The sequence below is a fragment of the Parasteatoda tepidariorum genome, chromosome 3 (assembly GCF_982258835.1).
Source record: "Parasteatoda tepidariorum strain Cologne lab strain chromosome 3, Ptep-v5.0, whole genome shotgun sequence".
NCBI classification, from domain to species: Eukaryota; Metazoa; Arthropoda; class Arachnida; order Araneae; family Theridiidae; genus Parasteatoda; species Parasteatoda tepidariorum.
Genome location: NC_141757.1, coordinates 86,493,175 through 86,736,967, shown reverse-complemented (window position 1 = coordinate 86,736,967; position 243,793 = coordinate 86,493,175). Strand labels below are relative to the sequence as shown.

General features: G+C 28.6%; 2 protein-coding genes across 7 annotated transcripts; both read right to left on the bottom strand.

Moving 5' to 3' along the window:
* Nucleotides 1-3,744: 3,744 nt before the first annotated feature.
* Nucleotides 3,745-179,460, bottom strand: LOC107437138 (uncharacterized). 6 transcript variants are annotated; one of them, XM_087159757.1, is made up of 22 exons: nucleotides 179,164-179,455; nucleotides 94,472-94,581; nucleotides 46,416-46,520; nucleotides 38,988-39,134; nucleotides 37,274-37,357; nucleotides 35,043-35,151; nucleotides 34,201-34,272; nucleotides 33,929-34,000; nucleotides 32,950-33,021; nucleotides 30,340-30,411; nucleotides 26,506-26,577; nucleotides 25,176-25,247; nucleotides 22,420-22,491; nucleotides 22,248-22,319; nucleotides 20,414-20,485; nucleotides 19,241-19,312; nucleotides 17,058-17,471; nucleotides 13,269-13,464; nucleotides 11,661-11,889; nucleotides 8,417-8,643; nucleotides 5,524-5,635; nucleotides 3,745-3,872 (listed from the first exon to the last, which is right to left on the bottom strand). In XM_087159757.1, exons 3-22 carry the CDS (start codon nucleotides 46,477-46,479, stop codon nucleotides 3,787-3,789), a joined length of 2,388 nt encoding a protein of 795 aa, XP_087015883.1. In that variant the 5' UTR covers nucleotides 46,480-46,520; nucleotides 94,472-94,581; nucleotides 179,164-179,455; the 3' UTR covers nucleotides 3,745-3,786. The 6 variants fall into 6 exon arrangements, with proteins under 6 accessions (XP_087015883.1, XP_087015884.1, XP_087015885.1 ...); XM_087159758.1 differs by lacking the exon at nucleotides 179,164-179,455 and adding an exon at nucleotides 149,951-150,059; XM_087159759.1 differs by lacking the exon at nucleotides 94,472-94,581 and having other exon boundaries at nucleotides 179,164-179,388.
* Nucleotides 179,461-190,343: 10,883 nt separating this feature from the next.
* On the bottom strand, nucleotides 190,344-204,284 carry LOC107437142 (uncharacterized). Its single transcript, XM_016049050.4, has 3 exons — nucleotides 204,163-204,284; nucleotides 192,845-192,979; nucleotides 190,344-191,332 (listed from the first exon to the last, which is right to left on the bottom strand). The coding sequence occupies exons 1-3, from the start codon at nucleotides 204,198-204,200 to the stop codon at nucleotides 190,450-190,452; spliced, it is 1,056 nt and encodes a 351-aa protein (XP_015904536.4). The 5' UTR covers nucleotides 204,201-204,284; the 3' UTR covers nucleotides 190,344-190,449.
* Between the last annotated feature and the right edge of the window lie 39,509 nt (nucleotides 204,285-243,793).

Here is a 243,793-nt window from a genome sequence, read left to right as displayed (position 1 = left end):
GAATATACAATAATAATGTAAAAACAAGAATTTTTCAACAATAGTCTTAAAATTATATCCTAGATTTAAACATCATTTCTCAACTGTGAAAAGAACAAACAAACGCTAACGTCAAATTTACATTAAAATTTTTACAGCTTCAACAATATATTCATTCACGTCAAAATGTAATGACCATATTTACATACAATGACTAAAAATGGAATTCGTACGTTTTGATGAAAATCTTAATTAAAAAAACAAATTGATTTAATATCTCACAAATAAATTATTAATCAAGAAGTTTTAACTTAGTAATGAATTGTAATTTTGTTAACTATTCCATATACTTATACTCAGTGGCGTACGCAGAATTTTTTCAAGGGTGGTGTTCATAATTTTCTGAAGCTACTAAAAGAAATTCGAGTATGTAATAAAGCACTATTATTTCCCTAATTTAGACATCTAGATCTAAATTAGACATTGGATCTTGTCTTTTTATTTAGACAACATTGTTTAGTTAAATTTTGATTTGATTTTTTAAGTTTAAGAACATAATGTAATATCTTCTCGCATGTAATATCTTCTGAAAAAAGTCCAATGTCATATGGGTGGGAAGTAACACTTTGAGGGCCACTTTCACATTCATCAGATTTCGTTATGCTAGAAACGTTTTCTTCAACGGAAGTATCACATTTCTGTACAACAGAAAAACTTACATTGTACTCCGTTCCCCCTTTTATATAATTTTTCACCACATCTCCAAAATTCTCGAATTGTCTCAAAGGCGACAGAACGTCTAAGATTCCAGAATCATCGCGTAAAGACCTCGCGAATGACAGCCAGTCTCGAAAACTATCGCGACTGGCAGAACAGAAAGGAACCAGTCCATAACAGTGGTTTCAAAAGTACAACCCTATTATAGTGATTGTTTTTTTTTTTCTTCAGTATTCTGAGAAATACCGTGAGATAAAAAGGTAGGCATAAGGCAAATAAAAATATATAGTCCTAAAAAATAATACCCGCATAATTTCTACTAAAATGTTTATTTTTGCCATTTTGTCTGAGCTCAAGGGGGGTGTTCAAACCCCTTAACCCCTCCCTTGCGTACGCCACTGCTTATACTTTATGTACACTTATGTATCCCATTTTTAAGAATCTGCAAATTCGATTGTAAGCTGTGGGACTATGGATGACTCGACGTAACATTAAAATTGAAAATCTTCAGTACGAAAGGGTTTATTTATGCAGGGTGTTTCAATATGACTGCCCTTTATATATATTTTTAAAATCCTTGTCAAATTTAAATAAAATGAAGAAAGATATACACATTGGTAGTGGAACGAAATGAACATGCGCAAAAATGAATTACTACTAAAAATGCTGTACTCAAAACATCAATAACTGTTCAATTGCAAGAAGAAGCGGATTAAAATTAAAAGACTATTATTAGAAACAAACACTTCAAGCTTTCATCAATATTCAAATAAATTGGTTTTAATTTTTTTTATGTTCCGTCTTCCTTGTTAGTCATAGGGAAGATTCTCCCTCGCATAAATATTAATTAGAAATCTTAATTTGAGAACTTTCCTTACTTCATTTATAATAAGAAATCTGAAAGCTTACGTTAATGCAACAATTATAGTATATCTGTCACGGGCAATGTAAATGATTGGGCATTGTTTATAATGCCCGGGCAAAAGTTTTAAAGTGCCCAAAAGTTAAAAAGTGCCCAAAAGGATATGACAAAATGATAAATTATGTTGCAATTATTACATTGCCCGGTCATTATGTATAATGCTAAAAGTCAAGTGGGCAATTTGTGTCACACACAGCCACAGGGTGTCTTGGGATATTCATCCACTTTTAGATGCACCTCGATAATTTTTTTTTTAATTTTTTCCGCACATGTGCTGTATAAAGCAACTACTTCAATAACTCTTATCTGGCGCAGTTATTATTATTTTTTTTTTTAATTTTAAAGCAATAATTTCGGTATCAGTTTAAAATTGATTCAAACGCTATGTTTAATTTTTTTAAATATTTAAGCTATAGCAAAAGTGGCACTAGACCTAGTATATATTTCGGACATTTACCAAAGGTCTAGTCATACTAGGTCTGGTTAAGTGCCATTGCCCGGTATACCCTACACTGATGTTTTTTTAAGGTCAAGTGCCACTGCCCGGTATACATTTGCCCGGTATAACCTACACTGATGTTTTTTTAAGGTCAAGTGCCACTGCCCGGTATACTCTACCCTGATATTTTCTTAAAGTCAAGTGCCATTACCCGGTATATATTTGCTCGATACTCTAAACACTGATATTTGTTCTAATCTATCGTCAGTAAATATTAAAATATCGAATAAATGTAATTATATCCACGAATAAATTAGTATCAAATTGGATGTAATAAATATTTCGGACATACACCAAAGCGACTAATTTGATTGTCAACATTCACCGGGGAACATTGGCCAGCCAGAATCACACCACACGCACGTGGTTGTCCCATTGCTGTCAATTAATCAAAGTGCCCAAAGAAATAATAGCGGTATTTATAATGACCGGGCAATGTGAGAAATTGTCGTAAAGTAATTCAAATTTATCAAATTGCCCTATTTTAATGGTCATTATTCATAATAACTAAGCATTATGAATACTGACCTAAATAATTACATTTCCCGTAACATATCCAACAAATAAAAAAAACATCTATTCTAGTTTTAAAGTACAATTCACTTACTGCTGTTATTTTGTGTGACTTGGTCAACTTTTTTAAGATACATTTTTTCAAAGAATGTGCTAAAAATAATGTGCCAGATCAATAAATTATTCAATAAATTTGAAAATGTACAATATCCAAAATTTTAATATCTGCTTAGAATTATAAGAGTTGGATGCTTATTTTTTTATATTTATTAAAAGAAAAAAGACTTTAATGTGTGATATGCGTCAGACAAACGTCACCTACTCATGTATTCACGACAAACAAAAATAGATTCTTCCTTCTGAAGTTAAATAACATAAATTAAAATGAAAATTTCAAATTACAATAATTTAAATCACGTTAATTGTCAAAGGAAACAAAACTTTGATTGTTTTCAGTAATATTATTTTATCTTGTGGATCTCATTAATTTAAGGCTTTATATAACTTAATGACGAGAATAAAAAAGTTTGAAACCAAAACTTGCGTACTCATTTTTGAAGACATTGTGTTTCCTTGGTTACTCTTAAGAAATCAAAAATATATTATTCCACATGCATTATTTGTTTCATTTTAACAGTACGCAAAACTTAAAAAACGATGGTACTATTTTTTTTTTTTACTTTCTTAAGAATGGTTAAGAGTGGCCACCTTAATCACCAGACTTTAATACATCGCACATTTTCATTTGATCCATCTTGAAAGCAAGTTTTAGGGGTAAATCTCATAAGATTTATCACGCGAGAAATTAAACAATCCACCAATAAGTCAATTACGGTTCTTAAAAAAAATCTTGGTCCACATTAACCCAAAGGTTGTCATTTTAAAAATTTACTAATATGCCGTTGGGAGTAACTTTTACATATTTTTTTTTGGAATATATTATTCTGATTTAAATTAAAATTATATAATTATCGAATTACATCTGTCAAAGTTGTTACTTTCAAACTTTAAACTATTCTACTATTGCGCCATGAAAGCAAGCATACTGAAAATATTGTAGCAAAATATCCGACAAAATACAATTTAAATAATAAGAAAAACTGAAAAAACTTAATTAACAATGACTTGTTGTTTTATTTTACTAAAAACAATATATCTACTTAAAAAACTGCATACTGTTTGAAATATCTGTCTTGATTTTCAACAAATTATACAGAACTCCACTGGCTATGCATGCACACACTAAAAAAATGAAATAGTTTGAGTTCAAATATATATATGTATCACATGAGAAATAGACAAAACAGAAACATTCACAAAATAATATAGAATTTAAAAAAAATTAAACAACTTTTGTGTTTATGATGATCTTTTGAATAATGAACTTATATCACAGAGGAATTTTTGAAAATTGAAACTATTTTTTTATGTGTAAATAAATTACTACTATACAATAAAATTTACACAACAAAATTAAAAAATAATTATATCCCGAAATAAATATTAATTTCATATTTTTAAGAATAGACAATAATCTAAAGTAAAGCTACGAATATTAACCTTTTACGGTGAGTAAATATTTTTTATGTGTCAGAGGTGCAATATATTTTTCAAACGAAAAAAAATGCTTCTTTACAAATGAAAAAAAAATTTACTTTTATAGCAAATATGCAGAAAATAAAAATATTTATATTTCAAAGAAAATGCATTAATATACTTCATTAATTATTTTTTTTAATAATTTATATTAAAATAATAATAATTATGCTAATTAATAATTAATTAAAAATTATAATTATATTAATAAGGATTAATTATAACTATATGAACTGTAATTATGACAACAGTAAAGTTGATTAGCATAATAAAGTACTTTTGCCGTATACGTAACGTTAATCCAGTTAGAAAAAGTGCGTAATGCTACTAATATAGCGGTAGTTGATCCATTATTGGATAATAAATAATTTTATAAATCTAAATTTTCGTTCAACAATTTTCAAATGAAAAAGAATTGAAATATTTTCGAATTATTTTAAAATTGATTCATTTGTTTCAAGATTTTGAACTTGTATTCTTTATAGAAGAAGAAAAAATGGAACTAGTTTTTTTAATACAAAAAAAAAAAAAAAAAAAAAAACGAATTGAGGAGCGCATTCTGAAACGATCGCAAACCTGAAATGTTTCTACATACACAAAAAAGATTTTATAGCATTTTTCTTTTATTTTTGTCGTAAAATAATACAATCACACCTTTTTAAGAAACATCAAAAAAATATTTTTTTCATATATTACATGAATATACTGCCAAAAGCATCGGTAAAAATTTCAAAGTATAATGAAGAGAAGCGCAGGCTGCACTGGGAAGTTCTTCCCAGGACGAGTCTGGGACATGACTAACATGGCGGAAATCTAATTACGATTGTGAAATTTTTTAAAACATTTCTCCTGGGCTAGCAAAACTTGTTAACATTTTTCTCCGAGCAGCGGATTCTCTGAAAAAAATGAAATTAACCCTGCATATCAGATTAATTTCGGATTCTTAGATAGAAGAAAAAAAAATCCATCAGCAGTCGAATGCTTTTCTTCTGACTACCATATTTTATAGACTTATTTCTTACTCTTTCGAATACGATTTACTGAATTTAAGTATTAGCTTGACATTGCATCACAATAGATTCTTCAATTCGTTTATTTCAGTTTAATTACTGACCATCGCTGTATTACAACCACACAAAAAACATAAATGATTATAATAAAATGAGTGAAACGTGCATGCATAGCTTGATTCACCGGGAAACGAAAATGGCACAACACACGACAGTAAATAACAATCAATGTTCATGACTTGACAACGCTGTTTAAACTACGTTGGTGACGGAGGTGCGACGCTTACTGGAATGCCGCCTGCAGCTGGCGTCTGTAGTGCTCTTCTGTCTGTGAATATTCGGATGACGGCACTGGAAACAATTTCTGCTCATCACCAGTGCAATATTGTTCTGATCAGCCTAGATGGAAAAAAATATTTAGTAAAAGAATAATTTCAAAAATTCTTTATTATCAATATGTATAGTTTGTGGATCGAAAGAACTCCCCTCGCCACTAAGTAGAGGCGCTTCTCTCTTTCCTGATTTTCATTCATTTTATATTTTATAACCGTCGTTGAACAGCGGACCCCATTTTATGGGATTACGACTACTTATGTAGCTACTCCATAGCTTTGTAATTTTGAACCCAATCCAGAAGACAAGGGAACTTCTGGATCGAGTATTGAGAGAAATTTGCCATCGTGGAGGACTTTTTGATGGAGCTAACCCGCATTTGCGTTACATGGAGAGGAAAATCACGAGAACCTCCCACGGTTAGCCTGACTGCAAGGGGACTCTAACCCATGATCCATCTACTACTGAGTATAGTTTACTTCAGCACTGTGGTCGGTGTAAGCCGGATGCGGAATTCGTATCGACTGGGATTCGAACCCGGTTCGCCTCATTGGAAGGCGAACGCTCTATCCCCTGAGCGATCAAGCTCTGATTTTCAATCATTCGTCGAACTTTGTCTTAAATATTGACTTAAGACCCCTACAGGAAATAATTAAACCCCTCGTAACCATAGCCACCGCCACTGTTCTAGACGAATAGCGAGAGGAGTTCTTTCTTTAGACAGACTATAAATGCGTTTTATATGTAGTAAAGAAAGATATGGGTGATTCTCACCAAATACGACAATTTGGTGTAACTGCCACATAAATCTAATATCATATAAAAAGAAATTATGAGTTTATTTAATAATACCATTATTGCTAGCTTCTTAGAAAGATTTTACACTGGTTTTAACGATTAAATACATTTAAAAATGTATACTGAGTTTCAAAATGTTATTTTCCTGGTTTTTCATCAGCGAAATTTTCAATAATTTCTTGCTTTATAAAAATTAAATAATTTTCAATTATTTCTTGCTAATAGAATTTTGTCTGTCTGAATTTGTTACTTCTAAACCATTAAATAAGACATGAACTGTTATCGTGAAGAACTGGGATTCAATCCACAAAGACGGCTTAAAGCCAGATCTATAGATGTCAGCTTTTTTGGTAGTTAAAAGCGGTCTGAGAGCAGTTCTGGCCACATTGCCATAATCATGCCGTTTATCACGAAATTGTTAAGCTTAAACCTCCATGACTGCCTGACCCACAACCTGTTGTTGCGGGAATTCTTTACTTTACTAAACTGTTAAGGACATTTTTGGAGTTTGTACACAAGGAATAAATTTTAAAATATTTTGAAAATATTAGTTTTTTTGTCATTAATTTGTATATTACACGAAAATATGTCATTTTGCTGACCACTTGTTTTCATTTTTCTAAAACTTACATAAATGACGCTAGTGTTAATTATTTTTGCTTAAATGTATAATTGGTAAGCGATTTCGTTAAAATGAATTTTCTCAAAATTTAATGAAATTTTAAATGAATTTTCAAATGCCTTGCAAATATTTCTTTTTTTTAAATGAAAGCCACAGAGTTTAATAAATATTCACGTTATACCTAAGATTCGGGTTTCATTGAATTACCTGATAATTTTGATTGAGATCTCAGATAAACTCTTATTATTTTTGACCCTTATTATGTTTGTCAAAACTCAACTAAAAAAAAACACGGAAGTCATGTTACTAAACAAAAAAAAAATTAGAATTACTAAGGTTAAAAGTGTTCCTTAATTGAAAAGTGGACACCCATGATAGGGTCACACATAGCGTGACGATATCAGCGTTAGCATAGTGTAATAAATAGAGGTAAGAAGAGTACACCGCAGATGACTGTTCAACTAATTCGCACGAGACAATTTTAATTAACATTAAGTCATGTTAAAGATAGATGCATTCAGAACTAACATGCAGTAATGCAATTGCAGAATCGGCTGCAGAATATGAACGCAATGCTAAAGCGGGTATGTTTCGTTAAAATGGTGACTTTTAATTTGAAGCACTCTCTGACTATGTTGTAAGTAAATGGTGTAAATGTTTTCATAGAAGATTGGAACAATGAAACATTTGGGTATACTAGGAAAGCAGAAACCTTGATTTTAAATTGATTTATTGCTATTGTTGGTGTAATGATTCAAAGGAAATCGAAGAATTAAGGTGACATGTGTGCAACACTAACAAGTCTGAGTAAAGGTTCGGTACAATCTACTTCTTCCAATAAAAATCGCACTACTGCGTGTTAGCTATGTTGAAGGAACTTATTTTTCTTTCAATCTTCTCTTTCAAGTCTTAAGATAATTTTAAATGTTCCTTAAAGATCTATATTACTATTTATATGCAATTTGGGGAGCCTTTCGCTTTTAACTCTTAATGGTCTATTGTATTTCTGACATTTAACACACTTCTCTACTTTTCGTTTGAGCAACTCATGTACTGCTGAGCTATAGAAAAATCAAGTAAGCAGCAAAGAATTCAAAATTGAAATATTTATATAGTTAAAATTTTTATATAATAAACTACATATCACAAAAAATATTTATACTAAATTTAGTTTTAATAAGTTTTCTGGAATTCTATATTAGAACTGCAGGCGAGCAACTAAGATTTCACCAGCAATTAGCAAGAGAAAAGAAATACTCGTCAGGCCACAGTCGTCAAGATTCAAACAAAATACTATGTAGATAAAATTTCATGAAAACGTACAAAAATACTGTAAATAAATAAATATTTACAAATGTTGCTTCCTCCGAACTTAATACGTAATTTTATTGCTATAATACTACATAAAATCGAATAAAAGCTCTTACCAGTGAGAAAGATCCTTTTTGACTCCTTAAACTGTGATGCCTGGCGCATGATGGAGTGACACTGTCGCCAGCTCCTGCTGTAGACGTCTTAAAATTATACACCATCTTGGCCAAGTGTTGCTTGAAAAGTTTCGTGGTCAGTGTGTACAAAATGGGATTGATAGCAGAATTGACTGGTAGTAAGAAAACAGCAACCCAAGCATATAGATCTTCCTGAATAGGAACTCCTAAGATAAACGATATTCAATAAAATTGATGATGCAAGTTAAATGTAAAACACTACCTCGTTTTTTCAAGTTTTATTTTCAACTGGAAAAAGTAATAAATAATTTTAATATGTCAATGAATTTAAGTATCGTAATCGATCTCAAATTACTTTGACTCATTTGAAACTTTTTATAGTATAAAATAATGAATTATTTTCTACTCGTAGAAAGCGAAAGGAAATTTCAGACTGAAACTTTATTAAATGATTGATTTTAATATAAAATGTTGTAACACGAATAAAATAGTGATAAGCGATTTTTTAGTCGATAATTAATTCCCAATGTTTCCTAGTGAAGGACTCCACACTTCGTTCTACACAAGTAAGCTTGGAATAGATAATTCATTTGCGCATGAGGCAACTTGTATGAAAAAATATGTAAAGATAAGAAAAATTAGAGCGGTAACAAATAAGTATCTTAAAATCTATTTCGTTGGAAAATTTAAAAATTTTTTTTCTTCCTCGCCAACCACTTGGTATATTACGAATCAATCAGATATATAACAATTTGGATAATAGCATAAAATTTCGTCGACCACGAAAAATGGCACAAATTTAACCAAATAGACACCAAATCGTTTTAGATTGTAACCAATGCATATTTAATAGAAATTAAAGCAAAAAGCTATTTGTTTTTTCTTTAAAAATGCTGAAATTCCTGTTTTAGAGCATACGATTAAAAAAGAAACTTCACAATTAGTGTACATGAATAATTCGTTTTTGAAATATATCCTAAGAACAATTCTTGGTTCTCGACTTGTAAGAGGGAGTAGATAATATATCGACTATTTTCGAATGAAGTTGTTGTAGGAGAGTTTTTCATAACTAACCTAGCAAGTTCCATTTAATATACGCTCTGAATATTTAATATACACTCACAATATTTAATATATATTCTGAATATTTGATATACACTCTGAATATTTAATATATTTTCTGAATATTTAATATACATTCTGAATATTTAATATGCATTCGAAATATTTAATATACATTTTAAGTATTCAATATACATTCTGACTATCTAATATGCATTCTGAATACTTAATATCCATCCAGAATGTTTAATGCATATTCTAAAAATTTTAATATACATTCTGAATATGATAGATTAGCTCGTTCCATTTAATATACTCTATAAATCATTTAAAACAGACTAATGACAAAAGTTTTAAATTAAAAAGAAGATACTGATTTCGAATAGTTGCAACGTATAGGATCGTTGTCGTGAAAAATTGTATAACTTTATCTCTTCAAATATTTAATTTTCATTAAATAAGATCAAGACGAGTTTTTTTAAAAATTATGACTTATTTTGTATAAACGAATTGCAAATTGTGTGAAATTGAAACCTATTCAATGCATTTCCTACAGAAAAATTACAATACCAAGTCATTAGAAGTATGTTCTTGCGAATAAAAAAATACTAATTAGTCAAATGAGCTCTTTTCTCGTTTGACTAATTATTGTTATTGAAATTTGTAAAGCATTAGTTCTATTTTGTGTAATCAGTAAATCAGGTAATTGTGTAATTAGTGAATCAGTGAAGAAAAACATCATTTTTCTAATTACAAACTTTTAAATAATGATGAATATGACAGTTATAAAAAAAAAACACTATGTTACTGAATAAAGGAAACTTTGCGATTGATTAAATAAGACTTGTTATAAAATAAATAATTTGCTATTTAATTAAATAAACTTTCAGTGCAGTGAAGCATTTCTTTTTGTAATTTTGAATTTTATATATAAGGGTTATAGTATAATAATAGAATGCATTTGAAGCAAGCAGAATTTTTGTAATATCTTAGTTTAGATAATAAACCAAGAAAAGAAAAAATTACTAACTAGGCTTTTAAAGTGGAAAGAGCAGATAATCATTACATTTCCTTCAGACTCAATACGAAAATGAAGGACGCAATTATTGTCGATACAAAGTGAAGCATTTCCGCAACAGCCCGTCGTGAGCCAGGGAGGGTGAGTCTACTCAATTTTATGACCAACATTATGATTGCGGCAACGTGGTTAGCACTATGAACAGGCCGCTTTTACTTCCGAGGCAAGTTTATACCCATTGATCTGAATCTGGTGAATTTCTGGTCGCAATTGGGAATCGAACCCTTATAATGACAGTTTATTGCGTTAACCACAAAGCCATCACGGTTCACGCATGTGGAAATTTTTGAATGTGATTGAAGTTTTTTGTAAAACTGATACACCCTACGCTTTCGTTCGCAGTAAAACAAAAAAACAAAGCGCGCTTTATTTTCGATAGACAAATGAAAAGTTTTGAAGGTGATAAAAGTTTATTGCGAAAGTGATACGCTCCACGTTTTTCGTTTCAGTCTGATAAAAATAGAAATATTTTCTCCTTAAGTCTACTAAAAAACGAAGTTTTAAAAATTTGTCTTCCATTTCGTCGTTTTCTTCTTTTAGTGAATTTTCTTTTGGCCATTCGTTCTACTTAAAGTGATCAGACGACCATGGAAACTTGCATTGCCATGATACATAGAACTCAAAGTGATCACTTCAGCTAGTCAAAAAATTGAAATTTTACTAGCGACATTTTCTATTTGTCGGTAGTTTGATAATAAATTATAGTTGTAGAAGTTAGAAAATGATTTGAAATTTTGATAACATCCAGCACAGAGCTTAAATTAAAATATTAGTGCTGCACTGAGTCTTAAAAATTTGGAAATTTGTTTAACGTTAAATACCTATAGGAAATAATATTGCAATAAATTTTGCTTGCAATGGTCTACGGAGCTTCAGTAAAGGGGAGAGTATCCTGGCTAATCGGAAAATGGCCGAAATTTTGATTGCCAGATTCCATGGTTACAAACACGAAAGCTAACTAATAAAAATGCAGTAAATTCGTGTTTAGTATAAAAATGTGTTTGTTTAGACTTCATAAACATTTTCTATGAAGGAAGGATCGTTATTTTCAAGTGACAGTAAGACAAAGAAATACTCATTTACCTCCCATGGCTATGACTTTAATGAAAACGATGGGTACCCAGCACAAGAAATCGGTGGCAACTATGAAGAAGAACCTCTTGGCGATATTCTGATCCTGCTGTTGTTGTGTGCATCTTAGACCTATCTTAGAATGTGAAATGGTGAAAAACATGGAAATGTAGGCGAACAAAATGAAGAGAAAAGCTGCGAAATTTAGACCGCAAAATATGAAAGTTGAATACTCCCATGCCTGAAAAGAATATACAAAAATATAATAAAAATATATGATATAATGAGTTTTTTTTATGTTAGAGAAAAATTCTCATTATCAGAGATTTAAAGAGGGACAGTATCAAAAAAATAATAACTATTGACGAAGATAAGACTGAACTGAAGGCAACAAAATCTGTTTGATAGGCGTAGGAAACAGGAATTGAAAAGCGATTATCAGATACGCCTTCAAGTTTTCACCAAACAATAGACTTTTTCGGGTTTTTCATGCTATAGAGAAGTGTTCCCCAACCCCCGGTCCACGGACCGGTACCTGTCCGTGGTACAAATGGTACCGGGCCGACCATTTCATTGAAACTGAATTTAAAGTCCTAGGTTTATACCCCAAATTAAAAATATCTGGTAAGGAATGGATGTGCTACCCATTTGTCAACAAATCGGGCGAATCTAGTATGTGTGTGCAAGAAGATCAACTGCTCGAGATTGCAAATGACGACGGCAGCCTTAAAACTACGTTCGAGACAACAACTCTGTCGGTGTTCTGGATTAAAGACATGGCAGAATACACCGAGATTGCCACCACAGCACGTTAAATCCCTATTGCCATTTCCGACAACCCATCTGTGCGAAGCTGGGTTTTCTGCAGTAACAGCAACCAAGACAAAGCAACGGAATAAACTGGACATAAGCAACACACTTCGGGAGTCATTGTATCCGATTACCCCCGGATGGAACAGTCTCATTGCAAAGAAAAAAGCTCAGGGTTCTCATTGATTTAAAGCTCTAGTAAGTTAAAATGTTAAATCACTTTATATTTATTTATTGGTGTAACTGCATCTTATTTTGAACATATGTTTAAATACAATTAAATTAAAATTAATAAATCGAAATAATCTAAAATGTAAACAATCAACGTCCCCTCCCCCTCACACACACATCACCAGCGGGCCGCGGTAAAATTATCAAACGTTGACGGGTCCGCGGTGATAAAAAGGTTGGGGAACACTGCTATTATATTTTATACTGCTATTATATGGGGTATACACTGCTATTATATATGTATTATATTTTAGACAAGGGATAAAAATATATTTTTAGTGCCAAAGATTAACTATTATTCCATATATTTTTCGCATTTATTTCTTGTACTTTATAGTTTCGTTCCAAAATCAAATTGCAGTTGTCTATTTAAATTAAATTATATGTATTTTTCCTGTACTTTAACAACTCTATCACATTTTAAGAAAAATAAATTTTTCATCTGATGTGATTTAAACGTTACGTCATGTTTCATAAGCATGGAATTCGTTCACAAACCAAATAATTTTAGGTAAAAATTTTACATAACATTTTGCAACATGCTTACAACATTTTATTTCAATTGACGACATATCTCACCTGTCCGAATGGATCATGTATGTGAAGAGGCAAGCAGACCCCATTGTTTCCATAAAACTCGTCTCCGTAATAGTCAATGTTCAGCAATGGTAAAGCAGAAAACAAAATGGCGATTCCCCAAGCAGTCGCCATTGCTGCTCCAGCAGATTGGAGTGTGCGTTTTTTTACTGACAATGGATGCATGATCGACATATATCTAAAAACAAGTTACTAATAAGCCAAATTGGTATTTGTATTATAAAATGAAAAGATGAACAATATATATTTTCGTAAAAGTGAAGTTATTTTAGAATTTTTTTAAATAATAATAATAATAATTTGAAAGCGTTTTATTTAATTTAATTTCGCTATATTTGAAATTAAATTGGAAGCAAACTTATTGTGAGTTTAATTACGAAAAAAATCAACAAATACTGTGCATCAGAATGCCATTTTAAAACACTTACATGCTATCTAGTTTTACTGAAATGAATGGTACGAGCATTCTTATAGTTTGCTAGCAATACATTTTTTAACTCTTTCTCACATATATTCAATTTGATATTTGTATGCGACGTCATCGTATCATGGTATTTGTCGATTTAGAAGCCAATCAGGTTCAACACACACGCCCACACACACGTGACGTTGCTTACAAGTATCTAATAAAATCTGATTTAAATAACAGGATTGGGTATAATCACTTCCTCTCCTATCGAACTGTTGCAAGTACCCAATTGGATGCATGCAGCTGGAGAAGAAGATGATCAATGATGCACAGACACATAACCTCAGTGGCAGCTGGTCGATTATAAACAGGATGGCGCGTTTAAGTCGAGCTAAGTTTCTCTATATAAGTAAGCATGTTAATTAAAGTGATGTTCATTAAATACAACTGCGTATCGCATATCCAATTTCTTGAAATATAATTCTTTCTTGTCTACGCCTTTTACTTAACTTAGATTTATTATTTGTTTATGTATTTTATTGCAACCATGATATATTTTGTTTTGTGTACCTGGCAATTTCGATGCATAATCAGTTTGTTTATGTTCTACATGGCTACGCGCCGGCCTTTGTGTAAATAAGTATGTAATGAAGGAATTGAGATCCTTGTAATAGAATCTTTCTGAAAGAATATATAATGTGTCACTTATGAGAATAGATGCTTGATGGCCTTGGCTTACTCGATGAAATAAAATGGAAAATCAGTTGTTAACGTAAACTAGAGCCCCTGAATTAGACTTAACGTAAACAAATACCACGTTTTAACAACCAATCAGAATCGTAATACCCACACTACGTCACTTGCAGGTATCCCATTAGCGTCTTACATTTTTCAATCTTTACTAGTAGAATTATTTCTCGCTATTTTTTCCCAAACCTTATAATTTCGAATCTCTTATTACTTTTGAAAGACGATATTAGCATTCTATTTTGTTCACTTTTCGACAAATCATTTTTAGCTTCAAACATCTCTACTTATTTTGACGAAGTTTACTAAACTAACAGTAATATTCTGAACCATTTTTTCATTTATTATTAATTATAAATCTTTCCTTAACTTTTGGCGAAATTCTTTAGTACTACCATTTTAAACTATTTCTCATCCGTACATTATTAATTTCTCACCTCTTTATTGCTTTCAAGAAAGTTTACTGGAAATATTATACTGCTGTTTACTAGAATACTTCGCCCATACATTATTAAGTTTAAGTTCTACTTTAAAACTATATTTTTCTTGTATACTTTATCGTTACTTCGAAAAATTTGAAGAAACTGACGAGTTCTACTTTTATTAAATTTTCTAAAGACAAGCCTCAGATCTGTTTTGTTAGACAGAATTTCAGGTTAATATTTATAAAGAAATTGAATTTCTTTTCAATATACGTTTGATGTTAGTTTGGAAAATACATATAAAAAGTTTTTAGCTTCAAACAATTTTGAACACGGCTGTGATGAAAAAAATTATGAAGTAATTGACGAGATTGTATTTTTTTCTACTCTTTTGTAAATAGAATTTTGTATCTTTTATACAAACCTTGAAATAATGGTAATCATTGAATAACTATAATATTTGTCCACAAACAGAAACTGGGAAGAATACTGTAATCTAAATCCCTTTAGACCTAGACTTATAAAAGTTGAATTTCATAAATCTATTCCACATAAAATCGGGACAAAAAAAACGAAATAAAATACTATTTTGTTTTATGTAAAAATTATAACTAATGAGAAATTTAAAAACATAAGTAAATAAATTATAATAAATACAGTGAAAGGAATTTTCAGAATTATTCAAAAAGCTTATTTAAATGTACACTGAAGAAAAAAAGTATGTCAAAGCGATCAGAATATATAAAAATGTTTTTCTTTCTTAATATTTTGGTAAAATTAACAATAAATTACTGTTTTCTAATATGTGTTAAAATTTGAGTTTGGTAAAATTAAGTAATTTTATCATGATACCTTACCATAGAGCAGGGCATAAAAATTATTTATTGGATTAAATTAACTTTTATTATTGGATTAATTATTATTTTTACTAACTGTGCAATAATAACAAAAACCATAATTTCCGATAAACCGATGCCATATTATGAATTGCTTAAGTGCTGCATATTTTAATTTTATAACTATAATTAGTTTCTTTTTTAAGTCCAGAAATGTCAATGCCATACAAGTAAGGAAACTTGACAGGTTTCTTTCCTTGTGTAATAAAACTAACATAAAGGAAGACTTTTTTCTCAAATAACCTCTTAAAATTCTAATTCCTCTCATTGGTTTTATTCACGAAATGAGTGAAAAACAAGCAGTTTTCTCTTTTAGTTCACCGTTTTGTTTCATGTTTAAAAAAACTAGCATGTGTTATAAATTTTGGTGCTTCTTGAATGATAGCATTACTTGGATTTGCTGCACTTTAAAATGGTACTATGTTAAACTATATTACCATACTTTTCAAACTTGTTTATTTGATATTATTGCTCACTTTGAATGGAAATATCATTCACTTAAACACTTGGTTAAGATTGCTGACAGTTTGCTCCGTATTGTGGGTCAAAGAAGAACTAATATTACAGTTCAACGTTGAAATAATTTTTCTGAAGATGTAAATCATAAAATAAGGGTTAGTTTTAAATAAACATTGAAAATTTGTCTTAGGGTATTTCGTTTAGCTCACTTTATGTTCATAAATCTTCTTACATGCTCTGTAATGACAATATGCTGCAGACTGAATGATTAATATAAATTGGGAGCTTGCAACTCGAGAAGTGAAGTGAAGTGATTACACCTAACAACGGGGTTCAAATCAGATGTAAATGACGTCATGCGTATGCGTCGAACCTGATTGGTTTCAGAATCGACCGATGCCACGTTTTTATCTACGATTACGTCACTTACAGGTATCCAATTATAGTACGACTTATATCTGAAAAAAAGAAGTAAAATTGTACTGCAGTTACACTACATTCCACGTAAATTTAAAAAGTGTTTTTTCTTATGTTCAATACACTTATTTTAATCACTTATGCTTAATTAGCGGGTACAAGTGGTGTCACAGGAAACCACGTCGACGTCTTGACGTATTACGTCTTCTACGCAAGCCAGAAACGCAGATCTCTAAAAGCTTAGCTGAAGACGTAATACAGTGAGACGTTAACGTCGACGCTCAATGTGAACTAACTATCATTGAACAAAATCGAATTATTAGTTTTTAATAAGCATTTTCTTTAAATCAAAAATAAAATCAAGCCGAATAAGAACTGTTCTTAAAGCAAATTTAAATCACATAAAGTTAAACATACTAACCTGTCTGTAGTGATGACAGCTAATATGAAAATGGAAGCTTCACTACTCGTGGTTGAAATGAAACCGGCCACGTTACACTGCCAGCTATGACGCCAATTAGTTTCATGATGAATGTATTCTCCTCTAAAAATAACATCATAAGCAGCTATGACAAATAAGTAAACTGACATAAGAAGATCGGCCAATGAGAGATTCTTGATGTAGAAAGAGTGTACTTCATTTGGTTCTGCGAAGAGGAATCTTCCAACTAAGACAGCTACGTTCCCAAGTCCTGCTACAAATGCCACTAGCCACACGCTGACGCGAAGCACTACACTGTCCAGCAAATGAGCAATACTACTGATACCATCTCCTCTAGGCTCACACACGCGCACGTGTAAAGCCAAGGAACATAAATGAAAATCGTCAAAATATCTGCAAGAATAAGAACAAAATATCTATGAAATTCTTCACAAATATGAGCCTTATAATGAATAAAAGAAATGTATTTAGCGTCTCTTATTTTTACAAATTTCGTAGTTAAATAAAATCACTTTGGAATGTATAGTGAGCAAAAAAAAACTGACCACCCGAAATAACTTTAGATCTAATAAAAGGATTTTTACGGACTCATTCTTTATATTTTGAGGGAATGACCTCAAACATGCTAATTAATTAGTGTAGATGATATTTTAAGTAACGAAATTAAACACAAAAAACGTACTTTCTCTGAATAAAAATACCTTTTTTTCAACGGATTCGGGTTTTAAACCCCCCAAAATATAGGGGGTAGCCACAATCTGGGAAATATGATTCCCATAGTTTGGTCAGGAGAGCGATCCAAAATTTGAACCTCTTAATGTAAATTTTACTTGTTACGTATTACTTTTTGCATTTACTTTTCACTCTATCTAAAGAACTTTCTAAGCAAAGTCAAAAAATTTTGCACAGTCATAAAATTCATTTATCCAAAGATAATTCCATGCAAAAAATTATTTTAATTATTTTATTTAGTAATAGTCGAAAAAGATTTGAATTGCTCAGTATGCAATCTCTTACATCATATTAAAGTATTTAATTTTAAATGGCAAAATCCAAAATTTAAGCAAAAATGGTTGGATAGTTCCAGAGAAATTTAATTGTATGTATACGAGTTTTCTCGAAATTCTATTTCACTGAAAATATTCGACCAATTTCGCACAAATTTTGCACTTTGCCAGTTAAAATTGCATTCCTTAAAATGATGTAAAAAATTGTATACCTTACAGTTGAAAATTTTTTCGATTATTAGTAAACAAAATCTTGGGATAAACGTAATTGTGTGCAAAGTTTTTTAAATTCACTTAAGAAGTTGTCGAGGTAGGGGGAAATACGCAAAAAGTAAGATTGACAATTAAAGGGTCTAAACTTGGGATCTCTCTCTTAATCAAACTATGGGGACCATATTTCCCAGTTAGCGGCTAACCCCTATATTGTGATAATTAGAAATCCGAATTCGTCGACAAAAAGGTATGTTTATTCAGATAAAGTACGTTTCGCTCGTAAGTTTTTTTTTCCTCACTGTACATTGATGATAATGCGCGTGAAATAGAACTTGTTTCTGCGCTATGTGCATTTTGAACAGTTGTTACCTCAATAATAAGGAGTTTTTCTTTCAGAAACAAATAAATTAATAAAAAATTAGATTTAGGTGTTTAAAACGTAACGTTTGTAATAACTACATAAATAATAAAAATTTTAACAACTATTAATGTCAAATTTGAGCGCAGAAGACATTTATGTCTGTATCATTAGTGCATTATGAGCAAATATTAGCTCATTTTGTTTATTATTTCAAACTAAAATTGGACATCTCGCGTGTTTTTTGTTTTGTTTTATGTCTTAATTGTGACGATAACGAAAAATTAAAATTTAATGAATGTACTTTACTGCTTCACAAATGTTCGATATTTTAATCACAGCTTTACTCTTAAATCTTTTCTAAGCCGTATTATTTTCTAAATAAATTGTTGAGCAATAAATTGCAAATACAATAATTTGTGAATACATCTATACAATAAGTTATGATCATTTCTCTAACTAAAACAAATAATGCGTACATAATCTCAAACAATTCAGTTTAAAATGAAAATAAGAAAAATGTTTTTTATTTTTTATTCACGATTGTGAGTTTAATAACAGTTGGAATAATTAGTTCTTCTTACATGTAATCTAAAGAAGTCAATGGTTCAAATACCGTCTTTGTGATTCTTTTCAATTCATTTCTTTTAAAATCTCTAAAATAAAATAAAATATCTGAATTAGAATAAAACATTTATATTCATTAATATATAATTGTAGATAGCTAATTTTGTTCAACAATATTGCTCGTCCGCAAAATTTACGGGCTGTTGCCATATGACTTTTGTATTTTATGTATTTTATGCACTTTATGTATTTTATGTTCGTTAATGTTTTTACTTGGTTTTTAATAAACATTTACCCGTATGCCCTGAATTGGGGCAGGTCGAGGTAAATATTTTCATATTCATTAATATATTTATAATAAACATATTTTTGTTTATTAAATTCATATACAAAATTCTCACGTTCAAATAAGTGTTTTCATATTAAATAATAACTATTATCTGTATTTACACTATAATTACGTGAGATGACTCATTTTATCGGAAGTTGAAGAAGATTCTTTAAATTATCAATATTTTTAATTTTTTAAACAAAATGAGGCGAATTACGTCGAAAATTAGCGAAACGGAGAATTGCTTTAATCTCTGCGTTTAAGCAAATGCTGGTTAGTTCCATCAGAAAGTCCTCTACGAAGGCTATTTCAAATCTATGTTTGAAACAGGAGTTCACTTGTTTTCTGGGTTGTGTTCAAAATTGCAAAGTTATGGAGTTGAGCTTCGATACCTGTAAATCCAAAAATGGGATGGCTGTAAAAAGTCTGTCATGCTTATTTATGTAAAAAATGAATTGAAATATTTTTTAAATGGATAAGTTTTATTTGTAGATTTGGGTGATGATAGCGATTTCATTCTCTTTCTGCTTCTAGAATGCCCGAAATACTTTTTAAGATACATTAAATCAAGAAAAAAGTATCTTTATGATTGGACTAACCTGCATGAAGTTTTCATCGTCATGCCATGACCACATACGCTCTTACAAAAAACACCTACAATTGGCAGTTAGATTTCATAATTATTCTCTCAACATAAAAGAAAATTTGGAGGTAGAAAAAATGACCATCGTTGCCAAATGCTCGGAGAACTGAAACTTTCTAATTAAATAACTGTTAGAATTACTTAGCAATAATAATTGTCTATTTCTACATCATCATGAATTTAAGAGGCTAAAATTAAAGTATTACTGAAACTTACATTGACTCTAAACTGATCAATCCATTGAAAGTGTCCGGATCTATGTGCTTGATGTGATTTCCTTGTACATCTCTGGAAGTAAAACAAAAGCAAATACAATATATAATCTGCTTTAAATTTTCTAGTTAGAAAGTGATTATATTAAAGAATTTCTTACAATAAATGAACTTTTCGAACGATCATTTAAACTTTTAACCCCTTCCTTTTCGCTCTCGTGAAAATGACGGGGTGAGGTTTCGCCCTCTATTTCTCGCTCCCGTGTTATTTCCGGCCTGGGGTGTTCAGTAGTAACGCGCCAATAAGAATAAAACTAATTAATTTCCTTTGCCCAGAAAATTTTTTATTTCTCATTTTACACACCAGATAGCAGTACCAGGATATTTTCAAGGTAATTGTAGATAGTTAGAGAAGAGATGAAAACAATAAGAGATGTAAGAAGGAAAAGGACACTCGGTACTACTGTCCAGATTGTGACGTTAGCCTCTGTATCTCATACTTTGAAATTTATCGCACAAATAAAAAATTATTAATCTTTATACACGTAATATTACTAATATTACACGTAAGATTAATAAAATTCTTTTTGAATGTTTAAGACATATATTTTTAAAATTTTCCGTGCTTGCTGGAAAACCAATATTAAGACATAGTAACTCTGAATGTTGGCTTTTCCTAAAAATTTAATTTTTTAAAATTTAAAGCTAAAAACAAATCAAAAATTAAAAATGAATATATATATTGTTCATACACATATTTTTATATAATTTTCAGGGATTAAAAAAATAGGCACTTTTATGACCGTTTTCTGGAAAATTGACCTATCGTTAAGGGGTTACAAAAAATTCAAAAATTTAAAAGATGGAGTATAATTAAAAGAATTTAGGGAGAACTACTTATGGAGAATTAGCAACCATTTAAGTTGTTTAGTAATAAAAATGCAAAAATATTTTTCATAATTGTTGTACAGATAGAAAGAATTATTTTAAATAACTTTTGGGTTCTTGAGATTAATTTGTATAATTCATTAAAGCAAAATAATAAGATGTTCAATTTAATTGATGACAAGTTCACTAAAAATTTGCCACGAGCCAAGGATATAAATAAAAGTTTAAAAATATAACTTTTTGTTTAAACCTAGTTTGTTTCCATAGGGATTAAGACCAAATTAGTCTTAATAGTTCGTGTTCAGAGATTTTCATACTGAATCTTTCTGAGCACTACAAGATTCTATTTGTAAGTAAAATAACTTTAGTTTTACAAGTTGAGGAAAATATCATTACAACTAAACTATTATTTTATCGATCACGGTGTGGCATCAAAATGATTCGATAATTACAGCGTCAAAATAATTAGATAAGTGATTACGCAACTTTCAGCCGATGGCATCGGAGAAGTTGCTCAGAAAACTTCCCCTCCTGAACAAAATTAAATTATCCAATTACAAAATCCAATTAAAAAGAATATATAAAAGCAAATAAAAAAAGAACGGAGAGATAAGATTGATGAAGAAGTGCTTTTTTTTTTCTTTGTTAAAAAATATGTATATTTAGAGTTTAGAAGAAACTAATAAATTATTTAAAACTTTCGATATACGAAGATTATAAATATAATAGGAATTACAAAAACATTTAAACAAAATATAAATAAATAAATAAAAAATAACGTAAAAATGTTAAGAGCATAGAAGCAATAAAAGAAAAAAATTAAAAGTTTAGATAAAGTGAATGAATGAAATCTGAAAAATTTAGATGTCAACAAAGTAAAATTAGATGTAAATCAAAAGTGCTACCGAAATGAATCAATAAAATAATAGAATTAAAGAAAAAAAACTTACAACTTATAAAGTGTGCTCATGTTTCCAAAAGACGTTGAATGAAGAGCAGATATTTTGTTTTCAGAGATTGCCCTGTGAAAAAAAATATTCATTTAAAAAAGAAGGAATATTTGAAATAATGAAATCAAATAGTGGCATAGAGAAATGATTTTTATTTTTTTACATTACTTACAAAGTTTTTAAGCTTTTTAGACCAACCCAGTAGCTCATATGCACATATGTTAACTGGTTCCAAGACAGATATCTGGAAAAAAATTAATTTTAGAATGCTTATTTCAAAACAATTCAGATTTAATTTTAAATACACAATCTTGTATCACTTTCAGGGGTCTGTCCAGACATTTTGTGAAAGGTCCGTTTTTCGTGAAATTGTGAAAATATTACTCACATTCTTTCAACCAGGTCCGCTTTTATGAATTTGTGCAAATAGGGTCCGTTATTGCAACAACAAAAAAACTTTTTCAAGGAGTTTTTAAATTGTAAAGACATACAAGATTATGCTCAACACTGTAAAATTATAATTAAAGAACTTAAATTTTAAAAAATAAACAACAATTGCTGCTTCTAAATTAGAGATGCAACATACAAATATTTGGTATTTAGCGTATTACTGCTGAACGCAGAATATTCATTCCGGACGAATAATGGAAGAATCGTCTGCCGAAGACAAAACTGAATTAGTTTACATCCATCTTTGTTGTTTTCTACCCTGGGAAGGGTTTATTCGATTAACAAAATAATAATGAAGATAAACAAATTTGTGAAGGGTCCGATTAAAAGAAAAATCATTTTGTGAAGGGTCCGATTAAAAGAAAAATCATTTTGTGAAGGGTCCGTTTTTAAGTTAAAATATTTTGTGAAGGGTCCGTTTTCATGAAAAGATATTCTGTGAAGGGTCCGTTAACGGACCCAAATTTCTTCTAAACAGACCCCTGACTTTGTGTAAAAGAAAGATTAGCAGATAAGTTTTACAATGTGTCCCAAAATTCCCGCAAAAAGTAATTTTAATAGAAAACATATGTTTTAAATTTATATTTGAACAGTACGCAAAAAAATAAGTAAATAAAGATTAAAAACGGAAAGCCTGGAATAACTTTCAATGTAATGATCGGAATTTAACTACTAAGATTCAATCTTAATAGTTCACAGAATTTATCTGATATATGCCTTTTTTTCAATGGGATTAGATCCTCGAAAAATTTCAAACAGCTGCAATTTTTGAAATAATAAGGTTCCAATTGTTAAGAAAACAGATGGGTAAAAATTAAGAACCTTTTAATGTTAATTTAACTTTTTGCATATTTCGTGAACATTTTAAGAGGATCGAACAAGTTTTACACACAATTATAAAATTCGTTTATCAAAATAAAATAATACGCAAAAAAACGATGCCCAATAATTACTTATCATTTATTATTATTTTAATTTATAATAGTGGAACAAAATTTGAATTGTAAGGTAAGGAATACAAATTTTTATATAATTTTAAGGAATATGATTTTATATGGCAATATACATCATTTAAGCGCAATCGGTCAAATAGTTTCTGTGATATAAATTTTTTTTAACTCCTATTACTTAAACAATGTTAAAGCTAAAATTATTATTAAGAATTTATTTAAAATTTGATTTTACTAGAACCATTCGGAAAATGTCCTGAGGAGAGTAATATGATCTATTAATGACGGCAAATAGAGAATTAGGTCGAACCTAGAAATTGAGCAAATGATAAATGGAAAAAATATTGTTATCAAAATTCAGTGCTTCTCATGGCTTGGACAAAGGAGAGACAATGATTGCGGCTTGAAAAAGATCATCAACTGGACACCTATGGGAATCAGGCTCAATGGCCACCCAAGGAAAAGGTGGAAGGACGACATTATTAAAGACTTAAAAATAATGAAGATGGCGGGAGTAGTGAAAACAGAGAGCTGTATGGATTAGAAATGTGGAACAAGCTCACCAAGGGCTGTAGAGCTATAGAAGAAGGAGAAGAATAACCATTCTGCCATTTTCGTTCAAATTTTTTGTTTTGACGTTTGAAATCGCATAACTTAAAACTCAAAATTTTCGATCATTATTACTTAAAATGAAAAAATAAAAAATTATTATTAAAAATATTTTTTGCACAGTAATAGTAAAAGTTCTTGAGATATGGCGAAAGATGCAAAAAGTGAAATTAACATTAAGGGGTCCAAACTTTCGATCGCTCACCTGCCTAAGTTTTAGAAACCCTATTTCAGAACGCGGCTACCATCAAGTTTTTGAGTATTAGGAATCCAAATTCGTCGGGAAAAAAAGATATGTTTACACAGTAAAAGAACTTTTTGGTGTCTGGTTTCGAAACGTAAAATTTCATCGGCACTAATTAATTAATTTATTAAGGATTGTGCTGCAATCCTTAAGACTGCGTTTTAGTACGTGAAAATCCAAACTTTAGATTAAAAGTTACCCAGGGTGTCCTTTCTTTTCGTGCACTGTTCAATTTTAATGATGATTATAAACTATAAAGTATGGAGAAATATATGGAATATCATATTACGTAAATGATATCCATGTTTTAAATTGACAATTAGCATTTTCAGTCAAAATTTTAGGTATCAATTGCATAAATGTAGTTAAATTTCATTGAGTCAGCGCTCAGTTTCTTCTTTCAAGGCGTGGGTGGCTTGTGATTTTGTTCTCATGTATCTTAGATTTAGGAATTTTGTGCAAAAAACGAGTGTTCTGGATGAGTTGGTTTAGATAAATTGAGTGGTTTAGACGGGAACTTGTGATAAACAAACCGAAACATTGCCTAATTAAGAAATGTCTAAAAATGTTTATAAACTGTTCAACAAATGGTGCCATTTTCAAATCTGCTTGAATTTTGGGACAGCCCTAATTTGTAAAAAAAAATCATAATAAAGGCTAGTTAAAAATACTTACAACATTTCTAAATTTGAAAGTTTCTGAAACACTGATTTTGTAATACCTGTGAGCTGATTGTGATCCAAAAACCTAAAAGATATTTTTAATAAAGAGGCAAATGAATTATATTTATTTTAAAGTAAACTGCAAACAAATCATCGCTAAAGCTAAAAATAATTCACAAAAAACGCTATTAACAGTCAAGACAAAATTTTAAAGAAATTTCCCTCACATATTAACAAGAGAAAAACAATCATATTCTTCAAAACATTACTCTGCAAAAGTTTTATACGTGATTTGTTAGCATTTTATTATAACAACACACTGCGATAACTTTTACGAAAAATGAATGGCTAAAAAAGGAAGAGAGATAATATTTTTTGAATGGCAGTTGCAATATTCTGAAAATTAGCAAAGTTATGATCCTGGAAATATTGAATTTTTTATTGCAAGAAGAAAATTCATTAAGAAAAGCGCACTCATTATTTTTTAATATTCAAGATTTTCAATGAATTGTAATATTTGGTAGCATAAACATTCTGTTAAAATTTATTTTTGGGATAATCTTTTTTTTAAATCTAGCGAAATTAAGGCAAACTTTGTAAAAGTTTGATAATTTACATTTGTTCGCTAATTTCGATATTATGCTTTTGATTTCGACTATGCATTCTTACGACTTTGCAATACAAAAGGATTTAAAAAAAGGATTTTTGAGGGAATATACTAACCCACATTTGCCTTACTGATGTAGAGAAAAACAATATAAACTTCCTCTCGAGACTCTAACACAATATCTGCTGTTATTGAATGCGTTTTTGAAACATCCCTGTGTCATTTTTAAGTGGAAATCAACATATGAATCATACCCCAGCCCTCCCTAGGACGTGAACCACCATTTATTTAATTTATTCAACATTAAGTGTATGTTCAAAATCTTTCGAAACCATTAGCATTAGATTTTACCCTAGTATAATTAGTGCAAAATAATTATTCTTCAACAAAAACTTAAAGTTATGTAACAAAAACTACATAAAAACAAAATTATAACAATATTGTACTTATTTTTATAAAGTTTCGCTTAGATTTTGTGACCGCGCATTCGCCTACTATTAGTCTTGATTGTAGTATTAGCATTCATTAATTAACACATAAGTATAGAAAATGTTCAAGTAAACAAAAGAATATATCGCTTGAAAAAGTTGCAGTTATCTATAAAACTTCGTATAGTTATATTTTTGAATACTTCAGTGATGATCATTATAAAACACATCAATCGAAAATATTAAATTCAAAAGAACATTTTAAAAGAACATTAAGCATAAAAATCATTGCCAAAAAAGAAACTTACAATATTTTTAAATTGACTAGACTATCAAATACACCGGATGGGAGATCCTTTAAGAAACAGTGCCGGAGATCCCTGTAAAAAAATAAATGAATTTTAAAAATAAATATTTATACCTTCAGAAAATGTTTACGTTTACGTGTTTAAAAATAGTTACAAACAATTTAGCATAATTTTTTCATTAATCTTTGTGGCATATACTACGCTAGAAAAAATGTGAAATTTCAAGATTTTATATTTACAAGTTTGTGTGCTTTTTTTAAGTTTACAAACTTGTTCTTTGAATTTTGCAATTTGTGACAGGGGCGATTCCACGAAAAGTGGTCCTGAGTGACTAAATTTTCAAAATTATCGTAAAATCAAAAATGACACAATTTCGGAATCTAGAAGATGTACATTTTTTAATAGTTAAGATAGTTTTTTGAATTACAAAAAATATTTATGTGAATTCTAACAAAAGGTGGAACACTATGAATTTTAACAGGAGTTCTCTTCTTTGTTATGCTATATTCCAATGCAGTTCTTAAAATATTAAAGAGCAATAAAATAGTTTTTAGTAATAAATATAACTATTTTACTCTTTTATCATTGCTTAATGTATTTTTTTAATTTGGCCTAAATTTTTTTGCTTGTTTGAAGGTCGATTAATCAAGATAGTCTAATTTCCCAGTAACACACGTAACATAATTTTGCATTTTTTTCTGTAAAAACTTTAGTAAAGAAGAAAATGTAAAAATTTTTTGTTTTATAAATTAAGAAGGCAAGATATGCAACGGAAAAAATTCTCGAATTAAAACTGCCAATAGTTAAAATTTTATAATTAATTTTATTCAAGGTAACACACGTAACGAAAAGTTACGCGCGTTACTGTTATGTGTGTTAGAGGTACTTATACACTTTAATTATTTATTTATTTTCAATAAAAGATTTAAATCATGTTCGGACATTTTTTATAACCGCCACGCAACTTCAATGCCACAAATACGGAATTGTAAGATTGTGGTTTTTTGTAAAATAAGGTCGGTATAAGCATTAATAAAAAAACAGCATAATAAGACGATGATTTTGAAACTTTTGGAAATTGTTTTCCCAAACTTCTATTTGTTATACGTTTATGTTTAAGTAGAATATTTCGACTGCATTTGCTAGATTATTATAAAATGGATAAGCTTGAAATAGTGTCCTTATCTGGATTTAAAAGAATAAGAAGATGAAGAAAAAAAGAAAAGAGCATAAGATTCTGCACTTCAAAGGAAAGAAATAAGGAAATAATGAAAGTTAGACTTGAACTTTCAAAATAGATTGATAATGATGTAAAAGGTTCACCACTAAGTATTTCAGATGAACTTAATTATTAATAAATGGATTTTCTCCAAAAGTTAGATTGTTTATACTATGCTTGTATTGAAACAAGAGCTGGTTCTCTGGATTATTACGGGGAAAAACGGGCAATAAAACGAAAGAACTATCTAACAATGTTTCTAAGAGAGGCTTATACTGATTTTTGTCAGTTGCATCCTAAACATTGTTTAATTTTCCATATTTAGTGCTTTATGACTGAAAAATTTATTGCTACTGTAAAACTTAGAATCAAAACAAATATCATGAAATTTTTATTCTTTAATTGGAAGGTTAAAATTAAGTTTATGACAATACATGGTGATGGTAGAAGTATTTATGTATATAAAGTAAAAGAAATTTTGGATCTAATTGTTGGAAGGGGGCTTCTGATACTTACAAAAATTTCTCATTGCTTGTTATAGGTTTCTAACCATCATTTATTGTAGTTTGGTAACGATGAGAAAAAGATGACAATAGCTCACAATAAAATATATATAATGGCAAATGTGCAAGAAGAATGTTTTGAAATAACTCTTGAAAATTGGACTAACTTTCAATAATACGTAAGAGTTAAAAGAATCCGAGGTGATACTCTCCAAACAAACATATCTAGCATTAAAACCAGGGAAATTCAAGTTGACTTTGCAGAGACATATTCTTTTGAATATCAAAACGAATTTCAATCAGCATCATGCTATCCAGCCACAGTTCCGTTATTCACAGCAGCTGTTGTCTTAGACGATACTCTCCTAAAGAGTTTAAAATAGAGTCCTTTACAATATTTTCCTAAGGCAAAGACAAAGGTGAAACAATGTCTACACTTTTATTTTAAGACTGTTTAAAAACGATTCTACTTCAGAAGATGAGCTAACAGAAACCTTCTATAGTAATAAGTCAAGTTAAGAATTTAAAAATAAATATATGGTTGAATTATTTCATATTTTGTCAATCAAAATATAAAAAAAGAAATTAATTTGGAAATATTTTACGATATCACATGCAGAAGTTCCTTCTATGGGATAGATGTGTAGTACAAAATCTTGAAAGCGAAACAAAAAGCAAAGTTATTTATATCATTGTGTTGTTATACAAAAAAATTTATTTGCTATCCAGTGTTGTTTGCAAAGCTAACCAATCAACTCATGCCTAATACAACAGTATTATATATTAGCGAAAAGGAAATAAAGATATTAATTGAAAAGATCAATACATGGCAACGGTAATACAAAGCATAAAATCTATGCATAAGTATCGTTAGATACTTGAATAAGATGCATAGATGCACATTGTGGCACACAAATAGTCAGTAAGTCAATTTCTGTTCCCTCCTGATCAGAAGTGCGCCTATAACTGAAATTAAAACGACATATGCTCTATCTCGGGAACATTATTGACGCAAATGCACATGCTTGTAAACTTAAAATGCAATATTTGCATAAAATAATTGGAAAATATGCATATTTTTGTTTCCAAACAGAAATGATTTTGAAGGAATAGATGTGCCTAGGATTTGCTATGTTTTACTCTCTAAACCAGTATAAAGAAGGGCTACAACCATCTTTCCAGACCATTAACTATTTTATTTGCTAAAATAAATTGTTTTTCTTCTGCTAAATTAAAATAAATAAATGTTTTAGTGCAACATTTATGACTTCTCAGTTGAAATATTCACAGAGGGTAACACACGTAACGTTCAGTTAACACACGTAACGCACCAATTTCACCAAAATAAAGAAGTTTTTACTGTTGCAAGAAATTTTTAAAAATCACTAAACACAGCTTCGATATTGTATCTCTCTATAAAAGAAAATATCTTAATTTTTTGCCTTTATACTTCACAGAATTAAATGAATCTATTCAAAGTTTCAAATATCTAGCATTATAAAGGGTAACACACGTAACAAAATTTCAGAAATTTTTTTTTTCAACATCAATTTAATTTGCGCCTTCAATCTTCGTTTTGTAAACTTACAACACATATAGATTTAACAACAAATTAAGAAAAACATAAAAAATATCTAACAAGTTTATTATAATAAGTGTTAAAGTTGAAATATGTCGTGTAAAAGTAACACACGTAACGAAAGAATCGCCCACAGACGGAAATTTTTTTTTCTACCTCTGTCTACTGAGTGTACCAAAATTTATTTGATATTTGAGAAATCAATTAAATAAAAACTGGAGAAGATAAAAATTTATTGTTTGCTACTTTCATAAGAGGCGGGATGGAGTCCCATGGAGATTCTACTACACATTTTTTTTACAATTTTACAATTAGTTAAAGTTCTTGAACAATGACACAGATGGCAATACAACAAAAACTCACAAAATTCTCTACAATGAGATCATGTTAAAATAATTTAATTCCGATGGCAGGCAAAAATAGTTGTCATCAGTAGTGCCATAAGCCAAACAGTCATTTTTTTGTTAGTGAATATTGATTGAAGTAAAATTATTGAAATTTATAAAAAATGTTACAAATAATAAAATTCTCACAATGTTTCCAAATTCTGTAATCCTTTAAAAGCTCCCTCTGATAACACTGTGATAGGATTATAAGACAAATCCCTAAAAAGAAAAATGTGTTTTAAAATTATTAACGATTAAAATCACAGAGAACTATTACTAGTTCATTTTTTTATTTATTGCTAAAGATAGTTAAAACATTGTAAAACAGACATTTGCCAGAAAATAACAAAGAAAATAATATGCAATTGATAACATTAATTGAACTTTTAACGAAAATAAACGGAAATCAGAATATGCATGCTACAAGTTACAGCAGTTAAATCCTCTTAACCTGAGTTGTCAATGAAAAATTCTGTTGATTAGAAGTTTTTTTTTTTACAAAATAATCATAATATTTTATTTCACAAGTAAACTTAAGTCAGCCATTCTAATTATCCTTTTTAATCTTCGACATTCGCTCATTCAAATATCACGCATTATAAGATTAAACGATTTCTATTTAGATTAATCCTACACAAAACTAATAATAGTATCTCCACCACATTATATTACAAACATTTTTTGCGTTTCTTAAGTACCATTTGGAGTACTATGCACATCTAACATATTCACTTTATTTTTGTTAAACGCAAGTTAAGTTCTGTATTTTTAAACAAGTTTGACTCCATTTAACAAAAATAATCCCTCTTTATTAACGTAATTTTCCTCATGAAATTGCATTTCGAAAAATATCATCAATAATCGGTGATTTTAATTGGATCTGAGCTTCATTGTCTCAATAAACTCTCAAATACCACAAGTCAACTTTTATGTTAATTCTGTTCAAATATTACCAATACCAGGGTTACATAACAGTAGTACTTAAGAAATTAAAAAGATGTTTGCAAATATAAAGGAAGTAAATCTATTTTAAAATTCCGCTAATCACCTTATTATTTTGTCAGTTCAAAAGAGAAAAACACAGATTTAAATCTCGGATATTCAGACTTTAATTCAAAAGTAAGAGCTAAGAAAGTAGCATTAACAAACTCTATGTTCCTTAGATATACGATATTAAGGCTCAAGATATTTTTATAATAAATAATTTGTTTACACTATTTGAATAAATAAAGATGGTTATAGTTTCAGTTCTTGATAGTTTTGTTTGTATTTTATTTGTATTTCAATATTATCTAACAGAACCTGAAAAGTCAGGTATCCTTTTATCATATCAGGTATTCTTAAGACTTGTAAGTGATGGTATCTCTAAATGCACATACTTTTATAAATACCATCCTATAAAATATTTGCAGACTCTTAGACAAAAAGTAAATAATAAATTGCACTTTCCAAAAGGTTTTAAAAGTAATATTCAAGGAATATGAAAATATACAGGGTGTTTATTAAGTCCCGGACCCATTTTGATGTTTAATAACTCATAAAATAATAAAGATATATTAAAATTAATAACATAAATGGTTAGATAGACTCAAAAAGTTTCATGACCCTTGTCAATGAACTTCCACGTGTGTCCCCTTCGTCGCGCGGAGAATATCAAGTCGATAGTCAATTTCACGCCAGGTAACGGCAAGAGGCTACTGTGGTTGTAATTCTGGCATTTCATGTTTCTGGCATTGTTAATCGCCATAATGTGCGCATATGGGGATCTGAAAACCCCCATGAATACCGTGAGACACAAAGGGATTCCCCAAAGGTTAATGTGTGGTGTGGACTAATGCACGACCGAGTCATTGGGCCTTTATATTTTACAGAAAAGACAGTCTCATCAGTCGTATACTTAGACATGTTGGAAAACTTCGTATTTCCACAACTAGAAGAGCTTCAACCGCATGTCTTTTTGCAACAAGATGTTGCACCACCTCATTGGGGTATCATCGTTCATAGTTCTTTGAATGACTATTTTCCAGAAAGATGGATTGGGCGAGGAGGTCCATTCCTTGGCCACCCAGATCACCTGATATACTGCCGCTGGACTTTTTTCTTTGGGGATTTGTAAAGGACAATGTTTACAGGAGGATCGTGTCGAACGTTGATGACCTAAAAGCCAGAATTACAACCGCAATAGCCTCTGTGGATGCCGACATGTTTGCCGCTACCTGGCATGAAATTGACTATTAACTTGATATTCTCCGTGCGACGAAGGAAAGTTCATTGACAAGGGTCATGAAACTTCTTGAGTCTATCTAACTATTTATGATTTTAATTTTAATCTATCTTTATTATTTTATGAGTCATTAAACATCAAAATGGGTCCGGGACTTTATAAATACCCTGTATATCATCCGAATATCCTTAATCAATATGGAGGAATGTGCTATTAAAAACGCCAAAATATCAGTTCTGTTTATGGAAGAAAATGAGAGGAAGTGGAAGGTGATTATCGGTTAGTAATCCACCTGATTTCGATGATTTTAATCCCATCTTCAACTGACTAAAATATTATTTTTTGACCTTCAAAAGGCTGATCAATTAACATTCATTATTGACAAGAATTCCAAAATGAGATGATGTAAATATATTCCTGTGTGTCATCCATATTCAAAGAGTGATGCGTTTTAGAAAAATAATTAAATCAACATATAACTGTAGTGTATACATTTAAAGCATTGTAGGAAGTTAAACTTTTATAAAACTTACAAGAAATTAAGCTGCGAATTTGATTCCATAGTTCCTTCACTGATACCATTGATTTCGTTGTTTGTAAGGTATCTAAGCACAATAAAAGATTATTTATATAATATATAAAAGCAAGTAACATAGATTACATCAAAAATTAATTAAAAGTAAACGATAGCATATTATAAACCAAGGAAAATTGCAAATTTATTCATTGTATATGAATATTTGGAGAAATTTGCTTTCGTGGAGAACTCATGATAGAACTAACCCGCAGTTGCGTTATATGAAGAGAAAAACTACGAAAATTTCCCACGGTTAGGGGACTCCAACCCATGATACGTCTACCACTGTGTAATTTAACAACGAAAGTTCTAATATTAGAAAAAACTACACAATTACTGCAATGAAAATTTATAAAACCGTGGTGGCCCAGAGTATAGAGCGCTCGCCTCCTAATGTGGTGACTCAGTTTCGAATTTCAGCGGCGGCTGGTCGGTAAGAATTTTGCATCCAGCTCGCACTAGCCACATTGCTAAAGTAAGACATCCACAGTGGTAGACGGATCATTGGTTTTAATATCCTTGCTGCCAGTTTAAACATAAGAGGTTTTCGTGGTTTTCATATTCATCTAACGCAAATATGGGTTAGTTCCATAAAAAAAGTCCTGTATGAATGATAGTTTCTCTCAATGCTTAATCCAGAAGCTCCTTTGGTTGTGTTCAAAGGGCTGTTGAATTGAACACTGGTTGTCATAAACTCAGAATTGGGTCGACTGTTCAACGCTGGATAGGAAATAAAATGGAAATTTATAACACCGTCTTACACACATTTAAGGGATGTTGTAAAAAAAGGTATTGAATGCTAATAAAATATTCCCAAATGGCTAAAAAAATAATAGATCAAAATAAATAATTGGAAATTAATCAATTTTAGTAAAAATTTTACAATAAATCACTTTTAAATATTTTATAAATAGAGGAAACAATAATGTACTTACAAGTTTTTTAGAGAGGGCAAATTTTTGAATGCATCCTTGTTTATAAGCGTAACCTTTGAGCCTTTCAAGATTCTAAAACAAAATGACACTGTTAACGTTCGTATCAAAAATTATTTGTATAAATTATGGTTGTTTTAACACTTCAACGCAGAACTTAATACAATTAATAAAAAAATATCTATAGCACAAATATGATTTTATTCAGTGTTACCAATTTTATTGTTACAACATAATGGAAGAAAATATTAAAAAGTTAAAAAAAAAATACTTACAAAACTTGAATATTTTCATTTCGCTGGAATGATTTTGTATCTAAAATTTGTAAATGGTTTTCAGACAAATCCCTGTGAAAATAGAATATAAAACTAAATTACATTACGTTTTTTTTTAAAAAATAATAATAATAAGAGCTTTACTAAAAATATGATGGTTTTTCTTATGACGTATGATTAATTTTGAGTTATGACTAGTTTATATATAATATTGGAAAATACGTTTATTTTAATGAGTTAAAAATAAAGTTTAATGAGATACATGAAAAAATAATCCTATAAGATAACAATTTAACGAGAAAAGAAAAATAATACAATTCTAAAATCGTTTTGTAACTAAAAAGTATAACTAAAATACATTTAATAAATTTTTTTACAGTCAAAACTTCATATACATTTATTTCATTTGGTTTAGAACAATTTTCGTAAAAGAAAGTTTAATTTGAGCCGTAAGGGAATTATGGAAGACAAATGAACAAACACAAAAAATTAACCTGGAGTTAAGGTAATTAATTGGTCATAGAATTTAAAACAATTAATGACATTATTTTACTTTTTAGCCTTAATTATTCAAATTAAAAATAAATGCAATTTCTTTCAAATTCTTCAGCGGAAAAAATAGATTTAATAAATTTTTTGCAGTTCAAATTTTATTTACATTTAATTTGTTTCAAAACAATTTTCTTAAATGAAAGTTTAATTCTAAACTTAGAAGAACTTCAAAAAAAGTTTCGGTTTTAAGATTATGTTCTTACTGATTTTTATGCAGGGAACTTAAATTTAATAACTTTTGTTTCAAAATATCTAAATATAAGTGAATAAAAAAGATTTTTATAACTTACACTTCTTGAACATTTTTTGGTAAATCATGGGGAGGTTTAGAGAGGCTTTGATGATCGCAAAATAGCTTGAACTCGGAACATCGGCATCCAAAGGGTATAGAATCTAGTTCTGCAATAAGGAATTTTGATAATTAATAAGAAAGTGGAAGGAGAAATAATCAAACTCACATGTATTTAATGATTTCATGAATTATTTTATTAGATTTTTTAACAGGTTTTTTGATATAGTTAAATTTAATACTACTTTAAAAATCATTCTATATTATATTTAATTATTTCTCGGTGATTTTTGCAGAATTTGAAGATAATTATTAGTGCCACACTTTCAAAATTTTCAACATTTTATAACAGCTTTTCAAAACCTACATCAATGTTTTTTTATGAATGACAAAATGTCATAAATTCATTTGCAAATGCTGTTAAGTCATTAAATGCATTAAAAAATAATCTGCATAGGAAAATTTTTTTCAACTACCATATAATTCTAAATCGGTTAAAAAAATATGTGTATACTCATTCATTTTTAAGTTTAATTGAAAATTGTATTACTTGATAGTTGTAGTAATAAACTAAATAATAAAACACGCAAATATATGAAAAATAATTGGCGAATTTTTTAAGACAGTGAAGTTTCACAAATCACTGCCTACAGCTTGTTGCATATATTTTAACAATTTTATACAAATTAAAAAAGAGTGAATTTATCAAAAAGGAATAATTCTTTCCAGCTTTATACCGAAAGGCTTGTGCTAAATCATTCCAATTAGCTCAATATGTGAAAAATTCCATGGAGACAACAGAACCTTAGCAAAATAGACATCTTAGCGTTACATTTCAGACATTCAATAACTTTGAAAAAATTTTGCGTATTACGGAAATCCTTAGCATTAAATTGGTCTAGTATCGATGACTGAAGTAAACTATTTTAATTGTTGCAGATCAGTTGACTCTTTTCATGATACATAGATGGAGCTACTTGTGCACTATCCCTTGATTTTTCTCCATAGCCTTTTTCTTTTGTGACTAAACATTTCACGCACTCACGCATTCTCTATTTATTTATTAAAAATTTTCATAATAAATTTGCATTATACATTGCATTATAAATTTGCATTGTACATTGCACTATAAATTTGTACGTTTTCAAAAATAAACAGAACTCTTACTCCCTCAGTAAAATTGGTTCAACTTTGAACCATAAGAAAAACTAGTTTTTTTTCGCCTGACTGAACTGTACTCAACCATTTTGTTATGAGCCTGCTTTTAGCATCATTGTCAAATAAATTGGTACATTGAATACGTAAATACGTTGATGATAATAATTCGCAATTTTTTCCCCTTGCTCAGGTAATAGTTTAATGATTCATAATTTCAATAATATTTTGATTAAACAACCTCGAAAAGCGACTTTATAAAAAGGTTTTTTAGGAGAACTATTCAATCAGTCTGTCTCTTTAGTCATTGCGAAAAATATAATTGTCCTCCAATTAATTATCTTCTTAATCGTTTTAATTTTAAAAATATGTGAAATCTGTCCATCATCTGCAAATTAGCTCGAAACGCATCATTCAAGTAAGTTAGTAGTGCACGGAGAAAGAAAATTTCGGTAATACTGCATAGTAACGACTTTTCTAGTATAAAAACCATAATTCTGGTTAATTAAACCAAAATATAATGGAAGAATTACCATTCACTTCCATTTATATAGTAACAGTATATTGAAAACTCTGGTCTTAATTACATTCTTTTTGTAACTCATTTAGTAAAACAATACAAAATTGAAAAAAGTTTAACAGAAATGTATTTTCATGAATGCTCTATATCATGATAGAATTACTAAATTTCACCACATTCACCGAACTTTATCACCTATTATAAACGATAGTTTATTATTAATTTTATCCCATCTTTGTGTTCCCATTATCTTTGTGTTCCCATACAGCCAAAAACACGATAAATTTTATCATATTCTGGTAGCTTCGATCATACTTTTTTTCTCAGCTTGTTAATTTAGTTAATTAAATTAAATTGTTGCTAACAGTATAAAATCAGCAATAATGTTCTTAATGACATTAATTACATTAGATAACCATTTTATTTATAATACTTATAGAATTTATTAATTTAATCTTTTCTTTAATGAGGAAGCTTTTGAATAAGTGAGAACGTTTATAATTTGCGAAGGTTTGAAATAAGACTCTTAATAATGGATAATTACTTAGTTTACTTACCACAACCTTGAACTTTTTTTTCTCGGTCTTCGTCTGGTCGTTTTCGAAACAGATTGTTATAGTAATTAATTTTCATGAAATCCTCTGGAAAAATAGAAAATAGTTTGTCTAATAAATGCGGGGAAATTTTTTATTAATTTAGCAAATAAAAAATACATTTTATTAAAATTAATTAGGAGATGCTTCAAATTAAAGGGAGAAGAAGAAAGTTTCTTCAGAAAATTCTATAATTGAAACTTTGTCAGCAACTAAATTGCCTATTGATTGATGAATATTTTTAAACTCCTTTAATGTTTTATAGATAAAAATTGAAAACAATAATAATTGAAATAAGAAAACTTCATATTATAAATTGAAAACTAATTATCACATAATATAAATATTCATAATGGCGAATTTAAGGAAATTAGGGTGAATTTTGAATCCTGACGAAGACTTACACCGTCGTGGACGATGATTCTTAACAGAAGTTGCAAAATACATTTTTTTTCTTAAATTCTCTCTCTCTCTCTCTCTCTCTCTCTCTCTCTCTCTCTCTCTCTTTACGCAAGTTTTCTTATGTCTCTATATTGTAGTAGATTATATTGATGCTATGTAAATAAAGTTGTGCTAATAACTTTTTACAAGCAATAAGCATTCTAAACTTATTTGAAATGTTTAATGTTTTAAGACAATTCAGAAATTTAAATGTTTCATTTGTATAGATGGTTAAAAACATCCAATCTTGCAAAGCAATTATTTCTTAAACTCTATAGTCTTTATTGGTTTTCTTCTTTCTCATTTTGAAAAATTAAATCAGAACTTTACTAAATAAAATAAAATTGCTAAATTTTCATCATAGAAAACTGATGAAATTTTTTTAATTTTAAAATTTTTTTGTTGTTGTTGTTAAAATTTTATATTACATTATTTTACAAGAAATTATGCTGAACATATGGGAAATTCTTTTCCCTAAACCCTAAAATGTCTTCTTTTTGGCATGATTTTTTAAAAAAATTCTGTAAAAGTGGTATTGGATGAAGAGGCTACTCATCAGACAAAAAAAAAAGAAATTAGTCACCCCTTAAGAGGTTCTTCTCGGAGGTTGGTCTACAATGTTTTGGAGGAGCTTTTCTTATTATGCATTGGTTCTTCTATCTGAGGGACCACAAAATAAAATCTGCATGTTTATTTTAACATTATATATTATCTGGCGTTGTCCATGTTGTCTATTTGGAGTCAACATCTTTATGATGATATATTTATTTGTTAGGAGGCAACAAAGTTATCGGGTTCGAAATATATGTGAGTGGTTTTACAAACACTCAAACATTCCACTATATCTCAATTAATTTGAAAAACTACCTAATTTTGACTGGTTAGAAACTCTATGAGGTATGTTGGAACAGTGAGTAAAAAGCTGAAATCAACATCCTTACAATTCTGTAGATTCGGGCTATCAAATCCTTTCAAGACAGGCTTGAACTGGATGAGATGTATCCGCAAAACTTTGTGAACTCATTTCTTAATCATCTCCTAATCAAGTTCAGAACGACAATTATGTGATAATTATGATTCTTATAATTTCTTTAGAATGATCTTATTTTTAGCTGATAGTCTTATTTAGCAGTTATTGCTTGTACAAAAAATTATTTATTAATGTGTATGAAATTATGCTTAAATATGAAGAAAAAAACATGTTCAACAAAAGAAAAAAAATATGTTCACTCCTTACCACATCCCATCTCGTCAGAGCCGTCATCACAATCTTTATGACCATCACAGTTCTTTCGCTGCTCCACACATGTGTCACTGTTGTTGCAAGGAAACTGACCAGGAGGACAATGGGTATCTAAGTCTTGTACGTTAGAAGAGGTATCCACTGCAAAATAGAAGAAATTATCAAACTATAATGCATAAAATTATTAGATATAGATATTTAATCATTTGCCCAACATGAGCAATTTATAGAATTATTATTTTCAATCTTCATGACACAAGGGTTTTGATTTCAAGAATTTTTAAAATACTCCAAACTGAAGATATAAGCTATAAATTTTTTGTCGTGTTATTAAAACAGAACCATCATTTATTAAAATAAAACAAAAGTGCTAGTATTGACAGAGTTGACAGAGAGACAACATATCAGAGTTGAATTTTGAGTCATCAAAGTTATACCTTAACGTTTTACAAGCTCGGATATATTTCTTGAATTTTTAGCAATCTTCCCCTTTATTATCTAGTTATTGAATAAATAATTTTGATCTTTATGACACAAGGATTTCAAATTCATGAATTTTTAATTACCCAAATTGAAACAGGACTAGAGATTGAAGTTTTTGTTTTATTATTATACAATCAGCCACAAAAACAAAACAAAATGAGTGTTAGTACAGCTAGTGATAATATCAGATCGGCTCCATCAGATATCAGAATTATTCCTGATAGGTTTTACAAGTTCAGATATAATTATTGAATTCTCAATTATCTAGAAAATTCTTTATTTAATGAATGCATAATTGAAATATTTATGACACAAAGATTTTTCACTTTAAATAATTTTAAAACTGTTTTCATTACCCAAAATATACCTCAGTTATCAATAATTTTGCTGCTTACAGCCATTTTTACGCCTGCTAACTGTTTGATAGAAGAAACATAAAAAAAGGTTACAATATAAATTAATTATTCATTTTTTTCACCTTTCGCTTACGTCTGGTATAACAGTTGGACCAGAATTGTGGGTTTCATTATGCTCAGCGCAGTAAGCAAAGGGTTAAATGAAATAGTGAATTGTTAAAAACAAGAAAAAATATGATATTAGCTGCATTTTACTTGTTTTTGTAAAAAAATATAGTTTATCATGTTTTAAATATGGTATTTTACCCTACTTAACAATATTACCCTACGATTTGCAATTATCCTAGATTGATTTATTTTTTAGGATGCTTGCTTAAAATTTGTAATAGGAAAAAAGCTTTTTGAAAAAAAAATCACATTCTGTGCAAATTTTTTTCAAATGCTTTAACACTTACTTTTATACAATATAATTGTTTTCATGAAGAATCAATGAAAATGTCATAGAAAATTGTGCATTACTGAATACTGTTAAAACCTTCAATGAACATATTTACTAAAGAGAATTAAAAATAAAATCTATAATAATAAATTATATTCGTTTATAGAAGTTTTATTTCAAAATTATTTTGTTGCAACCATATATTTGGCAATACGCGTATGTAAAACTTTACTTTTCAAATTTACTATTACCAATTTACTTATAAATTTTATGTTAAGATTTATATCATTCAAATTAATACAATGTATTGTAACTGCTTTAAGTTTAGTGATAAGGTTTTGGAACTCTATGATCGTTTTCTTAGGTGTGCAATTGGTTCTCACTTCATTTTAATAGATACAAAGTGGATTTTATCATTGAATAAAGCTCAGAAAGGTGGATTTTATCATGGAATTTTCAGGAATATGTAGATATTAATCGGCTGAATTGGCCAGTCAAATCTCCAAACCACAAATCTCAAATCTTTAATAATCTGGAGAGCTCAGTGGCAACTGAAAAACCTTACCATCTATCATTAAGAGTCTAATAACAACATTGAAATCAATTGTCCCGGAAACACCAAAACTGCCTTATTTCTAATTAGAATTCACGGTGTAAAACTTTTCTATTTTTTAATCGTCGTTGAACAGCCGACGAATTTTATGGGTTTACGACTACTAATAATAACAAGCTTAACCCCGTCCCGCCCCCGTTATGGGGCATCCGGGAACACTCCGAAAGTTCGAAGTGAGCGCAACAGTTCAATTACATAAGCAAACATATTCGAAATTTTCAAATTAGAGTTTTGACAAATAGGTAGAATATTAAATATGAAATCCAGAAAACAGTGCTACTTAAAAGTAAACTAAATGCAAACAAACATTACAAAGAAAATAAACAGTAACAACTAGAAGAGATATTGATATTGCATCTTCAGTAGGGATGCAAAGTTAATAAAAGGAAACAATTTCACATGGAAAATATAGAATGTTCGTAACTCAGAATATAATTACAGCTGGCACAACAGTACTGAAGGTATCAAATTCCAGGAATTTTTTTTAAAAATTTTTTTACGACTACTAATTTTCAACTCCGTAGCCTTGTAATTTTGAACCCAATCTAGAAGACAAGGAAACTTCTGGATCGAGTATTGGGAGAAATTTGCCTTCCTGGAGAACTTTTTGATGGATTTTCGTCACAAGGAGAGGAAGACCACGGGAACCTTCCACTATTATTTTGACCGCAAAGGGACTCTAACCCATGATCCGTCTACCACTAAGGATATTTCACGTCAGCATTGTGGTCGATGCAAGCCGGATGCGGTATTCGAACCCGGTTCGCCTCCTTGGGAGGCGAACGCTCTATCCCCTGAGCCATCGCGGCTCAAAACTTTCTATTATAGAAAACAGACTGAGAGGAGATTATATTCCAGGGAGAGATTTTCTAATCCAGCAGCGTTTCTTGACTCGCTCCCCTGTTAAGCGCTTTTTTAATTAAAAAAAAATTTTTTTTTGACATTGTATTGGTACAGGTAGGAGATTTTAAAAGAAATAAAAGCTTGTATTGTAATTGGGACCAACTACAGCCAAGATCAAAATCTTCAACGAAAAAAAGCGAGTCCTTGAAGGCCTCTGTATTACAAATTCGCTTCCGGGAAATCTCTTTTTTTTTGTTTAATTCAATAATGAATGTTTTATATCTTTTAACTCCAATACGTGTTGCGGATGATTATTAGTAACTATTATAACAGTTATATGGTTATTTTTATTTGCTTATTTTGTATTAAATCAAACTATTTTCAAAACCAAATTACAAGAAAATTTATTTGATTATTCCGGAGATAATCAAATCTTAAAATTTTATAACCGAGTGTGTTATAACTGTCACCTTTGAAAATTTAATTAGAGCTTCTTTAACACGAATTAATAAACTATTCTCAAAATTTCTCTTATATCAGCAACTAATTAATTAGGTCGTAAAAGCTTAGCCAGACCATTTATTCGAAGAATTCCTAAACCCTAACTCCCACAGTACCAAACGGATATCTAACCAAAGACGTCTTTTATCCTAAAGATTTTATGATTTTATCTAATTAGAAAATCCTTTCCAGGAATTTCCAAAGGGTAAAATTTAGCGAGGGTAAATAAGCCAAGTTTGGGTACAGAATGTTTACATCTTAATTAAATTAAATCTGTATATAAAATCGATTTGTTCATTAGTTTTTTAAAAATTTCATCAGAGGAGAGAATAGTCGGACTAAAGAATTGAAAATTGTCTTCAAACACTTGATTTTCTTTTTCTACCGACGTTTGGTTTACTCTCATAAATTAAATATTCACATGTATGATTAATTGAATTAATTTATTATGTGTTTTCATACCAATAAAGTACATTAAAAAGGCTTATATGGAATTTTTATAAGGAAATCCTAATCAAAAAGTCAAGTCAACTTCTTTATCTCTGAAATTAAATTTAAACCTGCATAAAATTATTAAAAAAATGGTATTAAATTGTTGAAATAAAGGCATAAAAACTTTAATTTCTGACTTTTAACGATATTAATGGTTTAAATCAGGGGTTCCCATTTTTTATCGGTTGCGGAACTATAAATCAATATTTATTCGGCGGAACTCTGACTTTATAAATAATGTTTATTACTGTAAATGTGAAAGTTATAAAATACCATTTTTAGGTATTTAAGTTAAAAATAGTTAGCTTTTCAATGTATTATTATTAGTTAGCTATTCATGATATCAGCTATTCAAGATCTTATAAATATGTATTGAAATATTGAATAGCTAACTATAATATATAGACAGATATTTAGTAGCTATTCAATATATTTTCATTAGTATGAATATTTATTTATGAAGATTCATTTATTAATATATGTTTGATGCCCGACGAGTGAATTTGCACCCCTTGTACTACATCTAGTTAAATTATAAATTTGTTTTTGGTCTGTAAGCTGAAAATGAATAAAATAAAATAAATTATGGTTTACTTTGAATTCAAAACTTAAAGAAACTGCGTGGAAAATGGTTATTAGGGAAATATATTTCTTTATTAAAAATAGTAATTATTTTATTTTGATTTGAAAAACGTGATCGGAAATATTAATATAATATTTTATTATTGCTTCTTTTCATAATTTGTTTATTGTATTTCTATTTAAAATATTGTATTTTTTATTCTTTGGCATTTTACTTGAAATAATTTCATAAAGGCAACCGAAAGATTTTGTTCGAACCGCTTTTTGTAAATGTTCCAATGTCGACAGTGACTTTCCTCATGCTTCGAATTATCTGCATGCCAAATTTCATTGATTTCAGTTGAATGGTTTAAAAGACTATAAAGGACACATACACAAGACGGACATTCATTTTTATATATAGATAGATACGTTTTAGTTTACTCATTGTTTTCTGTTCTTTTTACAATGTTAAGCAAGATACTTGTTATTCTACTAGAGCTGTTTAAGCAAGGACTAGAACTGTATAAAATCGCTTGTTCTATCTGCGCACAATCGTTGAGCACAAATTTGGGCTCTCTGAAGCAATCGCTTTTACAGGTACGGCAGAGATTAAAGATTTACTGCCTATTGATGAAAGCGTTCGGGTCCCTGCATCGTTGGAAAATGCGGCCACTTTGTTGAAGCGAATCAAATTTATTAATAAAAGATCTGCTGTTATTATTATTTGTTATATTTTGTTTCATTATTTATTTTTAATACAGTTATATTAAAATTGATTGTCTGAGTTTTACATATCCTATCTGGCTACGGTCAGTGTGCGGGTGGGTGATCACTTGGATCAGTCTGCATAGGGACCGAGGGTGTGCTGTATTGGTCCCCGTTAAACTGTGCTACCGTAAAGTGCTCGACTTCACGCGCAGGTCGTCGGGCTACTGAAGCGGGGGTGCCATCCCCTCCGCAGAGGATCAAAATTGTGATGGCATGTCTTCGGATCATCTTCCGGGATGTTTCCCAGACCGTCGCCAATAGCCCATTGTGCAGCTCTAGTGCGACGTAAATTAACAACAACAATAACAATTTACATATCCTATACTATATTTAATTACTGATTCTGTACTATTCCTGTACTAATATCCTAGCACATCCTAAACTACATTTAATTTTAGAATTTCTATAGCTTACATTTTAGAATTTTTATAATTTACATTTTAGAATACGTATAGTTTAAAATTTTCCTTATATACAGTAAGACCTTGATATTGAACTTTTATAAAAATTATATTCTCACTGTTCCATTAAACGAGGCTATATATTGAAATTGTTGTCGACTGTTGTATATCTCTTCACTTTTTATGCTTTAGTTAGAAAACAAATTATTTGTATTTAAATTGAATATGCTCCTAATAATGTCGCTTAATTTATCAACATTTTGTTTTGTTTTGCACAGTTTATTTCAACAACTTTAAAATTATTATTAAGCAAAAAATCAATTCCCGCTATTCCGTTGATAGAAAATTAACATTTGATTAAATTGATACCAGTTATCAATGGCTTTAATATCTTTCAAATTTTCACATTTCATCCTCATTTAATTTGATGATACGAAGTAATGTAATCTAATTTATCAGCATAGCCCCTTTTCTGTTTTCATAGGATTTTTCTTACCATCTAAAGAATAATAAGTCATTATAAAAATTAAATACTCGTCATATCATAGATGCAATTTAATAAAATTTAGTATTTATATATATATTTCTTTTTATTTAATTTAAATACTTGAAATGGAGATATGGAGCAATGATATCTAATTTATAAACACTTTCTCTGTTTTGCTCGAAGTTACTCTGTTTACTGGTTAAAAAATTAATGTCCAAACAAAACACTTTATTTACGCAATTAAATTGATTAATTCCATTTAAGATAATTTCCTTTCATATTAATTTTCAATTGACACCTTATGTATAAGTGAAGACTTTTACAAAAATAATGAAATTTAATGAACGAAAATAGTGAAATATTAATTAGCGAATATAGTGAAAAATCTAAAGATAAAAGTTGGAAAAAAAAACTCATGAATATTTCTTATTATACAGCTAATAGAGCAATAAACTTTGCTAAATTCATAACAGTTTGTTTGAAATCAATTGTAAAAAACCGTCGATTTGTAAAGGACTTAATTGTAAGAATCGATTATATATTTTTTTTCAGTGTCACGCTGCTTATCCTGCTCGAATATTTTTTAATTAAGTCTTAAAGTATTTCTAATGCTACTGTTTACATTTAAAATAGAAGTATTTTCATTAATTAGCCTTTAACACATTGTTCTTGGTGTATTTATTTTTTTATCAGTTTTATTGAGAAAAAAATTAAGTATTCCAACTATTTTAAAATATCAAACGTCTAATAAAGGTACCGCTTTTTTGTAATTATTAAGATAAAAAGAGGTTTCTTTTCTTCTCTATTCTTTAAATGCATTCTAAAAGAATTTGAATTATTTAAGATAAGTAACATATTTTCATTCAAAATGAATTGTGCGATTGAAAATCATGAGAATTAAATGTACTGACTGTGAAAAGTATCAAAACAAATTAAAATCGATCCAAATCATTATCTAAATGAAGGGTTTGTTACAATATAATAATGATCCACATTATTAACGTAACTTCTTTTTTATATCAAACTGTTTCTGATTTTTTTTCCAAGGTAGGAGATTCATAACTTTTTGGAAATTTCACTAGATAACAGCACAATACACAAATCTAGAGCTTTATCACTCATCTAATGAACCTGACATTATTAACTTTATTAAACGACAAAGAATAAAATGGACAGGCCACGCTAATGACCGTACCACAAAAAGAGTTTTCAATGCCAGTCCAGTTGGCACACGAAAAAAAGGCAGGCGGAATTTGAGATGGATTGATGGCCTAGAGAAAGACATTATGGTCTTAAAAACTAAAAATTGGAAAACACTAGCGAAAAGAAGGTTAACCTGGAAAAAACTTCTTGAAAAGGCCAAGGACCACCCTGGGCTGTCGAGTCATGGATGATGAAGACGAATGTTGTGTCAGTATAGTACAACAAGTTGTGATATCGAATACTGTTGCATAATATGTATGTAATTAACTCACCTTGAAGGAAAGCAGTAATGCAGTGGAACATACAGAGGATAGTCAAAGAGGAAAAACACAACATAGCCAATCGGCATTGGCGCCAGCGCCTTTAAACCTACAGATCTGAAATGCAAAAAAACAGAATTGAGCAAAATAATTTTTCTATATTTTAAAAAATTCAGACTGAGAAAAAAAGTATGATCATGACTACCAGAGTATGGTAAAATTTACCGTGTTCCTAGCTCTGGAAACACCAAAACTCTCGGTAATTTTTACCAAAACGCTTTGGTAATGATTTTGGTAAAATTAATAATAAAATATGATTTTATAATACGTGATAAAATTTGATAAATGTTTTGAAATTTGGTAATATTATTATGATACCTAAGAACATGTCATGAAAACTATTTTTTCAATAGAATTTAATTTTCAGTTTTGTATTTTTTACTGAATGTGAAGTTATAAGAACTATAATTTTGTAAACCTAAATATTAGGAAAATCGTCAAGATATAATAAAAATTATCAAATGAATTATATAATTATCAAATGAATGGTTTTAATACAGTATATTCAGGTTATAATAATCAAAATTATGCTTGTTTTTTTACCAAAAATTTCATTACCATACAGTATGGTTATTTTGCCAGATTATTTTTTCTCCATGAAATTTCGCAAGAACTCAAATGATTCAGATTTTAAATTTTAATAAAAAAATATTATCGCTAATAAATAAATATTATCGTGCTCTTATAATAGAACAAAAATCAACTTAAGTGCCATCTTGAACAAGGGTTTATATCTTTCAAAGATGTTTTTAGAAAGGTATCTGCGACAAATACCACAGAGACCTGACACAAATAATGTATATTTTTTTAAAGATAAAAAACTTCTAGAAATTCATTTTATTTTTTAGGTTTTATTTTGATTCATTACTGTTTGATTTTTATTTATTCTTTTTTCTTAATTTGAAAGTTGTTTGAATTTTATGGAAATCTCTTTATATTTTAAAATTGTGGAGCCCTTATCGCCACCACTATTGTACCAGTTCCATAAATTGGAAATTAATCTCTATTCAGATTAATTGGAATATGTGTTGCGTAAAAAACAATTTGCCACAGATTATTAGAAAAGATGAATCATTATTTTAGTTAAGTTTTAAAGTAATCAAAAAGATTTAAATAACAAAACAAATAAACCACGCATTTATAAATTCATGTTTTTCTATCCACAGCTTCATTTTTCAATTGATTGTTGTTATAAACAGCAAAAAATTACTATTGGTAAAAAGTAAGTATTTCAAGGGTAATTTTTATCATTTATGAATTCATGTTTACAATATAATTCTCATGACTCAAAGATAAATATTTGAATTTATTTAAAACAGTTTTAACAAATGTTTAAAATAAATATTCTTCAATGATTACATACTTTAGATAAAAATTAACAATTCGCACTAGAAAAAAATAGTATTTATATTCATTGATTTAAAATACTATAAAACGCATATCTTCTCCAAACAGTTAATAATTGTCACTGAAAAACTCTTATTTTAACAAAAAGTATTAAAAATAATGCCTTTTCATTGTAGAGTGTTTTTAATACTTTACTGCTATGTTGAGAAAAATGTATAAATTGGCAAATTTAACTAGAGATTTACTTTTTTTTTTGCTGCTCTTTTGAACAAAATCAAATGATTTAAAAAAAAAGCATTTAAATTTGATAGAAGCTCTAGACAAAAGTCAGAAGAATCATCATTTTATTATCAAAATGACAAACATGTTAGATATCGCGTCAACTGCACTTAAATCAAATTTCATTAAATTAAGAATATTTATCTGACGGATGATAAACAGGAGGATATGTGATGATAATCATTATTTCATTTGAAAGAATAAATTACTGTAAACAAATGATTTTGATTTGCTTATTCAAGTCTACCTGATTGTGATGATTCCATGAGCAATTTAGTAGCAAGATTGAATTTATTTTTAGATTATATTTATTACATTATGAAATGAGTATCAAGCTTGCTTGGGAACTAAACATTGGGGGTTGCGCTTTCGGTTAACCACCTAACCAGAACATCTGCTCCTGCACCCCAGAGCCTAAGGTCAAGAAAACTGAGATGGACACAGTAGGCCATGGCCCTCTATGGACTGTCGTGCCACTGAGTTTAGTTCAGTTTATTAGATTATATTGTGAAACCCATGGCATTAAATTTCAGTTCTAAAGGTACTAGCTAGAATGTAGAATAAAATTTTTCCTTGCCACTATTTTTGCGAAAAAATATGATTAATTTTTACAGTGCTAACAGGTGAAGTATAAAGAACTTTTGGTGTCTAAAACAATAAGAGAGTGTAGAAACTTATTGCAAAGTGATGCTAATGTTTACTTGAAATAATGTTCAAATAAGTCCTCATTGGATATATCATCCACATATCATTAAAAGTTATTAAAATAAGGAAACTATCAGAAAATTCAAATATCACTAATATTATATGTCAATTGCAGCCCCAGTGTCAAACTCTATAACGCTCTGAATCTGTTATTCTCTAGTCAAAATCTATTATTCTCGAGCTTAATTCTGTTGCTCTTGAATAAAATTCTCTGTTCTAGAGTTATTTTGAAGTCAAACTCTACTATTCTCGAGTTTAACACTGTTGTTCTTGAGAAAAATTATCTGTCGTTTTAGAGTTATTCTCGAGTCAAACTTTATTATTTACTCTCTAGCCGTAAATATTCGGTCGCCAATGGCAAGGTGGCGAGGGGAAATTTCGCCCTTATTTAAACTACTTTTTTTTATTATTGGGGGCGACATTAAGAAAAGTACAATTTACAGAAAATGGTGAAAATGAATGCTACTAATTTTATATTTAATTGAATCAGATTTACAAAGTTGTAAAAAAATCAAGGCATAATTATATTATACATATGAACTTCAATACATAAATTTCATTATGTTGAAAAATATGTTTTTATTTGGGTAAAATTGCAAATGCGTAGAAAATATTATTATTTTTAGAAATTTTTGTGATGTATATGCGCTAGAAATTATTTTCAATTCCAAACAATAGATGGCGGTACAAAAATCTTCTTATAATCGCAGGAAAAGAAACTAAAATATGTACTGAGAAATTTTATTTTTATTTTATTGTGCGATATTAAAAAGAGGGTTATAATAAAGTTAAGCATTAAAATTAAAAATTTTAGTGACAATTGGTAAACAAGTAATATTTTTTAATCGCTGTTTTCTCATGTTTTTAATCTTTCATTTTTTATTTTGGTTTCATGTTAATTCGTATTACTAAATGAGATGCTGTTGTTGCTTTAACTTATATTCTACATAAACAATGATAAGATTACGATTTTTGTTTCAAGTTCTCAATGAAATTTATTGGAAACAATGCTTTTCAAAGTAAGAATTATTTTTAAAAGATTTCTACAGATGTTCATAAAAAGATTTTGTAATATTACAAGATTAGAATGTTTGTATCAAAATTTATAACAATGTTTATGCATATAAGACTTAGACAAAATATGCAGTTCTACAGGCAATATATAACTAAATAAGGTTTTAAGGTATATATTATAAATAAGGTAAATAAATAGTTTTTTTAGTATAATTCTGGTGAGAAAAAGGAATAGATTCTCCTTCAATAATTTTCTTTGTAAATATAGATATAAAAATTTTTTTCTGGTGCGTTGAATGAAAGCGTAAATTCATACTGTTAGTCGTACACTGTAAAAAATTCCGAATAAAATTGAAGTTAAAAGTTCAGGCTCCCGAATGCAGCACCTCTAAAATACCGTAAATTCCATTTTTACCGTGAAATTTTATACCTCAATTTTTATGGTAAACCCCGACGTAAACAAGTTTTATAACGTTATTTATAGTTAAGTCTTACAACCTTATTTAATTAGAATGATTTAGTGATTTTATAGTAAATCTTATTATATATAAAAAAAAATTACGATATATCAGAATTCCGTAAAATTTTGCAGTAATAATGAATTTTACGGCAAAAAGAACCAGCGCACATAGTGTCACTGCTTTTTACTGTAATTTGATTCGGAATTTTTTACTATATACTAAAATAAACATATTGAAATGTTAAAAAAACATGTCTAAGAAATTAAGAATAATGATTTTTCTTCATATCGTTAAACTATAGGGAAAAAAAACTTTTTTTGAAATTTGGTCAATATTTTATGCCCATGCTTTGCATATGAAAAATAAGTTTTATGGAAAAAGATTTCAAAAAAGTTTCTAATTAAAACAAAATTGTTATCAACTTGAAATAAAATGCATTTGTTGAGGCATGTGATGACTTCTGTAGTTTTAAATTACAGCATTGGTAGATCGTCAGGTAACTGCATCATATGAAGGTTCACTCTGAATATAAATAAAAATAATTCAGCTCCTGATATTTTCATACAATTTACTTATTAATCATTAACTACTTTTCATCAATTTTTATTACTATCTCTCGAGTATTTAAGTACTTTCAAATTCCTTTTCTGTGCCGAAATTGTGAGAATTTTCCCGAAGAAAACAGTAAAAGCATTTCTGATTTCTCCCACAAAATGATTTTTTTTTTTAAAATTCAAAGTGGTTAGCCGAGAACAGAATTCATTACTATCGTAATTAAGATCAGGTGAATAAGGAGGGATTTTCCTTTTAATGTCCTACGTTTTTGGGTGACAAATGGTGGAAGAATGTGCTTATTTATTCTTGGTTTAATGAGATATCCCCGCAATTTCACAATCACTCATCTTCTTCGAAATCATTAATTAAATGTCACTCTTTTTTGTCGTTGGTGAAAATATGATGAGACAAAAAAATGCTACCATCAATTGATACTTAAAAGTTCATGATATAGCTGTTGCTAAATTTAAAAGGTGGGACATATGCTTGAATTAAATAATTAATGAATAACGTTTGAAAAATATTTATTGAAATCTGATTGAGCAATAAATGTTGCCTGGAAAATAACAAAAAAACTGATTTAGTTTATCAATCGTTGTCGAATAACTGAGATAAATATCGTGTAATTTGATTAATCTAAACGTTTTATGAGTAACATTGATTGTACGTTCCACGCTTATAAATACATTTAAATGATTTTGCTTAGGTCGATGACCATTTCAATGATAGGAAAGAGAATTGATCACTCGGAAATCCGATACATTGAAAAAAATGTTCTTGCTTATCTAAAAGGAGGTTAAATTATCTTAAAATAAAAGTAATGGTCAGTGCTCCGGAAATGTAGATTTATGCGTAAGTATGTAAGACCCATTTCTGGTACATTGTTCAAATTGATATTCTTTTAGTTAGAATGCAGGGAAAAAGCTATTTAAGAAAACTTTGCATTCGCCATTTCTTAGAACAATTCCTTTTGCTTTTTAGTAAAATGGATTTTATGGAAATCAATGGAAAAATACTCATGGGAGAATGCATCATCAAAAAAAGAAATGAATGAATAAGATAAACAAAATAAATGAAATAAATATATAAAATAAAAATAAATAAAAATGAGTTAATGAATAGAGAAGTTAGAGTAGCTTCATAGCAGGATAAAAAGATCATTTATGAGATCAACCTTAGACTCACAGCATTTAGAGTAGTTTCTTAATTTTTTTTGAGCAGTTGGGTTAAGTAATTCTAAGTTATTAAAAAAATACTGTAATAAAGATTTATTTAGTGAAGCTATTTGTATCTTGGTTTTCTAAACATCTTATTTTCGGGAGTTTTATCCAATCCCAAGATTCTGATCACGTTATTTACTGCAAAATTGTGGTTTAACGCTAAAACATAATATTACAACCTTAAACACTAATGCGAATTTTCTGTATCTTTGATGGCTTATCTATGATGGACCAGCATGAATAAGATGGTTACCACCATAAGCGTCTATCGAAAACCATCTTACTTCTTGATGGTACTATCAAGACAGACCATCATCAGATAGCATGAATCAACCATTGAGATAGCACGAATCAACTTCAACATTGATCCAATTTTGAGTGTGTTAGAACACAAGTCCCGAAAAGAAGGAGTTTGTGAAACGTGATGCAAATAGTTGCTTTAAATTAATCTTTATTAAAAATAATATTTTTTTAACTAGCAGAAACGTTTGTAGAATGTCATGCAATCATTGAATGAGTATGGAGAATAAGGCTTAATGTGAAATCTAGAAGAAGAATCTTTTTTTAAGCATTCCTCTTTAATAAACAAGCTCTCAGTGTACTTAAAGTTAAAAATAAATTGCAATTTCAAACATTTAATATTTACTGGTCAAGTAAAGTGAAAGAATGTACCAAAGGGGATACCAAGTAGTACCAAATGTACCAAGTAGGGATATACCAAATCACAAAATGATAAACACTTTGATTTCATTGCGCGTATAAAGCTCCGTACATTATTATAACATTGAACTGTGTTAACAAACAAAAGTAGCAAAATCTACACGAAGGCGGATTTACCACAAAATTTGATTTTCCTGGTCTTCTCTGGATTTGAAATCAAAAGTTAAATGCATGAAACTAAACAGTGGTTGCTGTGGCAAATCCAATATGCAACCAGCTATTCCACTCAGGATAATAAATGGTTTTAAAAAACTCTGGATATTAAAAAAAAAAAAATAATATACAAAAAATAATTGTAACTTTTTAACTTTAAAATTTTATTTGAGTTGGATAAATTTAAACCTTTTACAAGCACCACCAAAAGTAGCGTACAATTAATACATTAGCTGCAGAATTCATTCGTAAAACATTTATTTAAACTAAACTAATCTGACTGATATATCGAGCAATTGAGATAGATTTTAACTAATAGAGTTGATACATTATTATCTGGTTTGGTTTCCTCAATGCAATTGAAGATATCCTGTCTAAATGTATTCAATAAGTCACGAAGTAGGAGAAGAAAGTAAGCATTAAAACGCCCAATTGAAGCTCGATAGAAAAAAGAAAATCATCCTTTTGCCCGCCACTTTTTCTAAGTTTGTTTCCGGACTCCGGAAACCTGGATATCCGACAGTGTCGCCAACTTGGCTGACGAGGCGAAAGACACAGACATGGCTGACTGAAATATTTTCAACATAGAACCGATTTTGAAGTGATTGGTATTTTCTCTGAAATTCAGAGAGTATAAAAAAAATTAAGATTTAAATATTTTTACTTAAAAAAAATATTAATCAATCTCTTAATAAATTTATTAGTAAAATTTATAGAAAAAATAGCGAATACATTGAATATAGATAATGAAAAACACAATTCAACCATTTAATATTTATCTATGATATTTTTAAAAGGAATATTGAATATAAATGATAACGCTTTTAATATTTCTCTATAAATTTAATACTACAACGAATATCGAGTATAAATTAAAAAATATATAAAACCATTACTTAATATTTTCCTTTAAAATTAATGTAAGAAATATCTAATTTTCTAAATGTAATAAATAAAAAGACAATTAAATAAATAATAATAACAATAATATTTGATGCTAATAATAATAAAATTATTTAATATTTATCTGTGTAAGTAATGTAACTAGCCTTTAATATCAATATTTTAAATATGTGATGTAATTTATTCGTAGAAATAATAATAGTAATAATGATAATAATGATGATAAAATAATAATGATAATAATGGTAATAATAATAATGATAATTATTAAATATTATTATTATTATTTAATATTTGATACTTATCTTTGAAAGCGATGCAATAGATATTTAATATCAGCAACAATGATTTAAATATAAGATATTATTTATCAGCAATCAAAATAATAATATTTAATATTTATTTGAAAAAGTAATGAAACAAACATTTAATATTAACAATAGCAATTTACATATATGATTTTATTAGTCAGTAATAATAAAATAATACATAAATTATAAATCACCTTTTTATATGTTTGTGTTTAATCATTTGTTATAAATTTATTTATTATCATTAACGTATTGCAATAAATTTATGATTTCCTAACTTTAAATGAAATTAATTTAGCAAATGAATCATTTCTGATGTACTTAATGAAATAATTTTGCGAGTTAAAAACAAAACATTTTTTAGACAATTTAAATTGGAATTAAAACCAACAGAATTTAGAAAAAAAGATGCATTTAATTAATTTAAAATACTGAAATATTTTATTTGTTGAGAACTCGTTAGTAATGAAATTAAATATCATGAATATTTTTTCTTCAATTTCTAGAATCGTAAAAAGTTTTAGAAATAAATTTAACTACAAATTATGCTTCGACACCCACTCCATTCATTTGGAACATTTTTGTGTGTCTCTTTTTAGGCAATTCCAAAAAATTTATTGAGTAGGATGTGCGATCTAAGAATGGTGAAACCTAATTGATTCTTGAACAACTGTTGAATTATTTGAATCTGTTTCAAAACTTATAATTAGAAACTCTCGGGATCTTATAAATAGAAAATTGCCATTAAGAAAATTGATAATTAAATTTTAAATGTTAACTTTGTACACGATAAAAAATCTTCGTTCTTTTTACTGACTTTTCCTGTGTATTTCACGGTTTAAAGCTGTTTGTTTTGTTAGCAAAACAGTTTTTCTTTGTTTTTTACCCTAATCATAAACGGATTAAAATCGTCAATTCAAATTTTAGTTTTTGCCATGCAGTTTTACTTATCGTGCGATAACTTTACTTTTTTTCAAACCATTTTGCTATTGTTTACTATATTTGCTCTCATTTTTCAGTAATTATATTATGGTTTTTATCATCATATGAATAAAACTACGATTTAAATTAGAAACTTGATACTCTACCTGATTATTATTATCTAATTTCTTTAGATATAAGGTTTTTGTAAGTTAAGTTGCCGGACGTTTTTATTCGGGTGGGCTAAACAGTTTTAAAAGTTTTTATACTTATATCACAATAAGTAAAATTTTCAAGAAAAAAAATAGTTTAAGATTTTCCTTCATACTAAGACACTCAAACTGCTGTACCTCTAGGGAAAAAGCGCTTTTTTTCCAGTAGTTCGTCGGGTTCGAATCCCAGCGTTGACAGATCGCAAGCATGTTCCTCTGCGCACGCACCTACCACATTTATGTTAAGTTAATCTAGTTAATCTTTACATTTTTTGTTAAATAGCAGTTTTTGTTAGAATAACTATTTTTTGTTGTTAAATAACAGAGTTTGTTAAAATAACGTTGTTTGTTAGAATAACAGAAATTCTTTATTTGCCTAATAACAGTAATTTTCTGTGAAATAAAAGCTTTTAGACTGCCACACTAAATGACAGTTTTTTTTTCGTAAATTTAACAGATTTTTTACAGTGAAAATGAGAAGTTCAAACATTTTAATAACATCTTCATTTTAAATAATAGCTAATAATAACCATTATTTTAGAGGTTTCACATACTTTATACGTTATATCTGACTGATGGTTTCATAAAAGTAGTAACAAACTTCTAAGGGAGTCATAGCACATGATCAGAATTAAAATTAAAAATAGCATACTCGTCCTACGCCGCTAGGTGCAATTCCTCATTATAAACTGTTTCTTCACGTGCTTCTGAACAAGAAGGGAAGCACAAGTAGTCACATTTGACGGCATTTTCATGCATAGGTTCAAATGCAATTTTAATCCTGATGATGTGACCTAACTCCTCTAGAAATATTTCATGACGCCCTGTTATATTCAATTTATTTAGTCTGTTTTTTGTACAAAAAATAGACTAAATATGACATTTTTTAAAAAAATCCGTAGTATTAAGAGCAAAATTAATATCAGATTGGAAATCCCGGATCCCGAATTAAGTAAGATCAAATATTTGTACAACTGTAACAAAAATTTGTTTCCCAGTGTAATCAGTCCTAAATGTCATGGAACTACATTAGTAAAATGCGCATTGACATATGCATATTTTGCTTTCAGCATGCACTGATGGTTGTACTACAATTTGAAATGTCAATATTTCCTTTTGTAAGTAAAAATTCATTAAATAATTATGAGTAATAAATATTATGAACTTACACTATAGCTACTAGTACTTGAATGCTGTCATTAACCAAATAATGTCAATATTCTCTAATTTTGAACTATCACAGCATTGAATACATAAACACATAAAATGATTTATTTTATTACATGAACATATATATATTTCTGTTAAATGTAGATATCTTTAAATGTGTAGTATAATAATCAAGTTAAAAGTACAATAGTTAGTATTATAATCAAATAAAAAATAATAGCAAAATAAATACCTTAAATTTTAAAGTACCTTAAACTTCAAAGAAAAGATAATCAGTCAGAAACGTAAAAAAATCTACCTTACGAGCCCCAGTTCAAAAGAATTCCCCACGAAGGAATTATATTAGAAAGAACGTTCTGATAAATATTTAATTAAATCGAATAAATCCAACAAGCTAGATTTAAAAACGTAGCTTCTAGATTAGGAAGTTAATATATGCCTTATTCTTCTCAAATGCAGCCAATTGCAATACATACTTTTTGCTATTTATAAGAGCTTTAATTTATCAATAATATAATTACTTAAGATTCTGCAAATATAAATATCTTTTTTATAAATTTCTTGTTTAAAATATTCTTTTTTAGTATTTACAAAATTGTTTAAACATTTCTATTGACTTTTATCGATTCATATATTCTATTTAATATTTAAGCAAATATAAAAGCTATTTCTCGCAGAATATAAAGTAAAATAAGCATTTCTAAAAGCTTTTAGAAAAGCATGTTTTATTTAAAATGCTCTAGATAAATTATATTTTAAACTTGCTTCATATTTTCCATTTCTCAAAATCGATGTTGAATGTTTTTTATAGTTTAAGGGCATAATACTCTGAAAAACATCTTAATATCTGAAGAAACTCCTACAAGAAAAAATAATGGTTTAAGATTCAAAACAAAAATTTGAAAGATTTGAAACATCTATACATAATAATAAACGCGGCTGTGTGTGTGTGTGTGTGTCTGTAATCACAATATATCGCCCCAGAAGCCTCGCCCGGGCACGAAACTCGGCCCATAATTGTGTTTTGACATAATGAAGAAGTATTTTTTTTCTTTTTCAAAAATTTTGATTAGTTATTTAGTTATCAGTCATTTTGTAAGTCTATGCTTTTCGTCTGCTTTTTCGTCTTCAAAGAGCCATATTCAAAAAACTATTAAAAAATGCATATACTTTTCCCCACTCTTATAAATGTATGCTAATGCGAACCTCACAATTGGAATATTAATTTTCGACAACTTAAACCAATAATATACGAAGGAATTAATAATTTAATTGTAAAGTTCGCATTAGTTTTCATTTATTAAAGTGGAGAAAAGTTTAACTTTTGTATTAAAAATGTGGCAACATATTCGATACGTAAATAGAACGCTTCGCTTTGATACATTTGTCGCTGTTCATAATTGTTATAATAAGTTTTTCTTCTTCTTTCCACGCACTATTTTTTTTTCCTTAAGCGAAGACGATAATTTTTATAGCGATATTGTAGTACTTTGTACAACTAAAAATTCTTTTCACAACACTTTAAAAATATTTACTTTATTTTCTTTATATATACAGAGAACAGTCGGCAAAGAATTCGATTAGGTTGAAAAACATTTCGCTAAAAAGGAACGAATTCCAAAAGAAAAAATAAACAACTTAAAGAATAAAAATGCTGATGCCAGCCAATTTTTTGAAAGTTAACTTAGAAATAACAAACCAAACGATGTTAAATAACAAACCAAACGATGTTAACAAAATGACGTAGAAAGCGCAACTAGATCAAAATTATACAAGCACAACTAGATCAAATTATAATACCTGAGTGCTTGACGTAACAGATATAGAAATAGAATTTGATACCATAAAAAATTATATAGAAATAGAAATTGATACCATAAAAAATTTATTCGTTTTCGTGTTCTTTTCATGTATTTAGCATTTTAGTTTTTTTTTCTTAAGCGTTGTAGCTATGTAATTTCAAACATCCTCAAGAGCTATAACACATCTGCAGCAGAACTGGATATGAAGACAAAATTGCTGGACAGGAACACTTTAATTGTCCACTAATCTTTAAAATCTTCTAATCTTTGTCCACTATGTTTTAAAAAACTTTATTTGTGAAAACCTTCAGCGTGGCGGACAGCTGGCCGCCTCAGGCGGCTAGTAAAAAAATAAAGCTAAATTTGTCTTGTCTTACTAATGGATCATATTTTATTTATTTAATGTATTGAATGGTTGCAATTTGCAAGGCTTTCTAGAAATGTAAACAGTTATGTTTTAACTCAAAAATTTACCAGAAAATGTTTCTGTTCTTGTTTCAATTCTTACCTTTTATTTAACTCAACTTAGCAAATACTAATTCGTAAACAACTCAACACAAACAGAGTACCTTTTAAATGATAAGCGCTCTATTTTTGCATACAAATTATGTTTTAACTCTGTTCACCAGAACTCGAGATTGATTCTCATTCATTATTTTTTTTAAAGTTGAAGTTTTCAGCAGAAATAAAGAACATTTTTTTAATTCGCGACGCAACGAACTATAGGGGGCGTTGTTGTATGAGACTAATACCTGCGATTACTATATGAACCGTCATTCAGCTACTCTAGAGACGTCGTTAATGTAGCACGTAGCATTGCAATGTTCCTTCTTTATTGTGGCTAATTAAATTTAAAAAAGAAAAATGCTTGATATTCTTTCTTATGCAAACGAAAACAAAATGGTATCTCTTTTTATTAGAGAAGGAATATCCAAAACACATCGGAAAAATATTTGTACATTAACAGAAAAAAATATGTATATTCTTATAAGAGTTAAAACCTAATGCCCGAGAAATAGTATTACTAAATTTAATGATATAACATGAAAGGCCCATTTAAACTTTACATTCTATAGTTTTAAGAATCATATTACTTCAAAAATTAAAATGAACAAAAAGAATAAATAAGCCTCAGAATTTTATGAACTTTAATTTTGTAAAAAAAGTTTTTGACAACAATTTTTGTCAAAAAATTTCAAGTTTCAATAAAAATCATTACTTAGAAACTAAGAAACGTAAAATAAAGAATGCTGACGAAACAAAAACAAAAAAACAATTCTTTTTTTGTCGCCATTTTTAGTGCTACGAAAATTCGTCTTTGGGATTTGCCAAAAACAAAACAAGATGCAATTTTATTTTTTCAGGAGGGAAATATTTTACCGAAAAAACGAAAATGTACCAATTCCCACAACATGAAACTTTATCTTGGTAAACGTACGTTGTGGAAATGTTATTTCATTTGGAATCTTATTTATCAGAGTTCATATGGCGATATGATTGTTTTGAATCTATGCTAAACTCTATATCAGCTCATTTTCCACCGAAATCCGATTGACTATTTTGATTTTAAATAAAGTGTTTTATTTTATGAATTGCCGCAAAAATTTTAAGTGTAGATTGGCGACACTTAAAAACCTCCACATCTGGAGCGGCGGAGGCGTTAATACGTAAGTACCGAATTTTTATTCCACACTTTTCTGAATCATATTACTTCAAACATTGGAATATACAAGAAGTATACATAAACACATAATGTTATACCATTTAATTTTTCAAAAAAAGTATTTTGAGAACAATTTTTATCGAAAAATTATAAACTAAAAAACGGAAAATAAATAATTCTTAGGATTAAAAAACGATTTTAAGAATTCTTTACATTGAAATAAAAACTTTCATATTGTTTCTTTTTTTATTATGCTTATAGTTCTTAATCAGACGTAAAAAACCATTATGTAGAGTGAAAAAAAATATTTACAGGCAAATTTTTTATTGTAAAAATCATTGCACTTACCTGATTTATAATTCCCGGAGAATTCCAAAATGATAAGTTCCTTGTTTGAAAACTTTATTCTCAAATAATAGATACATAGTTTATCCCTTCATTACTTTTAGCTGACATACTACACAGCAAAATTTTATAATTGATATGAATTTGAATATGTAGCTAAAAAAAGAATAGCTGAATTCTAGTTGAACTTATTCTTTCAAAACTAAAAAATACTTACCAAGAAAACGATTAAAATTAAGAATCAGCACAAATGGCACTATTTTAAGTAACTTGGATAATTTTTTATTGTTGTTTTCCGAATTATATGGATACAGAAATGTATACTATTCTATAACGAAGAAGAATATGCTATAACTATTACAATTCTGTATGTTCTGAATTCATATTTATTCACTGGAATGACGAAAGCAATGTTGACTTCATTTTAATTCGTAATGAATTGAAGACAGAAGAAATGCATTTTACCTTAATACACACATCTGTAACAGTATCCGAAATCGGAAGTCATCAGTTGCAAGTTTGTTGATAATAGAAATTAAAAATTATTGAGGAATTTTTCTTCAAATGTTTGGCGTGTTATGTTCCTGAAAGATTTACTAATATTCTGGAGATTTTTTTCAAGTTCTTCGGCCTTTTCCTTAGGGAAATTTTGTTTCTTATTTGCTGCTAAAAAATGGCGTCTGATTCTGTCAATGAGTTTGATGGAACTAAATGAAAACGTGATAAATTAATGTCTGATGTTTACAGGCTCCCGCTAGACGGCGTACTCGAGCGTTGCGATCGCGAATAATGTTTGCAATTACTATATTTTTTATTAAATAAAATGTTTAATACGTTATTGGCAACGAAATAAATGATTAACTGAATTTAAAAAAATGATCAATTGTTATTGACATGAAAATAATGAGAATTAGGTATAAAAATTAGCAATTATTAAAACTATGTAAGTCAATGAAATAAATTAATAAGAATTCGTTTTACTGGTTAACGATACCAAACAGTAACTTAATAACAGTATAACAATTCACACCAGTCAACCAGTTAATAATTCAACGTTTTTATTTCTATTGAGTGACGATTTTTTTTCTTCATACTTTTGAATATTTCATTACTAATATTAAGATTTATTCCCGGCAACATCTCTCTTTTTATTTGTTCTTATTTCTTTGTTGTTATTTCAAGTACGAGCTCGCCAAATAAAGATTTCGATAGAGACATTACTATAAAAAAATAGTCATTACTTTAAAAAATAGTGAGAAAAAAAACTCCTTCAAATTGCAATAAATTCCAAATAAATTGGAATTTCGATAAATAAAATTCGTTTTAAGTATCGTCATGTGGGGCTACTTTGTTCAGGATTTTGCAGTTTTTGAACTTTGACATGTAAAAAAACAATGTTAATTCAAACTTTTGTAAAATTTATCGATATTACATTCATAACTGGACTCAGATGAGTGAATTTGATCAATATTGGCATTATTTGTATGTAATATTTACAAATAATAAGTCAAAACATACCTTGCACAAAGTAGCCCCCAAGTGGGACTACTTTGTGCAGTGATAGGAATTCAGTTTAATAATCATGTTTTTAGTAAAATATTGATAAAAAATTGTTAAAAAAGTTAATTGTTAACATTTTTAATAACAAAAACATCAAGATATGTAAAGATATTAGTTTGAAAATAATTTTCAGCGTTAAAAAACCATTTTTTATAAAGAATTTTTTCTTAAAAAGAATGTTTATTTCAAAACATTTGAGTTTAAACAAAAGGAAACCATATACACTTTTGAACATTGAAATGAATGAAATTTCAAAAATAATAATATTTACATATTCATTAACATTTATAATATTGATAAATTTGAACATAACATGCTTGAATGAACATGACAGAACTTGCTCTTCAGTTCTCACCTGATGCCCTATAAAATATATTTTTATGTGTTAAATCGTTTGATTAATTCATTAGAAGAAAAATAATAGTTTACCAGCACGTTTCACGTGTTTCTTGTGAATTTTATTAGAGATAGTATTTCTGTGGATTTTGTACTTCCGAGAAACTTCTGCTATCGACATACTGCTTGCAAACATTGTTGCAGCTTTTCTAAAGTGTAATCACGGTAGTTTCTCGTTCCAGGTATTTTTTTTTAACGTCTGACAATTTTTCTGTCGAAAAAAAAAACGAATGAAACTTTGCACAAAGTAGCCCCACAGTGCGTTTTTTTTCATTTTCCGTTTATTTGTTATTAATTTTCAATTTTTTTAACGCTAACATGATTTAATTGTTTATTAATATATAAATAAAAAATTTTGCACTTACGAAAATTGTTTTATCAACGTCTTTGCATTTCACAGCTAAAGTTTCCACGCACACTTTTCGACGTCCGACGTTCTCGGAAAGTTGCTGACATTGGATAAACAAAACACACTCTGAGATTGTTTTAAAATTCGAAAAAATGTTTTTAGTAATAAAGAAGTCTTGTATCCTCAAACTCCACACATTTTTAACGTGAAAAAAACATAATACTGAATAGCAGCACTTGAAAAGTGCCAAATTCGAATTTGCACGAAGTAGCCCCCGCTGCAAAAAGTAGCCCCACATGACGGTACACAAATAAAAATTATCTTTCCTGCACATCAATTTTTAACTCAAGCAAATAAAATTCAATAGAATATGTATTGAAAAGTTGAGTATTGATTTTGTTTTACATGGTTCATAATCAAAAACTGAAAATAAAATTTAAAAAATGTTTTGTTTAAGGGATAATTTTTTTCCTCAATATTATAAAATAGTAAGAGCCGCCGACTATGTAGTGTAATTAGTAAACAGAAGAACAAAATACAAAGTGCAAGGTCATTTTCTCATTGTCAATACAGGATAGATGATTTCCCCGTTAAAAATGCTTTCATTTACGGACTAATTCATAATTGAGAACAGAAAAAAAAAGTCGAAAAAAAATTCATGACAAATAATGTCGATTCGGCATTTATCATTTTGGGACTACAAATTTGTTATGAATTTTTATATTGTTTTCGTTAAATATAAATTTAATTAGAAGGTCGGGCTTGTTTTTTTTTGTAATTTAAGACTATATTTGGCAGACTTTCTGATAGTGTTGTATTGTTTTATCTTTTTAAGTGAACTTATTTTGTCTTACAACGAACGAGACTTAACTGTAAAAAATTCAGGAAAAAATTACAGCATAAAGACTGGAACTTTCAGGGCATTAACCGTAAAATCCCTTTTTATCGTAAAAATAGTATACCGTAATTTTTACAATAACATTTATTAGATTAGAGTAACTCTGTTATTTTAAGCTAATTATTACTGAAAAAATTGCGGTATATCAGATTTTTTGATGAGTAAAATGCTCAGAAATTAGATTTTACGGTAAAAAGTACCAGCACCCTAATTGCAGGTACTTTTTACTGTAATTTGATCTGGAATTTCTTACAGTTTAGCGAAAATCATCCATTTCCAGCACGGCGTAACAGATGATGACAAAATCTGGAAATGAATCTTCCTGTTCCAGCGCGACAGCGCGTGTAAATTACCACAAAATCTGCAGATTTTTTTAGTCACAGTTTCGGAAAGGAAAGAGGTGAAACTGCTAAAAAAATAAAAGCAAAATAAAAAAAAGGGAAAGAAAGAAAAGAGATTTTTATTTTTTTATCTTCAACTTCAGTTATGAAAGATAAGGAACAATCTCACTGTCTTTAAATCTTATGCAGAAAAGTAATTGCCCTTAGTGCTGCAAATTCTGAACTGTCTAAAAAGAATGAGAATGTGACTAGAAAAAGTAGTCTGCATATAGCGAGAATTGATTTTTAAAAATATTCAATATCATTCTCTTAAGCTAACTGAAAATTAAAAAAATAAGCTTGAAAAAAGCAAACAAATAAAAATATTTAATTTTTGATTTTTTTTTTACTTTGTTGCAGACTGTATTAGGATTTATAAAATTTTTCGAAGCATTATTGTAAAAAAACTTTAATTAAGCTATTATGTACATAATTTTTTACAATATAAAATTTTTTGTGTATAATTTTTATTAACCTAACATTCACACATTTTGCTTTAAACATGTTATATTAAGGCACATTATTACACTTGAATTATAGGTAATCTAACATGTATTTATTGAATCGCCTTTCGAACCCAAACAAATTTGAATTCTAGAAGACTTCGTTGCAGATTGACTCAGTAAATTTACACTAGGCACCCCAAGAATGCAAACGATCATAATGTCAAAATAGTATCACTTGAATAATATTTGAATTTTATATATTCATAACTATATGGAGAAAGAAATCTGGAAAAATTATCCTACTGTATGGTAACGACATTTCTGGTTAAAAAAAAAAACAATTCTGGTAATAAATACCAAAATATACGGAATTTATAAGGTAACTAACTGTTTCCCGGAAATTCTGGTTTTTAAGATTACAGTTCTTAATACTATCCATGTAGTTAAAATACAAAACTGATAAGTAAATTCAACTGAATAAATGGTTTTTATGCAAAGTTTTAAAGGGTCATGATAAAATTGAAAAATTTTGCGATATTCAAAAAAATTTATCACATAATATCGAACCATATTTCATTGTTAATTTTACAAAAAATTTTACCAAAGCGCTACGGTAAAAATTACAGAACTTTTTGGTATTTCCATAGAGCCAGAAGCTCAATAATTTTTACCATATTCTGGTAGATTTGTCCACACTTTTTTCTCAGCAATGCTCGAATTTATTTTTTTAAACATTTTATTTTTTTCAATGCCCACCTGTGTTAACATCCGTCAATTCAGGCATTTACAGGGCGATTTTGTTGGCCTCTCTTTTAGGGGCACCATATTAGGTGGGCCAACGTCGTTCCATTTTTTTAAACATGTTGCACCATTTTGCGTAGTGAGAGAATCTCTGCTCTACAGAGTTAAAAAAAAAGTAATGTTTGAAAATATGTACCAGACTTAAAATATTTAAATTTAAAAATTCCCATCCTCCTAATTTGTTTATTTGAGAATTACATATCATTTTTTTTAAAATTTGATAATCGTAATGAATTTCAAATATTTTGCCTTTTAGAACCAACGGTTCTTTAAAACAACTTTTATTTAGGTTGGAAACGAACAGGGGAATCCATTACCCTGAATGAATGAAAATGATGTAAAAACACCCACCGCTATCTATTTAATGTGCTAAAATGCCGCCAAGTTCACCGATTTCTTGTTGTACTTCAGAACATTGATTTTGACACGTGTAAGACTGACATTTACGTTAAGACTCACATTAGACTGACATTTGTTTACAAAGAATTTCAGATCCTCCTTCTTTAAATTATTCATCCGTATCTGTCAAAAAATACTAGTAAGAATAGGTATGCCTAATGTTTTCATTGATTTTTTTGAAACTGGTAAATTTGACACAGCTTTAAAAAAATGTTTTTAAATGGTTAAGTTCAATGCATAATTAATTAAATCTATGAGTGCGTGCAAAAACCTTAGTTGTACTCGCCCTTTTTCATGCAACGTATTCATTTTCAAAGAGTTATGAGGCAAAATCGATGCATTCAACAAGATACAACATGCAAGCCTTCCTAAACCGACTATTGTACTTGAAAAAGGATGCACAGTAGACAATTAATCATCAATCAATCAATTACTTTATTGATTCGTCAATGAAGAATATAATCTGAGAAAAAAAATTTAAATTATTGCATTGATTTTGAAGTTTTTTAAAGTAGAAAAAAAAGTATTGCACCGAGAAAATGTCACGTATCTGAAATATTTGAATATTCTGATAGAAGATTCAATAAAATTGAAGGAAATAAAATTTAAATAGGGTGAATATCTAAATAACAAACAAACTTTTCCTTTTGAAGATTTTTTTTCAATTTCAAAATTTAATTTCTAAAACATAGAAGAATGACTAGAATACTATTATCATTATGGTAATGAAATTACAGTTAAATTAAGTAAAATTCGTTTAATTTTGCCAGCACTTATAACCTTCTCCACGCTATTGCAAAAAATATCCATTGTTTTTTTTGTTTTTTTTTTTTCAAAATTTCTATATTCAACAGTTTAAAGCCGTTTTATAAACAAAACGATTTTTTTTTTGCATTCTCTCCAATCATTTTACGGTTATATTTTATACTTCCTTTCACTTTTTAGCAATTACTTTATGGTTTTGTACATAGTATGAATAAAACTGTGATTCTACTTTATTGTTGAATTGATACATTATTGAAGCGAAATTCTTGCCATCACGATTTCTCATAATATAACCTATAAGTCGCAGTGGCTCAGGAGACAGAGTGGATAGGATACAGACTTCCTAATGGAGAGACCCAGGTTCGAATTCCGGTGATGAATGGTCAATGCAAAATCTGCAGATATATAATATAAGCTGGCTATAGATATATAATATCTGGTACGTGTACTGATTTACTCCCCAACTTTCGCAAATAAAACTGTTCTGATCCGAAAAAGTCTGTTGAGATAACAGAAAAATTTTTGTTATAAAAACGTGTTTTCTCACGGTATTGGCAATTAGGGTTTTGGTACTTTCTGGTAAAATCTATTTCCAGAACAATTTATTTATCAAAAAATCTGATATACTGCAAATTTTTACAGTAATAATTACGGTAAAATCACTGAATCACTCTAATTCAACAAATATTACTGTAAAAATTACGGTATAATATTATTCGATTAAAATGGATTTTACGGATAATGCACTCAAAGTGCTAGTCTTTATACCGTTATTTGTACCGGAATTCTTTACAGTGTGTCTTTTTGATGTGTAATAAAAAACTAAATATCAATGGTGTAACGTGTGCCAACATTTTAGTGATAAGTTGAATGTTTATTAAACCAGCTTTTAATAATGTATTAATAAAATGTATGTATTAATGCATTTAATAAAATAAGTTACTTTAAAAAATAACACCAAACAACACTCTCCGAATGTCAGCCAAATATACTCTGCATAAACATAAAATTCCGTACTTCTCATTAAATTTGTATTTAACGAAAACAGAATAAGAATTCGTAACAAATTTAATAGTGCCAAAATAATGAATGATGAGTCAACAATATTTGTCATGAATTTCATTTTTTTTCGAGTATTTTTTCTGTTCTCAATTATGAATTAGTCCGTAAATGAAAAAATTTTTAAACGAGAAATTATCTATCCTTTTGACGTAAATGAGAAAGCGATTTTGCACTTTGTATTTGATTCTTCTATTTACTAATTACACTACGTAGATGTGTTAAGTTACAGCTGTATTTAGCTGTGAAAATAACTGCATTTAACTGTATTTAGTAATACCAATTTCAACAGTGCTCCGTGTCTGGAAATGTTTGAGAACCTACGCCGTAAAGTAGTTTTTCAGAATTATCTTAGATGAATTTGTGTCGGATTTGATATAATTTGACTTTTGCATATATATGTATGCCTACTGCGAAACATCCAGTATTTTTATATGCGTTTTAAAATTGTTATATGAGTGTGTATAATTTCTGAAGAATGAGAACAAAGAGAAAACCTTGAAACAATAGTAGTTTTCAAGAAACAGAAGATCAGTTTTAACATCTTAACCAATCTTAACAAAATCAATTTGTCAAGATAAATTTTTTTCATCTAATTGTAAAAAATAAGGCCCCAAAATAAATAATAACTAAAAGGCCCCAAAAGTATAGAAGCTAAACTAGAAAGGAAACTGTAAATAACTAGCTTCATCGATCAAATTAGAAAAAATCCTGAGTGGAGAGATGTATTTGACATTTTTGAAAAGACAAATAAGATAAAAAATAAAAGTAATAGTGGAAGTTTTTATTTCGAAATTGATCAAAAAAAATTTGTTAAAGGGAAAAAAAATATAGAAAAGTGAATAGAACGCCTTTGATTTGAAGACTCACACTATTCACTGAATTTAAGAACATAAAAGAAATGGAGCAAAACGTATTTTAAAGGAAGCCATACGAAATATTTTCTTTTGAACTTTTTTTAAATAGAAAATGACATTAACGAATTAATATTTCCCATTTAAATTAATAATACATACATTTAGCTAAATAAGTTTTATGATTTCGGTTAAGAAATGCGTCATGCTCATCGAAATATTATTATTTTGGAGAATTAACACCCAGAATTTTCCAATAATATTTTTATATCGTTATCGAATATCGTTTAATCAACTTAAAAAATTCTGTGTAAAAACTTCTTCAGAAAAATTTAAAGACACAATGACATATCGAAACAACATTAAAATTTAAAATCATCTGATATTTGCTAAAAAATATTCTTGTAATTTTATTTGCTGTAATACAGATTTGTTTAATACCAATTAATTAATCAAAAACTATATAACATAATTCTTCTTAATATACGGGGGAAAAAACTTTTGGTATCGCAATTAAATATAAAATAAAGCTGAACTCTTGATAAGGGAAAATTTTAAGGAAATTATTGCTTTAAAATAAATTATGTCGAAATAATTGTTTTAGTAAACTGGCTTTTTTGTAACCGTCCTTGTAAAGAGGTTTTATTATGTAAAAAATATGTTATGGACAACTGTAAATATTTAATCTTAACTTATTCTGCCTAAGTTTCGTAAAAAGCAACAAATTAATAAACAAAAGACATATTTTAAAAAATCTTTCTGGACATTCTAAAGGCAGTATTTTTTCGTTCAAATATACTAATATGCAACTAAATATGTTCTTTTATTATGGTTTTCCGTATAAAATAAACTTTTTTATTTATCAAATAAATTATTGATCTGGGATAATTTTTCATTCAAAATTATTAAAATGCTACTTGATAGGTTTTTAATCGCTTTGAATTATTAATCCAAAAATAATTTTACTGTTGTAGTTGTTGTAGTTCATTTACGTCGCACTAGAGCTGCACAATGGGCTATTGGCGACGGTCTGGGAAACATCCCTGAGAATGATCCGAAGACCTGCCAACACAATTTTGATCCTCTGCAGAGGGGGTGGCACCCCGCTTCGGTAGCCCGACGACCTGCACGTGAAGTCGAGCACTTTACTGTAGAACAGTTTTACGAAGACCAATACCGCACACTCTCGGTCCCTACGCAGACTGATCCAAGTGGTCACCCACCCGCACACTGACCGCAGCCAGTGATGCTTGACTTCAGTGATCTGCTGGGAACCGTGTCTTAACAATCAGTTCACTGCGGGACAAAAAAAAAATTATATTTATTAATTAATACCTTTTATTAATATCAAATATACATTCTGAAATTGTTGCCTCTTTAATTTCATAAACTATAATTAAATTATTTCTTCAATTATTAATCAGAAAACTTATATTCTTTTTCAAATTGTGAGAGATGCTCATTTTTTATAGTTCTCTAAAAGGTAATTTAATATGTTCTTTAATTAGTATTTTAGTCTTTAATTATAAGATAATAATTATTTTTTACTTTAGAACTCAATTATCAAACTAAATATATATTTTTATTGTTTTATTCAAAATTATTGATTTTTTACACATTCTGTAACTATTTAAACTGACTAAAATGCAACTTAACATGCTGTCATTAGTAATTAATTTAAAAATAAACTTTTTATATTTTTAATTAAAAAAATTTATTTAGCTGTTACACATTTTTTCAGCTTTTTAAAATTCGCAAAAAATCTAGAATGTGTTTTTCTTACTATATGCAACTGTTATTAAACAAAAATAGTTTTTTAATTATTAGCTCTTAATTTTTTTTAGATATTACGTATTCAGATACTGTTTTTTAATTTTCAAAAAAATATATAAGTATAATATTTTACAATATTATTCAATTATTAATTAGTAAACTTTTATCTACACAATAAAAAATAAGCTAAATCGAAATACTTCGTAAGTCTAAAATGTAAAAAACAATAAGATCCCAATAAAAAAAAATAAAAAAAAGACTCAGACAGCTTAAAAACTACGACTCAGACTTATCAGCTTAAGGTTCTACTTTTAGTTGTTTTCTTATCCAATAAGAAAAATATGTGTTGTCATTTGTTTGACGTTGTGATGAAACCATCAGTTATTCGTCAGAATTGTTCTGGTCACTCTGGGAGCGATTTACAGGCACTCTATTTTCTGACATATAGTTTTCTTCCCCTTCCTATCTTTTTAAGCAATACGAAGACATTTACCGTCATAGTAAACATTCGTGCCGAAAGCTTGGCTATTTTATTTTCAGGACAAATGAAATGTAAGGGTTGACGTTTAAACGTAGCATTTAACAAAAAGAATTGTACCAATGGGAGTATGAGCTTAAAGGGAACCTGTTTGTTTTTCAAAAACTTTAGATATTTGTATATTTTTTTTTAAATATCTGTCTTACATTTTGTTTTATCGTACATTTTATATTACGTAACAATCTCGAGTTTAAAAAGAGGAGAATGATGCTACTTGGTATATTTACATTTTCTAAGAACCAAATATAAACATATTTTCATTTTTATTTCTGACTAGCTGAATGCCCGTTTTTCGTAAGGGGTGAAAAAAATCAAGTCAGTAAGAAAATCAATGCACAAAACAATACCATAAATACCGACACAAATAACAAAGCTCCAATAACTCCGATGTTTTTAATGGGATTATTTGCTTTTCTCGGTGGCTTTACGTTATTAGATTAAGCAAAGCACGTATGTAGTAGTTTATTCCATCAAAAAAAATCAACTGTATTCAGTATTATTTGACATAATGCTCGTGGCAACTCATGATATTTAAAATTTACTACAATCAAGTTACTTTCTCCTGCACTTATATCTTCGAGGTGCAGTAAAAAATCTATCTTAAGAATGTAGAGTACTGGCGCGTCTGTTAATGGAATCAAATTCACTCATAAAATACTTTGTATCTGTATACGAGTATACACCGAAGAGCCATTACTTTATGACCACCCTGCTAATAACATGTACGACCACCTTTAGCCCTCAAAACTGCTAGCACCCGCCGTGGCATTGATTTCGCAAGGTGCTGATAGGTAGTGTGAGGTATCTGGTACCAAGCGCTCACCAATTGGTCCTGCAATTCCCTCACATTGCGACGGGGGTAGCGTGGCAGCACGAATTTGGTTTTACAAGTAGGACCACAAATGCTCTATTGGATTAAAGTCAGGTGAATTCGGGGGCCAAGACATGACTTGAAAGTCACTGGAATGTTCCTCGATGATTCGACCCTTATGACATGGTGCATTATCCTGCTGGTAAACACCATCCCCCGCAGGAAAAACTGCTGCCATGAACGGGTGAACCTGGTCTGTAACTATGTTCAAGTAGCTTACAGACGCCAGGGATTGTTCTATGAGGATTATGGGTCCTAATGTGCCCCATGAAAATATTGTTCCTGGGCGAGAAACTATGAAAACCTGGGCGAGCCCATTGTTATAGATGGAGGGTGGTCATAATGTAATGGCTCTTCGGTGTATTTGGTGCCTCTTAAAATTTCACTATTACAATGATGCCAGTAGTACTTACGATTGTACCTACATTGTCATACATCATTATCCAAATTTAATCATCATTGGCATCAAAAACCGTACGTTTCGACTCCTCATGGTGCCCTATAACGAATAAATACATTTTCTCCACTATTTTTGTTTTTTATTTCATAGCTTATTTTCAGTTCCTGTAGCCAAAACTAATTAAGACTCATTGATAGCACTTTTTTAATTAGATCTATAAGACAGCGAATATTACTTTTGTTATCTATAAAATCTTTGACATAACTGAATCGTCTATGATATATTTCGAAACAACGCCTTCCGCTAAGCCAATGAGAAAATCCAATTTTTTAAATGGCTCTGTTTAAACCATATAGTTAAAAAAAATGTGCTTCGTAAATTGCGTAGAATTATAAATATTTAGCTTCATGTTGAATGCTTTATTTTTAGGTCTTACGGAAGACTCGCAACCCGGACACAGACACACAGATTCCTTATTTTATTATATGTATAGAAGATTATAACCGTAACCAATAGATGACATTTTAGTAAAAATTAGTATCCATAACACTAAAATAAAGGGTTTGATAATTTAAATCACGATTAAAACCATTATTGTAATCAACTAATTTTTTTTAAAAAATACCGTTGACTGAGATCAAATGATTTTTTAATTAAAAGAAACAGTGATTAGGAAATCAGCGATTTAAAACTTAGTAAAATATTATAACATCAGGGTACATAAATGTTTCATCAATTTTCATAGTTTTAAAGTTTATTGTAAATATATTGCTGTGTAAAAATCTTTGTAAATTCATGGCTGTATTCAGAAAAGCATTATATTTAAAAGTATAATAATTTTCTGAAACAAAATAATTTTAAATAACTGTCTCAAAATTAGTGCAAATTAATTCTGGCTAACTTAGAACTTTTCGTATAAAACAATAAGTAATTTTAATTATCATACAAGCTTATAAACATTCGTAACTTGAGGAAAATTAATGCTGTCATATCGGATGCCCATTTAATAAATTGTAGTATCCTTTTATCCATATACATATTCACCGCGCATAAGTGGCGCCGTCTAGTCCTATGAAAGCTTATTGTTGCCACACAAGAAAAAGAAAAATTGATAACCGGAAGGAAATCTCTTCAAACACGAGTATCGATCATAAACAGCAGAACGTTTTTATCTTAAGAGTTATCCCTTTTCACGTCTTTCTTCGAAATAATTTTTATTGCGTAAATATTTTTTACCTCTTGAAAAATCGACGAGGATGAGATAAAACATAACAAATGTTTTTCTAATATTTTATTAAATTATAACACCTGAAGCATTAATTAAATTTTACTTCTACTGCAAACCAATAAGTGTTTCTGGAAAAGTCTGAAATTTTCGGGATTCAAAATGAGTTTAAAAAATAAATTTCGTTTTGTTATATACATCTTTTAATATAAAAAAAATTATATATCTTTTTTTAATCAAGCAGTTTTTAGGCATGCTGATTTTGGTTATAAAGTTAGCTTCAATACATGAAGTATAAATTGAACGCGAATTAAAATAAAAACGTTTCAAACTGAATAACTTTAGTTCTAAAAAGTGGATTTTCCCATATTAAGTGAGAATCATAAGGATTCAAAACTTTAACTTCAAACAGGTTTATATTTTAAATAAATACTCCAAAGAAGCTGAAGCAATAAAATTTTACTTCGTTAAAAAACTTCATTTGCCTCAAAAATATATAGATTGAAAATAATAATCGATTTGTTTCAAGCGCTCAAATATAGGCTCCCATTTTCAAGACTAGAATGAGAAAAAAACAAAAGTGATTTGAAGTATAAAACATAAAGCTGCGAGCGAAAATTGGAAAATAAAGGTGAGAAATAAAGTTTTTATAATTTTATTTCTCACCTTTATTTTTCCTTTTTCATTGTCAACTTTACGTTTTATACTTCAAATCACTTCTTTTTTTTCTCATTAACATTTGATAAATCTTGAAAAAGGGCGCCTATTTCTGAGCACTAGAAACATGTCGACTGTTATTTCCAATCTGTATATTCTTGAAGAGAATGAAGTTTTTTTTTTTTAATTCAAGAAAGGCGTGTTATATAGTTCTAATTTTAATTACGTTTGGAAATTAGCACAAAAATATACGTTCCCTCTAAAACTATACCTATATTTGGTGGATTGGGTTTTTTAAACGTCGAAATTGGGGAATGGGTAGCTGAAATCCGGAAAATATTACACCAATAACTTGAGTGAGCGAAGATTTGGATCTCTTTATGACATTTCTTCTTTTCGCACACTGTAAATTTGTTAAAGGATAATTTATTAATTGTTAGTTTACCATATTCAAACAAAACAGTAAAATAACCATTAATAAGATGGTATTCACACTGTTTACTGCGAGAAAAACCGTTTATTGACTGCTTTCACCTAATACGGTTAAGCAACCAGAATTTTAGCACACAAACTAGGTCCACCTAATGAAGCCACATAGTTCCTTGCAGATGGGTATACATATTATCGACAAGAGGGCTAATTTGTCAATTCTCATGATCGAAAAAGCGGGGGTTTAAGTACCAGCGTCGACACCAACAAAATTTTCTCCATTCCCTTCAATACGTGAAGAATTTAAAGTGTTCTGCTCTCCCTAATTTGTGATCCTAGACCACAGATTCTCAACCTTTTTAACATTGCCGCCCCCCTAAGGAGAAGAAAAAATTTCAACGCCCCTCTGTGTGAAAATCCAGTCATTTAGAGCATGGGGAAGAAGAGGGTGTGCTGAATTATAAGACGCAACATTTAAAAAAAAATTTTTATGCATTAAATTAGGGTTTTTTTTTCTTCTTAAAACTTATGTGCAAGTTAACTGGATACTTTTCAACCAGCAGGTAATCGCAGTCTATTTGTTATAATTAAAATAAATATGGTGATGAAAAAAATGCAGAAACTAATGGTTAAAAAAGTCACTGATTCTTAATTAGATAATTAAAAAAAAACACCCAAAAATAATTTTCTACTATAAAAAGTAGTATCAACGAAACAATCAACTTACTATGTCAGGGGGATGATTTTGCGTGATGGTTCAGAGCATGTTTTTTAACGTTCGGTTCAATATTTTTAGTGAGGTAAAGACGCAAGACCCCGCGTTTTCTTTATTTTGTGACTAGATCTGTCATTGCACTGAATTTTTGTTCGGCAAAATAGGAGAAAGGGAAGGCAATAGTCCAAAGTCCAGGGTAGAGGTGACAAATGTCACTTTGAAGCCAGACTTCTGTGAGACGATCACTATTTCATTAGCAAAGGTTCAACCTATTTCTCCTGAAACTAAACCTCTGCTGTTTCAATATTCACAAAAGGATTCATAACCCATTGAGGGACTTCCTGGGACAAAAAAATTATCGTTGAAACTGCCTGAAAATTTCATGTGTTAAGACTCAAGGTGTTGACAATATTTTTATGTATCACCAGAGGGAATTTTACCATTCCTTTTAAGATCCGATAAGATTGGAAATTGGCTGAACTCATTCCGATCAAAATTCTGCTTCTTCAAAATGATTTTCTTTAGAAAGATAGAAATAACTAATTTTGTAGTGATCAGTATGCAAATTAACACCATTGAATTTTGCAAATAAATCCGTTATGTATGCAACGTCTCTCTGAAATTCTAGCAATTTGTCTCTCAGAGCTACATCTCTGTCTTCCATAAAAAAAATATTCTAAAACCTTGGATTTGGAAAGCCAATGAAACTTGGTGTGTCGAAGCAAGCAATTGAATTCTTCATCGCTTTTCTTAGACAGCTATCTGAATAATCGATCTTTGAAAGCATTACTGCGAATTTTATTCACAGCAGAGATCGACATATTGCAATGACTGATGCAAACGATCGCTGAGATATTTTCCAACTAAATGCTGTCTGTGAATCATGCAATGAAAATCTAAAATATGAGGATCCTCCCTCTTCAAAAAGGCGATAAACCCACTAAGTCCACCCACCATTGCAGGAGCTCCATCAGTAGCAACATATATAATATTCGCAAGAGGAATGTTCGTTTTTTAAAAATAATCTTTGACAGTACTGACTTATTAAAAATAGATTCACTTTTGGTAACTACAATCAAGCTTTTTTCAAAAAGAATCTTTTGAATAATTTATCCTTCCTTAACAAACCGGACGTGCGCCAATAGTAAAACCTCATTACTTGGCAAGGTTGACTCCTTGACTGAGTAACTCATAAACTTGAAGGGAAAATATGTTGGATATCAAAAGTTTGCATAAAGAAACTCCAACGTCTTCAGCCATCTTATCAATTCGTCGTCGCACAGTATCGATACTTAATGTGATATTTTTTATTGCATTGGATGCGGCTGAATGGTGTAAAACTGTTTCTATAAAGCTTCCTTGATAGCCGGTAGTACTTTGCCGATGGCATGAAAGATTCCCAGATTTAACAATTAAATTTTATATATTATAAGAGGCTATCAACTCATCATCGCATTTTTTGATGATTTTGCTAGTAAGCCTGAGACTGAAGGTGCCTTCAGAAACGTGTCCTTGATGTTCGCGAAAAATGGTAAATATTTATTTTGTTTGTTAGGGTGAATTTTTGGCAAATGTTTCTGCAAACGTGAAGGTTTCATTGCCTCATTAGATAAAATTTTGTTACAAACTATATACATGCGTAGTTGAGAGTTCGACGGCGACTGAACAAACCAGAACTTCAAGTAAGAGACACTGTATTGTCGACACTTATTTTTGCAAACCGACATTGTCGGTGGCAGCAAAATATAAACAATGGACGAAAATCAACTATTTCTCAAAATTAATAAATAATTTATTATAAAGAACTAATTCACTCTTGTACCTGGCCAAATAAACAACTAAATCGAACAGAAACAAGGGGGAGTGGGAAACTGGAAGGAAGAGAACGAAAACCATCATAAGAAACATGGATCAAATCAAACATCCATTCCAAAAACGTATGCATTTCAATTTTTACCAAATGGCTTGAATGAGTCAGAGGCAAAAACCTGACGCATGCACTGGTACAAATTGGAGAGAATGGGTAGATTAAGTTCGTTTTATTGCTGGCGGTACAAATGGTGAATCGGATAATCTTAGTTTATTATATAAATTTAATCTTTTTTCTTCAATATCAATTTCATCAATATCTTCTTCAATATCAATCAATTAATTTATTTATCTAATTAATATTAATTCACTAAATTTATTTTTTAATTTTAAAATTAAATTTGAATGAGAAAACATGCTCATCGCCCCCTACCGCCCAGAACATATCCACCACCCCCCTACTGCCCAAAGCAAGCTTACCGCCCCTGCCTGAGCATACTCCCACCGCCCCCGTTGAGAAACAGTGTCCTAGACTATTAGAATCCGATACTCTCATTCATGCATAGATGGCAGCACCATAAAACTGCTTAATGCAAAAGAGTCAGGTATTTCCCGTCTCGTGCAATAGGTGACTCAACCAGATAAACTAATTAAACTACATTCCACTTTTCATTTGATAAAACACAACTCTAACTCAACTAACTAAAATGCCAATTACCTAACGAAAAGCCGAGCTCTGATGTCCACTTAAATTTTTTTATGGTTTTGAAACCAAGGTAATTGCAAATTGTTAAAAAACCGCATAGTTTTGCATTCCTGATACTATACTAGTAGTTCATTAACTATACTAGTATAAACGGTTTTAAAACCGTAAAGGTAAAAGTACATTTTTACCGTCGACTTTACCATTAAGTGGATGGACAGACTGCTGCCAGCTATTTTACCGTAATTTTAGAATGAAAATTCTAACAGTGCATATTTCAACTTACAACGGTAACTTTTCCAACTAATCTAAAGCTCATTGCACACTATTTTAAAACTCATCCTAAATATTAAACGAAAATTAAAAACCTGAAATTTGACGAAATATGCAAGAAGTAAAATTAACATTAAAGGGTCCAAATTTTAGACCTCTTTCCTGTCTTAACTATTGGTACCACATGTTTTCTAGATTGCGGCTAACCCCTTTTTTCCATACTTTTACAATCCAAAGATCAATTCTATTTAAAAAAAGATATGTTTATTTAAAAAAAAAGTTCGTTTTTGTGTCTGCTTTCCAAACTTAGTTAGCATTAACTAATTGTCTTACTTGCGAAAAATCCTTCAAACTATTGTCTTATAGTTCATGTTCTAAGAAAAAAAGTATTTAGGCAAAACTACCAGAATGTGGTAGAATTTACAATGTTTCTGCTTTATGAGAACAAAAATTAGCGGAAATTTTATCAGAGTGCATTAGTAATGAATTTCAGTAAAATTAACAATAAAATTCGGGTTTATTACCATGTTGTTAGGTAGTTAACGTGATAACATTTAGTAATTTTATCACAATGCTTTCGAGCATGGCATTAAAACTATTTATTCAAATTAAATTTACTTTTCAAATTTGAATTTTTGCAAAGCGTTATGTAATAAAAAATATAATTCTGAAAACCAGAATTTCTGATTAACATTACTATCGTACGAACTGAAAAATAACCAAATGAATGGTTTAAATACTATAAATTCTGGTTTTATTACCAAAGCAATATCTACTGTTTTTAACCAGAAAATTCATTACCCTACAAGTACGTTTATTTTTTTCTGTATTCATTAAATTTGAATTTCTCTCTCACTATGCAAATCCGATTACTAGAACAAAATTTAACTAGGGTTACTCCTTTTTTTGGTTCAGTGCACAAATTATTATTTTAAAATTGCAACTTATAAGTCAACATCGTTGGAAGTAAAATAAAGTAAAGAATCAGTACCTTAGGGAAATTAAAAACTGAAACGTGTCTTCGTAAAAAAAAATATTTATAACTTTCGGATATTTTTGAAACAGATTCAGATTTCATGATGAAGTCGAGCAGTTTAAAATGATTAAACTGTTTATTAAGGCCTCAAATAGAGAAAGTGTTAATACTAAATTTTCATAATAATGTAATAGAAACAGCTTACTAGGAACTACAACTTTTTGTTCGTGTTGTGTTTCCTTCATTTATGACTTATAATGGGTAGAACAAGACTTCTCTTAATAGCAAAGTTCTTAGAAATTGATTGGTAAGGATGAATAGTTAGCGTAATTAATAGCTCTAGAACATGATACGTATAATTTAAGGAAATATAAATCTTAAACATCGATCCAGTGAGTAGCCTTCGTTAGGTAGCTTAATAAAGTAAGTTTTTTGTTCCTAGGTCCTGAAATAGCTTATTTATCTCAAAACATGAATGCTTTGTGTTTATATAAACAGGTACATTAGAAGAAAATATATTTTTTGTATGTCCTATAAACTTACAAAAAGTCATTTTGAATGTGTCTCTATTTTGTAAAAAATCGTAAAGTCATCCTTGTTTTAGGTGTTGAACTCATTTTAGTGCTACAGCAGCACTGATAAAAAAAAGTATGATCAAAATTGTTCAGAATATGATGAAATTGACAGTATTTCTGGCTCTATGGAAAAGCTCAGTTATATTTACCGAAACTCATTTGGTAGCGATTTTTGTACAGTAATTTAAGTGCTTTTTTCAGGACTTTTATAAATGTTTTTTTTTTTTTTTTGCTTTTATATAATGTTTATTTTTCCACTGTTGTGGAAAAATGTATCTTTCTCGCAATAATCCTTTTATGAGCTCGTTATTAACAAAAGTAACAAACAATGAATAAATAAAATAAAAATTAAACGAAAGTGATCAGATGTGGCTAGATAAAAAACTAAAAATTTATATTAAAATTTTTATTGTCTCAAGTGAAAAAAAAACCGTTTGCAGTTTGAACTGTAATACAATATAAGTTTACCTTTATAACATTGTTAACAAGCAAAATTACTTAAAATTTATTGCTTCTTATTACGTCACATATTTAACATTTTTACGTTTAAATATTTGGTTTCAAGTACATTTGATTATTTTTAAATCCAAGTAATCATTCATTTTGTTACGATTAACATTCTAACAAAACGTTCTATCAAAGAAAATACATATTTATAATAATTATATATTTTATCAACAAAGTATTTTTTTAAAGTATCATATTTTAAGGAGAAAAAAAAACAAAAATGACTGAGTGGACCCAAAGGGGTTGACGAGCGAAACAAGCAGAGGCGGAACTTTCAAGCAACATTAAAAAAAAATCATCTGATCTAAATCTATTTTCCACTGTTGTCGGTGAATTCTTACTGGACAGAAAAATCTCATTATAGGATCCTTGAGTCAAGGTGGCTCAGAGGATAAGGCGCTCGCCTCGCAGCGAGGTGACCTAGGTTTGGCTGGTCGATACGCTCTCGGCTTGTTCTAGCGACTCGCACCGACAACAATGCTGACGTAACATAAATTATTCTCAGTGATGCATGAATTACAGTTTAGAATGCCGTACCCTTGCCGTTGGGCAAACCAAAGGATGTTTCGTTTTTTTTCCCACCATGTAACGCTAATGCGAATTAATCCCATCAAAAAATCCTCCGCGAAAGTCCTATGCATGATACAGGAGTTCCCTTACCTTTTGGATTGGGCTCAAAATTACAAGGCTGGAGAGGTTGAGCCATGATGGCTCAGGGGATAGAGCGTTCGCCTTCCAATAAGGTGAACCGAGTTCGAATCCCAGTAGATACGAATTCCGCATCCGGCTTGCACCAATCACAGTGCTGGCGTGAAATAACCTCAGTGGTAGACGGATCATGGGTTAGAGTCCCCTTGCCGTTAGGCTAACCGTGGGAGGTTCACGTGGGCTTCCTCTCCATATAGCCCAAATGCGGGTTAGTTCCATCAAAAAGTCCTCCACTAAGGCAAATTTCCCCCAATACTTTATCCAGGAGTTTCCTTGTCTTCTGGATTGGGTTCAAAATTACAAGGCTACGAAGTTGAACATTAGTAGTCATGAACCCAAAAATTGGGTCAGCTTTTCAACGACGGTTATAAAGGAGAATAGTAGAATAGTCCTTGACAGTAGAAAACTCATAATTGTGTCAGCTGCTCAACGCCGGTTATAAATTAAGAATATAAATCATGAAATCATTAATTAACAAAGAAGTGCCAGAAATCTTATACTTTTATCAACAGAAGATTTATATGATTAATAAAGGTATTTATCAGCAAATTATTTATTCATTCCTTATTTAAGGATTTATTATTCCGCTCTATTTTAATTTGAGAGACATTTAACCCGTTCAGGTTCATGATCAAACATACGCGATACCATGCGATTTTCCCTTCACAGCTGACGGTACCAAACCCTCTTGCGTAAAATACTCGTCCGCATATACACAGTGTAGTCACATTAAGGTGACCACCTGTCAAGAGCATTGACCAGGTGTCTGCTGCGGAGACCCATGAAACGTTCGCTGAACTGTTGTTGAGGATACGCTTTTGGTAGCCCCTTGGTTCATCTGGGCGGTCAGTTGCTCAACAATTGCACGTCTATTCGCCCCAAACGCATGTTCGTTGCCTTCGTTCGCCTCTGTCATCTATAGCCCTTGGTGCACCACATGATTTTGGACAATGCCATTTTGCCATGCACGGTATACGCCCTAGGACATCCTTTAAATACACTCCACTGTAATGTGCTGCCACCTGCCTTCTGTGATTGGTTATTTCACGTTGACGTCGAAAGTAGGTGGTGGTCACATTAATGTGACTGGAATGTGTAAAACTGGAATGTGGAATTGGAATGTGGAATGTATTTTATTTCATAATTCACATACTACTAGGCAAAATTCGTGAATGATATCACCTCAAGACAGTTTAAATATATTATCATTTACCGGGAAATAGAATTTACGGTATATTTTTACTAGTAAAGGTATTCCTTATAACTATATTTTAAAGGTATTCCTTATAAATTGCAAAAATAATTAAATTGTGGAAAAGCATTGAAAGGATGAATTTGTGTTTTGCCGAGAAGTTTGGAAAGGGGTCTAAATTTATTAAAATATACTTTGTAACGCAAGATTTCTATGGAAATGTAATTACTAATCGCTTCACGCTTTAATGACTAAAAAAAATAATTGCTCACAATGTCCTCTCAGTGAATGAGATCTTCTCACTACGAAGTGGGGTCTATTATATTATCATAATAATTTTATAATCACGAGATTTCTCAAAAAAAAAAGTATATATTTATATTTTTCTTCGTAATATGTTAACACATAACAGTATTATTTTTATTATACCGAAAAATGTTATTGAAGCTCAAAAAAATAATAATAATACAAAATTTAGTGCCTTGTTTTCACACGGGATCCGTAACAGACCCTATTCCGTATTTCTTGTGAAAATAATTTTTTTTTTTAAATTTGTTTAGTTTACTTTATTATGAACTCGACGCGTAATATTTCACAGAATAGTTAAAAATGTGATTTTAACACATATTAGGAAGAAAAACTCTAAATAAAGTAGGGGGAGTGAACGCATCGAAAGTTAATGATTCCCACTTGTGTATATTTGCATTATGTTAATAATGTAGATTTATAACTATGTAGATAACGCGTTTATAATTATGTAGATAATGTACTTTAAATGAAACATTATACTTCAATCAAATTGTTTTGGATGAAATATTGATTTATTATTATATAACGTAATATTTCTTTAATAAAATGTACCATTATTTTAATAAAAAAGCGGAAAACTTTCACTCTTCGATGGTTGAACATAATAACTTATTTTTAAAGTTATTGGAATCTATTTGTGCTATTTTTATTAATTTCGGAGAAGGTGTTCCCCTTTCATTAAAAAATGTTATTTAACTTTTACAAAGTAAAATAATGTTGGTGTTTAGTTACCACCATTTTTGGTGACGTAAACTAAACATATTTTTAAGTTTACAATTGTAGTTATCGAGCAAAGAATTTTATTAAATTATTGACAAAATAACAGTTTTTTGAGAAAATTAAAACAAATATTTTACTAAAATTTTGCTTGTTTTTTTTTAATGAAATGTTTTTTCAATGAAGCCATTAAATTAATTCTAATTGAACAAACGAAAAATTAATTAATTAATTAATTAATTAAGGTATGACAGTGAGAAGTAAAAAGGAAAAAAAAACGTGACAGCATGCACTGCAAAATTTTTAGTTTCCCTCACCACCATAAATCGTTGCAACCAAAATTTTCTACGGAGCACACTTTCGTAATAGCTTTTCATATTCACTTATATTCAGAATTGATACCTGCTACAGAAGGTAACGTTTCAAAATTTCTTTTTAACTAAGTCTTCTATACCGTTTATCTATTTGGAGTAATTTCCCTAAGGAACGGAACACTTAATGCTTTGCCAAAAGCTGTAGTTTGGAAGCAGCTTTTGTTAGTTTCTTGAAAGCGTAAATATTTAAATTAACAAAAACAGTTACATTTGATGAAATACAAAAATAAATAAATAAAATAAAATAAATTCCTATGTGTTATGTTCACTCAAGATGTTCGTAAAACATCACATACAAACAAATTTACTGTTATATCAGTTACTTCAACGTAACTATCAAGACATCTAATATTTCAAATAAATAATTGCTTTCAATGATTGCATAACATTAATTTAGCAGGAATACAAAACTTTTCAATAATAACGATAAAAGATGGTGATTGAAGCATCGTTTATCGCTTACTAATTAATTTGTCGGGATATTATCAGTTTCTGGAAAAACAGTTAAATAGCTCATATCAGGTGGGCAAGAGCCAGTTCAATGTCCAGTGCCCCCCCCCCAAACTAATTTTTGATCTAATAATCCGATCTTCACGTACGCGGACTCAATCTCACTGATCTTACCTCAAATAAGTTAATTAATTACTGCAGACGATATTTTACGCTACGAAATCAGACACAATGTACTTTCCCTGAATAAACATACCCTTTATTCGGCGGATTCAGATTACCGCAATCTGAGAAAACTGTTAACATAGTTTGGTCAAAAATATAGCAAGCCAAAGTATTTTACCATGTAAATTTACATTCTTTAAAACGATGTAAAAATTGTCTATCTAAAACTTCAAAATTATTAAATAGTGCAATATTAATATTATAATATTCATTATTCTTATTATATTCATTATTCATATTATATTCATTATTAATATTATAATATTCATTATAATATTAATAATGCAATATTAATATTATAATGAATATTATTAAATAATGCAATAAAAAATAATATACATTTACTGAAAGTTATTTTTTGCATGGATTTATCGTTGCAAAAAAAATATTTATAATTGCGAACAAAATTTTTTCCGATTCGCTTAAAAAGTTATCAATATATTGCAGAATACGCAAAAAGTATAATTAACATTAAGGAGTCTGAACTTTGGACCGTTCTCCTGATCAAACTATGGAGACCATATTTTCCATATTGTGGCTATCTCCTATATTTTGTTGGTCCATCATAAATGTGCCTATCTATGTGTCCATAAACATACGCGAATGCTATATGCCATGGGTACGAGTTTGTATCGTAGGAAGGAAGACTATAAGTTCATGTACTTATTTCAAAAATAATTTATGTGTGTTGGCTGTGAGGAGTATATTTGTTACTCAGACAAATAATCTGGTATATTAATCTTGGCTAGACAGTTGGAGAGTGTTGCAATGAAAATAGTAAGAGTAAAAACTGTTAGTAATAAACGTAAGAGTAATAAAACGTTAGTTTTATAGCCACAGAAGTATTAGTTTTTATCGACGCATCGAACGGGTTAGTTTCACTCAAAAGTGCTCCCCTAAAATGAGTTTGTCTCGTAACTTTTTTCCGAAATTCAATTTTTCTTCAGAATTGAGAACAAAGCTATAGTGCTAATTATAGATTTTCTGTTTTATCGAATAACCTTACCATATTACACTGCGAAAAATATATGGTCAAAACTACCAGAATATAGTACAATTTACCGTGTCTCTGCCCTGCACTGTTAAAAAATTCGAATTAAATTAGGATAAAAAAGTATCCGCACTCAGGGTGTCGGTACTTTTTACAGTAAAATTCATTTTCACCGGATCATGATATAAAACAAACAAAAAATCTGATATACCGTACTTTTTACAGTAATAATCACAGTAAAATCACTGAATCACTCTAATTAAATAAATATTGCTGTAAAAATTATGGTTTAATACTTTGCGGTAAAAATGGATTTTATGGATGATGCTCCCAAAGTGCCTGTACTTTATACAGTAATTTGATTATAATTTTACAGTGTAAATGATATATCAACCATATGATATCAGCTCTATGGGAAAACCAAAAATAATGGTGAAGATTTTGAAAAAACTTAACAATAAAATTTGGTTTGATAATATGTGATAAAATTTGACAAATGTGGTGAAACTTGGTAATTTTATTATGATACCTTAGAGCATGGCATAAAAACCATTTATTCGGTTAAATTTACTTTTCAGTTTTGTATTTTATTTCCAGATGTGTGGTAATAAGAACTATAATTTAGTTCTGGTTAAATGTTAGCAAATTATTAAATGAATTAAATAAATAATCCCAATAAACTGAAGCGGTAAGATATTACTTGATTAAAGACTTAATTTGCCTCAAAAATATATAAACGAGAAGTAACAGTCGACCTATCTTGTGTCATTTCCCATTTATATATTTTTGAAGCGTGTGATGTTCTTAATAAAGTAATAATAAATGAATGTGTTAAATACCATATATTTTGGTTTTATTATTACACCATTGCCCAATCATTCGGTAATTTTACCAGAATTTTTATCTCCGTTTTCGATAAAACCATATCTAGATTAACATTCTAAAAATGAAACTTGTTTTTTTTTAAATAAAATTTTAAATAAATTCCTTTGCTCACTAAGAAATAAAGGTCGATCAAAAAAAGAAAATATTTTTATTGAGTCCACAAATTCGATTATATCAAATCCTTCCGGTCATATGGAGTAAAGTTTTGACCAACAATATAATAATTAAACTTTTCTTTGCCTTTGACCTTAGAGGTTATAGAATTAAAATAGGAGCTTTTCACTTTGAAAAACGAAAGGGCCATAATGTATAAGTCAGTATATTCTGTCTTTAATGACAAATACAGGGTAAAATATCAGTTTGTATCACAACACAATAAAAATTGCGCAATTAAAAATCCTACAAACGATCCTGCTAATTTGTTATCTACAACTATCACAGTGAAAAATTTCATAGACTTTTAAAGTTTATGCTATAATCCTGTCAAAATCTAGTACATAATATCGACTTTAAAATATAGAATACATTTTTTTTTTCTTGCTAATCTCTGATGCTAATCAAAAAGTTTCTGAGAAGAGATTTGTGATTCGAACTTCGCCAATTAAGTTTCGGTGTTGACAGAGCTAACACCCTTATCTAAACAAAGTTAAAAAGTCTGGGAGTTATGAAACTGACAAGTTTGTGTGCTCAGCTCTTTAGACAAATCCGAGACCATATGTTTGTCTAGATATTAAACTTTTTGTCTCATTTTTCAAAGAATTTCAGGAAATGGATTTGGAAAGATTCCATGAATAAAAATTTCCCTTTTGAAGCTTTGAACCAAATTTTAAAAATTACTGTAATCTAGTGTAAGAAAACTAATGTCAACATCGGCAAGAAATTTGTAATACACAAATTTACATTTTTCAATAAAATTCATTGTTTAAGAGAGTAAATACATCCAACGGAAAAAATCTGGTTTTGAGGTTTAAAGTTCAATCGAGACAACGGAATGAATCAAAATTTTTTTATGAAAAAATCATTCATTATATGTTATTTCTTTATTTATATTTACTACTGGTACTCTGATATATTTCAATAAATATTTTTTTAGCATGTGCGACTGTACATCTAAATCAGAAGAACTTGCAAATTTTAGTTTTAAGCTAGGATAAGCAAATTTATTTAAAATTTTCTTGATTAGAAGCGCTACACCAATTCAAATACCTCTATACGAACCGGGTTCGAATCTAAGTGATGGCTGTTCGATAAGAATACCGATCCCGGCTCGCACCAACCACAGTGCTGATGTAAAATATCCTCAACGGATTATGGGTTTTAGTCCCCTTGTCGTCTGGCTAACCGTGGGAGGCTTTCGTGATTTTCCTCTCCATTTAAAGCAAATGCGGATTAGTTCCATCAAAATGTCTTCCACGAAGACAAATTTCTCCCAATATTTGATCCAAGAGTTCCCTTGTTTTCTGGATTGGGTTCAAAATTACAAGACTACGGAGTCGAACATTGGTAATCGTAAACCCGAAATTGGGTCGGCTGTTCAACTATGGTTATAAAATAAAATAAAATGAACCCGACAGAGTTAAGGCTCATTACAACGAATCCATTCATATTTAGTTTAGTTAAAAAATGAATAGCTAATTAGCCTGACTTTTTCCAGCCGTTTGTAATTAGCTTTCAAGTCTCACTAGAATAGACCTTAGCAAATACAGGTTGATTTAGTATTTTTTGTACGGGTTCAAAAGGCTTATTGTATTGTCTGAAACCAATTGCAACGAGCCTAAAATATTCCAGGTTGAAAAGAAAATCCTTGTAAATTTTCGAAGTAGCCTGATATTTACACAGGCAGATTTTTCAAATTAAGATATAGTTATGGCAGTCATATGTAGGTTGAGTTGTTGCTTTATTGCAGCGTAAATTTATATTTATGATATATTTTCAAAGTTAGTTACAGAGAAATATTGATCGTACTATAGATGATTTTCTCATTTTAAACTAAACTTGTTATATTAATTGCAAATACTTTATTTTCCTGAAAACAAGTAATCTTTTACACAAAATATGCATTAAATCATGTATATTCATAAAAAATGGAGAATTTTTCAGTTGAATTATTTAATTCCGTTTAACTTTTATTAAATTTAATCATAATTTTTTTTTTATATTTTTGCTAGATTATTAAAAAATAATTAAGCAGATTACAGTAGAAGCTGGTCTCAAACAATTTTAAAAATAAAAATACATTTTACTAATGAAGTATAGAATTTTACTCTTTGTTTTTTGTAAAGCGTGTAAACTAATTTAAAAGTGCAACGGAACTGCATGTAATTTGTTATAAATGTGTCAAGAAGGTTTGGTTGAAATTGCGTTCGTCATGTCTTCACTCTTCTTAATAGCCAACTTAACGAAATGAAAATTCAGTTCATCTAAGAAAACAGTTTGTTAAAATGGAAAAGAGTGCCAAGTTAATTTCATCGAAACCAAATTCATTCTGAGAATCGGGCTTGTTTACGGTTTCCTTATTTATTGCACGTGTCCAAACTGAGAATTAATTTTAATCATTTAAAAGGTTAGTTTTCAAAAAAAAGCTGTTGTCTTTTACCATCTTTAATGGAAAGAAAAACAGCCAGATGATGATATTGATTACTTTAAAATTGAACAAAATGCATACAACCACGAATAATGGAGTTTAGGGGACATCTCCCTATTAAACTGAAAATTTTTTGGTATTGTTTTATTTGTTCTGAAGGGAAATTTTTTAGTAAATTATACAAAATGGTTAAATTAGTTTTAAAAATTAGAAATTTGAAGGTCAGAGAAATTCCTATCTATAAATATTACAAAACTGCATCAAAATAAGCAAAAATGGAAATAAATTGTCATTCATGTCCCAAATGACAATTAAAAAAATTTTCTGGCAGACGCATAGTATAAGGAGAAAACAATTCTTCGAAAGTTACAGTTTTGTATGGTAATGACATTTCTGGTAAAAATAACCATAATTCTGTCAATTAAGACCAAATCATGTAATATTTAAGTTATTTACTTGGTAATTTTTATATTTTTATAGTAACAGTTCACCGTGAATTATGGTTTTCAAAATTATAGTTTTCATTATCACACATTTGTTAAAAAATACAAAGCTGAACGGTAAATTGAACCGAATAAATAGTTTTTAGCCCATGCTCTAAGATATCATAGTAAAATCACGAAATTTCGCCACATTTTTTTATTTATGAAATGCATTTTTGGTAAAATAAACAATATTACGATTTATTGTTTATTTTACCAAACGCTATTACCAAAGTGCTTCGATGAAAATTACTGAGATTTTGGAGTTTCCATAGAGCCAAAAACATGGTAAATTTTACGACATTCAGGTAGTTTCGTCAATGCATTTTTATCTCAGTGTAAGATTATAAATCGACACAATAAGTTTCTATTTAACTTCAGTAGTTCTTAAAAAATTAAATTTAAAAAAAAAACAATTTTGAAGCACTTTTTCTGCACCATTATTCGGCTTTGATGCACTCCAAACTCAACAAAAAGTTTTGTAATGATTACTCAAACAAGATCATACTTTTAACAATAGTTATAATCATTGTATGAAGCATACCCCTAACTTTCAGAATAATTAACAAAACGTAAGGAGTTAGAAGCAAAATATAAGAAGGAAATGTGAACAAATATTTTATACTTGAAATTTTATTTTGTACTTAAATATAATTTAAGGCAGAATAACAAAAATGATAATCACATTGCTTTCAAAAATTATTCTTCAATAAAATTGTCAATACACGGAACCAAACATTTACTTTCTCTGAGTTTTAGACAAGAAAAAGTTTTCTTTATCAAAGTTTTATGTTCTCAAAAATTTGATGATTGTTAAGATCTCTGACGATAAACAGAAACGGATGATCGTTTTTGTACAATAACTTGTACCATTATCAATTATGATTGAACTTAAAACACTCATACCGAATGTAGAGTACTATCATGATGTATTAAGCCATGATTACTATCATGATATATGTACCCAAACGATCATCTGCCTCTGTTAGCCTGCCCTATTTGTAATTTTATTCTGTTCATTTTAAAAACTTAGCACTATAATTTACGATGAATATACTGTTTACTAAATTCAACAGTAAAAATTAACGAAAGTAACTATTTAACAGTGTAAATCTGTTTTAAAATTAACTTGATGTCAACATTTTCGTAACTAGAATTATGACTGAAAAAATTTCTAAAATTTAATAAGTAAATTTTACGGGAAAAAATAAATAAATTTCACAGGATAAAACTTCGAAGGATATTTTTCAGAACTTTTAAATAACCTTATTACAATATTTTTGTTAGGTCACTGCGTATTTTAAATAGTTAGGGTTAAAACTAATTTAACTAAGTAATTCGAGATACATATTAAGAAAATGTTAAAGAAATCGTGTTAGTTATCCTAATAATATAACAAATATATTTATTTCATGCTTACTTTTGAAATTTTTACCTTATACCTAATTTTCATATAAAATTTCCGGTTCAAATTACTGTAAAAATCACTGGTGCCAGTACCGTTTACTGTAAAATTCATTTTTACCGCAAAGTTTGACGGAACATATTCCGTAATTTTTACAGTAATATTTACTGAATCAATGCAACTAAATACAAATATCACTTTTAAAAAAAAGATATTAAATTTTACAGTAAAAAACATTGTAGTGGAATAGGAGTGAAAATGGCCAAATAGTTCTTGAGAAATTGAATTTTAAGAAAGTCTTATTTTTAAAATTTTATTTCTCAGTAACTATTTAGTATCCTAGGAAGTAAAAATCGTATCATTAAATCAAAAATTATTTAAATTAATTCCTTTGTTTTTGCTCTGTACATATTACTTTTCATCCAAGTACTCTGAAAAGCCTACCCAATATATTGGAATAGTTAAGATGGATGGTACAAATATTTGTTGGTAATAGATATAAAAATTCATGACGGGCTTAAATCTTATTATCACTTAAATGTTAGATTCCGTAAATTAAATTTTCATTCGGGAACCCTATTGTGTAAGTTGAAATCAATTAATTTTCGTAGATGTTTCTATAAATGTAGAACAAAACGAATCGTTTTTGGATTTCTATGGCAAAACAAATTGATTTTTTTTTTTACCAATTTTTATAAATCTCAAAAAGGCGTTTATTCCAGCATTGGATCAAAAATGACGATTTCAGATGGAAGTATTGAATTTCCTAACTTGGATTACAAAACAAATTCTTTTGGCATATTTATTTATTTGTTCTGTAAATTCAACACAACTGTCTAACTTAAGGAATTCGATAACAATACCAATATTTCAGCAAGGTGATAATGGATTAAAATTTCATGTTTTAGCGAGATGAAAACTTTCTCGATTTAAACAAATTACCTTAAAATCAATGAAACTCAATCAGCAATTTTAACTTGTTTCTACCATTTTGTTTATTACTAAGGTAAAAATCATTAATATTTAAATAACGCTTTTGTTTTAGGATTATGAGTAAAAGCCAGTTGCTTCACCTTAGTTGTCACCTTTGCTATAGCTTTTCTAATTATTGTAGCGTAAATTTGATCAATTTAATAAGAACTGCCGAATTATAGAATACTATTATCAACGTCCCTTGTGTCCCGCGTTAAATTAATATACGATTGTTTACAATTACTCGGAATTATTGATTTAAGTGCTGCGCAATCCTTATACCAAATTCTTCACAAATTTGTTATATTTAATTTAAAAATGTTTAAATGTTTATTTATATATATATATATATATATATATATATATATATATATATATATATATATATATATATATATATATATATATATATATATATATATATATATATATATATATATATATATATATATATATATATATATATATATATATATATATATATATATAATTTTAATTTAATGTTGATGAATAGAAATAATACCAGGTAAATAAAAATTATCCTGAGAGATTGTTTAATCCAATTCATTTAATTTTTTTGTAGTGAGAAAATAGATCAGCATAAAGAAATGTTTAATAAACATAAGTTTTGTAGTTCATTTAACATCGTATGTTCTTTATTTTTTGGCAATGATTTTTAACACCTTCTTAAATTTTTGTCTACAAACTTTTATAATTGAGATACGGTAACTCTGAAAATGTTTCCATAATTTAAGAAGGAGTATCTATATATAATCAGTGATATTAAAAATCACAGTATGTAAAGGAGGCTAACTAAGAATAGAATAAGAAAAGATGTTCATACATATAATAAAAGAAAACAGAGTTAACTTTAAGTTAGAAGCATTTCACAATTAAAAACATGATAAAAAATAAAATAAAAAAGTTTACCTAAAACAAGAAATCAATAAACATAGCTTTAGTTGATTGTTAATTTTAAAAAATATTTTGTATATCCAATTTATCTAATAGTTTCCGATGATTTTGTTCCTTTTTTCCCTAAAATACGAATTAAAACTCACTTGAGATCTGAATTAAAAACGTTTTTACAGCAATACTTTTCGCATGAAACAAAAATAGTATTATCACATGGATTATGATAGAACATTAATAATGAATGGATTAAATATCATAAAATAATTTTAAAAATAAATAAGTGTATGTAATAATTTCATTTTTATATAAATCCGCAAGTATTTCATTTTTATATTATTAATTTTGTTTTGAAATAAAAGAACACTTCTGTATATAAAATTGCAATCTTTACTGTTCTGAGCAAGAATTTGCTTCATAAATGAAACTAAACAATAAAAGACGATAAAAAATTTCTCAAAAAAGCGCTGCTGGTAAACAATTTTGATAGAAATCTGAGAAAATAAGAAATCTGAGAAATTTTCTGAAAGAAAACATTTCCCAACATCTCTCATTTTTAAGAAAGTTTTATTTGTCGAAGTAAATGTTTATTGTTTAAAACATAAATCAAAACATTGTTTTAAAGAAAATATTTTTGATTCCCTCATACCATTTAGTCAGTATATCACTTAAAGCTATATTAGTTCCAACAAATCTGATAAATGCAAAAAAGCGATAGAGATTTCAGCATATACTATTTTATTGAAACTAATTAGCAAGAATAGCCAATAATTATGTTTAATTAATGGTTAACGGTCATAGATGGCCCTAACTTTTCTTATACAAAAACAATTAAACAATAGACCTTAACCAAGTGCGCAGACTATTTCTTTCTTTGAAATAGATATCATATCGTAAATACCGAAATTACTTATTGGAATATTTTTCAATAAATTAGAACTTAGTTATGAGCCGGCCAGGTGGCCGAGCGGTTAGCGCGCCTGACTGCGAAGCCAATGGCCGCGGATTCGAATCACGCTTTGGGCATGGATGCTTCTCTCTCTTTCTCTGTGTTGTCTTCTGTTGTGTGTGATGAGTGAATGTGGCCCACCCTATGAGTGGGTTTGTGGCAGTGTGGCGTGGGCAATGTTACTCGCCTCCGTGACATTGGTTTACAGGTGCCCACTGGGTAACGCGAAATGAGTAAAAACCCTGGCATCTTCTAAGGCGAAACGAATAAAGTTTAGTGCCTACCATTCGTGGAGGACTTTTTGATGTAGCTAACCCATATTTGCGTTACGTGGAGAGGGAGACCACGAGAACCTCCCACGGTTAGCCTGACGGCAAGCAGGCTCTAACCCATGATCTGTCTACCACTGAGGATATTTCAAGTCAGCACTGTAGTCGGTGCAAGCCGGATGCGGAATTCGTATCGACTGGAAGTCGAACTCGGTTCGCCTCATTGGAAGGCGAACGCTCTATCCCCTGAGCCATCGCGGCGCAGATTGAAAGTTATGTAAAATTTAAACACTAATTTTAGCACATTTTTTATTGAAAAAAAGACACGTATTATCTAGTCAACCATTTTCGCTAACATCACGACGAAGTAATTTTGGTGTGTTTCAAATTTATTTTAAAACAGTAATAATTATAAAGAAAATGAGATAAATATAAGTTGATAATAAGATGATATTTTAATCTGAACCATTTCTAAATTTATTTTAAGTTTAGGCATAAATGGTAGCCGGGATAATACATAAGTACCAAAAAAGAAAAATTATAGTGAAATTTAAGTTAAAAATTTTTATTTATATTGTAACTTATTATGAATTTTCCATGCTTTTATGGCAGGAGACACGTTGTTTTAAGATAAAATTCTTGCATTTTTCTTGCTTTCTTGCATTTTGTTTAACCTTAACTTTTTAAGTCAAAAGTCAAGACCGAATAGTTATTTGAATGAGTGACTCTTCCAGTTTTTAACATTGGAACACTGCCAAGAAAAAAAACTCAACAGATATAATTATTTCTGAAGTTACCCTCTTATTATTATTCTAATCATGAAATGCTACTGAAAAAGAAGCGTTTCTACTTACAAAAAAAAAATCGTCATAAAAAAATATTACTGCCTTCCATTTAATTTCAATTCTGAATAACATATTTTCCAAGGATGTCTAATTTCTGAAAGTCTATATAAATTTGTGTTTAATGTTGCTTTAACATATATTTAATTTTAACTCATGGATTAATTATGTAAAACATTTTGAAAACCTTTTCTATAGAAGCTTTAAATGCTTTATTAGTAGGCGCTTGAAATAATTTTAGTTCTATATCAATCAAAGTTGATCTCAGTTAAGTCACAAATTTATAAAATGTTAGTCAATTAAGATTATTGAATGAAGTTGTAATAGGTACTTTAAAATAAAATAAAGTATTTTGAAATAGGAAACTCTAAAATAAATTTAATCACTGTCAAAAAAAACTTTATAAAAAGGAAAACATACTATGTACAAATTTAAATTTAAGATATATTAAATAATTACATATTACTTTTAACAGCTTCACTGGCTGAGAATTTTTACTACAGTAAAAATTTATTAATTCATTGATTTTTGACAATATTTTAGTCTAAGACTTGTTTTGTTTAATTTTAATTGTTTTTGAATTGGGAGTATTTATATTCTTACCTTAATCAGAATAAATAAATAGTTCCGAAGTCAATTGTTTGAGAACGGTTGAAATGTCAACCCCACAACCAGGAATAAGCAATGAGAAAAAGTGACTTATTGTCATTTGCCTGAAAAAGAAAGGAAAACTATTTAGAATGAAAGAATAGATGCTCGAATTAATGAATTTTTCAAAGAATTCCTTATACATTAGTATGAAAAATAAAAATAATTTAAATATATACAAATACTCTTATTGTCTAAAAGATAATTAAAGAATAGATGGTTTTTTAAACATTTTATATTATTACACTCACTTATTGAGGAGAATGTAAGGAATTTTAAGACAAACGAACATTATAAAATTCAGTTTAATCAACTATAATTTAATTCAGGAAATATGTCGCTTTCGATTATATTTTTTATTTCAATATCGTTCGGCTCTTATTATCTTTTACATTTTCTTATGACATTTAATCAGGAACTTAAACGTCATCACCAGTACCTCCATTCAACCCAAACATTCAGGTTCGAATCCCAGTGATGACTTGCACTAACCACAGTTCTGACGCAAAAACATTCTCAGTGGTAGGTGGATGACGGATTAGAATCTTAACCGTGGGAGGATTACATGGTTCTCCTTGTAGCCCTAATATGGGTTAGTTCCATCAAAAATCCATCTTGATCTAGGAGTTCTCTTGTCTTCTTGGTTGGGTTCAAAACTACAAGGCTATGGAGTAGAACTTTGACAGTAGTGAAATCAAAAATCATTCGAAAAACTAATGATTAGGAACTGAAAATTTTTAACCGTAGCAGCATTTGTCATATATCATGAGTTATTCGGGATTTGTCTTCTTCAGATACAGATTCCGTGATACTACTTTATGAAATGTTTCTTCCTTTTTTTTTACCTTGATTGACACTTTTGTGTCATTCTTTGTTTATAACTCCGTCAGACCAGAGCACCTATATTGAATAATCTATCTTGCGTTTGAAGCTATAGATCTGATTCATGATTTTGTGCCATTAATTCGTACAGTGCAACACATTTGTACACAAAAAGTGAGATTAACATTAATGGATCGAAAACATTTTACCTCTGTCCTCACCAAACTATTGAGACCATGAATTTCAGATCACTACTATCAGATATGGTTTAATAGTAAATTCCAAATCCATCAGCAAAAAAAAGATGTGTTTATTTAGAGACAATTTGTTTTTGCATCTTATTTCATAACTTACATCACCTTCGCTAATAAACTAGTTCTTTTAAAGTTAGCCCCTCACACCTCTAACAAGTTGAATGCCACGCTAATTTTACATAGCTTGCCCGTCTGGCCAAACGGTAAATAACTACAAACTAAATTTGCAAATATTAGACTGATTTTGCTAGTTTTTTAAAAGGTTTAGCAGCACATGAAAAAAGTGGTGAATTATACAAGCCTACGAATTGTTTAAAAATAGTGGTGGATAAAAATCTACTAAATTGAATTTATTAAACCAAGAATCACAATTAATAAACTACTACTTGAAAATATTTATTCGCTGTCCGAGGCAAGTTGGCATCTCTGTGCATATAAATAAAACTATTTTTGTGTGTTCTATAGTGCATTAATTTTTTCAAACTATTTTAGTAACGATAATAATATGAAAAAACTAAAAATTTACTCGAATTATGTGTTTCTAATAATCTTGGCTTCGCCGGTCACTGGTGACCCCCATGGCATTCAACGTGTTAAAATTGAGCCTTAGTACATGAAAATCCGATTATTAGATTAAAAATTATTCAGTGTGTTAATTTTTTTGCGCACTGCATATTTCATAGATTTTTGCTTCGTTTGGCCATTTAATTTGAAGAATAATCTAGAAAAATTGTTACAAACTCTTTATTTTGATCTCAAATTATATCATGCCGAATCAATTACAACGTGAAAAATGTCCTCTAAAGCTGTATTATGAATCATTAGTTTAAAAGCTTTTTGTCTGTCAGTTTGTTTATTTATTCAAAAACTGATTTTCCAATTTACTGAGTAACCTTAACGTCGGTGTGCTGATTCAGTGGTTTCCTTTCTTATTCATTCACTGATTCATAATTTAACTAATTCGGCGATTTATAATTTCGTTATCTTTCTTGCCTCTTTATTTTCTTTATTTATTTACTCTCGATATCAAGATCGAAAAACACTTTACATTTTTAAATTAACATGCTTAAAAATCTAACTGGCATTGTAAGAAATAGATTATCGCAAACTGTTATTATAGTGGCGGAAACATTAAAGAATTAACCTGATAAATGGTACTTACAAAAGTCAAGAAACCTTTATTTCCAAACTAATGTGTGTTTATAAATTTATAAAAATATTTTTCTGCTTTTTTATTAAGCTCTTACGATGAAAAAAATGAAAAATGTCTATCTACTGCTGCTTCTAAACTAACTGCTTTTAACATTATTGTAGTCAGCCCATTTTCGGCCAACGGTGCGTAAACGCACCATTTCAATAAATATTTTTTATTAATACTGTGACGTATGTTTACTACTAATTTTATTTTTCTGTTATTGTCAAGGGCTCTGAAGATTTCCATAAAATATTAATAATTCAATTAAAGTAAGCCCTTCCTATTGAGAAATTTTTGAACTGCGTTAGTTTCTTAACTTGAGACGGTTATTGACAAATTCGACTTTTTGAAAAATAATTATTCCATTTGAGATTAATTATATGTTTTAATGATAAATTAAAGTTGCAAGTTCTGTAAATAAAACAAATTTTATATTAAAAAAAACTTGTTTTCAACTAAATGGTTTGTCCATTGATTTGGCCAATGAGGCATATCTGCACAATTTTGTTTCTTAAATAAAATATTGCTTTTCATACACAAAACTTCTTTTAATCGTATTGAATGTAATTTAAGCTTATTTCAAGGAAAATAATAGCATGTTTAATAAAGTTTCTATACTTGGACTAAAATGGGTTAAATTAGTTATCCATTTTATGTAAATAAAGTTACAGTTTGGTAAAACTAGGATTTTCATTTCTTATATCATTAAATTTAAAAAAAAAAACTTGATTTTAACTGAAACGCAATTTCATTATTTTTAATATTTTTATCTTTTTACCTTGCTGCCTTCTAAAATTATTCTATAAAAGCAGGATATCAATAAATATTTCTTGGCCACAATAAGAGATCAAAAAGGATTCATATCCGCCATCACATCGATATAATATTGGTCTCGTTAATATCCGTTTCCGATCATTGACTTTGGTTTTATGAGAACAATCTTTCCGGAGATACAATTCTAATGCATTTGCTCTTAATGCCTTATATGAGTAAGGAAAAATATGATTCGGTTTTAATACATCCAGTAAAGCTTTTCTGTTCCTTTTTTTATCTCTGATGATATGTAAGTAATTTCATAAAGAATTCCTTAGCTTTGCAATATTAATACCTTAATATGCAATAAATTTAAATGAGAGTTGTGTTTTTAACATTTTAAGATCATGATTTCCATCTTTTTCTTAAATTTCATAAAGTTAAAGATTCAGTTTTCATACGCTAAATTGGTCAGACACGATGGAAAAATTCGTAATTAAATTTTTTTAATGTCTTAAAGCTTGTTAAAAAACTGAAACACTATCGACAATAGAGGTTGAAAAAAATAACGAACCATTGTTACAAATACTTTTATACAAAAGAACCTGTCTAGTTTCCAAATTAACTCAGGTATTTTTTAGAAAATTTTCCTTAGAGATGGGAAAAATTGCTATCATTACATAAGAAAGCTACTAGCATTAAGTAAGTTGCCAGTGTAGTTAATTCGCAAGTTATTGATGTTTTTATCCCATGAGATACCAGCTAGGTCAGTCCGTAAGGTAACAGCATAGCCATTCCATAAATTACCACCATTGTCATGGTTATAAGTGTGTGTGTTAATATCATAGTCCTTTTGTAAGTTATAAGCGTGATCAACTTGTCAAATTTCAGCATGATCGTAATGTATAATATCATCACAGTCAAACTCCTAAGTTATAAGCGTGGTCATCCCGTAAGTTAGAAGCCCATAATGTATTTTATTATAGACATCTTGTAAGCCGAGGTCATCCCGTAAGTTATAAGCCCATAATGTATTTTATTATAGACATCTTGTAAGCCAAGGTCATCCCGTAAGTTATAAGCCCATAATGTATTTTATTATAGACATCTCGTAAGCCGAGATCATCCCGTAAGTTATAAGCCCATAATGTTTGTTTTTATAGATATCTCGTAAGTCAAGGTCATCCATAAGCCCATAATGTATGTTATTATAGATATCTCGTAAGCCGAGATCATCCTGTAAGTTTTTATAAGCCCATAATGTATGTTATTATAGGCATCTCGTAAGCTGAGGTCATCCCGTAAGTTAGCTCCTGTACAGGTTCCTGACGAAACGTTTCGTCAGTCTCAGAAACTGAACGCTGAGCGTGCGTGGTATTACTTTGGTCTTAGTGAACAGTTCAGTTGAAAATTATTTATAGTGTAAATAAATTAGGGATTAAAACGTTCAGCTTGCTTAGAAGGAACTGCAAAACCGTCTTATGATGTAAATAAGCAAGAAAAATGCCTCATTCCGAATGTCCCCCCCTTATCATTCCATTTCAAAATCATAAACTGAGATTTTATTCTGTTAATTTTCGATTCTTCATTGGTAGACATAAAAAAAATCTGAAGAGAAAGAGTTTATCTCCTTTCCAATCATCAGCACATCTAAGTAAGTACTGTAAATAAATACAATCCACATCTTCATGTCATCAAAACTTACAATCTTTGAAAAACTAGAACTGGATCTGTGTGTACGTCTTCTCTTAAATATGACAGGCAGGAGAAGTTAGTCTTTTGTGCCGATCGGGGAAGGATACTTGATACTCAAGGACACTTCATAACTTATGACATCAATTTAAGAGTCAAGAAAGTTGATTTATGGGTTTTCCTTCCACCCTATCTCCCTGGTTTGGAAGAGAATCAACAGAAAAGACGAGGAGATTTTAAAGTTGATTTTGTCGGACTCTGACTGCCAGCAATCAGGAAGTGCATCGATTTATTGGTCCGGTTATCAGTATCGGATTCAAGGATTCACAGTTAAGTGCGAATAAACAGAGAAGTCACTCCACTCTACTTTGTGAAGTAGAGAAAGGGAGTTATAAAGATAAATAGCCATTTTTCAGAATCTGAATATTCTGTTTCATCTCTGAAAGATAAGTATCGTGAGATTAGGAATAATTATTCAAATGCATCGTAAAATGCAATATGATTTCATTGCGAATTATAACATGTTTCGTATTACAGTGAAGAGAATAATTGAGCTCTTATATTTTAATTCGTTTAGGGATTTCTAGGTAAAGTGGAAATAAAATTATTGCTGGTACATCGGTATATTTAATCTATTTTAACCAGGCAGTGAAACATGAGTTCAAGTTTATAAAGTTATTGGATTTCAAGACCTCAACTTCAATGCTTCATATATTCAAAGGGGAATTGAATGTTTCGTTGGAATCAAAGAAATAGAGTCGAAAAAAATTCTGAAAAAAAGTTCAGAAAAAAAATACTAGGAAAAAGAACGCTTGGAAAAGTACCGAAAATAAAGCATCCGTAAAAACATCACCCGGTAAAAAGCACCAGAAAATCACTTCTTTTGGTACTAAATTAGATTTATTAGACTAATTTTGTTCAGATTTTTTGTAACTTTTATCCATGCTTTCATAAATAATTTCAATAAATTTCTGCACAATGGAAAATTTACAAGAAACTATATGCTTTTAAACATTTCAATAATAATTATCAGTGCAATTTAATGCCTTTTATTGTATTAATAGTTAAGGTACTGAACTGTTAGTGTGAAGAATTGAGGTTCGATCTCCAGTAGCGGCTTGAGGCCCACCCAGCTTCAGATCGATGGGTATTAGCTTGTCTGGAAAGTAAAGGCGATTTATGCTCAGTGCTGACCACATTGCTACAATCATACCATTGATCTCGAAATTGTGGAGACTTAACCTCCAGGAACCCCCTGGCCCACAACAGGTTGTTGCGAGAATGCTTTACTTTTATTGTATTAAAAAAATTGGTATTTGGGAATTGATTGGTATTTCCGAAATGACTAATATTGCTTCTAACCTCACATTTATTCTTAATTTGCAAAGTATAGTTTATGAATAAAAACAAAATTCAAGTTTAATAAAAAATTCATTTTTTTCTAAAAAGAATTAAAATTCACTTGCATTGGAACAACTTTTTTTTAATTTCACTTGTTAATTATAAATTGATACTTATTAGACCTTAACATCATTAAAAATAAAAAATTTAAAGATTGTTTATTTCGGACTTTATTTTTAAGTAAAAATCTGTTCCCTTTTAATTATAATTGCTTCCTTTAAAAGTAACAATAGTTTGAATATTCAATTTTATCACTTGTTGACACTTATTCTTTTACTTACTTTAGATCAAAAATCTAAAAATGCATCTATATCGATCGTAAGGTCATGTCATGACCTTTAATCGGTCCTTAAATTCATATATCATGAACAATTTGCAATTTTTTCACATATACATCAAAACTTAAATATAACTTAATTGTAATATAATTAAACTAAAACTTTGTGATATTACATACTCTTTTCTGATGCCTTTTTTCTGTGATTTAGACGGAACAGTCAATTCCTGTTCGAATATTTGAAGCATTGAAATTGAGGCCTAAAGGTAAGATTACTTTATAAAGTTGATTTCAAATCTGCACTCTGCGCGGCAAGTTGAGCTACAGACAATTGTCCTTTATCGTACTAGTATCTTTGTCCTATATCGTACTTGTCCTTTACGTAATAGTGTCTTTGAGTTACTTGTAGAGCAAACTCGACACTGTAAAAACTTTTTTTCTTCATAAAATTGAGCCACATTTGTGTTACGTTGAGATAAAATCCAACTAAAAATCCTACAGCTAACTCAACAGAGGCGGAAATTCGTCTGCGCTCTGGGAGTATTATATTATATGACATCTACTAAAAAATATTATTGTAACATCCATGAAACGTACCATGAATATACTCTTCCATGAATATACTTCCTCCATGAATATACTACACCCATGAATATACTACACCCATGAATATACTACATCCATGAATATACTTCATATAAGAATATACTCTTGTAAAACTTGTGAACACAGTCGTGAAATAAACCAAAACTATATACATATTTCTATTATAAATGGGTTAAAACAACTGTTTCTAGTTATGCTACAGATGTTACGACAAAAACCACATTTATTTGAAATATGTGTTACAATATAACAGATTTTCTGCCTTGAAATGTTTTATTAATTATTTCTTCTTTCTTTTTATAAGAAATATTCCCTTAATAAAAAGAACAGTTATAAGAGAAACGGAAAATCTGCGCTTAAATATAGCAATTGAATCTATGAGCGTTTTTTCTTTGGATGAAAAGTATTAGTTAAAACTCAATTAATTTGAAAATAACCCTGCGTGGCGTGTCAAAAAGAAAAAAGTAGCGAATTAAATTAAATAAACCGGTCATTTTCTTATATCATTTTTTTTAAATATTGATTGATGCTAAAAGTACATCAATGCAAAGAGACTCTGGAAAACAGAATTTTCATTGTGGTGGAAAGATTCATTTTAGTGGTATCTCATCAATCAATTTTATTTTCTAATCAATTAAGTTACAATACTCACTCAGTCACATAAAATTAATTTATGATAATTAGCTTTAGAATAGTACAACTTCCTAATGAAATTTGTCTCTCATATTTCAACACCTAACACCCATTAATTGAAGTTCAAAAAACTCATAAATATGCCATTTAAAAATAATTTATAAAAAATTGTCAATCGATATCGATAAAAACTACGAAAATTCTATCAAAACGTTTAAAGAGATACTGCTTCCAGATACATTAGAAATTAAAATACCCTCTCTACACTGTAAAAAAATTTCAAATTAAATTACTATAAAAAGTTTGGTACTCAGGGACCTGGTGCTTTTTACCGTAAAATATATTCTTTTGCCGGAAGTTACGGAACAAAAAAATCTGACGTATCGTAATTTTAAAAGAATAATTTATTACCTTAAAACATCTGATTCACTATAATTAAATAAATATAACTGTAAAATTTGCGGTGTAATATTTTACGGTAAAAATGAATTTTGCTGTAAAATGTAGTAATACTTTATCCCGTAATTTGATCCGAAAATTTTTAAAGTGTACGCTTCTGTGTATAAAAATATTTGTTTACAATCATGCATTTTTTAAGACTTTTTCAAATACTTAATAACTTAAAATCGTTAAAAATATATCTGAATGACTTAAAATGCGTTTATTATTTCAATACTTAACTGAGAACTTTTTAAATGCTTGTTATAGGGCACATCACATTAATTTACGATTTTTTTATATAACAAATAGTAAATATACTACAATGACTAAAATTCATTTTTCATTTTTCTTCATATCATGTTTTCCAAGATTTTATTTTCTTCAAAAACAGCAATATGCATTCTTTTTTTAAACAACATTGAACTCCTTCATTACTGAGGAAGAAAAATGAATCTACAAACCATTTTCAATTCATAAATTTTCAAAGCTATTGAAATTTATTCTCGGAAAAATAAACAATATTTGAAGGAATCTTATGTTCGAGCTTCTATTGAACAATGCTTTATAATAAGAGGAGAAAATTAGAAAGGATTTGAATGAACTAAGAATTCTAACCGAAATTCTTCACATATTAAAAGTTTCTTAATTCGAATTTTTTAAATGAAAGTGATTAAAATAGTTTTTATGTGAAAACCGAAAATTATATACTTTGAATACATAATTCAAAATATGTAATGAATGAAATGTAAAACGATGCTCAAACTTATAAATAATCTATTAATAAGCTCTTTAAGATGATTACTTTAGACAGAATATTTTATAGTATGCAGAATTCTTTCGTTAATTGGAAAAAAGTGTTTGAATGATGATTACTTGCTATATTTTAAGTCTTTCTAATGGTACTTATACAATCAGTTGGAGGCTTTGTAATTCGAAGGTTCATACCCACCTTTTGCAATATCAAAACATTGTTTTAATTTTTTAAATATTTTAATGTTATCAAAAGGTTTTTCTAAACAATAATAATTGTTTAATATTTTGCACAAAAATGTATTGTCACTTCTTAATTAGTTCCATGTTCGAATAGGGACTGCAATAAATATATGATAAAAGCAGTTTGAGAAGAAATTGTATTATCAGCTTAGAATCCAAAAACATTGATCACTTTTATTAGTTTTTAATGATAATAGGTGTTTGATAAATTACTTGATAGTTTTACATTTCAAATATCAGAAAAGTCTATCAAGAGCTCGTTGGTGCTGGCTGGTTATCGTTGTTGAAAAATGGATTTAAAAAAATTACAAAACCATTGAAATATTATTTAGCATAATACGAAACTTTATTTTTCTGAGCAGTTTATTGTTTTATTTGTAAATTCAAAAATTCTGCATAAAAAATCAAAATAATATGTTTTAATTATCTCTTGAATTGACTTGTTAAAATGATTTTAATAACTATTTTTTATTGTTTCTTATATCTCATTTTCCCACCTTCTCCACTAAAAATAAAAAACTATTTAAATATAGAGAGAGAAAAATTCTGGTAAAAGTACAGCACTGTATAGCAATGAAATTTCTGGAAAAAAAAAGAACCTTAATTCTGGTATTAAAAACCAAAATATACGATATTAAAACCATTTATTTGGTGTTGCCAAAAAAGTCAGACAGTAAATTATGGCATATTCTGGTAGTTTTGGCCATACTTTTTGCGATGGGATAGATAAAATATTGATTTTTCAAAATTTTTAATTCGATGTTCTTCTATTCTAAAACTTTAAATTTACCATTTAGGAAGTTTTTTTTTTACAATCTATTAAATTCTACATATAAGGCGTTCAATGTTAATTACAATTATTTAATAAAAAGTACGTAGAGATTTACCAGCTATATCAGTTTTATGAACTATCTCTGAAATATTTTCTGAGATCTTAGATATTGCTTTTCTGATATATTAGAAATTCACTGAAGTATATGAATTCGCCCATTTAGTCACAAGAGCCTATTTTTTGTTGTTAAAATATGTGGGTAAATATTATATTCATCTCACAAGAAACATAATAAAATTGATTGCAAGCTCTCTTTTCCATAGATGTTTATCAGAATATCATAATATCTATTCTACTAAAAAGAAATATTAATATCAAACTTGGCTTCTCTTTTAACAGGTTTTATTTACAACGACGTAGTAAGTTATGAAATATTTGTTATAATAGTTTATGCTTCAGGAGAAGTATATGCGAGACACCGAATTTTCTTAACTAAATTCCATTGCGCAGAATATTATCGTGGTTTTCCTATAGAAATAATATAAACTTTTTTATACTTAAATTTCTTATTTTACTCTGTCTATCTTGTCGATTTTACATCAGAAATTGGTAGCAGATTTAAATGAGTCAATCTGCAGCACAGTTTTTCTAAATTCATACTTGGGCAGGTTCCCAACGCAATCAATTAATTGTAACTAGGTGTTAATCTAGTACAGCAGTTCCAAACGCAATAATTTAATTGTTATAATTGAGAGATAATCTAGCACAGCAGTTCTTAACGCAAACAGTTAACTGTTATAATTCGGTGTTAAACTAGCACAGCGGTTCTCAACCCAATAAATAATAATTGCAACAATTGAGCATTAATCTAGTACAGCGTATCCAAACGCAATATTTTAATTGTCTTAATTGAGAGATAATCTAGCACAGCAGTTCTTAACGCATTCAATTAACTGTTATAATTCGGTGTTAATTTAACACAGTGGTTCCAAAGCAATCATTTAGTTGCAATAATTGAGTGTTAATCCAGCACAGCGGTTCCCAATTGTTTCAGTCATGGAACCCTAAACGATCGAATATCTTTTGGTGTAGCCCTGATTTTAAAAGGAAGCGTTCATTAGCAGGTGTAAATATGGAAATATGAAAAAAAAAACTTGAAATTAACTCAGAAACATAAATCTGCAGAGGCTACGTTTTTTTGCTGTATAAGTTAAGTCTAGTAGTTTTTGCCATATAAGATGAAATTGAATAAAAATAAGCTTTATTATAATTCTTGAAAAAAAACTGAATAAATTGTGAGAGAGGTTATCGGAGAAAAATATTTTCTTTGTTCTTGAATTCGGTTATTTTATTTTGAATTTCAAAGCTTGCTGAGAAATACTGGTGCAATAATTTATAAGTGTACATCGTTTAACAATTTATTCAATGCATTGTTATTGGGAAGAAAATTTTTTTCAAATTTCCTATTTTAATTTCATTGCGATTTTACATGCTCTGTTTCATAAAAAAAATTATAATTGAAATAATGGATTATTGATTAGATACAAACCTATTACTTGTTTAAAAAAATCATTACTGTTTAAAATAAATCCTAGAATCCCTGGGGCCTTTCCACGGAACGATAGGGTTTCGCGAAACACTATTTAGTAACCGAAGATCTAGCATGTGCAAAGCAATATTTTCCTGTGGGAGATTGATGCAAAAGAAAATTATATTGTAAAAAAGGATTTATAATACTGTAATTAAAATTTGATAATAATAATTCGAAAATATGATTATAAACCCTGATACTTCCTGAAAAAAATGTTTTTTACTAGTTAGTTAGAGAAAACATTTGTGAATTTTTTGAAAAATTAATTCTCATTTGCTAAATATCTGCTGACTACTTTTTTCAGCTTCAGATTATAATTTTTTTTTATCTTAATATCCTAATTTTTTGTAAAAGTCTTAATTTGAAGCACTTATTCCCTTTTTGTATCAAATTTTAAAATGAAAAAATTGTTCATTTACTCCCATAAGTCGGAAAATTGTTACTATTTACTGTTACTTATTTTTACTTATTTTTACTTTACTTTTAATTGTAACTTTTTTTTTCCTTGCCACGTTTTTTATTACTTTATCTCAGAAATTTTTCGCAATTTTGTTCTTTCCCACCGAAATCTAAAATGAAAAATAATCTGCAAATTATGTGATAATCTGCACCGTTCGTTGCTATGGGGGAAGGTTTTTGCTACCGGGACGATGCCTAATTTAATTTCTATAGTTAATTTTTTTTTTTAAAGTAAGGAGAAAATTCTAATTACAAATTTCGTCACTACATGAAAGTTAACGTACATTTTACAAACAAGGTTTCCCAAAACTCAATTTAAGAAATATAGAAGTATAACGGTATGGTTCTGTTTAATATCACGGAAATATGCGGTTTTCTTCTTTTTTTCTTTAAACAGCTTGATGTTTTATTCTCAGCAAAATGGAAAATTAGTTAAAAAGTTTGTCAACAGATATCACTATTGACTATGAAAAAAAAGCCAAAGGGTATAAAGAGTGTCTTCAAAATAACCAAACTTTATTTCCCTGTACACTAAGTAAATTTTACGTATGAAGTGAAAAGTAAAACTCTAAAATACGCTTTATGAATTCAATTACAAATTTTTGTTAATAATGAGTTAGGATTTTCATATTTCATTAAGCCAGGTATTTAAAAGATAATACCAACTAAAGTACTAATTATTAATGAAAAAGAATTTACAAAGAATTCTAATTAAGTGATTCATTATTAAAATCATATTAAAGAAGGTATTTTCTTTATGAAGTAAATATTATATGAAAAGCTGTTGTAACAGAAAAATAGCTTCATAAAATGGAGTTAATGGAAAAGTGAAGGAAAATATTTTTCTTTTGTAAGCAGTATTGACTTTCGATTTATACTGCAAGTGCATAATCTTAGACACATAATTAATTAATAAATTAATTAATATATTAACTACTAGAAGAGAAGATAAAAAAGATAAAGCAATAATTATAATGCACTCTCAAATGATGATGTTACGTTAAATATTGCATTTATTTACATTATGATTTTATAGAGAATATATACAAAAATGAAAAAAAAAATTTAAATGTTTTAAAAGCAAAAGGCTTGCTAAATTAAATTATGTTATTTTATTTTAAATCATTTAATTGCTTATTAAGGCAATAATTATCAAATCTCTACACAGTTTCCATCGAATTAACTAATTGAAACCAGAACTACAAAATCTTTTATCAAATGTCTAATATACAATCTACAATTATTTCGGAAGTTTACTTCCTATGTATTTTTATTCATCCTGTCTAAGTTATTAATAAAGTTGTAAAGTAATTTTGCGGAAAACTATGGAACAATAAAAGATACGCTTTACTCGTCTGAATCTCGTATTTTTAAGAAAAATATCAGTTTGCAGTTAAAAAAAGTTCTCCATCACCAAATAACAAACTAACTGAAGCCAGAAAAAAAGTCTATCAAATTCCTAGTATAAATTATAAATAATGGAATCGAAAATTTACTACATATAAATGCCGCACTCTAAAAGTTTTCGGTAGCTGACAGACAAAAAGTGTTCGAGTTACTAATCTTAAGACACATTTGTACACACAAGCTATGCATATAAGCCATAAAAATACAGATCTGCCTGCAAAGTTAACCCATGTAAAATATAATTAATATCCCCGTAACGTATGTACTAACCCTGTAAAATATATTTCCCGTAAAATATATACTGATAGTACAATTAACATTATGCTCATAAAATTATCTTCAGTTCAATCCTTTGCTTAGATTCAAACTCAGGCGATTTGTTTGCCGAATAAAGACAAGCCATGAAAAGAAGCGATGTAATATAGTGCTGCCATCTGTTCATGAAAGAGTTGCAAGTTCGTTTTTCGTACACAGCGATTTAGTGTTAGAGAGATGCACTTCGGCATTGGCTGGAATTGAACCCGGGACCTTCGTGTCCATAGCCTTGTACAGTAGCAATCATGGGAAAGGGTGCACCTACTGTAGGAAACGTATTTAGTGGCTATTGTAAGAGGTAGTTATTTGAAACCAACTAATAATAAAACTAATACATTTCGATTAAACGAAATCTTCAGTCCAGTTTAAATTATGAAATATCTTTAGTTCAGTATGAATTCCAATAAAAAATTATTAGCTTTATCAATTTATATTTCATTCTAATATTTCTTTCATCATAATTGTATGTAGAAGTAATTTTTTGTCAAGGCAAAGATAAAGAATAAGTAACAAAAATAATTACGCTGGACTTTTTTTCTAAAAGAAATGGGTTTGCCATATGAATTAGCAATCAGTTCTAGTAATTATGATGAATTTTACTGTAATTATGGGCACTGAGTTCCCCCCCCCCCCAAAGATGAGAGCTGGCCGCATGAATTAACAGCAAACTTTCTGAATTCTGTTTGCTTTAAAACAGTTATTTTCCATAACATAACGGATGGAACATGTTTCTTCAAAAGAACTGTGACGGCTCATTTCTATTTAAAATTGCTTCAAAGTTCTAATTGTCCCTCATTAAATTCAAGGACATAAAGTGTTAAATTGACCATGCGATGAAAAGGTTTTGGCATGGAGAGCGCAATAAACATGTCTCCTAAACCCAAAAGAGCATATTCATCAAGTTTTAATATGGCAGATCTCTTTCTAACGCATTGCGCTGATCTTCGACGTTTTTAAACACTAAAGTGTTGAAAGAAAAAGTATCATAAACTTCATACTCAATTAGCTGACGCCAAATTATTAGAGAAAACAGAGACTTTAGGCTTATCTGAATCCAACAAAAACATATTTCGGTGTGGTTGAGAAGACTATTCGAATCTTTTGCTGCTGAAAATATTCTATCTTTCTATGTATGCCGTATTTTTTAGATAATTTTGTTATCCGTTAATAAATTTTCAAAAGAAAAAATATTTTTTTTCTTCAAAACATCATAAATATTCAAAATATTGTAACCCTGCCCACAATATGCTACAGGCATTTTTAAAAGAATCTGTAGTCAATTGTTTAGTTTTTTTATGCAATTTAGATTTTATTCATAGTTCGAAATTTTTATATCTAAAAATTATTCCATAATTCTAGTGCCATCTATTTCTATAATTTTTATACTTAAGAATTTGCTCCATTATTTTAGAGCCATCTATTAACTTTAAAAGTAAATATTAAGCTGTGGATTTAAAGGGTAAGAAGTTTAGGGCTATTGAGATATTTTTATTTAATCCTCTTAATTTCTTTCTTATTTAATTCTTCTTTGTGATAAATTCTAATGAGAGCAAAGAACAGAAAAATCCATTGTGGTAATTTATTAAAAAGCTTTTATGCATTAAATATAAGAAATAACACTTAAATAACATGTACATATCTTTAGCATAAATACATGTTAGCATAAATACATAATAGCGATAAATACATGCTAATAAATATCTGTGGTATTGTACTCTATTTTCTTGCATTATTTTTAAAATGTGGTTTTATCAATGTCATCAAGAAACTGCATATTTTTAAATCGATAAAATTACATATTGTAAAACAATACTATTTACTAAAATATGTTGCAGACAACCTTTATTAAATATTTCGTATTTTTAATGCAAAAGTAATAACGCGACAAACAACATTTATCAGCCATTACCTCCAACATTTATTTATTTTATCTATCAAAAAGTAAAAAAAGAAGAAAAAAACACTCTCATCCAATCACAAGCGAGAATGGAAAAACGATAAAACTGATGCGATGAAATCCGAGATAAAAATGACTAGTATGTTCTAAATTTATGTTTCGTCTTGTAGCCATTTAGCACCAGTTTTGGATATAATCCTTTGCTCTTCTTCGGTTTTCCAGTCTTCTCACGATTTTTTGAAGGCGAATGTCAAAAAATTTTTACCAACTATATGTGAGCTGTTAAGTGATAAAGTTTTACTCTCAAATCACGTCTATTGTTAAGAAAACAACTTCGAAAATGGCAAATCGTAACATGCCGGTTAATGCTCTGATTATGTGTTTTAGTATTATTTTTCAGTCTTTACTATTATTATTTAATGTGGTAAATACAAACCAGAACAATTTGTATTTTTGAAATGAATTTTACTTAGAATCTAATATAGCATTCTAAATAATAAAAATTTCTGCTGTGTTATTTTTAAAAAAACAGTGTTATCATAATCTTACTGAAAAAAATCTAATAATTTTTTTGGAACTTTGTAACTACACAAGGTGTTTTGTAATGCTCATCAGTAATTCACATATATTTTGAATCAATATTTCCTTTTCCTCTTCGCTTCGTCATTTCGACTTAATTGAAGTACAGAAACTTTTCGCAAACAGCAGAGAGCAAACTTTTATGTTGGAAAAAAGGGAGACACAATTAATTTCTTTCGAATCACGATTGAGTAAGGCGAGAATAAAGGATTAAGAAACTGTTTCATTGACGGACGGAGAAGGAGTTGAAACTTGATTAATAAAATCATCTTCCAAGATTTATCAGAAAACCTAACTGGTTTTGAAATTTTCAATCCCAGTTCGAAATGTGAGTTTAAGAAAAGGGACACAGCTCGAAAGGCGTGTTCACGAAAATGGAAATCACACGAAATGTGTGTTTAAGAAAATAGACAGATGTTTAAAGAAGCTAGTGCAACAAAAATGCAACTTTACTATGTTCAACTTACGAGGAATTTCTTGCTTAATTTTCTTTACCTTTTTAAACAATAATCATAATTATTATTCTAGATTAATTCATAGACTTCGGGGTCAAGGTAGCAAGCTATATTACAGATGTAAGCTTTCAAGCAATTCTTCTTATTTAGTACATAAAACGATAAAATGGTTTTAAAAGATCTAAAGTCACATACATCAATTGAATACCACTACTATAATTTTATAGGAACCTTGACAACTTTGTAAAAAGAATTTATTGTTTTCAAATACCTTTCCAAAAAGGACTGATTTGAACAATATATATATATATATATATATATACTACTACTACTACTACTAATTTAAGTGATTTAGACAAATGGATGACATCACATTACAGATTTAATTGATTCATAGTTAATTGTTTGACAAATGGAAGGCTTTGATAATGGCTCTAAGCTATGGCTCAATCATTTTTTTGTTGTTGTTAAATCCGCGTTTAAGGCTATGTCGTTTCTCTTAAACACACATTAAGTGCTGTGTCGGTTTTCTTAAACATTCATTTTGATCTATGTCAATTTTTATAAGCACGCATTTTGGGCTGTGTCTATTTTCTTAAACATGCATTTGGAGCTATGTCTATTTTCTTAAGCACGCATATCAAGGTATGTCCATCTTCTTAAACACACATTTCGAGCAGAGATATTTTCTTTAATACGCATTTCAAGCTGTGTCTCTTTTCTTAAGCATGCATTTCGGGCTGTGTCTATTTTCTTAAACATGCATTTGGAGCTATGTCTATTTTCTTAAGCACGCATATCAAGGTATGTCCATCTTCTTAAACACACATTTCGAGCAGAGATATTTTCTTTAATACGCATTTCAAGCTGTGTCTCTTTTCTTAAGCATGCATTTCGGGCTGTGTCTATTTTCTTAAACATGCATTTGGAGCTATGTCTATTTTCTTAAGCACGCATATCAAGGTATGTCCATCTTCTTAAACACACATTTCGAGCAGAGATATTTTCTTTAATACGCATTTCAAGCTGTGTCTCTTTTCTTAAGCATGCATTTCGGGCTGTGTCTATTTTCTTAAGCATGCATTTTGACCTGGGATCTTTTTCTTAAACACGCATTTCGAGCCGTTCTATTTTCTTAAGCACACATTTGAAGCTGCGTCAATTTTCTGAAAATTTCAGTTTGAGCAATGTCTAGAAAATTCAATTATTATCCTGTTCATTTATGTATCCAGTTAAATTGGAAAATTGTGTAGGTTGATTGGACATAAATGTTGAATATTAAATAAAATATATAATATATAGGAAAATCATATCTAATAATTCAGATTAGCAAGTGTAGAAACCAGTTATTCGGCTTTTTTATGAAATAATTCATGGATAGTAAAATAAAACTGGCGTTTAAACAATTTATCCCTTTACCAATGACATGAGTCTCGTTATTTTTATATTCAAAACTATTATTGATGTATTTTTTGTTTTTGTTTTTTTACGGATATTTTAAAGTTAAAAGATCTGAAAATAACACTGTGTCATAGATTTTTTGATAAATAAATTTATTCAGTATCTCAGAATTCTGACAAAATCAGGCAAGTTTTCCCACGAATCTTCTTGAATTATGAATGAGATAAAGCAAGACAAAAAAACAACTGCGTCTTGCCTATTATGAATTATGGATTTCAAAATCTAAAAAAGAAAACTTTAAAAAAAGTTCATAACATGACAGCATTAGTAAACTAGCGAAAATATATATTTTTAGAATGGTGAATAATCATGTATACGCAAAGAAAAAAATTCTAGTAAAATTACCATACAGAATGGTAATGACACATTTTTAGTAAAAGAAAAAATCATAATTTTGGTTAATAAAATCAAAATATAAGATATTGCTAGATTAAAAAGAACTTCTTTGGCTTCAAAAATATACTGATGGAAACTTAAATGTGTATGTATAAATGTGTACCTGTATATTTTTGGACATGATGAAGTATTTTTTTTAATTAAGTTATATCTTACCACTTCAGTTTGTTATTTTTTTCGAAATATACGAGATTTAAATCATGCATATAGAATTTTTCTGTTCATATAATAACAGTTTACCAGATTGTTTGTTTTCAAACCATATTGTATTGCTAATTTTACAAAATCCTTTACCAGAATGCTTCGGTATAAATTATTGAGAATTGTGGTGCTCCATTCAGTCAGAAACACGGTAAAATGTACCATATTTTGATAGTTTTACCATACTTTTTTTCTCAGAGTAGACTGAAATTATGCAGTAATTATTAAAGTTTACAAAAACCAGAAGTTCTAAACTTTTAACTATCTTATTTTTAGGATAACATTTTTATTTCAGTTTTAGCAGAATAAAATACAATTTTATAGTTAAACTTATTTAGAAACGGTGGGATTAAAATTGCCTCACTCATATTTGACAGTAATGTAGACCATTAAAATTGTAATAGATTTTATCTCTTTTATCGCGATTTCTAATCTTTACCGATTTATCTTTTAATTTCTACCCATTTTTGTACTCTATCAATTTATGTTTTTAAAAATATAAATATAAAACGTCTCTTCATTACTGATGTGAATACAATAACCTCAATTCTTATGTTTTCTTAACGAAATTTTTGGATTGAAATTTTTTGCCTAAGAAAAAGTTAAGTGGTCTTCTCTCGCAGAAAAATCGCTACTCCAGCACTAAAGGAATACATTTTAAGGAACATTTTCTGAAAACTATCAATGATAAATTTTTTTCATACTAAGTACAATTTTTTTGTAATTAGTCATCATTAAAAGATTTTTTATGTTTGATCAGAGTATTTTTAAAAAATTGATTTCCTGGCATAAAAATACTTTAAAAGAAAGCATAAAATATTTATACATTTCCATTTTGGAACAAAAAAAATCTCGTTAATTTAATCTGAAAGGTAAAAATAATATATAAGAATAATTTCAGAATTATTCTAAAAAAGAAAGTATGTTCTTCTTGTGGGGACAATTAGAGTGTTGGAAAATTATTTTCGTTTCTTCTTTTCGTTGTCCATACATTAAGGTGAAATATAGTATTAAGCCTCATTTTTTCTAGAGTTGATATTTTAACATCAAGCTGTACTTTATTATAGTTTCCAAATAGGTGCTTTACAAGTTGTGGTACTTTTCGGTTTGCCGGGTGCAGGCTAAAAGTCGTCAAGATATGTTAACTGTCGTTTTGTTATTCTTTTATTTTATTTGTCCTTCAACGCATAAAAATTAAATTAAATAAAAAAATTAAATAACAAAAAAAAATGGATAAAAAATATGTTGAATTTCTTTGTGATCAAAAAGTACTTAAAATACCTAAGTTTCCAGTGTTTTCACTAGATGAAAGTACGATATACAGAAATCTCTTATTTATCAAATGGAATTCATGCTATTTATAATTTTGAAAAGGTTCCTTAAACAATGAGTTTTGAAAATGTGGCTTATCGTTATACTCCCTCCTATTATCATTATATTCCCTTCTGTTAAATTTATATTTTATTTTGGAAGGGATTTGACACTCAAAACTTTTAATTCGGCTTTTAAAAAAAATACTGCGAAAACTGTGATCCGCCACTATACAGATTTTATTAACTATCACAGATTGTTTCTTCTGATTTAAAAAACCACTATTTACTCTGGCATTTCAACCACATGGCCGCGGAAAAAAAAACTGATTCATACTGAGCTTTGAAAATGTCAGTATTTTCATCCCCTCATCTTACATCGCAACTAATTCCAGACACGCGAAATATAAAATTAGGTCTAGGTCAAGCTAAAAAGTTCGGTATTTGCCTTTCTCCCCCTTCTTAATTTCTTCCGGTGATTTTTTAACTCGTTCCTAAACTCAGAACTAGGTTTTTTTTTCAGTTCTTGTTCGTAAGTGAGAAATGTGCTTGCTCAAAAGAAGAAAAATGGATTGCTTTTCAACACTTAAACTATCATTGAAATAATTCTATTTTAAGAATTTCTTCGGTGCATCGCGGAAATCTCGATGAGATTATTTCAGGGAGAAGTTGAATTCTCCAAGTTGGCTTTATGTAATTGTAAAAATAATTGGTATGTATACGTAATGTTCAAAGTGAGTAAACGTCATTGAACGTTTAAAAAGACATTAACGTCATTGTGACGCGTGAGTCTATTTAGATAATTTGTTTATTTTGTAGCAAATATTCGGACATTTCCATCAAAAACAAGTTGAGGCATTTTTTTATCATACTTTTATCTTGAAATTTCGATCACAAAGAAACTTTTTATCCTTTTTTTTTAAATTAAAAAACAGCTATAGTTATGAAAAATTTTACATATGCGTAAAATTATTTATTTTTATTTTACATTTTAAATGCATTTGTCCATTTTTATAGCTGTCATTATAAGATTCTACAAACATAAAGTTTTCTTTACCCCTTTATAAGATCAGTATACTTCAAACCAATTCATTAAATTTTAAATGTTGATGGTTTAAATAGGATTTGTGATACCATCTGCTGATGACTTCAAAAAATACAAAAAAAAAAAAAAAATACCTGTGCAGGACTTCGTTTGCAAAAATGTGAGTCAGAATAAAGGTTTGCGTGAGATCAAGAAGAGAGTCTTCTCCCCGAATTTATTTGTAGCTTTAAACGCAGAATTCATGAGTTCGTTTACTTATAAACAAAGAAATTTAGGTTTATAGCCACATCTTTACCGTAGGTAAAACTTTAAAAATCCGATCCACCTGCCCGATAAAAAAAAAGGGTTTTAAGTATCAAATCAATTTTAGGTAATAAGTTTAACGGATTTGTTTTTATAAATTGATTTTACTCTCAAAAATATGTTTGATAAAATCACTAAAATATAGACTTTAAATTGTTCAGATATAATTGAGTGAGAAATTGCCCATTAACTAAATTTGTCTAAAAACTATTACGTAGGTGTTATATCTAAAAACTGCTATACCCTTTTATTGAAATTAAATTTTCTGATATTGAATTGAGAGATAAAAAAAAATGATTTCCAGATATGAAATCATCACACGAAACACAAGGTGCTCTATAATATTCGGCCTTCAGACATATTTTTAGAATTCGAATTAATTCAAAAAATGAAGTCAAAATATACATTACAGGAGCAATAATTACTTCTTCAATATTAAAGTTATGCATATCAAACTTTCACTGCATAATGGCTCAGAGTACTAATACTATGATTAAATAAATAATCCCAAGAAATTGAATTGGTTAGATATTGTCTAATAGAAAACTTTATATGCTTCAAAAATATACGAAACTGAAATGATCGTCGAAATGTTTCGAGCGCATCAAAACTAGACACCCTTTTTCAAGACTTGACAGACGTCAATAGTGAATGAATCATTTTAATTGTGAATGAATCATAATAGTGAATGAATCACAATAGTGAATGAATCATTTCTGTTTCATTACATTCATGATTATTTATGATTATTTTTGATGCGCTTGAAACATATCGATCGTAATTTAAATTTTGCATAATTTTGAAACGTATTAAGCTTTCTATCAGGTAATACTGCTCCTATGGTTCAGCGTTAAGTTAACATTTTATTTTTATTTTATAAGCGTCGTTGAACAGTAACCCACAGTGTCAGTGTCGTAAACCCAATTTTGGGTTTACGACACTAATATTCAACTCCGTAGCCTTGTAATTTTGAACCAATACGGAAGACAAGGAAACACCTGGATCAGTACCAACCACAAGCACAACTACTTCCACTTACTAGGAATAACATTTACCTTTTAGTTTAATTAATAAACTGAGTTTTAAATATGCTTACTAAATTCATAAACTTCGGTAAAACAACAAAATAAATTATTTCAAAAGGAACTAGACTAATACAATTGCAACCTGGCGAGTAGCGACTTATAACAAGACAGATGCTTTTACTTGTTGCTAGAAATCAGGTTCGCAGAAAATGCTGTTTACTAGTTAAATTTAGTAGGAATAACACGATCTGTGACGTGGGCTATAGTATACCCAATTAAGTTCTTTATGCATTAAGATTCTGGAAAGTTTATTGTTTAAATGAGGGGGGACCAGAAAGATCCTATAAAATACTAATAGAGTTGTGAATATTGTTTTCATTTTCCTTGTTTTCTACGAATCAGAAATCTAGTCTACAGTTCAATCCGCATAAATAGTTATTTTAATTTTATCTGACCCTGGAAAATTTTAAATAGAAATTGAAAACCGGTGAAAAAATATCGATCATTATTATTATAAAATATTTCAATGCCAAGTCGTAATCATTCGGAAATTTACTCAGTTTTAAAATAGTATATTTCACCTCATGTCAAAAACACTTTAAAAATAAGATAAAACAAGCATTGCAGAACGAATAATTATCATGTGGTTTATTGTTTTTTTCATTTTTAACATACATAACAAGTTGAGTCCGCTTTAAACCAGTATACCTACCCTTTGTTCGTCTTAAAAGGTTAGAATTTTGTAAACATTCTATATTACGCGCAATAAGTTATAAAGTTTTTAATGTAATAAAATAAGTTTTATATTTTAAAATTGTTATTTAATAGAAAAATATGATGAAATTATAGTAAAATATTGTTGTAATAAGTATTTACTATGCATAATTTGAACCATTTGAATATAATTCACAAACATTTATTCAGTTTTCTTGCAAAATTAATTATCGAAATAATTTTACCTATAATTAAAAAAAATATTAGCTTTTTAACTCATATAACATTTGAAATATTTATAAGTGTTTAACGATGCATAACCATAAATTTTCTTTTTCAATAATTACCAATTATTTTAAGACATAATAAAATCTAGATACCAAATTTGCCCGCATTTCCGAAATTATTATCCGCATATTCTAAAAAATTCCTGCAAGGAAAATCAAAATAAATTTTTTCCTTGATCTAAAATAATCTTTTACAAATAATTTTTCACGATTTGTAAAATGATATTTATTCATTTTTTGATTAGGCAATCATTTCATTTTTTAATTAACGGTGCATGCATGCTAAAATCAAATTGGCAAACTGTTATACCTCTTAAAATAGATATTATTCTTTTTTTAAAAAATGTTTTGAATACTATTGAAGAAAAAATTAGCACTTTTCGTACTATGGCTTATATTACTTTATAACCAAAATAAATGTATAAATGTCGACCGGCCCGTGTAGGGTGCAGGGAACTGTCCTTGCATCAGAAAGGTCCTGGGTTCGAATCCCGGGCAAGGCATGCACGTTTCCTTCTCTCTCTCTCTCTCTCTCTGTGTGTTCTATGTTCTCTCTCCTTTTTGTGTAAATGTGTGTGAATGTGACCCTCCCTATAAACGGGTTGTGGTTGTATGAATGGCGTGGCAGAAGTCGAATTCTTGGCCATAGATGGCGCCACTGAAAAAACCGGAACAATCGCACCCCCACTGTCTAAACAGGCATACGACAAAAAAATGTATAAAAAAAATAAGAAAATGCTTTTGATACAAGTATAACAAATTTTCTTCAGATGATGAGGAAATGAAAATTTGATCGCACAATCTCAGAAATTTCAACGCAGATAAAAATGCTTGTTAAGAACTATCTCCTAATGGATTTTTTGAACTCTGAGTTTTTTTCGAATTTAAATATTTATGATAGATTTGGAAAATATGCTCTTAAAACAATCCGAATTCTTGAATTCGAAATAAAATAAGTTTTTATTTTGTTTTAATAATTATAACTGTCTAAATAAATCACTTAAAAGTAACAAAGGAACAGTGCTTCGGTTCTGGAAAGTTTCTTCCTGTTTGAGTAAATGAACAAAATATCTGTTGTTAAGTGTTCTGTCAATCGCAAAGCTCACATTTAAGAGATTCAAGTACTATTTAAAACTTTTTTTGACAAGGACACTGCCACTCTCTTAGTTTGCATGCAAACTTTCAATGTCAAGAGGCTTCTCATTTTCGTGGCTATAAAAAAGATATAGATACGGCTAATGAATCCACTCTTTTTAATTTTTTTTCTGGCATCAAACTATGAATGGTCTAGACTATATTTGCTCATGCAGTGACAGCTTCAAGTTGAAGAGATATCCAAGCTCCATGTCACCATAACCTTCAAAAATAATGCCTCAATGCTTACTTTTTTAAGTTTAAGATAATTTAAAACCTTGTAAAAAGCTTTTTTTTAAAATATTGTCATGGCAGTGGAGTAGAGGGAAAACTATAGTAGTTTCTGAGTAGTTCTGTCATTGATGATTAACAGGCTAATTCAAGCTGTAGATTTTTACATTATAATGCAGTTCAAGTTCATAAGAATATGTCAATATACTAAAAAATACTCCTGCAGAAAATTTGATTTGTTTACTTAAACAAAAGTCCTGTTATCTCAAATTTGCCAACTTATTTCCGGTTCATTTTAAAGTTAATTGTACATTTAAATTCATTTATATATAATGACGGGAACTCACCAGTTAAAAAAAACGTTAAACGCACTTTCGTAGAAAACTTTAATTAAAATATTGAAAACTTGAGTTAGATGCGTTGAGTGATTATGGGAAACCATATATTCATATCTATTTATTTTTCCGGCAATTTGATGACATTCAAAGATTTCCAAGTAAACGGAATCACAAGAAAAATATTAGACATCCTTAACCCTTTGGCTACTAACGGGACTCATTTGTCCCAACAAATGTTTAAAAATTACTAATGGGGTGTAAAGCACTTAGAAACTCATTGTAATATGTCCCAGTCGTAGAGTCGAACCAAGTACACGTGTTTCATGTGTCAAATATCCCCTAGATGGCGCTAAAGAGTTTCTTGCATGAAATAGCATTGTGATTATGCTCTTGGACAGATATATCCCACTAGTATTCTTCATTGGCACAGATATATCCCACTTGTATTCTTCATTGGGACTGTTATGTCCCTACATATTTTATTCGTATTTTCTCAAATGAACATGGAAAAAAGAACAAATATGAGTTGTTCAATGTGTAATGTCAGGTTATGCAAAGATTGCTTCACCTTGTATCATACCATGTAAAAAAAAGTCCATATAATAAATTTTACCGGAATTATAGATGTGCTTATAGTAAGTCAATCACTACTGGTGGGACATATGCATCCCACCATTATGCACGGCCGGGACATGTATGTCCCAGCCTCTAAATTGATAACCGCTTGTCAGAAAAATCCCAAATACTAAATTTGCCTTATTTGTGACCTATTTTGTCCTTCTGAATAATAAACGGGACAACAAAATCATTGTTTAAAATTCGTAGTCAAAGGGTTAAAGAAATTATGAAATCAGGTTCAATACAAAGGTATGTTTTTGTTGATTTTGATTTTTTTTATTATAGATAAAACCTACTCAAAGAGGAGATCATTTATATGAACCAGAATATTTATGTTATCGTCTTTTAATAATAAGGTGCTGAGTTACATTCAAAATCTTCATGATGTGTATGCTTTTTTTACTCCAATTTCTTAAGATGATGACAAAATATATGACAACATCGGGCTGAAAGAATTCTATATTGATTTTATGAAGACTTGCGCACAGTATCATATCTTAATCGGCCTGTCAATAATCACAATCAAGAGACCTACCCATAACTTTAAATCTCAATTGGTCTGTCAATAATCACAATCATACTATATGTCTCATGACTACTGTCTCTCTGAAACCAGAGCAAACAGGTGTTGGTTCGTTTAGTTAAAGGTACGTACAATTTGTACACTACATAATCTACTTATGAAAACTTCATTTCCTTTAGAAATTTTTAGAGTGGCTGTCCTTTTTAAAATACGAAGCAATTAATGGATTCATTTCATTTAATTTTACTATTGATTTCTGTAATTCATTCTGCCTGCAAATTGGCTCTTAAAGTACTTATTATAACGATTTTAACAACATAACAACGTAACAACGTAAAATAAGCTTATTAGAGAGATTTCGATTGCATTTTGTATGGCTATTTTATTTCCAGGGATTCAGCATGTTATGGGATTCAAGCTAGCAGAATTCAAACCCTTCGTCATTAAGATTCAGTAACAGTTTTAATATACGAATTACTATAGAATGCAGTTTAATATTTGAGTTTTAAAAAGCCTCTAGACTGCTATAGAAACTAAAATAAATTATTTATTTCTTGGGATTTTGACAAGAAATATATTCAAGTGTTAAATATATAGCACAGCACTCATAGGCAAAAATACAAAGCTTGCAAGGTGAAGTTTCTCTCATCGTGTTATATTTCAAAGGAACTGCAGCGATCACTTGTCATTTATTTCAGAGAGGTCAGTAAATAAAGTTTTAAAGCCATAATATCTGTGGGTAACATAATCTGTGGGTAACATAATCTGTTAAGGTCTGTGAGTACCATAATTCATTATTATTATTATTCATTTGGCAGTGAAACTATTCTCTGACTACAGTCATATCTTTTAATAAGAATTTAATTGTCAAAAGAAATTAAATCGAATTACAAATAATTAAGTTTAGTATATTATTTCTCGTAATTAAGAAATTTGATAATAGTCAATTATTTCAGAAATAAATACTTTGAAAACACTATTTCTAACTAATTCAAGATGCGAATCCTGAATTCTTGTGTTATTGTAAGAACTAGAGGCCTAAATGGGTATCGCAGTTGAGATCATACAACTTTTGATCTCTACCGCCGTCCCTATGATTAATGTGCATCGATAACTGGTTTGATTCAATGAGATAGAATCCCTTCGACCTTTATTCTGTGTTTCGAAACTTTTTTTCTGACATATGTTTTAATTTAAAGTAATATCGTTTATTAATAGCCGATATCGCGATATTAAAATAACACCGGTATTAAAATAACTAATAGAAATGAAAATATAAAGAAATAAACAAAGGACAAAGAGATTTGAACGTAACGAATAGCTTTTCTGAAATTTATTATGCATTGTTATTATACTTATTCTTCAGCACTACAGCCTGTTACAAGCCAACTCTGTCTCAGACAGACAATAATTCTCCGTCGATCACATTTAAAATTTTCCTAACTCTGACATTGTTTTAACTTTTTTTAATCGTCTATTTTGCTTTCACCTGGTACGAAAAAGTTCCTTTTTCTTCTTTCACGATAGGTTTTTTCTTTGAATGAAACTTTCTTTACTGGACTTAGGTCACAATATTTCTTTACTGGCTCTCAAAAACTCGTATACGATTCAATATAAAAGCGGATTCGCCAATTTTTATTTTCTTTACCAGCAGCAAATTATGCTACAATAACTTAATATGTGACCCATAAATAGTTGACTTAATAAATTGTCATAATAATTAATTAATTCACTCAAAATAATACATAATGATTAAAAAAAGTTTATAAATAAGTAGACATTAATACATAAGGTGGAAAAATGTAGCTCAGATTTTTTTAGATTAATAGTGAATAATAGTATCAATATATAATCCTAGTACACAGTTATACGACAAATACTTTAGAACATTCGAAATATCTTTAACCTTTTAACCGTACAAGTTGGACAAGCTGGTAGTTCTTAATGGCAGCTCAACTGGTATTGGGTGAATCATCCTCGCGCGAAAAGGCTTTATTTTATGCGATAATGCATTATATGTGGTTTTGATAACCCTGGCGATGCTATTACGTCATCTCAGAAACTAAAGTTTTAGAAAACTATCGAAATTGTCTGAAAGGAATCATAAAAATCCCAGTTTCCTTACATTTATTTATTGGTATACGAGAAATGCCTGTTTTCTATGGAATAGCGTTCGTTACCGAAATCAGATCAATAACATAATATATATTATAAACTTATTACATCCCATATATTATAAAAAAATCTACAGTGGTATTTGAAAAAAGAATTTATTAATTTTTTTTAAAATTTTTATGACATTAAACGAGAATTATATAATGATTTCATTGAAGCCATTTTTCTTTTGTTTCTTTTCTTTGTAAGACCAGAATTCTTTGAAAAGAATTTCATAAGTGAATGAACTAAGTCCGAAAGAGAAAATCTTTTCTCTGGTCTCATGTAATTTTCTGAAAGAAAATTCTATCTTCAAATTCGATGAAGACAAAATATTTTTCAACAAGAATTGACTTTTCTTATGAAACTTATAATAGAAATTAATTAAACACATAATATTGGATTGAAATATCTTTAAGCATTATAAACTTTTAAGGTTTGCTCTATGGAAATTCATTGTTTTGTTTAAAAAATGCTTTTGTTTACAAAAAACCTGACGATCAAATAATTAAAACAAAGAAATTAGTGCGAACAATTTTCTATAGCTTTCTAAACAGTTTGACTCTTTAGAAGTAAAATTAAGGAAATAGCCAAAAATACTCTTGAAAATAGGCAAATAATAAGGATATATTAATTGCAGGAGAATAAATTAAGGAAATAAACATGCTAATGGTATTTTTTTATTTGTTTAACTTGTCAAGAAAGATAAGAATTTTTAGTGACCCGCTTATTTAAACGGTATTTGTTACGTTGGGCCATAATTCTGTTATACCAAAGTATTTAAAGTTTCATAGAATTTGAAGATATATAAAAAAAAATTAATATTTAAAATCTCTCTAATTATTTATGAAATACTCTTTTGTTTAACCTTGAAGTTAAATTGAATGTTTCAGCAAAAACCGTAAAAAATTGCTCAAATATTATATAAAATGGAAATTCTTATCAGTTATTGAACTCTATTATTCCAACGATCTGAGCTTAAATAATTTTCCAAAAATTTTATAAAATTTAACATCGAAATCTTTTATCAAAAAATTTATTCAAATGAAAATTACTCTTTTATGAAATAATTTACACATATTATACAATCATTTAATAACAATATATTTATAAAGTATTCTTTGCTAAATTTATAGATAAGGATAACTTATGATAAAATATCAATCTTCTAAAGTAAAAAGTGTGGCCAAAGCTCATCCATGCTCATAAATATGGGCAAATGTTGTGCAGCAATCATGGAATTATTTCTTTGATAAATAAAAATGATTGATATTCTTTTTCTGAAATTTTTTCTTTTCTTCCCTTCTTCTGATAAAACGAAATTACATTTGCATAGATACTTTTTTGCAATTCTGAATCAGATTACCTTACATGTCAAGTTATGCACAATTTTTGGGCATTACTATAAAGGATAGTCAAAAATACTAGAATGTGGTAAAATTTATCGTATTTTAGCTCTATGGAAAGACCAAAAAGTTCAGTAATTTTTACTGAAGAGCTTTGGTAATCATTTCGGTAAAATTTTAAGGAAATATATGGTTTTATAAATGTTATAAAATTTGATAAATGTTGTAAAATTTAATAATTATATCATAATTCCTCAGAAGATCAATTAAAATCCTTTTACTCGGTTTAATTTACTTTTCAGTTCTAATTAATACAATTCTAATTTATAATTTAACATAACTGTATAATATTATATAGTTAATTCATAATTTAATTAACTTTAAAAACCAGAATTTCCAGTAAACCGTTATCATATTACCAAATGAATGGTTTAACTGCCGTATATTTTGGTTTTATTAACCTGAATTATTATTATTTTTACCAGAAATATCATTACCATAGGTAATTTCATAAAAGAATTTCTCCTAGTTATGGTGTATAATGTTTCGAAATATTTATAATGTAATTGTAATTTGGAAATTCCTCAGAATAATGTTATGTATTGCTTTAAGAAATAGGTGTGTAAATAGTACAAATTCTGCCGGTTTAATTCGACTCATTAAAGCTTTATTCAAGTTACTGAGGAACGTTATTCAAATGCAATGTGATATTTGGAGGAATGGGCATAATGGTTAGTCTTATTTCGAGTACCTACATAAATCAATAACGCTGTTCGATTATAATATCCCACAATTATACATTTAAATTAATTTTATGAATGCGTTAATGAACGTGATATTTTCTAAAATTGATTTGAGCATTTCTCTATTGGTGGAAGCATTATGGTTAGAAAAGTAGATATGATGGAAAAAAACTCTTTTTCAAACAGTAGAAAACTAAAACAATTATTTAAAATGCAGGTTTGAATATACACTTCAAAAGTTTTATTGCTTAAAACACTTTCTTTGTTTACATCACTTATATAAAATAATTTAAACAATGCACCCAAGATAAACTTATAACAAAATAATTTAAACAATGTACCCAAGATGAACCTCCGTATAAAATAATTCTAACAATGCTCCCAAAACAAACTTTCAATTAAATTAGTGGGCTGGGCCCACTGCTTGCTAACGCTCGCCAACCCCCGAAAATTGCTACGCAATCTTATATGGTTTGCTTCGCAACCATATAAGATTGCCTCGCTTCGCTCACTGCTAACTTAGGTACATTGCAAATACACAAAATTCTAAGAATTCAAAACAATCATTCAAATCCATATAACAACTTCTTTTTTAAAAAAAAATTACATCTTTTTAGTAAATACTAAGTCATTAAAATAAATTTGACTTCTAATAAATGACATGCAATTCGTTAAGCCTATTAGAAATGTGCAAATAGGCACATTTCTAATAACAGCACGACTGAGACTCATTTTTCAATGAATAACTATTATCATTAATAAAACAAATAAATTCGTGATATAAATCAAAAATCGTCAAATAAATTCGTAATATATAAATTCGTGAAAAAAAGCGCTTTCGACAAAATACTAAAATAGAGATCTATCGACAGAGACTACTTACTTCTGCCTAGCTTAAGGTTATTTCAGTTTCCGTTTTTAAAAGCGCTATATGTTGAGCCACCTTAGCTAGATTTGGCATGTGACATTTTTAGCGGCAATCATTGGTCGATTTTCTAGCGTTGCCATTCGGGGAGTTGTAATGAGGCTTTTTTTGTCGCCGTGTAAGCGAAATATATATATAGATACACATTGATAAAAATAATAAATCGAAACAAGCTGAAGATTTTATTTTCCCTTTTTTTTTCTGATGATGATGAACATTTTTAGAAATAAAAACATTCTGATGGGTTGAAGATTGTTTATCGTCAATTAAACTATTATAAAATTAAAAAAAGTTTGAAAATTTTTCAATTTAACTATCAAAAACTATTATAAAACTATTCATAAAGATTCAGACTTGATAGCTGCACAGTAATTAGTAAAAAATTAATTATCTGGAAATTTAATAAAAATAATGATTATCACTATGCAATTTTAAATGGATTTTTCAATAAATGAAAAACATATAAAGTTACTTTTAAATAAATGTATGTTTTTTGTATGTAATTCATACCTTTAACGAAATAGCTGATTACCTGGCAGACAAAAACACTTAAACAATATTTGTATAGATAATCATTTCCTTTGTATATCAATCATAGCAATGTTAGCTTGTCTACATTTTGAATACGCCATTACATTAGCTGAAAACTTAGATTCAAATCAAAGAAAATTAACAGCTATTTCTCAAAATAACCCTTTACACCTTTTCCTTAAGAAATTCACTGAGTAGGTTAACGACCTACCACACACAATATTTATTTATTTATATGAGGAAATAATTTACAATTCTGCGTATTTTTTGTTGAATGTTTTTCTTTTGTAGTCAGTGCGAACTGAGTCATCAAAGGAAATCGAATCATCAAAAGAGAATCGAATCTTGATTTAGTTATGACGAAAACATTCTTTAGAAAATAGATTTTCGATGATATTGATTTTCAGATGGGAGGCTATGTGATGTCCAGATATGTCTTGTAAAGGTTTTCTTCTTAAAAAATAATCCTGTTTTTATTCGTTTTCTTGCTTTTGTAAAAAAGAATTAATATTCACCCGAAAAAATAGAACGTATCCTACGAATTCGTAGTTTAGCTGGCATTAAAAAAATCATTGGAGCGAAATATTAGTGAATTTTAATAACTGTAAACAAGATTACGTAATAAGTATCTAATTAATTTAAACTTACTTGAAACGAATATTTCCAAAAAACTAAGCTAAATAGTTATAATGTTTCAATAAAACTTTATTTTCTTCATAATTAAAATGGAAAAAGTCGAAACATGTTCTTTTCGAGTTGCTGTCTTGAGAACGAGCGTCGTGTTTGACCACTCGAAAAGTCTCTCGATTATTTTCATTTATATGAAGCAAATAAAGTTTTATTGACACTTCATATAGTATACGACTTTTCAATTTATTTTATATCGGTACATTTTAGAATCAGTCCAATTGAATATAAAATATTATTCAAGTCGAAAAAAGTAATGCAATATGCTAAAGCAATATGCAATATATTTTAAAGCAATATGCTAAATGCAAAATTAAGCAGAATCCTGCAAATGAAAAAAAAATATTTAGTCATATAGAATAGTAATATAAAGTAAAGTCAGTACATATTATTCAGTGCAAATTTAAATATACAAACTCTAAAAGGAGTTATTTTTATAAACTAATTATATTTAATGTGCTTTTATACACCAATGATGAAACCAGTATGTGTTTTTTATGTAGTAACGATTTCTTTTTTGTGAAAAAATGATCTCTGCTATAGCAATGATCTTTGAATGTATCAATGATCTTTAAATGATGAAAAAGTCTTTTTACATAGAAATGTTCTTCTTCCATTCCATAATAATCATTCAGCAATGATCAATGAAAACGTTTTGGCATTGACACATAAATCATCTTCCTGATTTCACTATCGACAGGCCACACTTATATAGTATTATATATAATGTTTTCTCTTTACTTCTTTTCTAAGATTAATATCTATTATAGTTCTTTCTATCGATTTCTAACGAAAATAAAATATTTTTAAAAAATATTTTAAAAAATATATTTGTACACATATTAAAAAGCAGGAAAACAAAATAATGAAAAGATATAATCTCATCATCAGCTCACACGATTTTATCCGGAAAAAGAAGTACTTTCTAATATTGTATCAATATAGACAAAGCAAAATCTATCAATATAATAGTGTAATAAACACTCCACTCATAAGTATTAATTAAAAATTTATAATAATTAAATAAAACTTATTAATATATAAAAGCATAATACGTCCAAAAGTAATGTAACAAATAAAATTTTGCAATAAGATTCAGAATAACTGTAATAAACACTTAACAAAAACTAAATATGATAAATATCAACATTTGCATTTAACCATAAATTACTACGTCTGTGTTCCTGATAATACACAGATTAATTTCAAAACGTGTCTCTGCGATGCATGTAATGAATAAATTAGTGTACAAACTTAAATTTCCCCGAAATCAAATTACGCATTTCTTGTTTGAACTGAGACTTAAACATGAATAACCACCAATTCATATTACGTGTTTACTAATAGTCAAATTAAAAGATATATTTCAAAATGTAGTGCCTCAGTCTAAAGCTTGCATTGCTAATTAAAGTTTAATCTTTAATGAAAGTGTAAATGAAATACAGTAAATATTACAAATTTTTGTTGGCATGAGTTTTAAATGCGCAAAATTCTCACTAAAAAGAAAATTATATGCTCCATGAATTCCAGAAACTTATCATGTCTGTTCATACTTATTTAAATTTTTTTCTCAAAATTTACAAGTTCAATGATTACACTAAATTTTCACAAAGATTAACAATTATTATCATATTAATGTGACATTCTAAAATCTCAATTTATTAAGTTTCACAACATACATATTTCTTAATTATTTTCTAAATAACTGTATGTTTCAATATATCTCAGTTCAGAGAATCTTAAAGATAAGTTTTCCGAGGATCCCTTTGGAATATGGTAAGAAGATCATTAAAAAAAACCACCCTTAAACATTTTAAATTGTTTTTAACATTTAATTTTTGGCTCAATAATCTCAAAGATACTAAATAATGCACGGAAGAAAAATTCTGGTAATGACATTTCTAGTAAAAAAAGCAATAGTTTTGGTATTAAAAACAAGAATATATAGATTTAAACCATTCATTTGGTAATTTTTCCTTTCATATGGTAATAGTTTACCGGAACTTCTGGTTTTCAGAACTATAATTCTGGTTCAAAATTATAGTTCTCATTGGTGTTTATTTGTTATTTTCTATAATTACTTTCCTCAGTTTTTGCAGTGAATTTACAAGAATTTAAAACTATTATCGAAATGCCAGTTTGCGCGATTGCAACTAGCAAAAATTCTGATACAAAAACAAAAGGAAAAAGTATAATTTTTCGCGTGTTCCCTAAAGTAAATAAACAACTATGTAAAGAATGGATTTCGAAATGACACAGTTGATATAAAACAGTAATACGTTTATTCTGTCGCTAAGAACTTTTATAAAAATTCATTATCTAAATAGAAACCGCCTCGTTACTTCAAAAAGAAAGGCAGGTGAAAAAAATTAAAAAAAATTAAAAATAAAAAATAATATTTTTAAAAACCACGTTTTTGTAGTGGAGAATAATAATTAAAAAAAATTTTGAAAAACGAAAAACGTGGGGAGCATGAAATACATAACAGTAATGTTATATTAGTGTGTGTATGTGTGCTCTGGAGAATGTGTGTATGTATATCTGTAATTGTAATTGTATCTGAATGTGGATGTGGAATATGTTTGTGTATATGCATATGTATGTGAATGTATATGTGGCTGTGCATGTGTATGAGTAAGAAAATGTGTATATGTATGTGTATATGTACTGTTATGCATTTCATGCGCCCCACGTTTTTCGTTTTTCAATTTTTTTTTAATTATTATTCTCCACTACAAAAACGTGGTTTTTAAAAATATTATTTTTTATTTTGAATTTTTTTTAAAATTATTATTTTTTTAATTTTGAATTCTTATTTTATATTTTTTTAAAATTATTACTTTTCAATTATTATTCTTCAATACATAAACGTGGCTTTTAAAAATATATATTTTTATTTAGATTATTTTTCTTAGTCAAGACTACTACAAGACCACTACTAAAATAATAGAACTTTCATTTTAAATTAGGGATACAAAAATCTTTATAGAAAAACAATACATTTACAACTTTCATTAGTTTTATGCTGATGACAACCAAAACAATCTGGAAATGAATGAGGAAAAACTGGATCCTATCACTTGGTTTTTCAGCCAATAAAAATACTCCGACAATGAAAATCTTGTCACCTGACATGTAATACTAATTTGAAATAATGAAATCAACAACAAAAGACAATCTCGAAAATAATTTTTTTTTAAATTTTAATTTTATTTTACTTTGTAGGTCTTTTTTCTCTTCATTTTCATACATTGTCATCCAATTCTGAACTATGTGCCAAATTTGAAGTTTGTAGCTAGTCGGGAAGTTAGTTTAAAATCGATTACAAAATTCAACCCGGACAGACATACACGAAGGCAAGTTTATATAAACGTGGTAAAAAATGGATGAAGTCAAAGAAAATTAAAATGTAAATAAAAAGTATAAATTAAATATATAGTACATAGTTGGAATTCTCTTAATTTCATAACATAATTTTTAATGTAGTTATTCTAAATATTTATGATTTTTTTTTTTAAAATTATATTCTCTTCAATTTAAATATCTATAAATTATATCATCGTAAATTTAAATATCTATAAACAATTGTAAAATTTCTAATGTCATTATGAACCTAAATTATTATTTTGTTTCAGTAATTAGCGTTTAAGGTTTATGTTTCCTAATGATTAAGTATGAACAAATTGCTATTAACGGCATATTTTAAAATCAGGGATTCTAAATTTAACTCAACTTATTGTTATAAAAGAATATGTAGATAAAAAAGTGTCGATATATGCTTTCATTTTTTTAAATAATTAAAGTTAAAACTGAACTTTTTAAAATAAAGTATTTATAGTGTCATTTTCGCCAACTAGTAAAACATTTTTATAAGTTTAAAATGGCTTTTTTTTTTAATATAATGGGCAAGAAAGTTTTTTTGAACTACGTTTATGAACGGAAATGATGTGTTAATTACGTAAAGTTTGAAATCTAATAACCAGAAAAAGTCTAACTTATTTTTACAAGGAGAAAGATGCAAAGTTATCATAATATCTTTGCCTGCGATCTCCGAGATCTGTGGACACAGTGACGTCATGAGGAGGGAAATCGTAGCTTCAGCTCTAAGAGCGGAGTGAACTAGCTCTTCTATTCTATTTAGCCCTGGAAACACAATGTATTTTATCATGTTCAGGTATTTCTGACCACACTTTTTCTTTCCAGTGCTCGTTCTACAAGTTACTACGTCCAATAAAAATGTATAGGTGTTGTATTCAATAAATATTTTTACGCTTTTCTGTAGATGAACATAAATAGAATAAAAAACAAAACAAAAAATAGAATAAAATAGTAATAAAAATAGAATTAATAGAATTAAAATAGTAATAAAAAGAGTTTGAAATAAAAACGGATCTTTTAATAATGCTTTCTATAAATAATTTTTAACCAATTATACAGGTGCAGTTGTTTTCTTGAAACTGGGCTCGGCAAGGTATGATTCTTGGCTACATTTGTATAAAATCTGAGTCAGTTTCTATTCAATATTTTCATATATAATACGACCAAATAAGAATATTCACATAAATATATTGGGCTGAATAGAGTGCTTTATTTGTAAGTGTCGGTGATAATAAAATCTGAGAAATAACATAAAGTTAGAGTGTTCAGTTAGGTTGAATTGTATTTTCAAAATCATACGATTCGTATCTAAAGATAATTGCCTAAAAATATCTTGTTCAAGTGTAAATAAAGTTAAAATTGTTGCATAAACATCAAGTAATAGTCCAGCCGCAGCACGCATTACAAATTTACTTTTGGCTTACAAGTCAGCCTAGTGTAATAAATTATTAAATTATATTTTAAAAAATTTGAGAAAAACAACTTTATGTTGCACAGAAATATTGCTTAACTTTATTAAAACATATTCATTCATTAGAAAGCACGTCATTTAAACGTTTGAATAGGAACATAGAGATTTTCTATGGATAGAAATAATTTATGCACTTGCTTACAGATAAAACATTCGATCCTGACAATATAATTGTTTTCTAATAATGTGTAATATGTTTTTTAATTAATCTCCTCAATTGAATGTATCCGAACTCAATTGAATGTATCCGAATGTAATATGTTTTTTAATTAATCTCCTCAATTGAATGTATCTTAGCAGCAAACTTTTTAAAGATTTAACAGTACGGGGAGCTTCTTTTAAATTTAATTAAGGTTAATTTCATGAATTTTCCAACTTTAAGGAAAAGTATTTTAGGAGTGGTTTTAATACCATGGTGTGGAATCGAACGTTCCTGCTGATGAAAAAAGTAACAGTACTAAAACGGATTAAAAAGAAGAACAAAGCAAGAGTTAAATAAGAAATTTCTATCCAAAGATGGACTATTTTCAACAAAATTTGACTTTTAATCATAAGTAAAGGAAAAAGAAAAAAATATTTTGTCAAAAAAACTGTAAAATAAGAGTGGTCCTTAAAACTCCTCTCCGAATTTTAATCCCTTTCAAAACATATGGGTAAGCAAAGAATATAAAAAATGGATTGCAGGAGGGAAACAGTAGTAGTAGTACTTTATTTACATTGCACAAGAGCTGCACAATGGGCTATTAGCGACGGTCTGAAAAGCATCCCAGTGTGCGATTCAAAGAATGCTATCACAATTTTGATCCTCAGCAGAGGGGATGGATTCCCTGCTTTGGGAGCCCAACGATCTGCACACGAAGTCAAGTACTTAACGAAAGATCAATTTATCGAAGACCAGTACCGTACTCTCTCGGTCCCTTCGTAGGCTGGCTAAAGTGGTTATCCACCCTCTCACAGACCGCCAGTGATGCTGACTTCGCTAATCTATTGGGAACTGTGTCTTACTGATCAGCTCACTGCGGGACCTGCGTTTGTGGGCAAGTTACTTGTTTTTATACGGTTTTGTTAATATTTAAAAAAAAATAGTGTTCATTATTTACGAAAGGCTTTCAATTCACAAAATATTTTGGGTTGCACAAAAAAATAAAAATTTATAGTAGAAAAATTAAGAATTTCAACAAAAATTAGAATTTTCAGCACGAATGTTATATCTGTCCTACTCCATAAATGTGGCACTACAATAAAAATATTAACAGCAAAAATACTTCATTATTGATTAACAGCATATGAAGAAGAATCTTTCATATCAAGTGGTCCATAAAATTTATACCTCAAAAATTTTTAAAAACGCAAAATAGAAACCAACTGAACTGGGAATTAAAAAACGTAAATGGAAAATGGATTGTTCATTTTCTACATAAAGCTGGAAAATGTAAAGTGAAACAAGTTTTTGATTAGAACCTTAACGACAATAGAAAAAGAGGAAGATCTACAAGTACTTGGCAAATAGTGATTATAAATTAATTGAAAACAATAGGCAAGACATAAAAAGAGGCAAAATATCTGGCCAAAAATAGAGTAAGATTTATAGCTATGATGGACATCTTACGCTCTAATTCAGAGTGAAATGGAATATGTGTATGATACCGCTCACTTCAGATCACTTCGCAGGCTGATCAGAGTGGGGACCCACCTGCTCACTGACCGCCGACAGTGATGATTGAACTCGGTGATCTAGTGGGAACCGAGTCTTACGAACAGTTCTCACAATCGATTGATATAGCGTGTCACTATGGGACTGCAGAATGAAAAATTATCTTATTTGTTTGATTATTTAAATATATTATAATCAGATGAAATTGTCAAAAATTGTAACAACTTTAGATTCTGGGCAAAAATGAGTAAAACTGGTTTTAAAATCTATCAAAGGGAAAAAGGGAAGCTTATATATATATATATATATATATATATATATATATATATATATATATATATATATATATATATATACAAAGTAAGAACAAAATGTATTAACATTTTGACTAAACTGCTATTTTCCAAAATGTAAGTTTGATTCAATGATAGCGTTCGCTGTTGTATAAAATCAACTCTTTTTCAAATCCTTACCATGACTACTGCATTATCATGACTCACTACGGTTGACCTCATGGTGCCATAGAAAAATATGACCATCAAAAATGAAAAACGACATTTTTGTAGAAAAAATACCTAAAGCAAGTTTTAGAAGACCACATATCAATTTTGCGATGCTCCCAAAGCACTTCTGAGATACATTGTACCCCCCGACAAAAAGACACCCCACTAAGTACAAGTGAGACGACGCCAAATTAAAAAACACTCTGCTCAGCTTTAGTGAAAATTCTTGTTCCGAACTAGCAGGAATTATTTATGAGGAATCTTTTTTATAACGCCAGGATATCGCCTACGGTCTTTTCATTTCATAACCAAGAAAGGTATTGTCGCAGTTAATGTTGCGAAAACTTGAAATTGATGTAGAATTTAAATTATAAACTCTTTGCTCCTTTCGTAGATTGAATTAAAATTTTTCCTTTTTATAAGAGGACATTAAATGTCTAAAAATGAAGAGAAATGAAGTGAATGAATATATATATATATATATATATATATATATATATATATATATATATATATATATATATATATATATAGCATAATAAATAAATGCAAGAAAACACGAAGAAAATTAAGAAAAACTCATAAAATAAGTTCAAAATGAAGATAAAACAAAGAAAAATTATAGACTAATGAAAAAAAGGGGGAAAAAGAAAATCAATATTAAAAATAAAAATAATAAACACTGGAAGAAACAAAATCCGTAAAAAGGGATATAATCGTGTTTATATCCCTTTTTGCGGATATAATCGTGTGGGCTGATGAAAAGATTATATCTTTTATTTCCCAGATTTTGTTAAAAAGAATTTACTTCGGATTTTTTCTCTTCCAGTTTTTGTTATTTTTATTATTAATTTTCTTTTCCCCCTTTTTTTCATTAGTCTGTAATTTTCCTTTATTTTATCTTCATTTTGATATATATATATATATATATATATATATATATATATATATATATATATATATATATATATATATATATAAATAATCATTAGATGTGCAGTATTGATTCTTTAAGAAGTTCTTAGTACTGAGACCAAGTTCAGATAAACCAAAATACTGTAACCTGAAACGAGAGACTCGTTAACTCAAAATAGCTCAAATAATACAAAAAAATAAATAATAAATTAAAGCTATACATTACAAAATCAAGTCGCGCTTTTAAAATCTAATAGATTGGCATTTTGTCAAAAAAATAATGGCATGATTCAACAATGGTTAGTAATAATGGGGAGCGTTCAAAAATTAATCTCGTTCCACGCTTAAGTGTATGTTACAAATAGTCTTTAAAATTAATTAGATATTTTGTGAAATTTTATATTTGAAGCGTGAAACTTTAAATTTTTCCATGCAATTAATATTTTTAAAGATAGTTTATTTGTTATAGTTTGTCGAAATAGTTTATTTTCATAAAAATGTAATATAATAATTATAAAGTAAGTAGTACGATGTAAAATAAAATTTAATAAATGTAATTTATTTAAAAATTGTCTACAATATAAAAGACAGATTATTATTGCGGGAAAATAATGTATAACAATAGTAAATATATTTTGAATAATTATTGCGTTTTTTTGTGGAAAGCGAAAAAGAAATTTAATAAAAAAATGTATAAAACTAGGGAGCGTCGACGTTGATCAAAGAAAACAAGCCTACGTTGTTCAGACTAAATATTACACGTTGTTTACAGAAAACTAAATTTAGATAAGATAAATAGCTAAGACAAATACGATAAGTGACCTTAACTCAAACATGATGTAGTTAAACTGATTCGGTACATTTACAGTGAAAATAAAATTCAAGCATAATACATCATGGTTTTCATCGTCTATCAGGAAAATGAAATCTTTTATCCTTGTAACCCGGGAAAACTGTTTTTTCCATTTAAATAAAAATATTTAAGAAATTAAATTAATTGCAATGTTAGGAAATATTAGAAATTAAATTAATTGCAATGTTAGAAATTAAAATATTTAAAATAAATAGTAATTTACTTCGTGAAGTGTATTTTCGTTTTCATTAATATAAGACATTCTTAAGAAATTAACGTCTAAGCTTTTCACTAAAATAAAAAAATGAAAACAAATAGCCAAACGATAACAAAGAACATCATAAATTCAATGAAAATTTTTTTTAAAAAAACGATGAACTTATCCTTATAATTAGAATAGCCAAACGCTTTTTGCTGTAGCGCTGAAACCGTTTGGAGCAGTGTTGCTATTTTGCCGAGCATTAAATAAATACGCGTAGCATTTTTACATGCTCTAAGGTTAGAATGGAAACACTTTATATATTTCTCCGTGCTATGAACTGTTGATTTTTAACCTATTAATTTCTGCCCAACTGATATCTATGTTTCAGCTTTTCGTTGCCCAGCTGGGAAAACAGTTTTCCTTTTGAAATTTGTAAGCATGAACGCTTAAGCGATCAACGATTCGGTTAAATTTACTTTTCAGCTCTGTGCTTTTAACTAAATGTGAGGTGATATGAACTGTAATCTTAAAATCCAGAATTTCTGGTAAACCGTTACCACATAAACAGAAAAATTTCCAAATGGATAGTTTAAATACCGTATATTTTGTTTTCATTAGCCAGATTTTTTTTTAAATATATTTCTGGTTAATAAAAACAAAATATACGGTATTTAAACGTCATTGTATAAAAAAAGACTCGAAAAAAATGCACCACAATAAATTAAATAGCTATAACTTAATATTCTTTTAGAAGACCGGTACCATTTGATCCGTGGATCCACGAACCTGTACCGGTCAGCCGCCCTAGAATTGGAGACAACTTCTCTATGGAAATGACAGTTTTGGTAAAAATATCATTTCCATAGAGTAGTTGTCTCCAATTCTCGAGCGGCTGACCGGTACCGGTTTGTGGATCCACGGATCAAATGGTACCGGGCTTCTAAAAGAATATTAAGTTATTGCCATTTCATTTATTGTGGTGCATTTTTTTCGGGGAACTGAGAGACGTCACCTAAAGCCGCACCAATACCGCTAATGCAATTGCATTTAATTTTTAATGCAAGTTTAAATGAAATTAAAATTTTTAAATTAAAACAATCTAAGATATAAAAAAATCATCAACACCCGCCCTCAGCGGGCCTTGGTAAAATTATCAAACGTTGACCGGTTCTCTGTGATAAAAAGGTAGGGAAACACTACCATAGAGTACGGATATTTCCTAGAATTTTTTTTCTCTGTGTGGTTAAGAATAAACATTATTGACTGATAAGTATAAAATGTTGACATGCGAAAAGTAGCCTATTAACTATAACATCAGCAACAATTTAACAAGTATACTATACACTATAACACCAGTAACAATTTAATAAAACCAATAACCAATAGCGCCCTTGCTGTCCAGCTAACGATGGGAGATTTTCGTGGTTTTCCTCTTCAGGTAACGAAATAGAGGGTTAGTTCCATCAAAAAAGTCCTCCACGAAGACAATTTTCTCCTAACACTTGATCCAAGAATTTCCTTGTCTTCTGAAATTGGGTTTAAAATTACAAGACTACGGAGTTGAACAATGGTTGCTGTAAACCCAAAGGTGGGTTGACTGATCAACGACGGTTATAAAATAAAAATAAAATTACCAATAACAAGAGTTTGAAGGCCTCATTGATGATTAAACACAAAATAAATAAACAGAATTGTTATTAAACTTTGACCACTTTTAATGTCAGTCATTAGTTAAAAGCAAACACATATCAAAAGAAGTGCATTTAATGTACTGCAATGGTTAAAATTGTGCATATATTTTCCAGAAATATAAACAAATTTGCAATTTAAAATAGACGAATCGCAGACTAGAGAAGCAAAAAGAAATTATAAAGCACGTAATAAGCACACGTTAATAAGCATTATCTCAATGCCGAAGAATCAAGGATCAAAAATCTACTGACTTATTTTAATATTTAAATAAGCTATCTATTTGAAGCGAGAGTTTGAAAAAGAGGAAGTTTTTTTAATAATAAAAGGGGGACATTCCTTGATGCTGCGCAGTTGATTTTACAAAAAAATCACCTTATTACCAAGTCCATGCACACACTACCAATTAAACCGAGTAAGAATTAATTCAATCATACTGGCTCCAGGCTTATTGTTCGGATTTGACGCCGAGACTCTAGCAGTGAATCTGCAAGAAAAGCTGACAGGTATCTTGCTGCGTTCATGGCGTGATTCGAATTTTAGTAGAGATGTGCGACACATTTTTTTGGGGCAAACATACTGAAACATTTGGTTAATGCGGTTAAATTATTATGTTTTTATCTGCATGAAAAGGTTGCTGACTTTCTCCGCTTATCTTTACATTTGAAGACTTTTTAGTAGTTAAGTGTCACTTTTAACAATTATTAATGAAAGTAATAACTTATGACAGGTGACTTCTTGGCTGGTCATCTTTTAAATAGAATGTCTTACAGAATTTCTGCCGTGTGCTAGTGCTAGGAGACAGTTAAACTTTATAATCAAAATATCTTTTTCAGTGAATTGCCAGGGTCTAAAGTAGCAGAGTTACCTATGAATTAATTAAAAAGGGGATTAAGTGCAATTGAAAGGCAGAAAAGGTAATTAAAAAATAGATTCGTTTATTAAGCCACATTTAAAATGCATTAACTTTCAACCTTTTCAAACAAAAGCCAGCCTCGTTCTGTTCAAAAAAATAAAATACAAATTTACTCACGGCGCTTTTGGTATGGACGTTGCATGATTCATTATTTGTTTTGCTTTCGTCAGCCCCGCAAAAATTTTTTTTAAAGCCCTGTCAATCTTCTCATTAAATATCAATATTTCAAGAAATATCGCTATATTTTTAATTAATTTTAACAAATCTATTATTTTGACATTAGTCAATATTTTCATTACTCAATAATATTTATCGTTTTTCGAATTCTCGCAGTATCATTGTGTTTGATAATTATAAATCTATCGAAAGGGCATAATACTTCTGAGTGACCCTTTTATATACGTAAAAATATTAACAATATGCAACATTTAAAAAATCAGGTATTATACATGGATAATTTGTTTATGTTATTTAATGTTCATATTCTTGCTTATTATTCACATTCCTTTATTATTTTTTGTGTAGATTCCCAAATTAATTATGTGTTTGATAATTATGTGTTTGATAATAATACTTTTAGTAAAGCATAGTGCTTATAATATATCGTGATAATATATTTAAAACTACAGTTATCAAGATGCTTGAAATGTATTGATATTTTACGATATATTGCACAATTTTAAAGTGATTTAATACTTTGGAGATTCTAATTATCACAACCCTATTACTTAATAGAAATTGGAGAATATTCCATTACCTCATTGTTCCGTATTTGTAAATTACGCTCTTAGCGTTGGAGCATCTTCCTTGGCGCACTGTAATTACGCCAACTTGGCAAGCACAACCTTTTTCTAAACTCAGTCTATGTTTTGTACGCTAACACAATCCTCGCATCTACACTCGAAAGGGAAAACGCTAATAAACCTATTTTAATAAAAAAAAACGCTTACTCTTCATTTACGCTACCTCCGCACACTCATTTTTGATCAAATAATGTATACTTGATGTGTAACCTTTTCCTTGAAATTTTTTCTCTTAAAATTTTTTATGGTTATTAGTATATTGTTTAGTGCAAAAAACATCATATTTTATAATTTCCAAGTAGGAATTCAAGCAAAAACTCATAAATTGTAGAATTAATTAATGTAACTAGGAGGCTTCGCCCCCTGCTCGCTGGCGCTCGCCAACCCCCGGAACTGCTTAATTATTGAAATGAAATGAAACATGTACTGATATTAGGGATCTGAACACAACCTTACAGTTCAGCGGCTGGAGAGCCTAACAATATTGTCGTTAGATGGCGCTTAGCAGGTTTTCAAATTAAGAAAAGCGGCATTTTGAACAATACTCTGATCTGTTACAGAATAACGAAATGTTTTTTCTTTTAATTTTGACAAAAGTAGTTTTCGCGCAGAATTGACGATAGTTATTTCGACACTTGGACAAACTTTTACTGAGAGCTTATAAATTTTGCTTTGAGCAAAAGCGAAGAAAGAAATTTGAGCACTCCTTTTCCTTATCACACATTTTTTTATTATCCTTTGCGAACCATCTGTGGGTTTTTTTCACGTTTAGAAACCGCTAATTTTAAGTAAATGAATCATGTTTTCCGTCGACGATTTGGAACTTTTTTCGAAAAATTTAATAGTTAATAAGTTGTGAAGAGTAAGTAATGTTATGAAGAATTATGTGATCAAAATGATCGAATCATAAACATGAAAAACGATATTAAATTTATCAGAATCTGTTCGATTGCAAATTGAAACTGAGAGAACATGAAAAGTCTTTAATGTACACACCTTCAAGTTTTAAACCGCAATTAAACGAATCTTGTTGTTCTTATTCTGCTTTCTTTAATAAGAATTCGCTAGAGTTTTGATCACATTTTTAATTTCCTTGTTCAAATTATAATTTCCGAGACTTTTGACTTTCTTTTTAATAAAAGTTTTAATAAGAGTTTCAAAAATGCATGTTAAAGGAATTAACATTTTGTACTTTCCAAAATTGTTCACACGTTTAGTTTTAAGAATGTTTAAAAGTATAAAAAAAAATGGCAAATAAAAACAATGTTTTGTTGTTCTGCCTGTATTTAATAAGAAAAATGTCCTTTACATAAGCTTATTTGATTAAAGTAATAATAAAACTTTTAAATAATATCTAATTCTCTAAAAAATCTAAAATTGTATGAGAAAACGAATTATAAATAAATACTGCTCGATAACATAAAAGTTCAGTATTTTGGCTCATAGAATTGCATATTTAAGAAAAAATTCTTTCAGATGATGTTATTGAAATTGAAATTTCCTCGCTTTAAATTACATTTTTTATTTCGTATTTCAATTTACATAACCTTCTGATGAAAAGTTCATACGACAGGGCACATACATTTATTATCTTCATCTTTGCATATTTCTATTAAATTCCGCTCTTTTGAAATTAAATGCATTTCAGTCCTTATGTTAATAGTTTCTGAGCAAGAAAACAGATTTTTATTTATGAAAGTTTATTCAAACCTGAAAAAGTAAGGTGCTTCTAGGAAACGGAAAGTAATGTAATTTATTCAAAGGAAAACGCAAGTCTAAATTCAAATAACTGATTTTCAACATATTTGTCAGAATTGTGTTATGATATTATATTTAATTTTAATATTTCTATGATCCTGTGGTTCCCAAATGGTGTTCCGCAGTACACTATGGCTCCAAGAGTTAGTATTTCTGTTAAAAATATATCGACCAAATTTTGAAAAAGCATTCATAAAATATTGCATCAGTATTTTCTATCTTGATTTTCAAATCGAAATAAAATAATTTAATTCTTTAATAAATAAAGGTGTTTTCTCAATAACCATTTTTAACGTTTACAGCAGTTCTTTCAAGTTTTCATTTCGAAGTAAACCAAGATAGGGCTTATTTTATTCATTTTCAGCTTCTGTATGTAAACCAAAAACAACTTTGTAACTTGACTAGATTCAGCACAAGGACTGCAAATTTGACCGTCAGACATAAAACATAATTTAAAGTTATGAATAAAGCCAACCGGTCAGTGTAGGGGTCGGGGAACTGGACTTGCATCAGAAAGGTTCTGGGCTCGAATCTCGGGGAAGGCAAGAATGTTCTTTCATTCTCTGTACTATATATCCCTACTGTGGGAGCAACGTTGGCCCACCTAATATGATGCCACAGAAGGAGCGGCCAACAAATCTGCTCTGAATTGACTACATGTTAACACAGGTGGGAATTGAAAATAAAAATAAATTTTAAAAAAAGATTATAAATGATAGCGATGAAAAATCTTCATTCGTCAAATTAAATATTTTAAAAATAGTCTTCTTTTAGGTTATAACATTCCCAATTACCTTAATAAACTAATTTATAAGAGAAGATTAATTATTTAGGATTCCGTAAGCAAAAAAATAGGCCACAACGTTCCCAATTACCTTAAGAAGATTAATTATTTAGGATTCCTTAGTCAAAAAAATTGGGAACCACTGATATGGTCCACTAAATTTTTTCCTTGCATACAGTAGAATTTTCCTTAATAGAATTATGACCGAACCTACTTTGAATAGTTAAAAATATTTATAATTCAGAAGTTACGTTGTTATTTTCTGCGCTTTTATCAATAAACTGTAAAATCAAGTTTTTAAATTTAATTCTAATCTGAATGTTTAATAAATTTTGCATTGCAAAATAGACATAAAGATATGTTATTTGAAAATTCACTTGCACTTTCACAGACAGAAATACTTCCCTTCGTTATATTTTATTATTATTATAATTAGAAGTACTATAGTAGTAGTACTACTAGTAGTAGTATTGCAAAATTCTTTTATACAGAACAGTGTTTCAAACAATTCTGAATCGTTAACTGATTTCATAAATTATCGAAGTTACTTTTGTTGATGTATTCAGCTTTTCGAGCATGAAAGGGTCTCCCAATTCCATTTGCAAAACGATGTTTACACAAATAACATCATACAATTCATTTTAGAAAGAGAAGTCATGATAATCAAATATACTGGCATAAAAACCGAAAATTACTACTTTCAGCATCGCATTCACCAAAAATTATACTTCAAAGCAATCAAACTCTCAAACTAATAAGTGTTTTTATTTTTCACTTTTATTTTAAAGACTGAATTAAAACGGCATATTGTTGAAATTACGAAAAGAAATGAAAAAACTGATTTTGCATATTAAAAAGGAAGAAAAACATATTGGAATTAATTTAGGTTAACATAGATGTGCGAATAATCGAGATTCGGCTGTAATAATAGTATTATCATAATGACAGTAATAATTGTATTATCATAATGATAGTAATAATAGTATTATCATAATAGCACATCCCTATCTTTATAAACATAATTCAATAATAATAGTCTAAATCTGTAAATTACGGTTCCAATATATCAATAAGTTAATGGTTTGAATAATCATTAATATATCTTAATATCATTTATTACGTGCTATATTTCCAAAACTCCGAATAAAATATTTTTGCACACAATTAAAGATAATTCCCTGTAAAAAATCACTTTCATAGTCATTTATTATGTTTCTTTATTGCTTAAATTAGCAATGGTAAGAAAAAAATTGAATTGAAAAGTACAAATTCTTTTTAATCATTTTAAGGAATATTATTTTAAATCACCAAATACAAGAGTAGAATATAATGGGTCGAATATTCTCTGAATTATGAAAGTTCAAACCTTCCATAGTTTCATTTCTGTGTAGACTGATTTTACTCAAAAAATATATTTTGTCATTTAAGTTTACTTCATTTTAAAGGCAGCAAAAATTTGTATGCCTTGCAGTTCCAAATAATTCATTATTGCAGATGTTTTTTTTATTATCTCAAGATAACCAAATTTTCTTGTTTCGCGCAAAAATAATTTAATATGCTTGATAATTTCCCGGCATTTGATCAAATATGCAAAAATTGAACTTCACATTAAGGTACGAAAATAACTAATGATATCGCTTTTCTGACTAAAATGTTAAGTCCATATTTTAAATAGGCCACATTTTATATCTTCCATATTTTGATGGTCAAAAATCCATGTTTATCAGAAAAAAGACAGATTTTTCGAAGTTTATGTAAAGTTCTCTAATTTTAAAGAAAGTATCAGATGGAAAATTTAAAGTACATGGCTTAATAGTCATTTGCAGTACCTTATTGCCTAGTTAGCTAAAATAACTATAAAATAATCATATCACTATACTGTTAGAAATTTCTCGGAAAAAGGTTAAATAACAATTTATTGAATGGTCATTTTAGCATATTTAATTAAAAACAGTCAAATAACCATAAATAAAATGGTAATCAAACTGTTAAGTTTGAGAAAAACTGTTTATTAACTTCTTTCACCTATTACGGTTAAACAACCAGAGTTTTATCGCACCAACTGGAACCACCAAATGAAGCTACTTTATCTCTTCGCAACTGCGTACATATCATAGCCGAGCGGGCTTATCTGTCAGTCTCATGAGGTGCGGAACTGGAGTTCGAGTCCTAGTGCTGACACCTCAATATTTCCTCCATTCCCGTCAACGCATGAAGAATTTCCAGTATCCGGTACTCTCCAATGCCCATTACCTTAGGACATTGTTTCCCAAACTTATGACTTTTGTGTACCCTTTCTAAATTTTTCGTAACGCTGTGTACCACTAATTAAAAAATGAATGTATTTTTTACTATAAAAAATTTTGCAAAAGTTAAAAATCACAACTGGCTGTTGACACCACTAATTATTAACTATTAAGTCTGCAAAAAATAGCAAATAGAAAAATACGTAATCGCAAAATTTTTATGGCTAGCTTTGTTTTCAAATAAAATTTTTGAAATTTGTGTTTGTTGCAAGATATTTCGCATGCGAATGCGTACCCGCGCTAAACGGTTCCCGTACCCCTGGGGGTAAGCGTACCACACTTTGGGAAACACTGCCTTAGGAAACGCCGAGCTCCTATGTCTAGTTAAATAATTATTTTTTTTACGTTTTTGAAAAATGCTAGTTGTAAATGGTAAAAAAAACTGTTCAGTTTTGTATTCATGGTTTTATAACCATACTTTTAGTAAATGGTTTTAAAACCATAAACAGAAAAAATGTTCTTTACCGTAAACTTTACGGTTAATCGGATGGACAGACAGCTGCCAGTTATTTTACAATAATTTTAGAATGAAAATTTTAACAGTGTAGAACAATTTTACTGGAACATCAATAAAGTTCTTTTTTTTTACCCGAGTACACAGGAAATTCCGAATTTAATTAAGGTAAAAAGTACAGGCACTCAGGATGCCAGTACTCTTTACCGTAAAATCCATTGTTACCGGAGCATGCTTCGAAACAAAGAATCTGATATATCGTAGTTTTACTAATAATAACCGTATAATCATTGAAATACTATAATTAAATATAACTGAAAAAATTACGGCATAATATTTTACGGTAAATAAGAATTTTACGGTATAAAGGATTTTTCTATAAATTGGAGTTTACGGATGTTGCATCTAAAGTTCCGGTACTTTATAAGATACCGTAGTAAGAATCGAAATTTTTTACAGTGCAGTGTCAAGTAAAACTGATTATACAAACTATAATTGGAAAGAAAGTGAAACAAAATAGCTTACCAACAACAATTCTATAGCAAAGCAATTCCACTTTAGAACAACAGTTGTAATTTTTCATTTTAAACAATTTTTCATTTTTAAATCTTATGTCTTTTAATTTATTTACGTAACAGTTTAAAAAACAAAAATCACCTTCAGTTTTGCTAACATTTAATACGATATCGAAAAGAAATTGAAAATAATAGTTTTTTTCCTATTCGAACAAAAATTTTATATAGGTGTAGAATAAATGCAAAAAAAGGGGCATAGCCTAGAGAAAAAGAATTCCATTGAGAGAGAGCAACTCGTCCAGGAAAACGATTGTCATTCTATAGGCTGAAATCAGAATATTTCACATTTGAATGTCTTATAAATCTATCTAAAGGGCATAATACTTCTGAGTGACCCTTTTATATACGTAAAAATATTAGCAATATGCAACATTTAAAAAATCAGGTACTATACATAGATAATTTGTTTATGTTATTTAATGTTCATATTCTTGTTTATTATTCACATTCCCTTATTATTTTTTGTGTTGATTTCCAAATTAAGACCACATGAAAAAAATTCCATTTACACATCACATACGCATTTTTCAGTGTTTCATTTAAAAAGAAAATTATTAAATATCTATCGCATGCTTATTATTCAATACATCCCATAAAAATAATAATGAATATTAAGACATTATTCGTATTACATTTATTGACAGTAAAAATACTATATAAAATCTTCATTTATGCATGGAGAAAAACTTTTTGGTAAATTTAGCGTAAAATGTGATTGCGATATTTCTGGTAAAAAAATATATAAATAAAAAGCAAAATTCTGGTTAGTAAAACCATAATATACGGTATTTAAACCATTAGTTTAGCAATTTTTCCATTCATAAGATAACGGATAAATGGAAATTCAGGTTTTTTTAAAATTATAGTTCTTATTACCCCACAAGAAGGAAAAAATTCAAAACTGAAAAGTTAATTTAACTGAATAAATTGTTTTTATGCCCTGCCATAAGGTGTCATGATAAAATTACAAAACTTCGCCACGTTTGCAAAGTTTTATCACGTATAACAAAACCATATTTAATTGTAAATATTACCAAATTATCAAAACCATTCAGAAAAAATTACCGAGCTTTTTGGTTTTACAATAAAACTGGAAAAATTGGACATTTTTGAGGTATTTTAGTGGTTTTAACCATACTTTTTTTTCTCGGTGGGCCCATTATAAAATTGTGTTCATGAATCATACTCTTGTCACGCAAAATTGTGTGCCCAGTATTAGGTAATCAGTAAAATTGTTAATTAAATCAACAATACAATATCTCAAATAAAAATGATTATGGAAAACTCATTAAATTAAACTTTTGAAATTAAATAAAGACGTGTTCCTAATTTTCCGTATTGCAAAAGACAAAAATGTTCATAATTCCTACAATTTAATTTGCAAAAAAAATTCCATTGCGACTTCCATTTTAAATTTATCTTAACCATTTTGATTTTATAACATTAAATTATTTCAGAACCTCGTGTAAAATTTAATTTATCGCGTCAAGGGAAAATGAGAGAAATGCTCAATAAGCCTCTTTAAATTCTTACCCAACAAAGCATTTTAATACAGAAAAGAATTAGTTAAGAATGGAAGAAAAAAAAACATTAGAAAATGACAAACGAAATTAATGAGTTTATTGGTTCTACTTAAAACAAGAAAAAAGAACTCTTTGCATCAACAATAATGAGTCCCACGCGTGTAATTTAAAATATTTAATTTATCAAAATATTGTCAGCTAATATATAAATTACTTTTATTCTGATTCTATAGTTTCTTTATATCAAAATTTATTTGATTACATTTATTTCATTATATACACTTTTAGCCAATGAATAAGAAACTTGGGTGCTTTTTTTTGTATCGTTTAGATTGTACCAAGATTTGATGAAAATATCAAGATGTGAGGCATGTTTAGCTGGTAGGGATGGGATGTCTTGTTATTTCTTAGACAAATAAAAAGCCATGCAATGCCTGGGCACATTGGCAAAGCAAATTCATCCTAGAATGTGAAATTTTTGCTCTGATAGTGACGGACGATTCTTCTTTCATGCAATTGTACATCGAACCAGAAGCGTACAAAATTGGTTCAATGAACCTCAACTACCAACATCTTTCATGGCCAGCACAAAATCCGTGTCATAACACGTAAAAAGCGTTGGGACATGTTAGAACGACACATCCGACAGCAGTTTATTCTTCAAACTAATTTACAGGGTCCTAAAGTCAGTGCAGTCAACGCATGGTATTCTCTGGTCTTAAATGCACTCCGTAAACTTGTAGGAATCGATGCAGTCACGAGTATGGGCTGATATCCATGCAAAAGTATAAATCAGAAAAATATTAGTCTCTTTGCTTTTAATTCATTGGCTAGTGTGTGTATTTAATACAGTGTCATGAAATATTTTTAATGCATAAAATTTTTAAGTATAATATTTTTAGCATAATATTTTTAATGTATAAAAAATATGTTATATTATAATCAAGAAATTCATAATTTACAGCTAATGTTACTTCATTTATGAGATGGCATACATGAATTACATGGCAGACAGTTAGATCATGATGTGAACTATTCTCAGTATCTATGCAAGAAAACTATTACATTGATGGACATTTTGGAACTGGTTAAATTATAATGTAATTGAAATTTTTTGAGGAGATTTTAGTGCGCTTTGCAAGGTGCAAAAAAAAGTATGGTCAAATCTACCAGAATATGGTAAAATTTTCCATGTTCTCAGTTCCACGGAAGCACCAAAAAAAACTCAGTAATTTACTTTTCAGTTTTGCATTTTTTACTAAATGTGTGGTAATAAGAACTACAATCTTGAAAACCAGCATTTCCGGTAAGCGGTTATTATAAGAACGTAAAAAAATATATTAATTGTTTAAATACCTCATATTTTGGTTATATTAACGAGAACTATGTTGTTACTTTTTTTTACCAAAAATATCATTCTCATACAGTTTGATGATTTTACCTGTTTTTCTTCTCTGTGTTGAACTCTGATAAATGCTAGATGAAAAGTACGCCAACCAGTGAAGGAACACTACCTAGTGAAGGAATATTTGTTATATATTGATTAAAAATAAGAATTTGAAAGTTTTTCTTTAGATTGATTGGTAGCAATAGCTTACTGCCAAACAATAGGAAGTCATCTAGCAATGTGTTGGATTACCTGGTCAAATAGACTTCTCTGGAAAAAATTTTGAATTTGCTATTATCTCTGTAACACCTTGTTTCTTTGAAAAAATTATAAGGTGAGTGTTTGTATTTATATGAAGTGAAATTAATTGCATGTAATAGTTTTATTTTTCTCACTGAGAAAAGGAGAATTCAAATATGGTTATTGAAGTTACGTTTTATTTTTTTAAAGCATCATAAAGCATCATTTTTAAGGCATCATTTTTAAAGCATGATAAAGTACTGAGATAAGGGGGTGTTTATTCACTGGATCACCAAGCGATGAAAAACCAGTGAAGGAACAAGTGTTACTTTACTGGGTTTTTTTATAAGTCAATGAAAATAAAAGATAAACTTTAATTTTCTTGTACCTTTAGTGATGTTCCGCATCAAAAGTATGTTAGATATGAGAAAAACAACTTCTAACCAGTGAGGGAACAGGCATGTTCCTTTACTCGGCATAGATTTTCCAGTGAATGGACAGTATGTTCTAATACGTTGACACGTTAATTTTCAATTCATGATTACAAAAAGATGTTAACATTTTCCAAGTATTTATATGTTATAATTTCAAGAATTGGCTTGCTTTTAAATATTTGTATGGCTTATAAATTCAGAAAGAGCATTAAAAAATAACCAAAATTTAGTGTTCCTTTACTGGGTGTTCATTCACTGGTAAGAGCTGTTCCTTCACTTGGTCTTTTTACTGCTTGTTATTTGACCCTCCAAAACTTTAAAACAATATTATGTAAGTTCTCTACAATTTTTTTACATAATTTGCAATTAGTAACAAATATGTTGACACTGTTATTTAACTAAAATTACGAATTTTGAAATTAATATGATTTTTTAAAAGGCAAGCGAAGCTGAAGTGTTCCTTCACTGGTTAATTTTCCCTATATTGCATATAGTGCCGTGACATACTTAAATAGAGAAAGAAATAGAGTTTGAAATAAATAGGCTATAACAGTATTACAATATATTAAGAATTTTGCATTGACAATATTATATAGATATTCAAATTTTTTCTAATTTTTATTTAACCTTTTTTCTTAAGTCATTTAGCGAGCATTCAAAAAAGTATACTCTTTTAATAAAAAAGAAGGTATATAATTAAAAAGAAATCGAAAAGTATTTAAAAAAATTTGAAGTATAAAGAGTTGTACCTTACATTTTGAGAGTTTTTATGATTGAAATTAAAAGAAAAATATACAATTATTGTAAATATTTTTCATGCAGCTACTGTGTTGTAAAAATGATATAATTTATTTCATCGCTTTAGTTTTTATTTACAATTTCAAAGCATGTTATTTTTTTAGTTTCAAATAAGTACTAATAAGTAACATAAAGAATTTTAAATAAGCCCAAATTTCTCTGCTAAAAAAGACATAGATGTTTAACAATAAGTTTTGTAGATAATAAATATAATAAATTATTTCTGAAACATTTTTTAAATACATTCAGAAATATATTAATATAAACTTATACTTACTGAACGCAATGCTAATTAAATATGATAAACTTTTTCAGCAAATTTAATAAACTTTCAGAACAAGTTAGTTATTTTTGTATACTTTTCCAATTGATACAGGTGATAGAAGTATTAATAAAAACCACTAACTCCGGTGATTTCGGGCAAAGAGTGACCGCAGGTGAGTGAAAGAGATGCGCCGATTGATTTAGGAGCACTGAGAGAAGCCTATTGAGATATCACACTTTAAGAAGCGATTCCTGCGCCCCTATAGCCTGTTGCTCTTATTTATCCCGAACAAAATTGGAAAACTGGAAAACACGGTGCAAAAGATTTATATCAAACAGTTGTTCCTTAAACCTCGTTTATGTTTTTAACTTTTATTCGAAAACTTAACTTATTTATTTGAAAACATTCAGTGACAATCATGATATATTTAATTTTAAAAGTGCTTCATGAAAAAGTCCTTTTCATTAAACAAAAAATATTATGTTTAAAGTTAAAGTTTGAAGTTTGATATCTAGTTAAATTGTATTAAACTCTTATGTTAAAATAATTACAATATTGCGTGTTAGTATCTATTGTTCTATATTTGAGAGTCAAATATATATATATATATATATATATATATATATATATATATATATATATATATATATATATATATATATATATATATATATATATATATATATATATATATATATATGATTATTTTTTATTTTTGCTTTTTTTTTTTTTTATTTCGTATTTTTGACTTAAGGTGCTCTATATTGTTTCAATTTTTTTTCTTTAGTAATCCCCACACTATTGTATTGATACATTTAGCTTTGAATTTATGAATTCTATATTAGAAAGCACTCTTTTCTGCAGATTTAATCACGTGAGATGTTGACGAGATTATATCTTTTCATCATTTTATTTTCTCGCTTTTCAATTTTTTTTAAAATATGCGTATTTTACAAACATTTTATTTTAATATTTTTTTCTTCTCTTTTCATAAATCTTTACAATATTATTTTCCATGTTCTTTCTATATTTTTAACTTTTTTTATGAGCTCTATATACTTGCAGGTTATGCGCAGTTAATAAAACTTTTTCTTATTTTTCTCAATTTTCTTCGTAATCCTCTCTTCTTTTATCCTCTTTGTCATTATATATATATTTCATTAAACCCTCACCTAAATAAAGTTTTATAAATTTAGCAAAGATTGTCCAGTCAAACTATGATTTTTCAAACATTTTAGATATTAATTCAAAATTAATATTACTTCATTATTTACTTCTTTTATCCTATATTACTTGCGCCTATATAAAGTATATAAAGAGTATGCAAAGAACTATAATTTATTTTCAATAGGAAAAAACAGTAAAATGCTTTAGTATTATATATATAAGATTAGAGTTGTTAAAATTTCAAGGCAGTTTAATGACTATAAAATAGTTTAACTAATCTTAATCTAAAAAATTTTTCATAACATTTTCATGAACTCATCACCAACATGAATAATTTCTTCTCAAAAACTTTAATTTTTAAAAGTTTGTTCATTCTGAAAAAAATTAAAAGGTCACATGATCCACATTTTATCACTTGAAAATGAAAAATAACACATGTTTCAATTCTTCTTTTAAATCAAAAGTCTATTATAATTCTTGATCTATTTTTAGTTTCTAGTTTCTAGAAATTAAGAGGTTGACCAGAGCATAACTATTAACTTTTTAAAAATAATATCATAATCAAGTTTTTAGTCATGAAATTTTATAATAAATTAATTAATTACAAAATTATAGTAGAGGATTAATTAATTTATGACTTATAATATTTGAAAAAATTAGTTTATTTTGCAATAGAATTATTGAAATAACCAATTACAGGGCAATAACTAGAAATTATTTTGAAAAATCTACAGATGGCATGATGCATGGCAAATAATCATGATTAATACTTTCCTATAAAAATATTTGTATTTGATTATGAATTAAGGAAAATAAACCTTATAAACAATAAAAAATACTGAATTTGCAAAGAAAATTATATTTAATGTTAAAACTGTGATTAATAATACTGAATTAAAAAATTACTTAAATATTATTGAACTAAAAATAAATTAATTTAATATTTCTAATCGTATCATACATCGTATTTGAAAATATTTGACTTTGAGCGAAGTTCGGAAATTAATTTTTCAATAAATAGATATTTCCTTAATACTTCTCAATAAAATTCTGTGTAGACAAATCAGAACGTAACTATAAGCTTCCCAAAATAAGATATTCTTAAGACGAAATGAACATTTCAAAATTTGGATTAGCGTTCAACAGTTATGTCATGTAATATAGATAATTTTTTATAAATTGTTTTAAATACAAACTTTGTTGTTTAAGCTTATTATTATCATTATTATATCACGTATGAATGTGTATAAACGTTTTACACCAATGCTTTTCAACACTGCAGAAAATGTTAGATTATCTTAACACCGAAAATGATGTCAACCACGTTTTGTATTTTTCTTATTCAGTAACACTAACATTTCTAATTACAGTAAGATAACCTACACATAAAAGTCAGTAAAATTATTTTTACGATACAATATTACGTAAGTATTAGTAATTTATAGTTTTTGTGTATATTACCAAAAATGGTGGTAACCATGTTTAGTATTTTTCGTATTCAGTAACACTAAACAATTTTTTAGTATTCATGAACATTAAAATTTATATAAAATCATTTATTAGTTCTTAGATATTTAAAAATTGAAATATAATTATTCTTATAACACGAACAAAAGTATACGTGTCAACCACGTTTTGAATTTTTCCTATTCAGTAACACTAGCATTTTTAATTACAGTAAGATAACATACACATAAAAGTCAGTAAAATTATTTTTACGATACAATATTACGTAAGTATTATTAATTTGTAGTTTTTGTGTATATTACCAAAAATGGTAGCAACCATGTTTAGTATTTTCCGTATTCAGTAACACTAAACAATTTTTTAGTATTCATTAACATTAAAATTTATATAAAATCATTTATTAGTTCATAGATATTTAAAAATTGAAATATAATTATTCTTATAACACGAACAGAAGTATACGTGTCAACCACGTTTTGTATTTTTCCTATTCAGTAACACTAACATTTTTAATTACAGTAAGATAACCTACACATAAAAGTCAGTAAAACTATTTTTACGATACAATATTACGTAAGTATTAATTTATAGTTTTTGTGTATATTACCAAAAATGGTGCAACCATGTTTAGTATTTTTCGTATTCAGTAACACTAAACAATTTTTTAGTATTCATTAACAATAAGATTGATATAAAATCATTTATTAGTTCACAGATATTTAAAAATTGAAATATAATTATTCTTATAACACGAACAAAAGTATACGTGTCAACCACGTTTTGTATTTTTCCTATTCAGTAACACTAACATTTTTAATTACAGTAAGACAACATACACATAAAAGTCAGTAAAATTATGTTTACGATACAATATTACGTAAGTATTATTAATTTATAGTTTTTGTGTATATTACCAAAAATGGTAGCAACCATGTTTAGTATTTTCCGTATTCAGTAACACTAAACAATTTTTTAGTATTCATTAACATTAAAATTTATATAAAATCATTTATTAGTTCATAGATATTTAAAAATTGAAATATAATTATTCTTATAACACGAACAGAAGTATACGTGTCAACCACGTTTTGTATTTTTCCTATTCAGTAACACTAACATTTTTAATTACAGTAAGATAACCTACACATAAAAGTCAGTAAAACTATTTTTACGATACAATATTACGTAAGTATTAATTTATAGTTTTTGTGTATATTACCAAAAATGGTGGCAACCATGTTTAGTATTTTTCGTATTCAGTAACACTAAACAATTTTTTAGTATTCATTAACAATAAGATTGATATAAAATCATTTATTAGTTCACAGATATTTAAAAATTGAAATATAATTATTCTTATAACACGAACAAAAGTATACGTGTCAACCACGTTTTGTATTTTTCCTCTTCAGTAACACTAACATTTTTAATTACAGTAAGACAACATACACATAAAAGTCAGTAAAATTATTTTTACGATACAATATTACGTAAGTATTATTAATTTATAGTTTTTGTGTATATTACCAAAAATGGTGGCAACCATGCTTAGTATTTTTCGTATTCAGTAACACTAAACAAATTTTTAGTATTCATTAACATTAAAATTTATATAAAATCATTTATTAGTTCACAGATATTTAAAAATTGAAATATAATTATTCTTATAACACGAACAAAAGCATACGTGTTAACCACGTTTTGTATTTTTCGTATTCAGTAACACTAACATTTTTAATTACAGTAAGATAACATACACATAAAAGTCAGTAAAATTATTTTTACGATACAATATTACGTAAGCATTATTAATTTATAGTTTTTGTGTATATTACCAAAAATGGTGGCAACCATGTTTAGTATTTTTCATATTCAGTAACACTAAACAATTTTTTAGTATTCGTTAACATTAAAATTTATATAAAATCATTTATTAGTTCACAGATATTTAAAAATTGAAATATAATTATTCTTATAACACGAACAAAAGCATACATACATACATATTTGAACTGTGAAATTTTGGTTCAGTAAATATATTGCAGCGTAGAAGATAACGAACTCGTGCTATATTATAAGCAATTTACTGACGATATCCAAAGTGCGCCACCACGATGTTTTCGGATGTGAAAATAATTGAAGTAAGGTGTGAATGCGCGTGAGATTAGTATAAGTTTGTTCCACTTTAAATATTTAGATTTAAATTACGCCTTTATATTGTATATGAAAACTCAATTTGGCGTTAACTTAAAGTTTTACTTTACACAATTTTTTAGGATTGCTCGACATTTTATACAAGGACATATTTGACCCCGGTTTTTACTGTGCAGGCATACTTACATCTACATTAAAATTCAGTACAATTGTGAACTTTTTTCAAGTACGTTTTGTGAATAAGATAAAGATAACTTTCTACATAACAAACTAGTGTATCACAATTTTAATAGCTCGATCCCTATATAACAAGATACCAGTAACTCTATATTATATAATTATCGAACATAGTCTGAATTTTCAAAAGAATGCGAATGCTTAAATGCTGGGATTCTATTGAATTTTTTTTTAAAAAATAGTCTTTTATCTATTTTCTTAAAAAATATTTATCTTTTTTCAGTCTTTGGCCAACGCAACAGTAGATGAAATATGTTGCGATTACAATATGTCTGGCTGTAAAAAAATATTAAATGTGTTACCTTACTTTTTACTACCTGAATGAGGTAAAGTTTCCAGTTACTAAATTTTATCTACATTGTTATACTGATTTAATTCTTTTCTTAGTATAATAAAACTCAAAATATATTTCTCATATTAAACCTAATCTTAAACGGTCTTTTATAACTAGTTTATTTCATTTATTTTATTTCAAATTCAATTTTTTTCTGCTTTTTTATTCATTGTAGTTACTATATTAATTTTTTTCCATACTAATAAATACATAAAATATGTGACTCAATTTAAAAGAGTCAACTTTTAATTCTTTACTTTCAATTTGGTTTTTTTTTCAGCATTTTTTTTCTCCATTGTCGTAACATTGTTGATTTTTTATTCTTTTTTGTTTTTCATAAGACTGCTTTTGTTACTTCAAGGATCAAATTATGGACACCCAAAGGAACAACTTAAGAAAGGACCTTAAGGGAACAAATTATCTTAAGTTTTACAAAAATGTTAAAAAACAGTTATTGATTTTAGAATTCTATAGCTTAATTTTCATAATTTATTTAAATTTCAAACATTTTTAGCAACCTTGATATATTATGAAAATATTTATTTTAATTTGTTTATTGTAGGATTTGTTCTAGTATTTAATAACACTCAAATAATAATCCATATCTTAGTCAATAATAATATTTTATTTTATATTTATAATCGACATTAAACAATTCTGAGTTTACGACTATCATTGTTCAAATCTATAGCTTTGTAATTTTGAACCTAACCCAGAAGACAAGAGCCCCTAACTCAGAACCTAACTCAGAACCTAACTCAGTAGACAACTCCTAGATCACGCATCTGGGAAGACTAGCCTTCGTGGAAGACTTTTTGAAGGAATTAACCCTCATTTGTGATACATGGTGAGAAAAACCCATGAAATCTCCCACGGTTAGCCTAATGGGAAGGGGTCTCTTACCCATGGTCCCTTTACCACTGAGAATATTTTAAGTCAGCACTGTTATCAGTGTGAACCGGGTGCGGAATTCATATCAACCAGCCATCGCTGATATTCGAACTTGCGACACCTCATTAGGAGTAGAGCCTTCTATCCCATGAGCCACAACAGCTCTATAATATTGTTATTGATAAAATACATTACAGATTAAAAATTTCGAATTTCTAACAAAAAAAAAACCCGCTTAACTTATAATGGTTGAAACAGCTTTAGTCGGCGCTTAAGCTTTATTAGTATTATAGATTATATATATATATATATATATATATATATATATATATATATATATATATATATATATATATATATATATATATATATATATATATATATATATATATATATATATATACATATATATACATATATATATATATATATATATATATATATCATGCATTGTTGATGACGTATTTGGTTTTGATTTTTTTTTTAATATCTAAGCTTCCTAAACTAAAATTGAAAAATAAAAATAAATTATACTTTTTCTTTCGTTAATTTCTACCTTTTGTTGCTACCTTACCTTTTATTTTGTTTAATTCTAATAGATAAGGTAACTTATCGACAACCTGTTTTTATTTTCCTAAAACAATTCCTAGCATACATACATTATAAAATTTTCATAAAGCAAACAATGAGTATGACTGTAAACTCAAGTCTTAGAATAATTATAAAGTAAATTCTCATAAATTAGCATGTATCTGAAATTGAAAACAAGCCTAAACAGTCCTGAATGGCATTATTTAATTTATTAAATAAAACGAAGAGATTCTTTAGAAAAAAAAATTATTACTTCTATCAGCATTAAAAGAATCGGTTTGTTAGCCAACAATTTGTCTATCCCTTAAATTGTATAGAATAATCGAAATTAGATTGATAATCATAAAACATATATATATGATCATCTATATCCTTATACTACATGTTCATTTATTTTATCATAAAGTATTCACTTCACACCATCGATATTAATATCTTCATGTTACCCTTTTCTTAAAACAAGCGTTGAAAAACTTTACGCTCTCACATGTTTTCAGCATGTAATCTCTTGTCACATGTTGAAAATATATTTTTGAAGCTGATATCTATAAACAACTAAAGCTTATGATGATAAAAAATTTAATTATGTCATCATAAAATAGGTAAAAAATAGTATAAATGCAATACTGAAAGTGCTAGTTTTCAAAAATTGTTTCATAGTTTAATTACACTTTCAGGTCATTTAATCATTGTTGAAGTTTTTAGCATGGTTAATAATAAAAAAAACACGTAATTAATTTGTATCTAAATCAAAAATAACCTTACAGGTATTCTTCACTTAAAATATTAGTCAAAGTTGATATTTCATTAGTTTACATTTTTTTCGTATTTAATACATCATCGCTTGAAATATTCATTAAAGCATCAGTTTTCATGATAAATATTAAAATTAGTAGAGTAGGAAATCGATGAATAATTGACACAAAATATAAAAATACAAGATTGAAAACAAAAAGGCTTTGTCTTATCTGTTCATTTTCCAAAGATCTTCATTAAGTTAAGAGACACTATCATATTGCTCAAGAGTATGGTAAGCAGTGATAAAACAATCTCTAAAACTGTACGCTAAATCTTATCAAAACTTATATTTGTGACTGTACAGTTAATAATTATGACATTTGCAGGATTGAAACATAAGCTCAAAATGAAGAATAAAACAAAGAAAAATTAAAGACATATTAAAAAGGGGAAAATAATAAGTAAAAAAATAACAAACAACAATTTAAAAAAAAAAAGGATGAAATTTTATTTAAAAAGCCAGGAAAGAAAACCGGAAAAAAAGATATAATCTTTTCATCAGCCCACACGATTATATCCGTAAAACAGAGTGCCTTCTGATATTGTATCAATAAAGCCAAAGCGAAATATATTAATACAATAGTGTGAGGAGCACTCAAAAATTTTTTCTATAAAAATTACAACAAATAAAATAGAACACAAAAAGTAAAAATAACATGTAAAAACAGAAAATAAAATAAAAGAAAAAGAAAAAACAGTAAAAATGGACTATAAAGCGAGTAGCGAAATCAGATCAACTTACATGGACGGAAATTTTTCAAGAATGATTTAATAATGTTTTCGCAGAAAGATTGCCAGATCTTGAACAAAATGCCAAATCTTGATGAAAACAAAAGCGCAAATTGAGTGTAACAAGAGGGTTTTAAAGTGTCGTTCTTACTGCACTACTGAAGTGATTTGTTATTCTGTGCGTTGATTTGTTAGTTACCAAGGATGGGCCCGAAATGGATGTGCGCAAGGTAATATTATACTGGATAATTTTAAAAATTGACCATAAATAGTTTTAACTACTTATGGTCAATTTTTAAAATTATATAAATTTAAATATTCCTCACACTATTGTATTAAGATATTTCGCTTTGGCTTTATTGATACAATATCAGAAAGCACGAACGATTTACGAATTCACGATATCAGATTTACGAATATAATCGTGTGGGCTGATAAAACGATTATATCTTTTTTTTCCGGGGTTTTTTTCCTGATTTTTTAAATAAAAATTTTTTCTTCTTTTTTTTAAATTGTTGTTTGTTATTTTTTTACTTCCCCCTATTTCATATGTCTTTAATTTTTCTTTGCTTTATTCTTCATTTTGAACTTATCTAATGGGTTCTGTTAACTTGCAGCTTAAGCGCAATAAATGAAACTTATTGTTTTTTAACTTTCTTCGTGTTTTCTTGTATTTATTTATTTATTATATATATATATATATATATATATATATATATATATATATATATATATATATATATATATATATATAGTACATTTAAATAATTAAATATAGCAATGAAAATATAATAATTTTCGTAATTTTATATTAAAAATGAAAATCAAATTATATTTCCGAAGTAATATTACAAAATAAAGCGAATTAATTACAAAATAACGCGAGAACATTAAAAAAAAAAAAAAAAAATTTCGGTATAATTTGTCCTCCTTTGCAATATGGGCAAAATGGGGCAGGGTTTTTTGAAACAAGAAACATCAAAGAAGACATAAAAAATTGAGCTAATTACCTCGTGGAACTTTTCGGAGATAAGTTTTGAAAGTGATTAAAACATTGCAAAATGTCAAATGATAAGATATAAGCCATAAGTCAAGAGTATGAACTAATCCAACAAATTGAAAAATTTTACTATAATTTCAGACTAATTACTTCTATATATATTTCTGAAATATGAATTTAAAACTTACCTTTAAAAAAATTTAACATATTTTTCACTACATTGTACTATCGTCGGTCCAAAAAGTAGATTACAGTGTTTGGAATGATTATGAATACTTAATTTGGGCAATATTAAATCTGTCATATTTTAGTCATGTCATTATTCTGTCTAAACATATTTTAGTTGAAATTCAATTTTTTACTTTTGGCCAAAGATCATGGTCTTATGGCCCTCTGTGCACTGTTAGAAATTTCTCAGAAAGATGGCTAAATAAAAAAAATTTTAATTGTTATTTTATCATGCTTAAACAAAACAATTAAATAATCATAAATAAGATGGATAAAAACAATCAAATAATCATAAATACTCAAACATTTGACGGTGAGAAAAAATTTTTAGCGCACCAACTAGGCCCACTTCATGAAGTCCTTAGTTATTCACCGTTGAGTACACATTATAGCCGAGAGAGCTACTCTGTGTACCTCATGAACAACCGAACAGGGGTTCGAGCCCACGTGTTGACACTACGATATTTCCTGAATTTCTTTCAGCATATGAAAAATGTCCTGTGTTCTGCGAACCCCAATTCTGACCCTGAACTATTAGAATACGATAAATTTATTCACATGTAGATGGCCGCATTATAAAACAACCAAATAAATTAGTTAAACCCTATTTCCCAGCTCATTTGATTTTAAAAAAATCCAACCGCAACCTAACTCAAACGCCCCTTTCATAACGATAAGCCTAACTCCAATGCCCAGTTAAATTTCTTTTTTACCGTTTTGAAACCATGTTGTTTGCAAATGATTGAAAAAACCGTAAAATTTTATAAATATGGCTTTTTTCACTATGCTGGTTGTAAATGGTTTCAAAACCGTAAATGTAAAAAAAGTTCTTTACCCTAAACTTGATAAATAAAATACTTCCAGTTATTTTTCTATTCAATTTTAGAATGAAAATTCTAACATTGTAGCCCTAGTTGAAAGTACAGATTTATTTTCTGAAAGTGTAGAGTGATCCTTTTAATCGGAACAGATCCTTTTAAAAGTTCTGCAGTCCTTTTTTGGAAATCAAAATCTAATAAATGTTAAAATATTAGAAAGCACAAGAAAGAAATATAATTAAAAATAATAGATTTCAATAATCAAACAAATTTTTCAACATTTAAGAGTTTTAATGTGATATTTTCCACTCTTCAACGAAACCTCTTCTAATAAAATCCCACAAAGTAAATATGCTCCCAACTGACATGTCATTTTTCTCCCCTTAAATAACATCCACCCACTTTTGAAATGATGGAATATGCTCTCAAAATATTATGACACGTTCGTAATGTCAACACAACATTAAATTTAATAACAACACTCAGTTTTATTAGAAATAGTATTGGAATTGTTTACAGAATTTTATTTTGTTTTAATATAACATCACTCAAAAGATTAAAAGATAAAATTTCAAAAAAGAAATTCACATTTTAGTTTATTAAAAATGTTCTATTACAACTTCATCTCAATAATGTATTGATTTATATCTCAAAGTAAAATTTTTCATGAAAAATATATTATTCTCTAGATTGGAGTCATGAAGAGTTTATAGTTCAAGAAAAGTAAACCGTTTGTATTGTAATAATGTTTTCTTAGTATTTAAAACTAACCTGAAATTAAAATAGTTCAATCGGCAAAGTCGATTTTTATAAATTTTGCAAGATAGACTTAAAGTAAACATTTGAATACGTAAATGCAGTGAAACCTCCAGGAAAGCCCACCTCTATCTAACGACCTCCTCTTTTTACAACCCCTTTAGCGAAGCATGTAGTTTTTAAATAAACTTTGTGTTGAAGAACACCTTTAGGAGAGACCGTTAAAGCCTCTTCCAGCGACCGGGCAAATCTCTGCACTAAATGCGGAAAAAGTCAAATAAGGAAACGCGAAAAAGTATCAAAACAAAAAACTTTAACAAAACTAATAAGTAGATTAAAATGTATTCAAAATTATGAAACTCTTACTTAGACATCTCTTTTTGGAAATCTCTAAAAGAGATCTACAACCATATGTTGTAGCCAGAATACACAAAAGACGATGTTATCAAAATTAAGTTGAAAGTTAAGTTAGTAAAAAAAGTTTTTTTAGAAAAAACTTGGCATCTTAAACAAACTTTTTCTCATCTTTTAAAGCTAGTTAACTATTCAGATATCAAATTAAATGTAAAAAACTTTTTAAAAAATTTTTTGTTTACATATAATAGTTCTATCATTCATAATTGGTAAGTTTGTTTTTTCACATAATTATATCAGTAAGGATCATTTTAATTGATTGACGCTGAAATTTATTTCTCGAACCGGTTTTAATGACGTCAACGCAAGTGGAATTTTAGCACCAAGAAAATAACACTAACTAAATTTAAAATCGTTTGCGAAAAATCAGGTAAAACGATAACATTTTGAAGTCAATGGAGGTAACCCCTAAAAACGACCAACCTCCATTAACGACCATTTTACTGTGAAACAGAGTGTGGTCGCTCCCAAGAGGTTTCACAGTACTTTTTAGTGTTGTTTCATAATTCTAAAGTACATGATCGTTTAAAGCTTATTGTCAAAAGTATAGGATTTAATACAGCTAAAAAAAGGTATTTTAGGATTACGCTAGATAAATCTATTTAGATTCCCTTAAGTTTGGGTAATAAAAATCGATATGAGCCGACATATATTTCGTTAAAATGAATATCATAAAACCAACTAATATCAACTTGAATAAGTTTTTATTTTGAATTCGTACTATGATAATTTTGAAAATTTTTAGAGTCATAATATTGCATATAACAATGTAATTGTGTAATTTAAAAATTTCTTTTGGAGTTACGCTAAACAAATCAATTTCAACTCCTTAAGTTTGGCAAAAAAAAACAGATCCTTAATTTCATATTGAACTATGTATCTTAAAACAATAACAAATATTAAAACAAAATTTAACTTTTAACATTAGTTCATTGTTATTTTTAAATTTTTTTTGTCTTCAAAAAGATCTAAATTTTTACTCATTAAATAAAATTAGAAATTGTAATAGATAAATCAACTTCGATTAATTAAAACTGACTAAAAATAAATCAACAGAAACTGGCTTATTTTATTGCTAATTTGTCATAAAAATAAGAAATCCTCGTACAAATTAACACATATATTATGTTTGAGAGGATTTTTTCAAGAAAAATGTCTAACAATAAAACACATATTTATAGATTTTTTTTTTGTCTCCAATAGTGTTCCATATAAAAAAAATGTTAATAAATAGTATAGCAGACTTAAATAATTTTTTCTTGAAATTAAAACATTTGTTTTGTTTCAGTGAACTTTTGCTCAGCGTACAACAAATAACATATCTAAGCAAAAATACACTTTTTTTAGTGGACGTTTCTCACTAAAGTGTCTTGCGAAAGAAAATCGTGGCAAGAATGGATTTTCGCCATTACTAAGTCTGGTTTTTTCATGACCAAGGTGAAAATGGTTGCTCCATTTAGGCTCCTTTCACCTTTATGGCGTTTATTTACTCATGTGCCCTTGATTCTTTGATAATTAATTGCTCATCTAAGTGGCGTCTGCCAGATAATCGAAAAGTCAACTCTTTAGTTCATCTCTGGAATTGTCTTGAAATCTCTCAGTCCGCGGACGCCACATTTGAAAGCTGGAGCGTCATCTCAGTATTTCTTCATTAAGAACAAATATGAATATACTACGTCGCGACTCACAAATTGATTTACAGACCTTCATTTGGTTGTAATATTAAAATGGCGTTTGATTTTATTTATTCATTTGGATTTGTATCAATTAAAATAAAGAAAACGATAATTTAACTTCCTTTTAAAATTGAATATTCAAATAGTTCCTCGTTTTGCTACTCTTTATGCTATTTAACATATTTACAGAAACATTAAATTTGAATCGCAATCTTTTAGTTGATAGATGTTTTTTTTTTTATAGCAGGGGCGACATTTCAGTTTCGCAATGAACAAATATGAATGGGTAAAATACTACGTTGTGACATAAAAGATAATTTACGGATCTTCATTCGATTGCATAATTAAAATATCGTTTTCTTATCAGATTTGAATCAAACTTTTAAAAAACTAAATAAATGAAAACGATTATTCCGCGCAACCTAAAGAGAACAATGAAAATGGTTCCGTGACTTTTAAGCTTATTAAAAGTTTATAACTACATATTTGGAACTTTTATAAAAAACATTAAATCTGTCTAAAAATCTTTTTGTTGGGTGACGCCTCTTTTAAAAGCTATAGCATCATATGATTATTTTTTTCATCGAAAATAAATTTTAATAAATAAAATTTCCCGTTAAGGCTAACAAATTGATTTACAGTCTCTCAATGAGTTGAATTGTGAAATTTATATTCTTCAGATAATGAAATCAATTTTATTTATGAACATTTAAAAATAAAACGAGAAAATTTTATTGAAAAATAATAATTAAAATTCTTCTCTCCCGAACATGTTAAAACCATTTTTGGTGATATAGTCTTAAAAAAATACTAAATTTAAAATTATCGATTTTGTCTGCGTGACGTCATTTCAATATTTTACACTGTGAGCATATAAAATACTGTGTCACAACATTTAAATTGACATCCATCCCTTTATTTGGTTCTGTTATTACGATAACAGTTTTCAAGTTTTATAATCAATATTATTTATAAGCAATTACAAATAAGCAGGAGATTTTAATTTTACTAGAAAATAACAATAAAATTGTATATGACACGCAGAACATATGAAAACCAATTTTGATGTTAGTCAAAGAAAAAACTAAAATTAAACTAATTTATATTGTAACTTTCTACTTGTTTAGTGCCATTTCAATATTTTTCGTGAATAATAAATAAAGGATTCATTCAGTGAATCCTCAGAAAATCCTAAGAATAACCGAATTACAAATAAGCTCGAGATTACAAATGAGCTCGAGATTTTAATTTTATTATAAAATAACAATGAAATTGTTCTATGACATATAGAATACATAAAAGTCAATTTTGATGTTAGTCAAAGAAAATACTAAATTTAAACTAATTTATATTGTAATTTTCTACTTGTTTAGTGACATTTCAGTATTTTTCGAGAATAATAAATAAAAGAGTCATTCAATGAATCCTCATAAAATCTGAAGAGTGACTGAAAAAGGTTTATTTTTAGTAAGCGGTCATTTCTCGTTAGACTTTTGTTAAAACTTCAAATTAATCTATCATGTTGTTTCCTTTCCAGAGTTTATTGAAGAAACAAACTTAAGTTTATTTCGGAAAGTAGAAAGAAATGAGTTTCGTACAGTTAATAAATACTTTCATTTAAAAGGTTTAACGTCAAAAGGATCAAAACCGAGTTGGAAGAAGTTCGTGGCACATCGCACTCCAGTGGTCACGAGTAGTTAAAATTGGATAAAAGAGATTAAACAATAAACATTGAATGCAAAAAGAATGGGATTTTTCCAAAAGTCAAAGATAATGTTTCGGTAGATTTTTGAATCGAATTGCGGAAAATAGTTGAAACCACAGGCCTATCGCTAGACAAAATACAGTATTTTCAATTTTGGACGAAATATTGAGTTTAAAAATAATATGAATGCTCTCAGTGAAGAATAAATGCAATCGTATAATTGATTCGGGGACTGTTTTTGGCATTATATCTGCGCTCATTCCATTGAGTTTTTGCGTCGATACATAATAGTTAACGAGATATAGATGCGCAAATGTCCATGCTCTAGAAACAAAGTAACATTCGAAACAAATTAAAGAGAATTCAGCTCAAAAGTGGGCGGAGACTGTGAAATTGTCCGATAAAGCGGTGGCCCCACTGCTTTGCGGACACACTCGAAATCATCTGCATTGATATCTTCCAAAAAAAGTATAAGCGATAGATGAAGGGTATTACGTGCCGCCATTGCATTGGTTGAGAGAAGATAAAATGTCCTCATTTGACTAAGAAAAAAGTCTTTTACATCAAGACAACATTTATGTACTCACCTGCACAGCTCTAATTGTGAAAATTTGGGAATTAAAATTCAAATCATATTACAACATGGGTCATATTCACCAGCTTTGACTTTAGTATCGTTTTCGTTCTAAACTTTAAAAAAGGGGCACGACAGGCATATTCAGCTCATGTTCAGCTAGGCGGTCATCAGCCAACCGATACTTATTTTAAGGATTTTCTGAAATGCTATTTTTGGACCTCTTAAAAAGTTGGAGAAACGTAGAGGGAAATGTTTTAAGCTAAAAGAAAATTATACAGAAATTTTTTAAAAAAAAACTTCCCCAAATGCTCTTTAAACTTTTTCTAAGGATATTTTGAACGACAAAAAAAGGAGATTTAGAAGGAGAAAAATAAGCATTTCAACAATATTTTTGATGATAAAGTATTTTGTAAATATAAAGACTGAATATGTATTGTTGTCATTCAATCTGTGACACGCCATTTTCGTATTTTTATAAGAAAAACAAATATAAGTGCATAAAATATACAACGTCGTGACGTACAGGATTATTTACGAGCCTTCATTCGATTGAAATAATAAATTATTACTATTTACAGTTCATACGGATAATTGTTGTAGAGATTATAGTTTTTATATCGCTAAAATTTTTGGATAATAGTTTTTTTTCTTTGGTTAATAAAAAATTCATTTGATTTTACGTTTTTCGGAAATTTAGCACATGTGTTGTTAATAATAGAAATCAAAACACATACATACAAATAAAATTATTTACGTCCAAAGAACTGCTAAATCTGAGCAAAAATAATATCAGGACAAGTGTGAATACCACTTGTTTTAATTTTGAAATAAACCACATCTTACACTTCCCAAAAACATAAATACAATTTCCAAACAAGAAACACCATATTGAATTACGCTATGTTGAAGTACTTCGGACTGTGTATATAAACGGTACTCCATGTATGGGTCACTATAAGGATCGTAGTAATGGCTGATCGTAATAAAGAACATTGAGTGTATCTGTACAAATACTACACTGTCGTGCAGTAGGAAAATCAACGTAAGTGACAAAAAAATTCGAAATTGAGTTTTTAAAATATTTAGCATTTTCGTATATTAATTTATCTTTATATTGCAAACAAAAGAGAAAAAAGATTTTTATTGGCAGTTTCAAGATTTTTATTAGCAGTCTGTGTAATCTACTGTCTTAAATTCTTTCATTGATCATTAATTTAAATTAGATTTAATTTAATTATAATTTGAAAATGTTATAAGTAAAAAATTTTGATGTTTAGTTTATTTGTTTTCAAAAGCATTAATATTTCAAAGAGTGGAAAATTTATATTACGTTAAACAATCCAACAAAAATAATTACACTAATTAAACACTATTCATCATTTTTCAATCAAACACCAGTTATATTATGCAATACTATCTTTCGCAAGACCAATTTACCAACGGACGCTTTTCGCTCATTTTATCTCAATTTCGCTCATTTTATCTCAATTTCGCTCATTTTATCTCAATTTCGCTCATTTTATCCCTATCAAAGAATAAGAAGTAAACGAAATTCCTTCTAAATCTTATTACTTTTAAAAGGAAGACATCTTCATACGGAGACTAGCTGTATCAACACTACGTCTCTCTTTTAGCAATTCTTATAAGATGGCCTCAGAAAATAAACTCGATTTACTGTTCGAGTAATCGACCAAATTCGTCTTTGAAAATTAAGTTACCTGTCCACCCAGCAAGCTTCAAGGTTTTTTTCGCATTCAACCCGCTTCCGACCAAGCACAGGAAAATAAAGTGTCTCCGTTTTGTGCCCATCTGTCTCAAGGTCGGAAGAGATAACCGCCCCCCCCCCTGGGTAATTTTATAAGGAAAAAAAATCCTAGAATGCGAACATTTTTGTTGTGATAATATATTTCAGAAAGGGAAATGATTATATAGATTTTAAGTAATGGCTAGTATTTGCTTGCATATAGGCTTCAACGAAAAATGTCACTAATTTAAGATGCATTACTGTGATTTTCTTAGAGAAATGTAATTTTCGCAAATAGTGTTAATAAATAAATTTTTTATACTTTTTCATTTACGTACATTGGAAACTCTCTAGAACCCGAGTTAATTAAATTTTCTTAAATTGACTACATTATCTGAAGAATATGAACTTAATAATTCAACTTACTGAGAGACTTTAAATAAATTTGTAAGCTGCCAACGGTCATTTAAAGCTAAAAACAAATCTGGTAAAATGACCGCATTAAATATAGCTAGAAATATAGTAATGATATTTCTGGCAAAAAAAAACAGCATAATTCTGATAATGATCAGTTCATATTAGTAACAATTTACCGGAAATTCTGGTTTTCTAAATTATAGTACTTATTATCACACATTTAGTAAAATATATAAAACTGAAAAGTAAATTTAACCGATAAGTGTTTTCTTAAGCCGTACTTCAAGGTATCATGAAAAATTTTTCAAATTTTTCCACGTTTACCTAATTTTATTACCTATCATAAAACCTATTTTATAACTAATTTTGCCAAAATGATTACCAAAGTGCTTCGATGAAAATTACCGAACTTTTTGGTGTTCTCATAGACGCCAGAAGCACGGTAAGGTTTACTATTTTCTGGTAGTTTTGACCATACTTTTTTTCTCAGTTTATACAGAAAACAAAAAATAAATAAATGAAACTTAATTCTTCTTGAGTTGAATTGCAAGCTTGCATATGTGCTGCACTTTCTTATCAATAGCAACTAGTTTGCATCGCATTTTGGCAGAAATTTAAAAAAAAATCATAAGTACCTCGTAAATATGAGTTTTTAGAACAACGTGGGAAGTAAATTTAGCATTTTTTGTATAAAGAGTTCCTAAAATTAAAAAAAAAAAAAAAAAATACTTGATGTTTTTTTTTCCTCTAACTAATTCTTGCACACAAATAAATTGACAAAAAGTTTGAAAAAAGAATGTCACTAAAAATGGTAGTCGGTAATGAATATTTATATTTGAATTCTTAATTTGAACTTGAATTTTGATTAATAAATTTGAATTAATTTAAATTTGAACTTGTTTTTAGCATTTGAACAGTTACAATTAAAACCACATTCATCTATAAAGACCATTGCTAACAACAAGTTAAAAATATTCTTCTAATGAATGAATTTATTCTAATGACGCATAAATCAATAATACCTCTCTTTCATGTATTTTAACAACGAATAAAAAAATTTAACTATGCTAAATTCAATTGCACCGTATCTTTCGAGAAAGACTTCGAAAGTTTCGATTTATTGCACAATTATTCTAAGACCGAAAGCATATTTTAAAATAACTTCACGTGTCACTAATGCCACAATAATAACATCTTTGCTGTTGTAATCTTGAGTCCAATAAAATCGAAAAGATTGCAAGAAAAACACTTGAAAAAAATATAATTAAAAATATTTACAATGTACTTCTTTCAATCATATTTTATTAAATATTTTGTATGTTATTAAAAAACGACTAACAATAGCTTAACTTTTGCACAAAATGTAAAAAAATTATTTGAAGAAATGAAATTACGTTTATTTCTAGACTAGTCACTTTTCGTAAATCAAATTCCTACGAGTGAATTAAAATGGATTAAATTTTATATTCTCGCAGAATTTATTCAATTCTATTACGAGGTTTATGCCATCTAAGAGTTTATCAAACTACCTTTACGTGGTTTGTGTTGTTTTTTTTTTCTCGCTTTTTAATTTACTTGTTTGAAGCATTTTAAATTAAAAAGGCGACTGCTTTAAAAAAAATATTCTTTTTGTTTTATATTTCTTTGAATTAAATTTGAAATCTAATTTATTTTCGATTATTGCTTTTAAATCCCTGCCTTTAAATATTATAATATTCAGAGTTAATTAATTTAAAAAGTGATAAATATTTTTTATATTTACTTTACTTTCTACACTTTCGTACTAAAAAGAATTTTTGTTCTGATTTACAAATGTAGTTAAAATATTCAGAAACTACTTCCGAGTCCAAGCTCTGAAAATATATTTTAGAACAAGTATAAAATTTCAGAGCTCAGCTCTGAAATAATAAAGATTATAGAACTTGTTTCATTAATTTATGAAAAAGGTTATTTTCAGGCAAAAATTTATGCCTCTTAATGTTTATTTCGTTTATTCCATTTTTATTACTTCCATAACGACATAAATAGGACTATGAAACTATTATATTCTCCCTAGTTAATTAGTATATAGTAGATCCAGGTCTATACAGACTTTCATTCTTTTTATTGTATTTAGACTATTGATGATTTCGTAAGGTGTAAAAAATCCCAGATCAAGTTATGGTAAAAAGTACTGGCACTCTGAGTGCAGCATCCATAATATCGATTTTACTGTAAAATTTCTTTTTACAGTAAAAGTTTGTCCTAAAATAATTTAAGTAATATTTATTTACAATAATTCAGGGAAAGTACAAAGTAAAAGTATGTCAGATTTCATGTTCAATAAAATTTCACTGTAAAAATTACCGACACCCTGAGTATCAATAGTTTTTACCAAAATTTCATCAAAATTTTTTACTGTGTATTGGTAAAACGGTTGAAATATATGAAATATGTGAAAAGATACGAAAAGGTTAAAAATCACTAAAAAATGGAGGCTAATTCACAGTAAACAAAATTTCTAAATGACTTTCAACATATTATTAAAAACTCCTATGAAAAACATACCGAATTCAACAACCCTTTATCAGCAGTAAATTAAATTGTTAATAACTTATTGTAAATTAACTAAAAATAAATTAACTGAATGATTGTCTTTCCTATTACAAAAATCACTTAACTTAATTAAAACATAGTCTTGAATTATGCAATTCTAATTTGATAATTCTTATTATTTTTGGAACAAATTTTTAAATTTCATTCAACTTTATATTCAGCAAAATTTGAATTTAAATACATTGTCTTTTACATTGTATATTTTCACCTTTTTATAATAACTAATCTAAAGATTTTCTGTACATTTTAAATTTGCTTGTAAGTTTAAGTTAATAAAGTTTTGAATTCTTCGAATTTACTATCACTTTATTTCCCTGTAAAATAATATTTTTCATAGAAATTCCAATAAATATTTTAAACGTTTACTATACATCATCTCAAAATCTAAAAATAGTTTATACCAATGAATACGTCTAAATGCAGCGTTTATTTTTAGAACTCAACATATTATATTTTTCCATTTACAATACATCCAAATCATAAAAATGTAAGCAAATTTTCACACAATGTTTTCGAAAAAAAATGCTTTTAGGAAACTAGTATAAAAGATAATTCTTAACCAATTACTAATACAAAAATATTTGTCTCAGTATTTCAAGAATCACCAAGAATGTATCATTTAAAGCCAAGTACGAAGAACTAATATCGCAAAACTGTTTTGTTTCTGTGAAACAACCCAAAGTTATGTGTAGTAAAAACAAGAAAGGCTACTTAAAGGACACAGAGCGAGACTTCCCTGATTGAGAATTGTTGAATAGCCCTAAATACCAATTTTATGAGAATCTTACGACCAATAAATAATGAGCAAGACAAATTAATTAAATTATTCTCTTTATTGGAGTACGTCTTATGAGGAAACAAGAATGACGACGAAAAGACACAATTCAGAATGAAAAATTTCTTTTTGCTTATATCCAAGCAATTAATTATAAATATGTCAAAATTGTGTCGTAAGAATTTTATTAACTAGAGTAATGTTTTAATAAATGGATGCTACATACTCAATTAAAAATGTGTGATTATTATTGGTGTAACAGCTGTCGTTTTTGGTTTAATTAAGTATATCTTACGCAAAACTAAATATAAATAAATAAGTAACACTTCGTAAGAAACCAAATTTTAAACTACGAATTTTTAAAATGGAAAATTCAGGAACTATTTGACCAACTTTAATCAAATTTTGTTTTTGTTATTTAAAATTATGTACTTTAAAATGATGTAAAAATATGCGGAGTGTACGATTTATGATTTTTTCGACTATAACTAAATAAAGTAATAAAAACTATTAAATTTTTTTTCCAGGGTGGAATACCTTTGGACAAATGAATTTTGCAATTTATTGCAAAAGCTTTTCTATTCGTTTAAAAAGTTCTCCAGTCATAACGAAATACGTAAAAGTTAAATAATTATTAAGGACTTCAAATTTTCGACTGCTCTCTTGAGACCATATTTTTCCAATTGCGATTAAGATAAAGAATCCAAATCCGTCAAAAAAAGTTATGTTAATTAAAAAAAGCGTTTTTTTATATACTTTAATAGCCTAAAATATCATCTGATCTAATACATTAGGCTCTCAAACCATTGAGACAAAGTCTTAGTACGTGAAAATCCGATCATTAGATCAAAAGTTAGTCAGGATTATCACTTTTTTGCACACATCCCTTGTACATTATTACAAACTATATCAGTGTTCCGTAACCACCATCCTAAATGTATAGTTTTAGAGCCCTTGTCAAAAATATGGTTTAAAAACTTTACGCTTTAGACGTAACAAATTAATATTTAAGCAGGCAAAACCAATTCTAAATCTCTTCACCCACAGCAAGCAGGTTGGGATGAATAACATCAAAATTAGTTTGATTGTCTTTAGAAACTTTTAAATATTTCAAATAAACATCTTATAACTCCTCTCTCTTTCTAATGCAATCAAACAGGGTTTGATGTGATCAGTCTCGCCTTCTTGAGTTATGTTTCATTAGAGATCAATAATGTTTTCGTTTTATTTGTTTTTAAATGTTAATTTGAAAGCCTAAGCATGCGTATATTTTTAACTACTTTTTGAATAAAGATATTTAATATATATTTCACATGTGGTTTTTGGAAAGAAACACAATTCAGAAAGATTAATTACAATATTTCTAAAATTACCACTTAGGAATAAATATAAGCTTGATTTTTTTAATGCTAGAAATAAATTATTTACATAATCCGGTAGCTTTTTTTTCATGACATTACACTGACAATTGAAAAAAGTATTTTCTGGAAAATTTTATGTAAGCGTATTAAATATTGCGACTTCTTATATGTAATAACTCACATCATAACGGTAAAACGTTCATTTTTTCAAATACAGCTGCTGGATTTTAATATTAAATGTATACAGTGAGCAAAATAAAAAACGAGTCACCCGGAATAACTTTTGATCCACTGATCGGATCTTCACATTCTAGGACTCGATCTTAAAGGTTTGAGAGGGTGTCCTCAAATATGCGAATTAGTGCAGACGATATTTTAAGTTACAAAATAAAACACAAAAACGTACTTTCACTGAATAAGCATGCCTTTTTACTTAACATACCATAGGGAGTAGTTACAATCTAGTAAATGTGGTCTCAATAGTTTGGTCAGGAGATCTGTCCAAATTTCAAATCCTTAATGTTAATTTTACTTTTAGTGTAATTCGCCATATCTATGAATTTAGAAAAAAATTGAACACAACAGTAAAATTCGTTTGTCTAAAGAAATCTATGCAAAAACTAACTTTTTGTAAATATTATTTTTTTTTATTATTATATTTAGTAATAGTAAAAAAAATTAATCGTAAGGTATATAATTTTTACATCATTTTGAAAAATGTAATTTTGCATGATAAAATACATAATTTAAGCGAAATCGGCCAAATAGTCGTATATAAAATTCGATATTGAAAGTCAGAAATTAAATCTGTCAAAAAAAAGCGCGTTTATTTAGAGAAAGTACGTTTTTGTGTCTTATTTCGTTGCAAAATATCATCTGCACAAACTAATAAGCATGTTTGAAATCACCCCTTTAAGCCATTAATGTTATATCCCAGAACATGGCAATCTGATCATTGGATCAAAAGTCATTTAGATTAATCCGTTTTTTTTTCACTGTTTAACAATTTGTATAGCTTCTTACTACACATTTGTAATTGCTTCTCTTTGTTCTATTTAGAATTCTCGTAATTCGTAATTCTTTGATTTTTCAGTTTTTTATTTCCCCTTCATGGAAATTCTTACAAAAATATCCCAATGTTTTTATGATTATTGAGTGAGGATGAGCGGGATTTATTTTTGTTCTTGCTAAGACTTCTTTCGTTGCACGTTATAAGCAAAATATAGTCAAACTAGGGCTAAAATGTATAGTAAGGGTAGTCATTTACAACCTGAAATGCGTTTTTACAGCATCGAAAAGAACCGTTGTTTTAAATTAGATTTTGCATTAAACTACTACTAACGCTTCTTTGCTTAACTACTGCTTTAAGCAGATTATTTAAAACTGCTAAGAGCAGTATTTAGGCAAGGAAGCTTATTATAAGCTTTATAATATAAGACATGTTAATATAAAAGAAGACTATATAGATTTTTAATAAATATCATCTTACTTACTTTAAAAAAAGGGTTTAAATGTCTGAAACTTATTTGTGAAATGTCTGGTTGAGGATTAGATACTTAATTCATCAGGAAAAAATTAGGCTTCTCGCACTTTTAATCTCTGAATAAAGCAGTCAGACTTTTTGCGTTGTTAATCCTTGAATAAGTGAAGTACGTAAAAAAATATATATAGCGGCCTACGTTTAAATCAAAAACATTTCAAACTAAATATTACGGTACGTATTGAGTACACCTTAAAAAATGAAAAAAATTTAAAACAAGCAGTTTTCAAAGAAAAAACAAAGCTTTTGAGAAGAAACGCAACGAAAAAGTAATTAAAAATTTCATTAATGAAAAGTAAAAACAAAATAATCACTTACTTTAAGAAAGATTTAATCAGTCACACAATAAAATATGACGCTTTCTGACGTAATTATCAATGAAAAAACCATTCATTTAAAGCAAAATAATAAAAAATTTACATCGCTTAAATAATAAAAGACTTTAAAAAGCGCCCCATTTAAGCGCCAAGCAAAGACATAGCGCCCCATTTTAGGACTTTTATCTTGCTTAAACAGATTATAAACATTTTAAATACGTGTACGTTTAAAAGCAAATAGCGCTTTATCTACAATAGGAAGAATTCTTCACAGAATTCTTTACAGTTTTTCTTTATGCTGATGCAACAAAATTATTTAAGATTTACAAAATAAATAACGAAAAACTTAATAACTTCATGACAAATTAACACGTACTACGATGCAATCCTAAAGGTTCGAAGGGTTAACTTGCAATATGTTAGCGCAGACAATATTTTAAGTTACAAAATTACACAAAAAAATATACTTTCAATGAATAAAACATACCTTTTTTTCGACGAAATTAAAATATTTCACTTATATATTAAAACATATAAGTGAAATTAAAATTCAGAGACTCAAATTTTCAGTCGTTTCAGTGCCTAAATTATTGAGACCATATGTTTTTTTCCGGTTACAGCTAACTACTTAAAAAGTTTTGTATTTGACTTTATAACTTGTAATATTAATATATATTTAAATATAACTTGCAATATTAATATATAAAAAAATTTAGCGCAACACAAAAAATTTCGATATAACTATAAACTAAATGTTTTAAAATTACAGACGACATGTTAAGAAGTAGGAAGGGCAAAATATTTTTTATGATAGTTTTAAAAAATATCATACGATAAAATTATAAGGAAAAGAAAAATATTTTGAAAGAATATGTAGTTTTAATAAATTTTAAAAAACAATCGCGCTGCTATTTCCCATTGTGTGTTCTTTTTTTATTTTTCTTACTTAAAAAAAATGAGCCACGTAAATGATATGCAGTTTAAGAATTTCATTAAGCAATTTTTATGGAATAATTTGCTACTACGTCTCCTGTTCATATGGTTTTAACACATTAGTATAGCCACAGAGAAATATGTAAAGGATTTTCTCTGCAATATTAGAACATATGAAAATACAAGGCATGTTTTTTATCGATGCGTGTCAAAAAGGCAACAGTCTGGCCCAAATAGTTTTTGCGCTACTCTGCGTAAAAAGCTTAACTATCAGTTAGACTGATAAATAAATGAGTTTATCGTTTTCTTTTATTATTCTTTATTTATTAGTTCGTTAAAGATTATTTATAACCTTTTGGTCATTTGTCTTACATTTGTTCTAAGAAATACTTAGATGTTGATTCGTTAAGGATGCTAAGAAGGGAAAAATACATTTTGCAAAGTAAATAACAATTCATTTTAAACATTTCAATTTTTCACCATTTTTTCTTGTTTTTAAATTTATTTCATTGTTGAATTAAATACTTATTTATATGAAAGAAATATGCCATTTCCCCTTAACATAAAAATAAATACCGAAAAGTATTATTGATGCAGATTTTTGGTTTATCTCCTTTTATAATAGAATTTATTATAAGAGTGATTGTATCAAACATCAGTAAGTAAAAATTATGACGAAAATACTTTTTACGTATTTCAGAACTGAAATGTAAAATTAAAGATTTGAAGTTGATCAAGAAATTTTAGATTTCTACATAAATTCAAAATACAAAAGAAGATTTCAAAACGCTAGCAAAAATTCACACAATCCAATCTTAACTCAATAATTGAGTCAGAAATAAAGCACAAAAACTCAACTTAAAAATTATCGATCACAAAGAATTATGATTCATTCATTCATGGTATAAATATAATCGTACTGAAGTAAATTAAAATATGACAAAGTCACTGTATGTTATACCGTAGAGCGTGAAATATCTACATCGATGGAATGAGCTACTACTTTCGTTAAATATTGCTAGAGGGCGCTGTAGGCGATTGGGTCAGGAGAAATTTCACGAATTGCGTTGTGGTGACATCAGAGTGTATCGTCCTGAAGTATTATGGTTAATGAGTATAATTCAATTTAAATACTGAAATTCAAAAGTATTTAAAATTTCTGAATGTTATCTCATAGAACTCTAAATTCGTAGATTTTTAATTTGAAAATCATCCGCATAAATACCCAGTGCTAATTTTCTGTAGAAGTAGAATATGCATAAATAGCAATAAATTCCGCTTCTTCATAAAATAAGTTATATAAATTATATCGAGTTTAAAAAAATTATAGTTTTTATTAGTTTTAATTGAAAAATGTCATTAAAAAGGAAAAAAATTAATTCAAATTCTTTGCTTTACTTTTGCTCATTTGAGAGATAATTTGAATATAAAACTAAAAAATTAATTTATAAATTAGATTTTTTTCTCTCAAAAGGAAGATCTTTCACAAATTGAAAAGATATTTCTTTATTTCAATTATAATTTTCATTCTCAAGTGAATTTCCAAGCTCATATACTTTTAATTTATTAAAGTTTAAGTAGTATTTAATTATATTTCCCAGAATCGTTTTTAGTTGTATTTCTTTGTAAGTTATTTGTTCTTCAAAATTATAATAAATCACATTAGGCATTGCGTGGTACAAAATCAAAATATTCGTATCTAATTTTCAATTGTACTTTGAATCCTTTATAACAAATTAAATTTTAAAAGAGATTTTGATGAAAATTTCATCATTTTTTAGATGAAAAATCCAAATAAGTTTGTTTTATCTAGATAAATGTGGGTAAACACAGTTAGATCCTTACGTTCAACATTTTTATTCATATATATTAACATTTAAATTAAATCTTATAGTTTAAAAATTAACTTATATGCAGCTCTCAAACTTAAAATTCCGTTACGGTTTTCTCTTTATCATTATTGAGTATAAAATTTCATTATTAATGATTTTACTTGAAAGAAATATAATAAGTCATATATTCTTATCAACAAATATTGCTTTGAATTATGTACCAGACAGTATCTGCAAAATAATCGGTTATAGTCAAAAATATATAATCTATTATTAAAAAATTTCTGAACTAATTTTACAACCAAAAACTTATTTTCTTATCACAATTGACTTGGTTTAAACAGATTTAAATACATTCAAGTTTTAATAAATAATGCTGAATTTAATTAAACTGATTAGTTAAGTTTTAACATTAATAATAAATTATTTTTATGATAACTAATTAGACTTTTAAAAATAATAATTAATTTTATTTAACACTAATAGTTCTTCCTTTGATTTTACTCAAATAGTTTATCATTTTTAATTTAACAATATTCAATTTAAGTTTTAATTCAAAAACTGTATCAGATAATATCAAAATTCTTTACATTTAGTTTGAATTTAGTAATTAATTGAAGAGAATGAATCTTAAAACAAATCAATTTTAATTCCAAAATAATAAACAAAACAGCTGTCTTTTTATTATCTATAGTAATAAAATTCAAGATTTCTACTCAGGTAAAATTAAACAAATGATTTATTTAAATTCAGAATTATTGATTTTTGAAGAATCACTGATTATTAATTTCTTTTATCCATCTTTGTATTCTTTTTGTAATCTAATTTTCATTTTGTTCTCTAGGTGTAAAGTTTGCGTTTGAAGAAAATTGTTTCACTGTTTTTAATTTTGTTTTAAATTTATGAAAATAATAAAAAATTATGATACATTTTTAGATACTCTGAATTCAAATAAGAAGTGGATTTTCAATTAGCGCACATTGCTTATCAGTGTTAGAAATATCTCCTCCCAATTTTTGCATGCATACCCGGATGAAATGTTTACCTAGCAGAGCTTTTTTTTTTTGAATTGCAAATCAATGAAAACATATGAAAATATTTGTTAATATGTTGATAAAAAGTGACATATTAAGGACTTTATATTTCCCTTAATACTTCAACAGTATAAATCATAAGTATTAATCAAGTGCAATTCAAATGCAAAGAAGTTTCAGACATTCTTAACAAAGAAGTTTTAAGCACAAATAATCATTGATGGAATAGATAAGGAGAATTATTATTAACAGCATAGTAATGTTATCGAAAATATTAAGTTCTATCTGCATATGCATGCTCTTTAACGTGTAACTTTAGAACGTTTTTAAAAACTTGTGCATTTTTAAAACGATTTTAAAAACTTTTCCATCTAAACTCGCATCAACGCAAAATGCTCTGTTCCTAATTCTATGAGCTCTCATTTACACTTCAAAGAAAATGTTTTCATTTGTGTATGTTCTCAAATTACTTAAATATGGTTAATTTTACAATATAGTTCCATAAAATATTCACCGAATGACATAGCTATAATAATGATTTTTTGTGTCGGTAAACTGCTGCGTTTAGCAAAATGCATAGCTGTTCAATATTTAAAACTTATTTTTAAACATTGAATTTAAAAATACCTCATAAAGCTCTTTAAATAAGTATGGAACACATCAGAAAACACATTTTAGACCTTAATTAAATGTAGTGACAATATTTCATTTTATATTTAAGCAAGATTAAATAATTTTTTATTTTATTTTTAAGCTAAAAAAAAAACTCCTGTGACGCACTTCCTATTAAACAAGGCATAACTCATAAGCTAATACGGCTAACGTTACACAGAATTAGGAGAGGTGTAAACATACATTTTGACATTTTGCTCAACTAGATAAAAATCTTAATATTTTTCCAAGCGAAAACAAAATTCTTGCAGTTTAAAAAAAGAAATAATGCTTGGTTTTAATTGCAATAAGAATTAGGTGTTTTAAATTAATTAAATCACAATTTCTTGCAAATTATTTTTAAAGTTAACATAATGCCAAACTCTTCATATTTCACAATTAATATCCCTGCAAAATCAATTATTTGCAAATGCGTGTTATCGAGAATCGTTCTTAAAAAGAATTCCAAGAGAGTAACACTTACCCCATATTTTCGGGCAATTAGTATTCATCACCAATGAAAATGACACAGCAATTATCCACATACTTGGTAAAACATTATTTGGCAAACTTTGAAGATCGTGATATTGTTTAATTAGCAACCTCTTAACGGGTTAACACTGTTAATCGCACTTCCACACTATTTCCAGTGCGCGGAACGAGAAATTCTACTTGTTTGGATGGTTGTTTATGATATTTTTTATCTTCCAATTGCGGAGGGGATGCAGTAGATCCCGCTGATCAAACTATCACGTGGTTCAAAACTGAATTCCGGTGTGCTAAAGGTTGTGGATTCTTTTTTAAGAATCTGGCTTTAGCCAAAGAGGACTTTGGCGGTCGCCAAAGTTTTTTTTTTAAAAACATTTTTTTCTTCCCATGTTTTCATCTTGAACTTCAAGAGAAGAAAATGAGATCATTAGTTGTAAGTCCGCTGAACAACGGCTAGTAGGATGAAAGCGTTCCATTATAAAACACTTTTGGTGTTCGGTCGGTAATGGAAACCGAAAACAGGCGTGAAACTTGATAATTCAGATTCCCCCTCGCTAAGGAATATCTCAAAAAATATTAAGGCTCTTTTTTTACATTTTATGTTCCTTTTATCTGATTAAAACGCATTATTTTACATTAATAGTTGCATTTGTTCCTAAAACCTAAATTTCTGACGAAGTTTTAATCATACATTTTTCAATGTATGTTATTTTAAAATGCTTTTAAAACATATTGTTTCACATTGATAATTGCCTATATTCCTAAAACCTACATTTTTGACGAAGAACCTAAGACCTAGTAAGTGAATCATGCAATTTAAAAGGTGTACTATTTTAAAATGCTTACATGATTAAAAATTATTTGAAATTAAATTATTAAAGTTTCCTATTGTCATCCTAATTTTAAATGAGCAGCCGAATTCCACGCTGAAATTGAATTCTAGAATTGGCTTAGACTTGATAATTTGAAAATATTTTGAAATAATATTTGAAAGATACTTATATTAAAGCCAAAAAGTTTTGCAATGGTTTCTTCGTTCCCTTGTAACAGAACAAAATTTGAATTTGAAAACAAAATAACATTTTCAAATAAAAAAAATATTTTTACATTCCTGCCTATTATGTAAAATCTGGTAAATACATTTAAAGTAAAGTAGTCAAGTATAGAAGTAATTTAAAGTAAAGTAGCTATTCTTTTTAATCGTATTTTAGTGTGAACTATGGGATAATAAAATTATAGAAATAATATTTTTAAAATTATCGTATGTACTTTGATAAAGTAAAGAAATAAAAAAATTAACAAAAAAATCATTGTAAACAGAATTTTTTAAACATTAAATTCAATCGAATTTTACTTCAAATACATGTATGTGCTTATCTAAATTTAACAGATATGAATAAAATTTTTAAGATTATAATGTACTGATGGAGTGTAATAATTATAGTTTATAATAATTATAGATTATAATTATAGTTTATAATTATTATTATCTGTCAGTACATAAAAGATAATAGTGTGCGGACAGATTATAATAATTATATTATTTATTATAATTATAGCTTCATATTGTATTAATACAATGTTTTAATTAAGATCATGTCATGTACATACAAAACTCGTGTGATGGTACAGTGCTAAAAAAAATCACTCTGAATAAACTTTGATTTCGTGAGTGATTGGATTTTTACGCTCTAGGACTCAATCTTAATAGTTCAAGGGGGTAATCTCCAATATACTAAGTTACGAAACACAGAAACACTCTTTCTCTGTATAAACATTCATCTTTTCGACGGAATTGGATTTCTGATCAGCAATTTAGTAGTCTCAATCTGGGAAATATGATCCCAATAGTTTGGTTAAAAAAGCGATCCAAAGCTTGAATCCCATAATGTTCGTTTCATTTTTTGCGCATATTGCCATATCTTCAGAGCTTTTTAAGAGAATCGAAAAATATTTTTGCACACAAATAGAAAATATGTTTTTTCAAACATAATTCCATGAAAAAAAAAACTATAATTATTTATTAATTTTTATTGCTTTAATTAATAATAATCAAAAAAAATTTTGTTGAAAGGTTTAAAACTTTTGAAATCACTTTAAAGAATGTAAATTTATTAAGTTAAAACACAAAATTTAAAAGAAATTGGTCAAATAGTGTCAAAGAAATTAAATTTTAAAGAAGTCTTATGATTCAAACTTTTTTTGACTATTATTAATTAAAATTGTAAAAAATAATTATTAAACACTATTTTTTGCTTTGAATTATTATTGGATAAAGAAATTTTATAATCGTTTTTCAAAAAGTTTTTTATTCGCTTAAAAAGTTCCCAAGATATGGCAAAAGACATAAAATTAAAATTAACATTATGGGGTCCAAACTTTCGACCGCTCTCTTGATCTAACTATTGAGACTATATTTTTCAGATTCAGGCCACAACATATTTGTTTGGGTTCAGGAATTATTATCCGTTGTACGAAAGATGCATTTATTCAGTTGAAGAACTTTTTTGTGACTAATTTAGTGTTTAAAAATATGATCTGCACTAACTAATTATCATATTTAAGATCACTCTCTTGAGCCATTAAGATTGAATCCTAGTAAGTGAAATCCGATCATTAGACCAAAAGTTATTCTGGGTGATTCGTTTGTCTTCTTTTTGCACTGTACATACCATCAAAAATAGATTACTAGCGTAGAAAATTTAATTACTTGAATGTTATTTTCACTGTTGTTTCAAAGCGTTTAAATAGTGTGTTAATTTGTAAATTTAAGCAGTTTTCAACGCATGGTCTACAGACATTAATTATTGTATTTCAATTATTTTAATTACAGACATAAATTTTGGTATTTTAATTCGTTTATAATACGCATTATCATATAAAACTCCTTTTTCATAGATTATTTCTTCTGGTGAAATAAATTGTATTTTTAACTTACGAAAAATCATGGCCATTTTTTTAAAACAAAAATGAACTCTGATGTAATCAGTCCATATGAAACATATTTTTAACTTGCTTATAATAAACATTTAAAAAATTGTTAGAAAATCAGTTTTTAATAAATCTGGTAAGGTTACCGTGCTGTATGGCAAAGACTTTTTTGCTAAGAACAACCATAATTCTGATAACAAAAACCAAAATACACGGTATTTGAGATCTTTATTTGGTAAATGTTTCGTTCATACGGCAACGTCTTACCGGAAATTCTGACTTTAAAAATTATTGTTCTTATAACCACACATTAAAAAAAATTAAAAAGCTGAAAATAAATTAAACCGAATAGATGGTTATGCCACACTTTAAGGTAGCATGATAAAATTAACAAATTTCACCTCATTTACCAAATTTCATCACATATTATAAAACTATATTTTATTGTTAATTTTACCAAAATCATTACCAAAGCAATTCGTCTAAAATTTCCGAGGTTTATGGTGTTCCCATAGAGTTAGAAATGCGGAAAATTTTACCATGCTCTGGTATTTCTGGCCATGCTTTTTTTTTTTCTCAATGCAGAGCGCAATCATAAAAATATGTTAAAAATTATTAACTAATCAGATGAAGTAAAATACATTAATAATTTGCTAATTAACTTTTAAAACTTTAATGAAATCATTTAAAAATTAAATGGGATGTTTTTAAATAGTTTTAAAGTGTTAATTTGTTTGATAACTCAGCGTATTACATACACCTATAAAAATTATACTATTATGCATTAAATATTATGAGAAAAGAATCATAGAAATTTCTATGGTTTAGAATTCAAATCGGCTAATCGTTGGGACTTTCGTGGTTTTCTTCTTCATTTAACGCAAATGTGGGTTGGTTCAATCAAAACGTTCTCCACTTAGGCTAGTTTGACCTATGTTTTACCCAGGAGTTTTCCTTATCTTCGGTCTTGGGTTGAAAATACAGACTATGAAGTTGAATATTGATAGTCGTTAAGTAAGAATTGGGTCGGTTGCTCAACGGCGGTTATAAAATAAAATAAAATTATACTTTGTTGAAATAAATAAAATTAACTTAGACACTCTTTCGTAATAAGTATAATTGAAAATATTGAAATTACTTAAATTTTGTTTTTTACTGCGTAAGACAAAAGTCTAATTCAATATACATTACTCACTCACATATAAAAAAATTATATTGTTCTTTAGTGCATACATTTTCACGTAAGAATCATGGGGAGTATCATTAAAAAATCTGTGCGTAAGTAAGATAAGGAAATATTTATAATTTGACAATTCATTGCAAACTTTTTGCAATAAAAATTCAAGTATTCAAAATCTACTTTTCTAAAAGAAAAATAATAATAATAACCTATATACAATAACCCATTTAAATTTCTGTTCATCTCGCCTTTAAAAATTTATGAACGATTAGCTTTCGCTTTAAATACCAAAAATTAACTGCCACAAGAATAAAGGCAGTCATCTTTAGAAGAAAGCAACCACTTTAAAATGTCCACCGGCTGGTCATATATACTACACAACTTCAAAGCATTGATTCATCAGTGACCCGCCTTTAGGGTACTCTTAACCCTAAGAAGTGACATCATTCCACCGCATTCCTTTTTCAAAGATCTAAAAACAAAGAAAAGGAGTTAGTTGGTCTAACACGTTTTAAAACAAAATATTTGAATTAGAGCGTGTTTCTTCATTCCAATGAAATTTTCATTTAGAAAGTTTTCAACTATTGGTTCACCAAACTCATAGATGTGTAGAGAATCTGATTTTGATTCTACTATTTTAACATTTTTCTTAAATAAAAGCTAAAATATTGGAGCCAGACTTTTTTTAACCAAAAGTTCTTCAAAAACCTAAATTAATGAAGAAAATATGTCGCACATTCTATACACGTTATTTTAACAAAAAATTAAAAACTGCGTTACCTAATTTCCATATTGTGGGCACAGAGAAAAACATTCTGGCTCAGTTACAGTACTGTGTGGTAAAAATATTTTTGGTAAAAGAAAACGTAATTCTGGTAATAAAACCAAAATATACGGTATTTAAATCATTCATGTAGTAACGGTTTACCAAAATTCTGATTTACAAATTATAATTTTTACTACCACACGTTTAGTAAAAATACAAAACTGAAAATTCAATTTTACCGAATAGATGATTTTTATGCCATGCTCTAAGGTATCATGGTATCATATTCAAAAATAACCAAATTTTACCACAATTACAAAGTTTTTTGCACACATAATAGAACCACATTTTACTGTTAATTTTACCAAAGTACTCCGGTAAAAATTGCCGAGCTTTTTGGTGTTTCCATAGAGCCAATAACACGGTATATTTGCCATATTCTGATAGTTTTGACTAAACTTCTTTTTTCTCAGTGTCAACCCAGTTTTAAATTTTTGACAAATAGTGCAATGGAAAAAATTTTTTGGGCTTTATAAACTTGCCGTATTAAACAATAAAACGTCAAAACTAAAAAGCTGTGTGACAGTATAAAAATTAAACCTTAAATAAAATAAAATTTTAATATCACAAATCAATTGTTTAGCGTTTCGAAGTTGCTTCCACTAAACAAGGTAAAATAAAAGGCACAAATCTTAATAATGTCTTCTGTTTGAAGATAAAATTCCTTGTAGCACCAAAAAGTGTTAAGTTTTTTAATAAATTTTTAAGTTAAGACATTTTTATTTAATTCTTATTTGCCAATAAAAAAAATGTTATGCCACTGGAAATGAGCTTTAAAAATTTTATTCTATTGTTTTTATTTTTATTTTTATTGATATAATTAAATCTGAATGCTGATAGTTAAATATTTATTTTCTGAGTTGAAATTCGATTATTAATCACTTTAATAACTAATGAAAAATGGATATAGTTTACTAAAATAATTATTTAACTCTGTATATGTTTACTAGTTTAAATACTACTATGACTAGTATATACGTTAATGTGCTTATTTTTTCTTTAAATATAACAGAAGGTTTAATTTTAAATATTATATTTAATTAAATAGTATGATAATAAACTCCCCTCCTTTAAAATGTAATCTGACGTAGAAAGCTTTCAATTCCTAATTTTATAATTTTTAGAAACATCATGAATATTAAAAACAACTAAAATAGGAAATGCTAAAAACAAATTTCATGTACTATCACGCATGTAAATTATAGACTAAAATTTTGAAATAAAACTCTATTTTCTTTAATATTGCAATAAATTCGTTTTTGCATTCGATATGCGAATTCGCCTTCAATATTTTAAAAGCACTCGGGGCAGATAGATTAAAATATCTCAAACTTTCATTTTCAATTTGAATTGATTTAATGTCGTTTTAAAAGTACGGATAATTTACTACATAATTGCATGCAAAGAATTTCAACAAAAAAAAAACATTCTGTATAGAATTTAATGTATATATGATTCTTAGCTTTTTGATTTCGTTCAAATACATATAAAACTGTATTTTCATAAAGTTCTCTTTTATAAAATTTTCACTCGCACAAAACTCTAAAACGTTTTTTTTTCTCTCTCGTTTTTATTGTAAAGACTTATTATTTATTTGTAGCTTTTCTTTCAAAATATTTTTGAAAAATAATTTTTGAAAAAAATTTTTGAAAATTTAAATGTTAAGGCAATTAAGAACTAAAACATTTTAGAAAAATGTTTCATTTGAATTTGTCATGCTTGTGATTTTTTTTTGATTTTTTTATATCTAAATGTATATACAAAATCTAATTTCTAGTTCTATCGAACGCAGAGATATAGAACGTGCTCATGAGAGATAAAATAAAATATCACCAAAAAATAGTAAAAAACACAGCTTGTTTCAGAGTATTTCTAACTTTTATTATTATTTAAATTATTCTAACTGACGGTTCCGAAATATTGAATAATAACTAATCAAAAATTATTTACGATTCTTCTTATTCTGTATAAATAATGGATACTCAGATAGTGAACAATTAAACAAATAAAAATCATTCACCTTGATTATTATCAATCTATAAATGGTATAAAAATCAACTATTGACAAATTCAAGAACAAACAACGCCTATCAGTTTGTACCGCACACCCGAAGCAAGTTTCGCAACTTTCAATATCCCCAATTCGCAATTCAATAACACGCATATGAATAAAAACAGCCTTTTGAGGAAAAAAATGATAATAAATAAATAGCTGCTTTTATTCATATAAAATGTCTCGAAAATTATTAAAAATTTTATTAAAAAGTCAATTTTTAAAAAAAATGGAAGATGGCAGAAATGTACAGAGTAATTAGTATTTATTCTCACAAAATTCTAAATTAGTTACGAAGTTCGTCAGTAGATGACTCTGCTGACGGTGAAAAACTTTAAACAGTACTAATGCAGCGCCATTTGGTAACAGTTAATTATCTGGTCACGTAAGCAGAACGAAACGAAACATACATTTCTCTCTCCGTCTTTCTTTAATTTATTTTTTGAATCGTCAGTCATGTTTAGAACACTTAATGTAAGGCAGAGGGCTAGTAAAGAAATGAAATATTTCTGTTATTTATCATTCAAAATTTCTCCGTAAATTTTGGTGGATTAGCAAAATTGTGCTTCACTTTCATATGTAGTAGCATCAGAAAACATCGACTGTTAGAAAACGAATTTATTAATAAGCTTTTTACAATGGAAAAATAAATTCTTAAATAAATTTTTAATGGCCATTTTAGACTATTTTTATTCATCGTTCATAATAAAAGGAGAAATTATGTTATGAATATGCTTAATACATATTTTAACAGTTACTTTTAAGTTTCCTTCCTTTTAATTAACCAATAATGTATTAAGTCGAACAAATGATAGATGGGTCTAGTATGGACGGACACATAGATGGGGAGATAGGGGGGGGGGGTATATCAATATTAACAGGGCATTCATAAATATTATGTCAGTTGCTAATAAGAGTTTTCTTTTATAAAATACCACCTTAAAGTTTCGAGATATGTTAAATTACAGTTCTCATAAAACATTTTTTTTTCTTTTTACATATTGGCATATAATGGTGGTCACAAATATATTAAAGAATTGAAGTTTGAATCATTTTCGTTATCACTAGTAAATTTGTCTGAGAACTGTAGGAATCTTAACTCAATATTTACATACTTACCGACGTGGAAGTCATAGGTACATACCACACTTAAAATTATAGGTTCTTACAACATTTAAAGTTGTAGTGTAATAACAATCAAAGTAAGCAACTTTAGTTTAATTTAGCCAGGGCTAAAAAGTGTCATCTCTCTATTATCATGTCTAATACGCATTTTTAACTTATTTTTGCGCCATGGTGGCCAAATAGTTGCAAATTTTATTTATTAAATTAAAAAAACAGTTACTACGAATTTTAATATTCAATAAATGTTATTTATGAATTTATGAGCCTTTGCATTTATTATTCTTAAGATTATTACTTAAAACTTTATTTTAGATTATAATTAGTTCGGTTTTGATTTCAATTGTTTGTTTTTTATGTTAAATAAGTTTTATGGCCGTTTCACTCTACCTTTTAAGATATGGGCTTAGTATAAAGCAAAGCAAAATTTTTGAAAAAAATCTATGAAGAAAATTATTAAAAAAAGTATACATTCAAATTAGCTTGGACAACATTCAAAATAAAGATAAGCTTTCAAATTTAATGAAAAAGTTCTGGATATGCTCAAAATAATTATTAATAAGCTTTCTTTGGTAAATTTATAAAAATTCTCTACATCAGACGTCCTCTCCTCTGTTATAAAGCGTAAAATAGGAACCTTTAAGTGGTCAAAATATCAAACAAAAAGTCTACTTCTTTACTACTATCAAATATTGAATGAAAAGCATACTTCTTCACTGCTATCAAATATCAAATAAAAAGTATACTTCTTTACTGTCATCAAATATCAAATACTTTACTAATACTTGTCATCAAATACGTATACTTTTTACTGTTATCAAATACCAAATAAAATACTACTTTATTGGATACAACTTAACTACTATTATTGAATAATATGCCATGCTTCCTATTATAATTTTTAATGGTTATGAAATCAAATTTGAAGACGAAAAATATAGCAAATGTTTGACAGCATTTTAGTAAAATGGAAAAATGTTTTTTTTTTTATGTTCATCGTTCGTTTATGTAACAGGTTGATGTTGTAAGAATTCATTTAACTTCACGCTTGAGTTTTGTTTAATCAAATTTTCATCACACTGATAATGAAATAATTTTCACACCTTTATCAATATTTTTTATGCCCTGTAAAATCTAACCTTCATTATTATAAATAGTAACTTTTTATGACAACTTATGCACACTTTAGTCACACTGAAAAGACGAATGTCACACCAAAATGCGTTTAGGCTTTAATTAAGATTTAATATTAGTTTTAATAAATTTCATCATAAAAAGATATGCACTTTACAAGGGATATATATCTACATTTGCATTTGATGTCGAGCTTTTCTCCGTTCTGTAAGCACTAAAAAGATATTTACATTAGCAAAGTTTAAATTGGAAGTTAAAATTTTAAAAAATTGTGACAAAATTGCTTAACTCAAAAAGAAATTTGAAAATATACCAGCTTTTGCTATACACTTCAGAGATCAAAGTTGCTAAGGTATTAAAGTTACTTTCTGAACATCAATCCCTTTACAAATTACAGATTTTCACACTTATTTACTATCACTAAACGAAAGCACTTCTGTCTCAATCGTGCCACATGTAACAGTTTCCGCACAAACTTTTCTTAGAGATTTGCCAATGTTATCCTGATAGCCAAAGTAACCCCAGTAAACGATTAAAATTTTTCGACAAAGATATTATTTAGCTATAGGGAGAGATGCTTATTCTTAATTTTGTTTTAAAATATTTAATAGTTAGTTTGCATTCATTATTTTAAAAGCATCCGTCGGCTGGAAACAATTTCACAAAGAATTTATAGAAATAGTAGATGAAAATTATTCACTGTAATATCATAAAATATCATAACGTTTAGTAATTATCATTAACTGTTTCATAAAATGGTAATATCATGCAACTACTTTGGTGTATAATAGAAAAACAACACTTTTATTTTGAGATACAAAATAAAAGCCGTAAATATATAGAGAGTAATATTAAGAAGGGATGATAAATAAATATTTCTAGTAAAATACGATGAATAAGGGATAAATAAATAATTTGCACGTCAATGACGCTATAACTTTTATTAGTTTTGTGCTGCTGATAATGGATCTTTTGTGCAAAGATATATAGATCTTTTTTGTTTAATGTTCTGTTTTTTTTTATCGCATCAAGTTATTTTTTATTCAATGATATAGCCCGAAAAGATTTGGCAACAATTGTCTTTTAATGATCTGTTCAAAAAAATGTGCTACAAATAAGCTATTACTTTATTTTTTAAATTAATGCTTTATTGTTTAAATAATAAATGATCATTTAATATCAAAATTCCAACGAAACATTTGCGTTTAAAAAAATTCAATAATTTCAAAGAAAAGTTTTTTGTAATAAAAAGCTCTTTCAGTATCTTTTAAATCCCCCTAAATGCTGCATAAAAAAGTCTGCCAAAGTAAAGTCTCTTTAAACCAAATAAAAAATTACTGAATTTGTAAGTAGAGGGAAAAGCTTAGACAGATTAATCAGCTTTTGCTTATTTATTTTTTTCAGCTTATTCCTGTAATTATTCTTTTTTTAATTTTTATTTCTTTCATATCAAAATCTTAATGATTAAGGCAAAATCTTTTCTTTATAAATGGTCCCAATAGTAAAAACTTTCGTTTTTATCATAAATTCTATATTAATATTACTTTTGTTATATTTCAGCTTACGAACACTGAAACTACCTAAAACTTAAGAAGAATAGACCAGAACTTAAAAATAATATTTTGAAAAAAATCTATTCTATGAAAATAATTATATTTTTCTCAATCGTCAATCATTAGATAAGCCTACTTAAATTAACAGTGGAAAGAAATTGTTAAAATTGAAAATATATTATTTTGAAATCACTGAAACATTCTAACTGCCAAGTTTTTTATCTTAAAAGTTGAAGAATAACTTTTTTAATTAATAGAACAATTACTGTCTTTGCCATATATTTAAAAGACAAATTCATTCCATGCATAATAAATAAAATCAAACTTATTTCGAAGATTAAAAAAAAGCAAGAAATAAAATTTCGGTTAGACATCATTTCATCAGAAAGATAAACTGTCTTTATTAATCTTAAAATGAAAAATTCCATTCTGGCAAATTGTTTGACTAATATCACCTTTTGATTCTCTTAAAATTAGAAACCCTAATTTGACCAAGTCTGTTTATCATCATCTGCCCATTCCCAAAATGAAGAATTGAAGTCAGGCCACATTTCCTCCTTTGACCATCCCCAAGTTGTAAAATTCCAATTAGGCCGCATTCCTTCATCAAAAGTATCATTTGACCACTCCGATGTAAAATTGAAATAAGGCCACATTTCCTCATTAAACATGTCTTTTGTCCAACCCCAAGATGAAGAATCCCAGTGAGGCCACATTTCTGTGTAAAAGTGATCTCCTTCTATCTTCCGAGGTTCAAAATTCCATCCGGATTCCATGGCTTCACTATAAGAAGCAATTACTCGAGTTGGCGCACCACTTGCTCCGCGCAACTTCATTGGCATAATATACAAAGTAGCACCACATCGGGGAATTCGCCCAATATTCATCAAGTTCTCAAGAACGTATTTATTTTCTCCAAGGAGTATTGCATGGCTTAAAAAATATGGCGATGAGCCATCAATGGAGAAGGTGTCGATGCCGACTCCCTTGATAGACCTTCTTTCTACTAACCAGCGAGCAGCTAGGGAATCCAATCCTGGAAAATGTAGTTTTGTTAAATCACCATCATCTGTACCCAAGTAGTCAGTATTGCTTCCCCATCTTTGGTCCCAGCCGGTACGAAGAAGAACAAAGGTATCATCGAGACTGCATCCAGTATTCTTTTCGAAATCCATGAAATCATCAATGAAGAACTGAGTGTCAGGGTCTGATACCACTCTCGCTGAAATATCAACGACGGTTGCACGTACAATGAAATTTTCGATTGGTAACTGGTCAATATTAAATCCTCCCTTAATTACATGGGATGGTGCATCCATGTGCGTGCCTTGCTGTGTTCCGGTAGAAATAACCTCAAATTGCAACCTGTAAAAAACAAAAACCTTCAAATTAATTCTAATTTCTAATTATAAGTTTTCTAGGAACAGGATACTCAAAAAAAGCGTTATAAAATTTTTGGAAAGGGTATAGTAAGCCAAAATAAACATTTGTTTCATAACATGTAACAGGAAATGTATTTAAGCGCCAGTAGTAGCTCTAGGGACGTCAGTTAAAATCAAAAAGGGTTAAAAACATAATTTGTCTAAGTAGTTCAGCATACCGTACATCCCTTTATATGCTCTGAATTTTCTGTATATTCTCTCTCCAAGTTTAATAAAAGGTCCATAGATCTGTACAGTGACAAAAAAATGAAACATCCTGAATAACTTTTAAAGTAATTATCGGATTTTCACAAACTAAGAATCAATTTTAATGTTTCGGGGTGGTTCTCAAACTTACTTTATCTATGGCAAGCAATTAATAAAACTTCACAAATTAACTTTGAAAAGTCGTTAACAGACCAAACATGGCAAAAAAAAATAGTACCCACTTTTTAAAATCAAGAAACTTAGAAAAAAAATCTTTTATCTCAAGATTTTTTTGAATGATATTTCCTACATACAGAATCTTGTAAGCAATATTAAAAAGTGATAGTATCATCGACTCAAGTAATTTTAAAAATGATTATCTTTAGTAACAGACCTGACACTATCAGTCTGGATATTTCTCTAGGACGACACGAAACAATTAATACGTACCTGGTAATTTTAAAATTAAAAATCAAATATATCTTTTAAATTAATAATAAAATGAATTTCATAAAATACATAAGTGTCTTGAAATTGTATTATACACTCATTATAATAAAAATTAGAGCACCTAGTAAGAGTTGCCGAAAGAAAAATTTTGTATGCCCAGGTACAACATTGATATAAGTAAGTGATTAAAAAATCAAAGAACGAATGCAGGATGTGATACGGTCGGGTATTGAAGCTTGCGTGTCCCGTATGATGACCAACAGCATCACGTTCCACGGTTGCTGTAAGAACTCCGCCAAATCAACTAAACTCGGAGGCTATCCAACTTGCCTTACCGTATCGCAAACTGCAAGAGTGTACTGAAATCTTCACTCATTTGTACTATTTCCGACAATAAATGATCATTTTGCTTTGAGTTTTTAATCACTTAACCAAATATATCAACGTTATATTTGGTTATGTAAAATAATAAATGTATAAAATTTGACTTAGTCGCTTTGTACGGCCTATTTTCCAGGATTGCTCTTTGTTGAAAATTTATAGAAAATAAGGTGTTCGACAAATTCCTTTAATATCAAACATAATAACTCTTAATCGTAGGCATTTTTGTAAATTCACCGGAATAAAAATTATTTTTTTGTCAAATATCAAAAATGCCTCAAATTTGAAATCCACCCATACTCATATTAACCGATACATAATATATATTTATAAAAAAAAACCTCAATATTTAATTACTATTAAAATTGATACGAAAAAAAATTAAAATATTTTAAAATTCTAATAAAAAGAAATTTACCAGCGACCCAGTGAATCGTCTTTTCGGTCAATTGTCATCATATATCCTAGACTTCGAGGATCCGTATTCGCTCTTTCATCATATGTGTGAGAGAGATCTACCATTCGCTTTTGAAGAGGAAATAGATACACTGCACTAGTAAATAAAAAGAGCAAAATAACTAGTTTTAACATTTTCTATTAATTCTGTAAATCTTTAAAAATAGAGAAAGATTTTAATTTTCAGCTAACAATTATTTTCGAACAATATTTTAGCTTGTTAGTTATTCTTGGAATGAGAGAGACTTTAAACTGTCTGTAATAGTCGTAAATTCAACCACAATAATGTTTTTTATATGATAAAATGAAATCTTCATTAATCATATTCCATAACGCTAGTTATCATAAGATTCAGCACAACGTTCCATCATGTCCCTTAAAAAAATATTAATCGTTTCAAGTCACGCGTATATTCTTCGCTTGAGATACCTTTTGTCCTTCAGAAATACCTACATTTCCATAAAATGCAGTTATATTTTTACTATTACGATATCATATTTAAATCGCTAGTTTAAACTTGTAATTCGTATAATACAGTGATAAATTTTAGTTAAAACTTATCCTCTTTTTTAAATTTTTTTTCTTCATTTTTACAAAATTCATAAACATACCCATAAAAAATTATGTAAACTATGAATCTTTAATCTAACTGAATTCATAATTTGAAAACAATAGGACGAAAAGAAAAATTAATACGTGTAAATAAGGAAAAGAGAACAATATTTAATGATTACTTAACATGTTTCAAAACAATATCACCTTGAATAATTTTTGCTTCAATTGCCGGATTTTTAGGAACTAAGTGCCACCTTAATAGTTCTAAGGAGTAATCTCAACTATGCTAATTAATTAGTGCTGACCATATTTTGAAATTCGAAATTTGGAAACAAAAACGTACTTCCTCAAAAAAAAACTACTTTTGTTCTTAGGGATTTAGATTTTTGACTGTCCAAATGAGAAGTGGAAGGGACAATATGATAAGTATGATACAAAAAATTTCATCAGAAAAAGTTGAAAGTTTGGGTTTGTTAATGTTAATGTCACATTTTCGCATTTAACTAAATATCAAGAATTTTTAAATGAATGGAAAAGTTTTTGAAAACAATTATAAAATTTATTTACCCAAAGATATATTCGCGTAAAAAAAGTAGTTTCAGTAATTGTTTATTATTTTATTAGTTAATTTTCAAAGCATTTTCTTAAATGTAAGGTATGGGTTGATTTCATATTTGAGGCATTTTTGATGTTCGACAAAGAAATTTTATTATACAATCCAATAACTTTTTGGCTTAGATTTTGTGATACTTACATACGATTAAGAGTTAATATGTATTAAGAGTAATATGTCAAAACTTGCATATGATTAAGAGTTGATATGTATTAAGAGTAATATGTCAAAACTTACATGCGATTAAGAGTTAATATGTATTAAGAGTAATATGTCAAAACTTACATACGATTGACAGTTAATATGTATTAAGAGTAATATGTCAAAACTTGCATATGATTAAGAGTTAATATGTATTAAGAGTAATATGTCAAAACTTACGTACGATTAAGAGTTAATATGTATTAAGAGTAACATGTCAAAACTTACATACGATTAAGAGTTAATATGTATTATATTATAAGAATTTGTCAAATCGTATTGAAAGAATTTTTAGCAAAAAGCGATCGTAGAAAATAGGCTGCTCAAAACGACAAAGTCAATTTTTCTATAATTTACCGATTTCTCAAGTATAATGTAAATGAAAAACACTTATGTATTTTAAAAAATTCCTTTCATAATAAAATTAAAAGATATCTTAGAGTGTTTTTTTTTAAATTTCCTGGTACGAATTAAATGTTTCGTGTTGTCCAAGAGAAGCGCCCAATCTGTACTATTTAGGTCTGTTACCAAAGATAATCTGTCTTAAAATTACTCAGTAGGTGACACAATCACTTTTTTAAAATTGCTTTCTTGATTCAATATAAAGGAAGAATCATTTTTAATAAATCTTTAGAAAGAGTTTACTTATAAATAGTTTTAGATTTTCAAAAGATGAGTATTTTTTAAACTGCCCGGTATGTTATCGACTTTTTAAAATCAATTAGTGAAGCTTTATTAATTGCTCGTCATATGCAAAATAAATCTGTGAACCATATTTCGGCCATAACGTCTTAAAACTAAAAAGTTTACGTGTGGTGGTAAAAAAAATTCAATCACGTAAAACTGTCCGGTCTGTTACCAGTTTGTGTGTTTTTTATTTAATGATGACATATAAGATTCCCGCAAGTATAAGTTTTAGTTTAATCTTCGCAATCACCATTAAAGCATTTGCAAGTCACGAAAACGAATTCATTTTAGTCTGCAATAATGATCAATTTTAATTTTATTTTTAAAATTATATCAGTTTCTAAAAGGCCTCAAAATTGAAATTTACCCCTATACAAACTTTTATGCCATTTTAAACAAGACTAAATAAAAACATTGGACAAAAAATTATTCCGAGTGATATTTTTTTATTTTCCTTGCGCACTGTAAATTGATTCAAAAGTAAGTTTTTCCATAAAATAACCTTAATTCCTCTAAGGAAAAAATTTTTGAGGATTCTTTCTTCACATAACAGTCTAGGACCACTTGTTTCTGTTAAAGGAGTGGCGAGCAGCTAATAATAACGGTTATTGCAGATTAGTTCAGTGTAGAATGGTGCAATAAATAAAAAGGCCATATTTAATAACAATCATATTTAAGAAAGTAAACAATAAAAACAAACAATGATGATGGCGTGATATTTGTTTCGCTTCCCACCAATAAGCTTTCATACCATTTCGTTGCAACACAAATGATACATGAATTATTATTATGAAGTGATTATGAATTATTACAGCGCCCTCTTTTGAGTCAGGCAGAAATTCGTAGCAACAGTGCAAGCAAATAATAACACAATAAGTGAGGTCATAATTAAGCAGCTGATATTTATAAAAATATGGAATTTTTTTAACTGAAATTGTTACCTTCAAATATTAAAAAATAAAGAGTAAAATATTTTGCCAAAAACCTTATTACCTAATTAAGGTTGCAGTAAATTTGAATAATATTTTTACGCACTCAAAATTTTTATTTTGTGAATCCAGAAAGTTATAGGTTAATATTAAAGGCAGATATGGGAACATGTATATATACAGTACATGAGCATCAATTTCTCCATTTTAACTCTTATAAATACATATTTTGCATATATTTTGCGAATAGTACTCAGTGAATACTGAATATCGATGAAATTTATATTGATATTTTATACTGATGACTTAAAATTGGATGATAATTAGCGAAATGTTTGTCAATATTTTGTAAATATTGAATATAGCGGAAAATTTCTTATCTGTACATATAGATAATTTAAAGTCATGTCTTATATTTAAAACTGATATGAAATTTGCGTTTGTTATTAAAATATGTAATTGGAAAGGTAAATTTTATGATTCTTTGCTTAAGAATTTATTCATTAGTATTTTACAGTAGTGTTTTACCATGCACCATAAAACATATATTTCAACTTTCAGTGTATTTAGCTTGAATTCAAAAATTCAATATTCTTTGTATACACAAATATTTGCAAAAATATGACAAAAGGATCTTGAAAACTATTTCCTTTTTCTTCTTATCAAATATTTATATACGGTGTCTTTCAATAATTGTCGCACCTTTACTTCTAATTCTGTGATATTTTATCTTTTATATTGCACTATTTCCAAGTTTATGGATGATTGAAAAGAGTCTAGAATTCATCCTTTAGTGTTAATCCAAAGATTTGGCTGGCTTGTGCACGTTTTAGTCAGAAAAAGATAGTGATGGTATTACCCGATCTCCTCACTACACTACCAAACCGTCTAATCATGTCCCGTCTTTACCAGCAACATTTGAACAGAGAAAACTACATAGATGTAATGATAATGATGCCGTTGAAAATTGCAAAAAAAATAAATACAAATAACTGCCAAAATAGCTGAAAACTGTATTAAAAATTAATTTTTAGATTAGATTGATATCAAATGTTTAAATATCATAATCCGTTGTTTTCAACCTTAGAAATTTAACTGTTTAAGAATTGGGTACTTAAACTTCAAGAAGAAAAAGATCACACATATGACCTATGACGTCAGCTGATCCTTTACAAACAAAATAGCGTGCTAAAATTGAGCTAAGTTTCTCCACGTAAGTTAAAATCTTAATTAACCGGAAATTAATTAAATAGAGAGCCGCGTCGCACATCGAATTCGCTGAAATATAATTGTTTCTTGTCTACGTCTTTTACTTCAGATTTATTATTTGTTTATGTATTTTATTTTAGCCATAATATATTTTTGTTAACTTCGATGCATAATCAGTTTGTTTATGTTCTACATGGCTCCGTGCCTGTCGTTGTGTTAAATAATAAATATATATAGTGAAGGAATTGAAATGTTTGTGAAAGAATATAGAATGTGTCACCTAAGAGAATTGATACTTGACGAATTTGGCTTACTCGAAATAGAATGAAAAGAACAGTTTCGAACATAAAAAACGTTTTGCAATCATGTTTTAATAACCAATCAGAATCGAGATACCCTCACCACGTCATTTGTAGGTATCCCATTAAAGAAAAGGTTATATAAAAAAAGGTGAAGCTTAAACTATTGATAAAAAAATAAAATTAAGAATGATTTATTCTCTTAAGTGAAATATTTGAAATAATGTCTTAAAGTAAAGTAAACTAAATGTGTGTCCAAAATGCTAATTGATTTATCTAATCCTTCGAAAAAAGAAAAATTAATCTTTCAAATAAATAAGAAAGAAAATTTGTCTAACTTCGTTTTCTTTTCTTTAAAGCAAACCTAACTCGCTTTCAAACTATGTATATAAACTTTACTTATTCACATGTTTGTTTTAAAATGTAACTCGATTCTCTTAGCAACCAAAATAAAAACTTTATTTACTTTTAGTTAAATTTCGCCTCGATTTATCTTACTAAAATTTAATCCTCAATAACGTAATCATTTTAGTCACTTTTTAAAAAATAAGGTTTTTAATATTTAAAAGCAGTTACCAAATTCCAAGAATGCAGCAGCCTTTTCGAATGGTAACCAGACTGTTATCATAATTAATTTCATAATTAAATTTCAGGCATTAAAACAACGAGCGTTTTGCTTTAGATTTAATGAAGTTTAAAAAATATTAAATGTAATATAGCTAAATAATTTTTTCTATCATTAATTTTATACTTTACTCTCATTAAACCTTTTAGAATTACTCTTAAAAGGATTTGAAATAGTTCGAGGGTATTTCTAGGTAAAAAAGAACTTTTCTGAGAATTAAAAGCATATAACGCATTCAATTTGAAACTTTTCAATTGGTATAGTTTTAATCATATTCTCTAATTATCGAAAAATTATTTACTTTTAGAAAATGAGTAATAGATTTCTTTTTTTTAAACCTTACTAAGATCTATATAATTTCCATTATCTACTTTTAGTTGTTAATTGAATTTATTCTAAAGTGCAAAATTATGCAATCATTTTCTGCTTTTTCTGCCATTTGATTGAAGTTAGCTAAAGCTTAAAGTTTAACTTTAAGCTTTAAGTAACTTCAGTCAAATAAATATAATTTACTTCAAGCATAATTTCCTACTTTTATTCAAACATACGTGCAAATCCAAGCTGTAATCGATTTTTGGTCAGATTTCATAACTTAAAATACTGTCTATATAAATTAATTAGTACATGATCAGTATTAATTAGCATATATCTTAGGTCCTCGAACAATTAAGATTGAATCCTAGTTCGTGAAAATCCGATCATTAGATCAAAAGTTATTCAAAGTGTTCAATCTTTCTTCACTTTTTTTACGCTTTCTACTTTAAAGTTCGTATCATAAATTATAAACATATTCATTCACCTGAAAGAAATTACTCCTACAGGGTGTCTGTAATCATCGCCCTTAATGTATATTTTTGTAATATTTTTTTCAGATATGAAATACACTTTAGCAAAGAAAAAGAAAACGCTATCAAAATCCGTTGAATCACTTGTAACGAAAGAGGAATGAAAAACAACAAAATCAGTTTGATTGTTTAATGAAACTTGAAGCTTCTTCCAATGATCACTTTTCAACTCGTTGCTATTTGTCAAAACCAAACAGGTTTTGACGTTTTCCATCCCGCCTACCTCAACAGTGGTTCGATAGAATTTAATTGCATTTTTGTTCTTTTCATCCCATATAGGATGATTTGTGATTCATATTGTTCTTACTTTTTGTTCTTTTCCTTACTTTATTTGTGACATTCTAAAAGTCTCTATAATAAGCAGGGTAATTAACAACTTTAATAATAAAACAAACTACTAAATTAAAGAAGCAAATGAACTAAAAAGTTTCGCTATAGTAAAAGGAAAAATATTCTTAAAGCATACGAATATGAGACATTCGAAAAGTAAATGTTTTCGGATGAAAAAGGGAAAATATTTTTCTCTGAAATGCAAAAATAAATTTTTTCAATTAAAATATTTTGTTTACATTCTATTGATATATATTCTGACACATAATATTAAATTAAATTTCTCTTAAAAGGAAAGACGTTTCCTGAAAATATTAAATAGATACGTTTTCTTGTATTCATATGCTTTCTTTCAAATGGAGTGAAAACAAGAAAGTCAAAATATTCTATCGAACTTCTTGCAAGAAATTAGAGAAACCTTTCTATTTCTCATGTCCCTGAAAAAGCGAAACGATTTTGTAATAGTATACTGATGCATAATAGTTAAGAAATAAGACACAAAAACAGCGAATCTTTTTCCCAATAGATTTGTATAACAAATCCTCAACATTTAAGGAATCTGGATCTGGCCTTCCCCATTATGACTTGATCAGAAACACACAAAGAAACAGTTCATAATAGGAAAAAGCTTCTAGCTGTGTATTTCGACATTTCTGCGAATAGGTTCTAGATATGAGATGAGCTTAGCCCAAAACCCTGGGATAACAAGGACTCGTTTACTGAAAAAAGTTTTCGGGTTCGAACTCATGATAAAATTTTTATGTACTTTTTTATTACTCTTAAACAAACGTTTAGCTTAGTTATTAAGGATGAAAAATCTAAAATTTATAAGAGATAATAATAAGGTAATCTGGTACTTCTATTGGCTATTTTGTTTAATGAGGCTTGAGATTAAGATTTTCAGTTTAAGATTTTGATTTTTTTGTTATTTTGGAGCTTCTTTCGGTATTATACTATGGGTAGGATACGTTTATTGACTGGTCGATTTGAGCGAAATACAGTTATAATAAGTGTGGCGAACTTAGGCATTCAAATAACACATTGAGAGATTATATTTAGTCTGGTAGTAAAAAGTAATATTCAATGTATCGTGAATGATGCGAGCAGATGCCTCCAATTATATTGTAGTTCTTGTCTTAAAAAATACGTGCTGGCAGAAACGGTAAAAACGGTCATTTATTTCCCTTATTTATTTACCATCACATGCATTTTGCATATTATTAAACTGTAACTATGTAATTTTCATTAGTTAATGTATATTTTTAAAGGTTAATTATCCTCCTGCTGAGGACAGTAGAAATTATCAGACGGATATCTCGGGCTCTGGCGGATTCGAGCTTTAAGTAATCCTATTTGTTTCTGGCTCGGGGGTGCTGGAATTAAAATTCTTCTGATTTGGAACTCCAAAAGTGAGTGTAATGGGTTACTATGCAATTTTAATCCTGATAATGTGTTCAAACTTAGCTAGAAGTTTTTCAGAATATTTTTGCAACCAACTGGTGTATATAACGTTTTTTAACTTGAACATTTCGACAAAAAACAACCTAAAAAGGTAATTTTTTTTTTAAAAAAATCTTTAACTTGAAGAGAGAAACCAATAGCAGATTTAAAATCAACGATGGGAAAATATCCTAGATCCTATAAAAAAATTCATGCAACGGGGACTAAAAAATTATTCTTCTTCAGTGTTATTCATGCAGATTAATTTTCTCTATTTGAGTTATGTCGGACTACTAAATTGATCCGCGCTGAAGGCTTCTCTCTTCTATCTCTTGGTGTTGGTTTTACCCTTTAAGTTCTTGACCTTCTGCGATTTTTTTTTCAATTTCTTGCTGACCGCTGCTAAGTTACCAAGACTTGACAATAATTATGCCGCAGATCATGATACGAAAATCTTTCCCATTTGGAGAGGGATATTGAGTTCGTAAACTTGTGAACTATTCATGACAAGGGAAGAGGGTAACAAGGCATGCGGCATCACTCACGATGGTTGAAATAAAAGCATTTGAAATGTACGAATTAAACGCTTTTATATTGTTTATTTATTTATTTATACATACATATAAATATATATATATATATATATATATATATATATATATATATATATATATATATATATATATACATATATATATATATATATATATATATATATATATATATATATATATATATATATATATATATATATATATATATATATATATATATATATATATATATATATATATATATATATATATATATTGCGTTTATTTGCAAAACAAGAAAAAGCAAAACACGAACAAGCTTTCTTCTGAGGAGTGATGAAATGGGACACTTTGTAACAAAAAAAGGAAGGGATACAAATCCTGCAGAAAAGCTTATCTAAGTTTATAAGCAGCCCCTGTGCAAATATGTATTTCTAATTTTCACATATTAAGAACTTTCTCATAAAATAATTATTTCCATAACTTACAGTAGCCTGCAAAAGTTTCTTAAGAATTTTTTTAAAAAATTTAGTTACAATTATTCCTTGTAGGCATAATGCATTCGTGATGACTCCCACAAATATTAATAATAAAATTAATAATAAAATTGAAGAAATATATATTTATAGCTAAAAAGAATTTCAAAATTATCTGCCAATCATTAGTGAAGAAATATTAGAATCCTGTTGGTTTTTCAACATTGAGATAACAAACTTTCATACACAAAATCAAATATTTAACAAAATAAAAGTGGAAGAGATTATATTTCCGAATACTCTACCAATATTTCCAGATAGAATATTGCATCTTAACTAATAATAAAAAATGATGAAAATAATATAAAATATAAAATGGATAATATAAAATGGAGAAAAGCAAAATTATTTTCAATTTCTCGATTCATTAAACTTTATTAATTTTTGCTTCAACTGACTCGCTTCCTGCGAAATTTTGTCTGTGTAACATCTATAATGACAAACAAGTAAAATTTTATAAAATAAACACGTGTAGTGAATTCTATCAGATCAAAAAAAATTTCATATTCAATACGAAGAAACTTATTGAAATATCAAAAATAGAAAATAGAAATTGTACGTTTAATTCCTCCTTTCTATTTATAATTTTTTTTCACTCGATAAAATTTATATTTCACATAAGTCTCTAACAACTCAGCAATATTTTTGAAAATTAAAAATTAAAGCTTATAATTGTTTTGCAATATTTTCAAAATAAATCTTTTCATTTTCTTTAAAGTACCTGTTCAAAAAAAAGTCCTCTTTTACGAAGTTTTGATATTATTAGTAAAAACTATTTTTATAACATTTTCTCAGAGTAAAAATAAACCAAACTTAATTACACGGTAACTTTCATATGTATATTTTATTTCATTTTATAACTAAGATTGGTACTTATTTCGAAGGCCATAAAAATTGACAAATTACTATTGAAGCCATTGATGCTTAATCATGGTATTAATTGTATTTTATTTCATTTTATAATTAGTGTTGAAAAACTAACCTAATTCTAAGTTTGTGGCTGTCAATGTTCTGCTCCTTAGACTTGTAATTTTGAACTCAACCCAAAAGACAAGGGAACTCCTAGATCAAGTATTGGGACAAGCTATCCTTTGTGAAGGACTTTCTGATTGAACTAACCCACAACTGCGTTACATGGAACGGAAAAGCACGAAAACATTCCTCGGTAAGCCCGACAGCAAGGAGATTCCAACTCATGATCCGTCAACCACTGATACTTTATGTCAACACTATGGTCGGTGCGAGCAAGGAGCAGAATTCGTGTCACCTAGCCACAACTGGATTCGAACTTAGGTAACGTCTTATTATATGCATTATTAAGAGAATAGATATTTTTTGCAATAGTTTTTTTTTAAAATCTAAAACATATTATGTCACAATAACGTAGTGTTTAATAAAATATATACTACCAATGGCCAACTATGAGACGAGTGTTACAATTATATTATGATAATTTATTTTAGATTAATCTTTTTATTTTTAAAAAATAAAGCCTAATAATTTTCAGAAAAAAAGGAATAGCATGTGATGTTTAATTTACTAATATGTTTTTTTCGTCTGCTTAAATTTCTACAAATTGCTTTTTTTGTTAAAAGTAATTTTATTCTATTGCAATTATTGTACAATCACTTATAGAAGTTAATTACATTCCTAAAAACAGTTTTTACTCTTAATATCAAAATAACAATTAATCATTCTTCTCTCGATGATTACTTCACGATTCGAATCTATCTTTTTATTGTGGACCTAGCTGAGAAATAAGTTTTCCTTAAAAAGAAGAAAAAAATCTTCTTTTTTTTTTGTTTCTTTTTGTTCTTTCTATACGTAAACTCTTTTTAAAATCCTCCTAATTTGTTTGATTTTGACAATGTTTAGAATTTATAAGTTGAATATTGATAACACCTTATGCATGGGATTCTACAGTTTCAGTTTTAAAAAGGATTCTATAACTATCTATTAAAGATGGTAATTATAAACAGATCGCATGTATATCACTTGATATGCAGAATATCGAATAATTGCATGATATAAAAATATTACATCGATATTTAGTTGTAGCTAATTATTCCCGTGTTTTTAGATAATAAGTTTTTAGTCCTTCCCTAACTTCAAATTAAAATTAAATTTTATTTTGTCCTTCCCGTAGTGGCATCAATCCCATCTTCATGGGAATAAGTATTTAAAAATATTTATTGTTCGAAACACATCTTCTTTATCTTCCAACTCTAATAAAGCAATTCCATCTACTTAGTTAATCACGTATACCCCCAAAAAATAATACAGAGAAGCGATTACCCTCTTGAAAACGTGATATGAAATAGAGGGTCCAAACTGCGGCAAGATAAGAGGAATATCCATCAACAGCTATGTTTTCGTCTCGAAAAGCGACGATATCGAAACAAAAATAAAAAAAATGGAACAAATAAACAAAAAACTAAATAAAATAGAAAGTAATATTATCAGAGCTGGAAAACATACGGGCGGGGTGGTGGCGCGAGTCCGCTAACAAGACACATCTTTCTTCGCTGTCCAACCCGGAAATCACGTATTTTGAAGGAGCGGAAGTCCGTCCTTCGATTGACACTTTTTGCCCGACCTTCAGCAGTATCGCCAAGTTAAGTCGTTTTTTATCGTTTGGAAAGCAAGAATGTAATACTGAGTTAGGCTATTGATAGAAATAGTGCACGTTTAGTTTATCCTACATATTTTTTCATGGAACAATTATATTGAATTGGAAACTAGAATTTAGTTAAGTTGTTTTTTATCGTTTGAAAAGCTAATATTGAGTAAGAATATTGATAGATGTAGGGCACGTTTAGTCTATACAACAAGTATTTTTATGGAAAAATTACGTTGAATAGAAAACTAGAGCATAGTTAAGTTCTTTTTTATCGTTTGACAAGCTAATACTGGGTAACACAAATGATAAAAGTAGAGCACGTTTATTTTATCCAATATGTATTTTTATGGAGCAATTATTGCATAGAAAGCTGGAATTTAGAAAAGCTAATACTGAGTAAGGCTACTGATAGAAGTAGAGCATGTTTAGTTTATCCATTATGTATTTTCATGGAACAATTATATTGAATAGAAAACCAGAATTTGATAAGTTGTTTTTTATCGTTGGAAAAGCTAATACTGAGTCAGGCTACTGATAAAAATAAAGCACGTTTAGTTTATCCAATCTGTATTTTTATGAAACAATTATATTGAATAGAAAAATACAATTTAGTGAAGTCGTTTTTAATCGTTTGGAAAACGAAAATCTAATACTGAGTAAGGCAATTGATAGAAGTAAAGCATGTTCAGTTTTTCCAATATTTATTTTTATGAAACAATTGTATTGAATGGAGAATTTAGTGAAGTCGCTTTAAATTGTTAGGTAAACAAGAATCTAACACGGAGTTAAATTGCACAGTCACAATAGTTTTCTAAATTTCACACGTGAGAAAAAATTCCTAAATGTGCTAAATGCCTGCAAAAAGATTAATTATTTTTTATCCTTTTCTTGTTTATAACTTTAATGAATTAAAATGAATGATAATTCACGAAAATTTTCTTTATTTGTCTCAAATATTCTGGAGGACTTTTATAGATTTTTAATTATTATACATACCCATGGTCCCCTTCCCCGCCAACGACGCTCATGCACTATTCTTTTGCTATTCTTATTTGTAATTCTTAATATTTATCTCTAAACATTTTCTTCAATTTAGAGCCCTAAATCAAATTGGGATGCTCTTATCAAAGTTTCATATCTATCTTCATGAAGTACTTTCAGTTATTCTAACGGTTCCAAACAGTGTAAACTTTTTCTTGTACTTAATTTTTCGGAAACTGTTTATTTAAAAGGCATTTTGTTATTAATGTGATTTGATTCCCCTGCGCTTTAAACTCTCCATTGGGCTGACTTGAAATAACATCAGAGAAAATTCACGCAAAAAGAATGCTATTAGACTTGTAAATTTGATCAGTTACTTGATGTAAAAAACTGAACGTCTTTGCAAATCCAATCGATTTCTACACTTAACCTAGTTCCCAACTTGCGTTTTATTCTATCAACTCAATTTTTCAAGCTGTCTTAGTTCAATAAATCGATTTTTATCAGCTTAAGAATATGTTGCGTACTGGAATGCATTTCTTTCTGGATGATGTTATCAAAGAAATAAATCATTGTTAATGATAAACAGATTTTTATCCAAATTTTTTTGCGATTCAAAACACTGTGAAACATTTGTCTTTCCTTCTAAGCGATATCTAAATTCATTACTCTTAAAACATTTCTGAATAGTTAAATATATGTAAAAATTAAATACTGTTTATGGTAGACGTTTATTCACATTCGAAATTATTTTAATTCATATAGATCCGGAGTAATCTGATTAAATTTCATTTATAAAATGTAAATACATTCGAAATTTAAAAATAAACTTCCTAATGAAGGATTTCTTTAAAATAAACATGAAAATTGTTTAATGCGTTATTTGTGCCACGATCTTCGAAATAATTTATTTTTTTAAAAACGCTTTTGGAAAGTTTAAGTGAGTTTACGATTATAAGGGCATTTGCCATCTTCTGAAGAAATTCATGGTTTAATAGTTTTAGGATGTAAAATTAAACAAATGTATTTGCAAATTAAACATTTTAAACTTAATAACACAATAAAATGCTTCAACTTGAACTGAATTATTCAACTTAACACTCAGTTAAGGTTAAAACGCATTTTCTTGGTAATATGTTTCAATTTACCAATAATATGGTAAAAGTTACCAATAATATGGTAAAAGTTACCAATAATATGGTTCAAGATACCAATAACATGGTTCAAGTTACCAATAATATGGTTCAATGTTCAACCTATTTAATTTCGGTTAAAATTTTGGCATTTAAATTGTTAAATTTTAAAACATACTTGAGCATTTAAAGTCACTGTATAAAATGCCGGACTCTTTTAAGTAAAGTAGAAACTTTAGAATTATTATATACTTTGCCTAGTCATCATTGAATAGAATACCTATAGGCATTCTATAGGACAACGATGGCGAACCTTTTTGAGTAGAGGGTCAAATTTTGTTCATTATTTTTTGAAATACTTTTTTGGAATACTTTTTTAATGTAAATTTTATTTTTTTATATATTTTTAGCTAAATGTAGAATAATACGAACTATAACTTTGAAAACCAGAAATTCCCGTAAACCATTATCATATGAATAAAAAAATTACAAAACGAATGGTTTAAATGCCGCATATTTTGTATTTATTAACCATGCAAAATTATATTGTTGTTGTTTTTTTACCCGAAAATATCATTATTATTCAGTGTGGTAATTTTCCCAGAATTTTAATCTTCGAAAGAATTTTAATCCACTTGGAAAGGGAATGGTTGTAAAAAAAACAATAATGCGTTAACACCGAAAATTCAGGTCTTAGTCTTAAAATTTTCTAAACAATTATTAGTTCTTATTTTCATTTCTAGAATTTTTCCTAAGTTATTAAATCTGAAATTATTAATTTACATATATGTGCTACAAATATATTAAATATGTGCAATTTAAGTTATTCGAGAAAATCTATACTTTCATTTGTAAGTCATTTATGATCATACAGTAGGGGGACGCATGACGTCACACCATGTTTTGATTTCGACACCATTTTTATCCAAAATGAACTCAGTGACTAAATCATTGTCATATTGTAATGGTCACGAGCTCCTGCACATGTGCAGTGATACATGGTAGAAAATCAGTTGACCAATATTCACTTGAAAATATTTGTTTAAATAAATGTAACTTTTTAAATAAATTCCACCTTAGATATTTACAATTGTAATTTTTTAATATTTTCAATTACTTGTTTGCTTTTTAATGAAGCAAAAATAAGTTTACGAAAATCAACCGTAGGTCATTTAAAAACTCTTCGTGGGTGAGTACTTCCCTCCTGGGTACGTTCGTCATCATTGCTATAGAACGACAATCGCTCGTTATTCTAAGTAAGAAACGTGAAAATTGCTACATGCGTTGCCTAATCATTTTATAGAATGCCTGTAGTTTTTTCATGCTCATTCTATTGAATGCCCAACACAGAGCGTCAACAGAGATATATATATTTAAAATATATATATTTCTTCAATTAACTACAGTATTGTAACTATATAGTATTAACTATAGTATTGAAACTACTATAGTATAAACTATAGTAGTTTCTACTATAGTTACTAAGCCTGACTAGGCATTCTAAAGAATACCGTATGTCATATATTAATGGAGGCACATATATATTTTAAAAAATATTTCTTTGATTACAGAAACTACTATAATTGCATAGCTAGCCTCACAATTGCTTCAATTGCACAATTGCGTCAATTACTTTTTTCATACATTGACGAATACATATATATTTAAAAAAGCATGTATTCAACTAAAGGAACTGCTATAATTAAAAAGCACTGATTTGGCATAGAATGCCGTATTTCCTACATTGACGGAAACATATTGCCAACTTGTACTATCGTTACAAAGGATTTTACAAGATTGTAGTAAAACAATAATGAAGTTTGGAAACATTGTCTTAAAACGAAACTATTAAGATATCTATAAACATAAGTAGCCGACAAATAGATATTATCTACATATTTTTTAAATTTATTAATTCGTCATGATTGTTTAAAAAAAAAATTTGAAACTTTAAACTTCAAGATTTAATAAGCCAAAACGCTAATGTTGCAACATTAAAACACAAGTTGCTACAGGAAAACTAATTCTCAACGGCTGCACAAGTTGGCAGCTATGCATATATATTTTAAAAAAATATTTCTTAAATTGAAGGATCTACTATAATTACTAAGCCCTGACTAGACATTCTATAGAATACCGTTTTTCATACATTAACGAAGACATATTTATTTAAGAAATAATTCTTCACTTAAAAGACTGCTATAATTGCTACTGAGAAGTTACACTTCAAATAAATTGCAAATGGAATAAAAAATATTAGCAACTTAATTTATTATATTTTGCATTGATGCAAAATGGGCATCTCATTATGTTAGATCAGATTTCACATAATTATTGCAATGGCAATGTAATTTTTATCAACTAAAAGCTGTCAACTGTTGCCACATCTTACAACTAAACTTCGACCTATGATAATCTGATGAAAACTTAACTTTTAGTGGAGTTTTGATAACCCTGACTCCCATCAGCACTCATCACGTAGATTTATATGTTTTTTTTACTTGAACTGTTAACTGTTCTGTAGCGATATCCACTAATCTTATGAGACTGCGTGATTTAAAAAATAGTAAAAAAAATCTCAGCTCGTACGACTTTCATTGATAACACTAAAATCAACAAGACAGCAATAAAAACAACAAGATCCTCTTAGTAAAAGATAATTTTGGGAGTTGTATCAATCAAAATCTGCAACCGAAATTTAAATTTAAATTTTTTAACTTGAGCAGAAATTTATTATGGCTTTAATTTTAAAAGGGACTTTATTCGTTTTACTTATTTAACCAATATGAAAGAACGCAAAGCCCATTAAATTTTCAAAAATAAAATATCTATTTTTTCGATGTTTAAGTAATTTGACAGAATTTATTAATTTCGAAACATTTTTAATAATATAATTTAAGACTCGTCTGAATGGTACAGTGATAATGAGCTTTTTTACATTTCAATTGGTGTTTTCTCAAACCAAAGTTTTTTTACACTAGTGAGTTTTAATAATTTTTTTTTAGTTTTTATTCAATTTTATTGAAAATGTGTTAAATTTGTACTGCAATAACTAGTTTTTTTACACTCGTGAGTTTTAATAATTTTTTTCTTAGTTTTTATTCAATTTTATTCAAAATGTGTTAAATTTGTACTGTAATAACTAGTTTTTTTACACTCGTGAGTTTTAATAATTTTTTTTATAGTTTTTATTCAATTTTATTGAAAATGTATTAATTTTGAACTGTAATAACTAGGTTTTTTGCACTCGTGAGTTTTAATCATTTTTTTTAGGTTTTATTCAATTTTACTGAAAATGTGTTAAATTTTTACTGTAATAACTAGTTTTTTTACACTCGTGAGTTTTAATAATTTTTTTCTTAGTTTTTATTCAATTTTATTGAAAATGTATTAAATTTGTACTGTAATAACTAGTTTTTTTACACTCGTGAGTTTTAATTTTTTTTTTAGTTTTTATTCAATTTTATTGAAAATGTATTAGATTTGTACTGTAATAACTAGTTTTTTTACACTCGTGAGTTTTAATCATTTTTTTTAGTTTTTATTCAATTTTATTGAAAATGTATTAAATTTGTACTGTAATAACTAGTTTTTTTACACTCGTGAGTTTTAATAATTTTTTTCTTAGTTTTTATTCAATTACATTGAAAATGTGTTAAATTTGTATTGTAAATAACTGTGGCGTAATATCTCTCTGAATATGATGTTGAACGACCTTTAAAAAATTATGTGAAGGAGCACCTTATCCCGGGTTAACACAAAATTTATCACTCATATATGATTTAAAGGCCGCAATTTAGGTCTAAACACTAAAAACTGAACAATCTCACTCCAAACTCTCTTTTTTTTACATCATACGAGAATTATTTTCATTTCTGAAAACACCAATGTTGGGGGTATCAAAATTTAAAAATGCCAGGAAGAATATTAGCAGTAGTTTGTTTACAATCTGGAATGAGTTGGCCAGAGAGTTTTTTTTTCCTTTAAAAGCTGATATTCATCAACCCAAACAAAAATCTGCCGTGAAATATGTATGTTTGATTTTTGATTCATAATAAGGATAATCATATTTTAATTTCTTAAATCTCTCAGAACTGTTTTTAAATGATATGTAATGTATGATTTCTATCACCTTCCGTTCTGTTATGCCTATTTTAAACTAGTCTTAATATTCTTTTTAAGTTTGATTCACAATTGTTTGATCACGTGTAAGTTTGATTCACAATTTAATTTTATTTTAAAAAAGAATAAATGCGTTCTAAATTAAGGATTCTTACTTAATATTGTTTTTAAAATTAACTTTGCTGACTCTTATGTGTATCTTATCTTACGGAAATTATTAATTTGTTCTTGTCTTCGCTTATCCTCCCTCCATCTATGGATCTTGTCTGACTATCCTCCATCTATAGACAACAAGTAGTGCAAAATAATTTACAACAGGTACAAAATAGATTACAACAAGTAGTGCAAAATAATTGTTTAGTAAAATACTAGATCCGAGAGCTTGACATTTGTCTATACAACTTTGGTGTAAAGTAATTAAATAGTTGTAAAGATAGTTGTAAATATGCCAAAATATAATGGGTAACACTATTAGCAGAAATTTCTAGTAAAAGAGAGAAAATAATTGTTGGAAAATAATATGAGTCACGTTGTTTGAAAAAATCTTGAAAATCCTTCTCCAAGAATAAATTAACCTCATTGTTTCCTCGTAGTAGTTTTAATAACAACGTCGATTCGAGAAATGCTGTATTAATTCACTTCTTTAGGAGAAGTAAACGATTTTTCTAGTTTTTCTCTGATTTTAAATTGCTTGCAAGACAATTTTTTAAATAACACAATGCTATATAATTATAAAAATAACGCTGGTTAAAGAAATGCTGCATTAATTCATTTTTCTGGACAAATAAATGACTCCTCTTATTCATCTCAGATTTTAAAGTTTTTGCCTGGCAATTTTTTAAATAGCACAATATTATACAGTTTTAAAAACAACGTCGATTAGAGAAATGCTGTATTAATTCACTTCTTTAGGAGAAGTAAACGACTTCTCTAGTTTTTCTCTGATTTTAAATTGCTTGCAAGACAATTTTTTAAATAACACAATGCTATAGAATTATAAAAATAACGCTGGTTAATGAAATGCTGTATTAATTCATTTTTCTGGACAAATAAATGACTCCTCTTATTCATCTCAGATTTTAAAGTTTTTGCCTGGCAATTTTTTAAATAGCACAATATTATATAGTTTTAAAAACAACGTCGGTTAGAGAAATGCCGTATTAATATGCATTTTGCGAAATGCCGCATTAATACGCTTTTTCGCGAGAAGTGAACGACTTATCTCGTTCTTCTCAGATTTTAAAATTCTTGCCTGGCAATTCTTTGAATATTTTGTATCCGAAAAGTTTTATAACCACTTAATCTCTTGCTTACATATATCGAAATTATTCCTTAATTTTAATGATTTGTTCTATTTTCATTGCCCTTTTTTTAATCAAAAATTATTATTCCGTTGCAAATAATAAATTTATTAGATTTATATTGATGAATTTTCAAAAAGCTTTAATCATAAAAAAATTGTTCAAGAAAAAAGTAAACTTCAATCTTTAATATTTTTCCCGCGTCTGTAGGTTTATTTAAACTTTATTTATAAAAGGTAATAAAATTTTAAAAATGACATGTTGTAAGAATATTATTATCTTTCAGTTAAATTCAAAAGTATAAAGAAATATTATCTAACAAAAGTGATAAAAAGTCTTTATTTTGTTTTTTTCTTCAAAATTGAAAATAAATATCAAATCTAAAAAAAATCAACAATAGAAATCATTAGCATAAATCTGAATACATAGTAGAAATTATTTTTATTACAATTTAAAGAACTGTTCCAAACATAAAACAGTTTATCAGAATCGTTATAACAATTTTCAAAGATCAATATTTTAAATTTTACTCCTTTGCTACAAAGTGTTCTTGACATTTACATGGATATGATCTTAAATTTATTGTTATAGTTTGTTCAATAATACTTTTCTTAGACATTTTGACAAAATAATAAATTGACTTTGAAAAGGAAAAAAAACTATTTTGCTTTAAAATGCAACGAATGTAACTACATTATTTTATGATATCGAATATTTAATTTTAAAATATAACTAAAATAACCTTAAATGCCATTTGCAATGTAAATAACAATTTCAAACATATTTTTTTGAGTTTTTCGTATGAACACTAATCACTTAATAATTTATTTTTAAACGTCGAATTATTATATATTTTCCAAGCGTCGTAAGAAAATAGAACTTTTATATCGTTAGTCCTTTCTCTGGGAATTAATTATCATATTAATGATTTATTTTTCGTCCTTGAAACTACTTCCTTTTCAGAGAGACATATTTGAGAAACCCATTAATCAAAAATGTTTATTTATTTTCTTCCTGTATTTCCGCAAGTTTACACTAGTGTACGCTTTATTTACTGTTGCCTCTAGAAAAATTATCGTTAATTAAAGGACACATTTGGAGTGTGTCTATTCTATAAGACATACAAAATATTATACAGGTCATAGCCTGCTGCATTAGTGTCCAGAAAAATGCATATTTAATGAAGTAACTAATCAAAAAATAGTTTTAAGCAGAAGCTAGCTCTGAGTGAAGCCTCAAGCTTCTAAGGGGTTTGGAAGGAAGATGAGAAAATTAAATGTACTTTTGATCATTATTATTTTATTGTTACAAATGAATTGTTTCTTATTCACCTCAGTATCTTTTGAGATGTGTTAAATAAAATTTCGTCGCACAGTAGGATTTGTAGGATTTAAGAATCTCAATAGATTTTTTTGTGAGGAAAATTATACAAAAATAGTTACGTAACCGCCATTTTTAGAAAAATATTTTTTATAACATATTTGATTTTTAAATCTTTGAAAAATGTTATTATTTTTGCATTCAGTTTCATTCAAATCTGTTTAAGCAAAAAATGCTAGTTTTTAAATTTTTAATTTAACATAAACAATTCTACGGCAATAAGATACCATATACTATTAAGGAATGCATAATTTTATTGCTTTTTTAAATAAAGCTCATTGAAAGTTTCCAACGTTGTGAAGCGCTGTTTTTCTCAGATTTCATTAGATTATCATGCTTTGTTAAAGCTCAACTCTGATATGTATGAAACAGTTTTAAAGAATGATTCTTGTAAATAATATTGATATCCAGAACATATAGATCCTAAGATACAAATGTGTGAGATTTATTTCCTCGTTGTGCCATGTAGCATTAAAATCCAATATTATTTTCACCTAAAATATAAAATGTCCACTGCTATTTCATAAATAGATCAATCTCAATTCTAGTATAAAGAAACTAAATTTAAAGGATGACTCTTATAGAAATTATTAATATCCAAAAAACCTAGGGCCCACGTTACAAAGGAATGAGATTGATTTCCTATTGTCCCACGTAACGATATCCCCTCTTATTTTCAACTGAAGCATTAAATTTCGACCACTATTTTTAGAAATAGTTAAAGCTAGATTCTTTTATGTAAGATAATTTGAGTGACTCTTGCTTGTGATTAGAAAGAGTGACTCTTGCAGATAATATTAATACCCAAAAGATCTAGGTTGCACGTTACAAAAGAGTGAGATTTTTAATTTGAAATTGAGATTTTAATTGCCGTTTTGAGTTGAAGTTAAAGCTTCACTCCAAAGTTTTTATCACTATTCTAAATAATAAAGAAAATTTTTTGTATAAAATATTGACATTCTTGAAATGTATCTTACTATTTTATTTTTGAACTCAATAATCAATTAATATTCCTGGATAACACGTGTCCTTAATGAACAAAATAGGCTGCAACCTATAAAGACCATACCAAACTCTGCTTATGATTTCAAACACTATAATAACACGTACAATTTTTGAAGACTATAATCATCTTGACATCTGTGTACTTAGAAATACTGTTCTGTATGAATATTTGTGTGTGTGCTTGAGACTTTGGTGAATTTTTTCAATATATTGCTCTGTAGTAATAGCAAAGCCTCTTCGACAGAGCGTACACTATGGGGTGTACAATATAAGATAGGTTGAACTCCGACCCACCCCAGGGGGGTATACGGAGATAAAAGGAAAATTATTACAATAAATTTCTCTAAAACCAAAATTACAGTAAAATTTTGCCAAATGACAGTGGTGGTGATCAGTTAAAAATGGATTAAAAATAACACTTGACAATTAAAAACATGTGTTAAAGGCAATGAAACCCAATAGCGCCGGTGTAAATGTCGAGAATTAAGTGATTATAATAATAAGGAAACATGAGATAAAAAAAAATCTCAAAACTAAAATCAATGAAAGCTAAAAGTCCAAATAGTAAATATCTAAAAGTAAAAGTCTGACTAGAAGTCTATGAAGTCTAAAATCAAAAGTAGATAAAAATTCAAAACGTAAGGCTAAAAGTTGATTAGTAAAAATTAACGATGACATGCTCTATTGTTGGTTCATGACTGGGGTCAGTTGATCTGGGGCTAGAATGACCCATGGGGTGTACAATATATCTAAGAAGAGCCTTGTTCAGGGGATAGAGCGTTCGACTTCCAATGCGGTGAACCGGGTTCAAATCCCAGTCGATACGAATTCCGCATCCGGCTTGCACCGACAGCAATGCTAACGTGAAATATCCTCAGTGGTAGACGGATCATTGATTAGAGTCCCCTTGCTGTCAGGCTAACCGTGGGATGTTATCGTGGTCTTCCTCTCCATGTAACGCAAATGCGGGATAGCTCCATCAAAAAGTCCTCCACGAAGGCAAATTTATCCCAATACTCGATCCAGGAGTTCCCTTGTCTTCTGGATTGGGTTCAAAATTACGAGGCTACGGAGTTGAACATTAGTAGTCGTAAACCCATAAAACTGGGTCTGCTGTTTAACGACGGTTATAAAATGTAAAATATATCTAAGGTTCAGTAAGCCATGGGAAGGAGAACTGTTGGAGTTGCAGTGGTATCCGCATAAGCGATCTTTAACAAATTTCTTTTCTTTTTTTTTCTTCTTTTTTTTTCTTCTTTTTTAGGCGGGGGGGGGGATTGTAAGCACACCATTTTTTAAAAATTTGATGCACAGGGTGCAAAATAAGCAATGCAAAAAGAGTTGAAAAAATCACTAAATAGCACTTAAATTCGCCTTAACTTACAAGCAAATGAAAATTTCGCAAAAAAAAAACCTCACTGAAATTATAATATAAAATGAGCGCATGAAATTTCAACTCTGTTGTATTTCAGTGGACAGTAGATCGTCCAACTTAATGCTTTTTCACTACAAGTTTAACAGTTGATAATTCTCGAACTAACAATCGAATCGTATTTTTTATTAAATTGAACTCCTTGTGAAATGTGCGAAAAAAAGTACCACTTTAAATAACTTTTAATCTATTAATCGGACCTTCACATTCTAGGACACAATCTTAATAATTAGAGGGGGTAACCTTAAATATTCCAATTAATTACTGCAGACGATATTTTAAGTAACAAAATCAATTACAAAACTGTTCCTTCACTGAAGATACACCTTTTTTTTATTGATTTGAATTTCTGATCCCCGAAAAATTTGAGGTAGCAACAATTCGGGCAATATGGCCCCAATAGGAGAGTGGTTCAAAGTTTAGACCCCTTAAGATACTTTTTTTTTTTTTTTGCGTATTTTGCTATATTGCGGGAACTTTTTAAATGAATTGGAAAATGTTTGCACACAATTATATAATTCATTTATCCAAAGATAATTCAAAAAATAACATTTAGTAAATATTTATTAATTTTTACTGTATTTCATAATAGTCGGAAAAAATTAAAATTTAAAAGCTTTCTACATCATTTTTAATAATGTAATTGTACATGGCAAAATACAACATTTACGATATCAAAATTTAAGAATGACGTATTTTCAAAATTTGATTTCTCAGGAGCTTTTCGATCGAGTTTGCTCAAATTTTGTGTTTTGTTATTTAAAATTGCATCTTTTATGATGATGTAAAAATTAGTGTGCCATTCAATTCAACATTTTTCACCCATTATTAAATAAAACAATAAAAATTAATAAACACTTAACTAAAAATTATATTTTATGTTGAATTATCCTTGGATAAACCAATTTTATGACTGAGTGCAAAATATTTTTAATTCACTTAAAAAGTTCTTGAGATATTTTGAAATGAACCCTTTGATTGGACCCTTAATTAACATTACGGATCAAACTTTGAGCCACTCTTAACCATGGTGTTGGTGCCGTATTTCCCAGATTGCGTCTGCTCCTATATTTTAAGGGAGAGGCATCCAAATCCGTCGAAAAAAGGTATGTTTAGTGGGAAAAAAACTACGTTTTTTGTGTCTGATATTTTAACTTACGATCGCTATCACCATTATCACAGGCCGTTATCGCCTGCTCTAATTAATTAACATATTTGAATTCATTCCCTCAGACAATTCAGATTGTTCCCAAAAATCTAAAGATCTTATTATAAGATCAAAAGTTATTTAGCGTGGTCCTTTTATTTTTTTTTTCCGCACTGTACACCAGCTTGCGCATTGTATCTAGCAGCGGGCTGACTGATTTCAAAATGAAAAATCTTGTAAACAAAAGGTGATAGATTAATGAAACGAACGAAATGTTAATTATGTAAAAAATTATGATTAACATTATTCAGAGATTAGTTATAAACGTTTCCAACAGATAGCACTGCAATCCATCGATGACTTGAGTGCTCAGTTTCAGCGCTAAAATGGGATAGAAGATTGTGGTACCGGATAAGAGATACCATTTACTCGATTGAACACCGCGTGTTTCTTCACAGCTGAGATTACAGTCTTATAGTGTTTATATTCCTTGCAAGAACTCTATACAGCAATCAGTACAATCTGTTGGCAATTTTTGCAACTAAATTACAACATTTCTGCATGAATTTTTACATCTTTCACAATTAACAAACCGTTTATTTCATTTCTCGATCATTCTTTGTTGCCGAGTTTTTAAATTTTAAAATCAGACAGTCTTCCACTGGACACCATGAACCTTTGATGTGATTTCTAGTCTTTGATGTATCTTTACTTTTACCGGGCCTCTAAATACTTTTCCATACATTTTCTTCAGAAAAGACACGATGTTTCCCTTTTTCCCACACAATGATCTTAACCAATGAATGAACATAGGTTACTTGTTTATATTTCTTTAGTTTGTCTTGTGAAGAAGATTAATGCTTAATTTTCGGTAATTTCTTTTCAATCATAAACTGTTATAAACAGCAAGAACAGAATAGTGCCTTAAGGATCTTGTATTTTTTTTACAAATAAAAAAATTATAATAATAAATACATAAACGCTGAAATAATTTTATAAGTTAATAAATTATTTTTTGTATATAATTGCTAAAAAAATAATAATTGCAAAAGAGAATTAAATTATTAAATATCTTAATCCGTTTATTTAGGTTGCACTAGTTACTATTTTGTCAACCATACCAATGGCATTTGTATAAATTATTCCAAAGAAGGGTACCAAGAAATTCTCTAAAATACTTACAAAAAATTTTTTTTCAATAATTTGTTTCAGTCAGATATTTTTTTTAAAAATTTTTTTACGTTTACGCATCAAACATTTTTCCAAATAATTTCAGTAATTTATTTAATCTAACTAAACTGAAAAGATTTTGGCATAAAAATGAAATTTACAGAACTTAAACTTTATAAAGTAAAACATCGTATAAAAATTATGCATTACCTTTCAAAAAAATCATAATGCTGATTTAAATAATGATATTTTATCGTAAAAAAACTCTCTGGAAAAAAACTTATTCTAATTTTTTTTTTGTTTAAAAATATCAAAATATTATTATTTTATTTTTTAAGTCATAACATACAAGCATGTTAGTTCATCTTACCATTAACTTCAAAAACACAACACAGCAACACCCCTTTTGAAATGTAATTATTTTCTGCAATAATTTACTACTATACATTTTAATCAGTGAAAGTCTTATGTTTTGTTTTCTTACATTTTTTTAAGGAAAAAACTTCGGTTACTTTGAACTTCTAATTTTCGGTAAGTGTACTTAAGAATCGCAACTTTTTTTTTCTCGAATACTTGAACTTTTTACTCGTTACTTTTCAAAATCAGAGATTTTCCTTTTTACTAATTACTTTTACTTTCATTACTTGTACTTAAACTTTTCTACTTTTTAAAAGTAAAGTTTCCATGTATGATCACGTTTTAATAAATGCTCTTTGATAAAAAGAAATTTGGATATATATGTTGTATCTTTATCGCTTGATTGTATTTATTCAACGCTTTTAACTAAGGTATTTTTCCTATTTTTAAACTACTTTTAGTTCGCTTAAAAATAATTTTCTGATAATATTACGCGAATTATTATTCCTTTCAAAGAATATTCTCAATATATGTTATTTCTTCTCAGCATATGTTGTTCTATCCATTGCAGAAATATGACAATTCTCTCAAAACCTTATTAAAAAAGTTTATTTATTCCAGTTATGTTTTCATAGTTATTATTATAAGCTTAATTAAAGTATTTTTTCTAAGAAAGCAATTAAGATCAAGCCTAATCAGTCGAAAAACCAAAATGAAAATTTATAAGACTCTTATTCTGTCTGTATTGCTCTATGCAAGTGAAACATAGACACTTAACGCAGACACTCAGAGTACTCTTGGTGTTTTTAAAAGAAAATCCTTAAAAATATTTTTGGCCCAGTACAGGAAAGAGGCTGTTGGCGAATCAGATACAACTTTGAATTATATAGACTCTATGGACAGCCACAGATAGTGCAGGTCATCCGAAGCAATAGATTAAGGTGGCTTGGCCATATCTGGAGAGGTCCAGAAAACAATGCAGTACGAATCGCCACCTCTAAAAATCCTTCTGGATCTCGGGCCAGAAGAAGACCTCCAACTAGATGGCTGGATGACACTACTAAAGATTTCAAAGTAATAAAGATTAACAACTGGAAAAAAGTCGCCATGGATAGGAGGCGTTGGAGGCTACGCGTAGTTGAGGCAGCCAAGGCCTGTAAGGGGCTGTCGTGTTGAAGAAAAAGAAAGTATTTTTTAATATTTATAAAAATTTAGCGTTTATTATCTTTACGGAAAAAAATTTAAATTAAGTCAACGAAAACAACGAAAAAAATTCTCTTTTAAAAATGTGGTTGTAACATTAAGGCAATACATTATCTAACCATCTGTATTTAACCAGCATTTCATTTTCTGCTCCAATAACAATCAATTTCTTTGAAAGACAAATTATTTTGCAATTCGAAGCCTTTTGGTGAATAATAAAACATTTTTTTAAATAAAAAAAAACGTACACAAATGTGACTTTGACAAGCACTGGTTCGGCAATGGACTGATCGTTAAGATGTTCCCAGATGATCAGCGAAGTCAAGCATCACTGGCTGTGGTAAGTCGGCGGGTGCGTGACCGCTTTCATCAGCCTGCGAAGTGTGAAAGGCATCGGTCCTCGTTAAACTGTTCTATCGTTTAACTTCGAGCTTAAGTCGTCGGACTCCCAAAACGCTTTACTTGTTTTAACTTAACCTTACTTGTTTTTAAATTACATTAAATATTCGTGAAACCGAAACATAAGATATGTAGTAGGAAAAACCGAAATTTGGAATACACAATTAATTGGGCATGCTAAATATGACTCTTGTAGAAGTTTTTCTCTTCATTTAGGAAAATGTGTTAGTAATTTTACATCATTGATGTAACTTTCAACTCATTAGGAAATTTCTTGCTCCATTCTAGAAAAACGAAACATATTTCAGATATTGAATTTTATAAGCGATACGAGATTTGCTTAATTTGCTTCAGTGACAAAAATTAATGGCATTTTTCACTTTTCAATATTTGAACATAAATCCAAAAGGAAAAAAATACACATATGTCTAAAGTTTTTGCTTCTTTTAATATCAAATCCGATTATTTATATCCTATGCGTGTCAAATATTAATGTAATAAAATATTTACACAAAATAAAGTTCATCACTAAAACTGCAAAACTAAATCATACGGACAAACATTAATTTTATGCAACATATAGTTTGTTTTTTATTAGAGTAATAACAATTACTTCAATGAGATGAAATACATAAACTAATAATTTTGTTATCATGTGCGTCCATGTTTGTCACCTAAACTATGTAATAACACAAGAGTGAAACAGAAGCAATAAAAATATTTATTTCAAGGACCCTGTAAAACATGGGATGATACACAAGGTGTGGAAAACCTTATATTTTACAAGTATCCACATAGTCATAGGATATCAGCATATTTTTGTGGCATAATTCTCCAATCACTATTTCATATTTTAATACGACACTGCAACCATTGTGCTAAGTGAATGAGTTTATCGAATACATTAGATAAAAATGTAGTCACCAACATATTATCTTCTTAACTTGAGCTGAAATCTAAATAGTTTCACTTATTTACAATAATGTTGTTAGTGATTACAAGGGATGCCTAAATGAAAAGTAGGCACGTGCGATAGCTCAAGAAATAGAACAACGATAGCATGAAGGTTACAAAATAAGCCAAGAGAAATGCATCACTAACTGTGCATAACTAATTAAGCAGTTCGCCTTGGAGCAGTCCCGCAGTGGACTGATCATTAAGACACGGTTTCCAGCAGATCAGCGAAGTCAAGCGTCACTGGCTGCTGTCAGTCTGCAGATGGGTGACCATTTGGATCAGTCTGCGTAGTGACCGAGGGTGTGCGATATTGATCCTCGTTAAACTGCTCTACCGTAAAGGGCTCGACATCGAGTACAGGTCGTCGGGCTACCGAAGCGGGGATGCCATTCCCTCTGAAGAGGATCAAAATTGTGATGGCTTGTCTTCGGATCATCTTCAGAGATGATCCCCAGACCGTTGCCAATAGCCCATTGTGCAGCTCTAGTGCGAGGTAAATGAACTACAACTATAATAAATCACCTTGGAGCATTTGAAATAAAAGTGAAGTTGGGTTAAAGGTGGATGTGTCCAAAAGAAAACCACGCACAAATGTGTGGTTAACATTTTTTAATAACAGATGGTAAGCTTAATAGGAACATTAATCTTTAACTGATGGCTTTATTTGACAAACTAGGACGATATATTGAACAACCCACTGTAAAATATTGTGTATAAGTTTTCTTAGAGATCGGTCGAATCCACCGAGACTAGGGCTAGTGAAAACCGTCATCTCCATTGCTGCTAGATGAAATTATTAGAGGTAATCCAAGAGTTTCAACTGGATACAGCTATGCATCATTCTTATAAATGGAACAATGCAATTATTTCTTGCTACTAAAATTTGCACAGCTGAAAATTGTACTACGCAAGTCTTTAAACGACTTGGACTTCAATTTAAATTTTCCTGCATGAACTTGTTAATCAGTTACATACAATCTACGATCTACTCTTTACTACTTTAATATCGATCTACTACTACGATCCTGCCAACTTTCTTTTTAAACTTTATCCTGATGATGCTATCGCTGCTGTATTTGCGCAGCTATTACAGGCATCATTTTTTTCATTTTAACCACCTTTACGTTAGTATTTCTTTTTCAGAAAAATTATTATCATTTAAGTTTCAAAATGTCCACTTTTGGAGCAATTCAACATATCCATACCAAAATAAAAAGGTATCTTTTTTTTGGTTCTTTACACATATGAGCCGATAATCATGGAAGAACGTTTCATTTTAGTTTTGTTAACGTACACATCTGAGGAAGAAGAACTAAAGCTGGAACTTTCTTCTTGTTCACTTATTTTTACAAGATGACAAGAATTTTTTACACACTTTGCACGCTAAACACTTTATTCATAAACTTAAAAATGCATTTACTACACTCACTCACTGTCTAGTCTCCCACTCATGGTTTAAAAAAGGATAGCTCAATTCCCAAAGCGATCATTTCAAAAAAAGCGGTGTCTGTCGTTTCTATAAGAATTTGTCACAAACGAATAAGCACGTTTTTCAAAACACTTTAACGAAAAAAAAGAAGAAGAATTTTATGGCAACGGCAATTTAACGAAATTACCTAGCAGCTTTGAAAAAAAAGAAAAAAAAATTCTTATAAACATACATCAAAATCAGAATTGTTCCTGCCATGGTATTGGCCCTGACATGACCACCCTTATTTTATGTCGCTGCGAAGACCAATCATAAGTCTTGTTTTTCTGTTTTTTGGCGCCAGGTTAGATAAAAAAAAAAATGGAGAAATATTGTCCAACTCTGCCAGATCTTAATCTGGGAGCTGCAAGCTGAGATGTTGAAAAGTTAACAAGTTACATATTTTTATTTCCTTCTCTCATGAAAACTAGTTATGAAAAAAGGTAAAGAAAATAAAACTTTCTTTTGATGAGGGAGAGATTGGCTGTAAATCTTCGTATGAGTTACAAGATCCTTTCGAGCATGAGGAGAAAGTCGCCAAATTTTTCACAGCATCTACTACAAAGATGGAAAGTTCTTATCTGTCATCATAAAATTTCATACATTTAACCAGAAAGCAAATGATGATGGACAGAAAAATGCTGAAGTGGTTTGTTGAGTTCGTTAAAAACGTTATAGGATAATTTTATTCATTAAAACATCTGTTTTAAATCTGAGAATATTTTGCTCTTATGTTGGTATAATAATGCTTAGGAATTGGTTTGAGGCTATGTCTAGAACGAATTTAATAACGCTAACTATTTTTAAAATAACTGAATTTGAATTTTTGAACCGAAAAATTCTTCATTCTGCTTTATAAGTGATTAAATTACATTAAAATTTTCTTTCGTAACTTAATCGTTTTCTTTTTAAAAAAAATATGAGGGAAGACCTCTACAATCATGTTTCTGGACTCTTACCTCACCCCCAAATCTGGGGAGGAACACTGTAAATTAAAGGTATTCGTTGAAACCTTGAACCTTTTGTTTGTACAATTCGAACACTGTAAATAAAATGTGATTTTGGAAGTCCGGAACCTTTTTTTAATGTATCGAGTACCATAAATTAAGGGTGTTTATTTGAATTCTGAAATCCCTTTTAAAACCGAGTCCTGTAAATTAAGGGTGATTTTTTTTTAATTCTAAAGCCTTTTTTACAAACCGAGTACTGTGAATTACGGGTGATTTTTTTAATTTCCTGAACTTTTGTTTTTTTTCAAATCGAGTACTGTAAACTGAGGGTGTTTGTTTGAATTCCGGAATTTTTTTTTTTTTTTTTGCAATCCAAACACGGTAAATTAAAAGTTCTTTTTTTTTTTTTTTTTTTTTTTTTTAATTCCGCAAACTTTGTTTTTAGGACCGAGTACTGTAAATTAAGGGTTTTTTATTTTAATTTGGAAACCTTTATTTTTACAAACCGGGTACAGAAAATTAAAGGTGTGTTTCGAAATTTTGGAACCTTTGCTTTCACACACCGAAAATCTTCCTACAGGGAAAAAAAGCCAAATTTTAAGTGCGTTAAACTCGAAGCAAAGCAGTAATTTTAAATTATCTTCACAATTATGCCGTAAGCAGTTATCTGAGCCTTTGAATGTACAAATAATTAAAATATTTAAAAAAAACTATTAAAATTTTTAAAAAAAACTATTTTTCCAGAGTTATTTTTCGTTATTTGCTATTAAAATCAATGAATAATTCCTTATTTTTACACATTTTTAAGTATATACAAATAATAAAAAATTTAGATTAAAAATTTTCGTCATTTCCTGAAAAGAATGGCTTTTTTCCACAATGATTTTTTTATTCATTTCTATAACCGAAAAAAATTGGCAATTCTTAACACTTATGAATAAATGTTACAAGTTCACAACAGCTATAAATGTAGCATGTATATTTCCCTAAAACGTATTATTTCATGTGGCGACAAAGCCTTCTAAAAACTTTTTATCCATGAGTGTCAAAACTTTTAAAATAAAAGACTAAAATATTACTCGTCAATCATAAAGAGTTCCAGTATACAGGTGGTCTTTGCAAATCGCGCTTAATTTAGATTTTTCGAATCTAAGTAAAAATTAAATGTAAAAAAACAGATGCATTGCTCACGGAAATTAATAAATTAATATTTAAGAGCGAAACAAAAAACGAAAACCTTTTAGAAAATGTAATTAATAAACCGAATGAAAAATATCGAGGAAGATCCAGTTAAGGTGGTATATGAAGGATAAAAACAAATTTATTTTCATCTGTTATTTAAAATGCATCAAAGTGATTTAATTCATTTAACCCCACTTTACAAAGATGAAACTCAATAATGATGGGCCAAATTTTATTCAATTTTTTTGTAATAAAATGCTAAATTTCCAATTTTTTACAAGTATGTTAGGTATTTTTTACTTCATTTTTAAAAGATATACGCAACTGGTTTTTAAAAGAACACACTGCATAAATTGTATTTATCAGCCGAGAAAATTAATGTGTAATATTTATTTTTCATTTTAACTCTCAAAATTAAACTTAAATTTGAAAAAAAAAATTATTTAGAAATATTTATTTGTATTAAAATATGCTCTTATCCCTAGAATCCAGCAAAAAAAAGGAAGAAAAGATTTCTTCTATCGGCTTTACTTTTATAAATTCAGTGAAACGCAATTCATGCAATGAATTTCTAAAAAGAAAGGTTCAGGAATTGATCTGTTTTCATTTTCTAAGCTAGCTCCTCTAAGTAGTTATCGAAATTCCTTTGAAAATCTCATATCTGCTGACATCAAAAAGAAAACTTAGAAAACAGATATTTCCTAAAATATATATTCGATATAGGATGAAGGTTCAGTTTTTATAAAATAAATCTCGTACATTAGTGTAAGAAATTCTGCCTTGCCGTTTACACAATTTTCCCCAAATGGAATACATTGTACCTCAGCCAATTGTGAAAATTTTACAAAGTTTGAAAAAAATTATTTTCAATTGAAAGAGGAAAAAAGTTTAAGAACTATAAGTGCAAAAGTATTATTCTCATGCAATCTGAGTCTTAAAAATTTTACGAATTTGATAAAAAAGTTTTAAAAATATCTGTCATGAAATAAAATTTTTCTTCGACAAGAAAGGAATGTGTTTTCGAAGTTTCCTGTATAAAACGTCCACAGATTAAAGATGAAAAGAAAATATTTGAACGAAATAAGACCTATCATCTGTTTTTATATGTTCTTAAGTTGGCGTCGTCTTATTCCTAAGCTAGAAAAATACCTCAACGTATTTTATCGAATTTCTTTTAACTAACATCAAATATCAGAAAAGTTCCTATTTTTGGAAAGATAGTGCACTTTTAAAGCATAAAAGTATATTAAGTGTAATTCATAAAATATGAATATAAAACTATAATGGTTTTTGAACAATATAATAACAAACCGGACTTTAAACAAAGGTGACATTCTTCCATCAAATGTATTCTTCGTATAATTTCCAAGTAAGTGTTTCGCAAGTTTTAAAAATTTCTACTAAATAACAGGGCCACACACAAAGAAATGAATCATCTTCATGGAAATAGTGTGTTTTTACTAAGTTAAAAAATGTAGATTATCATTACATTGCCTCAAGATCTAGATGTAATTGTTTTGCGTGTAATTGAATAATGTTGTTATGAATTGAATTTTGTTGAAAACATGGCATTCATTTGTTCTAAAAACTTTGTTATGAACAGAAATAAGAACCAAAATTGTGTTATACTTGCGTGCTTGTTAAATTTTTCAATTGTCATCCAATTCACTAACAAGTTTCACAGCAAGTATTTTACAAATATAACCTTCCTATTGCGTTCACGATTATGATTTTTATTTTAAATTATAAATTTTGACATTAAAGACCTTTTCCATTCAAACTCCGCTCTGTTTGTTATGTATGCAACAAAAAATACAATAATGATATACTTGCTACTATCAACATTTTAAAATAAATCAAATCAAAAACAGAAGAAATACTGAGCTCGCCGTAATCATCATCAACCATACACGTTTTGGGTTTACATAATTTCTTCATGCTGATATAAAAATATTTATAATTTAAATCGGGAAGAATAATCTGAGAAAAATTTAAAAGGTTTTATTTAATAGTCAAAAAGCAACTTTTTCTAAACCAATCGTATGGATGTTCTCCCTAAAACTACAAAAAATTAATATATCATAAATCTTTTTTTAAAACTTCACACAAGCATTACACTTAACATTACACTTAACTTTAAAACTTTGCACTTTACTTTAAAACTTTACACAAACATTGCACTTAACATTACAATTAACTTTGAAACTTTACTTTAAAACTTTGCACAAACATTACACTTAACTTTAAAACTTTACACTTTACTTTAAAACTTTACAAAAACATTACACTTAACTTTAAAACTTTACACTTTACTTTAAAACTTTACACAAACATTACACTTAACAATACACTTAACTTTAAAACTTTACACTTTTCTTTAAAACTTTTTTTTACACAATTGCTATCTAGGTTAAATTAACTGCGCGTTTAAGTGTATCTCATATTTTTTCTTTTATTATTATTATTAAATTAAAATATAGTCAGAAGAGGAAGAATAATCAAGAAATGAAAAGAAAAGATTTAAATTGATATTCATGAAAACTGTTTTTAAGGTCATTATACTGATGTTCTCCTTTAAATCACAATTATTATTTTTTTAAATTATACATCTCTTATGACTTGTGACTTTTTTCCGAGTGCATTTGAGACTATCATTGGGTTATTTCACCCTTAACAACAAATTGGTTAAAAAGCACATATCTTCAATGAGACTTTTATACGAATGTTTCTCTGGATGGTTTTTCTATATTTACAATTCCTTCAATGATAGTCGATTGCATCTTCCAGAGCAAAAGAAATTGACTCGAAGGAGCTCAATTTCTAAATGTCAACTCAAGAACCAGACCCTGAAATGTAATTATCTGACGTATTTACCCATTTATCTACCAATTATTTCGTCTCTTTTAGAGTACTTTGATATATTAGTTTCGCAATTCGTGAGTAAGGAATTCGCCGAAACGTGATTGGAAATTTTTATACGAAAATATAGAGAAAGAAATAGTATGTCCTAAAATGATATAGAAAGATAATTGTAATAAAAACGCAAATGTTTTCAAATTCCTGATCAGCCTTCAAATCATTTTTAGAGCTAATGTAAGGTATTTTGTATCCATTTGTAACTTTTGATGGAAATTGATTTGATGGAATTATTACTAAACGGAAAGAGCTGCTAAAATTGGATAAGTAATATGAAATTCTTCATATTTCAAGTTTTATATTACATTTTAGCTAAATTCCCGTTCTTTATACGTGGTAAAAAAAATAGGCCTCAATTAATCTGTAGTGAACAACACTGCAAAATTGAGTGCAAAACTTTAATAGAAATATAGACACAAATAATAAAGATAAAGTAATTCCCCATTGTGCTATTTATTTATTATTTTTGTTATTATATTACAAATTATATAATAAGCTGGAAACCAATTTACAACTTATATGAAATTTTTTAAATTCATAAAAGAAATCAAATAACTGTAGAAATGGTATCGAACTAAACGAAAAAAAAGACTTTATAATGTAAATTTTTAATGAATGAAAAATAATATTATACGGACTTTATTTATTCATTAAATTCAAACTCAAAGTCCATGTTCTATTTTTTAAACATTGGTTTGTGAATGAGGATATTGGTTGTAATAAATCGATGGACGTTCTATGCAATAAATTTCCCATTTGAAGCTGTTAGTAATATTTTTGGAATAAGTAATCCAAAGTTAAACACACTATGTTGGAAAGATTTAAGAAAACTAGCCATGAAATTTTAAACTTACCAGCAACACGCCCCCTTTTTTTATTATTCAAACAAATAAATAAAAAAATACAGAATCATTCCTTGAAAACCATACGGCAAATAAAATTACTTAAGTGGTTTTAATTTGATATAATCAGTGAGTTTTCCCCTGGCCTCTAATATCAATTTATCGTCACTTTTTTTATGAACAAAGAAAAACATTTAACTGTAGACATGTTACGGACACAGAATGCTATGAACCATAGACAATTCTCGCACATAACGTTAGATGCTTTGGAAAACGTTGTATGTACGCGTCTATGGTACATATATTCTGAAACCTTAATATGTTAAAAAATTGAACAGTTTAAGTTCTACCATCGTAAGCTTAAAAACAAGACACTGTGGTTCAATACAAAAAGCAACATGATTCGACTTAACACCATATTATGGTTGTAGCAAGTTTGAACAAGATTAAGATTCAATGCACTGATAATGTGATTCAACATTGAACCAATTTCTCTTGGAGACCTCTAGACCTGATGGATACATCAGCAAACAGCAAAATATGTATGCAAATTTCTTTCATAAAAAGGATATACACCATGAAGGACTGATGTTAAGCAATGCCTTTCGCATAGAATGGATGCCAAAGCGGAAGTCATGAAAAAGTATCAGTGAGGGGGGAAAAAACGTATCCGAAATTTGACGAGTGATTATCGAGGTCATTCAGAACAAAGGGAGGGTGAAAAACATTTTTAAAAAAAACAGTTCATTAGTTGAGTACAAATGAAAAGGCGTTCGCCTTTTAGGAACCTCTACTTAGTTTTATCCGACGAATAAACTGGTTATTGATAGATTTGATACCTTCTTTAAGCTGACTAGGTCACCTTACCCATACCTTAACCATACCTTACCCATACCTTACCCATACCTTAATAGTTTATCCCATTTTGATGTATTTTTTCTCGCTTAAACATTAAATTTCGGTCTCCAATAGCAGGTTTTTAGGAATTAATATAAACGATGAATACGATCTTTTATAAATACAAAAAGTTTCCTACAAGTCTTTTAAGGCTAATGTGGTTAAATCACAACTAAGTTTAAGCGTTAAAATTAAAATTAGTTACTTCATGACTATCGTAATCTTAACTAGTTCAAACTGTTAATGCTGGGAAGGTTCAAGGAATTGTAGCGTATCAAGCTATATTAAAGAACTGTTCAGTTTTTTTTATAAAAACTTTAATTCACAAACAACACAAACAGTAACAAATATGAATTACCCGTAACGGGATAGTGAAAAGATCATAAAACAACAAGAAAAACCCGTAACGGGATATAAGGAAACTCAAATTCCAAACAAAACTAATCTCTAAGAAAAAACCAACAACTCTGTCGTTCTAAAAATTGACTTCTAATTTTATCGTCTGCTTTTATTTTTTTAAATTTATCTCTTTATGTGTTTATTTTATTTTATTTATGCTTTTGCTAGCCCTTTATATTTCAATATTTTTATTTTTATTCATGCTTTTGCTAGCCAATTATTTTTTTTAATATTTTTAAACTTTATGGAATACAGCAACCGCGACTGAAGAGGCGACCCAAGATCGTATTCTGGTGGTAGTTTCTCGATTCAAATTCTTCTCCCAACTTGCCCCAACAACAGTGCTGACTTAAAATACCACAACTGCACACCTATCACGAATTATAATTTTCTTGCCACTATGCCAACCATAGGAGATTTTCGTGATTTTCTTCTCCATGCAACACAATTGTGATATGGTTTTACCAAAATGTATTTGACCCAAGAGTTTCTTCGTCTTCTGGATCGGGTACAAAATTACAAACCACGGAGTGGAACATTATTATACCAATCTTTAAATTAGTTAAACTTTAAATTACTGTTCAACGCTATTTATAATTTATAATAAAGTATTATAACTATGATTTGTGTGTCCTAACTGTATTAATGGAAGGGCATGTGCCCCTTTGAACTCTAGACATTAAAAGATTCTCAATAAACAAACCAAGGCTAAAAACACAAATGTAATTTTTTTTTCCTATGACAATTTAAACAACCAAATTAAAACTTATGCGTAACACAATCTTCCTCTCCGAAAATAAATAAGAAAAGAATTAATCCATTGTAATTGTTTAATTTCGCACCTCCTGTAATTCCGCGCAAAGGATGGCACAGAAAATAAAACTCGTGAAATAGTTGGCGGTTATTCAAAATTCCAGAAAATAAATAACCCTCTTACCGGTGGTGGCACATATAATTTTTTGTTTTCTCGCGGATTCTGATTCACTGAGAGTTAGATGAGGCGTCGCGATCATAAGTGTTTGGGTTCCTCACAGTTTCATCTCTTCTTCAGGATTTTTAAAATCAAGTGGATGTTTTAATGGTAACCTTCAAGGTTGATAAGTGTTTGAAGTATAAATAGGTAATAGATATGACCATAAAAATACTTAAAGGTATTTTTTTTAAAAAGAAACATTTGTGTGCGATTAAAAACTTCTGAAAAGTTTATTACTGTTATAAATTTAATATTCCGCTCATCCGTTCTTTCAAATTGTCTGTTCAAATTTATCTTTTATTCAGTCAAAGCGTCACTTTTTAAGTTTATATTCAAATTTTTGTACAACGAGCAAAATAAAAATTAGACTACTTTGAATAACTTTTTTTCTAATAATCGGATCTTCACGTTTTGGGACTCAGTCTTAATGGCTCGAGGAGGGGGGCTTCAAATATGCTAATTAATCAGTGCAGACGATATTTTAAGTTACGAAATCAGACATCTTTCAAAATCATCTTTCTCTGAATAAACATAAGATATAGGAACTAGCTGTAATCTGAGAAATATGGTCCTAATAGTTCTATCAGGAAAGTGGTCCTAAATTTGGATCCCTTAGTAATAGTTTTCGCCATATCTCGAGAACTTTTTTTTGTGAATTGAAGCATTTTTGCTCACAATTATAAAATTTGTTTATCCATAGATAATTAATTCCATCCTAGAAATAACTTTTAATAAATATTTATTATTTTTTATATTTTGTTTAATAATAGTCGAAAAAATGTTAAATTATGAGGTATAAAACTTTTGACATCATTTTAAAGTATGTAACGAAAGTTAAAGTAAAGTAAAGAATGTTAAAGTATGAACAAGTTTGAGCAAAATCGGATGAAAAGTTTCTAAGAAATTGAATTTCGAAGATGTAGTATATTTAAAATTCGATTTCTCAGGAACTATTGGACCGATTTCGCTCAAATTTTGCATTTTTCCATGTAAAATTACATACTTTAAAATGATGTAAAAAAGAACTGTATACCTTACAATTTAAAAAATTTTCGATTATTGTTAAATAAAATAATAAAAAATAATAAATATCTACTAAAAGATTTTTATTGCACGATTTACTAAAAGATTTTTATAGCTTTTGATAAACGAATTTTATAATTGTATGGCCTTAATACGCAAAAATAAAGTTATTATTAAATGGTCCAAACATTGAATCCCTCATCTAACAAAAATATGGAGACCATCTTTCCCAGGTTGCGGCTTCCTCTTATATTTTGGGGGTCAGAAATATGAATTTGTTATTTATTCAGAAAAAGTGCGTTTTTGTGTCTGATTTCGTAACTAAAAATATCGTCCGCACTAATTAGTTAACTTATTTGAAGTCATCCCCTCGAACCATTAGGATTGAGTCCCAAAACGTGAAGATCCGATCATGAGATCAAAAGTTATTCTGGATGTAACGTTTCTTATTTTGCGCACTGTACATCAAATTTTAAGAACAGTAAAAAGCTCAACTTTTTCCGTAAATCCATCTCCTTATTTAACCGTTTATAGGGACATTTGTTCCCAAGAGATTTTTTAAGACTTTTTTTTTTTTTTTTTTAAGAAGGTGGATGAGATTTTCAAATTTTTACATACTTTAAGGAATTTGCCATAAACTTGAACTTTTGTGCTTACAAGTGATCTAATTTTAAAATTTTGTGTTTATAATTACAAATAAACTGGAAGAGAAATGATCAAACGAACGCATAACGCGTTTGTCTCTCTTGACCTCTCTCTAACCTTACTGTTTACCACATTTATGAAAACAATGCCATTCAGTTCGTATTTTTATACTTTCTGAAGTTATTAGCCTATAGCCGTGCGACTCATAGGTTGAAAAATAGTTTGCCATCAATGTTTAAAAATTAAGGAAGTACACTTCCCATGGCTTTACGGATTGTTAATTTAAATTCCTACAGAATAGATTGAATTTCAAAAATTACTTAACAAAAAACCAAAGGGAATACAAATGTTCACTTTGCTACAGTATAGTTACGAAACGAGGTATTAACGGGAAATATTTAAGAGGACACCATACTACGGAAGAAAATTTTCGTCCAAAATTATCTTTCTCCCTAATTACTATTTCGAAATTTAAAAGAAAGAAATAGTAAATTCGGACAAATCTAGAGTTTTTCATGAAGTTTCAATTGCAAAAAAAAATCCTTCAAGATATTAAAATGCAAACAAATCATTCGAAGAGAACTTCTCAGTTACGTAATCATCTCATAATTTATTTTTATTTGTATATTTTAAAATTTTCTTTTCAGTGCTTAAAACTTCATGGTTTAATCTAGGTTTGTCTGAACTCACTTTTTCTACAACTTAAATTTTAAATTAATAATGAAAAAGAAAGAGAATTTATGGCGAAAATTTTCTTTCGCGGTATGGCATCCTCACAGTTCTCTGTTACTGCAAATAGCTGCAACTGCAAATGTCCTCGGTTGAAAATAGTGCATCTGAGGACAACATTAGCAAATGGTTCAGTTGATCCGTGATGGCTCAGGGGATAGAGCGTTCGCCTTCCAATGAGGCGAACCGGGTTCGATTCCCAGTCGATACGAATTCCGCATCTTGCTTGCACCGACCACAGTGCTGGCGTGAAATATCCTCAGTGGTATACGGAACATTGATTAGAGTCCCCTTGCTGTCAGGCTAACCGTGGGATGTTATCGTGGTCTTCCTCTCCATGTAACGCAAATGCGGGATAGCTCCATCAAAAAGTCCTCCACGAAGGCAAATTTATCCCAATACTCGATCCAGGAGTTCCCTTGTCTTCTGGATTGGGTTCAAAATTACAAGGCTACGGAGTTGAATATTAGTAGTCGTAAATCCATAAAATTGGATCGGCTGTTCAACAACGGTTATAAAATAAAATAAAATGGTTCAGTTGGAATGATCTGATATGTTGCAAAAGGGATTTTTTGTAGTTTTCCCTGTCAGCAGCGGTATCTGTTGACGAACTTTTGAACTAATTTTGAAATAGGATGAAAATGAGGCATCTGGTTTCTAAAGCAAATCTCGGTAAACTGGACATTTTTATTTTGTTTCCCGTTATCATTAATAATTTGTTTTGTCGAGAGGAAAAGTAGTTTATAATTCTCCATTGATAAATACGCATTCGAAAAAAGAAATTATCATGTATGATTTAACAAAAAAGTAAATTTGTTTGAAAAAAGGGTTTATCAATACTCTTCTGCAATTCCTCAGGCAAAAAAAGTATCAAATTATTAGAAAACCAGAAGATTAGAATGCGAGGAGCCTTTTAAGGAATGCGATGCTCTTTGGAATGGAAACAGTGTTGATGATTTGGCGTTGATTAGTTTATGATACAATTTTTTCTAAATACTTGGAGTTATTCAATAGATTTCTTTTGCTCTCAATTATGGCTCACAAATACAAAAAAAAAAAAAAAAAATACTGAAATCTTGAATAAAGCACTCTCTTAATTGCATCAGTTTACAAGTTTATACTAATCAAAATGCAGCCTTTTTTCACTAATGAAGCGCACCTTATCTTTTGTGCAAATTACACCGTTTCATTTAATGTCGTGACTAAATTTATTAGTTTTTGGAACAATTATTTGTTGGTACCTAAAACATTTGGAAAGTATTGAGTATTATACACTACGTTTCTATCATCAATTGAAAAAAATACAGGGTAACAAAAAAGTATAGGGATCACTTTTGTGGCTATCTACCACTAAAGTTTTAAAACCTTTTTACATATATAGCTTACTGATCTAAAGCTCTGCTATTAGACTTTCAATTGCAATACTATTTCATAAAATCACAAAAATGCCTTTGAAGAAATTTAACAAAAAGCTAATTGGTCAAGTACAAGCATTTTTAGAACTTCGCTGGGGCCACAGGATTATACAAACCCATTTTAAAAAGAAAGGTATTGCGATTTCACTCAGCCATATCAGTCGCATCAAGAATTCAAAACTCGGATCGATGCAAAATAATGCAAAACCAAAAAGAAGTGGACGGCCAAGCAAATTGAAGAAATCAGATTTGCAGAAGCTTGATAAGATGACATCAAAACCGGATCCACCAACATAGGCAAGCATGGCTAAAGCTCTTAACGTGAATCAACAAGTTGTAAGCTATCAACTAAAACAAAAGTTGAAGAAAAAATGCCATAAAAAACCTAAATGTCATCATTTAAGTGAGAGATCGGTGCAGATTAGGAGGCAACATTCATGGCCCCTCTACAAGCTTCACCGTAAGGACAGATGGTGAAAGTTCATTACAACTGATGAAGCTTGGATCTATTTATCTGATACCAATGCTAAATCTGAAGTTCAATATCTTAGTCGCGGGCAGAACAGGCGAGACTTGACACCATCAACCACGGTGCCTCATCCCAAAGAAAGACGTAATGGTTTGGATGGGCATATCCGCCCATGGTGTGACCAAACCTCGGTTTTTGAAACCTGGGGCCAAAATAAATTCTGAGTATTCTATACAGAAGATATTAAAGCCCTTTCTTAAGGATGATTACTGCAGATTGTACCCTAATGGTGATGCTGTGTTCCATAAGGACTCTGCCCCATCGCATGCATCTAAAGTCACCCAGAAATTCCTAACAGATCAGCAAGTGCAATTCCTGAGACCAGAACAATGGATTCCAAACAGTCCTGGTGCTGCACCATGCGACTATTTCCTATGGGGACATCTGAAAAACAAAATGAATAAGCGAAGAATTTCTACATTGAGAGGCCTTCAAAGAGCTATTAGAGAAGAGGTGAAGAAAATCCCCCAGGAAATCATTTTGCGGGCTTTAAAATCCTGGCCAAAGCGTTGTAGACAAATCTATTATGCCGGAGGTCGACATATTGAGAAGCATCGCTGAGTTTATGTAATAAATTTTGGAAATATAAACATTCAAAAATGATCCCTATATTTTTTTGTTACCCTGTATATATTTCTCTGGGATTATTTTTTAAATCAAGAAGAAGTCCAGACATGGTTATATAGTTGGAGAACTTGAAGCGAAAACCGAGAGATCTACTTCTTTGATAGATTCTACCAAATAATTTTACCATCATCTACTTCACCTAGCTAAATTGCAATAATGTAATGCGAGTGATACCAATGCTGTCTTTGAAAATAGACCGTCAGTAAGAACCTATTACTTTATAGCTCTAGTGCAAACCAAGTAATACAGACCACATCAAATTTGACTTTTGCATGAAAATTTATCTTGTGCTACGTAAACTATAAATCTATCTACAGTTATCTATGGCCCTAATCGTTTTCCTTTAATCATATTTAGTTTATTTGAGTTTTGTTTTATTTAGCAAGTAAGTCATGAATTATATGAGTAACTAGGTAAACGATTACAAGTAGTAGAATGACGATTGACGATTACTCTATTTCACCACTGTTTGAACAACAGAATATTTTTTTAACTGTATGTGGTGGATATTCCTTGCTATTTTATTTTATAACCGCGGTTGAACAGCAGACCCAAATTTGTGTTTACGACAACCAATATTCATCTCAGTAGCCTTGTAGTTTTAAACCTAATCCAGAAGACAAGAGAGCTCCTGGATCAATACACACAGAGGTATTGATTTGTTATGAGAACTTGGAAGGTCTTTCTGATCCCTACAGATTTGAAGTGCACCAGTCACCATTTAATACACGTAAATTCCTCTGCCGGATGGATTCAAACTCCCGTTCTCACGAACACGAGTCCACCGCCCTACCGACAAGACTATCTCGCCACCGTTCCTTGCTATTTTTTTATAACCATCATTCAACAACCGATCCGATTTTTAATTTACGACTACCAATGTTCAACTCCGTAGCCTTGTGATTCTGAACCTAATCCAAAAAACAAGAGAACTCCTGCATGAAGTTTTGGGAGAAATTTGCCTTCGTGGAGGTTTTTTGGTAGAACTAACTCGCAGTTGTGTTACGTGGAGAAGAAAACCACGAAAACCTCACACGGTTAGCCTGATGGCAAGGGGGCTATGATCCGTCTACCACTGAGGATAGTTTGCGGATAGTTGTATCAGCACTGTGGTCGGTGCGAGTTGGGAGCGGAATTCTTATCGACCAGCCATGGCTAGGATTCGAACCCGGTTCACTTCATTGGGGGGCGAACGCTCTATCTCCTGAGCCACCACGACTCTTTCTTGCTATTTGTTTTTTTTTTTTCTTTTTTAATCTTTAACCTTGATACACTCCATTTAGCAAGAGAGAAAAAAGAGCGGGCCTCCAACAGTTTTTCTGGTCTGCCAAGATTAAAAAAAATTCATATTGAACAGGGGTGAAGTGGTCGGGGTACATGGAGAAAAGGCGTGCACCAATACCTTTTTCTATAAAACCCCATTTTTATCAATTTTTCAATTTTGTAAAAATATGAAAAAAGCTTCAACAAGCAGTCCTCCGCCATTTTTTCTTTCTTTTTCTTTTGCAAAAAAAAAAAACAAATGTAAAAAAGTATCTCTTTAAAAAGAATCTAAAATAAATAATGTTCGTATCTATAAGTGATGTAAAATTAGCACAATACATAAATTGAACATTACTGCCATAATTGTATTTTGCTTATTTATTTCTAAAATTCAATTTATGCCTTTTCTGAATTACAAAGTTATTAACTGAGTACAATATGCCATCATTTTAAAAGTTGCGATCATCCCCTAACTCTAGCTTCCACAAAGTAGCCCACGCACCAATACCATACCATATTGTGAAATCTCAACTTAATATCAAATGCATAGATCTCATTCATTCAATCATTAGTTAACGTAACAGTTTTAATTAAAATTGTTAACTGTCAAAATCATAATCAATTGTGATAGAAATACAGAATGACTATAATTAGCATACCATTCGCTCAACATGTTTCACGCTTAACTTTTCTGCCAGTTTTTCTCCTCACTAATCCATTTATAAATGTCAAGCAATATCATGACAATATTTACGACTGTCTTATCCAAAAATCTACAATGATTCTATTTTAAATACGGTTCTCAAAAAACCGTTACAAACTTGTTACTCAATATTTTTTTATCCAGGAGCCGTTTTGGCTCATCGGCTGTTTTGACACGTTTAAAAATAAATTAACTTTTTATTTTAAAGCACCCTCTTCATCATTAAATAGTCAACCTTGGATATAACAAGATAGATATAACGAACTCAACTAGAATCAACGCTAGCAATGTGGGTTCGTTGAATGTTTGTAAATAAAATAATTTGTCATTCTCGTGGGAATATTCTAAAACTTTTATTTATTCCGACTTGGAGGCGCCCCCGTGATGTATTTTCATTTAAAACCGTCTTTGCAAACTATTCATGGTTGTGTAAATAATTGTTTTGGAGATCAACATTAGAAAAAGATTACGAATCTAACTTTATTTGAGAAATTATTATTATTTTGTTTAGGATTTATAGTCACTTAATGTCACGGGACGGATAAGAATTTATAGCAGCGATTTCGGTTCAGAAGAAAATAAGGATATCATAGTCAGACATCTGAAACTTTCTTTTGGTTGCTTGTATTTATTATCTAAATAATTACAAGGAACATAGACACCGCTTATGAAAATCAGACTTGCATTTCAAAATTAAGACATCTCCACAGTTTATGTCTGAAAATGTTAATTTATCTGTTTTTATAATTTGAGAAATTATACTTTCTATGCATCCCAGAGGAAATTCAATGCTATTTTTAGCTTATACTGTCATATACTTTAATTTTAATTATTCAAATTTATAAGGGATTGTGTCTACAAGGTACAACTATTCATTCCTTGGACAGATCTAATCACTCCTGAAAATATTGTGCGACTTTTAATGTCCATTTAATAGATTTTGAAGAAATCTTCACACGCTTCAATGTATTTCTGTACTCGACAGTAAAGTTTCAAAATAACTTTTAAAGTATCCTATCAATGCTATTCAATTTTTTAGCATTCTTTTACCTTGTCTCTCTTCGGAAGAAAATATCTATAAGTGATTTGTCCAAAAAGTATGAAGAGTAATTCCTGTATATCATCATCGAAACCAAACAATTTGCTAAAGGAACAGGGTTTAAGATTAAAGAACATTCTTATATCTTGTTATTTTGGAAAAATTTTTAGTTTCGGAAGGTAAATGTCTGCAAATTACATTTGAAAGTGACATGGCAAGTGATGGTGATCCAAAGAGTATGGTGAATGGTTCATATTTACCATCATCGAAGCCTAATCATTTGCAAAGGAAACAGTTTTGAGATTAAGGAACAACCTTAAACCTACTTATGAAAACCTTTTCAGTTTCAGAAATAAAATATCTGCAAGAAAGAATTTTTCCATAGAATATGATGAGTGTTTCTTATTTACCATAAATGAAACCAAAACATTTGTTAAACGAGCAATGTTTAAGGTTAAGACAATATTTTTAAATCTTGTTTCTTTGGAAAAAGTTTAAGTTTTGGAAACAAAATATTTGCAAGGGATTTGTCCAAATTACTCATATTTACCACCACTAAAACTAAAAAATTTTATACAGCAAAGGATATTGAAGATTTTAAGAAACCCCAGTCGTTAGAGTTAGTGTATTCCCAGTGAGGACTTTAAAAGCTGTTTCTGAAACTTGGTGTCCAAATCACATAATATTCTCAAGAGGTTTTTGCTCCCTTTCAGGAATTAACAGCAGCACCATAATATTGAATTTATAGTTAAATAGATGAAATAGATTTCATTATTCTCTACCTTACTATAACTGGATTGTAATTGACGCTCTCTGATACACTCATTTAGACCACTTCTCTATCAAGACAATGAACATAAAAGGAATATCATTTAATAAATATAATATAGTTATAATGAATGCAATAATGAAACCTAGTAATTTTAAACTTTATAAAAGTAAAAGTAAAAACTCACAAGTCAAGTATATGAACACACTACACACTATCTTTTGAGGATTTCTTTTTGAGAGAAAAAAATCCGCACTCGCTTTACAGGATGAGGAAAACTGAAAAAAGATTAGAAGGTTTGCTTAATGACTAAAATTCTCTTTTTAGTTCAATTCTATCTATATTGTTGATAAATTCTTAATATTTTAATTCTTCTGGAAGTGAGTAGGACTAAATATGGATGAAGTAATGGGATGTGGATAGAATAAGCATGCTCATTTCTGCTACCATGAAGGTTGTCTTACTTCGATGCCTTATAATAGAATTTGCCATTCTGATAATATGTGGCTTACTTTCCTCTTGCAGAATATTTTAGTGATCTAATTCAGTTTTTTTTTCTTTTATAAATTTTTTGAGGGACTTTATTTCTCTAATTTTTTTCTCTTTATTTCATACTCAAATATTTTAATAGAAAGAAAAATATTACTATAACACTCGATACACTAATATCGCATTAGAAAAAAAAATTACTCAAATATTTCTCTGATGCAATGTATTGCTAATTAATATTTTCACAGAAAAGATTCCCTATAATATTATATATTTTCTAATTTAAAAAAAAAAAATTTCGTAGTCTCTTGTTAATATATTTTAATCTTACTTTAAAAAGCTTTGTTTCAATATAGTTAACGCTGCTTCGTAAGTATTTAATTCAGGTAGGGTTCGTTGAAATTTAATAGAGGATGGGTCTAATAAGTCCTAAATCAGTATTGGACATGACACGGGAGATGTACTGCCCAAAAATATCTTTAAACTGTCCGAAAGTGTCCGAAACTACTCAAAAACTTATTAAAGTTTACAAAACCTATAATTCAGACAATGGTTAAGAGCTTTAAATGTAATGACTATGACTCTATTGCAAATGAAAAAAAAATATCTATATTTATTTTTACAGAGACTTAGTTTTAAATATTTCTTCATCCCAAAATTTATTGTATTTTTGAAATTATATAAGTTATAAAATATATAATCATGTAGATATGTTGTGTAGACTTAAATTTTGTCCAATAAACTTTGTGCCTAACGTTCATCATATTTTACAGAATTGCAGCAACAGCAGTCAAATTATTAAATGCATTTTAATATATTAAATCTATCTAGAATAAAATGTCTTATCGAAATCTACAGCAGAAGGCCTTTGCGTACCTTAGGCTATCGAACTAACCATGATAATTTCAAGGACAATGTCCCCAACTAAAAATTTCGGTTTAATAAATAAAATTTTACTTTCTTGTTTAGCATCGTTCAGATAAAATTACATTACAATATCCTCAATATCTTATTTTAAACAGTTTCAAGCAGAAAGAGTTCAAGGGAAGAGCAACTAAAACCAATAATTTGAAATTGAAATTGTATACTTTTTGGGTGAAATAATTTTTTAAGCTAATATACATTTATTAATAGTTTAATGATTTGTTATTTTTTGTATAGTTAATTGCTGATTTCTTAATTCAAATCACAACTTCTTAATGTAAGACTAAAATAAAACCTTACAAAATTTATTTTTAGCCAGTTGACAGAAGTATTTTGGACATTACTGAATAGGATTGTAAAAATCATAGCTTTTACAAAAGTCTATATCGTTTTATCCACACCCTTGCTAAATCTGTTATTGATAAATAATTGATAAGATACTTAACACAAGTATACAATTTTGCTTCATGATCATTTAATGACAGATTCATGCTGCACCACTGGTTTTCAATAACTCAAACTCAGATTAAGCAAGATTATAAAATTTGTTATTAATAAATAATTGATAAAATACTTACACAATTCAAAAATTTTGTTTCATGATCATTTAATGTAAGAGTCTTATAACACAATTCAAAAATTTTGTATACTTAACACAATTCAAAAACTTAACACAATTAACACAAATACTTAACAAAAATACTTCAAATACTTGACACAATTCAAAAATTTTGTTTCTTGATCATTACTGAAGGATTCATGATCATATATGGCAACGTTACTTATAAAAAGTAACGAGTAAAAGTACAAGTATTTTTAAAAAAAGTAACGAGTAAAAAGTAAAAAGTTCTTATTTTAAAAAATAAAGAGTAAAAAGTACAAATAAAAGTACAAGTACTGAACAAAAAAAGTAACGATTTAAAAGTACATTTCTAGGAAACCGAAAATTCTAAGTAACCTAAAATTTTATTGAATAATGTTCGTATGTTCTTTAAAGTTTTTGCAAAATTGTTGTTATTTATTTAATTATTTTTAATTTTGAAAGTTATGAACATTAATTTATTTTTAAATTCGGAATATTATAATATAATTTTATAATATAATCGTATAATATAATTTTAAAATCAAATATAATTTTAATATCAAATTTTTTATGGATTTGCATGAAAAAGAAATTTTATCTATTGATTTTAATTTTTAGTTTATCATTTTTATTTATTTAAATTACCATTGATTTAAAATTGTTTGACTCTATAGAAACGCGTTTTAAAGGCACAAACATAAACAAAGCAAACACGGAGTTACAGATAGCTTTGTGATCTTCGAGCTAGTAAAAAATAATTGAATGTGCAGTATAAGTTGAAACAGAACAGTCTACAGTTTTATTTGTAACAATGGCTAATGCTGAAGTCATCCGAGAAAATCATTTTCCGAACATTTCTGCCTAACGTAATAATTAAAACTAGTGGGCTGCGCCCCCTGCTCGCTAACGCTCGCCAACCCCCGAAAATTGCTACGCAATGTTATATGGTTTGCTCCGCAAACCAAGCTCGCTTCGCTCGCTACTAACTTAGGTACATTGCAAATGCACAAAATTCTAAGAATTCAAAACAATCATTCAAATCCATATAACAACTTTTTTTTCGAAAAAAAATTACATCTTTTTAGTAAGTACTGAGTCCTTAAAATAAATTTGAATTCAAATAAATGACATGTAATTCGTTAAATCTATTAGAAATGTGCTATAGTATAAAATCTTAAGATAAAATTTCTAAAACTGATATCTCTTTAAAAAGATTAAAATTTCGGCTATAATTAAGTCTATTAAAAACTTAAATAAGTGAATTGCAATGGAAAAACCTGCATAAACAAATAAATTCTAGTAAAACAAATAAATTCGTGACATAAATCAAACATTGTCAAATAAATTCGTGAAAAAAAAAACGCTTTCGACAAAAAACCAAAATAGAGATCTATCGACAAAGACTTCTGCCTAGCTTATGCTCTCCCTGGTTATTTCAGTTTCCGTTTTTAAAAGCGCTATATGTTGAGCCATCTTAGCTAGATTTGGCATGTGACATTTTTAGTGGTAATCATTGGTCTATTTTCTAGCGTTGCCATTCGGGGAGTTGTAATGAGGCTTTTTTTTATCGCCGTGTAAGTGAAATATATATATAGATTTGTAAACGAATTTTAGTATCAGCGGCTAAATTAATACCTTCGAGTTTTCAAGAGTTAAAATAGTAATTATAATAGTTTTCTATAGCACAAATAGTTCTGAAGTTCTTAGAGATTTGACTGGGCGTTGTTTGATAAGGTCGGGCATGTTATTTATGATTTAGTGGAATGATTCACAAACGATTCAACTTGGTTAAATAAATAATATATTAAGCAAAGAAATTACACATTACATACTGCGATACATTTCGCCGTTCTATAAAAAACAAACGACAACAAAAAACTGTTGCCACACGGAAATGTAATCATACAAATAATAAATAATTATAACACCCCCCCTTGATTAATTTTCCCTTAGTCCTATACTAAGTTTTTGGTCGTGGAAAGACTTTCTTTGCACACTTTTGGTGAACATGTCTGCACCATTTGACCCAGAAGGTACATAAATAAACGCCAATAGTTTTTCCTCAACCTTTTCACGAAGAAAAAAATGTCTAAGCTCTATGTGCTTATTTCGCTCAGAAGTTACATGGTTCTTGGCTAAAGAAATAGCACCCTGATTGTCAACATGTACATTCTGTGGAAAGCTTAGGAACTGTTCATTTACTATTTCTTGCAAGAATTTTTGGAACCACAATACCTCCTTTGCAGCATGGCACATTGAGAAATATTCGGCTTCAACAGTTGACAGAGCAGTTGTCCTCTGTTTCTTGCTGCTCCATGAAACAGCTCCACCTGCGAGCAATACCACATAGCCACTGAATGAACGTCTGTCAATCTTATCATTAGCCCAGTCTGAATCACAAAATACCTCTAAGTTCTTTCCAGTCTTTTGGAAAGTCAGTTTCAAATCTTTCGTCTGCTTCAGGTAACGCAATATATGCTGCACACCAGCCCAATGTTCTTTACTTGGGCAGCTATTGAATTGGCTCATATATGTTG

Bases quoted from the DNA above. Each gene is read 5' to 3' on its own strand.
- LOC107437138 (XM_087159757.1), bottom strand. From the start codon at position 46,479: ATGTTGTGTTTTTCCTCTTTGACTATCCTCTGTATGTTCCACTGCATT. The intron at 39,135-46,415 runs GTGAGTTAATTA...TCTATTTTGCAG, and splicing joins CATTACTGCTTTCCTTCAAG to TGGATACCTCTTCTAACGTA. The intron at 34,001-34,200 runs GTAAGTATTTTT...ATTTTGTTTTAG, and splicing joins AATGAAAATATTCAAGTTTT to AATCTTGAAAGGCTCAAAGG.
- LOC107437142 (XM_016049050.4), bottom strand. From the start codon at position 204,200: ATGTGTCTTGTTAGCGGACTCGCGCCACCACCCCGCCC. The intron at 192,980-204,162 runs GTATGTTTTCCA...TTTATTTACTAG, and splicing joins CTCGCGCCACCACCCCGCCC to TGCAGTGTATCTATTTCCTC. The intron at 191,333-192,844 runs GTAAATTTCTTT...TGTTTTTTACAG, and splicing joins GACGATTCACTGGGTCGCTG to GTTGCAATTTGAGGTTATTT.